Below are 288,358 nucleotides of genomic sequence, written 5' to 3' on the forward strand. Positions count from 1 at the left end.
TTAAAACTGTCAGTTCGCGGAATTGTTTCGTTCACATTGCATCGGATTGTGTTTACACTTTGGTTTGTGCAGCGTTGAGCCTTATAACCAATCAAACGCGTTTCTGTTGAATTTAGGAATATTCTGTTGAACTCACTGCAAAGGTTTTATTAGAAGTATAATACATGAAATAAAATAAAAATAAAAAAGAACCTTTAAATAATAAGTATATGTATTTTTTAAGAATATTTGATATATTTATCATATCTGTGAGGTATGTCTTCGCTGAGTTTCTATTCATTTTTGTGAAGCGCTTGAGACGACATGTTTTTTCTTTTTTTTTTTTTTTTCTAAAAAAAACTTGCATTTAACGAACAAAAAAAAAAGTTTTTCTAAATTAACTTAATAAAAAAATGAAAAGAAAATTGAATCACGTTGCCATTACATAATAACTGAACCATTTTAATAACTGAAACAGTAGTATAAGCTATTTTATCAGAAGAGGGGGGGAAAAAAGGACGGGCTCGGATAAGCTGTCGGAGAAGGGCCGCGCTGTTCAAGCAGGTGCGCGCTGCGCGTATCACGCTGAAACAGTGTTAACGCGCATTTGCTAAAATTAATTCTGCCTTGCAGTCCCTGAACAGTTACATTTGTTTTTAAACCACAATGCTTGTCCACTGTGTTTCCACAACTTGGGGATTTGACTAACTTTTTTTCCTCGTTCTGACTGATTAGTACAGCCCAAAACATGACAATAATTGAACATTTTCAGCAGTAATAATCAGCAATATATGCAAGTTTTGGTTGGTTCAGTGGCATTGTTTAGGTTTAGTGCTGCCAATATGGCTGACTGATGATGCATTGTGAAAACACACAGAGAAATAATTAGAAGAATAGCAGTGTGCATAAAATTGTTAAACTGTTTGCAATAAAAACCAGTGTGTTCGTAATTAAAGGGGTCGTCGGATGCCCATTTTCCACAAGTTGATATGATTCTTTGGGGTCCCAATGAAAAGTCTATAATATACTTTGGTTAAAAATTCTCAATGGTTGTGTAAAACAACACCCTTTTTACCTTGCCAAAATCAGCTCTGCAAATAAATGAAATCGGAAGCTAGACTCATAAAATTTACAAAATGGACGTGCCCGCTCTTACAGGAAAAATAAGGTGGATACCGATTCATTTCCAGCAATAATTATCTTTAAAACCCATTTGAACACCTCATGAAATGCAATTCAGAGATTTTATTACAAAACAAATCACTTAAAAAGACATCGACATAGCAAGGTAGAAGAACACTGATCTTAGGCTAGTGCAATTATATACGAATCATCAAGCAAATGATATATTACAAAAACAAAATAAATAAATAAATAATCATATCAGCCTACAGTCAAGCTTTACAAGGGCTCTGAATCTCTGAATCTGATTTCTGCATGCTTTAACATTAAATCCATTCATCTTCAGATCGATTCTTCAGAAACATTAATAATAGAACACTTTTAGTACCTAAACTTCACAATAACTCGGCTCCATTTTAAATACGGTTCAATACAGAAAAAAATATATCAGTATGAAAGGCATCAAAGCAGAACACTGAATCAGTGGAATACAGTGCCAGAGTGTCCGAGAACCAACGAAAACAGTCCAAAATAAAGACCCATTGGAGATGAATGTTCAAAAAGCAACTCGGTCTAAATTAATTATTTTGAGCTCCATAAAATGAATTCAAGTCGTCACTAAAGTTTCGTTGCGTGACGTGCGGGTGTCATGATGTCATCGCGTGCATGCGCACCCAGTCCGTTCCCTGTGGATGCGGAGAGCTCATCTGTGCTCCCAACACCGTTGTTGATCTCTGAGGGATGAAACGAACATAAAACTTATTAGCCAAAGTTTCACAGGGCAGATTTGTTCAATAGGGGGCAACACTGGAGGTCTTTTTTTTTCCGGCCAACGTGTAAGACTTCATGAATGACAGGCCTGTGTATTTGAATGTGATTATAGCCGATTGATGTATAAAACTGAAAATTTACTCACCTTGCAAGCTGTCCAGATTGTAGATGAGCTTGTCTCTTCAACACAACAGATTTGTAGAAATTTAGCATTATATCACTTGCCCTCCAATGGATCCTCTGCAGTGAATGGGTGCCGCCAGATTGAGAGTTCAAACAGCTAATAACAACATCAAAATAATCTGTAAGTAATTTACACGACTATCATTTAACATCTTGTAAAGTGAAAAGTTGCATGTTTGTGGAGTGGGCCCTTACACTTATAGGGCATTGCAAGCCCTGTGAGGCATAAACCAGGGCTATTTTTGTAGTCAACAATCTCACGAGAAGCTGTCTTTGACACCATCCGTCACCCACCGAGCGATGCCTCACTACTGATCTCTCACTGACAGTGCGAGAATTTAGAGCAGCGTCTCGCTATGGTAAGAGTGCTTCAGGTGAACGTTGGGCGAGTGAGACAGTCACACCACCTGATGCCTTGGCTCATTCCCATAGATATGGTGTGATGGGACAGCACTCACCACCCAACGTTATCCACCACCACCATCCAAGACAGCAATCCCATGAAAAATTGACTACAGATGCAGATCCATCAAAATATTTTTTTTTAATTTGTTTATTTTCCATATGACTAGATTTTTTATTTTAAAATTGTCAAACGGTGTTATTTACAGCATTTTAAACATCAGAAAGCACCGTCAGTTGCAGCGCTCATTATCCCATAAACAGCGTAATTTAATTATTTTTTTTATTTTGCATTTTACTAGTTTTTTCACTTGAAAATTGTCAAACGGCATTATTTACGGTGTTTTTAACTGCAGAAAACGCCATCAGTTGCTGCACTCATTATCCCCTAAACCAGACCTGGGCAAACTCGGTCCTGGAAGGCCGGTGTCCCCACAGAGTTTAGCTCCAACCCTGATAAAACTCACCTGTTTGTAACTTTCTAGTAAACCTGAAGACACTGATTAGCTTGTTCAGGTGTGTTTAATCAGGGTTGAAGCTAAACTCTGCAGGGACACCAGTCCTCCAGGACCAAGTCTGCCCAGACCTGCGCTAAACGGCGCAACTTTAATTTTTTTCTTTTGCATTTTGCTATTTTTTTTTTTTTAAACTGTCAAACAGTGCTATTTACGGCATTTTAAACAACAGAAAGTGACGCCAGTTGCAGCACTCATTATCCCCTAAACAGCGTAACAAATAATTTTTTAAAAAATTTTTATTTTGCATTTAACTAGTTTCTTTAATTGAAAATTGTCAATCGGTGTTATTTACAGTGTTTTAAACTGCAGAAAACGCCCTCAGTTGTGGCGCTCATTATCCCTTAAACTACAAAATTATTTTTGTAGTCAACAATCTCACGAGAAGCTGTCTTTGACACCATCCGTCACTCACCATGCCTCACTACTGATCTCTCACTGACAGTGTGAGAATTTAGAGCAGCGTCTCGCTATGGTAAGAGTGCTTCAGGTGAACGTTGGGCGAGTGAGACAGTCACACCACCTGATGCCTTGGCTCATTCCCATAGATATGGTGTGATGGGACAGCACTCACCACCCAACGTTATCCACCACCACCATCCAAGACAGCAATCCCATGAAAAACTGACTACAGATGCAGATCCGTCAAAATTTTTTTTAATTTATTTTCAATATGACTAGATTTTATTTCAAAATGGTGTAATTTAATTTAAATTAGTTTATTCATTTTGCATATTACTAGTTTTCTGTTTTGAAAATTGTCAAATTGCATTATTTACGGTGCTTTAAATGGCAGAAAACTGCATTAGTTGTGGCGCTCATTATCCCCTAAGTGGTGTAAGTTAACTTTATTTATTAAACTGTTTTTATTTTGCATTTTCTAGTTTTACTATTTGAAAATTGTCAAACAGCATTTTTTAATGTCAACGTATTGTCAAACGTCAGAAAGCGCCATCAGTTGCGGCACTCATTATCCCCTAAACCAGACCTGGGCAAACTCGGTCCTGGAAGGCCGGTGTCCCCACAGAGTTTAGCACCAACCCTGATAAAACTCACCTGTTTGTAACTTTCTAGTAAACCTGAAGACACGGATTAGCTTGTTCAGGTGTGTTTAATCAGGGTTGAAGCTAAACTCTACAGGGACACCGGCTGTCCAGGACCGAGTCTGCCCAGGCCTACCCTAAACGGCGTAACTTTAATTTTTTTCTTTTGCATTTTACTAGTTTTTTTTTTTTTTTTTTTTTTTTTTAAATTGTCAAACGGCATTATTTATGGCATTTTAGACAACAGAAAGCAACGTCAGTTGTGGCACTCATTACCCCCTAAATGGCGTAAATTAACTTTTTGGTTTTTTTGCATTTTACATTTATTATTTGAAATTTGTCAAACGGCATTATTTAATGTCAATTTATTGTCAAACGTCAGAAAGCGCCATCAGTTGCGGCACTCATTATCCCCTAAACCAGACCTGGGCAAACTCGGTCCTGGAGGGCCGGTGTCCCTGCAGAGTTTAGCTCCAACCCTGATAAAACTCACCTGTTTGTAACTTTCTAGTAAACCTGAAGACACTGATTAGCTTGTTCAGGTGTGTTTAATCAGGGTTGAAGCTAAACTCTGCAGGGACACCGGCCGTCCAGGACCGAGTCTGCCTAGGCCTGCCCTAAACGGCGGAACTTAAATGTATTTATTGTTTTATTTTGGATTTTACTAGATTCCTTATTTGAAAATTGTCAAATGGCGTTATTTGCGGCATTTTAAATGACAGAAAGTGACGTCAGTTGCGGCACTCATCATCGAAAACTCATTTAAGTTACACCGTTTAGGGGATAATGAGTGCCGCAACTGACAGCGCTCTCTGTCGTACAACACCGTTTGGGGCAAAACTGGGCAAGCTCTATCCTGGAGGGCCGGTGTCCCTGCAGAGTTTAGCTCCAACCCTGATAAAACTCACCCGAACAAGCTAATCAGTGTCTTCAGGTTTACTAGAAAGCTACAAACTGGTGAGTTTTATCAGGGTTGGAGTTAAACTCTGCAGAGACACCGGCCCTCAAGGATAGAGCTTGCCCAGTTCTGCCCTAAACGGTGTTATATGACAGAAAGCGCAGTCAGTTGTAGCACTCATTATCCCCTAAACGGCACAACTTAAATGAATTTCTTTATTCTGTATTTTACTAGTTTTATTTAAAAATTGTCAAACTGTGTTATTTATGGCATTTTAAATGACAGAAAGCGACGTCAGTTGCGGCACTTATTATCCCCTAAATGGCCTAACTTACATTTATTTTTTTATTTTGGATTTTACTAGATTCCTTATTTGAAAATTGTCAAATGGCCTTATTTGCAGCATTTTAAATGACAGAAAGCCACGTCAGTTGCGGCACTCATTATCCCCTAAACAGCGTAACTTGCATTTATTTTTTTTATTTTGCATTTTACTAGTTTCTTTATTTGAAAATTATCAAACGGCATTATTTACGGCATTTTAAACGATAGAAAGTGGCGCCAGTAGCGGCGCTCATTATCCCATAAACGGTGTTATTCAATTTTTTTTTTTTTTTTTAATTTGCATCATACTAGTTTTTTTATTTGAAAATTGTCAAACAGCGTTAATTACGGTGTTTTAAACCTAATTTAGGCCTTCAGATTAGGTCGGTATTTGGTCATGCAGCAATTTAATTGAGATTACCACTACTAACATTACTAATTTTGTTGGGGTTGTTGTTTAACGTTACATTTTCTCACTCACCACAACACAGGAGCGGCTGACTCTTCTTCTTCCATCAAATCCGTGAGTTGTTGGCCTCTAGTAGACACTCAACGCAAATGGCTTTGTGTACTCATGGTAGTAATCCCATCGCTTAATCGCTCGTTTGCAACGTTGATTCTTCTCTTCGCTATAATCATCGTGTAGCGTGCGGTGGAGAGGAGATTCTCCCAGTCGATACCACTTTTCGTCCCATTGACTTCCACTCAGAAAACCAAACACGTGCAAAAGTTTGGCGTTTCGCTGCATTGCACCTTAAACGCTTCGTGAACTCTGTACTGCCAAATCGTAGCACGTGAAACCGTGTGGCCAATAGCAGATCGATACGTCACAGCGTGACGTCGTAGCTAGGTGTTGGTTAGAAAGAATACAGGTCTTGCTACTGGGCATGCGCACATAAATCGAACGTTATTTTTGTCACACTGTATAACAATACTTTTTTTTATTATAGTAAGGGCTGCGTTTATGGTTGGGGTAGGTGTAGACGTTATAAAACACAGTATAATAGCTAGAACAATTTATTTCATTGTTAGTTTCCGGTCGGAGTTGTACATTTTGGGAGAAAGGAGTCTTTTCGAAGCTTCGGCTGTTTTTGCATAACTTGTGCTAGATTTGGCTAAAGTCATGGACGGTCATGTTTGTCTATGAAGCCAGGATGTGACGTGCCCAAAACGAAACAAAAATATTGTTTACTGCATCGATATTAATAATCATTATTACAATATAAAAAGCAATTATCTACAATAATAGTTCTTCCCCATAATATTGCAGCCTTATGAGCTCCTGTTTTTTTTTTTTTTTTTTTTTTTTTTTTTTTACATGTATAATCTCCTGTTTTGTACATGTATGATTTAGATACAATTTTAAATAGTCTTGTTATTGACAACAGTTTTAAATGATTGATTACCGTAATTGGGTAAATTTAAGTATTTGACATTAAAGACAACATATGGTTTTTATCATAATAAAGTGATTATAAAAATTGCCTCACAAATAAAAAAATAATTTTGTCCCATTGTAATTTTGTACTCATCAGTCAGTGCCTTTCATTATGTTCATTAATGAATCTGCATTTACAAACAAACAGGCTATTATAGTGGTAGCCTGGAGCAGTTTGTGACTTATCATCACTGTAGTCCTGTCAGCCATAGGTCATGATTTCCCTATGCAAAGGAAGTTTCAGCAGGCTCATTGTTAACAGGAAAATGAGTACTATCAATCCCATCCAGAAATGCTGCCTCAGCTGGTTCCATTGCCACAACAAACAATAGTCCACTTCCTTAACACTTCAGCAGAATACAAAAAACTTATCTGATCCTTCCTGACATTCCGGAGATTTTTTTTTAAAGCGCATACTACACTTGCAGGCACAAGATGGCGCTATAGTGTAGATATGAAACATGGGCATTTCAAAATACCAGCTTTTGTTCCTTTCACAATCAAGACAGGTTATTAATTGGCTGTTTATTTTATTTAGTTAGTTTTATTTAGATAGGATCAACACCAGTACATTAAAATAATTAATCATTTCAAGAACTAATTTACTACTGTAAATAAACTACTTAAGTAATAAAGTACTGTAAATAAAAGACTTAAGATATAAATTGTCTGTTTACAACTTGATACAAACTTACAGATTACTGTCTTTAAAGACTGTATGAACTGCACTAAAAGTTTTTAAACAGTAATGTTTTAAAGTTTTTTTTTTTTTAAAGAATTCACTTCTGCTAATTAAGCCTGCATTTATTTGATCCAAAAATACAGCAAAAGCAGTAATACTGTGAAATATTTTTACTATTTAAAATAACTGCTTTGCTGTTTAAGAAACATTTATTATTATTATTATCAGTATTTAAAACATTTGATGTTATTTGATGAATAGAAAGATCCAAAGATCAGCATTTTATCTAAAAACAAGCTCTATACACTATGCCATTTAAAAGCTTGAGTCAGTATAATTTTTTTATTATTTAGCAAGGATGCTTTAAACTGATCAAAAGTGATGATAAAGACAATTATAATGTTACAACATACTTCAGATAAATGCTGTTCTTCTGAACTTTCTATTCATCAAAGAAACCTTCATCAAATTCTACTCAGCTGTTTTCAACATATTATTAATACTAAATGTTTTTGAGCAGCAAATCGAAATATTAGAATGATTTCAAAAGGATCATTTGATTGGAGTAATGATGCAAAAAAAATCAGCTTTGAAATATTTTCAATAAGCAAAGCAGTTCTTTTCCTTTAATTGTTTTCTTTCTTTTTTTTTTTTTTTTTTTTTTTTTTGAAAATGGTTGAAATGATTTTTCTTATGTAGCCTAATGTAATATTTAATTGGAAAAAACTGTCACCTGTCATCCTTTTAAATAAAATATAAAATAAACATTGTGTTTAAAATATAAATACTAATAAACAGACACATTAATCAGTGTTAATTAAAATGCCATGCAGATTTTGCATTGTTTTATGTAACATGTTAAAGCACATTATCTGAAAATGCAATAAAAATCCATCCCGGGTTTTCCACGCAGCCGGCGCTAAAGGCAGGTAACCTCTCCCTCACAGCGCTGTGGATCCGCCAATCCAGTTCCAGTTCCTACAGGTGGTTGGGAAGCCTTTCCGTGTTTTCCATACACTTTCTCTTCACGTTTTCGTTTCGACTCGCTGCTTTCAAACTCCTGTTCCCGATGCTCCAGAAACACCAGCGCAACGTCCCGGACTGCTTCTGCATCTTTCAAAAAATTATGGCGGGACCTTTTGTAAACAGACCTTGTTCTCACGGCAACTTCTGGGATACATCGTTTGGATTTTAAATCGCCTCAACCCGATGTTCATCTCAAATTTAAACAAGATTTAAAATGCCGTTCCCCTCGAGAACCGTTGAGCCTCAGCTGGTGAGCAGGTTGAGAGGGAGTGATGGCTCCGAGAAGATCTTCATAACGGCGGACGGTCGCAAAGTTCGTAAACCTGTTTTATTCTCTTCTTTGGAAGAAGTTTGTTGTCATACGCTCACCGGCATCCTCCATCAACTGTCTGATCTATCGCGACATGCGAGTGACATATTCATGGAAATTGAGACTCAAGCTGTGTTGGTCACGCAGAGGACGTCAAGCATTCAAGTGCGTTTGGAGAGATTACAGCTCACCGTGTGCAAGCTTGATCCCAAAACGATTAAAATACGTAAGTTTAGAAGCTCAGACTTGTATTTGTTGCCTACTTTAATGTTTAATGCTTTTATGAACAAGTCAATAACATATAGATCATCCGTTAATAATGAACAGAAAACTTAATCAATACCATATACAGTACGTCAATATTTTACGCAAGCTATGCTTGTTAATGACTTAATTTATAAGCTGTTACACGAAATAGCAGTACATAGCCATTGAGTGCTAAATGTAAGTTTGAAAGGCTGCACTATGGATTGGGTCCGCGAGACAAAAGGCGGGTGTGAAACTGTTAATGTTGTGGGACAAGCACATGGCGTTGTGTTGGTGTAATGATTTGAGGTGAGGAGAATGCAGTTTCCCTTAAGGGCCGAAGTTCTGTCAGACGTGATAGATCTGCTTTAACGTACCATCTGCGCACACCGACACCCCTACAGCAGCAAACCCCCTCCAAGACACCCCACCCTCATTAGGGTGCGTGTATGAGTATATATACGCGAACATATATATTAAGAAATGTACTTTTTTCAACAAGGATGCATTAAATTGAACAAGAGCAAAGCTGACAGTAGGAACATTAATAACAGTGTTACAAAAGACGTATTTCAAATACATGTACTTTTGAATTTTCTATTCATCAGTGTATATGTTTTCAAAACATTAAGCACCACATATGTTTTCAACTTTGAAAATAATAAGAAATGTTTCTTTAAGCAGCAAATCAGCATATTAGAATGATTTCTGAAGGATCATGACTCAAAGATTGAAGTGATGACTGCTGAAAATTCAGCTTTGCCATCACAGGAATAAATTGCATTTTCAAAAATATATAAAATAGAAAAATGTTATTTTAAATTTTAATATTATTTCACAATATTGCTGTTTTTACTGCATCAAATAAATGTAGCTTTGGTTAGCAGAGACTTCCTCAAAAACATAAATCAGAGCCCAAACTTTTGAACAGTATATTTATGCAATATAATTTTGCTGTTACACAACACATTTTATACAGCAGATCATAAACCAAAACTTAATATGGAGTAACTTATGTTTTAAATATAATTGTATATTTTTGGAATGACCATTGAAACTGGCTCCAAAATAAGCCATCAGACTAAAAAAACAACGCATGTTAGTGGAGTGAATGCAAAGTCTCCTCTGCTCATGATGTTGCAAAGGAGAACATATGCTCCAAAAAAAGGCTCACTGGTAAAAGAGACCCCACTCCAAGTGATCCTGGAGCGGATGAAGGTATTCATGCTCCCCGTTTGCTTCCACTTTGCATCACATACTGATACAAATTATACTTGCTCTCTTATATTCAGCAGTCTTTAGGTAGTATAATGTATACTATAAACTGGTATGTTACCATCCACTTTCTAATAGAAGAGGATTGTGTTACTGTGATACTGCAAGTGCTGCTAATGACATGAGTCACCAGTGAAGATGAATAGAGGTTCCCACAGGGAAAGCTCTTATTTGGATGTCCTGCCCTTAAGACAATACCATGTAATAATAGACTTAAGACAGTCTCATGCCAGTTTTAAATATTTAATAATTTGGTGAATTGTTTGTGAATTCATATAACTGCATGCAAGCTCATTCTTATGTTTTTAAAGATCTGCTTATACTCAGTTAGGTTAGATTTAGGGAGTGGGTTTTTTTTGCACTTGTCAGATGGTACAAATTTAAATGAAATCGCGAACTAATAATTACAATTGCTCATGAGAACTTTGTGTCAAAAAAAAAAAATACTTTGTTGAAAATATTGAGTAATTTTATTTTAGCATAAATTCTGTTGTGTAATACTTCTTGTGGAACAGATGTTTCCAAATGAGTAGCAACTTGTGTGGTGAATTTGTCACCACACCCATGTTCAGGTTTCATTGCTTCTGTGTAAATATGAGGTCTTAAGGTTGTAAATAATGAATTATATAATCTTTTAAAGCGGTCATCGGATGCAGAATTCACTTTTACATGTTGTGTACATAAATGTGCGTTGGCAGTGTGTGTACACAACCACCCTATAATGATAAAAATCCACCCAGTGGTTGTTATTTAATCCCTATAATTAATATCCTCTTTTTCAAATCAAGCCATTCTCAGCTTCTTGGCTATGTGATGTCACATAGACCAAGGCTGCTCCCACGGTAGTTGACTGACACGGCCATCTTAACTTAGACCCGCCCTGAGTAAGCTGTGAACAGTCCGCCATTGTTTCGACTCCGGTGCAGCATAATGTGTGCTAGTTAGCAAGTTTTGCGGCTAAATGTGGCAAAATGTGGTAAAAATTATGGCTCGTCACCCCATGGAAGAGAGGGGCGGGGTGAGCAGAGCTCATTAGCATTTAAAGGAACATGCAACAAACGGGTTGCTGTGAACAGAGCTGATTTTGAATGTAAAAAGGGTGTTTTTTACACTACCATTGAGAAATTTTACCCAAAGCATGTTATAGACTTTTAATTAAGACCCTAAATAATCATATCAATTTCGGTGTCCCCTTTAAGTACATCCCTGATGTAGTGAAGAGAAGGAGGAAGAGTTAATAGCCCAACAGGAGGGCTTGTTTGCATTCTCTGCACCTCACTTGATTTATAATGCCAATTTTGCTCAACCAGAATTGATTCGTTTCTTGTTCCTTGTGTCTTAATGTCTTGTTTGTCCTGCTAATGGTTTCAGTCGGAAAGGACTTTGACTCATTACTACTGTTTGTCAATGCTTAACCATGCAGGAAATGTTGGGTTGGTTTGTGACTTCAGGTTAATCAAAAACGTACTATTGTTTTTATATACTCTAAGCTAAAGCTGATAAAGGCATGGACCAGCTTTGTAATCCTTCTATGTGACCCTAGACCACAAAACCTAGTCTTAAGTGGCATGGTTATATTTGTAGCAATAGCCAAAAATACGTTGTATGGATAAAAATGATCAATTTTTCTTTTAGTAAGTAAAGATCAAGTTTCGTGAAGATATTTTGTAAATTTCCTACCGTAAATATATCAAACCTTAATCTTTAATTAGTAATATGCATTGCTAAGGACTTCATTTAGACAATATTTAGATTTTTTGCACCCTCAGATTCCAGATATTCAAATAGTTGTATCTCGGCCAAATATTGTCCTATCCTAACAAACCATGCGTCAATGGAAAGCTTATTCATTCAGCTTCTCAGATGGTTTTGTGGTCCAGGGGCACATATATTTAAGTAAAACATCTTACATTTTAAATGAAGGACATTTTTTAAAGGTCAGAGGTCATAGTATGTGTTTGTGAATAGCTTGAAGGTGTCAGGTCAAGGTCAACTACTGTTGGCCTTGAAGGGAAAACACCTGATGATGAATCAAGCTGGAGATCCTAATTTCCTTAACTTTTCCAGACTGCATTAGAAACAATTTACCTTTGCAATATGTGTGATTATGTGTTGTTTACATTTTAAAAAGCATTTTTTTTCATGGGTGTTGCTTTTTTTTGCATTTATTACATTTTTAATATTTTAATTTACAACATTAATAGGTTAATGAGCATGTATACAATTAAGATTTTAATATGCACTTTTATATACAGCAAATTACAATGCAGCCTTTAAAATATCAGCCAGAAGCTTGTTGAGCTTAGAAGGCACAATGCTGAAAGCTAATATACAACCTGTTGGTTACCAGCCCAAATTGTCTTAACCACTTGACCACACCAAGCCAGTTTAATAATAGTCTGGTTTACAACATGTTTTACAACCATCTTTGAAAGATGCAATTTTGTTGGAGTACTAACACATTGTTTTATTACAGTAACACTGGCGGTTTTCAAGTACATACAAACACACACAATCTCCTTCTGAGCTGTGGAATTTCTGTCAGTCTTCTCTGGATATTTTTAGTATGTGTGTGTCTGCTCCACTCAGGCTTTTTCTAGATCCGCTGCTGACTTTGTTTTGCATATGATGGTCTTAAAGTGTGGAGCTGATCACACAAACAATAGTGCTCTATAGTCTGCTATCTTACAGTTTATCAGCAAGTAAATGATCACACCAATGTGTTTAGAGATCAGGCGATTGCTGTGTTCTCTGATTGTGTATGTTTACATGACAAACCTCAGAGGTCTAATTAGGACTCATTTAGCTGTGGTTGTTATCGTTGTTGTTTGGTCGTAATGTCAGAGTGTGTGTGTGCATTTATATAAACAGCTTAGGGGTCATAATTCCTTGTTTTTCTCATGTTCAAGAATACCTTTTTTCTACTTCTCTTCCTTAAAGTTGCTCTCTTTGTTTGGTGTGTTTTGTATGCATGGGCTCAAAAGGGATTTCTGGGTCCAAGTCCAACCCAAATCCAAAGCCAGACCCAGGGAAAATCGTCACCTTTGACTTCTGGAGCCCTCAGCATGGGAAAACAGCGAAACGATTCTTTCATTCCCTGACCACCAGGCCTCAGCTCCTGATGGTTGCTTTCACACACACATAAACTCAGTGTACCTACAGCCTGCATTCGTAAGAACTCACTTAAATATACAGCCTCAAATGTACATCAGCCGTTGGGCCAGATTAATCCCAAAAGCTTGGTCAGCCGATTACCAAATGAATTGATTCCCATTATGCTGTACATTATGTTTCCCATGATGCTAGTTTCTTTTTGATCTGCTTGAAGTTGTAGACCTTCCCTGAAACTAATGGTGGGAATTTTTCAGCAGTATTTATGTTTGGTTTTGAGCCAAACAGATTTGAAGTTTTTGAATTAATCATGACTATATTTTAGTCATGATTAAGTTTTGAGTTAATCATGACTAATTTATGACTATATTAATCATGATTAATTTATGAATTAATCATGACTTTTTTAGGGACGTGCAATATATCTGTATGGTATGGAAGCCTGTTTCCATCACAGAATAAAAAACAAAAGGTAATTGCAACTTTTAATCTCACAATTAAGACTTTTTTTTCACAATTCTGTATTTAAATCTCATAATTATGTCTATTTTCTTTCAGAATTGATAGATGTTAACTGGCAACTCAATTATGAGGTGAAAAGTCTGAACTGTGAGAAATAAACTCACAATTTTGAGGAAAAAAGTGAGAATTGTGAGATGAAAAATTGCAATAGCCTTTTTAATTTTGGCCACAATAAATAAATAAATTACAAGATGTACACTCAGAATTTATGGGAAAAAAAGTGATAATTGCAAGATATAAACTCAAAAATGAAAGACGTAAAGTTGGAATTGTGAGAAATAAGGTCAAAATTTATATACTGATATTTATATATCAGTATTTATTTATCGCATGAATTGTAAGATATAAACTCTGTTAGATATTGAGGGAAAAAAGTGAGGTCAAAAATTATATTTTGCAATTATGGCTTTTTTCCCCAGAATTGTAAGAAAAAAGTGAGAATTGTATTGGAATAGTATTGGATATGTAATTATTCCCTTATTTTTAATTTTTCCCTTATTTTTACTTTTAGATTACTTTTTCCATCATCTAATGCTCAATTAAAATGATTATTTATTATGATGCTAATAGTGTAATAATTGTTGAATGTAATCTTTAGCAAACTAAAAATTAAAATCCATTTTTCATACTGTGCATTATAATAAGGTGCCTAAGTTCACTTCTAGCTTTTAAAATGATTGATTTTAGTTTTTGTGTTATTTTTAAATTATTTAGACCAAATAGTGTAGAATTTTATTATTGGACATTTATCAGTTAATGGTCATAACATAAAAATTATTACATCATTATTACAGAATTTTAAATGCATCAGTGCATCAAAACTTTTTTTTTGGCTTTAGATTTAGTGAACCGTCCGGAAAGACTAATTATAGTAGTCAGACAGTAGTGAACTTAAACCTGCAAAGCCTTGTGTCAATTTAAAATATTTTAGTTGCTATTCTTCTCTTGCTCATCCCTTTAAAACAGGAAATCTACCCGTATAAGTGCTGGGATTTTAAGCTTGCAAAAGCCAAGAGGATTAAAGTCAGATAACATCAGGCCTGGACATGTGAAAGTATGATAGACTCTTTCTGCTTGTAAATGGGACATTTTTCCCAGCATGACGCCCTCTCACATGTGTATGAGTGGCCTTAGGAAAGGGCATTAGTGTCATGATAGTATTTACAACACTGGTGAAACATCAATTTTTTTATTTTTTGATGATGATGATGATGATGATGCCTGACTGATCCTTGTACATGCTTTATTACTTCATCCCCACCCAGCTCTTCAAAAATGTATCTCTGTTCAGACACAGCTAGTAAAGCATGTCTAGAGGGCAAGGTATGGTGCAGCCAGAGCACTAAGTTCAGACGAGTACCCAGAATTCCAAATGGGTACGAAAGCGCAAGTCCATAGTGGGTCCAATTTTGTTGCACCTACCAATAAGGGGGCGAATTGAAAATATTTACTGGACATTAATGTTTTTACTTGAGGTGCACAATATATTCATAGCTTATTGATAATTGTACAACATTACAGACTTTTGTGAATGTAACTATATATAGCTTTTTATTTGTTATATTGGCTACGTATACACTGCAGCTAAATTCGGTTGTCAGTTCACCTTTTACTCCTTAGCACATTCTGTACACATATAATTCAGTGAAATACCGGAGTGAGAACAGCATTCGACAACCGCATTAACTCCCGAAAAATACAGATAGTGACAACTGCATTTACAGAAATTCTACGCTGTGTATACGGAACTAAACTGAACAACTAGTTGTTAATGATGTATTTAAAAGCACCATGTGTCTTCATCTGTAAGTGAGATGCAAGAATATAACAGTGAAAGAAGTTTTAACCTTAACACATTTTGACATGGGGCTAGTTGCGCTCACGAACCAGTGTCAAGTCAAGTGTCAGTGTTGCCAGATCTTCATAGAAACAAACAACAACGACAAACCAAACAAAAACACCCAAATGCTATATGTTATATAACACCAAAAAAATATCATATATCTCATATTCGCAACAGACCATTTTATTAACTCCAGAAAGTGCCTAGCTTTATGAGCTAAGACCAAACAACATGCCTAAAAGCGCTTGTAAATACGAGAACATGGCAACACTGCAAGACAGCGCTCTCTAAACCAGCTCACGAGCATAAACAAAAAACGTCTATCAGCAGTAGTTTAGTTAAAATTGACAGACAAAGAGAGTCTTTAGCTAAAAAATGGTAGATACCACATGGCTAATTGTAATTCACTCCTGTAAGATGCCAAAATGTTTGGTATGGCTTGCAGTGTTGCTATGTCCTCATATTTACAAGCGCTTTTAGGTGTGTTGTGAAAGCCGTGGTTTTAGCTCATAAAGCTACGCACTTTATGGAGTTAATAAAATGGTCTGTTGCAGATTTGAGATTTTGAGATTTTTTTGTGTGTTCATAAACCATTTGGGCATTTTAGTGTTTTTTGTGCTTGTCCTTGTTTGTTGTTTATTTTTTTCTTTTCTATAAAGATCTGGCAACACTGACACTTTACCGTTGGGCTCGTGAGCGCAACTAGCCCCGTGTCAAAATGTGCTATGGTTAAGACTTCTTTCACTGTTAGTTTCTTGCATCTCACATAGAGAAGAAGACACATTTCTGATGCGCATTTAAAGACATCAGTAACAACTAGTTGTTCCGTTCAGTTCTGTACACACTGCATAGAATATCTATATTTCTGTATTTTTCAGAATGTAATGCGGTTGTCGAATGAAGTTGTCACTCGTATTTTGGTGAATTATGTGTGTACAGAATGTGATTAGGGAGTAAAAGGTGAACTGACAACCAAATTTAGCTTCAGTGTGTATGTGACCTTTTTATTCATCAATTCAAACTAAACTACTGCTAACAGACGTGCTGTGTTTTGTTTGTGCTTGTGAGCTGCTTTAGAGAGTGCTGTCTTGCAGTGTTGCCATGTCCTCATATGTACAAGCTTTTTTACACGTTGTTTGGTCTTAGCTCATAAAGCAAGACACTTTTTGGAGTTAATAAAATGGTCTTTTGTGTCGGCACCGATAGCCTTGTGGGCAGTGCGTCGACTAGCAGCACCGTTGCACTTCGAGTCACGGCTCGCGGACCTTTCCCGATCCTGTTCCCCCTTTCTCTCCCACTTCATTTCCTCTGTCACTACTGTCCTATTAATAAAAGGCAAAAATAAATCTTGAAAAAAAAGGTCTGTTGCAGATTTGAGATGTATGTTTGTTTGTTTGTTTTTTTGGTTTATAAACCGTGAAGCATTTGGGTGTTTTAGTGTTTTTTGTGCTTGTTTGTTGTTGTTTTCTATGAAGATCTGGCAACACTGACACTACTCCGCAGGGTTTGTGAGTGCAACTAGCCTTGTGTCAAAATGTGCTAAGGTTAAGACTTCTTTCACTGTTATTTTCTTGCATTTCACATACAGACAAAGACACATTTCTGATGTGCTTTTAAATATGTCATTAACAACTAGTTGTTCAGTTTTGTGCTGTAAACACTGTGTAGAATTTCTGTAAATGCAGTTGTAACTACCTGTATTTTTTGGGAATTAATGTGGTTGTCGAATGCAGTTATCACTCCAGTATTTTAGTGAATTATGTGTGTAGAGAGTGCGATTAAGGAGTAAAAGGTGAACTGGCAACCGAATTTAGCTGCAGTGTGTACACAGTATTACATATTTAAAGAAAACTGAAATTGGTGATTATGAAAGAGGTGATTTGATCTCAGAAATTTAGAAGAAGGAAACTGTTGGCTATGTGAATTGTTTTCTGTGTTTGTGTGTGTGTGTGTGTGTGTGTGTGTGTGTGTTTTTAATCATATGCCAATCAACCTGAGGGGAATTATTGAGCCAAAGTTACATGATCCTACCTGTAATTGTTTTGTTGTGAACTGTTAAAGGTCTCTTAAGGTGTGCACTGTTTTGGTGCATTTGAGAATACTAAATCATTTCGCTCAGTTAATGCAGTCACGTTCAGCCTTCTGGACATCTGGAGGTTTACTAAGATGGATTAAAGATGAAGCAAAGATTTTTTTTTTCACAAACACACACATGGAGAAGTAAAGCTGCACGAGAACAGAATAAGTTGAGTAAGACAGATGAAAGATGTGGTTATGTAACAGGTTTTGATGGACTGACAGACTGTCAGTCTTTAATCTTTGATGTTCTGCCATCTAGACAGTGACCTCTGGTTTAGAGGCTAGTTGATGGCCTGCTTAAAGCCTTAGTGACACATACTGTAGCAACACAACAGATGATATCTAAATGATAAGTTATGACATCCAGCATCTCTGAAATGTCATCGGTCAGCATTCCTCTGAATCCATTGGACAATTTGTTTTCTGTCTCTGCTTTTCAACGCCCTTTATTCATACAGTCGTTCTGTGGTTGGAAGCTCACTTGATGTTCCTGCCTTTCATATATTGGCTGGTACAGATGTGCATCCATTCAGTGTTTTGTTTTTGAGCCCTTGATGTTCCTCTTGATCTTGCGCTCTCAGATCTCACCAGCCTCTCCTGTCCGACTGTGACCTGATCCATCTCATCTGGCCTTGCCTGACCTTTTGTCCTCTTATGAAGCCTTTATTAGGCCGATGATGTATTGTATGCCATGTTTATGGAGTTCAGTGTAGTTTATGAAATTTATTTCCCATGCTAAAGCCAGCTGGATTAGTGGTGGCATTACCATCCCATGAGGACCTTCAGCTGTTTGTAGACTTTGAGGGATGTGCCGTTTTGTAGTTTAAGTAAAGGGATTTATGGCCACTGTGGGATTCCAAATGCATGAAGAAGCCATGTGCTTTTCATCTCAAAATTACATTTGCTCGTGACTTTCCGAATAAGACCGTTGCTTCATGGTTCAAACAGCTTTGATTCCCCGGTTTGTCTCGGTGTCCGCTCCAGATGGGATCTGGGACGACGTGTGTTTGCTTTGTGCTTTCACCAGCCCACGTGCCCAAGCTCTGTCTGTAGGCTCAGGTTTGTTTTTCCATCAGAGGAGCCCTGGGGCAGGGCAGAGGGCCGCTGTGTCCCGTAACACGCTCGTGATGATGGCGATGATAGCGATGAAAGCTGTGTTGTCCTTGTGCTCAGGCCTAATCCAATAGCCATTGTGTTTTCAGAGCTATCTCACTGCATAATGGAACGGATCAAACAACCCACACATAGATGTTGGCTGGTGCTCACACATTCATGAATATGGGGGCCAGGTGAAGGTAAACAGATGGAAAGATCCTACCTTTGGGTGTGTGACAAGTCATTTTTTCTCATTATAGTTAATTGTATGGTAGTCAGTTATATGATAAAGAATGAATGGACAGTTATTTCATGATGTTACTACATTGATGATGAGACATTTGGAGAGTGTTAACATGGCTTTAGAAAGTGCTGACTTGATTTTAGAAAAGCGGATGGATGACTAAAAGATGTATTTTGACTAAACTACTATTGTGTAAACTACTTATTAACTATGTGGAAATTAGATTCCAAAAACAACCTGGGGAAGTATTGAGGCAAAGTTGCATAATCCTACCTCTGTTTTTGTGGTTTTATTATGAACTGTGAGAACTGAATCTTTCCCAATGACAGTAGCTCATATAGTCACCTGTAGAATTATCAGGGATCTTTTTCCCATGCAGTGATATGAATCAATCATGATAGTGGCACTGAAACACAAAAGGTCTTGTGACAGATGTCAGAAGATCAGAGGGTTGGAAATAATCATTTTTGTGAATATGTGGAGTATTATGTTTGTGCAAAATAGAACATATTAAAATTACGGCTGGGCAATTTTTTAGATTTTATCGGTTAATTCGAATTTAATGTTTTGCCAGGATTTTATTTTTTAGAAACCGAGGAATCGCAATTTTAAATAGAAATATTACCAAACGTTAGAATTAGACACTTATGCCAGTGATAACAGTAAAGTGAAAAGAATGATCCAATCGTGATTAACTGCTCACGTGTCACACAGAATGCGCTTTGGTGTTGACAAAGATGCTACGCGGGCAGTGGAATAGGAAAAAACATGCAAGAAGATGGGAGTGAAAAACTTTTAAATTGAGCGCCGCCTTTTTATAATGCCGTTTCATGCATTAGACGCTTGTCCAACAGTCATTAAATGAAGTCCAACGGTCAAATGCGTTAATATGAAAAAAAACAATGGAAAAGTAGCTCAACTTAATAAAAAAAAAACATGTTAAGAACTACTATTGTATGTCTGATATTTCATGTTTGGATCATGGTGACAGGCTGAAAACTGCTGTTCATTGTTTTTACAGAACAATTATAGTTCATAGTAGTCTACTGGTGTTATACCTTCATTCATTTTGAATTTGAATTACCTTGACTTTTGAGGGTTTTTTTAAAGCATTTTTGTAGTATTATTTCTGAACATATAATATGTATAAGATAAGCTTATACAATATGTAGTTGTACTAAATGCATCGTTTCTGGAAAGATATTTAATGAGTGGTTTGTTTAACATTTACATCATGTTGACAACTTAATGTGTGGTGCACTTTTATTTAACTAGAGGGTTAATAAAGAAAAAGTTACTTTAATCATGTTGTAGTTACATTTTCAAGTTGATTAGTTTAAAATCGTGAAAGCTCGAGAATCAGTCAAATGTTCTGAAAAAAATTGCATTTTAATTTTTTGCCATATCGCCCAGCCCTGATTAAAATAATAAAAAAATATTTATAGTTAAAAAAATTGAAATTTACAGTAAAATGTGTTTTTTTTTTTTTTTTTTTTTTTGGTTAATGTAAAATGTTTGCTTTTTACTTTCAATGTTTGTACATACAAATATTAATAATATTAAATATTAAGCAGCACAACTGTTTCCAACATTGATATTAAATCAGCATATTAGAATGATTTCTGAAGCATCATGTGACACTGAAACCTGGGGTAATACTGCGGAAAATTCCTTTGCTTTATAGGAATAAATTATATTTTAAAGTATATTGAACTAGAAAAAATTTAATTTAAATTGCAATAATATTTCACAAAATTACATTTTTTTATATTTTTGACCAAATTGGTGAGCCTTGGTGAGCATAAGGAACTTCTTTAACAAAATAAATAAATTAATTAAATTTGTACTGATCCCAGACTTTTAAATGGCATATATATAGAAAAAAATAATAGAAATTAATGTCAAATATTTTTAATAATAACAAATTGCTACTTTTTTCAGTTTCTCTAACATGCTTTTTAATAGCCCTTGTCTGCTAATCAGAACTGATTAGAAAGGTCATGGGAATTGGCTGGTCAAAAGCTGTGGGAACTGTGACTTTTCCTGCTTGTCAGACACTGTCATGGTCAGCCTTTCAGATATCTGGATGTTAATCCACTTCAAGTTGCTCTTACAGGCCAAGTGTATAACAAACCAAAATGTAGTTCACCCAGAAACGTTAGTGACAATTCCTAGTAAACAATAAATAATAGATAAGTAAAGCAATAAAACTAGTGATAAATATAAATCAGTGCAACAAACATAAAAAATATTGTTTATGTCCAGCAATTTATGACACATTTTGTGCCTCAGTATAAATACATTATAGTCGAGGTGGCACTTATCTTCTCCATGTGTTCATGACTAGAAATAGACTTCATATAATGATCCACTTCCCCTCTTGAAGACTCATTTATTAGTCAGTTCCACTGTTTTAGTGACAGAGACTTCCACATCAGTCTTAATCATGTCAAAATGAGGCCAATTCGTCTGTTTTTGGATTAGGATAAAAAACACCCTCCCTTTTGTTTGAGGTCAAAGGTGCTCTTCTCAGAGGTACAGCCCGTTTGAAAGGACTGATCATTAGCGTTCCTCCCAGACTGGAGAGCCTCTCCCATGGGCTGTTAGCTGGAATTTAGGTTTGGAATTGGAAGTGTTCACGTCTGCTCTGGGTGGTGATTGTGCTGATTTAATGCTCTGTAGTGTTTCCACCTCTGCAAATGTTGTTTGGACACGAACCTCAAAGTGGCCACAAGAGAAATGATGTTGGGCATGGCATGGTACACCCAGGAACCACATAAACACACACATTACTTAGTCATAGAGTACACATATGCACCAGAGACCCAGCTAACACAGTACAGCTGTTTTCTGTACAGCAGGTGTCAACAATATTTTTGACAAAAGGTGCTCTTTCTTTCCTTCTTTCTTTCTTCAGTGTCACATGATCTTTCAGAAATCTTTCTAATATCCTGAATTGATCCTCAAGAAACATTTCTTATTGTTATCTATGTTTAAATGCTTATTAATAGTTTTGTGAAAACAGTCATATTAAAAGAAGGGCATCTTTTGTAAATCTTTTGTCTTGTTATAAATCTATTTAATGTCACGTAAATTTAATGCTGCTAAATTTTTGCTGAATGTAACTAGTAATTTGATCAGTTTTATTTAAAAATTATAATACAGTATATTACTGTGTGGCTCACTGAAAAAATACTAGACCTGTTGCTGTTATGTTACCTTAATATGTTATTTTATGTGCACCAAGATTAAAGAAAAAAGCCTAAAATGATTATAATATAATATAGTATATGTAGTAGTAAATATTTATAATATAGGATAGTATATATAGTAGTAAATATTTTTAATAAATTATATTAATTTTGTTCTAAAGTAAATGTCACAACTTCCGTACACAATGATATAATAATAATAGCATTACATTTTGATTTTAAAGTGCTTTTTAGGGTACTCAAAGAGGTAATTTGGTGATTTGATGGAATATTTTTTTTGTATATATATTTTACTTTTCAGTAGACTACAGTATACACTACCACTGTATACTGTTTTTGAACAGTAAGATTTTTAATGTTTTTTAAAGAAGTCTCTTTTGCTGACCAGGCCTGCATTTATTTGATCCAAAGTACAGAAAAAACTGTAAAATCTTGAAATGTTTTTCTATTTAAAATAACTGCTTCTATTTGAATATATTTTTAAAATGTAATTTATTCCTGTGATTTCAAAGCTGAATTTTTAGCATCATTACTCCAGTCACATGATCCTTCAGAAATCATTGTAATATTCTTATTTACTCAAAAAAAACAAAAACAAAAAAAACATTTATTACTATTATTATGTTGAAAACAGCTGAGTTTTTCAGGTTTCTATGATGAATAAAAAAAACTTTAAACCTAATAATATATGTTTATAATATATTTAAAAAATTCTTGAACAGCAAATCAGCAAATTCCAATGATCTTGTGACACTGAAAACTGGAGTAATGATGCTGAAAATGTAGCTTTGATCACAGAAATAAATTACATTTTAAAATATATTTAAATAGAAAGCATTTTTTTTTAAATAGTAAAAATATTTTACAACATTACTGTTTTTTCTGTATTTTGGATCAAATAAATGCAGGCTTGGTGAGCAGAAGAAAATTCTTTAAAAAATCTTAAAAATCGACTGTTCAAAAACTTTTGACTGGTTGTGCATAAAATGTAATTAACATTTATTATTGGTTCTAACTGACTCTATATGCTCTATAATTATATATAAATATATTGATCTATAATATATACTCTTAATTAAAGGGTTCTCTTTAATCTAGGCCAGTCACAACTTACTGTGGTATTCCTTACCAACAAAGGACATTTATTGGTAGTAGGGGTTGTCTGATTATTGGCCAAGCATTTTCAAAACCGATTTGCAGATAAAATATTTTTACAGAATTTAAATGTTTTTGTCAGAGCACTTGTTATTCTTAATTTTGAATCATTTTCATTTATACACCAGACATATATCAGTTCGAAATATCAGTTGATCTGTAATAATCGGCATCAGCCCTGAAAAACACGTATTGGTCGACCCCTAATTGGTTGCACCTATAACATATAACATGATGATTAAGTCTAGGTAGTAGGCTCAGTAGGGTTTGAAACAGAGCCTCTCTCTTTCTCACTGTCGGTCTCCTTTTGCGTGGGTAAGTGATGCTCTTCAGCAGGTGAGCTGAGCTTCTCTCACCAAACATAAAGCTCATTGTGTCTGAACGTCTGTGTGCTGGAGTTATAGCTCGTGGGCTGCTGTCGTCGCTCAGTAAAAATAAACATGGATTTTCCAGCCCCATCTGTCGCTCAATCTTTCCCTCCAACCCCTCTCTCCTTTCCTTGTCATTTCTAAAACCCTTCTCCCCCTCTCTTGCTCCTTCTCGTGTCCTCTCTGAACTCTCTTATTAGACTTCATTTTCTCCTTCACTCTTCACATGACTTGGATTACATAGTTTGAGGGTGTGTGTGTGTGTTCATGTGTCTGAGTGTGTGGCGTGTAGTCAAACCAGGGCCTCATGTCCCACTGTGACCGGGCTGTACAAAGGAAATGCCACACAGACCCCAGGACGTTTTATTCACCGTGAAATGCTCTTACAACAGTAATGCTTTGCGACTACGCAAAGGGACCGGTTCACCAGAGAGCAGTTCAACAGTTCAGATTCATATTTTAAATGACTTTTTCCGTGAGAAGTCACATTAGTAAGATTTAACAATATGTGATTAATGAGACATGAAGATGTTTACTTTATGTCGTTCCATATCTGTACGACTGACTTCCTTCTGCAGAACATAAACAAAAACAGTTTTTAGCCAACTGGATGATCCAGTCAGTCAATTTAACTCAAAACCCGGATGAGTTTTATTTGTAAACAAATCATTCAGACTGGTTTTGTGAAGTAAATGAGTGAGTAATCAAAAGACCTGGCTCAAAAGAGTGATTCATTCAAAAAGAATGATTAATTGATTCTTTAAAAAAATTCACAGCTATTTTTCCCAGGAACTTGGATGTACTCGCAACCAAAGGGATGACAAACTCAATTTTCCACACAAAACAATTGTAGGACTTTAAAAGACTTGTATTATGAACAAGTCACTTGTATGATAGTTTTATGGTGCTCTTGTGTCACTCCAAAGCTTGAAGTCCACAATCTTTATTCGTATTGAAATGATAGGCCAAATTCATTTTTTGTGTTCCAAAGAAGAAAAAAATGATGTTGTGTAATTAATTACAGAACTATCCCTTTAAAAGTGACAATATGCCATTAGCACTTGAACAGTTGTCTGAAAACAAATGGAGGAAGCTTTATGGAGTGTAGACTTTTTGTGGAGTGTGTGTATGTGTATTCATTTCACCTCTCTCTTTGAGCCCCACTGTGAAACAACACAATAGTCACAGCAGTCTACACATGCTCTTTAAAGGATTAATTCGCTTCCAGAATAAAAATTTCATGATTAATTACTCACCCCCATATCATCCAAAATGTTCTTGTCTTTCTTCAGTTGAAAAGAAATTTTGAGGAAAAGATTCCAATATTTTTCTCTATATAGTGGACTTTAATAAGAGCCAACGGGTTGAAGGTCCAAATTGCAGTAAAGGGCTCTACATGATCCCACTCGAGGAATAAGGGTCTTATCTAGCAAAACGATCTGTCATTTTCTAAAAAAAATTAAAATTTATATACTTTTTAACCACAAAGGCTTGTCTTGCACTAGCTCTGTGCTGCATGTCTGCGACTTTACGCATTATGTAATCATGTTGGAAAGGTCACACACGGTCTGTTCCGTTACTGACAATAAAATGTGGCGTTACTATGATTTTTGCGTTACGTTCAACTTCTTCTGGCTTATTTCTCTCAGTGTGTCTTCTTTTAAAAACTAAAAGTAGCCAAGATGAACTTGATGAATGTTCATGTTTGTTTATGTGGGCATTTTACCTACATGTCCGCACTTCTCACTTGAGTGTTTAAAATTTGAAAAGCGAAGCTGCTCGTGGGTGTGATTACAGAGATAATGAATTTAGATGGGAAAAACTGGAGCTTGCATTGGTATTATACAGATTACTTTATTAGAGAATATTTGTTTTTGACATGATTTATTTCATTTTCTTTCTTTTTTTTTTATTTATTTTTGGGCTTTTTTATGCCTTTATTTGGACAGGACAGTGTAGATAAGACAGGAGAGCATTGGGTGAAGAGAGAGGGGAGTGTGATCAGCAAAGGACCACGAGCCGGTATTCAAACTTGGGTCGCCGTGAGCACAACTGCACTGTATGTCGGTGCACTAACCGCAAGGCTATTGGCACTGACACATTTCAAGCTTTCTATACATATATTTCTCATGTGTGTGAGGCACGAATTCAGATATTCAGGCTGTTTTATTTACGTGTCTGTGAAGAGAGGTGATGGAGACTGAGATGGCAGAGAGTGCACCCTATATATTTTATTTATTTTACAAAAGCACAGTGTTTTCTTGATATTATGACTATACACCTATAAAAGTAGACCCTTTGCAGTTTCAAACGATACCTTATTCTTATCTGTACAATCAAAAATGATGAGTATGATGAGTATTTTTAGTTCTTTTCATGGTCATCAAGAAAAAGCAAGATAGACCACATTGGTGTGGTCTTTGACCACAGAGGGTTAACAGTGTTGCCATGGGATGTTTTTCATGTCTGAGGGTTGAAGCGACCCCAATGACGTGATATTTAGCCCCTGATAGGTGTTTCTCACATTGTCCCACAGCAACATTAAAGTAATATAGATTAGCATACAATGTTTTCTTTATTCACCATATTTAATATTGGGGGCATCCAAGTTATTTGATATATATTTTTTAAAAAGTTACAATAGTTACTTTCCCTGAAAATTAGTTATTTTTATAATGATGTAACTCAGTTACTAATTGTGAGAAGTAACTAGTAACTATAACTAATTACATTTTTAAAGTAACATGCCCAACACTGCTTCTGCCTACGTCATGCGTGACCTTTCCAACATGACTACGTAATGCATGAATTCGTGGATGAGCATTTGTGGTTAAAAAGTATATAAATGTTCATTTTTTTTAGAAAATGTTAATTTTTGCGAGATAAGACCCTCATTTCGTGTCTGGGATTGTGTAGAACCCTTTGAAGCTGCCTTTAAACTACAATTTCGACCTTCAGCCTGTTCGCCACCATTTAAGTCCACTATATGGAGAAAAATTCTGGAATGTTTTCCTCAGAAACCTTAATTTCTTTTCAACTGAAGAAAGAAAGACATGAACTGGATGACATGTGGGTGAGTAAATGATCAAGAAATATTTATTCTGGAAGTGAACTAATCCTTTAAGAGAAGATCAGGTTCATGTTTAAAACACAAGATGACCATCACCAAACAATAGGGAAAGCTTTCTTTCTGCTCTTTCTGGCCTATCTTTGCTTTTCCACACTCTTTCGTTTTTAGTAAACACACACTAGTTGCCCTCCCACAACTATGCTGACATACATGTACCACAGTTCACCAGCAAAGTCACTTTCTAACAGGAGGATGTTTTTCAGGAAGCACTGGCGGTGTGGAAACACTTTACCACACAGGCAATAAAATTATAATAAAACACCTTTTTGCACACACTCAGCCACAGGATCCTTACGACACACCTCGACCCCTCTGAACAAACACGCTTTGTGTTGCACAGTGTGCGTGTGTGGTCAAATGTGTTTTAGATTTATGCCATTTCAGCATATTTGCACTGACCACTGCTGGAGAGCTTGCACTTTTATTCCAGACTTGGTTTAGTCCTGTGGGATGAGAAAGAGCTAAAAATACAGAAATATGTTTTCTTTGTTATACCCACTCTCCTGCTTGTCTTTGTGTAAGACTGTGTATGTGTGTGCCTTTAGATCAGTTTGTCTGCAGCGCAGCAGCTGTGTGTGCATTGTCAATGAGGGGTAGACAGGAATTTGAGCATGAGACAATTATGTAATTTACAACAGCAAACAAAATTGACTTTAGCACTAGATTTGGGTAATATCAGTACAAAATGTCTATCAATATTTGTAAAGATTTGAAGTATAATATACTTAGTATAATATACAGAATAAATTCTGTTTTGATTTTCTGGATTCCGTTTTTTCCCGTTTTAATTTTTCTTGACTCCTTTTTAATGGTTAAATTAAATTTTAATAAAGGTTTAACAAAAATGACGTTTAGGGCCCTATGAAATGTTTTATTTTTTCTCACCATATGTTTTATTGTATCAAATTCTGTGTTTTAGCATGTCTAATTATTTGAATGCATACTTAATTTATTTAAGTTATTCTTAAAATAGCCTTATGAAAGGTTTTTTTTTTACATTCAGAAATTCTGTGTTGTGTATTTAAAATGTTCTGGTTATCAAAAGAAGGCATAAAATATTAATTTAAAGTTATCTTTTAATTATTGACAATTAAAAAAACTTTTTTTTTTGGCAAACAAAGGGGAATTTACTGTTAAAATTAAAACATGGAAGAAATGTTGTGTGATTATACCCCAAAAAAGTAATTTTTGTTTCATTTTAGTAGTAGTAGTAATAGTAGTAATATATATCTGGCACAATGTCTTCAAGTTAAACAAAAATGTAGTTATGTCCTCATTTAGTGAGACGACAGACGCTAAAAAATCACCGCAAGCGCCACGTGCGCTTCAGTGTGTGTAGTAAACAAAACCGCTCGTCTGCGATTCCGTCCGCGTTTTCCACATCGCAGAATCCAAAGGGCTCTATATACTGAAATATTCGTACCAGTTGACAACTTTCTACTGGGTTATTTCTTTATCTTGTAACACTGATTTGCAGCTTATTGATGGCTTTTATTACTACCATACCAGACAGAAAAGACTAGACTAGTCTTCTGATGTGCTTTGACCAGTAGCTCAGTTCTGTATGTGATGTCTGTATGTGAACATCATTCATACAAATGTTCAGCTGCAGGGCAATTCTCAAACCGATCCGTCTTCATCTGCCTCCCCAAACATAGAGGGGTTTGTTCATTTCCCACACTGACCGAACGGATCATGTTTGCTGCTGTTTGAGACAGATTACCAGACAGCAGAGGAATGCACTGATACGCTCCTCAGTACTTCAGTAGACAGAACAGACCTCGTCCGTCCTCATAATACACTGCTGTCTCTGTAGCACAACATCTCATCCTGTAGAGCGACGGACCTCTGACACTCACACGCTCATGGAAAATCCCTCACAAACTCACTTCCTCTGCGGATGAGCACTGATACTTTCTGAAACATAACTGGGACACAAAAGCATCGTGTTGCTTTCCTTTGTGGTTCGTTTCTCTGGCCTCAGGTCAGAGAAATGTGATGTGTTGGTCGTAGTTGGCTGTGAGGGAGAGATCGTATTAGGGTTTTTACTCGTGCACTATATGGGTCCAAACCCGGACACAAATTAAGATATTTTTAATGAAATCCGAGTGCTTTCTGAGCCTACATAGATAACAACTTAACTGACATGTCCAGGGCCCAGAAAGGTATTAAGGACGTCATTAAAATAGTCCATGTGACATGGATGTGGTTAGTGGTTCAGCCTTAATTTTATGAAGCTATTGTGCGTATTGTACTTTTTGTGCGTAAGGAAAACAAAATAACAGCTTTATTTAACATTTTTTTGTTTTCATTGTGTACAAAAAGTATTTTGCCTTGAATTGGGGGTGTGTTGACAGCCCATTGTTATTCGACTTCCGAAGCGTTAACTTTTTTTATGAAACGTCAAACGTCTGAATCATGGCTCGGAAAGTAATTCATAATCTTACCACACACATAGACATGTAATGTCTGTCATGTGTGGTGTATTATTTAGAAACAAGAGATTGAGGAAATCTGGATGCTTCACAGGAAACATTAGATCTGCCTTCTTTGTTTTCTCTAATATTACCCAGCACTGAGAACAGCAGTTGAAGGGTGTATCATGCACCATCCAGTGAATCATGACAAATTTAATCCACATGCAAACACCACCAGGGAGTGTTTCAAACGTTGGGAGAAGGATTTGATCTGTGTTTGCTGTCGCTGCCCTGAGCGGGAGTTCAGGTTCTCTGGGTGGGGCTCTTGTTTTGCTTTGAATTGGTACTTGTCTCGTCTTTCACCTGCTTAATCGCTTTAGGATTCCTCCTGTGTCTGTGTGTGGAATTCCACCATGGGAATTTTCTGTGTGAAGTATGTATGGAAATATATGTATTTTAGTGTTGGGAAAGCTACTTAGCAAAGAAAACTAACTTAACCAACACACTGCTCATAAACCCTGCATCTGAGTATGCCTTCTTTTATACTATATAGTAAGCAAAACCAGTATGTGAGCTGAGCTTATTTTACCAAAATAAGAGGGATCATACAAAATGCATGTTATTGTTTATTTAGTACTGACCTGAATAAGATATTTAACATAAAAGATATTTACATATTGTCCACATGGAAAATAATAGTTGAATTTACAAAAATGATCCTGTTCAAAAGTTTACATCCCCTTGATTCTTAATACTGTTGAATGATCCACACCTGTTTTTTTGTTTAGTGATAATTGTTCATGAGTCCATTGTTTGTCCTGAACGGTTAAACTGCCCGCTGTTCTTGAGAAGAATCCTTCAAGTCCCACAAATTCTTTGGTTTTCCAGCATTTTTGTGTATTTGAACCCTTTCCAACAATGAGTGTGTGAGCCATCTTTTCACTCTGAGGACAACTGAGTGACTCATATGCAACTATTACAGAAGGTTCAAACACTCACTGATGCTTCAGAAGGAAACATGATGCATTAAGAGCCAGGGGGTAAACACTTTTTGCTTACAATCAATATGATGCATATGAAAATATCAGAGTAAATGTAACTTCTTTTGTCTTCTGGGAAACATGTAAGTATCTTCTGCAGCCTCTGAAGGGCAGTACTAAATGACAAAATATCATATTTAGGCAGAATAAGAAAAATGTGCACATCTCCATTTTGTTCAAAAGTTTTCAACCCCTGGCTCTTAATGCGTCATTTTTCCTTCTGGAACATAAGTGAGCGTTTAAACCTTCTGTAATAATTGCATATGAGTCCCTCAGTTGTCCTCAGTGTGAAAGGATGGATCTCAAAATTATACAGTCATTGTTGGAAAGGATTCAAATACACAAAAATGCTGGAAAATGCTTTGAATCCTTCAGGTAACAACACAGTATTAAGAATCAAGGGGATGTAAACTTTTGAATGGGGTTATTTTTATAAATTCAACTATTATTTTCTTTTGTGGGCTATGTGTAAATGTCTTTTATGTGAAATATCTTATTCAGGTCAGTACTAAATAAAAAATAACATGCATTTTGTAAGATCCCTCTTATTTTTGTAAAATTAACATTTTGCAGATTCAGGATGTAAACTTTTGACCTCAACTGTATGTCTAAATTTCATTTATACTACACAGTTTTGGAATGACATGAGGGTGTGTAAATTATGGCAGAATTGTCATTGCTACTGTACCCTTTTAAAAGCACTTCTAGATAATTATTCCTCAGTGCTGATAAAACAATAAAAATCTCAGTTGTCAGTCGATGAATACTTTCTAACTTTGATCTCCCCTGAAACCCCCACCCCCATCTCCATCTCTCCTCTTCCTCCCTCTGCATCTCCCCTTCATCTTTTATTCACACTCTTCTATTGAGTGGATAAACATCAAATAAACATCGCCATAGCCGCTCTGAGCCTAGCCTTTAGCCTGGCCCCAGTTAGCCTGCTTCAGCCCCTCTTTTTCTCTCTCCTTTGGGATCACAGTAGTGTTTGCAGCTGGAGAGTAGGGGGATGAGTGGGGTTAATCAGCCCATGAAGGGCTGCGGTTTCTGTGGGATCATTGGTCTGCTGGGACCCCTGGTCTAGTAGCTTCTGAAGTCTTTGTCTTCTTCTGACAGGGAGGTAATATGATAGCCTTTATAGTGTCCGATTTAAATGTCAGTCTGGAGAGAAAAAAGCTGTATATCTTTCTTTTGCTCATTCTTTCTTTTTTTATAATACTCTCATTTGCTACTTATGTTTTTTATCCCTTCTTTATCCCGTTTTTCTCCAAAACATATAGTATCTTTGACTCTTTTGTGTATTCCAAGCCTTTTTTTCTTCTTCTGGGACTAATCTTTTAAGTCTAGTTTTTGTTTAATCAAGTTTATTTGAATTTGCATTGTATCTGTGGATCCTTAAAGGGATAGTTCACCCAAAAAAGAAAATTGTGTCATTAATTACCCATCCTCATGTTATTCCAAACCTGTAAGATCTATTCGAATTAAGATATTTTTGATGAAATCCGAGAGCTTTCTGACTCTGCATAGACAGCAACACAACTACCACGTTCAAGGCCTAGAAAGGTAGTAAGTATGTTGATAAAACATTCCAAGTGAAATTGGTGATTCAACCCTGATGTTATGAAGCTATAAGAAAACTTTTTGTGGGCAAAGAAAACAAAAATAATTTTTGCTCAATGGAAATTTTTGGAAAGATGTATTAAATGTACTCATTTAACAGACTGTGTCTGTCCTTCACAGCCTTGTTTTCATGCGTTAGTTTACATACGGCACAGATCCATTGGCCTTAATTTCTTTAAATTTGAATTTTTAAATAAGGTATTGAAATTTTACTCACCCTCATATCAAACCTGTAGGCCTATATCTTTCTTCTGTGAAACACAATCAATGATATTTTAAAGAATGGTGGTAACCAGTTTTGGTGACCATTATATGGACAAAAATACACTGAAACATTTCTTAAAATATCTGTGTTTCACAGAAAAACAGGTCAAACAAGATTTGGAACAACAAAGTGAGTCAGTGATGGTATTGACTGCAGTTGAAGTCAAAAGTTTGCATACACCTTGCAGAATCTGCAAAATATTCATTATTTTACCAAAATAAAATGCATGTTATATTCTATTTAGTACTGATCCGAATAAGATATTTCACACAAAAGATGTTTACATATAGTCCATTCAGGTCCCACAAATTCTTTGGTTTTTCAGCATTTTTGTGTATTTCAACCCTTTCCAGTAATGACTGTTTGATTTTGAGATCCATCTTTTCATATTGAGGACAACTGAGGCAACTATTACAGAAGGTTTAAACGCTCACTCTGATGCTCTTCTGATGTTCCAGAAGGAAAAACGATGCATTAAGATGAAAACTTTTTGAATTTGAAGATCAAAGTTTATGTTGTCTTCTGGGAAACATGTTAGTATCTTCTGTAGCTTCTGAAGGGCAGTAGCCTACTAAATGGAAAAAAAAAGATATTTATGTAAAATAAGAAAAATGTACACATCTTCGTTCTGTTTTCAAAAGTTTACACCCCTGGCTCTTAATGCATCATTTTTCCTTCTGAACCTTCTGGAATAGTTCAGTTGCATATGAGGACCTCAGTTGTCCTCAGTGTGAAAAGATGAATCTCAAAATCATACAGTCATTGCTGGAAAGGGTTCAAATACACAAAAAAGCTGAAAAACCAAAAGATCTGTGGGATTTGAAGGATTTTTCTGAAGAACAGCAGACAGTTTAACTGTTCAGAACAAACAAGGTACTCATTAACAACTATTACTGAACAAAAAAAATAAACAGCTGTGGATTATTCAGGTAACAACACAGTAAATCAACTATTATTTTCTCTTGTGAACTATATGTAAATATCTTTTATTTGAAATGTTTTATTCAGGTCAGTACTAAATAAAAAAAACAACATGCATTTTGTAGGATCCCTCTTATTTTGGTAAAATAATTAACATTTTGCAGATTCTGCAAGGTATATGTAAACTTTTGACCTGTATGAGTTTTTGAGAAGGAAATGTAATGTTTGAGTGGACTGTAAGCTTCTGTGGGAGTCTGTGTGTGTGAGACACAGAGGGGGAGTTTATTGTAAGCATTCACTAACAACATAACAACATGTCTTAATTGGCCTGGGAGAGTGTGAGGAGGTGTGTGTGGTGTTAACTAAAACAGCTGCTTCTGTCCTGCAGACATGGGGCCCACCAAGCAACCATTTCACTCCTTTGAGCTCAGTATATAGCTCATATTGTTTCATTATTTGATTTTTAATGCTATCTGCCTGTAGATGTATCCAAAAGAACTTCCCAAGTTCCTATATGCAGTACATTAGCACCTTCCTCTCATCCCTATTTTCTTTTCCACCCTCTATCCATCCCCCATCTTTCTGAGAAGCATATGGTGGCACACCCAGTCTGTCTTTCATGTGGTGCCTGAGCGGGTCCCGACCCCACCACCCCTCCCATTGAAGACGCCTCTGTACAGAGACAGCGATACAGGCATGTTGGTGGTGGTGGGGACAGGTCTGAGTGGATCTGACCAGAGTGATTCCACATGTGCCGTGCTGAGCTCTGTAACGAGGAGGAGGATACCGTCTCACAGACCCACCTGGAACCCATCAGAGATGCCAGTTATTTTAACAGTAGCCCTATCCGTGTAGTATTTTGTAATTGTACACGTCCTGCTGAATTGGCAACATGCATGGCAGAAATCACAGCCGGGAGCTTGAGGCTGATTCGAGTTGATTTGAAATCTGTTACTTTAAAGGATTAGTTCACTTCCAGAATAAAAAAATTTGATTACTTACCCCCGTGTCATCCAAGATGTCCATGTCTTTTTTTCTTCAGTCGAAAAGAAATGAAGATTTTTGAGAAAAACAATCCAGGATTTTTCTCCATATAGTGGACTTCAATGAGGCCCAGTGGGTTGAAGGTCCAAATTGCAGATTCAGTGCAGCTTCAAAGTGCTCCACACGATCCCAGCTGAGGAATAAGGGTCTCATCTAGCGAAATGATTGGCCATTTTCTAAAACAAATAAAAGTGTATATACTTTTTAACCACAAATGCTTGTCTTGCACCAGTCCAGCCTCACGCATTACATAGTGATGTTTGGAAGGTCGCGCGTAACGTGGGGCGGAAGAACCAACCCAGTGTTTACAAAGTGAACATGCAAAGAAAGTCAAATGCCATTTACAAAAAAAAAAGGTAAAACAACAATGTTGGAGGAGATAATGAGATGGAGTTTTTCGCCTACTCTACATTTTTAATTTAAAGTACTTCATTCTTTAAAAGAAGAAATAACCACGCATGACCTTTGTAACGTGATTAAAGGAGAACTCCACTTGCAGAGCAACAATTTACAAATAATTTACTCCCCCCCCTTGTCATCCAAGATGTTCATGTCTGTCTGTCTTCAGTCGTGAAGAAATTATGGTTTTTGAGGATAACATTTCAGGATTTTTCTCCATATAATGGACTTCATTGGTGCCTCGATTTTGAACTTCTAAAATGCAGCTTCAAACGGCTCTAAACGATCCCAGCCGAGAAAGAAGGGTTTTATCTAGCGAAACAAGCGGCCATTTTTTTTCAAAAATAAAAATTTGTGTACTTTTTAAGCACAAAAGCTTGTGTAGCACAGGCTCTGGGATGCACGTCCACGACGTGTAAGTTCATCGTCTGTAGGTATAGTATGGCGAAAAACTCATTTTCACAGACAACTTCCGAATCGTCTGACATCGTTATACCTTTTTGTTTGTAAACAGCGTTTGACTTACCTGTACTTACTGCGTTCTCGTAAACACTGGGTCTGTAGTTCTGCCTACGTTCAGCGTGACCTTTTGACGTGATTCAATAGTACGTAGCATCGTGGACACGCATGCCAGAGCTAGTGCTACAAGAGCTTTTGTGCTTAAAAAGTATACAAATTTTTATTTTTCGAAAAAATGACAGATCGTTCCGCTAGATAAGACCCTTCTTCCCCGTCTGGGATCATTTAGAGCCCTTTGAAGCTGTATTTAAACTACATTTTGAAAGTTCAAAATTGGGGCACCAATGAAGTCCATTATATGGAGAACAATCCTGAAATGCTTTCCTCAAAAAACATAATTTTTTCACTACTGAAGACAGAAAGACATGAACATCTTGGATGACAAGGGGGTGTTATTTGGCCCCAGTTAGCAAATTATTTGTAAACTGTTGTTCTGGAAGTGGAGTTCTCCTTTAATGCATAAGCTCACACATGCTCATCACAGAGCTAGTGCAAGACAAGCATTTGTGGTTAAAAAGTATATACATTTTTAATTTTTTTAGTAAATGACTGATCGTTCTGCTATATAAGACCCTTATTCCTTGGCTGAGATCGTGTAGAGCCCTTTTGAAGCTGCATTGAAACTGCAATTAGGACTTTCAACCCGTTGGGTCCAATTGAAGTCCATTATAAGGAGAAAAATATGGTCTTGGAGGACAGGGACGCTGTCCACGTCAGTTACTCTCTTGGCTCCCATCATATTTAATGAATGCTATTGATCTCTCACCTCTATCCCAGAACTGGGCTTGGACTCATTCTGTAAACTCACTTCCTTTCTGTATTCTGCTTATAAATAGCTACTCATTCAGTGGCATTAAGGATGTGAGGTATACAGGGAGCAGTAAGCTAATTTAAGACACTTCCACGCTATATTCTCTGTGTTCAGGGTTGACCCAGGACTGATGTGGGCTGGGCAGGCCAGAGCAGCCCAGTGCTGGAGTTGGAGTGGGTCTATATTTACAACCCTCAAGCCCACACCCTAAACTCTCCACACGCTTGAAATTACACTCAGCTTGAAAATGTGGAGAAGGAAGTGTGAGTTTACTGCTGGTTAGTTTTGCATTTGGATGAAGTTCACTCACTGCCCTGCTGCACATTCATCTTCCCCTGCTCTTTTTATCTTGCAGTACACTGAATTCCTTTGTGCAAAAACAAGGAGCGGCAGCTGAAGGGTCAGACGTGTCACTGATCCTCTTGAGGTCTCAGGCACACACACAAACACACAGCAGCGTCTGAGAGTCTCATGTCACCCTGATGCCAAGGCTAAAAGCGTAGTTCATGTACTCAGTAGTTCAAGGAACAGTTGTTTGGCTCCCATCCCATCTATGACATGTACAGTAAAAGACACTTGACCTATAAACTGTAGATCATTCTATCGTTGTTCCCGTCTCTCTCTTCTTATCTGGTTGGGGCATCGGTTTAATATTTCTGAAATGATAGCAGGTGCCTGTTCCCGCTTGACATTAATGTAGAGGAGTCATGAATCTGTTAGGTGTGCCTGAGGACTTACAGGATCTGGGATTGTTAGTAAGATAATAATCTTGCACACGTGTCATTAAATTCCACACGTCATTTTTTCCCCCAAATCATTTTGTCTGTTTGGCCCACATATGCTAAATGTAAAAAAAATAGAGGAAATGAGCATGCATTTCACGCATCAACCAAAATGCTGAATTAAAAAAAATCTCTTAGGCTACGTTCACACTACTAGTCTTTTTCTCAGATCCGATGTTTTTGTATAGCTGTTCACATTGTTGTTTTAAATGTGGCCAATATCATATTTCCAGTGTGAACAGATCATAGTTCTGAACTGAACTGCATGCGCAAAAGAACAATACAAACAGGGTTTCCAGGTTTTCACAAAGAATTCCACCCAATACCCCTTCTCAAAAGTAGTCCAACACTAGCCCAATCATGTTCAAGGGACTAATTATTGCATTAATGGGGTCGCATCAACCCACAAAGTTGAAAAACAACCCGTGGCAACAGTGGAAAAAGTAGCCCAGTTCCGGTGGGAAACTGTGGATTTGGCAACACTTGCACAGTGCGCCTCATACGGAAGTAAACACAGAGGACTTAAATTAAGTGATTATCCTTTTATTTATAGTGTGATCTGCTGCAGAAGCCAGCAAAATTATGCACAGGCAATATGAAAATTAAAGACAAGGATGTGACAAAAGACAGCAGAGATTTAATACTTTTATGGTACAAGCCCTCATGTTTTGGTTGTATATAGAGTTGTCATTGTAATAATGTTGTCATTGTTTGTCACTTCCACTGATTACCTCTCGCAATTGTCTTGGTAACTTTGGGTATGTGAAATCGTGGAATTATGATTAATGTTGATCTAGAGTGACATAAAAGTCACATAAATTCTGACATGACTGTTTACATTGCGGTCGCATTGCGAAACATCTAACCTGTGTCGAAGTTAGTATTACGTATGGAAGTGGCACAAGTCAGAATTGAAAAGAGCAGATTCCATGCGGTTTGTGCTGTTCACACTGTCATGACAAAAACAGTATTACAGTAACAACTATGTACAAGCAAAACATGATGGCTCGTATCATAAGAGTTTCAAAACTCTGCTGTCTTTTGGCACTTTATGTCCCCTGTGTGTACTTACGTATGACAAGTGTTGCCAAATCCACATTTTCTCAGCGGAATTGGTCTACTTTTTCCACTGTTGCCACGGGTTGTTTTTCAATTTCGTGGGTTGACGCGACCCCACCAACGCAATATATACCCCCCAGAATATGGTTGGGTTAGTTTTGGACTAGTTTTGAGAAGCAATTGGTCGGATTTTGTTCTGAAAATCTGGAAATCCTGTTCATATCATTCTTTTGTGCATGTGGTTCAGTTCAGAACCATGATCTTTTCACACTGTAAATCTTATATTGGCCACATTTAAAACAACACTGTGAACAGCTATACAAAAAAATCAGATCTGAGAAAAAAATCTGAACTGAGCACTAAGGCTCGCAGTGTGGACATAGCCTCATATTGTTTGGTACTGATATATTGTAAATTCTTAATTTGGTTAATTTCTTAATCTTTTTTGTCAAAATCTGGCAACACTGGACTTTTTACTTTACAAGCAAAATAATCTTGGCTCACAAAATCACATCACATCAACTTCATGGAGTTTTTGTGACTTTATTTGTTGACTATGCGTATGTAACCTTTTGTCTTTGTGCATCATTTTCCCTAGCAGCCTCATGGCAGAGTCATCAGTAGTAAAGTCATAAACAAATTATCTCACAGTGGAATCCCTTGTTGCTTTGCGGGCAGTGATGGGATGAGATGTGGAGTCTTCCCATGCTGCTGTTGGCCATAATGAGACCACAGGCACTCAGGACTGTGTGAGAGCTGGTGCCATCCAGCATGTGGCAACATTTTTAGATTCCCCAAATCATGTCTCTGCTTTAAACGTAGTAGTGCACTCTACTTAAAGGGATAGTTCACCCCAAAATGAAAATTCTGTTATTAATTACTCACTCTCATGTCGTTCCAAAACTGTAAGACCTTCGTTCATTTTTGGAACATAATTTAGGATATTTTTGATGAAATCCGAGAGATTTTTGACCCTGCATAGATAACAACGCAACTGACACATTCAAGGTCCAGAAAGGTAGTAAGGGCATTGTTAAAATAGCCAGTGTTGCCAAATCTGCAGTTTTCCCTTGGAATTGGGCTACTTTGACACTGTTGCTGCTGGTTGTTTTTCATGTCCCCGAGTGAAATGACCCCAATAATGTGTTATTTAGTCCCTGGAATGCAAATTTTACCAGGGGAACCCTGCCAAAAAACATGTATTTTACCCGCGATTGGGCTAGTTTTGAGTAGCAATTGGACAGGTTTTGTTGTGAAAACCTGGCAACCTTGAAAACAGCCCATGTGACATCAGTTTATAAAGCTACTAAGAAAACACAAAGAAAACAAAAAGCAACAACTTTAATCAACAATTTTTTCTCTGCCGTGTCAGTCTTCGTCACACATTCATTAGAGTACCACGACTTTATTTTTAAGAGTGTGCGGTCAAGTGTCTGATCTGGTGTGACCCAGAAACCCCAATAACTGACAAAACCAAACCGTTTGTTATACTTTCCTGTATCCCTGTTAATTCCTCTATCTCTGCAATTAGCTATAAAACCTTTTAGCTTTTTGAAACCCAAGTGTCCCTATGCATTCTTCCGAAAGAGCCTCTCCAGACCGCTAGGTTTTCTTTTGTTGGTTTGTTTGAGGCAAATTACATTATGAGCTCCATCACCCTCTTCAGCCGTTTGTAGGATGTTTAAGCGTTGCTCGCCTAGCAACCGCAAGCCTCTTCAGATCGTGCGGCATCTCCCTGGCAACCTGCCTGGCAGGGGTCACTGCGGTCAGGCTTCTGTGAACCCCCCCAACTCCTCTCCCCGTGCAAGGCGGGCCCTTTACATTGGGTTGAGCGTGCGTTTAGAGCACGTGTGCTGTGGTGTGGAGGAGGTGTGTGTGTTTGGAGCAGCAGTGTGGGGAAGCGTGAGTGTTTGTGGAGCTCAGGGAGGATAAACAGGCACGGTCATGCCTGTCAAAGGGATCAGTTTCTGGGGATACAGGAAGAGGAGAAGCCCTTACTCAGGTACAGCCAGTGAGGGAGTGAATGAGAGCATGTGGTTGTTTTATTTATTGTGTCTCATAACTTAACTGAGTACTTAGGCTGTGTGTTAAGAGTGATTTACCTTTTTCAAATATAGATTAATACAAAGAGTGTTGTTTATTTGTATCAAAGTAAAAGCATCTGTCTGTGTCTACATATTATTATATATTAGGCATTATAGTTGTATATATAGCAATTATATTGTTGTGTATATTGCATTTGATTTTATTATGCCCAAACTGGCTTTGTTTTTACATTTTTGCTGGGTAATAAATTTTTTTTTTGTCGTTATTATTGTATTATTGTCTCTTTTTTGTAATACATCACAGAATATTACAATATGTTATTTCAAATATGTATAGAATTCTTCATGCTGCCCTGCAGAAGTGGATTTGTGCACCTCACTGAGTCTCTGACTCCGCCTCTTCTTTGTCCATGACTCCACCCCTTACTCTTGATTGACAGCTAAGGCCTCTCAGTGCATTTCTGTGAAGTACAGATTAGGTGCCACTGTTCTTTTTGGGGGATCACAAAAGAAGCGAAAGAAGCTAAGAAGCGAAAAATAATTTCTGTTGTTTGAGTGTGTTAGAGAGGCAGATATGTTAGTGAAGTTGGTTTTGCTGACCTATACAGGACTTTTTTAAACAACGGTTAGACAGAATTGGCGGGCAGCTGTGTGTGGAGGGGTATGAAGAGTCTTTTGTGTGGTAATTCAACTGCATTCCACATCTAGAGGTTTTACTCATTCATCCTTAAAATACACACACTAGATAGATACCCCTCCTCCAACATTCCCTGTGTTTTCCTCACACACGCATGAGCGTTCTGGCAGTGTTCATTATCAGGTTTGCATGTCCAGCTGGGGCTCCAAAAAAGTGTTAGATTTGGTCGAATTTAATTTGTTTTTGAATTTCAGCAGGAATAAATAGCACAGAATTGCCACAAGATGAATCATAAATCTAGTATAATTAGTTATAACTGATATGAAACTTTTTCTTTTTGGTATATTGATTTTTTATTTATTTTATATTTTTATTAAAAAAAATTTTTTGCCAGTGTCAGTAAAGCTATTCTGATGTAATCTGAAGGGCTGCCACAGTTACTTAAAATGAAGACATAATTGTGGTGGACAAAATTAATAGAATATACATTTTTAAAAAATGTATAGACATAGACATAGTATGTAGACACAAATTAAAGGGATAGTTCACTCAAAAATGAAAATTCTGTCATGAATTACTCATCCTCATGTCCTCATATCCTCAAAGAAAACAAAAATAACAACTTTATTCAACAATTTCCTCTTTTCCATGGCACCACACATTCACGAGAACGTATGTGGTGTTCTCATTTTGTGTGATCTATGCCTTTAAGAGTGTGTTCATACTTGTAGTTCAGTTCGTTTGGTTTATTTGGTCGAAACCAAAAAGGATGGCAGCGTTTACACTTACTCAAATGGACGGTACTAGCAGAGCAATCGCACCAGAGTTCGTTTTAATCTAACCAAACATGACAAGTGTGAACACACCCTAAGAGACCCTTCCTCTGACAAAATCCGTTGTCCAAGATGCATTGTAACAGCATGTGTAAACAACAATCTCTATGTAGTGACTACTTATCATTGGATCACTTGAGACAAATGTTAATAGCAGGTTGGGGCCTAAATGATTACATATTATGTACTTACTGTAGACATAAGGCATTTTATGAGATAACGATGACTAGAATGGTTATAAACGGTTTTAAAAGGGCGCTCGCTAATTAGCATGAGTGAACCATATGTATGTTCAAATAACACAAGGAAGACACATTATTAAGTGTATAATTAACTAATAAATCAGGTTTTGTTCTTAATTTCTTTTACTTGGCTAATGAGTCTCTTTTGTCTCTGTTCTCTCCCTCAATGCTGCTGTTCCTGACTCTGTGTGCATTTCCCCTGCTGCAGGTAAGTCATACAGTCTTTTTTCATTATACTGAACATCTGGAAAGAAGAATGCGAAGTGTTCCATTCTTAAAACTCCATGAAATCAAAATTTAGTTGCGTTGACGTATAGTAGGACTATCAAATTGTGTTCATGACTGTAAATGAAGGACTATTGGCTGTATTTCATGGAGTCTTAAAGGGTTAGTTCACCTAAAAATAACAATTCTGTCATTAATTACTCACCCTCATGTCGTTCCAAACCTGTAACACCTTTGTTTTTCTTAGCGCACAAAAAGTACACTCGAAGCTTCATAAAATTAAAGTTAAACCATTAATGTCACATGGATTATTTTAACAATGTCCTTACCTTTCTGGGCCTTGAACGTGTCAGCTGCGTTGCTGTCAATGGAGGGTCAGAAAGCTCTCGGATTTCGTCAAAAATATCTTAATTTGTGTTCTGAAGATGAACGAAGGTCTTACGGGTTTGGAACGACATGAGGGTGAATAATTAATGACAGAATTTCATTTTTGGGTGAACTGTCCCTTTAAAGGTGGAGGAATTTAGCATTACTTCAATTGCTCTGTAGTAAATGGGTGCCGTCAGAATGAGAGTGCAAACAGCTGACTCCAGTCCAGTTAATATCTTGTGACATACTGTAAAATCCTGCATGTTTATGAGAATTAAATCTATTATTAAGGTAATTTAACTTTAAACCATCACTTCTGGCCAAAGTATGAGTCCAGTAGTTTATAATAATACTTCCTGTATGCAGCTTTGCACTTCACAAGATGTTAACTGATGGAGTTAGATTGATTACTTTTGGATTATTGTGATGTTTTTATCAGCTTTTTGGACTCTCATTCTGACGTCACCCATTCTTTGCAGAGGATCCGTTGGTAAGCAAGTAATCTTGGATGGTCTGAGGGTGTGTTAATTTAACTGATGCTGATGAAGAGTTTTGTGCCAAAGGAAGCACAGAAAGAGGGATAGAGACTGATACCGGTGATGTAATAAAACTCTGGCTCTACTAACTTGTATCTCATGACATGATCTATGAACCACAGTTCTGTGTGGGTGTAATACAGGAAATTAGCCCTTATTCCTGGACCTCACAGGTCACGGTGTGCACGATGAGGCCTGCTCTCCATGAGTGGCTGTCTGTGCAGCCAAGGAGGTTGATTTACACCCTGGTGCTACACCCGGGAGCAAGGCAAAGCAGAAGGATGGGAATGTTCTAGAAACTGCTTGTGGAATGGGAAAATGTCCTCAGGGTTGGGACAGTCTTGGGGAAAATCACTTTGTCTCTGATGGAACATGGTTCATCGATGTTTATTTGTGTGGGAGATAAATGTTAAGAGTCTTTAAAGGACCTTGCAGTTGTCTAGCCATTATTACTGGTGTTTAATTAGCCAGTCGAATTATTATTCCCTGAGAGGAAAAGTGAGGTTAAGTGTGAAATGATCTAGGTATGAGGTCATAAGGAGAAAGTGAAGCTTGTGCCCCTGTGAGTGTGTATGGTATATGTGTGGAAACCTTCAGGCTTGTTTCATTCTCTGTTTTGTCTCATGGGTTATTAACTCTCATGTATTACTGTTCACATTATTACTTCTTGTTCTTGCCTGAGGAGAGAGAAAACTATCCATCTCTGTCCGTAGTTTCACTCTCACTCTCCTTCCATGTTTCTCATTCCTTTTTTCAAACTGTCTATTTATTTGCTGTACTGTCCAATGGGAATTAGCGGATGAAAATAGGAAACTTCAACTTGAAAACCATTCCACTATCTTTTTTTTTTAATATATATTCCCCCTGTCCTGTCAGTGAGATCACCAAAACAGTAACATTCTCCTATGAAATCATATGCATATCATGTGGCATGTATGACATAATACAGTTCAAAACAGGTCAAAAGTTTACATACACCTTGCAGAATCTGCAAAATGTTAATTATTTTACCAAAATAAGAGGGATCATACAAAATGCATGTTATTTTTTATTTAGTACTGATCTGAATAAGAGATTTCACATAAAAGATGTTTACATATAGTCCACAAGAGAAAATAATCGTTGAATTTATAAAAATTACCGGGTTCAAAAGTTTACAAACACTTGATTCTTAACACTGTGTTGTTACCTAAGTGATCCACCGCTGTTTTTTTTTTTTTTTTATTCGTTTGTTTTTTGTTTAGTGTTAGTTGTTCATGGGTCACTTGTTTGTCCTGAACAGTTAAACTGCCCGCTGTTACTCCGAAAAATCCTTCAGGTCCCACAAATTCTTTGGTTTTTCAGCTTTTTTGTGTATTTGAACCCTTTCCAACAATGACTGTATGATTTTAAGATCCATCGTTTCACACTGAGGACAACTGAGGGACTCATATGCAACTATTACAGAAGATTCAAACACTATGCATTAAGAACAGTTTGACCAATTACTGCATTTTCATACAAACATGAGGGTTTGCAATGCTGTGAGAAAGTTAATGAACCAGACAACTTTCTCAGCGGTCTGGCTCTGTCACACCTGTAGACAGATAAGGACCTGTCTGCCTGAAGCCATCTGTGTTTGAATGTTTACAGGAGATATATCATGGAAAACAGGATTCCATTGCTAGGGAGGCACAACCAGGAATGTTATCCTGGGCCTGGGAGAAAGGAGGCCCACCCATAAATGTTGTCTCATAAAAATTGTGTTAACTTATAGCTTACATATGGTCTTAAAAATACAGTAGGGAAACACAAATGTGACCCTGGACCACAAAACCAAGTAGCATGGGTTTATTTGTAGCAAAAGCCAAAAATACATTGTATGGGTCAAAATTGTTGATTTTTCTTTTATGCCAAAAATCATTAGGATATTAAGTAAAGACCATGTTCCATGAAGATATTTTGTAAATTTCCTACCATAAATATATCAAAACTTAATTTTTGATTAGAAAATCCATACATCAATGGACAGCTTATTTATTCAGCTTTTAGATGTTATATAAATCTAAATTTCAGAAAACATACCCTTATGACTGGTTTTATGGACCAGGGTCACAAATATATATGTGCACTTTCAGTAAAATGAAATGTTATGTTAAGTGCAAAAAGGGCTTATTTAAGTCCTGTGTGATTCTGCTCCTTCTGTCACAACTTCTGTCTTCCTGTCTCTTGCTTTGGTTGACTCTTGTCTCTGTGTATCTTATCACTCTGTGAGGAGAGATACAAGGTGGTATGCTGAATGACTAAACATTCCTTTACACAGAATCTGTACAGCTTTCTGTTTTTTTAGCTCGCGTCATCTTGCTTTGCACTTTGCCGCAGTGGTGTTTCCTGCTCGGTTTGAGTCTAGCAGTTAAGAAATTTAGAATCTGCTGACTGTATATTGTGGGTGAACATAAACTTCTCTTGATCAAGCACACATACATACACTTATTGTCTCATGCTGTGATATAAATCTGTTCTGAGAACTGTGATCGTGTCGCCTTTACTGATTTAACCTAGATATGGCACTTCCCACAAATATGGTATTGTTAAAACATTGCAGGCACAAATCACATGACTTCCTTAACTCTTTAAAATTGTGGCCCTCCAGAGGTAATATCATTTTGACTTTGACAGAGTTTACACATTTCATTCACTTCCAGAATAAAAATTTCCAGATAATTTAGATACCCCCATGTCATCCAAGATGTTGATGTCTTTCTTTTGATCAGTCACAAAAAAATTTAGTTTTTTGAGGAAAATATTCCAAGAATTTTCTCCATATAATGAACTTCAATGGGAGTTAACAGGTTGACGGTCCAAATTGCAATTTCAGTGCAGCTTCAAAGGGCTCCACACGATCCCAACCGAGGAATAAGGGTCTTATCTAATGAAACAGTCTGTCATTTTCTTAAAAAAAAATACAAATTTATATACTGTTTAACCACAAATGCTCACAAAGACATTTATTCCTCGAGTATACTTTATTCCTGTGTAGAGCCCATTAAAGCTGCACTGAAACTGCAATTTAGCCCTTCAGCCCGTTGGCCACCACTGAGGTCCACTATATGGAGAAAGATTCTGGAATGTTTTCCTCAAAAACAAGACTATACGTGACACTAGACCACAAAACCAGTCATAAGTGTCAGTTTTTTGAAATTGAGATTTATAAAGCTGAATAAATAAGCTTTCCATTGATGTATGGTTTGTTAGGATAGTGCAACATTTGGCTGAGGTGCAACTATTTGAAAACTGGAACATGAGGGTGCAAAAAATTCAAAATATTGAGAAAATCACCTTTAAAGTTGTCTAAATGAAATGCATATTACTAATCAAAAATTAAGTTTTGATATATTTACGGTAATACATTTACAAAATATCTTCATGGAACATGATCTTTACTTAACATCCAAATGATTTTTGGCATAAAAGAAAAATTGATCATTTTGACCCATACAATGTATTTTTGGCTATTTCTACAAAAATACCCATGCTACTTAAAGGTTCATAAAACCCTGGACTACTTTTTCTGAGATTTTAGCAGAGGTGTTTGTGTTGCACATTATAGATGACAATGTTAGCATCTGTGAATTTTAATTGTTGGAGAAAACTGGTTCATTTTGAGCTTTTTTGCGCTATTTTCATCTTCCGGTTTTATAATCCACATTGTGCTGACGTCACAGTTTGTGACGTGGCAACAGACTATAGTACATTGATGACACACTGGTGTTTCATAATTATTCATGAGGCGGCGTTTTCTTATCCTATGAGAAGACGCTTCGCCTAATTATTCACAACAGCCTGTGTTGATTTGCTATGACAGATGCTTCAGGCTGTGAGATTGCGTATATTAACTGAGAGAAACATTCATGGATCGAGAGAGATTGCTTTGTAAAAGTTTGGCACAAACACGATTCATTCTTATAACGTTAGTGAGTGTAATAGCGGTTTTTACAGCTCCTTGATGCAACCCATCAATTGGATTATAAATGTTGCAAAATAAGCCTCAAAAGTTAATGGTGCAACAGCGCATTCATATATGTTTTCAATGCAGAGTGTTTTCAAATGCCTGTGCATTTATTTGTGTTCTTAACTCAATGGGAGTGAAATGAAACTGTCTAAACAGTCTGAACCTAAAGTTCACTCTCTCCCCTCTTCATTCTCTCCTCCACAGTGCACCACACCCACTTTTGCAGCATTTTTCAAAACTGTGGTGAGAATTAACCAGTGCTGAAACAGGGGGGTTTCATGACTCTTTATGACTGGTTTTGTGGTCCAGGGTCACATATTAGTGTTAAAATGTCAGTAAAGGAAGAAGACCTATATAACTAAATAACTAGATACAATAATTCACACTTCTAGTATTATCAAAATGACAGAAGTGACCATGTAGAACTGATAATGTTTACCCTGCACTTGGTTTGACTTGGTTTGAGTTTTTTAGTTTTTAATAAGAGTCGTTATTGCCAGGAGTTCATAGCGCATTTTTGTAGCAATAATAAAGTGTAAATTGGTCTGTCACGAGGCCTTTCATGAATCTCTTTATGACAGGTCACAATCTGACAGACTTGGGTCATTCCTACATCAGGGTCGAGGCCGCATCCCTCATTAAAATCCCAGCGGCCCTCTGTCATTCACATTCGGCTGCCGTCTTCATCGACGCGCGTCGGTTGTGTCTGACAGCTGGATGTGTCTGTGCGTGTGTGAGTTGTCGTGCTTCCCGCTGCAGAGGGCAGAGCGCCAGCCCTGTGTCGGCCGCCCTATTGTCACGGTAACAGACGGCTCTCAGCCATGCGTCTGCCTGATCAGCATAACACAGGCTGACTTTCTCTCGGCCTCTCTCTTGACCCCTCTTTCTCTCACCTCCTCTTAAATCAGACAGTAATGGGCCCGCGGAGAGCGCAAGCGTATGCTTCGCTGACAAAGGAAGGTGGGAGAGAGTTGTAAGGATCTCCTGCTCTTCAACTTGGTTTATTTAAACAGAAAGGAGACGGCTGTAGATTAGCTGGAGGCCACCGTCCCTCACACTTCAGCGGCTCTTACTCACACTCTCTGCTTTTCTTTTCCTCTCTCCTTCAGTTAGATTAATCACCTCAGTCTCAATGCTGAAGAAATGAGTCTTTTGGGTCACCAGGCTTTTTTGTTGTTCTCTTGTATTTAATTCGTATTGCACGTTTAAATTTGTGCCATTCTAAATAATAATACGTTCACATAGATCGAACAAGGTATAATTTAACAAGTGTTATTCACAGTGGTAGTTGCGTTGCTGTCTATGCAGGGTCAAAAATTTCATCAAAAATATATTAATTTGTGTTTTGAACAAAAGTCTTACAGGTTTGGAATGACATGAGGGTGATTAACCAATGACAGAATTTTTATTTTTGGGTGAGCTGTCACTTTAAGGGTATTTCGTTTACTTGCTGCTAACTGACTGCAACTAAAGTCTTGAATATGTTTCAAAGATTTGATGCCACCAAAGGACCATTTATCAGTAGTTAGCAAAGTGAATCTGGCACTTTCCACAAGTCGTCATCTTGTTTTCAGGCTTCACACTGGTGATTCTCTTCTCTGGAGAACCGTTGAGGCTTGTGGCGGGTTGCCAGGTTGGCTGTCAACAGATCAATGGGACATGTGGAGCCCACGCCAGTTTAATTCTCCTCCTGATTGTGACTCTTTTCTGAGAGGTTCCCCTGGGGCTCCAGGTCTCTTAGTATGCTAATCCAACAGCATTAGATAAGCCTAGCTTTCCTCTCTGTTTAGCCATTGCACAAACATGAAGACAAATGAGAGATTTTGTGGCCAACTGAAAGCAGTTGGAAAAGTCCTCACTCACGAAAAAGAGTTTGCCTGCTTATACAACACAGTATTCTTTAACCAGGAACTTCATTTGATACCACAAAAAGACAGTATTTGAGATGTAGTTAACATAGAATCTGTCTTTTTTTAAATTTACATTTTAATTTATAATAATATAAAGTTATAATAATAAAGTATAATAATATAAGTAATACAATAAATAATAATAATAACATTGACTGGTATACACTACCAGTCAAAAGTTTTTGAACAGTACAATTTATTTTTTTTTTTTTTTTAAATAAGTCTCTTCTGCTCACCAAACCTGCATTAATTTGATTCGAAGTACAGCAAAAACAGTCAAATTTTGAAATATTTTTACTATTTAAAATAACTGCTTTCTTTTTGAGTGTATTTTAAAATGTAATTTATTCCTGAGATTTCAAAGCTGATTTTTTAGCGTCATTACTCCAGTCATATGAACCTTCAGAAATTATTTTAATATTCTGATTTGCTGCTCAAAAAACATTTATTATTATTATGTGAAAAACTGCTGAGTAGATTTTTTTTTTTTTGATGAATAGAAAGTTCAGAAGAACAGCATTTATCTGACATAGAAATCTTTTGTAACACTATACGTCTTTATTATCACTTTTGATCAATTTAAAGCATCCTTGCTAAATAAAAGTATTAATTTCAATAATTTAAATTCCAAAAAATAATAATTTATTTTTTGAACGATATAGTGTATAATGTTACAAAAGCTTTTTATTTCAGATAAATGTTGATCTTTGGATCTTTCTATTCATCAGATATTCCTAAAAAATACTCAACTGCTTTAAATATTGATAATAATAATAATAATAATGATTCTTGAACAGCATATTAGAATGTTTTCTGAAGGATCATGTGACACTGAAAACTAATGATTCTGAAAATTTAGCTTTGAACACAGGAAAAAAGTACATTTTAAAAATATATTCAAATAGGAAAAAAATGATAAAAAATATTTCACAACGTTACTGTTTTTGCTGTATTTTGGATCAAATATATGCAGGCTTGGTGAGCAGAGAATTCTTTAAAAAACATTAAAAATCTTACTGTTCAAAAAATTTTGACTGGTAGTGTATATTCATACCTTCATTTAATATACCATATAATTACATTACTAATTTTGTTAAATAAATTACTTTAAAAAATTGCAAAACATTTAGGGAACTTTTTACTTTCTGGTTAAGTGTTTAAATATTTTTGGCCACTATATTTTGTAATATATTATTTCATAATAACATTTATATCCATTCTTTGGTAAATTACCATGAGAGTCAGAACTGTTCTTGTTAATGAGACTGAATTGTGGTTATATTTGGACAGTTTAGATAAGTTTTCACTACTGTAGCTGTTTGTGAATCGGATCTGCTGTCCTGCTCTCATTCCAGTCCTGTGAGCTCACTGTGATGATCCTGCACTCTTCAGGGTAGAAAATGCCTTGGGTGATTCCAGCTGCACACACACCTACATAAACACACACACATATTCATACGTCATATTTTATAGTTACAAGCGCGTTCATTTGCATATTTACTGCATTCCCGTACAACAACATTTGGGTGAGACCTGAGTGACAGCGACAGTGTGTGTGTGTGTGTGTGTATATGTGTCAACGTGAAAAAAAAGTAGGGAGAGAGACAAACCAGTGATGTGTGCTGACTGGTTTTCTAGTATTACTAATGGTAATATTCATAAAAATGTATTATTTCAAATGAATGAATCAGTCAGTGTGTAATATGCTCAAACCAATCTATATTGTACAATATTCTTTGCAAAATAGTATTTTTTTGCCTTCCAACACTGTAAAATGTGTATTTGTTATTTTAATGAGTAATGAGTTAAACCAACTTAAACAAACCCAAGGACATTAGTTGGTCTGATGAAGTTAAATTTATTCAGTAATTTAACATAATTTTTATGTTAATTTAAGACGGTTAATTTAGACAGTCAATATTGAATTTGAATGAGCTATGAATTTACCATGAGCTACATTGCGTGAATTCAGCAAAACATGCACTGTCACAAACCTTGCCTTGCCATTTTAAAACTTGTTCAACAGCATGCTTTTAAAACCTCACAAAGCATGCAAACATGGCAACAATAGTTACCACACACTACCATTTAAAACACACCTACACACGCACACACAGGCCAGCTGTCAGTGTGACTAATATCGTAGATCAGGGTGGAGCGGATGACTTGTGCTAATGAGCAATAGCTCTAGCTATACTGTGTATTATTGATGTTGTAATACATCAGTAGTGTAAGCAGTTGCTGGGAACTGAACGAAAATGCAGGCAGACTCGAAGGCCGGACATAGTCAAAACCTTTGAAGCTGATATCTTGAACGGTATTTAGGGTTTCTTTGACCTTTATAGGCATAACGTACAGAGAATATTTAGAGGATTACATATGACCACCACTCTCACAGTAGCCTACAGCTTCCTCTTTTTCCAGGATGGCAAGATAAAAGGAGGAACAAGGAGCTGAGCAGCACTTCTGGATAGACTACACTTCTCATTTTCCTTTCCTTCCTTTCATTCTCTTTCTCCCTTTAGCAGTGCATCCCACCAGTGACAAACGTAAGCAAAGCCACTCTGTTGTGATATGACACACACGTACAGGAAGGGGAAAGGGCTGCTGACAGGATGGCCCGAAGAACAGATGGAATCTAGACATCACCCCCACATCACATCACTCTGTCAGACACTCACACAAACATTTACATTGCCATCTAAATCAGGACATGCCATAGATATACACTGTATTCTTTTTTTCTTCCTAGTTTTAAATACATGAATATATTAAATACTATAGAATTACCCAATCTTTAACACTATATTACTCTAAGTTCAGGCCATTTTTTAAGGAAATTAATACTGTAGCATTGAAGCATTAAATTTCAAAGAAATGCTGTTCTTTCTATTCATCAAGTAGTTGCGAAAGCATTTCTGAAAATTATTAGGCAACACAGCCATTTTCAGCAATGTTTCTTGAATACCAAATCAGCATTTTAGAGTGATTTCCAAACTATCATGTGACACTGAAGACTGGAGTAATGGTTGCTGAATATTCAGCTTTGCCATCACAAGAATAAATTACATTTTAATTTTGTTTACGTGGAAAAGAGTTATTTTATATTGTAACACACTAACAGTCAAAAGTTTTTGAACAGTAAGATTTTTAATGTTTTTTAAAGGTCTCTTTTGTTTACCGAGCCTGCATTTATTTGATCCAAAGTACAGCAAAAGCCATAATATTGTGAAATATTTTTACTATTGTAAATAACTGTTTTTTTATTTAAATATATTTAAAAATGTGATTTATTCTTGTGATCAAAGCTACATTTTCAGCATCATTACTCCAGTCTTCAGTGTCACATGATGATTTAGAAATAATTCTAATATGCTGATTTGCTGTGATAAAGAAATTCTAAAAATTGTTCAAAAGTGACAATAGAGACATTTGTAATGTTAAAAAGATTTCTATTTCAAATAAATGCTAGTTCTTCTGAACTTCATATTCATCAAAGAAACCTGAAAAAATTCTACTCAGCTGCTTTCAACATAATAATAAATGTTTTTAAGCAGCAAATCAGAATATTAGAATGATTTCTGAAGGATCATGTGACTGGAGTAATGATGCTAAAAATTCAGCTTTGAAATCACAGGAATAAATTACATTTTAAAATATTTTCAAATAAATGCAGGCTTGGTGAGCAGAAAACCATTAAAAATCTTGCTGTTCAAAAACTTTTGACTGGTAGTGTATTAATAATAATAATATTACTGTTTTTATCAAATAAATGCATCTTTGGTGAGCTTAAGAGACATTGTAATGTTTCAAAAAGATCTTTTTTAATCTATTTATGTACATTATTGTTTTTCAAATGTCTCTAAAGAGACATTTTGCTAACAAATTTGTCCCCAAAGTATATTCATACACCCGTAATAGTCTTACTCTCCAACTACATTCTCCAGCGATACTCTCATTCTTTTAAGCATTTTTACCATAGCTCTAATTGCCGAAATTTGTTCAAAAAGCCTGACATGATCCTTTGACGTCAACATGATGTAACAAGAGAGAAAATATGAGATTAGCAGAGAAGTTATTCTAACTATGCATGATTATATGATAAGTTGCATTTAATTCTCGCTGTGCACAATGCTATCATACTAGGCCTGCTGCCCAATTCTGCATTTGAGAACCACTCAGTTACACTGTGTATCAATATATTTGTGTCAGTTAGTTTCACTCTCTTCCTGTGCCTTAGCTAGCACATCCTCTAGGTTGTTTCAATGTGAGCCAACGTGAGTGTGTGTGCACAAGGTCTGTATTGTGTTTGTCTGCGTGCATTAGTCATTAGGGAGTTTAAGCTCCCTGATAAAGGCTCTCGTGTTTTAGAGCTGACTCTATCAGGCCATCTGACTGGTTTTAGATGGCTTTTGTTTCTATTCACTGAAACGTCAACATCCTCCACCCCACATTGAGCATGCAGGGGTCACTGTTCAGGGGTGAGGGGTCAACACCTGCCTTACTTTTTGCTATAACATGTTTGGGCTGATTGTAATAGGTTTTACAGGGATTCTTTTAGAAAGAATGCATTAGCATTTTTGGGTTTAAGTAAATTCTTTCAATTTTATATGACAGTTATCAGTATTATTTATGTTAATGTTAGATGCATTTGCGAATGCACTTGAAAAACAGAGCTTGTCATGACATTTGATAATAAATATTGCCTCTCATGTGACAGCTGGCAGAGTCTTTTTATGCTTAATTTAGTCTGTAGTTTAAAAGAAAGGAACTGTCTCTTTTGGCCCTGTTTCTAGATCCCAGATGTGGCATTTTAGGCATTGTACCACCCCCTAGTGGTCGGTGTCCAAACAGCCTCATGAGTGTCATGACTGTATGGACATATGTGACCATGGACCACAAAACCAGTCATAAGTAGCACTGGTGTATTTGTAGCAATTGTTATAAATACATTGTATGGGTCAAAATTATCGATTTTTCTTTTATGCCAAAAATCATTAGATATTAAGTAAAGATTATGTTCCATGAAGATATTTTCCCATAGTAAATATATCAAAACTTAATGTTTGATTAGTACTATGCATTGCTAAGAACCTCATTTGGACAACTTTAAAGGTGATTTTCTCAGTATTTTGATTTTTTGCACCCTCAGATTGTAGATTTTCAAATAGTTGTATCTTTTGTCTTATCCTAACAAACCATACATGAATGGAAAGCTTATTTACCCCTGTTACCCCTATTTAAATTATTGGTAAATTATTTACAGTAAGGTCCCATTAGTAATAATGCATTAACTAACAATGAGCAATACATTTGTATTCGTTGTAAGTTCATTTTGGCTCAAGTCCAAATAATATTACCACCTAATAATCTTGATAACGTATTAGTACATTAGTAAATGTTGAAATTATTATTAAGAGTAATACAAATGCTTTGCAATTATTTTTTATTGTTAATTCTTGTTAACCAGTGCAGTTGAATCTTATTGTTAAGTGATAACAATTTACTGAATCATTTTGAATTATTTTAAATAAAAACATCAAGCTGAGGTAAAATTTCAGCTCAGGTCCTCTCATGGCAAATTATCTTTACAGGTTGCAGGTTTTAACATTGCAAGCGATAATTTATGATCTCAGTAAAGTGGTTAAAAACAATACTATTTAATTTCTTGCTCTATGTTATATCCAGGTAGATGTACTAATAAAAAGCTGTAGAGAAGCAGGGCTTGTCCTCAGCAGACACTGAGCCCTGTTACCAGGAAACTTCCTCCTGAGGGCCCTGACACCCTCTCAGGAGAGACACGACTCTCATCCCAGTCATGATGCTTGCTCCCAGTTATCAACTACCTGGAAGAGTTTTCAGGGACGAGGACAGAAAATGCTGTCTGACTTAAAGGGATAGTTCACTCAAAAATTCTGTCATCATTTGCTCACCCTAATGTTGTATCAATTTCTTTACTGTGTGAAACATAAAAGAATTTGTTGTTGTTGTTTGTCCATACAATGGAAGTCAGTGGTCATTCAAAACTGTTCAGTCACCAATATTCTTAAAGGGATAGTTCACCCAAAAATAAAAATTCTGTCTTTAATTACTCACCCTTATGTCGTTCCAAACCTGTAAGACCTTTCTTCATCTTTGTAAAACAAATTAAGATATTTTTGATAAAATCCGAGAGCTTTTTGTCCCTCCATAGACAGCAACACAACTACCTCATTCAAGGCCCAGAAAGGTAATAAGGACATTGTTAAAATAGTGCATGTGACATCAGTGGATCAACCATAATGTTATGAAGCTACAAAAATACTTTTTGTGCGCAAAGAAAGCAAAAATAACTGTCTTCTACACGCGTAAGAGTATTATGACACATACCACATACTTGTGATGCTGATGATGCAGGAGACGGCTGTCGAAGACTGACATGGAAGACACAAAAAGCGCACAAAAAGTACTCTTGTAGCTTCATAAAATTAAGGTTGAACCACTGATGTCACATGGACTATTTTAACAATGTCCTTACTACCTTTCTGGGCCTTGAATGTGTCAGTTGCATTGCTGTCTGTTGAGGGTCATATATCTCTGGGATTTCATCAAAAATATCTGAATTTTTCGGCGCCAATAGCCTCGAGGTTAGTTTGTTGACATATAGCACAGCTGGGCTCGTAGCGACCCGAGTTCGATTCCCGTCTCGAGGTCCTTTGCCCATCCCGCCCCTCTCTCCCAGCTCTTTCCTGTCATCTCTCTACTGTCCTATCACAATAAAAGGCATAAAAAGCCCCCAAAAATAAGTTTAAAAAAAAAACAAACCTGAATTTGTGTTTCGAAGATGAATGAAGGTTAATTAATGAAAGAATTTTTTTATTTTGGGTGAACTAACCCTTTAAAATACATGTTTTTGTGTTCTTAGAAGAAAGAAAATCATACGGTTTTATACTATATAAGGGTCAAGGTTAAAATAGTAAATGATGACAAAATGTTCATTTTTGGGTGAACTATCCCTTTAATGACAATAACATTTGTCTAAATACACCACTGCTTTCCACATTGGCCAGAATCTTAGGACAGAGTGACTCAGAAACAATAAAAGCTAACTTTTTGGGTGTTTTATGGCTTTTGGTTTCACGCTACACACACGCACAGAGACATGCTTGGAAAAACACACTCACGGATGCAACATTCATCCTGTAGACTACCTGCATGCCAGCCTCTGTTATTATGGGCATTCTATAAACCCATTTTCCACATGGGCAAAGTGGCATGTTTAAGTCTGAGAAGGGATGTACTGGTGACTCTACACTACGAATTATAACGTTGAGAATAAAGTTTATTGAAAACAGACAGACCACACTTGTGTGTCAAACTAATGTTCAAAAGTTTAGGGTCAGACGTCTCTTATGCTCAAAGAGTAACTAGGTGTATATGACTTTCTTCTTTCAGACGAATACAATCTGTTATATTTAAAAAAGTCTGGCTTTTCCAATCTTTATTAAGGGAGTGAAGTCAATGGTAGTGGTCAAGATTTTAAAGCAAAATAAAGTGCATAAATCCATCATAAAAAGTACTCCACATGGCTCTGGGAGGTGAATAAAGGCCTTCTGAATTGAATTGATGTGTTTATGTTAGAAAAACTAGAGATTATGGTTTATAAGGTTTATATATGAATATTATTCTTACACAAATGCATTGATTCACTTCAGGAAGGCTTTATTAACCCCCAGAGTCATGTGTAGTACTTTTTATGATAGATGGATGCACTTTATTGGATTTTAAAATCTCAACACCCATTCACTGCCCTTGTAAAGCTTGGAAGAGCTATGGACCTCTTTTAATACGCTACAAGTCAAAAGCGTGAACACGGTCGACTGAATTTATGGTTCTGTGATCTATGTGTAAATTTAATTTACTATCATTCTAAAAAAAATACTTAATAATCAAAAGTCTTAAAGTTTGAATGGTTGTGTATGAAATTAGAATATGCTGTTGGATTACATTTTAGGGTCTTGTTTACTGATATATCGACCAATGGGGATGTTATGTTCAGTAATAAACCGTATTGATCAACTGGCTCATATTACCCACAGCAGGCCTGGTGGAGTGAGTGTTTGATTTCACAGCTGCGAAGTTGTTGCGTGCAGAGACAGCGCAGGTTTATGCTGAAGATGGTAGATCGGAATTCCTCCGTTCATTCCTTTGCAACATACCAGAGAGAGAGGAATGTGTTGAGGAGGTCACCATGGGTCAACACGTATTTGCAGGACCTTGTTCTGGAGGTGATGGCCAACCTCTCAGGTTCATGGGAGCCAAAGGTCAGAGGTTACCTGGAGGGTTCTGTTCGTTATGGGTCAACTCATGATCTCTCTGTGTATAGGAACAGAGAAAGAAGTGATGAGAGCACTGATAGCTCTACTTATCTTTAACGGCTTCTTCCTGTTCTCCTCTCCTTCTCTTCAATGCTTCTTTCCTTCATTGTATCTATCTTTCCAGCATAAACACAATTCAGTGGTCAAACCACGTTGAATTGAACAAACTTTCTCCCACACAAATACACATACACGCACTGATTTTATACAGTCGAACAGACACACACTTCATTCTCACAAGGACAAATAAACCCAACTCGTAAAATTGTGGGGACAGAGCACAATAAAATCCTTTCCTTGGCTTCTTGGTAAGCACTTACATTTTAAAGCTTAATTAAAATGGTTCTCCAGCAATCTGCCAATTTGGAAGCCACTTTGTTTAGTAAACAAAGATCTCCAAGCAAAACGTGGAGGAGAAATGTTTGCTTAGACACTTAAATACATTTAATTTTAATTAAAAAGACTGGTGTCATGTGCATAGTTTTGACTTAAGTACTAGCAAAGCCAGACTGGGAATGTAAAGCCTTTACCTGTTTTTAATGACTCAGAGTGTGTGAAGGTGTTGAACGGGTAGAGAAAACCATGCCTCCTCCCCCTATTTTTGGGTTAATGATCATGTGCACAAATTCATGACACGTCTTCCTTCAGAACACTGCTCAGGTTTCCTCTATGACCTGTCGTGTCAACAGCAGTGCACCACAAGCGCGTCAGAGGCTCACCATGTTCCTGCAACAAGCAAAATATTTGTAGCAGCAATCCAATTTTAACTCCAGAAACCTGTTGCTGATTGTCTGTTGTATAACAATAAGTCCAGAAACATACTCTGTGTTCAAGTTGTATATGCAAAAATGCATTTTTGCTTTATTGTGGCGGTATAAAGCTTTGTATTCACGGGGGCGATAGAGCTAACTTCTTGTTATTAAAGGATTAGTTCACTCCAGAGTTAAAATTTCCTGATAATTTACTCACCCCTGTGTTATCCAAGAGGTTCTTTCTTTCTTCATCTGAAGAGAAATTAAGGTTTTTGAGGAAAACATTCCAGGATTTTTCTCCATATTGTGGACTTCAATGGGAATCAACAGGTTGAAGGTCCAAATTGCAAATTCAAAGCAACTTCATAGGGCTCTACACGATCCCAGCTGAGGAATAAAGGTCTTATTTAGCAAAATGATCAGTCATTTCTTAAAGGAGAAGTCCACTTCCAAAACAAAGATTCATATGTAATCTACTCACCCCCTTGTCATCCAAGAAGTTCATGTCTTTCTTTCTTCAGTCGTAAAGAAATTATGCTTTTTGAGGAAAACATTTCAGGATTTTTCTCCATATAATGGACTGGTATGGTGCCCCGATTTTGATCTTCCAAAAGGCAGTTTAAATGCGGCTTCAAACTATCCCAAATGCGGTTGTAAACCCAGCTGAAGAAAAAGGGTCCTGTCTAGCGAAACGATCGGTTATTTTCATTTTAAAAAATACAATTTAAATACTTTTTCATCTCAAATGCTCGTCTTGTGCTCCCTGAACTCTGTATTCTGACTCAAGACAGTTAGGGTATGTCAAAAAACGTCTGTATTTTCTCCCTCAACTTCAAAAATCATTTCAAAATCATCCTACGTTGTTGCAGAATTACCGACCCAGTCTTTGCGAAGTGAACATGCAAAGAAGATCAAACACCCTTTACAAAAAAGGTAAAACAGCGATATAGGGCGATTTCGAAGTTGAGGGAGAACATGAGATGGTTTTTCAACATACCCTAACTGTCATGAATCGGAACAAAAACAGTCCAGGCAGAGTGAGACAAGACGAGCATTTGGCATTAAAAAGTATATCAATTGTATATCGTTATGCTAGATAAGATCCTCTCGGCTGGGATCGTTTACAACCGCATTTGGGATCGTTTGAATCCGCATTTAAACTGCATTTTGGAAGTTCAAACTCTGGGAACCATATCAGTCCATTATATGGAGAAAAATGCTGAAATGTTTTTCTCAAAAAACAATTTCTTTACAACTGCAGAAAGAAAGACATGAACATCGTGGATGACAAGGGGGTGAGTACATTATCTCTAAATTGTTGTTCTGGAAGTGGACTTCTCCTTTAAAACCACAAATGCTCGTCTTGCACTAGCTCTGTGTCCTCAACTTTGCGCATTATGCAATCACGTTGGAAAGGTCACACATGACGTACACGGAAGTGCCAACCCAGTGTTTATAAAGTGAACATGCAAAAAAAGTCAAACACGTTTCACAAGGTAAAACAGCGATTTCGGATGATTTTTAAGTTAGAGGAGAAAATGAGATTAATTAATTAGTTTTAAGCATTTGAGCTTTGTTTGACACTATTCGATCAGATAACTGTTGCTGTATATAACAGAATTAGCTAGTTTTGCTAAATTCAGAAGGCGTTGGTCAGACTATGTGTCTTTATTCCAGACTGATTGTATGTTTTATCTCAGCAGTTGGGCGCTTGGCCCTGGTGAATTATTAACGGAGTGAGGGCGTGGAGGGCTGCTGATTGCAGTGCTGAGGATAAAGGTTGGATCGTCTGGCTGTGTGTTTTATGAGAGAGGAGCTGTTTGTTATTACATCTGGCTGTGTGGATGTATGGAGGTTTTCTAGGACAATTGGAGCACTGTGTCACAGGCTGCTGCGGGGGTTAAAGTCTAATCATTAATTACACACACTGTATATTTACGGCCTGAATTTGTTTGCTATTCCCCATGTGAAAGTCAAACAACCTGATTGATCTTTCTATGTAGACGTGTTTTGAAGTTGGACGGACACTGGTCATTCTGTCGTAAACAGAAGGAAATCCATTTGGGATTTTCTCTGTGGTTAGACAGATTTGCACAAACCAAAGAGCTGGTTTACATGCTCTGTACATGCACACATACACATTCATGCATTGGTATTTGAGACAATACAAAAGACAAAAAATACCATGCTATTACCGCATTTTTTGGACATGTACCATGCTAATTCCATGGAATTATTTAAGTATCTGCAGATCTCTCAACCCTTCATTTCCTTTGCCTGCGGGCTGTGTGCTAATGTTTGTGTGTTTGCCACAAAACACCTCTTTTGCTTTCATTCCAGTGTTTTCTGCCTTCACACCTCGCTGGCATAGTTTGTACGTGGTTATCTGGATATTCTGGTCTGGGCAGGTCTAGCAAGCAGATTCGCTGGTCCACAATATTGTGTATGGGTCAGAGCAAATTAAGGTGTTGGTCAGTAAGTCCTTAGCCTGTAAAGAAAGTCAACTCAGACCCAGGATCAGACTTATTTGACAGGGTTGAATTTGTAGTTTTTAAATTTCTTTAAAAAGAAATGAGGCTGAGGGCAAAATCTCATCACGTTATATTTTATCGAAAATATATATCAAAACACAGCCATGCCAGTATAAAGACATATCGCACGGCTACTCATGTGAGATATACAGTTGAAGTGAAAAGTTTACATACGCCTTGCTGAATCTGAAAATGTTAATTATTTTACCAAAATAAGAGGGATCATACAAAATGCATGTTATTTTTTATTTAGTACTGACCTGAATAAGATATTTCGCATAAAAGACATTTACATATAGTCCACAAGAGAAAATAATAGTTGAATTTATGAAAATTACCCCGTTCAAAAGTTTACATACTCTTGTTTCTTAATACTGTGTTGTTACCTGAATAATCCACAGCTGTGTTTTGTTTTGTTTTTTTGTTTAGGGGGTTGAGAACTTTTGAACAGAATGAAGATATGTACATTTTTCTTATTTTGCCTAAATATACATATATATTTTTTCATTTAGTACTGCCCTTCAGAAGCTACAGAAGATACTTACATGTTTTCAGAATACAAAATAAGTTAAATTTACCCTGATCTTCAAATTCAAAAAGTTTTCATTGTGCATTGCATTGTGCATTTCATTGTGAATGCACTTAATGCATTGTTTTTCCTTTTGAAGCATCAGTGAGTGTTTGAATCTTCTGTAATAGTTGCATATGAGTCCCTAAGTTGTCGTCAATCATTTTTTGAGGATTTTTGAAGGATTTTTCTGAAGAACAACATTAACTGTTCAGGACAAACAAGGGACTCATGAACAACTATCACTAAACAAACAAACAAACAAAAAACCACAGCTTTGGATCATTCAGGTAACAACACAGTATTAACAATCAAGCATATGCAAACTTATTTTCTCTTGTGGACTATATGTAAACTAATAGTAAAATCTTTTATGTGAAATATCTTATTTGGGTCAGTACTAACTAAAAAATAAAATGCATTTTGTATGATACCTCTTATTTTGGTAAAATAATTAACATTTTGCAGATTCTGCAAGGTATATGTAAACTTTTGACTTCAACTGTGTGTGTGTGTGTGTATATATATATATAGATATATATATATTGTGTGTGTATATATATATATATGAAGAGTTCAGATGCAAAACCAGCTAAATCCATCTGACATCTTTCTTTAAAAAATGCATTTTTATCAGGCTCAGATGTATAGGTTTCTATGTAAATACCGGTGCTTCTGATTGGGCTGAGGCTTGTATTTTAACGAGTTTGAAGTAAAAGTATTTGATGGACGTATAATATGTGTCGAGAGCGTTCACTCAGTATCATTATCTCATTTTTGACCGAGATGGCTTTTAGCTGGTTTTGCATCTGAACTCTTCATATATAATATTTTATAAGAAATATGTTATTCATTTTTATTTCTTTCTATTATATTTAAAGCTTTATTGTTTTATAATTAAGTTTTTTGTTTATGTTTTTGTGCAGCATGTGTTTATACAGTACATAAGGAAGCTACATATTTGCCTTTAAAAATATAGTTAATAATGTCATTTGTGATAGTGTAACATTATGAAATATTTTTTTTCTTACAAAGCTAGTTAATAAAAGGATCATTTGAACATTTAAACAAAATATTTTCTTATTTCTACCCCAGTTTGAAAACCTCTTTCTCTTAGAGAATAGTAAGAGAAAGAGGGAGGGAAACCCAAAGGAGGAAGAGTGGAGAGTCCACTCGCCCTTCCGTGGTTGCCGTGCAACTAGAGGGGAGGGGCAAAGATCAGAGAGAGAGATCAGAGAGGAGCAAGGGAGTGGTTGGGGGCTGGTTTAAGGTCATATTTCACCAGCACTCTAGTTGTTTGTAATACTAAACTCTCAATCCCACAGTCAGTGTATGTGGGTGCTCTCTCTGGACAACTGTCACCAAGAGTTTAGGGGAACGCCTGCTCTGGAACTCTGTAAGACTGACTTAGATTGCATGCCCGTGTGCGTTGGCAAGTCCCAGGTGAGTGACAAACACCCTCGCGTACTCAGTCGTCAGGAAGAGTATCCGGTGGTGGCTGCACTCAGCGTCAGGGAGATAACATGGTACATGGCGACAGAAGCACCTGATCTTATTACCGGGTAATGAAAAGGAAAAGGACATCCGAGCTCATCCATCATCATTTATGAAACTCACGCTGGTGATGTCTTTCCAGGTGTGTTTTGACCAGTGTCACATGGGTGTTGTTAAGATAATCACTGGTCTTCATAACAGGAGCGGAATGTTTAACCTTCTTGAGCCTGAATTTCTTCAAGTGGAACTTTAAGTTTAAAGGTGTTTACAAAAAAACTGGTCTTTTTGTCAAAGTGGTGTGGCTTTTAAACTGCACTGTGTCTCCTGGTGGACGTCAAACCTCAGTCGGGGGAAGACCTGCGATTTTCCAGCCTGCTGCTTGAGTTAATTACTGCTTGTGGGTTGCAGTGTTCGCGTTGGGATTTCCAGGATTCACAGTGGAGGTTTTTTGCTATCGGGTAGACAAAAAGACAGAAAATTGTCATCCAAAGACACCTGTGGATATGGACCAGTGAATTCCAGTGACTTTCTTTTATTCCGCTGGACCTCATGGATTTGAAATGCAATCGCTTTACAATCTACAGGCGTGTACCATGTGATGTAGTTCCACTTTTGATTCCCGACTTGTGAGGAAAGGTGCGTCGTGGGTTAACTCTTGTAATTTTAAGTGACCTCGATCTTATCCACTATTTTTAAAGAGGGTATGATGAGGGACAAGCGTTCTGGGTCTTTTACGAGGGACAGGGACAAGGCAGAAAAGCCTGCCCCGATCTCCCGTGCTCTCAGCTGGCTGAGCGTGTCCTCGCTGTCACAGCAGACTCGTAAACTGTTCCGCAGCCAGAACAGCCTCCATAGACACTCCCACACTCCACATGGAGTGGATGAAGATGAAGATGACTGGGTGTATGAACCTCAGCACTATATAGGTGAGGATATACGGTGTGTGTGAGCATGTGTAATTTGTGGCCAGAGATCTGAAAGGTCATGAGGTCTTCTCTTTAATATAATCTAATAAGGTACACTGTCGTTCAAGTTTTTATGCTCCTCAAGGCTACATTTATTAAATACAGTAAAAAGTAATATTGTGAAATATTATTATAATTTAACAACTATTTCTGATTGTAAAATATTTTAAAATGTAATTTATTCCTGTGATGGCAAAGCTGAATTTTTGAGCAGCCATTACTCCAGTTTCAGTGTCACATGATTCTTCAGAAATCATTCTAATATGCTAATTTAGTGCCCAAGAAACATTTATTATTGTTAGCAACTTAGAAAACAGTTGCTGCATGATTTTTCAGGATCTGAACAGGAAAGTCTGAAAAAAAAAAAAAAAATGTACTTTAAATATTTTGTAATGTAAAATTGTCTTTACTGTCATTTTGTGACACTTGCAGAATAAGTGATTTATCAAAAAAAATCTTTTTAAATCACCATTTTGTGGTTTATTTAAATGCTACAGTCTGACAAACATATTCAGTCTGTTTTGTAATCTTTACATTAATTTGACATCATACAAACTGCATGCATAATTAAATATTTAGGGAAATTCTGTTACTAACATGACAGAGCCTGTCAGTTTCATTTGAAATTACTCATTGTAACTGTTTTACTCATGTTGAGCAGAGAATGTTGCAATGAGATATTGGGAAAGAAATCTTAATTTACTGCATTTTTACATTTAAAGTGATTATTTTTGTATTTTTTAATAAATCTATTTGTTATTTTTATAAACACTTATGCATAGTATACATTTACTGTTCTTTTTAGAAATATACTTCCTGTAAAGCTTTAAAGGTTTATTTAAATATTATCATACTACTGTACACTACCAGTCAAAAGTTTTTGAACTGTGAGATTTTTTATATTTTAAAGAAGTCTCTTTTGCTCACCAAGCCTGCATTTATTTGATCCGAAATGTGATTAAAATGTGATTTATTCTTGTGATTTCAAAGTAATGATTTTAGCATCATTACTCCAGTCACACGATCCTTCAGAAATCATTCTAATATTCTGATTTGCTGCTCAAAAAAACATTTTCAGGTTTATTTGATGAAAAGAAAGTTCAGAAGAACAAAACTGATCAAAAATAGAAATCTTTTCTAACATTATAAATGTCTTTATCATCACTTTTGATCAATTGAAAGCATCCTTGTTAAATAAAGCTTTTATTTAACAATTATTATTTTAAATAATTATTATTTTATTATTTTGTAATTTTTTTTTTTTTTTCAGATAAATGTGTTTTGGATCTTTCTATTCATCAAAGAATCCTGAAAAAAAGTACTCAGCTGTTTTAAATATTGAAAATAATAAGAATAAAACTGTTTCTTGAACAGCAAATCAGCATATTAGAATGATTTCTGAAGGACCATGTGACTCTGAAGACTGGAGTAATGATGCTGATAATGTCTTTAATCTTTGATCACAGGAATAAATTAAATGTGAAAATATATTCAAAAAGAAAGCAGTTATTTAAAAAAGCATTAAAAATCTTACTGTTCAAAAACTTTTGACTGGTAGTGTATGTAGCAGTAGTAGTATATAGCAAACTAGTGATAAGATTGCTCCATGACTTCTCTGGTTTAACAGCGAATAGATTTCTCTATTGTCTTTGGATTTATGGCTTTTGCAGGAAGTGAGAGACTAAGTTGTTTACAAGGTGGGAGAAATTAGGTCACTGTTTTTTTTATAGTGGGTTTGTCTTTGTTTGAGCCGTTAACACGTCTTTCTTATTGACAGGTTAAGTGAGGTCTGTAGGGCTGGAGCAGAGAGAGAGTTGACCAGAGGGCTTTGAGTTAGGAAATGGGAAGAGAGTGCTAGAAAAACGGCTAAAGCAACTTAAGATGAGTCTGCGTAAATGGGTGATGTCACTGACTGGTGGCGATGCGGGTGTGAGAGCCCATGCCAACTGTGTGTGTGTGTGTGTGCGGACACAAGGGCAAAGATGCCCTCATTGTGCCCGCTGTGGTCAATCCGTCAGACACAGCTGTTTGGCCCTTAGACTGAATGTTTGAATGTCTCTTTCAATTAATGGACTGAATTATCTTTTATTTTTACCTTTTAAATTAAAGTAACATCAGTTGAGTTGAGGTAAGTGGGCAGAATTACTTGAATCCAAGTGTTTTATTTGAGAATTGTAAGTTGTATTTATGTACTTTGTTAAGAAGTTTATTTGAAAAGAAATGTGTATCAGTGAAATCTTTCAGGTTTGAATTTTTCTAGGGTGAGGCTGAAACCGATTATCAAAAGCATATCTTTCTGTGTTGGTCTCAATGTCCAGTGGCACTTAGTTTGCTTTGTAAATCAAATGACAAATCTGCCACTCCTTAATGACAGCAGAAACTCCACCCTGGTATCTCTGTAGACATTTGTGTGTATTGGTTGACCTGTTTCAGCATGTGTGTGTGTGTGTGTGTGTGGTTTTGGAGTGGGGCTGTAACTCTATGCTGGTTCTAATGAGATATTCTATCAGGGTAGAGTAAAGTTACTGTAGGGGTGATCCCAGCACTGGACTTGCTGGGGTAAGATTAGTCTTTCCTCAGCTGTCACTGCTGACTCTGTTGACTCCCACGCTCCATTTGGCATGGCTTTTGACAATCAGATGTTTTGTGGAACAGATTTGCCTATTCATTTCTGTCCCAGCATGAACGCGTTTCCAGCATAGTGATGCTTTATCAGTGGCAGCGTGGGTTTACATAACTTGTGACCTGTGCAAATACCTGGTACATGCTATTTTCATAGTAATGCACTGGTGCAGAGTTTTTAATTGTTCTGTGTAAAGTCATAAATCAGATTTTATCTATCAAATGTCACTCATTTTTTTCAACAATTGAGCAATTGTCATGATATGCCAAGCCCTGGGTTGAAAAAATATGTTTTAAGAACATTTTGCTAACATTTCCATTAAATTATGGAACTGTTATTTTGTCTGAACATCCAGTTTTTTAAATGTTTACACTGCCGTTCAAAAGTTTTAAGATTTTTTATGTTTTTAATAGTCTCTTATGCTCATCAAGGCTGTATTTATTCTGATCACAAATATAGGAAAAACAGTTGCCATTTCTAATATTGGTATCCTATTTTAATATACTTTAAAATAAAGTTTATTTCTCTGATGCAGCACTGAATTTTCAGCATCATTAGTCCAGTCTTCAGTGTCACATGATCCTTCAGAAATCATTCATATTAATATGCTGCTTTATTATCAGTGTTGAAACTGTTGTGCTGCTTAATATTCTTTGGAACCTCTTTGGAATCTTTGGAAGTAGTATCACTACTTTTTGTTCTTTGATTCTTTGATGAATAAAAAAGTTATACACAACAGCATTTATTCAAAATAGAAATCACTTTTATAAATAAAATAAATAAACTAAAAATTCTAACACATCCTTGATAAATAAAAGCATTAACAGCTTAAAAAAAAAAAAATTACTGACCCAAATGTTTGAATAGTAGTGTATATAGTAATACAAAATTGCTATTTTGATTAAACACTGTTCTTTATAACTTTTTATTTAGAAAAGAATCCTGAAAGAAGTACCACAGGTCCCAAAAAAATATAGAGCAGCACAACTGTTTCCAACATTAATTATAAATTTGCATATTCTAATGATTTTTGAACGATCATGTGACACTGAGGACTGGAGTAATGATGCTGAAAATTCAGTTTTGCTTCAAAGGAATAAATTATATTTTAAAGTATATAAAAATAGAAAACTCTTAATTTAAATTGCAATAATATTTCACAAAATTACATTTTTTTGTTTTTGATCAAATAGATTATGCTTTAATGAGCATAAGAAACTTATTTTAAAAAACATTAAAAATCTTACAGATTCCAAATTTGTTGTTTTACATGTTTTTATATATCATAACTCATGCTATATGTATTCAGACACACATGCATGCCCAGTTTTTTTTTCCCTGAGGCATAGCTGGAAAAACACTCCTTTTTCAAAACAGGAAACAATACAGAAAATTTCTCCCAAAGCACCTAAAATTCAAGTCTATGTTAAAATTCTGATGTTAACAAGCATACAAGCTTCTAAATTTAAACCATATATTTATTCCTTTGGCACCTACGCTGGTACATGCAGGCCTAATTAAACTGCCCTAACTGCTGCTCCTGCGCTCTTTATTTAAATGCATCCTATAATTTTGGGCTGTCAGGCCCTTGTAGTAGACCCATAATTTCGGGGTGCGGGTTGCCCGGCGACAGGATGTTTTTGCTGGTTGCTATGACAATGAATTGACTGATTGTGTAGCTGTCCTGATTCTCCCTGGGACAGGCTCACATGCCTGCTGGAAAGAAATGTCTGTCCCGAAGAGAGTCTGTGCTTTTGATGCTTGTGGATTAATTGATGAGCTGATTTTGTTAAAATGGTGGAGTTGAGGTCATGAGGGTTGGCTTCAGTTCAGTAGATTCACAGACTAAAGCAAAGTACTTGTGACTGTGCTTTTAAATTTACTCTTTAAGCTGTTTGCCAATATCGCTGTTATTAATACAGAAAGCAGCATTATAAATCAGTGGCAACTCCACCTCTGTTCTACGTGTACTACGTGTAAAAAAAACCTTGTTTAATTCTAGCAACTTTTAAACATTACAGCATTGCTGTTTTTTCCATCACATACTGTCGACTATGTAACGTTATAATGCATAGATGATCGAGATATTATGCAATAACTCCTGAGATAATTCTGTTAGTGTGACAGCTCCTCATTTCATGATTGACAGCGGCGATACACGCAAGTGAAAGAAATGTGACAGCGCGGGTTAGCGTAGGGTCATTACCACAACATCCAGTCAGAATTACGTTTCATGAACTTTCGTCAAGCAAAAATTGATTAATTTCTCCTTTTATGTATTCAGCGAGTCCGTGAGTCTTTTAAACGATTCATTAAAAGAACCGACTCAGAGTCATTTGTTGTGAATCGGATTTCGCTGGTTGAGTTGTGTTTGTATTGTGCGCACTTTGCGAGGACAGTTCAGTGAAAAAGACGTGTTTCTTGACAGTATTTAGTAGTACGCCATATTTTTATCCCGTAACGTTCGTTTGAGTGCAAACTCATTTACAACTCAAGTGAAAATTATTATTTTTGCGTTAGCGTTGACGATTCAGGAGTGGAGGAAGAAACGGTGTCAACCGTCATAGAAACAAAGCTAGAAAATTTCTTCAGGTGTTTTCGACCGCCACTATTAAAACACTTCATACGTCTAAAATCTCAAAATAAGTTCTGTTATTTATGACTTCGTCTCCTTTGTTTTGCTCCTTCTAATGACGCCTTCAATACAGTCCGTTATTGCTTGGCGCCTAAACGGTTGAATGAAGTGAATGTCACCCAGACTTTGATAAATGTATTGTATTATGGCATTTAAAACTAACTTTTTTCTTTCTGTCTTTGTTTCTTATGTGCTGTTTGTCATGGGCTGCTCTTTGTGACACTCAGGTAAGTGAACATCAGTCTTTTATTATCATTAAATCATTGAGGAAAAAGTTTTTTGACACATTTTGGGCCACTAGGTGTCAGTATTAAAACATTTACTCATTTGGCAAGTGCTTTTACCTAAAGCAGTTTGTAGAGTATTTAAGATGCAAGTTTTTTTTTTAACATTTGTTTAGGACGATGTTAATAAGCTAGCTAAACATACAGTAAAATAACTAGTAATTGTGCTCTTTTTTTTTCTATATTTTCTTTATTTTTATCTATATTTGTAGCAGTAGCCAACAATATATGGTATGGGTCAAAATTATTTTTCTTTTATGCCAAAAATCATTAGGATATTAAGTAAAGATCATGTTCCATGAAGATATTTTGTTAATTTCCTACCATAAATATATCAAAACTTAATTTTGCATTAGTAATATGCATTGCGACAACTTTAAAGGCAATTTTCTCAATATTTTGATTATTTATTTATTTATTTATTTATTGCACCGTCAGATTCCAGTTTCAAATCAAATAGTTGTATCTCGGCCAAATATTGTCCTAACAAACCATACATAAATGGAAAGCTTATTTATTCAGCTTTCAGATGATGTATAAATCTCAATTTAAAAAAAAATCCTTATGACTGGTTTTGTGGTCTGGAGTCACATTTGTTTCTCTGTAATCATTTATTCGTATATTGTACATTTTTACTTTTTTTGTTAGCTAGTTGCATTATTGTAGGCTAGCTTGTGTCCCATTTTCTTTGTCAACAAATTGCTGAAATTGCTTCAGTATGTTCCACCTGACATTATTTAGTGGTGTTTGTACCTAATACATTGTTTAAGCTCTTAATCTCAATATTACATTGATTTATATCTACTTTTTTGTGGCTGAGGTGTCTGTCTATTGTAATGTTGACCCTGTCTTTCACAATATCCTGTGGGCACTGGCACAAACCAACACAAACTATTAATGGAGCTTGTAATTGAGAGTAACTTGTGCCAAAATAGCACATGCATGCACTCACGAGATCATTAGTGACATCTGACATGGCCTCTTGTTACAGTTCCACAGAAACACAAACAAACATTTTTTCATTCATGCATGTAGGACACTTTCGAGCTGTTTGCAGTGTTTTGGCTTTTAGTGAGCATTGATTTTTCCTCTTGCTAAAGTATCCCGTTTTTGTCACTGTCAGGGTTTGTCACCATTTTAGCTCATTAGCAGCATTGGCACTTGTGTAATTCTTAGCATTAGCAAGAAGCTTTTTAATATATGATATATAAAAATTAATATTTTTTTAATTCAAACAAGAGTCCTTTTTTTAATCTTCACTGGTCAGTTGTCCTTGTCCCAAACCATGTCAGCGTTTTTGGTTTGTTCTGTGTCCAGGTCATTTGACTCTTCCATTGGAAATCAATAAACCTTTATAGGTTTTGGGCTTATTGTGAGCTCACCATTTCAGTGCTCACTAATTTGCTTTGAGTCCACCTGATGTCATTTCCCTTTGGCCTCTCTGCTCTGCTCTAATGATGATGATAGCTGTAACCTGAATGTTACAGTGTTTGCTTCTGTAAATGACAGGAGTCTAGGCTGCATCCATCCATAAATGTTCATTTAAGCTGATTGTGGTCCACACAGCTGGCATGTAAGCACACAGCTCAGTGCAGTCAAGGATCTCTGTAAAACTGCATGTATTTGGCCCACAGCCGCAAACAAACTAGACTGTCTGCGAAGGGGGTTCATGCTGAAATGGCTAGCCGGGACAGCTGTTAAGCTGTTGCTGGGTTTGATAACACAGCCATGGTGTTTTGAGGGATTATGTGATTGTGGTCTATCAGAGCACAGTTCAGAAAGGGGGTAAGCCTGAGCCCGCTACTGTCCTGGAACTGCTGACGGTCTAAAAACATTCACAAACGCACACACACTTTGAAACTGAACTGTGCTAGAAAGTGTTAGCATTTGCATTGCATTTGATCACGATTACTCTCCTGACCTCATGGGAGGGTAAAATGCTTAAAGATGCTTAAAGTAATAGTTTGGGCAAAAATGAAAATTTGCTGAAAATGTACTCACCCTCAGGCCATCCAAAATCTAGATGAGTTTGTTTCTTCTTTAAAACTTAAGCATTTAATTGCTTGCTCACCAATGGATTCTCTGTAGTGAATGGGTGCCGTTGAAATGAATAAAACATCACAATGTAGTCAAATAATCAAATAAATACTATAAAATTTTTTATTTTTGGCTGAACACTTCATAAAATTCATAAGGAAAAATAGTAGGTCATCCAAGTATTTTTGTTTATTTATTGCATACTATTTTATTTTACTTCTAGGGCTGTATTGACAATATCGATGACTTGATTTTAATCTGGCTTTATTATCAAATATAGATTTTTCAATCCAGACTATATATAAAAACAAGTTTTTAACACAGTCGCTGTTAAATGTTTATATTTCAACAGTTAATTAGTAGGAGTATAAGCCTCATTATATCATTAAATATCATTAAAACATTTATTTAAAAAATGCCTTATGTAAGTGCTGATTATTATATCTAAAAATAAATAGCACTTTGAGAGAGATTTTTTTTTTCCCCCTGAAGAAAAGTTGACACATACTGTAGCTGATGAATTGATATTGAATCGAATCAAATGTGAACAGGAATCAAATTGATTCATGAACTCTGTCAATACCATCCCTAAATAATGCATTTACAAACATAAAGGCACATGTTCAGACACGGGGCAACAGTAGGGTTAGGTGCACATGAATGAGTTCCTGTGTGTGTTCACACATGTCTTTGAAAGTACAAAATACAGAAAAAAGAGAGATAACAAGGGAAAGAGGAAAAACACAAGAGATGGTACTGAGATGACGGGAAAGGGGGAGTGTCTGTGGTGGGAGAATGAGCGAGTTGGAGAGAGAAAGAGAGAGAGAGTGACAGAGAGGGAGTGTCAGTGAGTTTGCATATGTTCCCTTTGAGCAGGCCTGGTTGTGTATTTGGATATGGGCTCGCTCGCGGGAGTGGGATTGACATCTCCAGGAATCTCTTATGGACACAGAGCCAAAGACATGTCATGCCTGGAAGGTGGGACTTTTGTGTGTCTGTATTGTATATATGCATGTTGTCTTTTGTTGTACGTGACCATGTGTGTTTGAGAGAAAGAGTAGTAGCATAAGAGAATCTTTGCTGATATTAAAGGGGAAGGAGGGTCTTTGTGGATGGAAAATCACTTCTTGCTTTGGGATTTCCTCCTTTTCTGTTTCCTTTGTTTGTTATTTTCCTTTCCTTTTTCTGTAACAATTTATCCTTTTTATTTTTACCTTCAGTTTTTTCCTTGATATATAATGAAGTGTATTATAGACTTGACTGTCATTGTTTTTTATGTGCAAGTAGATGGGTCTGTGTATGAACTGAACATGTTTGAAACTTGGCGGCAAGCTTTGCAGTAAGATATAAATGTATTAATTTTGTTTTATAAGCATGTGTGCGCTAGTCAGCTGTTGAAGGCACAGTTGCTGCAGACATGTGTCGTGGCATGGTGCTGGCCCGTGTGCAGTGGACACCAAAAGTCTGTTCGTCCAGATACCTTACTTTTTCTTGTTTCCTGGCACTCTTACTATCTTGCTCTCTCCCCTCTGTATGATCCATTGATTCTGAAGTAATATGTAAATGATTTTTCAGAACAGTGGTAGATCATTGTTATGGAAAACACCTTTTTAGGTGTCACGGTGTCATTGTGATAAGTGATATTATTGTCATTTTAAGACTATTTTATGCCACTGAATATATAATCATCATATAGGACAGCATAATAATGCAAGAAGGCCTTCACACTTTCTAATGACAACAAACCTTTAATACTTAAGAAGATCATGAAAATTAAGCATCAAAATATTAGATATCTTAAAAAACTTGAATAAATAGTAAACAAACATTTTCTAACAAAAAGTGCAAAGTAACACGTAGAAAAACAAAAAATGCACAAAGAACTTGAATGGAGATTTTTCCATCCACAGATTTTTCCCTTTTTTCTCTGAAAATTAAGGGTGCATACTATTGCTAAAAAAAACAATCCCTACTTAGCAGATGTCCGTATGCACAAAGGCATAGATCCCCTAACAAGGCCACATCTGCAGATGAAACTCAGCATCCTTAGTCTCATCTCTGCTGTACAAAACAAAAACAAACAAAACAACATTCTGCTATCTGTACAATTAAATTAGGCGTATTCAACATTTTTTAAATATACATATTTTACCAATTATTTTTTTCCTGACATGCAACAATAAATAGATTTCTAAACTCATCCACATAGATGTTGTCCTACTTCTGTAGGCTTTTAATGATCAGTGAATGTTGTATGGAAAAGCAGATCAGGCAGTAAATCTGCTGCCTTATTGGGGAAATGCACAGGTTTGTTTATTGCATAACTCTCGATTTGTTGCCTCCTTGCCAGTTTACTGGATTTTCTAGTTTACTGGATAATGAAGGAACATAAATATGATTAGGGAATTTAGATTTCAGATTTAAATTGCATTTACTCAAGCCAGATAAACCAGATGTAGTGCTCATACTGATCTGTCTGGAAATCTGTCTATAGAAAGATGTTTATATGGACAGTTGCACTTGTATATGTGTGTAGAGTATTTGTTTGTGCCTTGTTTGTGAAACGTTGTGAACTCCAGTCATGTATGTGAGTTGCACAATGTTTAGATGTAACTGAGGCACTGTGGCTATGCGTGGGAGACCTACATAACATAGACCTACAGTTCAGAGTTGACCTATATATAAACAAGTGCTAAGACAGGTTACATACTTTTATAGCAGCCATGTGAAGCACAAACTTTATAGACGTCACATGCACTTAGAAGGGTTATTATTTAAAGACAAGTTTGCATTTTTCAGTTTTTCATTTATTTTGAATTAATTAGTTTGTATTTCTTTTTTATTAATAGTATTTTATTTTGCATCTCTGTAAAATGATTAGATTTAGCTTTGGTTTTATTTTGTTCTGGTTTATTGAATGGCTCCACATGTGAGAACATTTGCAAGATTGCAAAAATAAGTGTTTTTATTTTTTGCGGTCTTGTTAACCTTCTTGTTAACCTTGATACTGTTTTAGTTATGACCCTCCTTGACCTCCACGATCCTGTTATACTTTAGACACCTGTGCTGCTGGTATATATGAGAGGCTGTGACTCTCAGGATGACGTCTCCTACACTTTGACCTCCACGAGTTCTCATGCTTACTGTCTGCCACATTCCACACTGGTTAGTTTACAGCACGCTTAGCACTCACACGGAAAAGTGCTATGTTACTTCAGACAGTACATGCCATTCAAATACTTCTGTAGTATCACGTAGTTTCTGAGGAATGTCTGTTTTTGTTTTTGTTTTTTAATTCTGTAGATCTCAAGCTTTTGATGTGACACTTCTGTAGAAAGGAATCAAGATGAGTGTGCGTTGATTCATTTCAGTTTGTGCCAAGTGTTAGGCAACATGGATGACCTGGTTATTCTTGTCCAACCACAGAACGAAAAAAAGTGTTTAAAATAAGCTTTTTGTCACTTAAATGATTAGTTCACTTCTAGAACAATCATTTCCTGATAATTAACTCACCCCATGTTATCCAAGATGTTCATGTCTTTCTTTCTTCAGTCGAAAAGAAATGAAGGTTGAATAAAACATTCCAGGATTTTTCTCCATATAGTGGACTTCAGTGGGGAATTACTTAAATTTAAATTTTTTTTTTAGAAAATGACAGATTGTTTAGCTACTTAAGACCCTTATTTCTCGGCTGGGATTGTGTAGAGCCCTTTGAAATTTCAATTGAAATCCACTATACCCCCATAAAAATAAATATTCTTTATCAGCATCAATGGTTCTATGAAAAACCTTGAACATCCATGGAACCTTTCGAATGCAGAAAAGGTTCTTTATAGTCGAAAAAAGTTTCTTTAGGTTTTTTAAAATGTTCTTTAAAATGGTTCTTTTATGAACTGTTCACTGAAAGGTTCTTTGGGAAACCAAAAATTGTTCTTCTATAGCATCACTGCAAAAAGACCCTTTTGGAACCTTTATTTTTAAGAGTGTATGGAGAAAAATCATGCAATGTATTCCTTAATTTCTTTTAGACTTAAGAAAGCAAGATAGGAACATTTTGAATGACATATAAATAAAGTAAGTAAATTATAAGAACATTTTAATTCTTTAAAGGGAATATTATGCACTTTATCAGCTCATGTACAGCTAGAGGGTGCTGTTTCCCTTTAAAAACTGTCCTGCTCACTAAGCTGTCATGATTGCTAGGGCTACACATTTTGCCGCCCTCAGCAAGTTAGCAGCACCCAGCACAATTCATTTTAATTAGATTGTATTTAGATTAGCACATGTGATGAAACAATCATATTAAACAACTGTGGACTGTTAAGCAGTGAACTCTGATATATACAGGCAGTATGATTAGTGTGTTCCTTGGCCCGAGTTTCTGCCTGGCAATGTAATTTGACTAAGGAAATGACTCAGTATTCTTTTTAAGGAAGTGTATGCCTCTGTTTTAAGAAATATGTGGGTTAATGTGCAGTTTAGACGAACTCAATCTGGTTAGGCAATTCAATGGAATGCTCTGTGTTTGACGTTTAACTTAAAGCCAGTAGAAATCAACCTGTTTCTGTGTTGGCAGAGGTGCTTGAGCTCTTGCGTTTAGGCTTAATTACCTGTAACATGTGGGCATCTGTGTGACAGTGTCTGTCTGTCTGATAATCCGGGTTAAGAGATTAACCCAAAATGAGAAAGAGGAGCCAAACACACTGACCAAAATGCCAGTGGGACAGAGAGAGGATAATAGTTAGGTCTTATTTGCGTTCAGAGAGGTGGAGAGATGATCTACAATTGTGTTCTCTCACAAAACTTGGTATCAGATCCCCAAAAACTTGCTGTGTTAACATCTTGTGAGGTGTTTTCTAGTATATGAATAATTTTTTTTTCTCCAACAGCATTGATTGAAACATCAGTTCTCCAACATCTGGAACTTTCTGAACTGTGAGTTCCTGCAGAGTAGTAGAGAGATTTATTTAATTAATTAATTATTTTATTTTAATTTATTGCCTGCCTGTTTTGGTTTATATTTAAGATTTTAACACTTTTTTATTATTTAATATTGTTATTTTATGTTATATAAATTTTTATATATTATTATATATTTATAGTATATATTATTTTAATACTTGAAAAAAAAACATTGAAAAAAAAACATTGAAAAACACTTCTTAAGCATTTATTAGTCTTAGTTAATGTTAATTTTAACATTTACTAATACATTATTAAAACTAAATGTTGTACGGGTTAATATTATTTAATGAATCTAAGCAAGTGTGAACTAACATTGAACAGTTGTATGTTTATTACCTAGCTTTGAAAAAGTTTAAAGAATACTGTAACAATTGTAATGCACATTGTTTCTCAGTGTTTATTAATGCAGTAACTAATATTAGGTAATGAGACCTTATTTTAGAACCATAATATTTACTAACTAGTTCTCTACGTATAAGTTTGCAAAAATAAAACACACTGAGTAGCTGAGTTTTTTTGTTTGTTTGTTTTTACTTTCATACTTTTTTCGCTATGGCCCTCCAACATCTGAAACTTTTTTTAAACTTTGTGTTGCTGGGAAGTAGTAGAGAGATTTGTTTAGTTTTGTTTTGTTTTGTTTTGTTTTATTTTATTTTATTTTTTTATTATTTTATTTTATGTTATTTTTTATTTATTGCCTGCCTGCCCAAAGCATTTAATATTTTAATATTGTTTAATTATTTAATATTATTATTTATTGTTCTATTGTATATTATTTTAATATTTTTACTACATTACATAACATGAACTAATAATAAAAAAAAATACTTATGCATTTATTAGTCATAGTTAATTTAAACATTTACTAATACATTATTTAAATTAAAAAGTTGTATGTGTTAATATTATTTTATGAATCTAAGCAAATGTGAACTAAAAATGAACAGTTGTATTTTTATTAACTATCATTAACAAAGTTTAATGAATACTGTAACAAATGTACCAACAGTTGTATTGCTCAGTGTTAATGCAATAGCTTACATTATGTAATGGAGACCTTAATATTTACTAACTAGTTCTCTACATATGAAAAATATGTACAAGTTTGCAAAAATAAAACACACGGAGTAGCTTCTTTTTTTTTTTTTGGTAACTTTCATACTTTTTTTTTTTAGCTATGGCCCTTCAACATTCAACACTTTCTACGTTGTGAGTCCCTGTTGTTTATAAGATTGCAGATTTTCTCCTTTTTTTTTTTTTTTTTTTTTGGAGATGCGAGTCTGTGTGTAATCTGACACCCTTCGGATTGTGGCTTTTGTTTGCGCAAATCAATTCAATTCAAGCGGACCAAAGAAAAGAGTGCAGCGAGGAGGAGAGGGGTTTGTCTTCTGGAGATCCACCGTGGGTCCCTTGTGTACTGCAAAGAACAAGCCCCGCCCACCACCTCCTTCCCCCCACAGGATTGAAAATGGGAGGGCAGGGGACAAACCTGAGTTTGGCGGATGAAGGGCTTGTGTGAGAGGGAGGCGGGGGGTCAAATCAAGGACCGCCTCCAGGACAGCTCCAGGCCTGAGGATCCTTTAGCATGCTGACATATGCTCAGCACCTCTCCATCGTGAATGTAGCAGACTGCTGCTACCAAGTGCGGGATGCCAACTTTTGCACCTGCAAGATGGGCAACAATCCACCCTCACAGCTCCAGTCCTCGGCTCTGGAACCGGCCCAGACCCCTGGTACCAGGAGCGAGTGCGGTATCAAACGCAGACTGCTGGCCTCCAAGGTCCATCAGAGACCAGAATCACTGTGGACCCCTAAACCAATGCTAAGAGTGGAGGGAAAAGTATCGCAAGGGGGGACACTCACACGCTCTCAGTCTTGTTGCAAGAGGAACTCGGTATCATGCTTTCCCTGTGAGTATACGGCAGTGTTTGTATGGTTTTGAATTCAGTAGTAGGATGGCTGGTGTCATTCTAGTCAATTTAGTAGCTAGTTTAGTTTGGTATTAATGGAAAAGTCCAGTGACAACTTATGCAGAGCCCTCGATATGTGTTGAAGTGGTTATTTAAAGGGATAGCTCACTCAAAAATGAAAAATCTGTCATTATTTATTCACCCTCATGTCGTTCAAAACCTGCAAGACTTACTCTCTTCTGTGGAACATAAAAGAATATAATTTGAGAAGTGTATCAGTGGTTTTTTTTTTTTTTTTTTTTTATTGACGTCTATACAGAAGTCAATGGTAAGCAAAATTGCTTGTTTACCAATATTCTTCAGAATATTTTGTTTTCTATTCTGCTTAAGAAAGTAAGTCATACTGGTTTGTAGTGTCATGAAGGTGAGTAAATGATGATTTTTTTCTTTTCTTTTAAGTACAAACTGTTTAAGCAGCACTTTTCCACACCATTTACCATTTACGTTGATTTTAGCGGCTGAGCTTACTCGTGTCTCCGAGCATGCCGCGTCCGCTGTCATTGTCTTTGGTGTGGATGCTTTTGTCTGAGGCGTTCAGACCAATCAGCACCCAGATTGTTCTGTTAAGACTTTGTGACCTTTGACCTTTAGAGACGTGACTGAACCTTTTTGGCTTGACCCCTTGGGGCCTCTTCTCTTCCTGTCCTTAATAAGGTTAGCTTCATTCACTCAGTATCACGCAGAAGGCCATTTATTGATCTTTCATAGCATCACACATATGGGCCGTTGGCCATTCATGATTTACCGATATATGTGATCAATGAGAGACGTTAAAGGTTACGGTATGAAGTGCACAGGAAAAGTCAAGTGCAAAAGGTGAGAGGCTGATGGATGGGGATGCATTTATGGCGTAATGATAAACATAGGTTGTTTAGACAGTGTCTTTAATCATGGATAGTGTTTAGTTGTCTAGATAGGCCCTTTAAGCACACGTTAGCATGTATTGATTGTCTATACGATTCATATCAGATGCCCAGATACAGTAGGATGATAAGAAACAGAGGAGAAGTGACCCAGCTGCCCATGGGAACCCAGGACAATGGGAAACAGCTGACTGATCTTTCCTGATTCTGATGGAGGGGACAGAACTGACCCAGATACAGCGTCCCCATCACCTCACTGAGTCAATTATTATCTGATGAAACCAGTGGAGGGGAGAAAACAGACCAGAGAGGTGAAAAGGGGGACAATGAATGTGTGTTAATGGGGTTGAGATTGAAGGGTGAGGAGGTGGTGTGATATAAAAGAAGAAGGTGGAGATATTTTGTAATGCAGGTGATAAGAAGGACAAAAAAGTAGCTTCATAACATCAGGGTTGAACCATTGATGTCACATGGTGACTTTTTTTAACGATGTTCTTACTACCTTTCTAGGCCTTGAAACTGGTAGTTGCGTTGCTGTCTATGCAGGGTCAGAAAGCTCTGGGATTTCATCAAAAATATCTAAAGATGAACAAAGGTCTTACGGGTTACCTTGCCGCAAGGACTGTTCTGGCTTAATGTTTTTTCCCTCTTTAGCAAGGTGCTCAGTGTCTGTAGAGTTTAGTTTAAGGTTGATCCGGGCTGCTCTAGTGTCAACACAGAGCTGATGGTCTCTGCCCTCTCACGCTGGTCTGAGCTAATGTGTTGTGACAGCTCAAGATGCTCCATAGATCAGCTCTGCTTTGTGATCAGCACACTACTGTCATGCCTGCTGAATTAACAGTCTTCGTATAGAGTTTGAGTGTGAACGCACACAGCCTCTCTTTCCCCTCTCGCTTATTTTCCCAATTATTTTTGTCCTTTCTTTCCTTCTCTGCGTCTTGTATTGTTCGCTGACACTTGTCATGGATGAAGCAGTGTTACAGTATTAGCACTGAGCAGGTGTTTCACAGATCTCTGCTAAGCCGAGCTCAAGCATTGTGGCCGGTGTTTGGTCAATTCTTCAGTGTATCCTCTCAAGGGACTGATGGAAACTGGCAGGAGCAGACACTGAATAATGAGACATGTTGAACGAAATTCATTTCTCAAGGGAGTTGGAAATTGGAGACAAAATGCATTGTTGGATGAGAAAATCATAGAATTGATACTCTGGAGAATTTGAGAGACTGATGTAGACAGTCAAAGCAAAATACTGTGCATGAAGTGATTAAATTATATAGTCATCTTCTAGGTCCTTTGTTTTAAGGTCCACATGAAATGGAAATTGAAGTTTTTTGGCTTTTATATGAATATATTAGCCTTAAGGTATTTATAACCTAGTATGCTCCAAAATAATGACAAAATTCACATTTACAAGATATACGCATTCAAAACTTACTGTCTCTAACTTCCACCAGTATCGATCAATGATTTTGATGACATCACCCTGCACTTCAGCTTCTCATCAGACTTCTCAATCACATGCTCTCTTGAATCCGAACCGTTCCGCCCCCCTACACTTATAGACACTGAAGCTGCAGCTGAAAATGGTCACATCTTCACAGAATTAGTGTTTTCTGTACGGTGAATGACACTTAGTGGACTATATAGGGGATGGGGAACAATTCAGATAGTGTAAATTTGCTTTCCAATGGGGCGAAAGAAGTCTGGTTTCGGTCTGCTCCAGTCCAGAGACACGATAGTACAGAGTGGATCTTATGCGCGAGTCAGCACAGACCATAAAATGTATCAGACCCATTTGAATTCTGCACAGAATAGTATATTCTATAGCGATATGGATATAAATGTGGCTGTCAAATGCTGTCAAATGCAGCTTTACTGAGCTCAAGGACTCTGGCCCAAGCTGTGATATAAACAAAATGCTATTGGCTATTTAAAAAAGGGGGTGTGACTGCTTGATATGCCAGCCCCATCTTCCTGTTTCAGATTAAATTACGTCAACACAGAATAACGCTGTTTCAAAGCACTTCAGCGTCCTTTAACTCCAAACAAATGCTGGATGAATCCAGTAGCATTTCGTTTATATCACGGCTTACGCCAGAGCCGCTGAGCTCAATAAAGCTGCATTTGACAGCGTATGACAGCTACAACCCATCCATATTGCTATAAAATATACCATTCTATGTAGAAGTCAAATTCAAATGGGTCCGGTATGTTTTATGGTCTGTGCCGACATATGATCAACTCTGTGCTATTGTGTCTCTTCACCGGAGCAGACTGAAATAGCGTGAAACCAGGCTTCTTTTGCCCCAATGGAACGCATATTTACGCTGTCTGAATTGTTCCCTATCCCTTATATAGTGCACTATGTGCCATTCACAGTACAGAAAATACTAATTCTGTGAACAAGTGTCTGATTTCAGCCACAGCCTCAGTGTCTATTTATAGTGTAGGGGGCGGGACACTTCGGATTCTAGAGAGCATTTGATTGAACAGAAAGTCTGATGAGAAGCTGAAGTGCAGGGTGATGTCATCAAAATCGTTGATGCATATAAGTGGAAGTTTGACACTAAATTTGAATGTGTACATCTTGTAAATGCATATTTTGTCAATGTGTTAAAACACACTAGCTTACAGATTACCTTAAGGCTTCAGTTTTGATTTGGATTCCAAACGAAATGTATTAGCATCATTATCCTGACCCCAGCAGCCATCTCAGCACAAATAGAGGATGATTGACTGCCCTGATGACCATCAGACCCCTGCTTAAGCAGGGCGAAGTTATTTTGGTCCGTTACTATTGTTTGCGTGCTCCTTGTATCCTTAATCTCAGTATGGGATTGTGGGTAGCCTTAGCCCCTTGCTGTGAGTTGTGAATACAAAAGGCTTCGTCTTTACCCTGCCTAACTAACTCTTACAGTTCAGTCCTGCAGCATGACAAAGGCACTTTGTTAATCGTCGAATCCCCTCGGGCATGCACACATAACCCCTGCTGATGGCAGGACGGGGACAAAAGAAACCTCACTGCTTATGTTACCATTCCTTAAAGACAGGTGGATTCTCTTACTCCTTTCCTCTTTCCATCTCCCTCTCTTTCTGTCCCATTCCCTTTCTCTCTTCATCCCACCCCCAACTCCTTCATCATGTGTTTACCTCCTTCATCAAGAATTGGGGGTGGAGTTACTCAGCTGTAAAAAAGTGTCACTGTGTGTGGGGTCGGTGTCCTGTGTTTTTCAAGGAGGAACTAGAGCTGCTTTTTGCTGCTTTTGTTCTTAAAAGATCAGTTCACTCCAGAATTAAAATTTCCTGATGATTTACAAACCCGTGTCATCCAAGATGTTCATGTCTTTCTTCAGTTGAAAAGAAATTAACATTTTTGAGGAAAACATTCCAGGATTTTCTTCATATAGAAAATGACTGATCGTTTCGGTAGATAAGACCGAAGCTGGGATCATGTAGAGCCCTTTGAAGCGGCATTGAAACTACAATTTGGACCTTCAACTTGCTGATCCCCAAGGCATCAGCTTGCTCTTCATGCACATGCACGGCATTTGTAATGGGCCCTAATTAACTTTAGAGAGCATCTTCATGTGCCTCTTTGTATTGTATGTTGGGTGAAGGTGACATGAGGTCACTGCATATGAATGTAATGGTGTGTGCATGTGAGAGAGGGAGGGAGAGAGATTTAAAATGCTCATTCCTGCTCTGCATAAACTTCTGTCACTCCAGTGCCTCTCCATCATGGTGAGACTGGGTCTAATTGACTCTTTTGGGCTTGTTTGGTTTAGTTTAGGCACTAATTGGGCCTCCTGTTCCATCATGGCAGCTGTAATTAAGTTTTGGTTGGCCGATTAATCACTTTAGGGGGTGAGGGTTAAGACTATTTTTATTTAGCGCTGGACATCAGGTGTTTGCCGAATAGAAAAGGGGAGAAGATTAGAACATGGATGAATGATTGATTTGGAGATGAAGTGATGTGGTTTGCAAGCTTGGAAAAATCATGGAAATTAATAAAATCTTTTGAAGTGATTGGAAAGTCATCAGTCGAAAGATGTGGGCCTCAGTCAGACCAGTATTGTATTTTCTTGCATTCACTGACCAGGTTTTATGCCTTTCAAAGCTTAATGTTGTTGTCAATTGAAAATCAATTTGTTAAAAGATTTGTGATTGTATTGAAATGATCGATGAGACTGATACAAAAAAAAATCTTTAAAATCAGTAATGTTTTGCAGTGCGTCTTTATTTTTAGCAAATGCATATGAATTTATAGTCTGTGTGGAGTTACATTGCAGCTGTATAATTTCTAGTTATTACTAAAAGTAAAAAACTGAAAAACTATTTTTTGTAAATTGTAAAAAAAAAAAAAATCTTAAATTGAACCTAACATTGTTTTAATTTTATTTTTTTTATCTTATTATTATTATTTTTAAATCTTATTTTTAACTTAATTTTATTTATCTTATAATTTATTTTATCTTCTTTTATCTTATCTTATTTAGTTTTATTTAATTTTTTTTATCTTTTTTTTTTTCATTATTTTTTAATCTTTTTTTTTTTCTTCTATTTTATTCTCCACAGATACAAACACTTAACCACACTGTTGTATCCGTCTGTACTTATATCTTATTTCATGGTCTATTACAATCATCTCACAGCAAACTACAGTACGTTTCCTCTCTCAGCGTGTGTCAGGTAATTAGGTTACAGGTCATCTCTAAGCTGAAGGCTCAGATTCATAGCATGAGGTCTGACAGGCGTCACACATATTGATCGGTTCCTCAAGCCATATGTCTTAAAGAATTGCGCTAAATGACATTAGACAAAAGGTCAGAGGTTAAAAGGCAGGGACAGGCTAGTTTCACCCAACATTAGGGATCATTTAAGTGAATTATTTTAGATCATTTATACTGTGAATGCCAGGCCAGCCATCATGGCCATGGAAAAACCTCTTCTCTTTAGCGTTTAACTGACAGTGTATCTGATTTACTTTTCCATTCTTCACTTTTCACTTTCCATTCAGCTCCATGTCAGGTTGTATTACAGTAAACAGTTTCCAATTTATGTCATGTGTTGACACACACACACACACACACGACTCAGTAACGGGATTTGGATGCAGCAGGTGTTTGTGATTTCTATGCGAACAGGTAAAACAACAGCCGCTGATTTAGGTTGAGCTCAGTCTTTAATTAAGTCTCTTTAACTCTGATAAATAGGTCTGCCAGCTGACCAGCATTTTATTCGTCTGGCCACATGTTCACACTGCACACAAATCCAATTTGGTTCTTGAATGTGATCTTTAGGACTGATTGTTTGCACAGTTGTTTTGTATGTGATGAAATCAGATCAGTTTGTTCAAACAATGTAGTCAGGATCTGATATACAACCGTAGCTGACAAATATAGCAACTAAATGTCAGAGCAACTTAACACTCATGATCTATACACTGGAAAATTTTTGGATTACATTGAATATCTTTATATGGTGGGGTTATTAAATGTGAGTGAAATGATGTGCCTCATAAGGGTGCCTCTGGCATCATTTGACTCTGAACTGAATTCCTGAGAGAGTCATGCTCCTGTAATGATGAGGGATAGAGAAGAGATCTCCACTCTATCGCTGACCGGAGTCAGACCTCTGTGACTCCTCAGAGACTTGTTATGATAAAAGATGAATGGAGAGAAGCTGAATAGAAGGATTTAGGCAGTGAGAGTGTCAAAGATGTGGGCAAAAGATGGGATGCTACAGGGGTTTAGTGTTGTTATCTAGAGGACACCTAACGTCCAGTTTAATTAGTTGTTCAAACATATTGTAACCACTAGATGGCGCTTTTTACATATATAAATGGGTCCTGTTGATACCTCTTCCATTGGGAAGAGGACATATTTTATCTTCCTTTTTTCTTATTTTATCGTAATTTTTATTTTATTTTTTATTACTTTATTTTATTAAATGTTTTTATCTTATTTTTTATATCATTTTATTGGAGAGAAGAATGGAGAGAATATACCTCTTCCATTGGAAAAGTGTATTGCAATGTATTTTGTTTGAACATAAAGATTATATTATATTTTATTATATTATTATATTACATTACATTTTATATATATATGTTCATTTCTTGTTTACGTGTTAATAATTTTATTATGTGCTTTTTTTATTTTTCTATACAGCTTTATTTTTATTTCAGATTTGGTTTTAGTAATTTTTGTGCTTCATTTATCAACTGAAAACGTTTTCAAGTTTTTATTTTTAAGTATTTTTTTGTAATACATTTAATGTCTTAATTCAGCTTTGTATCTCAATAACTGAAAAAAAGAAAGTAATATTTTTACTATTTAAAATTACTGTTTTCTATTTGAATATATTTTAAAATGTAATTTATTCCTGTGATTTCAAAGGTGAATTTTTAGCATCATTACTCCAGTCACATGATCCCTCAGAAATCATTTAAATCATTAAAAACAGCTAAGCAGAATTTTTTTCAGGATTCTTTGATGAATATAAAGTTCAGAAGAGCAACATTTATCTGAAATAGAAATATTTAGTAACATTATAAATGTCTTTATCACTTTTAATCAATTTAAAGCATCCTTGCTAAATAAAAGTACTAACTTTTATAATTTATTTCCCAAAAGAAAAAAATAGTTATACTAACTTCAAGCTTTTGAATGGTATAGCTTTTTATTTCAGATAAATGCTGATCTCTGGATCTTTCTATTCAACAAAGAATCCTGAAAAAAAATTTACTCAGCTGTTATCAGATATTGATAATAGTAAAATGTTTCTTGAACAGCAAATCAGCATGTTAGAATGATTTCCGAAGGATCATGCGACACTGAAGACTGGGGTAATGATGCTGAAAATTTAGCTTTGATCACAGGAATAAATTACATTTTAAAATATATTTACATAGAAAGCAGTTATTTTAAATAGTAAAAATATTTCACAATATTACTACTTTCGCTGGGATCAAATGCAGGCTTGGTGAGCAGAAGAGAATTCTTTAAAAAAAATCTTACTGTTCAAAAACTCTGACCTTAAAAGGATTTTTATAATGCTTATGGTTTTCAAGTTAATTGAAAATTAGATCAACCTGCAGGTCGTTCTATTTTACAAGTCTGCTGTTTGCTAACTGTGTTGCTAAGAAGTGCACCTATTTGGACGTGGGGAATTTCTTTTGTCATTAAAGTGAAATATGTAGGCCCTGTCAGAGTTAATCCCAGAGGCGTTTTAAAGTTCAATATTTGATCAGTGAATTACCCAGACTCCTTTGGGAGTCCTCAGGAGGAAAGGGGTGTTATCAAAGTGGCCTTAAGATCTATATGAAATGAACTCTGTTTTTCATCTCTGGTGCTTCATCATATTGATAGGACACAGGAGAGGAGGAAGAGGAGGAGGGGGATATTTGAGTGATTTCGAAAGCCGCTTCCATCTTTCCCTGCATAATTCAAAGAGAAAGGACAGGTTTGTGGGATAGGATTACAGGATATACAAACCCCCTATACACAACCCCTCACCCTTGACCATGCACTTGGTTGCTCTATTAATGGCTCTCTTTGCCACTTAAGGAAATGAGTCTTTCCAAATCCAGGTGTTTTCAAAGATGCCTATTTGAATATAGTCTCTGCTTCAGAAGGGCTAAACAATAGCCTTATTGGTAAATTAGTGTTCAGGATAATGATGGGTAATTAAGCATGTGTTTTAATGTGGGATGAATATCTGCAGCACTATAGTAGCTGTCAAGTGTCTTCCTCATTAAAAGCCTGCTAATTTGCGCATCCCCATGCTCACGCTTCCATTAAGAGTCTCTGTGGACTGAAACATTAGATATATATCTACTTATGGATGTGTATTAGTAATACTGCATGTATGTACCCAGTATCCCTGTTCTCTGGTGTTAATGACAAAATGGATAAATTGATGTCCCGTTGGTACATCCTGGCATCGTCACATCCTGTTTCCACAGCAACGGTGACTCCATCCTGTCCCTAAGTTAAAGTCTCAGTGGAAATCTAAGTAAAACCATGTTGCAAATCTCTCACATGGTTGCATTTGGCTAATTGGCTGTTATATTCCTCTTTTTTTTCCACGCAGCTTGTTTGTTTTTGCAAAAAAGTGTCGTGTAAAAACTCTTTTGCTCCTGGCAGATCTCTTTTGTCCTTCATCGAACTTTTGGGTGTATCTAGAATCTGATGTTTGACCTCCGGATGCAGACTTTGGCTTAATCATGCACCATTTCTCTTCATCGAGCACCAGTTTCAGTGTACAGTGGCAAATATGGGTCAGTTTGCTCCAGCACATTGAAATCGGACCTATTTACCCCCTGTCCCTAGAGATCTCCCCCCACCATGATTACAAGCTCTATGGGAAATCTAGCCGCATGCTGTCTATCGTCTCCCAGTCAGGCCTAGACGTCCTGCAGTTCATAGATTGCTTTTGACGCTCTTCGATTTTGTCTCACCCTTTTAGGGTCACTTCTGATTGGCCGAGCAACACTTACTAGCTTGGATGAGCAGTGGTGGAGCGAAGTGGGTTAAATTTACCCACATCTGCATTACAGTTATGCGGAGTTGATCTTTACTGTCCCCTTGTGAAATGAAGAGTAATAGTACAGTTATAATACACGCTGTGATTAATGGTCTTACTGTAAAAATGAAATCACTATCAGCCAGACATCTTTCCAAACACACTTTTATCTCAAAAAACAGTCTTGATGTTTTATTGAATTTGTCAGATACATTAAAGCAAATGTCACATGTGCAGTTACTGGTCTTTGTCGCAACCATTAATATAAATGGTACTAGACAGAACACATAGTTGTCCACTGATGAATTCAATGAGCTGTATTAGAGGTTAATCATGTGATGAGACAAGCACACAGTCTTTGAGACATTTTATTGACATATTATCCACATGACCTTTTTAGAGCCAGCATGTGCACCTTTTGCATTTAATGCACAAAGGGTTTGAGACAAAGACTGCTGTCCAATTATTTGTCCTGTCGCTCAAATCCATATAGCAGAAGGCGGAGGTGTGTGTGCATGTCTAATGTGTCCTGAGACGCCCCTATGTGTGTGAGGTTCACTTGTTTCCATGCATTCTACCTCATCTAACTCTCTGTGCATTGGGGAAACGGAGAGCTTTGTGTACTTTGGCAGGTCATCGCAATGGAACATCTTCAGCTGATGAGGTGCCATGAGACTAGTGCTCAAACTGAAGCTTTTCTTCAGTAATGGCTCCCCTCAGACAGCTGCCGTACATGGGGTCCACAAGTAGATGCAGAAATGCAAAACACAATTATGCACTTGGCAGATGTTTTGAAGGATATGGTTCCAGGTAGTCAAATTCAGGAACCCCAAAACATATACACTAGTGTTTATTTATTTATTTAGTAAAGAAATTAATAATTTACTTGTACTGCCAGTACATACGCGGATACACTCCTCTTAGTATTTAAGAAATACTGCTCCTGCACAAGTAGCATATATAATAACCAGATCTATACAGGTGGAGCTGGGGAGGTGGAGGGTTTAGAGAAACTATATTACTGTTTTACTGTACTTTTGATCAAAAAATGCATAAGAGACTCACAAAGTCTTACTGACTTCAAGTTATTTCCCTTGAATAGAACTAAAAAAAGAAAGGCACAAATCACTTTTATCCAGCCCTTTAAATCTCCCACAAAACAGACAGAATTACTACTCTAACCGTGTCTGGACAAAACTGCCTCAGTGTTCAAACAAACGGCTCTAACGGTTCGAAATCCTCTGAGAGAAACTTGCTGAAAAGAGTTTATGTGTAAGGGCGACACACTAACAGCTGCCCACCTGGTATCCCGTAAAAAAGGCAACTTGCTGACCATTGCACGCCTGTTTGTGTCCTGAAAACAGACTGTCGTTGGTCTTATTTATAGCCAGCCAGGGTGGTTGTTCTCCTTTAGACAAAAAAACAGAAAAAAAGGCCAAATATGTCTGTTCCTGTGGTGCAGGAAGCTTATTGAAAGCCAAAAAACATTCCACACAATAATAGGACTACATTTGGTTTTGCAGACTAATGGCTTATTATTATAGTTTGCATTGCAAGTATAACTTTTCTATGTTTTCTATGTTGTAAACTAGTTTCCTCTATATCAATTTAATATTATATGCAGAGACACATGTAAATAAGCCATTTTCTGGTAGTAAAATCTGTTTATTTATTTTATTATAGTTTTATTATTTGTACAGTATAATTTTATATAATGTACAAAATTTAGTTTTTTTTACTTTTTTTAATAATTTTAGATAGAGATGGAGTAAGAGAGAAAGTTAAAAGGGACAGTTCACCCAAAAATGGAAATTCTGTTATTAATTACTCACCCTCAAACCTGTAAGACCTTCGTCTATCTTTGAAACACAAATTCAGATATTTTTGATGAAATCCGAGAGCTTTCTGACCCTGCATAGACAGCAATGCAACTGACAAGTTCAAGGCCCACAATGGTAGTAAAGATATTGTTAAAATAGTCTATGTGACATCAGTGGTTCAACCTTAATTTTATGAAGCTACAAGAAAACTTCCTGTGCGCAAAATTTATTCAACAGTTTCTTATGTTTCTTGTCAGTCTTGGACATGTGTTCACATTGTGGTCATGGTACCTTCATGAATGCGTGTCGAAGACTGACACAGAAGAGAAAAATTTGTCTTCATAACAGTACAGTTGAACCACTGATGTCACATGGACTATTTTAACAATGCCCTTCAGTACTACCTTTCTGGGTCATAAAACATTTCCGTTACATTGCTCTCTATGCTCTCTCGGATTTCATCAAAAATATCTTAATTTGTGTCAGAAGTTAAACGAAGGTCTTACAGGTTTGGAACAACATGAGACTAATTAATAACAGAATTTTTATTTTGGGGTGAACTATCACTTTAAGAGAGACACTTGTCGAGCTGGGGGGAGAAAATTGCACTTTGACCTCATTTCTGCCGAAGTTTTTAGAAAGGGTTTTCCCACTTCAACTATTGATCTGAATCAATTTTCAGTGATTTGTAATTCATAAAGAAGCTCACCCATTAACAGCAACAGTTAATGCTTTCCCTCCTGTCAGATCTTTCCCCTTTGAATGATGTTTTATTGCATCTCTCTTTCATGCTCAGCTTTTCTGTGTTCTCACCAAGGTGTGGCTTTCTGAACGACTCCACTTCAAAGGGAATTATTTTTCTTTTCTTCATCCATCTCTGGTTTTCTTCCCTTCTTTATTGTCAGAACTGTATTCATCTTGTCAGATCCGACAGTGTTTGTGAACTTGTATGTTACGTGTGTTGTATTCAGTGTAGCTTTAGCCATTAGACGTTCTAGCTGATGATACAATAACGGGGAATGCCTTCACTGAGGGGCCCAAGCCTATTATTCAACACAATGCCTGACCTTTTATACACACACACATACTCTCATGCAGACAAGCTACGACCAGACATGGCTTGAGTCTTCTTTTCAGGGCACAACACAATGTGACACAACTCCTGCATAGACACAGGCCTCTATAAACCAACTGACTTGAGGAAACTTCACACAGGATCAGTGGAGTGCCAAGAGCTTGAATGGTCATTCTAGATGCTTTCTGTCTTTCTAGCAGCCCATTCCTCAATTAACAAGCCTTATCTGCAAATCAAACTAAATGCTAATAAGCCCAGGCTTGATTTCAAACACTTTCCAAGCCTGTAGCCTTTTATTGCCTTTCTTTCAGAACCAAGTAGGCCATGTTTGTTTTTATGCAGATTTCTCTTGTCTCATGTGTGGCAGTAGACGGTTGATAAGTGTTTTACAGCTACTGTGTCTCATAGTGAGGGATTGAGTGGTTTGTTATGGGTAAACACAAAGTGTTTGGGGTTTAAAGCAGAGGCAGAATGTTTTGAACTAAGAAAAGATTCCTTTTTATTCATCAGGCTTCTACTTTTTTGTTACATCTTCATAGTTATATTCTGTAGTTTCAAAGTACTTTACAATATTTTGCAGATATTCAACTAGTGAGCAACTATGAATATGCTGATCAGTTCTGTGCAAATACAGTTCAGGTTTTGTAGTTTCTCTACATTTTTCTCTTGCTTTCTTTCTTTAGAGGTCCAGTGATTGCTGACGTTGCAGGTCAGTTATTAAAATGGCATAGACAAAAGTCAGAAAGAAAGGAGGACATGTATGTGTGTGACTGTTTGTCTAAATGAGTCTCTTGAGAGTTGTTTGAGTGTGTGTCCAAGGTGTGTGGGAAATGCCCAGTGTCATTAAGGCTGACCTTGAAGACAAGAAAACAATCTAACAATTATATGTGGATTTATGAGCATGTGCTTTTCTGCTTAATCTCTAACTTCTCTGAAATCCTGATTCTTTGGTGTACTTTATTAATTCTGTTTTCCGCCTTAAAGTCAAAAGGATTTGTTAGCATGCTATGGTACCTATCTGTTGATCAAATAAGGTTTCGATTAAACAAGAGCCCCAGTTTCTCTCTTCACTGATTGAAAATGCAGAATATTTGTATTTGTGGTAGCAGAGACAGCTGTGTTTGTGTTTCGTATGTGAGCTGACCTCAGTACACTGAACAAACACTCTGAACAGGTTCAGTGCTGGCTGGAGGTCTCCTACCTGCCAAATACTCTCTGTTTCTCTTTTTCTAGAATAGATCAAACAAATGCTTTTAAGATCAGACCAACAAACCCACAGGAGAGAGTATATGGGAAAAAAAAGAGGAAAAATCAATAGGGATTACTTTAATAAGCCTCAAAAGGAATGACAGGAGAGCGAATAGGAAATGGGGGAGGATGGAAGTTCATGAGCGAACAGAGAATTAGAGAGAAAAAAAGGTCATGAGTATTAAAAAATTAGTCTAACTGGGGAAAAAAAGTTGAATTAAAAAAATTAATATGAATGTCTTCAATCAAGTTGCATTTTTGATTAGTGACCAAAACTTTTGGTTTAGGTTTATGTCCAGGTTTAAATAAGAAAAAATATACATTTTTATGAAGTTGTAATAAAATGGTCTTAAATCCTAAATATTTTTACTATTTGTTTTTATAATATTACTTTTGTTTTACTTTTTTTTTAACTCTACAAAAATGGTTTATGTTCAGGTTTAAACAAGAAAATGTATATATTATTTTTTTAAGAATTTGAATTGAAAAATTAATATGAATGTCATCATTTAAGTTAAGCTGCATTTTTTGCATTTTTTTTAATTAGTGATTAAAAACTTTTGGTTTATGTTAAGAAAAATATGTTTTTAAGTTTTTAAGAATGTTAAGGGGAAACATTCTTAAATATATATATATTTCTCAATTCAAATTCCTTAATATATATATATATATATATATATACTTGAAAAATTATTATGAATGTGTCTATTATGAATGTCTATCCAGGTTTAAAAATATTTTTAAATAAAAAAAAAAAATAATAATAAAATGATTTGAAATCTTAAATGCTTTTGTTTTTATAACAAAACTATTGTTTTTGTGATTTTTTTTTTTTTTTTTTTTTCAATATTACAGCTTTCAGTTTATATAGAGTTTTTAATAAATAAGAAGAAAAAGAAGAAGAAAAAACAAAGAACGATTTTCAGTGTGGTCAAACATGTCTGGACCTCATGATAGGCCGTTCTGAGTTCGATTTCTTCTATAAAGATGCATTTGCACCTTTCAGATCTGCAGGAAATGGTTTGAGAAAGCATACGTGTGTGTGCGTGTGACGGGGGAGGGATATGACAACAGCTCCATTACACATACACACACACAACACGGGTGAGTGTGATCTGTCAGATGCAGAGAGCCCAGACCAAGTGTGAAAAGTGGAGAGATTCAAGCGCTCTGATTGCCCGCTTATCAGCTTCACCCTGGAATCTCACAAATATATTTCTGACACTAATAAGCAAACATTCCTCACATTTGAGTTGCTTTTACCAAGTTTGCTTCCCTGAACATTTGTCATTTCTGTTAAAGCGACTATACTAGCCATGATGTCGCACGGTACCCATGCATGAACACACGCACAGATAGACAGTTGTCTGAAATGACTGTAATCCTGCAGTGACAGACAGAGATGTTGAGCCGTCTGTAGAGTGAGAACAGAACAATAGCGTGTTAATTACCGCAGCCCACATGAGCTGCATAATCCTGATACTGTACACGTGCCAGACAGCATGGAAAAAGCGAGTCTGGAATACACACACAAACACGTGCAGAGAATAGGTTCAAGATATAGAGGAAAAGGCCGGATATGGGCCGTACGCAGAGAAAAGCCTCAGTGTTTCAACTTGGCAGTGAGTAAAAGAGAGCTCTTTCAGATTCACTTGTTACGCAAAACAACATTTTAACAACCAAATATAAGCATGTAAAGATCAAGAGTGGCCTAAAAGGGTGAGTTCAACTTGCTGTGGGGGTGACTGGGATATTTTAGGGGGAGGGGTGTTCAATGCATTACCTCCTCTAGTTCAGTAATCATTTGCAACCCCATTCAGGTCCAAATTCACCCACCCGTCTTCCCCCCTTCCATTCAGATCTCTCTGCACCCCCTTTATAATGAAAAGAAACAGGGTCATGGTGTGTGTGTGTGCGTGTAGACAATGGGGCAGATTGTGTGTGTGTGATCTATATTCTAGTGGTCTAGATTCAGTGGCTGTGTGCTAACACGGCAAGCCGGCTTATCAGTGGGAGACCTGCTCCTTCTGTCCTCTAGCAATGACTGAGACGGATACGCACATATGTGGATGTCCAAAGTATGAACACATATGCCTGGTTACAACTGATGAAAGCAAAACAATTATAGTCTGGATTAAGAGTTTTATTGCTCAGGATGTTTAGTTCTTATTTATGGTTTAAGTATCAGATGTTTTGCTAAAATGTCTTGAAACTAAAATAGACATGTTAGAGACTCTTGTTGGCAGGGCTGACACTGAGGGGAGACATCCCAAAACATTCAGATTATGGAATTTTATTTATTTTTACGTTTGTCTTCTCAGTCTTGAATATTTGGTTACTTTCTTGAATTTTGATATTGCATAAACATGCACTACCAGTCAAAAGTTTTTGAACAGTAAGATTTTTAATGTCTGTTTTGCTCACCAAACCTGCATTTATTTGATCCAAAGGACAGCAAGAACAGTACTTTACTTAAACAATATTTTTACTATTTTAAGTAATTGTCTTCCATTTGAATGTATTTTAAAATGTCATTTATTTCTGTGATTTCAAGGCTAAATTTTTAGCATCATTACTCACATGATCCTTCAGAAATCATTCGAATATTCTGATTTGCTGCTCAAAATCATTTATTATTATTATGTGTCTTTTGTAACATTATAAATGTCTTTATTATCACTTTTGATCAATTTAAAGCATTCTTGCTAAATAAAAGTATTAATTTATATAATTTTTTTTCCAAAAAAAGTGAAAAATAAAAATAATGTTTCTTGAACAGCAAATCACCATATTAGAATGATTTCTGAAGGATCATGTGACACTGAAAACTGGAGTAATGATGGAAAAATTAGCTCTGATCACAGAAATAAATTACATTTTAAAATATTATTTTAAATAGTAAAAATATTTCAAAATTTGACTGTTTTGCTGTACTTCAGATCAAATAAATGCAGGCTTGGTGAGCAGAAGAAAATTCTTTAAAAAAAACTTTGACTGGTAGTGTACACAACTGTTCATTTTATTCATTTATTTTTTTGAAAGAAATTAATACATTTATTCAGCATAGATTCATTAAATTGATCAAAAGTGACAGTAAAGACTTTTACCTTGTTACAAAAATCCAGTTTCAAATAAATGTTGTTCTTTTGAACTTTACAGTTTCCACAAAAATAATAAAAATGTTTTCAACATTGTTAATGATAAATAATTCTTAAGCACCAAATCAGTATATTAAAATGATCATTTTAAATTACATATTTAGCTATTTTGAACTTTTTTTAATTAAAATTGTTTATTAATTGTTTATAAAAATTATTAATTTTAATTATTATTTTTTAATAAATGCAACCTTGGTGAGCATGAGATCCTTTATTTTAATCTTACTGACTTCATAGAAATTGATTTTTTGTTAGAAACTTGAGTTTTTATTGAAATGATTTTAATTTTTCTTGTAGACTAGAGGGTTTTTTCTCTGGAAATAAAAAGCTGAAACAAGTGTGTGTTTTATTTAATTGTTAAGACACTACAGAAATCTCATTTGTAATTTTATTCTTTCCTATAGAATAAAATAATATAATTTTATTCTTTCCTTGTGTATTATAATAGAAACAAAACTTTGCAGTCCTGGCAAAACTGAGCACTATTTGAAACTATTGAGACCATCCTTGACTCTAGAGGAGACATATAGGAGCGTACATGTTTTTTTTTTTCTTTGAAGAAAAATCTAAGACGTTAGCAAAACTGTCTAATTGCAGCCTATAAGAAACAATTGAGAGATTAAAGAGATCTCATTTGCGATCTGTCTTTCCTATGAGCTTGTATTAGAGTAGAAGCAGGGCGGATGCTTTGGATGAGCCATACTGGTGAGCTCCTTGGTAACCGAAGCACAGATGAACCAAGGGGCATATACTACACCCCTCCCTCTGAGCCCCAGGGAGTGAGTGAGTGTGTGTGTGTGAGTGTGTAAGGGAGGAGGAGGTGTTTCCCAGGGTTGGGTTGAGGGTGTGTGTATGTGTAGGAGGGGCTCATTGTGGAGACGATAAGCGTTGATCAAATGAGGAGAGGCACATACTGACTTGTTGGCAAGAGGACACAGGTTTGTCGACACACACACTGCTTGTCCAGCGCTCCCGTGTACTGGGAGGCCGTGACAATTGTACAGCGGGTCCACCTGCCTCGCATACTGGAATAATGGTGTTCATCGGGACTTCGCTCAAGTCGGTCATTAAATACTTCAAACGCAAGGGTAAGAACTCTTTGACCATGTTACTTCAGTGCTGATGGAGACCAGACAGGTTTCTGATTAGTTTTATATTAACTTGTTTGAGTAGCGTTGTATATTTTATTAATTTATCAGCTAGTGGTTAATTTTAAATGTAAAAGATTTCATTAAATGTGTGGCAGGTCAGTACTTGTGTCTAATTACGTTCAGAGTTCGCAAAGTGCTGTAAATCTTTATCTCAGCATGGACAGATGAGTCATTTCCTGTACACTTAATAGACACACCTGTTGTAAACACCTTGATGATGCTTATGATGACCAGTGAATGACCTTGTCATACATAAATTGTGATTGTGTGCATCTTTTATTGTCAAAAGTTTTTGAACAGTAAAATTTTTAAGGTTTTCTGCTCATCAAGCATTTATTTGATCCAATGCAAAGACAGTAAAATTTTTGAAATATTTTTACTATTTTAAATAACCATTTTCTATTTGAATATATTTTAAAATGTAATTTATTCCTGTGATCAAAGCTAAATTTTCAGCATCATTACTCCAGTCTTCAGTGTCACATGATCCTTCAGAAATCATTCTAACATGTTGATTTGCTGTTCAAGCAACATTTTTTTGTTAATAGATTATCAATATTTAAAACAGTTGAGTACATTTTTCTTAGGATTCTTTGATGAATAGAAACATCCAAAGATGAGCCTTTATCTGAAATAAATTGTGTAATATCATACACTATATCGTTCAAACGCTTGGAGCTTTTTTGAGGATAGAAATTATAGAAATTAATACTTTTATTCATCAAGGATGCTTTAAATTGATTAAAAGTGATGATAAAAACATTTATAATGTTACAAAGATTTCTATTTTAGATAAATGCTGTTCTTGTGAACTTTTTATTCATCAGAAGAAAAATAGAAATGAAAATAGAAATGAAAAATACATTTTAAATATATTAAGAATATTATAATTTAATATTTAACAATATTTAATGTTTTATCAGTATTAAACAGAATGTATTATCTGTGCATCGCTAATCAACGTAGATTCACAATTTGTGGAAAACACTTTATAATAATCGTTGTATTCAGTTTGACCTTTGGTTCATTGGCATTAAATGCTTTAATAAGATAACATTAAATGTTAATATTAAAGCGTGCTTTCATAAAACATAATCCAGTGTTGGTTATCATTTTTAATAAATTTTTAGTTTGTTTCAGAACATAATAAACTGGTTTTTTTTTTTTTTTTTAACTGTGATTCATTTTTAATTGATAATTTATGTTCTGAGGCAAAATTTCAGTGGATGACCAGTATTACACGTGGTGGATGGTAATTGCAGTGTGTGTGTGTGTGTGTGTGGGTTTTGAATGGATACGAGCAGGACCAGAGGGATTATGGGAGATTTGAATGGGCTGATTCTGAGTGCTGAGCTCAGGCTGATGTGGAGATTGATGTTGGGCACAATGCAGGTTTTTGTTCCCGCTACCGCTCTCCACACTCCCCACGAACACAGACAGGTTTAATAGGTTGTGGTCTGGGAAATGTGAGTGTGAGTGTGTGTATTGTCTTTTCTGGAATCATATGATTTTTATTGTGGGCACTTCAAAGGCCTCACTCACTTTTATCTCTCCCGCTGAGTACGAAGGTTGTCTAATGCTTTTTGTGCATCTGGTCTTGTTGGTAGAACAAACAAATGTGTTTAGGTGTCCTTTTCGCTTTTTTTTCTGTGATGTGTGCAGAACTATTTGAAAGCAGTTTTTTATGCACTTTATGCACATGCAAAGAATTAGTGATAGAAAGTGGAGTTCTGTTCAGATTCTGCGTTGTGTGACATAGTGAGTTGGTCGGTAGATTATTGACCTGTTTAGGTGTTACCACACAGATGAAGCCATGATCACATAGCTTTTAGGTACTAACCCAAGGCAAACTCACAGCATCAATATTTCCGACTGTGGATGCATTCCAGGGACAAGCCGGTGATTCGATTTTTGTTTAAAATATTTAATTATACACAGCTAAAAGCTAAAGGCCTTTTTCTCTTTTGGCTTTATGTTTGGTGGCCTCACAGACTTTAAGCAGTACATTTATATCCTAAAGCAGAGATCCTGTGAACCTGCAGCACTTTTTAGATCATTGTGTCGTTCAGTTTACAAACGGCTGTAACGTGTTTTTCTGCAGTACTAAAGGCCCTCTGCATTCTCCCATGTGTTTGTCTGCTTTGTTTTGTCTGATGTCTGCACATTCACAGATGATGCCTTTGAGGAGAAAATGTCCCTTTGAAGCTCAAAATTGATTTGAACAACAATACATTCAAAGGCTCAGTGTTGTGGGAAAAAAAATGTTGTTGGGAAAAAAAATGTTTTCACACTTCGAGTTTGATTTCAGCACCTTCCCCAACTGGTGTCTTTTCATATTGTACTTCTGTACATTAAATCATACTTTTTTTTGTTCATCAAGGATGTGTTAAACTGTTCAACAGTGATGTCATGGTTTCCAGAAAAATATTAAATAGCATAAGCAATTTCAACATTTGTTGAGCAGCAAATCATACACTGCCAGTCAAAAAGATTTTATTTTTTTAAAAGTCTCTTCTGCTCACCAAGCCTGCATTTATTTGATCCAAAGTACAGCAAAACAGTAAAATGTTAAAATATTTTTACTATTTAAAATAACTGCTTTCTATTTGAATAGATTTTAAAGTGTAATTTATTGATTTCAGAACTGAATTTTTAGCATCATTACAAGAGCCACACGATCCTTCTGAAATCATTCTAATATTCTGATTTGCTGCTCTGAAAACATTTATTATTATAATTATGTTGAAAACAGCCGACTAGATTTTTTTCTTTGTATATAGGTTTCTTCGAATAGAAAGTTCAGAAGAACAGCATTTATCTGAAATAGAAATATTTTGTAACATTATTATTGTCTTTATCATCACTTTTGATCAATTTAAAGCATCCTTGCTAAATAAAAGAAAAAAATCTATAACTTCTGTAACTTCTTATACAAAATCAATTGTAAAAAAAAATATATATAAAAATTGTAAATTTAAATAAAATTCTAATTACATTTTTTATTCTGTATTTTCTATTCTATTATATACAATATTATATTTTTTTAGTTTCGTTTTTGGATTATAATACATTTTTTTTTTTAATTTATTTATCTTTTTACATTTTCAAATTAAAAGCTGAATTTAAAAAATAAAAAATCTCTTTGGCAATAGGGAGACCAGAAGATGTGCACAGAAGCCCTTGGTAGATTAATTTGCAGTCACACATCAGTATGTGTTAGTCTCTCTGAAGAGTAAGAAATCACTTCTATATTGAAAGTCCTGATGTCTCATGAATAAACACAATGGCCTCCTGTGGGCTCCGCTTGTCAGTCTGGCAGCTCTCACATGATGGGCCATCACGGCCTAACGGCTCAGTGCCACCTGTGGACACACAGCTCCTCACACCTGTGAGAAAACTCTCAACGCTGCTTCTCTACTTTCCCTTCCTCTCACGTTAAAACGACCTGCCTGTTGTTTTTGTTTGTTTGCTGTCAGGACAGCTGGGGGTTTAAGCTCCAGGGGTCTTTCCTAAAAAATTCCCCTTTACATCGGGGCCCATTTGCACCTCTGCAAGCTTGTATCGGTCTTCTTGTTCAGTTTAACTCACTAAGTTTTCGGGATTCACACAGTTGAAAGTTTAACAGAATGAAAGCCTGCAAGAGTCCTTTTGGCTTTGTTTTGACTCACAGTGAGTCCACAAATGGGCACATTTGGTCGCCATTACATGCATTTGGTTACATGCACATGTTAAGTGCTGGTATGCTGAATGTTCATTATGCAATATAAATAATTTGTAATCTTTGTGTGTGTTTATTTAGCTGTATCTAATCTGGATGAAGAGAAAAAGTGGACTGTGCACTACACGGCTCCATGGCACCAGCAGGAGAATGTCTTTCTGCCGGGCTCCAGACCGGCCTGTGTGGAAGACCTGCACCGCCAGGCCAAAGTGAACCTGAAAACAGCTCTCAGAGGTAAGATCCACACACTTTACACACCAGATCCTGTTGCAATTCCTATGACATCAGCATTGCTTTGGAACAAACACACTGAGCAGCAGGTAAATGTGTCGATGATGTCATTTGTTCTCAGTGGACACCTGTGAAATGCCTGTTAGTGACATCCAGGGGTCGATTTAGCAGTGCAGATCAAGGTTCTGTTAGTAGATTTTGGCTTAGAAGTTAATTGTAACCCGAGACTGATCTAGCAGTGCAGGTGGCTGATGTGAAGCCTGATTAATTATACAGGCACAGGTGTGTAGGTCATATTACTATAATAGAGACTTCAGGACGACTGGAAGACATGAAGACAGGTAGAGCTTTATCATCAAACACGCCAAATGCAGTTTAAACTTCTCACATTTTCTTTTCTGGTAGTCTCTCTTTGATCATGAAAAAAACACTTTTGTTCTGCCAAGACAAATAACACTAAGCACACTTGTGGATCAGAGGAAGTTCACAGGTGTCTTGAACGTTTTTTATGACGAGCTAAAAAGCATTTGTAAACTTGCTTGTCTCTTTAAAGTCTTAGCTGACAAATAAGTGTTGATGGAAAGCGTAAAGGATTAGCAAACAAAATAAATGCTGGTTTGGAGAATTAGAGGAATACTTTTTAACAGTCTGTCTGCTTTATTTATTTTACACTGTCTGGATTTGTCTCTTATGTTTGTTGCTTTTTTGCATGGGAAATTTTTAGGCTAAAAATCAAATTTGATTGTGGTCCATGGGCTAAAAATAAATGTTGCATTATATCCAAATACATTGATATAATTAAAAGATGTTACATTTATAAAATTTGTAATTAATTAAACATCTAATTAACATTAGGTAATCCATTTTTTAAATGTTACAATTATTTTAATCACTCACATAGTTTTTTTATATACATTTAAATTCAAGAATGAAACAAAAAAAGAATTTAGATATGCTGCAATATGTTTTCCCCCCTATTTTTTTAATGTGTAAATACTATGTAATGCTGTCAAAGCATCACTCTGTTTGTTTGAGCATCCTGACCAGCCCAACACGGCAATTGTGAGATTTTGTGAGAGTTGTTTTTTTTGCAAATGGGAATGAGGGAATAGTTTGGGAAACCTGTTTGTAAAACACTTCAGTTGTTTAATGGGGTGCATCATCACAAAGCTGCAGTTCAGTGTCATAAAATGAAAATGAGGAAATAAGAAAAGACATGCAGCAGATAAGCAGGCTGCTGGATTCAGCTGACTGGATGACTGAAGGGATTGTGGGATGGGTGCCAAGGGGATGTAGCTGCCATCTGCAACAGTTAGCTTAAAAAGCCAGTATAATGCAGTCTGCACATTGTCATCACACACACAAAACATACAGAGCAGAACGGATCTCAGTCTACTACTGTTTTCTAATCTTTTTACCAAGTCTGTCTAACATCCACAACATTTGTAAAGTTAGTGTAAAGATGCAAAATAAAATTTAAATTAAATTGTTTTATAATTAGATTGATTCCTTTTGACGTTGTTCCTCATGTTATCTATTTAATGTTTTATTTGTTTAGGGACAGATACAGTAAACATGAACTGAAATAAGATTCCAATGCATGTATCAGTGCTTGTAGCTAAAACTAATTTGCAACACTGTATATATATTCATTATCTAAAAATTGTGTTTTCATTCTCAGACCACTAGAGGGAACCAAACAAACACTATCTGCTTCTGTAATTTAGTTCATGTTTGAAAGTTTTTAGAAAGTTCCTTTCAAACTCGTCCTGACGTGTCTGTTTTTTTCCCACAGAATGTGATAAACTGAGGAAAGATGGCTTCCGCAGCTCACAGTACTACTCACAGGGGCCCACCTTCTCAGGCTCCACAAACTCCCAACATGAGGACGAGGATATCGAAGATGATGATGCTGATAGAAAGGTAGGCATATTTAAGTTTATGATCATATAAAATCTGTTACCAAATATTACCTATTAACAAATGTTGTTGTTGTTTATAGTATGTTTACATATATGTGCAGTAGAGGTAAAAAGTTTGCATACTCCTTGCAGAATCTGCAAAATGTAAATTATTTTACCAAAATAAATGAGATCATACAAAATGCATGCTACTTTTTATTTAGTACTGACCTGAATTAGATATTTCACATAAAAGACGTGTACATATAGTCCACAACAAAGATTTTTTGGTTTTCTTAGCATTTTTGTGTATTTTTCCAAAAATGACTGTATGATTCTCAGATCCATTTTTCACACTGAGAACAACTATTACAGAAGGTTCAAATGCTCACCGATGCTCCAGAAGGAGAAACAATGCATTAGGAGTTGAGGGGTAAAACCATTTGAATTTGAAGATCAGGGTAAATTGAACTTGTTTTGTCTTCTGGGAACATGTAAGTATCTTCTGTAGCTTATATATTAAGGCAAAATAATAAAAATGTACACATCTTCATTCTGTTCAAAAGTTTTCACCCCCAGCTCTTAATGCATTGCGTTTCCTTCTGGAGCATCAGTGAGCATTTGAACCTTCTGTAATAGTTGGATATGAGTCTCTCAGTTTTCCTCAGTGAGAAAAGATGGATCTCAAAATCATACAGTCATTGAAAAGGGTTCAAATACACAAAATGCTGGAAAACCAAAGAATGTAGCCCATACAATTTAAGTTTTTTAATGCATTTATATATAGTTTAAAAATACGGTTTTACCCATGCCAGGTTTTTAAACATTTTCCAACATTTTTTCACTGTACATTTTTATGTTTAGAAAAAATAACATAAGTGGTGTAAAATGTATTATTTGTTAGTATAGGTTTACAGTATTATAATAGTTACAGTGTTATAAAATCAGTACAGAAAGCTAGTCTGTTTTTTTTCTTTCAACCCCAATACATAACCTTAAGCTCTGACTGTGTAGCAGCCTGTAGGATTTGGCCACCCTCTGCTGGAGAGAGTGTTTGCCTGCAGATGGGTTCTGGGTACTGAATCACAGCCTCCCACATGTGCCTCTGTGGAGTTCCCGCCTCAGTTCTTCAGCATCTCTGCTGGCTTCATTAATGTTGTCAGCCATGTGTGGCCCCATTATGAGAGCTGAACCCCAGGAGACTGACACTCTAATGAAACTATTACTCAGAATGTGTTAGAAAGCAACGGCCGTGCTTGTGTTATTTACTGAGGTTTTTCTTTCTACAAAGCTGCTGTTCAGCCTGTGCACATTGAAAAGTCTTGAAAAGAATCAATTGGACGATCATAAAAGTTTTTGCAAGAAAATATGCAGTTTTGTTTATAGCACGCCCATCTTACCCTTGCCCTCATTCTCCCTCGTTTCTCTATCGCTCCTAATCACACTGCGTTCAGGGGCCCTGGAAAGGTCAGACCCTGTAATAGCAAAGTTTCAGGGGTCCTTTTGTCCTCCTACGACCCATAGCCCTCCCTAAAGGATCCCATGCCCTTTTAACCTTCTTTACCACCCTAGACCTGCTTTCCCAGCCCACTGGGATGAGGTTAACTCAGGTTACAGTCCTGAACTCGTTTTTCTTATTCTTTGTTCTTGTTTTTTTTTTCTCACTGCTTTGCTTTGGTTTTAAATGTAAAAAATACTTTAACTATTTTATTAGAGCAAGCTTTTGTAGGATAGTCACTTTTAAAATTGTACACTAAAAGTCATTTCACTCCAGCTGAGGCAGGACAGGTAATAAAATGTTGAAACATAAAACAAGACCGCAGGCAGCTGTGAATAGGTTTTGGACTATTGTTAGTGACCTGAATGAATAATTAAATGTATTGTAGTGATTTAAATACAGTTGGTTTGTTTGGAGGCTGAGGGAGGCCCAGGTGTTGGATTGAAACTTCAGATGGTCCACTTGTAACTCTGCTGCGAACGGCGTTCCCATTTCAGAATCACAATGCGTGAACAGAGTTTTAACGCCTCACTGGTTTTTCCCCCTCTCTCAGCTCCCGTTCTCTATTCTTTCTCTGAGTTTCTCAGTGTGTTTATGTGAGTGTGTGGGTTGATGGTCAGTTGCCCGTGAAAGTGCTCTGTATACTCCTGGAGCTCCAATAAGTCGGGGCACAACCCTTAAACAACTCTTGGCTAAAGTTAAAGAAAAATAAGGAGTGTAAGAGTCTGAAACTCCCTACTAGTCTCAAAAATGCCTTATTTTTCTTTTTTTCTGCTTATTGATCTTTATAAGCCTCCTGCAGTCATGAAACTCACTGTACTTTCACCTCTTTTCCAGTCCATAGCATCTTCAGGAGAGGAAGAGAAAGACACCTGCCAAATGAGAGCACAGAGTCCAGCGCAGGTGGAGGGAGTTGAGGTTGATGGACAAATGTCACGGTCCAAAGCTCCGCCCCTGCCCACTCCAGAGGAGAAGATGAGGCAGCAGGCTCAGGCCGTTCTCACAGATATTGTCCCCATCAATGTCACAGGTAAGAAATATATCCTGTCAGCTGTCAGTTAAACCTGCAGAAGTGTTAAAGTGTCACTTCCATGTTGTGTCTCCGAAGAGTCTGTATGTTTGTCAGTCTAGAATTCATATAGTTGGTCTGTGTTACACTCATATTGCATGTTTCAGCAAAGTCTTAGAATTGATAGTGAAATTTAATTTGGAATTCCAAATAACTTAATCCTAACTGACATGTCTGTACTTAACATTTGAGCACTGCATGCATGATCACTAACTGCCTGTTCTGGATAAATAACCATGTGGATAGATCTAATATGAATGTGGCTGAATGCATTAAAGGATTAGTTCACTCCTATATTAAAATGTCCTGATAATTTAATCAACCCCTATGTCATCCAAAATGTTCATGTCTTTCTTCGGTTGGAAAACAATTACGGTTTTTGAGGAAAACATTCCAGGATGTTTCGCCATATAGTGGGGATCAACGAGTTGAAGGTCCAAATTGCAGTTTTAATGCAGTTTCAAATGACTCTACATGATCCCAGCCAATAAGGGTCATGTCTAGATAAACAATATGTCATTTTCTAAAAAAAAAAAAAAAAAAAGGTAACTTAATATATTTAATAACAACAAATGCTCTGCACTAGCTACATCTTAACGCATTACGTAATCACATTGAAAAGGTCATGCACGGCTAGTTCTTCGTCTGTGCATTCCGGTTCAGAAAGGAAAGTTTGGGTGAAAAACTCCATCTCATTTTCTCCTCCAACTTCAAAATCATTGTTTTAGCTTTTTTGTGAAGGGCTTTTGACTTTCTTTGCACGCTCGCATTTTAAATGCCTACTTCCGCCTACGTCGCTTGTGACCTTTCCAACATGACTATGTAATGCATGAAGTCAAGCTACTGCAAGACAAGCATTTGTGGTTAAAAAGTATATAAGTTAAAAAAAAATTTTTAGAAAATGACCGACCATTTCACTAGATAAGACCCTCATTCCTCGGCTGGGATCGTGTAGGGTCCTTTGAATCTGCGTTCAAACTGCAATTTGGACCTTGAACCTTTTGATCCCCATTGAGGTCAACTATATGGAGAAAAATTTCGGAATATTTTCCTCAAAAACCTTAATTTCTTTTCGATTTAAGAAAGACATGAACATCTTGGATGACATGGGGTGAGTAAAATTTCAGGAAATTTTAATTCAGGAGTGAACTAATCCAACTCTCATATTAACAGTTCTGTCATTTCCTCCATCTCTCTGACCTTTAAGAGTTATCTGTTTGAGCTTTAAGTCTCATTGCAAATGCACAAATTCATTGCTGTGAAGTACATACACACACCTTATCCAAAAGAACACAGTCTCACCTTTTACATAGTCTCTTCCTCAGATAGAATAAGCTCTGTATTTCCAATCCCTTCAAAAAACTTCACTATGACTCAGGAAGAAACTGTATTAGACTTTAAAGCACACACACTTGCACACCCACACACTAATTCAGCCTGTCAGCTCCGTGACTTAGTCAGACATCCCAGCGTGGTGAAGCTTAGTCAACAGTGCCCAGTCTCTGGAGTTCCCTCGCTTTTGCAGTGCCACAGCACATCTTACAGCACAAAAGTGCTTTTATGGATAAAACGCTGTTTCTAATATTATATTTCACTCTTCATATACTTATGTAGAGTAAGAACTTTGTATTTAGATCTAGATTTTCCCTTAGTATACTACAGATCACACCTGTATCCCCCATACAAATGCAGTTTGCAAGCATATATTTTCCACTCTTGAACATATGTGACCCTGAACCACAAAACCATAATGTCATTAGGATATTAAGATCATGTTCCATGAAGATATTTTGTAAATTTCCTACTGTAAATATATCAAAACTTAATTTTTGATTAGTAATATGCATTGCTAAGAACTTCATGTGGACAACTTGAAAGGCAATTTTCTCTTTTTTTCTTTTTTTTTTTTTGCACCCTCAGATTCCAGATATTCAAATAGTTGTATCTTGGCCAAATATTGTCTTGTCCTAACAAACCATACATCAATGGAAAGCTTGTTTATTCACATGTAAATTGTTTGTGGTTTTGTAGTCAAGGGTCACATACAGCTACGTTCTTGACACAGACACACTGATACATGCTTGAGTGTAGATATGATGCAGTTTTGTCTTTGTCTTTGGTTTTCACATCATTTGCTTATGCAGAATGTGTGTGGCTCTGCATGAAAGTTGTACTGAAACTGTGTGTGTGTGTGTGAGTGCACTGCACGTGTGATGCATGTATGTTACTAACTGGCCCTTTTGCCTGTCTGCCCTCGTCAACTGGTCTCCAGGGGAGACGTTTGACAGGCAGGCCAGCATCCGCCGCTCCCTAATAAACACTGACACTCTGGTCCGCCGGCCCAAGAAGGTTAAGCGAAGAAAGACTATTTCAGGGGTGCCTGACAGCGTCCAACTGGAACTAGGTATGGTATGGCTTTGCCAGCTCTCTCTGCTGCTGCTCCTGCCTCTGCCTCACCTTTTAGTTTCCATGAGTTTCATGTAGTACTGTAGCTGTCATGACCATCTAATGTAGTTTGACATGATCGTGCCTCATTCCCATGTCAATGCATTTTCTGTGCATTCATTTTAGAAACTTGGAATTATCCTAATCTGCGCTCTTTCTTTATCCAAAATAAATTATATTGAGTCTCAAATCATGTATCGATTTGGTAATCTTAGCAAAATCTCTCATGCCCTAAATTTTGATTTACTTCTCTTTTCACTGAGCCTTTGCATGCATATTCTTGACGCTCTCTCTGTTATATAATCTCAGCATCCAACAGCTGCATCCAGCGGCATTCCATTTCCCACCACTCCCCTGGGTCACGGTCCCTGATTCTGTTTAGTTTGCTTCCTGTTAGTGTATGTGAGTGCTGATTTTGGAGCCATTGTTGGAAATGGCATGCTACATTCTGCTTTGCAGCCAACTGAAGCCACTGCATAATCCCCTATTCAGATTCCTCTGGCAAAACACTTCATATTTCATCAGGGAAGTAATGGAGGGGGAAGGGGAGGTAAAAGAGATGTAGTTGAAGAAAGAAAATTGCAGATAGTCATCAGCGTTGGGTGTGAATTATGAGCAAGTTTCATATATATCCATTTTCAATAACACTAGCACAGCGTTAAAATGCCATTTCTGTTTGTGCACATGCCAGATTATGGGGATTGTGGAAAGGGCATTCTGCATCACTATTTGTATTTTCTATTTGTAGATAAGCTTTTAATCAACCCTCTTTTATCAGAACAGATGGGTGTGGGGGAGAAATAGAGTGTCAAGCTCTTTAAAGATGTTTTGCTGATAACGATGCACTATAAATCTGCATTAAGCCCCATTCTGTTGTTTATATATGCAGAGGTAAGGGCTAACTTCAGGCACCAGTGTCATATATCTAAAACTAAAGTTGATCTGATGCTTTTAAGACAAGTCTGTGTCTGGTGGCTATGGTAATTTATTTCCTAACATTGACCATGACGTTAAGAAGATGCAAAGATTACACTCTGCGGTGTGCTTATGATGGTAACAGGAGGTGTAATGCATTAACAGCCTGTGGTTTGCAACTAAACTCTAAAAATGTGTTTGCACGCATATATGAATAAGCCCATAAATATGTGTGGTTTGTGTGGAAGCATGTTGCCAGGTCCTCCTTTTGAAGATCCTTGATTTAGTGCACACACTCTCATTGACACCCAGGAATGAACAACATATTTGCTATAAGCCATTAAGTTATCAGTCTTAATCAAAGTTTCCAGAAGTCATTAACATGCCACATGTGGCTGCAGCTAATTAAATTAATTATCTCTCAGCAGAGAGGGTTAATCTGATTGGCAGCTGATGTCACAAAGAGACGGATGGGAGAGAAACAGAAACAAGCAGCTGTAGAATTTGTCATAATTGTCTCTTTTCTGTTTTTCTCTGCAGCTGTTAAAGGGCGTGGAGGAGAGCTTCGGCCACAGTCCATGTTTATACCTGGACAGTATTCAACACTTGGGCGAGTCATAAATGGGAATTCAACTCTTCGTCGATCTATAACAAAAGATTCTGGCTGCCAGACTGAGGATGTGAAAATCGTCCCACCCTCTGTGAGGAGAATACGGGCTCAGAAGGGACAAGGAATTGCCGCTCAGATGGCCGGCATCTCCACCTCTGCCATGAACATCTCTTCTGTTTCTGATGGGACCTCCCCTGGAAATTCAATTGTTGTAATGGCACCACAGTTTGGGAATGACATCCAGCGTTTTCACAGCTTGCCGCGAGGCGCACGGGTCTCTCTTAACGCAGAGCCCCTTTACAGTAGCACCCCTTTCAGACAAGAAGACTCCACTGCAAAACCAACTCAGCAGATTGGAAAATTACAAGTAGATGATACTGTGGTGCACATGAGGAATGCCCCAAGGGTATGCACCCAAGCACGCCCAAAATCTCAGGAGGTTAGAGGTACTCAAAGAGAGTGGGGATCTGTTTCGGGACCAGCCTGTGTAGTTTCTCCACATGCAGCCTACTCAACCTCCCTCATACCTAATGCTACTCTATCATGTTCTGCTGAGGTTATCGCACTTCACACCACATCAAGCCCTGGCCAGAGTCCACTTGCTGGGTCACCGTATGCAAAAGCTAGACCTCTTAGCATGGTCTCAACTGAGAGCACCAGCAGTGTAGGCACAAGATCACACACACCAGAAGCTGGAGCGAAGGATACCTGCAGTGAGACCGGCCAGTCCGATAGCAGTTTGCACAGCCACAGCACTCTTGCCGCAGGAACACTGTCTTCGGAAGAGCAATGGATTTACGACACTCCTGAGAATGTCTTGCCCAGAAGGACACTATCTTCCAGCTGCTCAACACCCATAAATCATCTCTACAGTAGCCTTGAACGCTCCTCAAAAGGCACAGACTCTAGTTCGCTCTACTCTATGGACAACGACGGCTACTACACTTCCATGCATCTGGATTCAGGCCTTCGGTCAAGGAGCCAGGGTAGCGGCCACGGTCATGGCATTGGAGGAAGAGCGGCAAGACACAGTATGTACGAGTGCCTGGGTCAACAAGAAGACCGAAATAGCTTGTACAGTGACAGGTCACTGTCCCGTTCCATTTCTCTACGCAAGCCTAAGAAACCACCTCTTCCACCAGCACGCACAGACTCTCTGCGACGAAAGCCTAAGAAAAACAGCTCTCCCAGTGCCAATATTAACCAGTCTGCTATCAGCAATGGTTCTCTACTCAATGAGTCGTTGATTGCCACGCTGCAACAGTCACTTCAGAATGGGCTGAAAGGCAAAGGCTCTTCCACCTCACCGTCTCACAGTCCTTGTAGTGACTACGAGGACCCCTGGATGATTCGTTCCAGGAGTCAGAGCAGCATCAGTGCAGGCAGTAGTGGTGTATCAGCTACAGGGATGGCTCACGTGTACTCCATTTGTCCCGTCACACCTTCTCATAGTGACACTAGTAGCCTCCGTTCTGATTATGCAGACTCTTGGGGCTACTACATGGAGTACCCTCGTCCATCTGGAGATCAGACACAGTCAGCATGCACCAATGCTGGACAAGTAGTTGAGATGGCAAATGGGAAAAGCCTCCACAGTGGTAACCAGGCTAATCTTCCTCCTGCTCAGGAAGGAAGTGATGTGTCTGTGAAGCCCAGAATAGGCACCTCGTCACCGGATAGGGTACATCGGTTGACTTCTCCATCAAGTGGATACTCAAGTCAGTCCAACACTCCAACAGCTGGCACTCCCGTTCCTTCCTTCATGAGATGCATGTCCCCATCAGGCAAACCCAAACCTAGAGTGCCTGAAAGAAAATCATCCCTGCTTTCATCTGTATCCATATCCTCCTCTTCCACTTCTCTTTCCTCCAACACCTCTGATTCCAACAGAAACAATATTCCTCATCCACCTCCTCTTCCAGCTGGCCCTGTACCTTTTAATTCTCAATGCTTTCCTCCTCCCCTTCCACCCTCCGGCCCTGTTTGCACTATAGACCAGAAATTTCCTCCTCCACCACCTCCTTTACCCACAACCCCTAATCAACAAGCATCTATGAGCCCTTCTTACATCAATTCCTCCCCTGAATTTCCACCACCTCCACCTCCAGAAATCTTGACTGACCTCAACAGATCTTTCAGCCCTCCACCACCACCACCACTGCCTGCTTACTCTCCACCCCAAAATCAACACCTACCCAGCTTGACACCACCTACACCTTCTTCTGCCTGCTTGAAGGAAATTAAAGGCAGCCTAAAACCAGTGAACCTAGAAAGAAAACCAGTGTCGCCTCACTCTGAGGAGCCTAGTAAGATGCCTCTCATCACTCCTTTTGCCCTGCAGAGTGTGCAGCTTCGGCCAGCTAAAAGGCCAGAAAACAATGGGGTCAGTCAGTTAGCCAAACCCCAATCACCAGAGAAGCCTCAAAAACCAGATCATCCCACAGTTCCTCAGGGCATCCCTTGCACACCTCCAAATTTAAGGCCATCTCCGGAGAAAAAACTCTCCATCCAGCATAGCCAGGATAGCCATGTTGAAACAAAACCTGACTGTGTAATATCACATTCTGAACAGACATCTTGCCTTACAAATGGTTCCATAGATCTTGGTGAGGTTAAGGATACATCTGAAGTAGATGGTCTTGAGACAACCCCAAACACTACACCCAAGAAGAAGCCTCCTCTGATTTCCAAAAAACCCAAGTTTTCTCTCATCTTTACCTCAGTGGATCATGTCAGTGATTTACTGAATGCTCAAAATGACGATAGCATCTCTATAACTACATCTGAAGATCTAGACTCCACACCTGTGCCAGAACAGGAAGAAAAAACTGAGAAGGAAAGCATTGACATTTCCACACCTCCTGAGGAGATAAAAGACATTTCTCCCACAGATGGTGAAGCTCAGGAGTTTTCCCAGACTCCTGATGCAGACAAGAGCGCCTCTGAAGCAGAGGATGAAGAAAGAGATGATGAAGACGTAACCAGCAGCACAGGATCTTTCGGCTCTAAAGATGATGAAAGCGGTGAGTTAGATTTTCCTAATTTTACTCTGTGGGGTTGGAGATCATTTATTAAACTGGATGACACAAAATCATACAATTTTAAATACTCTGGCCTTTTTAAAGAGTCAGGGAGACTATTGTATGACATTGTGATCTCAAGCTCTAAATTACGTAAAGAGAGATGATAGGAACAAGGGGATGCACATTAGATTGGTTCACTTCCACAATAACAATTTCCTGATAATTTACTCACCCCTATGTCATCCAAGATGTTCACGTCTTTCTTTCTTCAGTCGAAAAGACTGTTTTTGAGGAAAACATTTCTGGATTTTTCTCCATAGTGGACTTCATTGGTGGCCAATGGGTTGAAGCTCCAAATTGCAGTTTCAGTGCAAATACACAAGAAATAATGATCTTATCTAGCGAAACAATTAGTCATTTTCTAAAAAAAAATGTAATTTATATACCTTTTAACCGCAAACGCCCTTCTTTCACAGTCTCGACCTCACGTATTACGTAATCAAACATAAGTGATATCGGCAAAAGTACCGACCCAGTGTTTACAAAGCGAATGTGCAAAGAAAATCAAATGCCCTTTACAAAAAACAACACAGTCAGACGATTTTGAAGTTTGAGGAGAAAATGAGATGGAGTTTTTCACCCTCAGACAAAGAACTAAGCACTTTGAAGCTGCGTTGAAACTGCAATTTCCACTATATGAAGAAAAATCCTGGAATGTTTTCCTCATAAACCGTAATTTCTTTTTGATTGAAGAAGGAAAGACATGAACATCTTGGATGACATGGGGTGAGTAAACCTCCAGGAAATTTTTATCCTGGAAGTGAACTACTTTAAAGCAGCAGGTAGCCGAGTAAATCAGGGCTTAGAATGGGACATTCCCATTGTTTTACATCTCTCTCTCTTTCCTCAACTCTTTCACTATATTCCTTCAGTCACCCCTCCTCTCTCACCATCTGTCCTTTTGACTTCTATTCTTATATATCCTTCTATTGTTCATTCTTTCATTTATAGATTCTCTCACTAGTTGTTTTACATGCATGACATGACAAATGTAAATTAATCATAATATTAATAATTAATGAATATTAAGAGTACTGACAGCAGCTATACGCAGACATCTCTTGAATATGGTAATCAAAGCAGTGGCTTTTTAATAAGGGTATGCAGCTTACTTATCCCGACTAGGTTTGTAGGTATTTCTCTCTTACATTTTTTTAAATTATTACAGCTATAGAAAATATGTGCATGTCTCTTAACATCAACGGCCTCACAGTGTCCACACTCTCTTCCACTCAGTCAGAGTGAGGATAGAATGGGACAGCATTCCCAAGGGAGAGCCGTTTAAACGGGACGGGGCGGGGGGTGGAGCTGACAGCGGGTATAGGAGGAGAAAAGTGAGGGAGGGGTAGGGAAGAGAGAGCGCGTAACGTGAGATCACCCTCAGCAGCTCAGGCAAGTGCAGATGTGAGATGAGAAGAGAGCAGAGCAACTGAACTCTGGAAAGGTGGATTCGACCATAACAATGTAAGAGAATATTAAACATACAGCTTTTTACCATACTCATACATGTTATAATTTAAGCGCATGACGAATATGTGTGTGTCCTTGGATTTATTGACAGCTGTGTGATGTGTCTTGGTACTTGGAAATGTAGGACTGTTTTAAAATCTTAATGTTTTGCATAATCTGTGTTCAAGCTCTATAGTGTTTTAAATCTGCGTAGACATTCTCTAAATGACAAGTTTGTTCAAACATGCCTATGCATTTTGACATAACAGTATCGAGTTCTAGAATGCAAGGCATGTATTTATGAGCGAGACAGTATGCTTGACAGCTGAGGTTTGTATTTATCATAGCACATTACATTACATATATGCATTTGGTAGGTGCATTTATGAATTTTAAACGCCTTTGCATTGAAGGAATCAAACCATGACCTTGGTTTTGGAAGCACAATACTTTATGATAAAAACTTTGTGTTTTTATAACAACACTATCTCTGTCTCTCTCCATCTCTCTATATGTATTTTAATTAGGGCTGTCACTAACAGTTTTTTTTTTGGCAACGGAGTAATCTGTCGATTATTCTGACGATTAACCGAGTAATCGGATAATTGTAATTAATTTTCTGTAGTAATAAAAATAGACCTAAGTAAGCAATATCCAATATATGTAATTTTTTGAATATTTGGACATCAAAACGTAAACTCAAAGCGAGTTTTTGTTACACTTTTATTTTGAAATCGTGAAATCACACTCTCATTATGAACAGTTAGCATATTGATAAAGATATGGATGTATTCTCTTACAAATCTGATGTGCCACTTACAGTATTTTAGCAGTTACTTGACACATGCAAAATGCAATCAAGGATTTGCTGAAATCAAGTACTTGAAATTGAAGAATCATGACAGTCTTAATTTTAATATATATTATCATTATATGAGTTTAATATATGACTTTTCTACCAGGTGAATTGTTTGACTCCAGCACGTTGGACGTCGCTCAGTCTCCCAGCATTAACAGCGACAGTTGTAGGGACATGGTGACCCCCACTCGGCCCCGCACAACAGAGGACCTCTTTGCTGCCATTCACAGGTAAATTCCCACAATACTTTGCCGTGATCCATTTTCCAGTCTGGTCTACTTCCTTTCCACTCCATCCCTCCCTCGTCCTGTAAACCGCATTCATAATTTTAAAGTGGGCTGTCCTATCCAATCTCAGATACATTCATCAAAGATGAAGCGTGGAAGGAAAGCAGCCTGTATGGAGTAGGGCTTCTGTGGTCTCAGGCTGTCAGATTAAAAAATGCCCGACTAAAGTATTACCCCACTGGATGCTTATGTATAGTTTGGATGTGTTGAAGAAACATGCACTCTTCTCTAATTCGGTCATAGAACACTCAGCCTTACTGCAGTCCTTCACATGATCTCTGATGCATACCGAATGGCGCATTATTTAAAATTCATTATGTTGTGTTGTAGTTCACAAGTTATGCAGGCTTGCCATAGTCACGTGTACCGGGCAGGTTTTTGAAGTTCTTCAGCCTTCACACAATTTCATTCGAGAGGATTTGGTTTCCTCCGCTACAGCGTGTGTGTGTACGAGCGTGTGCGGCTTTGCTCTTCCTTCTGCTTTGGACCGCTGCAATCCCACACAGATATTAGAGCAAAAGATATCCTTGAAATGGAAAACCAGTTTAGATGTAGTGTGACAGAGCACCAGATGCTACGTGCTCCGTAAATCCTGCGGTTTGCCCGATGCCACTCTCAAAGCACTGAGCTTTAGATGAATCAAATAATAAAGCTGGAGTGGAAGATAGATTACAACCACAGTGTATACAGCATTTATCTCAAGATTTGACCTGTTGTTTTCAAGGACTTCTGTAAAAAAAAATCTGTATTTATTCAATATTTTTCTTATTTTATATATATATGTCAGAGATTGCGCTAGACTTTAACGTTGTCCATCATTTTGACGGACAGGGTTGTAAAAATTCCATCATAATCTATTATTACCCGTCATTTTAATTTTCATATTTAAAATTAGAATAACACATTTAATTGCTTTTATTTTGGTTCACATTTTCATTTTTAATCATGAACCTACAGGACGCTGCAGTGTTTAAAAACAACAAAATAGCCTACGCTAGGGCTGGGTAAACAGCAACAACAAAAATCAATTTCTCGATTTTAATAAATTCTCATTTTAATGAACCAATATTGATTCTTAAATCACAATCGATCTTTTGGTCTATGCTGTTTTCAGTTAATGAATGAACAGTACAGTGCGTCTTCCTTCCAATAAATAGCAATAATAGGCTGGGCTTTGTGTTACTTTTGATATGAAACTAAGTCTATATATATATTATATATATATAAATGCATGCATTTTATTTTAGATATTTATCTTGTTTAAAGGAATTGTTTAGGATATTTAGATTTTATATATATATATATATATATATATATATATATATATATATATATTTTTTTTTTTTTTTAGGTATTGTTTTTAGATGATGTATATCTGACTCTTTCAACTCTTGCTTCCACATCCCTTGTAATTTTGCCACGATCTGTCATATCTGTTGTTCTCTTCATCCTTGGTCTTCCCTGATCTCTTCCATCCTCCTTTTCCTTCTCTTTCGTTCAGCCTGGACCAGTTGAACATGAACACCCCCCAACATATGAGGTGCGGTCTGGCAAGTAATTAGCCGTTGGCTATTCGTCTCGTGATGATGCTAGGATGGGATTAGCTCTATAATCTCCCAGCACATCTCAGACTTGGGATGAATTTCTGCTCCATCCCGCAGATAATCCTGCGCTCCCTAATCTGCAGCAGTTATGCCATGCTAATGAATTTGATTTGATCCTGGGCACACATGCTCTAGCATTCATTGACCCAAGGTCCCCCCTACTGGTTGGGTGAATGAACAGCTCTCCGGGTTAAAATGATGCTGGGCATTTTGCCCAGTTTGCTTTGTTGATTAAGCTTCCATTATGTCTGCACTTCCATAAAGTTGCAACGCTTGCAGTATTCCTCTTTGGTTTAGCTTTTAAAGCACTGAATTTGTATTAAACAAACCCCCGCTATTTATATCCCGCATTGTTAAGTTATTCCTGCTTTTCCAATTTTGCTGTGAAGTTTTGGTTTGCTGGGGGCTAGCCGAGTTTAATGAGAAAGTGGAACAGAAATCAATGAAGGGGATAGGCTCATCAAGACTGAAAAAATTAATCACAAAAATGGATTCAAATCTTATTCAAGTCATTCAGCTTCAGGAGTAGTTTGATGAGTTGTTAACTGAAGTGAAGCAGTTTCGTTAAACATTTGTGCTGACAGTAAAGGGGCAGCTTTGTCAATGGATTTTTTCTTTTTTTGTTTTTGTACTAAATGAACTGATGTTCTCCTGTCTGCTGCTAACTAATATAAGCTTTAGCTAATATGTGACACCGGACCACAAAACCAGTCTTAAGTAGCACGGGTATATTTGTAGCAGTAGCCAACAATAATACATTGTATGGGCCAAAATTATTGATTTTTCTTTTATGCCAAAAATCATTAGGATATTATGTAAAGATCATGTTCCATGAAGATATTTTGTAAAATTCCTATCGTAAATAAATCACTTAATTTTTGACGAGTAATATGCATTGCTAAGAACATCATTTGGACTACTTTAAAGGTGATTTTCTCAGTATTTTTGATTACAGATATTCAAATAGTTGTTATCTCGGCCAGATATTGTCCTATCCTAACAAACCATACATCAATGGCAAACTGTTTTATTTAACTCAATTACTTTACTATATTTCTTCCTTAAAATGAATCCAAAATAGATTGGATATTGAACAATTAGAAATATGTTCAATAAATGAACATTTATTATTAAGCTGGATAAATAATAATTAAATAATAAACATTTTTTAAATTGCTTGTTAATAAATGTTCACCTTTTGAATATACTGATTCCTCTAGTAATTATGTGTCTGATTTTTAATTTAGAACCTATTTTGAGTTCATTTTAAGCCAGCCATATAGTAATTTTTAAACAATAGTTGAGTTAAATAAAATTATATCGTCCATATTTAACCCAGCATTTTTTAGAGTGCATAAATCTCAATTTCATAAAATTGACCCTTATAACTGGTTTTGTGATCCAGAGTCACATATTTAAAAAATATATATTTTTAACTTTGGTTTAGGGATGCAAAGCATTAAAATGAATAGTATTGCAACAGATTTGCTAAAAATTACATGTAACTGTTTTTAAATCATTAGTATTTTTCAGAATTTACATTAAAGGGATAGTTCACCTAAAAACGAAAATTCTGTCATTAATTACTCGCCCTCATGTCGTTTCAAAACTGTAAAACCTTCGTTCATCTTCAGAACACAAATTAAGATATTTCTGGTGAAATCTGAGAGCTTCTTGACCCTGCATAGATACAGCAACACAACTACCATGTTCATTAGCTGCTTACAATTACGGTTGATCCACTGATGTCACGTGGACTATTTTAATGATGTCTTTACTACCTTTCTGGGTCTTGAATGTGGTATTTGCGTTGCTGTCTATATCTACGGTCAGAAAGCTCTCAGATTTCATCAAAAATATCTTCATTTCTGTTCCGAAAATGAACGAAGGCCTCACGGGTTTGAAATGACATGAGGGCGAGTAATTAATAACAGAATTATCATTTTTGGGTGAACTATCCCTTTAAGTAACATTAAATGTAAAATAAAATTAAATATTTTACAATATTGTGCATTCCTCCTTTTGTTTTTAATGCTTTATTTCTGTTTTGTCTGAACAACTTATCTAACATTGCTTCATCTTTGTCTCCAGGTCAAAGCGGAAGGTCCTTGGGCGTAAGGAATCCGAAGAGGACCGTTCACGAGCTCCTTCATCCCCACCGGTCACCCCTACAGGAACGCCCCCCGCCTTGACTTCCCCCCTGCCACGGCAAACAGGCTCCATCCAGCGCAGCCTGCGCAAATCGGCGACCAGCAGCGACACCTTCAAGGCCCTCCTGCTAAAAAAAGGCAGTCGCTCCGAAACCAGCTTCCGCATGTCTGCCGCGGAGATGCTGCGCAGCACCGACCCACGCTTTCATAGGACTCGCTCTCTCGACTCCTCATTTGATCCAGCATCTCCAACAACCGAGAGCCCTTGTTCTTCACCGGGCCGCAACAAGAGGACGCCCGAGGATTGGGCGCGCAACGAGGGAATATTTTCAACGTCGCCGTCGCTAATCGGGCCGGAGTACGGCCGATCTCGCACGCCACCCTCCGCCGCAAGCAGCAAGTATAACGCACGCAGCCGGATCCTCAGCAGCCCCATGACTGTCATTTGCGAGAGGGATGGAGAACTCACCGACTGTGAAGACCCATGTCCTGTTTCTCCATTAAACAACTCTCAGGACTCTAACAGCACTTTATGTGAGCAGAGCAGCAGTTAGGAGACCAAACGGCTCCTTGGCAAAGGCAGAATGTCTTCTCGGCTCTCTTCGGAGGGAGGAAGACCAGGAGAGGCTGAACTCTAGAAGGTCTTGCCGCCCGCTAATCCACACAGCACAGTCTGGCGTTGTAGTGTGGGCTAAGACTTACGGATCTAGCAGTCAGTTCAAGCAGTAGACGAGACTGCTGTACTGTAGCTCTTCAGAAAATAAGTAACCAATCTAATCCAATTTGACCTTCTTTTTGGAGAGAGCTCCTCTTTCAGTGGCAATACTAGACTTGTCTTTCCAAAGCTTACCAATTACTTCTTTTGTTCAGATTTTTAATTCCATTCTTCAGAAGTAACAGTCAGATTTGTGTGAGTTTTTTTGGTGAAGGAGTTAACGAAAGTTGTAATGAAGGAATTACTATGTGACTGCTTGTTTTGGTTGTAGTAGTTCAAGTTGATGGATGTTTTGTCACATCTCAAACTTCACCGAGGCAGCTCTGTCGGCGCCTTACCGCTTGAGTACGCCGGTCTTCGAAGACCAGGATAAAGAGCACAGATTCCTACAAGAGACTATCTTTCCATACTGTTCGGACTGTCGGAAGTTTCTGGAATTGGAAAGGAGTTGTGGGCCGAGGGATTGGAGCAACGACGGCTTGTTTGTGGAAATAAATGTTTGGTTTTTGGTGTGTAGGTTTGCACTGTTCGTCTTTTATTTGTCATTTAAAAAGCATTGTGTCTGTGTTGGTTATTTTAAAGAGTTAATTCTGACATCTTACTTGAAACAAACGACCGGTTTACTTGTAAATGTTTTGGTTACCAAAGAGCCAAACAGGACACTCGGGACACTAACTTGCTGTTTTTCAGCCTGAGTTCTGTTCTGTTAACATCTAGTCAAAGTAACCGCTTAATTACTAATCTTCCTGTTTTCTTTTCTTGTGCAGTTTTATAATGTTTTTTTTTATGTATATACCTACAGAAATGTTAAGTAACACCTGAACTTATTTTCAAAGAATTTGTACATTTTAGAAACCTTTGCTAGGAGTGGCTTCCTTTTGTAGAGTATTTATTTTAGAATAGCCAGAATGTGGTTTGATATACTGTAGTTGGAGGTGGGCTTTTTTTGGGAGGAAGGTGAATGAGGTGAGAGTCTTTAAATTCAGATTCAATTCTGTTTGTTTCTTCACCCTTGGAAAAGCGAATCAGAAAAGCAGACGGAAAAACGCCGGTAAAGAGGAAGCAAGCTGCTAACCCTCTAGAGTATGTCTCTGTAATAAAACATGGTGATATTTAAAAATTGCCCATCTGTCTTGTCTCTGTCTTTGATTCACTGCCACCTGTCAGCCGCCAGCCCAAACCACAATCTCATTAGCGCCGTCACCATGACACCCACGGCCGTACATCAACTCCAGAGGCTTTGCGGGGTCGTCAGCCCCTCTTTATGTCTTACTGACCATCATTTAAAACTCGATACTGTGACCTGGACCAGTACCGCATGCAAAATGATCTTTGTAAGTTAAATCACGACAGAGATCGTGAATCTTTGTTTATGATTCGGCTGCAACAGAGATAGAAGTAAGCCGCTTGTTTTTCCACATGGACGTCATCTTTTGTGCTGAGCTTGTGAACATGATATTCAGGCGACTGTTACCTCAAAAATAAACCTGATGACGGTGCAAAGAGAGTGTGTTTGGCCTTGTAGGATTTCTCTAGCTAGCACCTGAGGTTATGTCCTTTATCAGATGAAGTACTTTTTTTCTGTCTGGATCTGTTAGTAGTTTTAAATGACCAAGATAAATTAAATTCAGGACATGTTTCAGTTTATACACAAAATAATTGTGTAGACTGGAAAAATCTTCTAAACCTTGGCTTTACTATTCCCAAACATACTTTGATAAACACAATTAACTAATAGTTATTACTTTACTTAACCAGTTCATTGATTGCATTAAAAAAACTGCAAACATTTTTTATATTACAAGTTTTCTAAAATGTTGTTTAAATATGCAAATGATGCATTATTGAATGAAATATGCGCTAATTTGCATACATTTCTAGTGCAAAAGTCTAAACGCTGGATGAAGTCAGTTTCAAAATTCTTATTTAATTTTCTTGACATATTAGAGTCAAATGTTTTTACAGAGGGAATTTTGGGTATCTCATTTCGTCACTCCATAATTCAGAAAAAAAAAAAACAGACAGAAAATATATATATGTGACCCTGGATCACAAAACCAGTCATAAGGGTCAATTTTTCAAAATTGGGATTTATACATCATCTGAAAGCTAAATAAATATGCTTTCCATTGATGTATGGTTTGTTAGGATAGGACAATATTTGGTCGATATACAACTATTTGAAAACCTGGAATCTGAGGGTGCAAAAAAATCTAAATATTGAGAAAATTCCCTTTAAAGTTGTCCAAATAAAGTTCTTAACAATGTATATTACTAATCAAAAATTAAGTTTTGATATATTTACAGTAATAATTTTACAAAATATCTTCATGGAACACAATCTTTACTTAATTTCCTAATGATTTTTGCCATAAAAGAAAAATCTATAATTTTGACCCATATAATGTATTTTGGCTATTGCTACAAATATACCCCAATGACTGGTTTTGTGGTCCAGGGTCACATATATATTTTTTTACAATTTTGTGGAGAATAAAATGTATAAAATCAAGCAAATTATATACAAACACATCCTTCTGTAAAAACCTTCAGGATATAGACAGGAATAAAAATGTAAAGTTTGGTGTGTGTGTTACTGAAGTGGAGATTTATGGTTCAGAATAGAAAAAAAAAACTCATTTTGAAAAAAAGGCCTTTAAAAATATGTATTGTAATTGAAATCTAATGACACAAATAAATAAAGTGCATGAAAAAAATGCATTTTTGCCTGCAGTGTCTCCTAAGGATTAGTTCATTTATAGAATATTTCCTGATAATTTACTCACCTCCATGTCATCCAAGATGTTCATATCTTTCTTTCTTCAGTCAAAAATATTTTTTTTGAGGAAAACATTCCAGGATTTTTATCCATTAAGTCGACCTTAGTGGTGGCCAATGGTTTAAAGGTCCAAATTGCAGTTTCAATGCAGCTGCAAAGGGCTCTACATGAATGGTTTCCTCAAAAAAACTATTTCTTTGGGACTGAAGAAATAAAGACGTGAATATCTTGGATGACATGGGGGTGAGTAAATCAGGAAACTGTTATTCTGGAAGTGAACTAATCCTTTAAATATGCCATTCGCCTGTGTGAGTCACGTCACGTACACAGAGAAAAAGTAATGTGAAACTGAAAGGCTGTTGTCATCACTTATGAGACAAACTGACAAATCATCAATTGTTAAAACAACAACAAATAAGCAAAAAATGGCCATTCTGTTAAGATGCCGTATCATAAACTATATTCTGGCAATACCGGAGGCTACAGCCCTAGGACTGCCCTTCTTGGACCCGAGTGTTTGTGACAGCACCTCCTAGCCAATGTATTTATGCCATCAGCGGTCTCATTTATAAAATTTTGAGTAAGCCGTCCTACCTTTGAGCTAAGATCATTTCTCAAAAGTGCGTAAATTATTCCTCAAAATTAATAATGCAAATAGAGAATTGAAAAGTTAGTGCTATGCAAAAAAACTTTGACACCTAGGTCTTAGGACTGCGGTTCTTAAACTGCAGTCTCCAGTGTGGCAGGATCATATGCTACTCATCCACACACACAGAGACAAACAAACATTCTTTTGCAAGATGTTGAAAGTTTTATTTTTTTAACCACTAGATGGCCACATTTAAAATGTGACCCAAGACTACAAAGCCAGTCATAAGGATAAATTTTATGAAATTGAGTTTTATACATCACATGAAATATGAACAAATAAGCTTTCCATTAATGTATGATTTGTTAGGATAAGATGATATTTGGCCAAGATACAGTTGTCCAAATGAAGTTCTTAGCAATGTATTAGGTTTATATATATTTACGAAAGGAAATTTACAAAAAAAAAAATCTTAATGGACATGATCTTTACTTAACATCCTAATGATTTTTGGCATAAAAGAAAACGTGATAATTTTAATCCATACAATGTATTGGTGGCTATTGCTACAAATATACCCGTGCTACTCATGACCGGTTTTGTGGTCCAGGGTCACAAATGTGTACAAGTTATTTTAAGACCAAAATGACAAAGTAAAAGTTAAAGTTAATACAACGTTATTGTTCCCTTAAATTGTTAGATTTAAGATTCAGTGCAATATAAAAACTCTAAATAGAGATGAGATTATACATATTCACAAGATTTTAAAAAGTTAGCAATTCAGTCGTCATGCAGTACTTGTGCCTCTACAAACATACAGTAAGTGCTTTGATACGTTAGTAAATTTAAACCAAAATCTATGCCATTGCAAACACTGAGATTTAGGCAATATTTCAGTCTGACAGCCGATTAGAAATTATTTCAACATTATTTTTGTACAATTTCACAGTTAACTGCAGGTACCTCAAGTTTTAATGCCGGTGTAAAATATATTGGTCAGATTAGTGTTAGTAGTGTTAAATTCTCATATAAAAACATTCAGGCACTTGTGGCACACGGTAAACAAAGCATCTGCACAATAACAATTGTTAAGTTCAAACACAAAAATTGACCTCCTCTTCATTCACATCATGAGATATGACCATTTGATCTTTAGGACTTTTATTCTTCATCTTTGATCAGCCACACTTCATTCCGGCGGTTGGTCAGTTTGAAGGGGCTGTCATATCCCGCTCTGTAAAATGGAGCCTCCTTGAATTTCATCCCATCTCGCTTGAGGCTCTCTATCAGATTCAGAAGCTCCGCACGGCAGCTCTCACTGTTAGCAAAGCCTCCAAAGGTCCTGCAAAAAAACAAAGCCAAGCAAACGTGAAGCTATGACAACAAAACTATTATGAACCAGAAAAAAAATGTAGTTTTAGATCTAAAATCCCTTGCAAGACTTGACACAAACATACCTCACAAACACTGTGAGCTCTTTTCTATTTTCGATGAAAACATCTGGATCAGTGGGTTTGGGTGGGTCAGCCTGATGTTCCTCAGGGATGTAGAAGGACACAGTGAAGGTGCTTTCACAAGCGGGTCCAGCACCAGGCTCAATCAGACAGCTCACTGGTGCCGTCATCTCCACCTTAGACTCTGATGGCACGGGACAAATGCTCAAAGTTGATATCTAAGGTGGTTCAATAATTAACAACAAGTGCAGAAACATGCACTGATCTCAGTGTCGGAAATATCTGCTAAAGCTATTTTGCAGATGCAGTGTCATCTGGTGAATCATTAGTGAAACACAATTTACTCTGTGGGAACACAACCTGCCACATGCTTTTTATTATTATAAAGGCATACTGAGAAGTGATTTATTGCAGTCATGTAGCTCACAGAAAACCTTTGTTTCCACCTAATTGAATTTTGGCTTTATGCATGAGGAGATTTCTTTTTTATATGCATATGCTATGTCTACGTTATGAAATGAAAATGTCAGAATCACAGGCCTAAAATGCGGAAATAATGGCTGAAAGCTCTAATCTTGAATGTCTACTAAAAAAAAAAAAAAATCTATGTTTCTTGTCATCTACAGGACAGAACCACTTACTCTTCTCATTATTCCCTTGAATGTATTTGAAGAGTCTTCTGAAGCCTGTGCTTAACGCCGAGTCCTGTTCCATGCCAGTCACAGCTGTGCTGACCCAGTTTGTTGTATGGTAAGTGCGGACCTCATAGTCTTCACCCTGAAAAGCATGTATTCATCAAATATGACTGGAAACATATGAGACATTATACAATAAACACAAAAAGCAGGGTCTGCTTATTTTAGACGTGAACAGACTACATTAAAAAAAAACCTAAGCATTAGCTAATAAGTAAATATTAACAAATCCAAAGTCTGCATTGAAATCTGGAAGGTTTCTGCCAAAATCACACATGTACTCACATGAACACACATGCACTAACCTTACTCTGTTGAGTGGTGGACTTTGGGTTCTGGAGTCCAGAAGAAAAGAAAGTTTGACCGATGGCTTTAAGCATCTTGACTGTAATGCTGTACAAATAAAAAAAAAAAAAGGATTTAATAGAGTTGCAAGCTATTTAGACAAAATGCAGTTTAGTAATGGCACTACGTCAGAATGGAACTCCACACATGACAACAGATGAATTTTATTTTTTACTTAAAATATAACAAAAAAAAATTTTAAGCAGCACAGGTATATTTGTAGCAACAGCCAACAATACATTGTATGGGTTAAAATGACCGATTTTTCTTTTATGCAAAAAATCATTAGGATATTAAGTAAAGATCATGTTCCATGAAGATATTTTGTACATTTCCTACTGTATATATATTAAAAATTAATTTTTGATTAGTAATATGCATTGCTAAGAACTTCATTTGGACAACTTTAAAGGCAATATTTAGATTTTTTTCCACCCTTCCAGATTTTCAAATAGTATTTTGGCCAATTATTGTCCAATTCTAAGAAACCACAGAAAGCTTATTTATTCAGCTTTTATATTTTGTATAAATCTCAATTTTAAAAAATTTACACTTATGACTGGTTTTGTGGTCAAGGGTCACATTTGTCATTAGTTGGAAAAATTAGAAATATTTATTTTTCTATACAACAATATTGAGACTGACTGAGAATCTGTAGTCCAGTACGTTGGGATGTTAATAGAATTTTATACTTCTCTATCCATAATAACATTATAACAAGGCTAACAATACTATATGAGCTATTCGAGATATTAATTAAATGTAAATACAACTTAAACTTGTTCAAGTTTTAAAATGCTGTCAACAGTAACTAGCCTATTCTGCCTGTTTTAGCTCGCGAAACTGAGGAAAACATTTTTTTAAACATAACATATTAACTTATTTTAACTCTGATGTTACGGGACAAATGCTCAAAGTTGATATCCAAGGTGGTTCGATAATTAAAAAGTGCATAAACATGCACTGAAATATCTGCTAAAGCTATTTTGGAGATGCAAATGCTGTAAACAGTAACTGGCCTATTCTACGCTGTTTTAGCTTTTTTTTTTTTTAATATAACATAATAATTAACTTATTTTAACTTAAAATGTCTAGTCTATTTTATATAAAATTATTATACTGTTCTCCCCTACATGTAAAAAGTAAGTAAACATTATAAAGTTTTTAGCAGTCATGTTGTTTTTTCCCTTAACACTAACACGCAACACTAATAAAAATATGGATGGAATATGGGCTACATGTTTACGTTGAGTAAGACTGTCCAAATATTGCCAAACTGCGCTGAAATCAGACTACCACAATAGTATACACTTATTGTTTGATTGCAGTGATATATAAACTCACCTGTCCGCCGTTAAGCGTTAAAATGCAGCAAGTGACTGAAAACCAGAGAAGCTCGATCGCAGCACTTAATCATCCGTCGCAGAAAGACGGATGTGTTACAACTTCTAGATAAAGAAGATGCAATTACGAGCGCTATGTAACAAGTCTCCGCTTAAGTAACGCTTACATTGACACTTCCGTGTTTTATGTTACATCACGCATCAGAAGGCTCCGATTGGTTGTGACGAATATGTAAATAAAGACAGACACGACCTAGCACCACTACACTACTCTGGGGAAGGGAAAAATACGTAAGTGCCTTTTGCAACAATGGGTCGATATTTAAAAGAAAACAGCAGATTCCTTTTATTAAATCTAAAGCATATTTAAATATATATAAATAGTGATACATTGGAAAGATGTCAAGTTAACTTGCAGTAAAATATAAGGTCAACTAGAGTCAGGATGCAACCACTATTACTTAAAAGCCATATATTTTTCATCATCACATCAATAATTAAGAGCAAACTAATGGATAATTGCACACATAGACACACATAATCTGAAGTGTTCCACTCACACTAGACACAAAAAACCTGTAAACATTTTTTTCAGAGGAATATCCTCAATGTGCAAGAGATTGTATGTAACCTATGCAAAAATTAAAATAATGTTAGAATAATTTTGTAAACAATACTAACAAGCATTAACATGCAACTATAACTATAATACTATAATATCAACATAAATTTAAAAAAAAAAAAAAACTTTACATAAGCAGCTATCAAATGCATGTCCCTGTGGGTCACTTTATCTTCAGGGCTGTGTTTTTCCTGCGTGGTGGCTCTCTCTGGACCTGTCTGGCTCTGGCACCGAACCCCAGGGACTGAAGAGATTCGGTGAGGAAGCGTTGAGTGGGAGATACACACAGCATTATCAGAAGCTTGGCATCCCCTCCTGTGGCAAAAAAAAAAAAAAAAAAAAAAAAAAAAAAGATATCACAAGAATGGTCAAGTGAGGCTCAGAAGGGAAGAATGTACACTCCAAAAGTTTGGAAACACCCCTGGCAAAGTGTGGTTTTGGACGATATCAGCATAAATCCTTATCATTTTTTGGTGCACATGCTTTAAAGTAACTTGACATTATCATTGAAGACCAGGAATAATCATTTTTATTTTAATTACATAATAATGGCAATATATACATGTCAAAGTCAGACATGTCCCTTTGCCAACTGTGATACCTGGTCACTGGTTTAAACTTGGCCCAGGTTTATAAAAGATTTTTGGGTCAGCCAATTAAGTTTAGAATACAATGAATTTAGGCCCAGATTATGCAGAGCTGTAATAGCTGCTAATGGTGGATATTTTGATGAATCGAAAATGTGTTATGTAATAAAATATGTTTTCGTAGTTTGTGTTGTCCCTTATCAGTGCAAAATTTTCACAAATTAAAAAGGATTTATGCAAATATTGTCCAAAACCCCACTTTTCTAGGGCGTCCAAACTTTTGGAGGGCAGTGTAGGTAGGCCTTGTCTAAGATACTCATTGTGGCATGTTAAAACCTGACTGGTTGAACTGGTTTTAACTGTTGTTCAAATAAAAGCAAAGGAAACTTATGTCACGCACTATATACAAGGAAATAATGTTACAAAATCTGTCCATGAATGCCACAGAATTAAGTGAAGTCTTTAGCCATATCTTCGGGATGGATTATTGGAACAATAGCTAGAGTGATATAATGCTAGATAGCTAGACAGAATGAATCAGTATCTGTTTTTTGTGACAGAATGGGGAACAAGTGCTGTTTTTATAGACTGCATGTGTAATATAGTTGTGTTTCACAGTAATTTTGCTCTCACCTATGGCGTCCTGTAGTAGATGTGTTAGTTTGCTGTTGCGGTAGGGTACGTGAGGTCGTCGTTCGGCTAGTGCTCCAAGAACATCAGACAAAGCTGAGAGGCTGCGGTTTATACAGGAGCTTTCCCACAGAGCGGCACCGGTAACACCTGACATCCCTAAACACAAAAAATAGTGCAGAAACACTATTCACATCTTTATTTACAAGCAGCACTTCAATAAAACCTGACCTGAGATTTAAAACTCTATAAACCTTACCTAATGACCTGATGACTGAATACTGTGTTTTATTAGCTTAACTAGTAACTTCTCATGAAGTCTTTGGCAGACGGTGCACAACATTGTATCCGCTTACCCACACACTCACTCCCAGCAAGGTCCACCAACTGCAGCTTGGTTTTGAGGGGGGGCTGTGTGATGCTGGGTCGGGGGGAGTGGCAGGGGGAGTGGCACGGTGAGGAGGCGGGGCTAGAAGAGCGTGAGGAAGCGGCCCTGCGGCAGCGTGGGCTCCACCATTCCTTTTGAGACACCCGCTGGACATCCTGTCTGGCATTCTGCAGACGACGAGCTGCAATACATGTAGAGCACACTGTATGAGTCCATATATGTACAGTTATATATGTATCAGGGGGTTTCCTTCAAGGAGGCAAGGCAGTGTGTCACTATTAGAAAATATAACATGAAAAAGTGTAATAATCACTTGTTTTTCTAAAGAAACATTCAACAGCGACACTAAAGGTAAAGTCTGCGTCTCTCTCGTCTCCCCTGAGACCACTGAGTTTTTACAGACCCCCTACAGCGTAGAGTGGGTTGGGTGGGGGGTAATTGAGAATGAATGGGAGAAAGTCACGTGAGAGGTGGCAATGCTTCCATCGTGATATGACTGGATATGACTGGCTATGATTGGTTCATGAAATAAATCCCGCCTTGTGTGTTTGTGCACGTTCCACATTTGGGAATCAGTCTGAATGAACAATATAATGGCGTTAAAGGAAAGACTAATTTAAAAGTAAGTAAATGTAAGTAAATAACTCACACACTTAGGTATAACCACTTTGTTGCATCAAAATAAGACCTAAAATGGCTTAAAAACATGATCTGTAGGAGTTTTTAGGAGTGTAGGAGTGAGTAATCAGTAGGAGTGAGTTTGATTAATTTACGGTAGGAAATTTACAAAATATCTTCATGGAACATGATCTTTAGTTAATATCCTAATGATTTTTGGCATAAAAAAAGAAAAATCAATAATTTTGACCCATACAATGTATTGTTGGCTATTGCTATAAATATACCCGTGCTACTTAAGACTGGTTTTGTGGTTGAGGGTCTTTGATGCGACATACTTAAATCCAATGCCAACCTTTATAAGGTCTTTCAGTGCTACCTTGGGAAACCTTTGGAGTGAGCAATTGGCTCTCTTTATGTAGCAAGAAAGTGCTTGAGAGTATGTGTGTGTGTGTGTGTGTGTGTGTGTGTGTGTGAAGATAACTAATCCAGTGGGTGTGTGAGAAAATGGAGCTGTTTGAATGACTGTTTGTGTGTGCGTCTTTAGATAATACGCTTGGTCTCACTTAACAACCATAACCGTGTGTGTTGCAGATAGCGGCATATGGCTTGAGGAAACATTAGAGCTTCAAAATGTGTTAGTTGGGGACTGGCACTCTTGAAGAAACACTGTATATCACACCTAGAGCCAGTGCATCTGGGCTTTTGGAGGTGACGGTGAGAGTAACGATGAAATGAGATCTGGAGGAGTCCATGTGCACCAGGGTGGGACAGTGAGATCTTAGTTTTAACACAGAATTGATCAGCTGCATCACCTCTGCAGAGCTCCGCACCAACCTGACAAACACACACAAACGGGTCAAGTCAAACACGTGCAAACCCGTGACAGTCATGTGTGCATGCAGCAAAAGCTCAAAGTGCAATGAAGAAGCCAGTCAGACAAACAAATAAATGCTGATTGTAAACTTAAATGCAACACATACGTGCATTAATACACACAGAAATATCTAAGCAACACTAACACTGTTTATATAATGTAATTCTGTGACTCACTCATATGTTAGGCAGGGCACCTCACTGGTGCCTGTGCTGGTGGTGATGACCTCTCTCTTCACCCCAACTGTCACCCCATCTTCATCTCTGGCCAGCAGGTCCAAAACTTCGTTATTATAGACCTCCACCACTGACATCTCCACCGTATGACTGTCCGCTGGCTTCTCAGAGATCAGCCTGGGACATATATCAATGCAGACAGACTTTATGTTGTAATACCGTAGATGAGTGAGTGAAACGTGTAGTGATTTTAACTGTGCTGTGAGCTTAGGTTTACTTGAATAGCTCGTTGGCTGCTTTTGGAATGATGCCCTGTTGAGAGTCCTGCACTGCAGCTGTGGGATCCTCAGACCGGGAGCCAATCATTGTATGTGTCTTTCCACTGCCTGTTTGGCCATATGCCATGATACATACATTATACCTGAAATGAAGGAAGGAGAATGACAAACAGTTGAAGTCAAAAGTTTACCTACACTTTTGCGGAATCTGCAAAATGTTAATTATTTGACCAAAATAAGAAGGATCATACAAAATGCATGTTATTTTTTATTTACTACTGACATGAATATGATTTTCACATAAAAACATACATTACATACAGTCCACAAGCGAAAATATTAGTTGAATTTATAAAAATGACCCCGTTTAAAAGTTTATATGCACTTGATTCTTAATACTGTGTTGTTAGCTGAATGATCCACAGCTGTTTTTTTATGTTTTGTTTAGTGATAGTTGTTCATGAGTCTTTTGTTTGTCCTGAACCGTTAAACTGCCTACTGTTCTTTAAAAAAGTCCTTCAGGTCCCACAAATTCTTTGGTTTTTCAGCATTTTTGTGTATTTGAACCCTTTCCAACACTGACTGCATGATTTTGAGATTCATCTTTTCACACTGAGGACAGCTGAGGGACTCATATGCAACTATTACAGAAGGTTCAAATGCTCACTAATGCTTCAGAAGGAAAAATGATGCATTAAGAGCAAGGGGTATAAACTTTTGAACAGAACGAAGATGTGCACATTTTTCTTATTTTGCCTAAATATCATATTTTTTTCATTTAGTACTGCCCATCCCAACCATTATTTTCTCTTGTGGACTATATGTAAACAGATTTTATGTCACATATCTTATTCAGGTCAGTACTAAATTAAAAATAACATGCATTTTGCATGACCCCTCTTATTTTGGTAAAATAATTAACATTTTGCAAATTCTGCAAGGTGTATGTAAACTTTTGACTTCATTTTATCTTGGTATCTTCCCTACTTGAATACTTAAACCTGGTTGTATGAAATAGAATACTCACCCATCAAGTAAAGACGTTAGAAGGGGTTTCACCTCCTCAAACACAGTCTCCTGACTGTCTTCTGGACCATGCACTCTTACAAATCAAATAATCACAGACACATGCTACATTATCCACCACCTAAGCTCCCATCTTAAATGCTCACATTATATGCAGTGTCTAAATACCTCTCAAACTCAAATATTTTGTTCATTACAGGACTTGAGGTTTTGGCGCAGTTCACAAAAACAGAGTCCTGCAAAACAAGGATGGCCAGAGATGGTTAATCGAGGGTGTATGGTGTAGTACAGGGACATTACAATTTTATAGATCCCATAAACACTACAAATAATCAATGCACTCACATCATTGACGGCCTGCACAACTGCTTCACATGATGAAGATCTTAAAAAGGAAAATGAGATTTAGTACATCAACAAGACATACTGCATTCCCAAAGCATGTGTTTTTGTTTGAAATAACATTTTAAAATAAATTGAATCACATTTTATTAATAATTTTTAGTGCTGTCAAACTGATTAATCATGATTAATCACATTCAAAATAACAGTTTGTGTATACTGTACATAACATATGTGCGTGTGCATATTTACATGCATAAATATACACACATACATGTATATTTTTAATAAATAATATATATATGTATATACACTCACACACACACACGTTTGTGTATATATATACATATAAATGTAAACAAACTTTCGTTTTGGATGCAATTAATTGCAATTTATCAATTTGACAGCACTAATAATTTACAAAAATAAAATTAATTCCAATTTTGTAAATACACATTTTTATTAATTTAATATGCATTAATCTACCACTATTCGTTAAATATGTATTTAAATTGCATTACCCATTGGTTGTGGGTGATCCTGGGATGTGATCAAATTGCAGAATTGGACGCACCCTGCAGTGAACTCTGATATTCCCCCTCAGCTCCTACAGAGAGAAATGTGTGTAGCTTCAACTATTTTTAGTTTAACTGAATCATCCTGACTGCTTACACAGTCATTTTTAAGGATAAGTCAGGTAGATATTGGTCTGATATACTTTAAATATTCATAACTGAAATATTCATGTGTCAGAAAACATTAGCCACCACAGCAGGTGATAACAACAGGATATCTTGCGGTGTACCCCCTACCTCTTCACTTTAAATAAATGGCAAAATGTTACACTATAAATACATTGAGAACAGTAAATCAAACCAGAGAGCCAAATACGTACAACCAGGGTGTTGTGGAGCAGCCTCCTCCTCACCCGCTCCTCTCTGCATCTCTCCTTCTCTTCCTGTAAAGAGCACTCTAATGCAGTCACCTGACCTTGGAGTTCTGTGGAAAGCAAGAAAAATCTTCACATTAAAATATGAATTGATTAGACACTAATTCATGGGATATTGCACTTGGACAGCTGAAGGGATAGTTCACCCAAAAACGAAATTGTGTCATCATTTACTTTACCTTATGTTGTTCCAAACCCGAGTTTCTTTCTTACGTTGAACATAAAAGAAGATATTTTAGAGAATGCAGGCAATCAAACAGTTGATGGTCCCCATTGACTTCCATAGTATTTTGTTCCCTACTATAGCAGTCAATGGGGACCAACAACTGTTGGTTCTTCAAAATACCTTATTTTCTGTTCAACATAAGAAAGAACTATTCCTTTAAATGACTTGACTACAGAAACAAGTAAAGTGATGATTGAGCATGTAGTCAGAAGCCGTTTTGTCCGGGACCAAAGAAAAAACGGAATCAGAAAATACTTAACAGAATCGTAATAAGACAAGCCACATTTTACAATATGAAACATTGCGTACATTATAGGGATGTCATAATACTCAATATAATATCGAACCGTTCGGTACGACATCTACGCTCCAACACTCGCTTGTGAATCACGGTTTTGCATTTAAATAACTTCCTTGTTTTATTTATCTCGGAATTTGTTGTATGTGTGTCCTTATATTTCATCATTCAAAACGTTTAACGTTATATCTTGTTTTTATTCAGTTACAGCAATAGCGATGCCTTTGATCATATTAGAGAAGCTGGAACAGAACATAATCAGTGATACTTCTTTGACACATGTAGATTTTCTGCACGAGGGCGCCCTCTGGCGTCCAGTATGAATGAAACTATTTTGCGTAAAAATCGAAAAAATACCACCTCTCTCAAAAGAAAAATTAAGCAGACATATACTAAACCACGCTTTTTTCCAGTGTACAGAGGTTTACGGGAGTATTTTGTTAATTTGTGGCAAAAAAAACCCACACTGAAGTGGCAAGGTATCAGAACCGAACCGAAAACAGTGGTTAAAAACCGAGGTACATATTGAACCGTCGACTAATTGTATTGTTGCATCCCTACATCACTTATTTTTCGACAGTAACGCTGTCTGATAGCTATAGTACACCAATAAAACAGGTGTTTTGACTCCCTTGAGCTCATTGTCTTTTCGGATCCTGAAGCATGGTGTGGATGTGAGAGGGAAATGGCAAAATACAGGTCAAATGTCATCAGAAAAGGAGAAAATGCCTTCATGTAAATGCACTAATACCAAACTATCATGTGTGCAATCATCCGCAAGTGGATGTGCAAATGGACAGATAATTACAAACTGAACAACTCATAAGCTTGGATGTCAAAAGCTTTTTGTCAGGAACTTTTTTTTCATTTGCACTTTGAGACTGAGGAGCAGTTTGTCTCCTTGAGTTTTATAAATACAGCTATATAAATGACAAGGGATAAGATCCACAGGCCCTGCGGGAGGCTTGTCACCATGGTGTGCAGGTGACGCACAGGACACATGACCTTACTGTCCCTCCTGACAGCAGCTTTTCCTGGAGGAGAGGCCGGGGGAGGGGAAGTATGGATAATCTCTGAACGCTACACCATATACCTACTGTCACAACACGGCTGGTTTTGTGATGGAGAAGGAGACAGATGAAGAAACAGACAGATGGTGAAGAATGAAGGGAATGAGAGCAGAAGATTAAATAGAAGAGAAGATGGTTCATAATCTAGGCCATCATGTGACCTTGTTGTATGATTGGATATAAGTGTATGTGCATGTAATTAGTGAATGAGGCTCATTAAGTGTATTTGGAGGTGCAAATATTCACAGACAATACAGATGAGCTGATATGTTGGTATTTGAGTTGACACTCACTCTGAAGGTCATCACTTTGAGAATCCTGAATAGCATTTCTGGCAGTGCCCACACATTCAAACAGCTGCTTGCTTTGTTCCTCCAGCTCTTTCGCAAACCCCACGTAGATGGTAAAAACATCCCTCAAGTCTTGTTTCAGCATCTGAGAGCAACACAGATCATATGATGATGCTGAATTTGCAAAACATTGCATTTCAAAGCATTTGCTGTGTAGGAATTGTTTCAAAGCAGTGTTTTTGCCATCACCTGAACTTCAGATAGAAGTTTGTAGAGAGCTGCATGTGTGGACTTCTGCACTTTCCTCTGCTGCTGATGGTTCTGTCTCTGGGCATGAAGGTCGTTGTCCCTCTCACGCCGGAGTTTACCCAAACACTTGAAAAGGTCAAGGAAAGGTCAATGGGGAACACATACAAACTGTTCAGAGCAGTTACATAGTTTTTCACCTTACAAAAAAAACATTGTGGAGGTGGTAATTCTATGGTCTTTTACATACTACCATTCAAAAGTTTGGAGTCTGTAAGATTTTTATTTTTATTTATTTATTTATTTTTAAATACAGTGAAAACAGTCATATTGTGAAACATTATTGCAATTTTAAATAACTTTAATATATATTAAAATGTAATTTATTCCTGTGATGGCAGAGTTGAATTTTCAGCAGCCATTACTCCAGTCTCCAGTGTCACATGATCCTTCAAAAAAATAATTTTAATATGCTGATTTGGTGCTCAAGAAACATTTCTTATTATTATTACTGTTGAAAACAGTTTTTTTTATATAATATCTATCAGGCTGAATATAAAGTTCAAAAGAACAGCATTTATTCGAAATAGAAATATTTTGTAACAAACTTGTTTATGGTCATTTTTTATTAATTGAATGCATCTAACTGAATAAAAGTATTGCTTTCTTTTAAAAAAAAAAACAATCTTTTATCAAAAAACAAAATTATCATATTGATAAACCATGCCATTTAGACTGAACTCAAAGCTACTTCAAATATTACTATAATATTATCATAATAAACTTTTAAAAAAAAATTTGGTATATTTTTGTACTTAAAGTGAACCAAAGGTGTATCTCTGTCTGTTTTTCATATCCAGATATTAGGCACGTGAGTAAATTAGGTGAGACTGGCGAGCACCTGTCGCCTGTCTGGAAGCCACTTATCTAGCAGTGAAACCATCTGGCAGGTCAAACTCTTAACTGCACCAAAGGGTTGACCCCCATTAATGGAGTTAGATGCATTTCACACTGAATTTGCTTCATCCATACCTCAGCTAGTCTCAAATGAAGGAGAGTGTTCTCTGTTTCCAACTCCAAAATACGCTCCTCCTTACTCTAAAAAGAAAAAGGAGAGGGCTTTATTGTTACTCTTAAGTATATAACTGTACAGAATAGATGTAATAGTACAAAGTATTTTTAAAATACAAACGACATGAGTAAAATATCTTGCTTATCAGTCATACACAAAACATACCTGACACACCTGTGGCTGTGTCTTAAAATCTTAGTGAGTTACCTACCTAGACAACAAATCAGGGCTTTCATAGACATTATTTAAAAGAGCCTACAAAGCACAAAATGCTATCCTGGGTCAGCAGCTCACTAGGTTTTGAGACAGCTGTCCCTTACATAAAATACTGACAAGTGTGGCAGCTGTATCATGGTACATTTATGGTATAAAACAATAAGACCATAGTATACAGGCCTATAGTCCATGGTACTGAATGATTATCGTATTCATATACCAAGGTATTTACATACTCTAATGCATTTCAATGAATACCATAGTAAGGTACATCTCTACTGCCTATTAAATCAAAAACAAGAAAAATATGGAGGTCATATAGAGGTCTAGTATCTATTATATTATATTATATTATATTATTTCTAAAATTAATCTACAACAGTAGACATGTCTGTAAATCAGACGCAATCAAAGTGACAGAAACAGATTATTTACCAGCCCACCTGTTCTTTGACATTCAGACAATATAAGAGGAAACTCACCCGTAGTTTGTGCTCTAGAAGGTGGACTTGATGAGCAAAAATCTGGTCTCGATTAATAAAAAGTGGCATTGTGAATTGGAGTAAGAACAGGATGTGAAATGAAGCATTTGTTGTTCAGTAGGGGCAGTACATGATGAGCTGGTGTGTGGTTTGTCTGAGGTGTAATCCGATTACCTGCCTGCGCACACTAGCCTATTTGGCGTCGTCCTGTTCGGCGCTTTCTGATCTATATTTAACATTACATATAGTGTTTATTATTTTAAGTACAATGTTTGAAACTGTCTGTGCATTTATTAACAATGTGGGCTTGATATATGTATTCTGACTCGTTTAAACCCATTTAGACTTTATGAGAACAATCACACCTGTACCACACACTGATCTGAGACTCAACAGGCCGATGAAGCGATCGTCAAAAACACCATTTTGAGATTTGGCGCCCTCTACTGTTTACTTTATCAATTGTCCACATCTCCCACAGTAAGGTTACTTCAGGTAATATGTGACCCTGGACCACAAAACCAGTCATAAGTGTCAATTTTCCGAAATTGAGCTTTATACATCATCTGAAAGCTGAATAAATAAGCTTTCCATCAATGTATGGTTTGTTAGGATAGAACAATATTTGGCCAACTATTTCAGTATATGGAATCTGAGGGTGCAAAAAAATCAAAATATTGGGAAAATCGCCTTTAAAGTTGTCCAAATTAACTTCTTTGCAATGTATATTACTAATCAAAAAAGTTTTGATATATTTACAGTAGGAAATTTACAGAATATCTTCATGGAACATGATCTTTACTTAATTTCCTAATGATTTTTGGCATAAAAGAAAAATCCATAATACAATGTATTTTTGGCTATTGCTACAAATATACCCCAGCGACTTAAGACTGGTTTTGTGGTCCAGGGTCACATATAGGGCTGATAAGTTTGAAACGTCATCATAGTTTTTAAGATTTAATTTACAATTAATGTAAACGGATTTAAACAGCTCCCACAATAGTACTTCACATATATACACATATGTGACCCTGGACCACAAAACCAGTCAATTTTGAAACAGAGATTTATACATATCTGAAAGCTGAATAAATAAGCTTTCCCTTGATCTTTATTAGGACAGGACAATATTTGGCCGAGATACAACTATTTGAAAATATGGAATCTGAGGGTGCAAAAAAAATCTAAATATTGAGAAAATTAAAGCAATATGTATTACTGATCAAAAAGTTTCAATATAATTATGGTAGGAAATTTATAAAACATCTTTTAACATGATCTTTACTTAACATCCTAATGATTTTTGGCATAAAAGAAAAATCGATCATTTTGACCCATAGAATGTATTGTCGACTATTGCTACAAATATATCTGTGCTACTTACTACTGGTTTTGCGGTCCAGGGTCACATTATTTTACTACTGCAAGTTTGCAGTAATGCTTTTGTTTACTCGAACACATTGTGCTGGGCTTAACAGTTGTTTTTTGCTAAATATTTTAAACAAAAATGATAGCAAAAGGTCTAATGCAGAGAAATTTGAAAAATGTGCATAAACATTTCTAAGTGAAAAAAGTGGCCTAATTTACCTGCATTCACTGTAGGACACGAGGCTCTCCGTTAAATTCTTTATTAAGCAGTAAGATTAAAAGTACAGCACAGGCTAAATATGTAAACAGCTTTTCCCCTGAGGTATAAATTAACATTGGGAGAGAGTATTAAAAGCAGACTATGGCTACTGGAAGCACAGGATAAAGGCTAATTTTGCCTTTTGGCACATTTGACATTTCTTAGGCAGTTTTCTATTGCACAGTGTAGACAGGTCTTATCTAAGTACTACAGTAGGTCCAATTTCCATTCAGCTGAAAACAGACTGAATCCATTCAACTGATGGATTAATATACATAGAACACTTATTCAATCAGGTTTTTGTTACTATGCTTGTAGACAGACCCAGTTTTAATACCAATAAAAGCTTTACTGTTAGAGTAAATCAGTAATCATAGACGATTAACACAGAAAAGGAATGTCTTAAAATCTGGTATACAATAACTCCTCTTTATGTATCATCATAAATCACTAAAGACTGAAGAGAATACAGTAATGTTAAGTGCAAAATGTCTCAGATACACTGTATATGATGACACATTAGACAATTGGCCATGTATGAATTTAACTACAGGTTTCCCTTCCTTTACAGTACTGACTTGAGTATGTACTTGCTTTAGTTTCAGCCTGTTAAGATTTTAAACATCCGTTTTGAACATGACAAACATGATTACAGTTCAGAAGCAATTTGTCTGTATCAGCGCTCAGTGCTTATTCTCTCTCTACACACATGGCAATACCCATTCCACCTCCTATGCACAATGAAGCGATGCCTTTCCGTCCCCCCGTCCTCTGAAGTGCATGAAGCAGGGTCACCAACACTCTACAGCCGGACATGCCGAGAGGATGTCCGAGAGAGATCGCCCCTCCACACACATTCACCTGAAGGGAGTGAGACAAAAGAAGTGTTAAATTATGCTGTGCACACATGGATATGTCAAATATACAACAAGGACTGTTGTAATTGATCAGATATAAACTAGAGAAGAATGGAAAAAGTGAGACGAATGAGTAGTTGTCTTTCTAGAAATATTATTATGTTTTTTAACTTAGGCAAAGAGTTAATTTTCGTGTAACAGTCTGGTCACTAGTTGTGTCAGTGAATAAGGTGAAGTGAAATGGAGCTCCAATATTTGCAACTCATCATGAGATTACACTCTTTTTTTACTGTGGTACAGAAATCATTGGGTAACTGTATCAATACAATATTGTGTTCCAAGTATGCATAAAGTAGGAATGGGTGATATGACAAAATCCTATATCATGATATGAGTAATTTTATTTCACGGTATTACTATGTAGCCACTTTGCTTTAAATTAGGTCTTTATGATATCAAAATGTTTGATACCATAGAAATGTCATAATTCAGTGTCAATATCACAAGAAACTAATACTAGCCACAAAAAAACACAAGCTTGCTGAAGACAAGTAAACAGTCAGAGATTAAAAATTAAACAAGAAATAGGATAAAAACTACAGTAGGACAAATAAATTAGAAATGCTACGTACATTGTATAAAGTAATCAAATGCATAAAAACACTGCTATTTTTCACTGTGTAAATTAAATATACATTTCTTCTTATTGAAGTTACAAAAGTGATTTAATTTAAAAGCAGTGACAATTTTGTTTTTGAGTAACATATTATATGAATATTAGACTGCTGTCACTTTAAGAGCTGCCAGGATCCAATTACTGTTACATGTGTGTTTTCTTTCTCAGCTGTTTGCTTTCACTTAAGATCTAAATTACCGTGTTTACAAGGATACTTGCAAAAACGGGCATTTTGACATTCAATTGTGTGTATTTAAGCGTATATATAAATATATACATATATTACGCGGCAAAAATAACTCTGTTCAATACCACAATGCACGCACATATAGCGAAATGAGTTCTCTTTCGCAGCTGACTGCATTTCAGCAGCTTAAAATCAAGTTTTTAAACCACAATGCTTAAAAATGCGTGTAGCGTGTACCATGTAGTACAGCAATATCACATGAGCGTGTAACCACACAGAGACCATAGTCGAAAATCTCTACCGGTTGACAAATTTTTACTGGTTATCGTGTCTACCGGTATATCGCCCATCCCTAGTATAAAGTGGAGGAAATAACACACCTTATCAGGGTTTAGGCCGAGCTCCTTTACCACTGCAACGGACTGAGCAGCAAACGCTTCATTTATCTCAAACAGGTCAACCTCATCCAGCTTCCATCCAGCTTTCTCAACCTGGTTAGAAAGCAGATACAATTCACTTTAAAAGCCAGTTATAGAATCATTATTGCTAGTGCAAACTAAAATTGATTTAACAATAAATTGGCAAGGACTGTAGCAGAAAACACTTTTATTTAATTAATTAACTAGTATGTTATTATGTTATGTTATGTTATGTTATCCCAAAACAATTTCTAAAAACAATCTTGGCTCAATCAAATTCTTGGCTCAAATTTTCTGTCTGGGTTTTTATTGGATTATATTGCTTCTCTGAGTGCTATTTTAGGATAAGCACTGATTTGCAAGAACTCATTCTTCATTCATGTGGATGAATTAAGTCTTGCGATGACTCAACAGACACTCACAGCTTTTCTAATAGCTGGAATTGGCCCTGTGCCCATGACTGAAGGGTCAAGGCCTGCCTGAGCCCAGGACGTGATGCGTGCCATTGGTTTTAAGCCCCGCCTCTGGGCCTCTGATTGGCTCATGAGAACAGTAGCTGCAGCTCCATCATTTATGCCTGTTAAATAAAAACCAAAACATTACTAAATGAAAAAAAAAAAGAAATACTATCTGTATGCAGTTAAAATGACACTTAATATATGTCATAATTGAGTCTCAAAGATGTCATCATTTACCTGATGCATTGCCAGCTGTCACTGTGCCAGAACCATCCTTCACAAAGTAGGGCTTTAGTTTGGACATAGCATCAATATTACTGCCATGCCGAGGAAACTCATCAGCTTTGACCTCAACTGGACCTGATATGGTAATAAAGGGAATTATTTGAATTTATATTCAATGTCATCAGAGATAAATACAAGCTTAAAGGGACAGGTCATTCAAAAATGAAAATGCGCCGTGGTAGTAACCTGACACCAAAAACTGACACGAAAGAGAAGAAATTGTTGAATAAAGTCGTTATTTTTGTTTTCTTTGCACACAAAATGTATTCTTGTAGCCTCAAAATTACGGATGAACCATCAATGTCACACGGACTGTTTTAACAATGGCTTTACTACCTTTCCAGGTCTTGAATGTGGTGAATGTGCTGTCTATGCAGGGTTAGAAAGCTCTCGGATTTCATCAAAAATATCTTAATTTGTGTGAACTACCCCTATAAAATTTCCTTATTTTCAAAATACATTTACTTCAGAATTTGCATAAGATATTAAGACTTAATTTTGGAAAAGACACATTCAATTAATTTACTTTAGGTAACTTTCTTGTAAGATTTCAGGAGGTTTATGCTTAAAAACAAGACGAATATTTAAATAATTATAAAAATGACTTTACAGGAAATCAGCAAAAATACTGATCAAGAATATTATTTTTGCAGTACAACAACACTGCCTCAACTGAATGAGGTATGTTTTTCAAAAGTAATAATATTTTTATCTAGCAATGGTGCCTTAAACTCATCAAAAGTGACAGTAAAAGCATTTACATTATTACAAGAATAAATAATCCTGAAAGAATTTCTTATGCTTTTCACAAAAATATTAACCAGCACGATTGTTTAAAACATTGATAATATTAAATATTTCTTAAGCACCAAATCACATATTAGACTGATTTCCGAAAAATCATGTGACACTGAAAAATGGAGTGATGAAAAGTTATTTCAGAATATTACTGGTTTAATTGTATTTTTTTAATCAAATTAATGCAGCTTTGTGAGCAGACTTTTCAAACACATTTGAAAAATATTATACCAATCCAACTTTTGAACTGTAGAGCATTAAATATTTACTGATATATTGAAAAATAAAATAAAATTTCTAAATACAAAAGCATCTCTTGCCTTTCCTAGAGGGAACAGTAACTGGCACAATCTCCTGGTCAAAATATCCAGCCTTCTGAGCCGCTTCAGTTCTGTTCTGTGATGTCACGGCAAACTGGTCCTGAGCTTCACGGGACACCTCCCACTGCTTGGCCACATTCTCAGCTAACACAGAAATATGACCAAAACTAGATTAGTCGCACCATTAAAGGACACAAAAAAGATAGGCAGACTGTTTTAGGAAATTACCTGTGATTCCCATGTGGTAACTGTAAAAGGCGTCTATGAGTCCATCAGTCAATATAGAGTCCTGCAAAGTAGCATCTCCCATCTTCACCCCTGACCTCATCTGCATTATATGAGGAGCCTGACAGACAAAATCTTGCATGGTTATCATCACTTGTCACTTAAAGATAACAGAAGTGCTCTGTACAGATGTCTTACCCGACTCATGCTCTCCATCCCTCCTGCTACTACTATAGTGGATTCTTTAGTCATGATGGACTGAGCACCAAGACACACAGCCTTCAGACCAGATCCACAGATCATCTGACAACTCCATGCTGGCACTGAGTATGGGATACCAGCACCAACACTTGCCTGACGGGCTGGATTCTGCCCATGACCTTAAGCGAAAGTAGAAGAAGATAAGCGAACTTGAGCTTTGTGAGTTACTCTCATTAATGAGTTCTATATTTATGGTTGGTAGGCTAAAGTACACTACGTGTAGTGCTATACCTGCAGTGAGAACATGACCCATGATGACCTCTGAGATGTCTTCTGGCTTTAGATTGGCCCTCTTAAGCACATCTTTAATGACTACTGTTCCCAGATCATTGAGAGGCACGCTGCTTAAGGCGCCATTGAATGATCCTGTCAATAAAAAAAGCAAAAGTATTAGTACTTTCGTTGTAACTAAATAATTAACAGAATTTATGGAGGAAGTTCATGAGAGTTTATATATAGTCCAAACTGCTGTCCCACATCCAAAACAACACCTTTAAAAAGCATTTAAGTATTCAAATCTTAGATGTTTACTAAGACCCTTCTATTGTCTCTTGAAACCCACAATAATATTTAAAATCAGTGAACTTAATATATATAAAATCATCATTTAGTATATACTTGCAATTGGGAGGTGGCTGTCCTGAGCCCTAACCCCTCAATTTCAGCTTATGAAAATTATTTTTAATTAATTTGTGCATTTCATTCCATTGTTGTTTTTAAAAAATATATATATTTTTATATTTTCTTTGTAAATTATAAAACTTGTAAACAAAAACGTGTCCTGCATTTTCATGTCACTACTGAAACCGTGTATGTTTTAGTCGATTGGCTGAGACTGATTTCAAAAGCCCTACATTTATGGTCAGGAAATATTTTTGTCTCCCTCTCTCATAGCTGCAAGGTGAGTAGATAGGTCCCATCATTTTGAGGTAAATGTGTTCAAAAGTATGAAAAATCTGTGTGTAACACTACCGAACACCAGTCTTCTATAATTAAACACTTTTTTGGGAGTTATTCCATGACATTTCGTTTTAATATGTGTACAACTGTTCAAAACTGTGCTAGATAACCATGTGTTGATTAGCATCTTTGAGCAAGGTTCAAAAGTATCTAAAATTGTCACTACCGAACCAGTCACAACCAAAACATGTCATCATTGTTTTGATAATGACAAACGGGAACACATAATCCTCATATTTGGGGGAAATAAACTAAATTTTACTACAGTTATGCATTTTTTTTTAGTATTTTAGTATGTTTTAGTAGTGTTTTAGTATGTGGGTTAAAATTCTGTTATGTGATGTGGTCACCACAACATTACTGTCACGAAAACATGGGATATTTTGTCAAAAATATACTGAAAAAAAAAGTATACTGAATTATCAACTAAGATGTTATGATAGTTTTTGGTTCAGTGTATATTCAAACTAATGAATCCTTGAGTTTGAAATCAGTATGATCAACTTTTGGCTTTTTACCAAGAAAAAATGGATTCGAAATACAACAAATCTCATAAATCACACTTGAAATATTGTTAAAATTGTAACTATTAAATTTACTTCTCAAAACTTTTTAATAAAATAGAAAAATAAATATTTACAAGGAAGATGTAAGCAAAATCTTAATAGGTCAATGTAACCATTCTTACTAAATTAAATATTACTGTGTTTCGGTAGTCACAAATTTGGGGAGAGGAGAACAGATATTCCAAAATACAATATGTGAATTAACTGCTGCAAATATGTAACTTGGATATTCTACAATTTGCATACATACAAAATATGTGGGAAAAGACATTTTTTCCCAAAAAGTTTCCAACTATGATTTTTGCAATTCTGTACAATGGCCCATATATGAAGGATATATAAAAGATTCAGAAAAGGCTTCGCTGAATGACCAATCTGGCCATGGCGCTACAATAAATCAACCAATCGGAGCACGAGAACACTGGTGAGAACGTCGAGCAACCAATCAGAGCAGCTTTACGTTTCTTCTGCACCATAGCTCGACCATTAGCTTATTATTAAAATAAACAAAAAAGACACGTACTTTGACCACATACAGCTAAAGAAAACATACACTCGTTCATCAGCTTCACCATGCAGATTACTATTATAGTTAACTTGTCAACTCGGGAGTTAGTGACACTAGCTAAAAATTGAAACTTTCTAATATAATCTATCAACAAGCTGCAACAGAACACACTGCAGTTTGTAGCTAACAAAGAGGCGCTCAGCATTGTGTGGAAAATATCATAATAACATAAGACATAGGAGTAAGTTTACCTATAGGCGTCCTTGCGGCAGAAACGATAACAATCGCATCCGTGTTCATCTTTGCTGCGACGCTGGATGTTCTCAGCAGGTTCCTTGTTGTGTCCGGTAGGCTGGCTCTATATATATGCAGGTTGTTTCGAGGAGCCTCCTACTTCACGCTCTCATTCATTTGATAAGAGCACGAACGCAACAAGCAACATCACCGAGATGTGAGTCTGATTCATTGGTTATATTTTAGTGTAGCGCCACCTAATGGTGTGGATGGCTAACAGCTTACGCATACTGCACCTCATTAAAAATCAGTTTTCATAAACATTTTTAAACATCACTTTACATTCTCACTGAATTCACAGATGTGAATGGATTTCAACTGATGACATGAATGGTTTATTCAAAGCAGAAATTCAAAGCAAGTCTTGAGTCATATTAAAATTCTTTATTGATATTTGGTCAGTACATGAAAAGGATTGAAATCAGAATTTAACAAGATACATCTCAAAAAACTACACACAAGTCAAACAAAACGTTTTCTCTCGTCATGTAGAAGAACAAAAGAAAAGTTCAACATCAGGAAACTAAGGACTCTCTGAACTTGCAGCTTCAAGACTTAATTGAGCATTATGATACATCACACGTAGCTAAATGATTTCCAAGTTCTAACAAGTGAGCAAATGAACAGTACATAACCAAGTGTTCATATTACTTTGACAGGAAAAATGGTTTAAAAGTCATTCATTAAAAAAAAAAAAAAAATGAATTCAAATATACAAACGCAATGTCGCTCGTTTTATAAACGTAATCTGCTTTGAGCGTGTCGCGAACGCACTGAATTAGGTTATTGAAGGAAGGTCAGGTAGAAAACAAAAGTGTTGCATTTGACCATTTCTCAAACAAGAACTAACTGGCCTGAAGTGTTGTGTGATTTCCTTGTTTGTCGTGAGTTAAAAAAAGAAAACGAAACTTTCAGAATGTTACAAAACGGACCCTGTGGAGGCATTGGAGGTGTTGGTGGCAACTGTTGCTGCAGATGAGTCCAGGCCATTCTGTGTGCCGTGCCGCATACCAGCAGTCCTGCTGCCTTTGGAGACAGCAGCGGCCTCGTGGGAGTCAGCATTGGAGTCTGTATCGTTCGAGTGCTGGGTCACTGACGTCTCACTGCCGGTTGGTGAGTCCACGCTCTCATAGCCTGCACTTAGTTGAGTCACGTACCCTTCTCCGCCCCTCTGGCTCCCTGCATCTTCCGAGTGGTTGGAAAGTTTTGACATGCCACCATGAGTGGGGCTGGAGACCGATGGCGATGGTGGGTAATCTTCATCTGCGCTGCTCGCTTCCCTGTACAGACTGGACCCAGACGCGCCCCTCTGAGACGAGTTCCCATTTGAAGGTCCGTTGGACACCCTTCCACAGTCTTTCGCAACGCTTGAGCTGGAGGCGCTCGCAGGTTCGCTCTGAATGGAAGGTTCAGAGGCCGCTGAAGGCGAAGTTCTGCTCGGACCAGCTCCACTTGAAGTGCCTTGGGAGTTCAACTGAGACAACTGCTGCCTGGTCTCCCTCAGCTGCTGCTGAAGAACCAGGATGGTGCTCTGCATGCCCTCCACCTCCTCATCCAGCTGAATGATGAAGTCATTAAGCTCTGGACCACACAAAATGCACAGGTACAAAAGAAAGGACAAGCAAGTGAGTTTAAGTTCCATGAAAACAAACCATGGATTGAATGGAGAAAGGCTTTCGCTCACCATCTTGGCTGCTCTTGAGCTCTTCGCTGTACTTCTTCTGCAAGGCGAGCTCGGCCTCCAGTTGGGCGATGCGCCCCTGAGACAGCTGCCTGCCCAACTCCTGATTCTCCTGGATCAGCATGCGACATTTCGCCATCAGCTTCTTACCAGTCTGGCTGCAAGGGAAACAAGTCTAACATCACATGGTGAACATGGCCACAGGGTCGACACAAGTGGCCACTGCATTTACAAACTGGGTGGTAACATTAGCCAACCAGAAATGGCTTCCAACAAACTCTCCAATGGCCACACTGGTCTTCAAACTGGTAAAAACTGTTGACCAGTTAAGTATGTTTACATGCACTTAGAAAATGGCTTGGTTTTTGCAGAAAGCGGTATTCTGAAACAAGCAAAAAAGCAAACCCAGTGGTTTAACACACCTGGATTTCTGTAAGAGGTTGAGCCTTATGTCATAGAGTTCTTACAGCTTTTTAAAGAGTGCATGTGAGTGCAAAAGATCAGACAACTAAAAGTAACAACATAGCAGAGAAAGTCAATTACCAACTGTGCCACATATATATGCACTGTTAAAGGCACATGTGAACACAACGACTTTTTGGCAGCTCTCTCGCAATAAGCAGTTTCCCGTGTGCATGTAAACACAGTCAACGACAATCAAGAAAATCAAGTAACAGTTCAAACAATTCTGGGAAGAGATGGTTGAACAGTTATCAGACCAAATCAAGTTAAACCAACAAGTGCAATACATCTGAACATATCTGGCATGGTAGCATTCCAATAGGCCATTGAACAAGTTGCAAAACAAAGTTCATTTAAAAATCTAAATGCATAGATGATCACAGAACCACTGAGAGTACCTACCTGTTAACCTAAAACCAGCTACAAGCAACCAAACAGTAATTGCATCAATTGAGACTTAATGTTATTGTGACTGGTCTTGTACTAAATGACATAAGATTGCTAGAAATCTTTCAGACAACAGTCAATGCAACTTCTTGTATTATGCCAGAACACTTCATTTAAATCAGCATCATATTTTACTTATCTATTTAGAGATACTGTAGGTAAATGCAACCCACATTTACTGGAAAACGCTCTAGTCTGTACTGATATATAGATATACTGCATAAAGATGTATTTTGTACAACTGAACTTTGAATGGAATGGTCAATAGGGTGTTTTGTTGCCAAATACAGCAGTTAGTAACACTACTGTCTGACTAAAGAGCAAATGCTAATATTTAACATCAAAAATCAGTTTGGGGTTAAATGTGAGGTCAAATATAGACCATTTCCTACTGGTTGACCATCCTTCCTGGACAAACATCCAATGAAATCTCTGATGAATTATATAATGCCACTTTAGAGCAGACAATATTTCAAAAGACTTGGTAACAAAGAAAACTGTCTAACCCAAGTTGTTTTCATAGATTTGCAAAGCAGATGCTTTAAACTACTCCTGAAATGCAACTATAATGTAAAAATACAATAATTGCTATAAAATATCTACGGAGCAAAAAACCTGCAATAGAATTAAACGTGACCCGAGAGAAATGAACAAAATCATTGAAATCCTCACTGGGTGAGCGCAAAATAAAAAGTGGATTAGGAAAGGTACACAAGATAAATACAAAATATTATACACAAACATTTAAACAGCTTGAATAATTTCCTCGAACACACATTGCACATTTGCATTCACATTGAAAAGAACAATTATGTTTGCATCTGCAGCAGCGCAACAGCCAATTTAAGATGATGACCAAGACGGTCAATCGATTTGGACCACGCTGCTGTAAACGCAAGGTGCATTTCCAGAGCAAAAACAAAGTATGATATTACGAACACAAAAAAAGGAAAAGGTTTGAAACACTGTACCGTATGTCGCACCTGTGAGATGAACATATAGCAAAGTCTTTGCAGATCAGAAAGTCTGATTCCTCCCCCAAAGTCTTACATGATAACAAAGGCTTCTGCCCCAAAGTCTTAAGAATGCTTAACTCCTCCCCATTTCATTGCATCACACTACTTTCCCACCTCCCTGTGTTAACATTCTAGATTCTTAAGCAGTCTCAAGGCATCTATGATGGAGTTTAAATGGGGGCATATTCCTCTGCAACACATTTATTTGGGCCATGTCACGTTTTAAATGTTCAATCAGTGATCTTTAAACTACAGTTCAATCAGCTCCAGAGCCAACGCTTTGCTCGAGTCTTTCATAGGCCGCCTTTTTTGTTACAGGAAGCTTTCTAACATGGGCTGGAAGGGGGGCGTTTCCGACGTGACCACCTCTTCAGGAACAGTCCCGATTCCTTCAGGCTTCTGTACCATGAGGGGTGTGGGGGGGAGAGAGAAAGCTGAAACAAAAGTGTCACCTGACCAAAACTGTTGTGTTTTGTTCTGACTTTACATTACGGTATTTGTAATAGCAGGGCAATACGAAAGAAAAATGTCTTTTGTTCTGAGCTTTGGCTTTAAAGTCTGAGTCTCGTTGTGAGCAAAACATTTCAGTCTTCCCCCACCATTATCTGCACTCCTGCAGAGGAGAAGGTGGGGGGGTCAATCAGGAAAGTCTTGACTTTTTGTTTGGAGGGGGGAGTTATTTTAGTTTACCTATCAGGTGTAAATTTCCAGGCACTCAGTTCATTTTGGGCTTGCTCCAGTTTGTCTTTAGTCTGTTCCAGTTCAGCCTTCATTTTGAGGAAAAATAAGTTGATGGCTGGGTCCACCATGGACGATCTCAGCTGAGCCGCACTCGGTTGCTGGACTTGCTTCAGGTACTGGATTTGGGTCTGTAAGGCAAGAGAAACCATTAAAATCTCAGCATATAAAAAAAGACAAATATCAATGTCAATTTAATGCATATGATGTCCATTCTTTAAAAAAATGACTCTACAGCTATTGTACTATTAAGCAATGGTTTAAACGTTTGAAAACAACTGGTTAACAACTATATGCGTGACCCTGGACCACAAAACCAGTCTTAAGTAGCACAGGTGAATTTTCAAGCAACAGCCAAAAATACATTGGATGGGTCAAAAATCATTAGGATATTTAGTAAAACAATGTTCAGTAATGTAAATACTATTTACTATACTATAAATGTATCAAAACTTAATTTTTGACTAGCAATATGCATTGCTAAGAACTTTATTTGGACAACTTTAAAGGTGATTTTCTCAATATTTTGATTTTTTTTTGCACCCTCAGATTCCAGATTTTCAAATGGTTGTATGTCAGCCAAATATTGTCCTTCCTAAGAAACAAACCATATATCAATGGAAAGCTTATTTATTCAGCTTTCAGATGATGTAGCAATCTCAGTTTTAAAAAACATGACCCTTAAGACTGGTTTTGTGGTCCAGGGTCACATATAATATAATACAATTACAACAATGTAACTCTACATCAATGAACAGTAGCTTAAACAAGCACTGGGGTCCAAATGTTGAAAAACTTGAGGGGTTAAACTTTTTGAAGCATCACGTGTACCTGCAACAACTGTCAAAATTGAGCAAAATTGATCTCTGACTGTGAAAGTTGCAGATTTAAAGGTGCAATTCTGTGGTCATCCATTATTACACTCTCCTCCAACATGCAACTGCTTTACTTTTTGTCTGCCGTTTCCATGTTGAAATGCTGGAAACAATATTCTCATTTCTGCGTCCGTACACCAACTTTGATGAATTACAGCAATCATTTGCATGATAAACATTTGGATACACATTTGAGTGAAACACAACAGTGCTATTGCTTAAGTAAATAAAGGACATGTACAAAATACATCTGCTGTGTTTAAAATCTTAACACTTCTAATCCACTTTCATTTAAATAGAGGGTTTGCACTCATGTCACGATTTGGTCAGTTACCCGGACGCACGACCACACTGATGATACTCGGATGTAAACAACAGCATGGACTGCATGGTTAATATACTACGGAATACGTTGTTCTGCTAATTTATGTTGTCTAAACCACGGAAAAAGTGTGGAAGCTGCTAAATCCTATAAAGAAGGACCTTCGTAAGCAGGAAAGGGCGCAATATTTTCACTAACTAAAGTTAATAGGTGGTAAAGATACATACAAGCAGTATTAATTAAGATTTTAGCCTAATACTTCACCTACCTGACTGAAAATAAGAACAAACACAAATGTTTCAAGATTCTTGCCCTGGAAATCCTGGTTCAGTTTGACCGACCACAAACGCCTTTTGTTACTCAGATAGTTTTTGCACTCTTCTCCTCGATTTGTTATAGCTTTTTGCAGTCTATAGCATGTCTGACCGATTAGTACAGCCCAAAACGTGACGACAACTGGCCATTTTCAGCAGCAATAATCAGCAAAATATGCAAGTTTAGTTCAGTTCAGTGTCACCAATAAGGCAGATCAATGACATGTCGTGAAAACAATTCATACTACATCTACTACACTCCGTCAGAGACACTCAATATCATTCGAGCAAGGTGACCCAGTTCATCCAAAAAGAACTGACCATAAAGCAGAAGTGAAAAGCAGACATAGTAACACACTTACTGTACACTCTTGCATTTCCTGCTCTTTAGTAGCAAGCCTCATCACCAGAATGTTTTCTCTGCGTGCAGATTCCTGCTGTTGCTGCTTCAACTTCTCCTCAGACTCTTTCAGGCCCGTCACATCATTGGCTGCAGACATTTAAACATGAAAAAGATGGATTAGTTATAACACCTAGTCTAATACTCTCTGCTTCAGTAAACCACTCAAGACTATTAATTATTCAGAACATCTGGGATGTGCAAACTTACAGTTTAAATCAGCATATTTTGCCTCAAGCATCTGGACATAAGCTTCATGCTGTTTCCACCTGCAGCAGGAACAAAACACATTAGCATTACAATCTGGAAAACAACATGCATACATACATTAAAAGCACAACAGAATGGCTACATACCTTGTGCACAGCTCCTCTCGGGTCAGGGTTTTCATATCAGATTCACTAAGGCGAACCTGCAAGGACATAAAAAGGAAATAAAGACTTATAAAGAGACCATGTTGGCGGAAAGGGACTGTATAATCAGATTAGACTGCGACAATGAGCTCACCTTCTTCGGGAGAGGTTCTTCATTGGTCATTCTGATCTCTGTGAGAAAGAGAAGCAGACAAATCAAGCATGCAGTGAATGCAAACGACTCAAAAGATACCCAGACATTCCAAGCAACAATATCAAGCAAAGACCTAGAGACAGAAGTGTGGATTTCACACGCCTACACATGTGCTATTACAAATATAGGCCACCAGGCGAGAGATTCGCTCGTTTTTACGTAAACGCAATAATTACAAGGGAATACTTTGCCTGTTTATATCTAGTCTCCGCAGTCGTGCATTTAAAATAATCGAAATATAGAGAAAAATACAGAAAAATCAGTCCCTCGTTTGAAAACGAAACTGCTCCACTAACCGGGAAATTACTCGGGATTATTACAAGGATTTCATGCATCTTCGTCTCTACAGTTGACCTTTTTATAAACGAAATAGCAGTATAATCTTATCAGGCTCCACGGAATTTTAACAGTTTGCCCATCTTTGTGCGAAAAAACAACAATAAGCTTATCTTATAAGCAAAACGAGTTCGCCTGTTTAAAGAGTTGACATGCTAAACGATCTGCGCTGCAAACAACCGCGCCATTCTACTACAGTCTCGTGATGCTCGTTCCTGTCGGGGAAAATATAAAGCTTACGTAGCCGATAATGCATGTTCACCTTAAAACAAAGTCGCTAAGTTACTGCCGATAGACGTGGTGCAATAAAAATGTGCCGGCGCCTTCTTGGAGCAGTTTTGCTGTCACAAAATGGCGGAGAAGGAAGAGACTCTCCCTCTCCGAGAAGCAGCACATTATCTGAAATAAGAAAATATAAGCCCTAACACTTACCAGAGCCGATTCACCTCGACCAGAATGACGCGTATTTCTTTTAATATAAGATCTTAAGCAGCTATGTTTAATTGTGAGTTTCTCTGAAGGAGGAAAGGCTACGTTTTTTATTTAGACGAAGGGTAGTCCGTCCGCCATGACCAGCGTGTGCGCGATGTTCAGCCGCACAGCATCAATGTGTTCGCGCGAGCGCTGAGGAGGAGGAGCACGTTACCAGCACTGTGTTGCCATGTTGACGCTGTAGTAAGAAATCAAGGCTATATCAAATGATAGTTATACTGAGTATACACTAACGTAAAAAAAGATTCAAAAATTAAAATATGTATATAATAGCAGTTCATAATAAAATAAAACAAACTGGATATAAGAAAATTAATAATAACTAATGTTAGTTAATAACAATAGTAACTAATAGGCCTATATGGGTCACATATAGCCACTACCAGTCATAAGTGGATAGTAAGATTTTTAATGTTTTATAAAGAAGTTTCTTCTGCTCACCATGCCTGCATTTATTTGATCCAAAGTACAGCTAAAACAGTCATTTTTTTAAACTATTTTTTAACTATAATTAAATAAATTACTCCAGTCACATGATCCTTCAGAAATTATTCTAATATTCTGATTAGCTGCTCAAAAACATTTATTTTTATTATTATTATCTTGTTATATATAATTTATATAACAATATAAATATTTTTTCAGGTTTCTCTTTGATGAATGGAAACTTCAAAATAACCGCATTTATCTGAAATATAAATATTTTGTAACATTATAAATGTCTTTATCATGACTTTTAATCAATTTAAATAATAAATAAAATTATTAATTTCTATAATTTCTTTCCCAAAAAACTACATATACTAACTGAATGGTATACTGTTACAAAAGCTTTTTATTTCAGATAAATGCTGATCTTTGGATCTTTCTATTCATCAAAGAATCCTGAAAAAAAATACTCAACTGTTTTAAATATTGATAATAATAATAATAAAGTTTCTTGAGCATCAAATCAGAATATTAGAATGATTTCTCAAGGATCATGTTACCCTGAAGACTAGAGTAATGATGCTGAAAAGTTTGCTTTGATCACAGGAATAAATTACATTTTAAAATATATTCAAATAAACAACAGTTATTTTAAATAGTAAAATATTTCATAATATTACTTATTTTGCTTACGGTCCAGAAGCATTTGATTGGTATTAGACATACACCCACATACTGTTCGGCCACACATACGACATTATTAATTGCTTTACTTGCTTTGGTTTACTTCTTCCTTTCGTCTTGGGTTTGTGCTTCCCCAAAGTGGTCGCTCATTTTTGGTTTGTGTTTTAGACCCTGTCGCGTGTTTCTCTTGCGGGATCTGGCAACATAGACATTTTAACGTTACTGTTATCTTTAACATGTTTACCATCTACATCTATTAACTCCTGCATTACATTTTACTTAAACGTTACATTTGAGCTAACTATGTCTTCATTCGTCATAAGAAGGCTTGTGTAATTCTTAACCCACCGGCTGATTTTTATTGGAAGTACTTCAACATTATTATTCAATCCACAATAAAGAATTTATTGTGCTGTAATATGAGATATAACAAAATTTACAATCGTTATAAATCACGCGTTATATGTGCTAAAACGAAACCATTTATATCAGTGATGTAAACGTAAGGCCTAGAATGACTGGCTGAATTATACTAGTTGGCACAGGGGAAGTGCGGTTTTTGTACCGTCTGTAACTTACACAAATCTCGTTCATTTTGGATATATAAACTAAAATCGTTTTTTAGAAACGCTAATCTAATTTCATTCATAAACCATGTTTAATGTGTAGTCCGTGACCAATGGAAAAAAAAAATCGATGTTTGTACGTAACCCCTATTTTGAAATAATGGTACGCTCTAGTCCAAGTTGAAGTTGAAATTTCAAGGGCAGGCTGTAATGGAGAGAGCTTGAGTCTGTTCAGTGCATGTGTAGTTATATGACGGAATAGAGCATGCTGTGCAGAGTCGGATATGTCCGCAGGTAATGATAAAGTCTGAATCAGCTCTCATATTGTGTGCAGCTAACTGAATAGCCGGGGTTGTTTAATTAATCAACGGCGGGATGAATACTGCGCACTTTCATGTGTTTGGTAGAGCGGTCAGGCTAACTTTAATAACTATAATAGTTGGCCTAACTGACATTTACGTGTGCAGTTTTAATCAGTTGTATGGTAAGTCGTTTTTATAGATGTATATGTTGATTTAGAGTTGTGAACGTGAAATTGCATTCAGCTGCTGCTGATTTGAGGCTGCCAAAAAAAAAAAAAAACCAGCTTAGCTTGTTAGAAATATCGTAATCCATTAATTAAATATGTAACGTTACAAATAGATTTTATATGAACTAACCATACAGATCCGTTGAGACGATAATAATAATAAACAACTTTATCAGAAAGTACTCAACTCCGCTTCCTTTTTAGCTCTGGTGGAAATAGATAGGCCTACTATAAAATCACACTAACATTGGGACAGTCAGTTTTATGTTAGCATATAGTATTCTTTTGGAGAGGTTTTGTTTTGACACCCACATGTTAAGATACCTTACAAGATGCCCCTTTTTAAAATATTACGCACCTAAATATTTTAGTTTAAACATAACTTTTACTGTGTGAGGAAAATGGTTTTAAAAACTAATTTTATATTTAAAAGGGCCCCAAATGTATTGTTTTTTTAATCAATGGACCCCAGTTTGAGAACCTCTGTTCTGGTCACCTGACATGTAGCAACAATCCTGTGTAAGCTCACCACAGTAATCCAACGGATCTTGCAACATATCCAACATACCCTGCCAAATTCTTGCAGTGCTTATTTAGTTTAGATATTAAAATATTTAATATTTTTTTTTTATTGTTGTTGATTCCAGGTGCGTTGCCACCTTGAACCCCATCTTGGGTGCTGTGGCCTCTAGACAAAAGCACACACTGCCCGACCTCTCATATGACTATGGTGCACTTGAGCCTCACATCTGTGCTGAAATTATGCAGCTTCACCACAGCAAGCACCATGCAACATATGTCAACAATCTGAATGTCACTGAGGAGAAATATCAAGAGGCACTGGCCAAGGGTGAGTACGAATGAGCCTGTGATAATCAATGATTAAGCCTGTGGTTGTCGGATAGGATAATGGGAATCTAGGTCAAAATTAGACTGCCCAACACCAACAAACATCTTAGGACTTTGGTCTGGCTGGTCAATCACTTTACACTATGATACTTTCATTAACGTTCCAAATTGAGATGGTACTGCACCAATTCGAGCAAACTTAAACTATTCCTGGATATTTTGCATGGAAAAAAAAAATGCAACACACACCTCCCAGAAATCTTCTATAATTCAACCAATCCCATGACGACCTCGAAACTCCTGAAGTGTTTTTGCTTTTGTGTGCCATATGCATCAGACATTTCGCCAACGGTCTGTGGGCTTGATGTCTGAGAATGAGACTATGCATCTGTTGGTTCGTCAGTTGACAGCCATTGTTGGAGAAGTGGTAGGCATGTCACACAAAGCAGTCAAAGACTGCTAACTTTGTTTTTGATAATCAGACTAAAGCTCAGTCTGAGAAAATTCTTTCATATCAATGTTGTTATTAGTAAATAAATCTATTAAAATATTTTCATTAATTGAAAGTTTAAATCAAATAAAATATACATTTCAGATGAAAAATTTTAATTTATAAGAACTTAAACAAAAATGAGAAATGTTGCCTGGCAGCTAACTGAAATAAATAAGTTCATGTATTAAAATAACAAACTAAAACATAATTAAAAATGAATTAACTAAATAGAATTTAAAATTATTTTTTTTTATTAAATAATAAAATAAATAATAAAAAAAAACAATAAAAAAACATGCACATAAGGTTACTAAAACTTAAAATGGACCTTTCTCACATTTCCGGGTTTCTAATAGCGCAAGTCATCATAGTTGGGTAAAATTCGAGAGCAGTGAATGGGAGAGTACCACAAATATATTGTTTGCATTCTCATTTGCTTAAATAGCAAATGGAAAACTCCACGATAGTGTTTTCCCGACTTTAAATCGAGGGAAAAAAATTGAGTGAGACTAACAGGGTTCCCACGGGTCCTTGAAATCCTTGAACGTTTGTGAATCTGAAAAATATTGCAAGGCCCTGAAAAGTTTTTAAAAATAAACATGCATAGGTAAAGGTCCTTGAAAGTGCTTGAATTTATTTTGTGCAAGAAGTTTTCTGAAAAAAAAAAAAATCCATATTATTTCCTCCTCGGCATCAGGGAGCCGCTATCATATGCGGAGTATTTAAATCTCTTTTGAATGAGCAGCTATTCACTTTCACTTTCAATTTCCCGATCACACACAGTCTGTATAAAGGGAGCACATCTTACAAGATCAGATTTTAGACAGCAAATCCTCCAGCATGATTTGTCAGTCATCTCTCCTTACTTTTGACCCATTAGTTAAATATGATTCCAGCAGCTTGTGTTGGATGCAGGGTTGCCAAATCTGCATTTTTTTGCATGGAATTGGGCTCATTTTAAACAATGGGTTAATTTTCTCCTGTGAAGAATGGATCCAAAGTACCGTCACTTGACCAGGTGCAGGGCCGGATATTCTTCAGTTTTATGCAAAATAGAAATACGACAAATAGAATATCAGATCTCTGTCATGTATAAATGCAAAATAAATGCCAAAAATAAATGCAAAAAAAAAAACAACCTTTTTGCATAGTTGTGTTTGACATATAAAAACTGTAACAATGTTTCTTACAAGGTAACACGATGTGACCTTGCTCTAACTTGAAATGTGTCCCCACATTAAGTCCTTGAATTTGAGGGTACTGGACCTGGAAAGTGCTTGAAAAGTCCTTGAATTTGAAGTTGACCAATGTGTGGGAGCCCTTGACTAATATTGGCAGTGAGAAGAGAGAACGATGTCAAATTTACCGTCCCTCCCATAGACGCGGCATTAGAAGCACCCTTGCGCAAACGTTCAAATCCACAATGTTAATAAATACTTGAATTGTATATAAATAATACTAAAATTACACTACATTCCCTTTGTCACTATAAAGTAGGCCAGTATACTTTTGATAAGTGGTTCAGTAATAGTAATATAAATGTTAGTTTACTTTTAATACATTCTAAGGATTAGAATATAATTTGAAATGTCTTCAGTACATATAACAAGTATTTAGGTTTGACCTTGCTGTGTTACAGGTGATGTGACGACTCAAGTCTCCCTTCAGCCTGCTTTGAAATTTAATGGTGGTGGCCATATTAATCATACCATATTCTGGACAAATCTGTCACCGAATGGTGGAGGAGAACCACAGGGTAGGAGTTGCTCTTCTTGATTTAGTTTATCAGAATTTCACAGTTAACTTACCCTGTGTAGCAACTTGATGTGCATCGCTATTGCATTCATACTGCTATTTAATTTGTCATTTCTGAAGCATATGGTCATGTGTGATGAGTCTTTGATTATTATTATTATTTTTTTTTTATTGTAGGTGCGCTGTTGGAAGCCATTAAGAGTGACTTTGGCTCATTTCAGAAGATGAAGGAGAAGATGTCAGCTGCCACAGTGGCAGTTCAGGGCTCAGGATGGGGCTGGCTGGGCTTTGATAAGGACAGTGGAAGACTGAGGATTGCTGCTTGCGCAAACCAAGACCCTTTGCAGGGGACTACAGGTAAATCTTCCTCAATGAATAGAGTAGAGAATAGATCTATTTTGGTAGTGAAGGTATAAACCCCTAGAGTTCACACTGTCATTTTTCATACCCTCTTAACAAGACCCTCAGTGAATCTACAAAAATAAGCTCCAATTTATTCACAAGAGTCATTCATAGATCCATATAATTAGCTGTTGTATATATTTCTTGAGGTAAAGCAATATTCTGGTAGAATCCAAAGAGAAAATAGATCATCTTTTTCTTAATAGTTGTTAAAGTCATTTGTCTTTTATTTTAATATACTTTTTCCCTTTTAAATTTGAGGTCTCATCCCACTGCTTGGGATTGATGTCTGGGAGCATGCATACTATCTCCAGTACAAGAACGTTAGACCGGACTATGTTAAGGCCATCTGGAATGTTGTGAATTGGGAAAATGTCAGCGAGCGTTTCCAAGCTGCCAAGAAATAAATTGCACCACACTTGGGGGGGAAAAAAGGAACACAGTGTCCGCTTAGACCTTCGAAACGCACAAATAATCAGAACACATTACAACCACCAAACGTAACTGAGACTCTAGAAAGGTGGAATGGTTCATCACAAGATCATTTTTCATGCAGAATTGTGCATTGTAACTCTTAGCTTGCTTTATCACTGAGTCCAAAATGAATACATGCTTTCAGTACATTTAAATTAAACGATTATTTGAACTTGGTCTTTGTTGCGTTTTCTTTTCTTTTCTTTTTTTTATTTGAACCTTAATGCCATTTATAAAATTTACATATTATAAAACATACACTACCAGTCAAAAGTTTTCGAACAGTAAGATTTTTTTCTGCTCACCAAGCCTGCATTTTCATTTGATCCAAAGTACAGCAAAAACAGTAAAATTGAAACTTTTTATACTGTTTAAAATAACTTTTCTATTTTATTATATTTTAAAATGTTATTAATTCCAGTGATTTCAAAGCTGATTTTTTTTTTTTTTTTTTTTTTGAAGCTTTTTTTTTTTTTTTTTTTAGAATTGTAACTCCAGTCACATGATCCTTCAGAAATCATTCTAATATTCTGATTTGCTGCTCAAAAACATTTATTATTATTATTATTATTATTATTATGTTGAAAATAAATGAATTTTTTTTTTTCACGTTTCTTTGATGAATGAAGTTCAGAACATTATAAATGTCTTTGTCATCAGTTGTAATCAATTTACAACATCCTTGTTGAATAAAAGTGTCAATTTCTATAATTTCTTTACCAAAAAAAAAGAAAAAAAATTCTGACTCTAGACTTTTGAATGGTATAGTGTATAATGCTACAAAAGCTTTTTATTTCAGATAAATGCTGATCATTTATCATCTATTCATCAAATAATCCTAAAAAAATGTACTCAACTATTTAAAATATTGGTAATAAAAAGTCTCTTGAACAGCAAATCAGCATATTGGAATGATTTCTGAAGGATCATGTGACCCTGAAGACTGGAGTAATGATGCTGAAAATTTAGATTTGATCACAGGAATAAATTACATTTTAAAATATATTAAAATCAATAGCAGTTATTTTAAACAGTAAAAATATTATTAATATTACTGTTTTTGCTATATTTTGGTGAGCAGAAGAGACTTCTAAACTAAAACATTAAAAATCTGTCCAAAAACTTTTGACTGGTAGTGTACATTTTATTTTAATATTACTAATATAACATGAATAGTATTTATTAACATATACATGACTGCATTCAGTCTTTCAATCCTGTTATGTTATGAATGATTAGTCTGATATTTAAAATCAGATACACTCAATAAAAGAGTCCATTTAAAACTCTTTAAACAACAATCTGAGATATTCCCAGTGAATTGAGAAGTCATATCAAACTGTCATCAATTGTTTTATAAAGTTAAAAGCGTGTCATTCAGTGCAATGAGGCTGGAAATTGTTAAATTCCTCAGGGATCTTTTAAATAGACTGACAACAGATGCATTCTGAGTGTAATGCATTTAAAATTGTGCATGTTTTTTCCTTGTAGCAACAGCAGAGGGTGCCAAATACAAACAGATTTAAAATATAAGAAAGGCTTAGCAAGAAAGCCTAGATAACCTGACTTAAATTGATTCTGCAGTGATCCCATAAGTATTTTTCCACCAAATTGAAAGTGACGTGACTGTAGTGGGATTTTGTACTGTCAGTTGTTTTCTTTTTCTTTGGTATATGATAGAAAGCACTCCTCATGTGGCTTTTGTGATTGAATTATTGTATAGACACCAGATTACACCCCATTTTCATGCATATTAGTGTGCATATGTCTACTTTGTGTCTTCATATCCACTCATCGATGTGAACACAGATGCAGACCACAATTCACAAGGTATGCAAGGAGATACAGTAGCCAATTCTTTTTTTTGTTTTTTGTTTCATATTTTGTTCTGGCAGGTTATGAGCCACTTTGAAAAGCATCTCAACAGTTCTTTTCTTTATACAGAAAACACATTTTGGTGGCTTTAGAGTCTTCTCCAGTAAAGTGCCTTTTGCAGGTTTCTGCATTTTCTTTTTGGCGATATAGCATTAGCAGTTGACCGTTTTCCTTTTGTTATGGGCCAGACCGAGTTTTTTGATCCAGAGGACTTCCTTCGAGTCCATGTGTTTGGTGCAGTTTGAAAGTTTTATTAACTTTGGGCCCCAAAAACACGACCCATGAGGCTTTTGAACACAAATTGCGTTTCATACACCCACTCTCAACCTGGTCCGAGTATGATTTCTCTCTCTGACGTTCCTTTCTGTTTCAATTAAATTCACTTTTAATGAAACGTGAAATTTGTTATTAGTAACTTAAGACGATTAGGTTCTTAGTCATGCAACTGAGAATGAGAGTGATCCAGAGGCACCGATTTGCCAAAGGCTGATGTCATTCATCATCAATTCGCTGTTAGACACACATTTGATCACTTTAGAAGATGCTTATGTTGAAAGTTCAGGTGCAGCAGAAATGTCAAACGTTTTGTTCTTGGATTCTGCCTGCTCACTGGAAAAACCTTTTAATGCTAGGCTTTTTCCAACTCGGACTGATGGCATGTTTTGGTGTGGCCTACTTTTGTGCTCTTAAATTCAGAGTGCCAGAGTTTGCTTCCTTCCACCATGGCTCGTAAAGTAGACAGACTTGCAGTCCAGAGTGGAGTTTCTTCAGCTTCTGGAAGGAAAGAAGGAAAATACCAACATCTATTCATCAAGCTCAGCCCTCCCTCTTCTACCAACCTATCTGTCTGCTGCTCATTTTCTAACACCACCCTCTCTTTTTCCAAGAGCGCTGTGACCCCTTTTCCTGTTTTCTCTTATTCACTGCTCTTTATTTCTATTGGTCCTTCCATCTTTATTGTGGTCTCCTTATTTACACCCCATATAAATTATACGTTTTAGTGTTTTCCATAATAGTTTGATAGATTTATTGTGTCGAAAGTCAAAAACAAACAGCCTTTTGTCAGTAAGGCAACCTTCGCCTGCTCTCCTAATTTCCTTTTCTTATGCTTACTAACTTCACTTTCACTCTCTTTGCCAGGGAAAACATTTGTCTGTGATTAAAGATAGCCGCATATAACTTTATTTAAAACTCTCTAAATAACACAGATGACTGATGAGATGCATATTTTTTTTGTGTTGATGATTATGCCAGTGACACATTAAAAAGAAGTATAGTTTAGTATTTTTGCTACTACTCTGATTAATTTAGAGTATGCTGGATAAATGTTCTTTTCAGACTTTTATATGCTGTTGCTCTAAATAGTCTTTCATTAAGAAGTACTGTGTATAAATGGAAACATGTCTGCTCTGAGACCACTAGTCTATATTTGGAAAATTAATCTTTTGACCCCTCAACTTGCCGTTATTGTCTATATTTTAAAGTAAATGTTTTTTCCTCATGATCCAGTGACGCTTTGAGCTGTGCCACACATCGTGTGACTTATTTCTTTTTGGTGTTTTCTATATTTTTATTGTTGATAGATGAATAAGGCGCATTTGCCTGACCACAAGTACCATTATGGTATTTTTAATGGAGGGTTTGGGTTAGGAAAAAGACTATGTTTTCTCTGCGTTACATAAAGTTTACCATTATTATTTCTAAAAGATCAAATGTGGTGGTAAACCAGGGGTTGGTATTGAATAAATTGTGTCTATCCAAACAGAGATTACTGTTCAAGTTTCTCATTCTGGAATTCAGTACATTTTTCATATATAATGAGGTTGACAAACAACATGTTAGGATTCCTCATGTCTTCCAAGACCAAAGGAAGAGAAGGAGATTATGACCAAAGGAAGTGAGATATGTAAGTATGGTTGAAGTTAAAATTTAAATAGACCTTGCAGAATCTGCAAAATGTTAATTGTTTTACCAGAATAAGTGGGATAATACAAAATGCATGTTGTTGTTTTTTATTTAGTACTGACCTGCATAAGATATGTCACATAAAAGACATTTACATATTGTTCACAAGACAAAATAATAGTTGAATTTATAAAAAATGACCCTGTTCAAAAGTCTACATAAACTTGATTCTTATTACGTTGTTGTTACATGAATGATCCAGAGTTTTTTTTTTACTGATAGTTGTTCATGAGTCCCTTGTTTGTCCTGAACAGTTAAACTGCCTGCTGTTCTTTAGAAAAATCCTTAAGGTCTCACAAATTCTTTGTTTTTTCAGCATTTTTGTGTATTTGAACCCTATGCAACAATGACTGTATGATTTTGAGAACTTTCTGTTATAGTTGCATATGAGTCCCTCAGTTGTCCACAGTGTGAAAAGATGGATCACAAAATCATACAGTCATTGCAAAGAGTTCAAATACACAAAAATGCTTAAAAAAAAAAAAAGAATTTGTGGGACTTGTGGATCATTCAACAACACAGTATTAAGAATCAAGTGTATGTAAACTTTTGAACAGGTCATTTTTATAAATTCAACTATTATTTTCTCTTGTGGACTATGTGCAAATGTCTTTTAATGTAAAATATTTTATTCAGGTCATGCATTACATGCATTACATGCATTACATGCATTTGGTATGATCCTTTATATTTTGGTAAAATAGTTAACATTTTGCAGATTCTGCAAGATGTATGTAAACTTTTGACATCAACTGTGTATTTATTTATTTATTTATTTATTTTTTAAGAGGACATCGGATGCCCATTTTCACAGTTGGCCAGTTGGTATCATTCTTTAGGGTCTTCATTAATTGTCTGCAAAATTACAATTCCTCAATAGTCATGTAAAAAAACTGTTTTTTTTTTTTTTTTTTTTTTTTTTTTTTTTTATCAAAAACAGCTCTGTTCACAGCCATTTACAACAACAACTGGTCCAAAAAAAATATTCCCTAAAAAGTTTTTATATGTTTGTTTTTACATACTAAATTATTCCATTTTTTCTTTGCACTCTGTTCGGACGTTTCCAGCAGCAGTGGTATGAAAGGCCCAAGAGAACAAATTGGCTGTTCACAGGGTTCCTACTTTCTCCACCTAATCAAGAAAGTTCTCATGATACCAGTGATTTAACTGCATTTAGATAAGTAGTTTAGGTCTGAATAAAAACAACCATCTGTCACACTGTCTCCTTGCATTTCCACCAATTGATATTAAAATATCACCATGAAAAAGGACTGTATTAAAAAAAAAGAGAGATTTCTGTTTTAATCTGCTATAGTTTTGACACATGTGCACACTGTCACATCTTTTACTGCAATTTACAAAATGATGCTCATAAACATTCCCCTTAGAGAATGAACACTTGTTTGGGTGTTGTCTGAGTTGCCTGTTATGCTGTAGGGTCCCAAGTTTCTCTTTTTATGCCTTATCATAAAGCCTCTTCCTGCACGTGGCACCCACAGCAGTTGTATTTACACACTTTCTGTGAACAGTTCCCATTTCCACACTAATGCAAAATGTTCATGTATTAACAGAAAGTAAATGTCAAGCACAAGAGAAAAAGGTAGAGAAGATAAAACGCACAAAAGAGTGTTTGTTCAACTAATGTATTAACTAACAAGAACAGACAATGAACTTTAATAAAGTATTTATTAATCTTTGTTAATGTTAGTTAATGAAAATACAGTTGTTCACTGTTAGTTCAACACAAATTGTGATGCTGAAATTAACATTAACTAAGATTAATAAATGCTGTAGAAGTATTGTTCATTCTTTGTTCTTAGTTATGTTAACTAAAGTAGTTAACTAATGTTAACTAATGAAACATATTTACGGTGTACTTGTTCACTAAGAAGTGTGAGAAGCATAGTGTCATTGAAAAGATTAAATATGACATGCGATGTGAGAAAAAAATTGTGTCAGTTCCAAACCAAATTTTTGAAAAATGACTAAATTCACCTATGATACCTTTTTCCTGAACGCGGAAGTCTCGTCCGACTGTAACAGTGCTTTACATTTCAGGTCTCTGGTGTTTCTAGTCGAATTAAAGGGGTCATCGGATGCTAAATTCACTTTTACATGTTGTTTGAACATTAATGTGTGTTGGCAGTGTATGTACAAATCTTCCGTATAATGATAAAAATCCATGCAGTGTTTTTTTTTTTAATCTGTAAAAATAATATTCCCTTTTTCAAATCGAGCCATTCTCAGACACCTGTCGTTGTGGCGTTGAGGCTGCTCCCACAATAGTTGATTGACATGAGCGTTTTACCTCAGATCAGCTGTAGCAGTCCGCCCACTTTGTGGGACAAGAATATCTCCGATTGAGCGATTAAGGTCTTGTGTTACTGGATGTAATAATGAACATAGTGATCGTCATTTACTCCCGACATCTGAGCCGCTGAAGATGCAGTGAATTACTTTTGTTTGTGAAAGGGAATGCGCCTCCCAATCTATATATATCCCTCTATGTTTGCGCGAATCATTCGTTCAAGCGGCAGTTTGTGGCTAAACTAAATAGGATGGCCTGTCACCTCACCGAAGAGAGGGGTGGGGTGAGGAGAGCTCATTAGCATTTAAGGAGAAATGCAACAAAATGGGTTGCTGTGAAAAGAGCTGATTCTGACAAGGTAAAAAGTGTGTTGTTTTAGACTATCATTGAGAAATTTTAACCAAAGTATAGACTTTTCATCAAGACCATAAAGAATCATATCAACTTGTGGAAAATGTGCATCCGATTAACTCACATTATTTTAACATTTTATTTTATAACTTCACACTTAAGTGGTGCCAGCCATGCTCGTCTTCTTCTATCGTCCTTTATGCAAGAAACAGCCCCAGAAATGGACAGATTTGCTAGTAAGCAAAACAAGTACTTTACAGGTATTCTTAAAGCTTACTGCTGTTACTGTGGCGCCCAACAACAGCACAGCTTAACCTTGCGCACATTTTTATATTTAGCTATATTGAAATGGTTCAGTTAAATTAATTCATCATCTTTTGACCCCGTTTTAACATGGATTTCTATGCAAGACCAGAAGACGAGAGCTCCCAAATGGAATTTAGAATCCATTAAGACGGTGCTTATCGGTTACAAAGGAAATAGGTGGATATACAGACTACACTGTTAAGCACTGTAGAGTGTAAAAAGTATGTTTGATCCCACGTTTCTCAGGTCTGGCTTTGTAAGTGTTACAACAGCATCACTATCACTTGGAACAAGAAGAAAGATGGTGTTAGTGAGGACTGCTGGCCTTTTAAAACAAAATGCACAAATGTGCGCTATTTACAGTCTATAAACTGTCAAAGTTGAAATGTTTATGAGCATTTGGTTGTGTGTACGGCAGAAACTGGTTTAGAGTTTGATATCTTCAAAAAAAATGTACAATTACTGCGGTTCCCACAACAAAACAGCTCAGTTCATGAAGACTGAACAGACAAACTCTGAGTAGCATAGTCTTGCAACCAGGTGAAGCAGCTTAGCTTTTATCTCTCGCTCACAGGTCAGAAAACTCTCCATCATAAAATATACACGTGTTCAATAGCTTTACCCTGCCAAAGAGAAGTGATCATGGAGAGATCGAAAAGAGAAACACCTGCCTGAAAGATCAAACTTCGATCCGCTCATGTTCAGCTTTGAGGAAGATGGATCTGTGGGTAAACTTTCCAGCTAATTAGATGGAAAATTGAATCGTTTCACTTTGAGGCTCCGTCCAACATTGTTCAAAAGAGGCTTTCATGAGAGGTCAACTTGATTTTTATGTGTAACATCTGGTTCTCAGTGATCCGATGGCTAACATGAAAATGCTTTGGCTCGCCAAAATGCTTATGCAATTAAGGAAAACACCAGTATCTTCCGATTAGCCAGACGGTATTACACATAAAGAATTTTTGTTAGCATAGCAAGTCGCTGACAACCTTGAAACTCTTATCGTGTTTTAAATTGACCCACGAGTTTAAAGAGCAATTGAGTTTTAGTTTCCTACGTGTTGTTTTGGAAAGGTTAGGCAACGCTTTGCGATAACGTGCATTATTTCTGGCAGTTTCTTACCGAAAGCCTGGTTTATGATACAGCTTTTGCATTTACAACTAACCTAGAGCAAAAAAATAGTGGAGGACCCCTCTGAGAACCCAGTGCCAGCTGAAACAAACACAAATCCATAGTGCCAAATCATGAGGCAACACATTTCAAACTGACAGATCAGCTGGCCCATGTATAAAGGAAGAAATAGGTACAGAGAAACAACCATCATTACTCCTAATTGCCATCCAAAAATGTCTTTGTGTTTAAGAAACTTCAGGTGAGGATATTTAAACTGCATAAATTATAGGAATGTTCCTGGGTTCAATACAAGTTAAGCTGAAATTACCACATAAAATAGTTTAGACTTGTAAATCACAATGGGAGCAAATGGAGCTAATTTTGACAAACTTCAAATTAAAAATGCGCTTTGAAGCTGTTTAAGTAATTTGTCTGTTATTTTAGGATTGTTGTTATAGTAACAGATTTTATAGGCTAGAAAGCTAAACAGTGAGTATTTTAATGTTTACAGATTGGCACTGAACCTGGAATATTCCTTTAAGTCACTCCAAAATTCATAACAAATGTTTATCAGTTTCTACATTTAGCTATCTCTGTCTGACATGATTTCATTTTTCTTCAAGGTACATGGAAAATCTAGGTCAGTTTTTTTGTGCAGATGTACTGATTTTTCTCCTTTTTATGGAAAAACGATCGCATCACGAAGTGAAAAATCACTGGAGGTTACAACGCATTTAAAAAATGCTTATTGTCAGAGAGACACGGAGGATCTGGAATACGTCTGAGGAGACTTTGCATGTCTGACATAAAGCTCCACTCAGTACGTGATGTACTATACCCAGGCGTAGCACTCATGCTAATTCTTGTCATCAGATGGTTCAAAATATCCCTCTGTTTGCACAAGCAGCTTGAAACAGCCAAAGGAAAGACAACAGAGACAACAAATGGAAAGAATGCAGCGTTCAGGTCAGAATGAACACTTGTCGCTTAATCAACACTTGTCTTTTTTTCCACAGAAAGGTCATCGCTGCAGTACCCATCCATCACTCCGCACATCTGTAGGTCGAGATTTCTGAGTTGATTTATTTTAGAAAACAACTCGTCCCCCATCCTTCTATTGTTCCAGTTACTAATGGCCATAAATACATCACTTTATCCACAGATGGTAGATGGTACTTTAGTGTCAATTATGACACAGAATAATGACAACTGCATTTGGTAAAACTGCTTATGGTTAAATTGATCATAACTGATTAGCTTTTTAACATGATTGAACTAAACTGAAACATCAATGAACTAAACTGACTGTAATAATGACACACTAAGAGCCAGGGGTGTAAACTTTTGAACAGAAAGATGATGTGTACATTTTTCTCATTTTGCCTAAATATATATATATTTTTTTTGTTATTTAGTACTGCCCTTTAGAAGTTACAGAAGATACTTACATGTTTCCCAGAAGACAAAATAAGTTAAATTTACCCTGATTTTCACACCTGGCTCTTAAAGCCTTGTGTTTTCTTCTGGAGTATCAGTGAGCGTTTGAACCTTCTGTAATAGTTGAAAAGATGGATCTCAAAATCATACAGTCATTGTTGGAAAGGCTTCAAATACACAAAAATGCTGAAAACCCAAATAATTTGTGGGACCTGAAAGATTTTTCTGAAGAACAGCAGGCAGTTTAACTGTTCAGGACAAACAAGGGACTCATGAACAACTATCACTAAACAAAAAAACACAGCTGTGGATCATTCAGTTAACAACGAATTTTAAGAATCAAGTGTATGTAAACTTTTGAACAGGGTAATTTTTATAAAAAATATATAAAAAACATCTTTTATGTGAAATATCTTATTCAGGCCAGTACTAAATGAAAAAAATAACATGCATTTTGCAAAATAATTAACATTTTGCAGATTCTGAAAGGTATATGTAAACTTGGAAAATTGGAAAGTGTTTTAAAGTGATTCAAAGGAATTTTATTTATTTTTTCCCATGTTTTTTGATTGATTCTGTCAGTTTGATTGAGATTCTCAGTGCTTAAGTGTCTTATATCATGTCCATGTTGTTAAATAATTGCTAAATACAGATCTGACCTTTTCAAGTGTGGTCTGAGGAGCATGAGGCTCAGTTCAAAAGGGAAAGGGAGGCTGACAGAGAATCAGAGGTTAAAGTGCAGGTTTGTTTTATGGGCTCAAAGGGCAGACTAAAATTGCTTTAACCCCTTAACACCAGCTGGCCTGTTTAGGCAAGTTCTGACAACAATCAGAGCCAGAAGTCTTGTGCAAAGAGCTGTATGTCTGCCACACAATGTGAATATCATAATCTATTTCAGAGTTCAGCATTAAAGCTTTTGTATCATTTCTATTTTAACTCGGTGTGTACGTTTGACAGGCTATGTTTGCACGTTCACTTTTGTGTTTGCTTGTTTGTAAAACATTCTTCTTTCTCCCTGCCAGGGGTTTTTCCATCAGCAGATCTTTAGACAAAAACAGATGCTTTAAATCTCCACAGCCAAGTGACTCCAGGAGAAAGTACACAACTAACCTTTCAGGGAAATATTTATGTCTCTTTCTGTATCATTATTTGTTTATTCATTTCTTCTTTCATTCAAACTACTTGTTATTGAACAAAAACAATTATGAAAAATGCAGGTTACAGATGCAGTATATTTTAAAAGAGGTCAGACTAGTGCAAAACAGGTCTGAAAGGGCATCATTTGCAAAAACAGGAAAATTATGAAACAAGTCAAAGGGAACATTGTCAAGAATGCAGAATGAATGCCATGTACGAAAATCTCAGAAATTACGAAAGAATTGACTAAACCCTCTCAGTCACAACAAAAACAGCTTCATGATCTTTGAAAAGCTGGAATTTATGGCAGCTAGGTCTCGTCTGGAAAGTACTTGAACTAAACGCATAATGTGAAGCAAAAACCCTTGAGCTATGGAAATAAAGCAATAAGCAACAGAGCCCTCAGCAATGGAAAACAGTAATATGGTCTTAGGAGTCATCTTCAGCCCAATTTCCTGCTACCAGATGGGTTACGATTGGATAAGGCCAAACGAGGCCTTTAACCTACAATAACCTGCTAACGACTGTGCTCAGCTGTGCTTCCGTATAGTGACCATAAAGCTACAGTATAAGAAAAGAGTTTGTTCAGCATATGGAGGTTCTGAGTCATGGACACTTTGGAAACTTAATGTGTATAAAAACATCTTAAACCAGCCTAACAGGGTTGAGTCTGAACAAACTATGTCATATGGGAAAATGTTGCAGTTTTGTTAAGCGTTTGCGAGTTCCCACAAATGTGGTGACTGTTATAGGATTATTATGGAGCCACGGTGATGGAAAAAATATGAAATAGGATGATAAAGGAAATTAATGCTTTGTGTTTATTTGCAATCATTTTGTGTTTTCTCTTCCATTCTCTTGCAAAGGTATTGATCATTTTCAAAATCACATGATTGATTCATTTTGTGAATGCTGAAAACAAACTGGCTAATTGAAGTCATACTACAATTAGTGCAGTTAAGTCTATTTGTGAGAATTCAAAAAGTTCATTAAATCATGTCTTTTTTCTCAACAGTTTTATATTTGCAGGGCAGGATAAGGAATGCCCTGTTATGCAATTATGGTTTCTTATGTTTATGTTAACACTCCATGCTAAAAAAGCAAATGTGATTTTATCAGCACCAGAATGAGGTAAACCTCACTGAATCTTCACAGGTAGGATCTGGAGCATGTCATTTTCCTCTTCCCTCACCCTTTCAAGAACTGAAAAAGTTCTTGGAATATTCTTGAAAGGTCATAATAGACAGACTTCACAGCATGAGGCCCTGAAGCTATTCTGAGGGTGGCCTTGATAAGTGTCTTACTTATGTTGTCCAGTCCCTCTAAATACATCAGTACTGAGATGAAGCCACGCTTTGATCATAGCAACACTGCCTGCTGTCCATCCAGCATCCGTCTATCTTCAATACCCGCTTATTCAACATAGGGTCAGTGGGGAGTGTTGGAGCTTTTCCCAGCATATCCCAGGCCAAAGGCAGGGAAACACCCTGGACAGGTGGCCTATCCATCACAGGACCAGCCGTGATCAGATATTCTGATAAATGGGGAACATCTTGCTTATTGACCAGAGAGAACAGCCATATGTTGTACATTTGGTTTGGGCGTACACAATATTTTTATTACCAAAGTTACCACTAACTTTGCCATCACAGCTAATGTTTTAGAATTTAAAAATAGGGTAGTATTGTGCTTTTCTGACTCCAACCTGTCGGCTTTGCATTAGATGTCCAGTAGGAGGCGATAAGTGACTGTCTTTAATAGTAATCATTAAAAGGATAGTTAACGCCGGTCTCTCACAACAGTTAGCGGAAGCTAGAAATAAGTGTTTACAAAGTTTAAAATATCGGAAGGCCTTTATAAACCAGCGTGTGGAGTACTTTTTATGATGGATGGATGCACTTTATTTTGCTTAAAATCTACATTCACTGCCATTATAAAGCCTGAAAGAGCCAGGATATTTTTTAATATAACTCTGATTGTATTCGTCTGAAAGAAGAAAGATATCCCTGGTGAAAAAAACAGCATATGCTGGTAGGTAGGTTTTGATGCTGGAATGCTGGTTAGGTAGGTTTTGATGCTGGTTTAAGCTAGTCCTTTGCTGGTTTATGCTGGTCCTTTGCTGGTTCGTTCCAGCAACATGACCAGCAAAAACCAGCATAAACCAGCAAAGGACCAGCGTAAACCAGCATCAAAACATACCTACCAGCATATGCTGGTTTTTTCACCAGGGATACACCTAGGCTGGCTTGAGGGTGAGTAAATCATGGGGTAATTTTCATTTTTGGGTGAACTAATCTATCCTTTAACTCCTTACAGCCCAAACATGATCATTTATGACCATTTTCCCCAGGAATAATCAGCAAAATTTAAGAGTTCCGTTTAGTTCGGTGGCATTGTTGACGTTCAGTGCCGCCAGTATGGCCGATTGATAATGCGTTGTGAAAACCCGCTGAAGCAGGATCTGTGCAGTTGAAGACATACATTTACATTTGTTCATTTAGCAGATATATATAAATAACAGTAACCCAAAAAAGTATCCAAAATATGGGAAGTACAGCCCCAGTAATGTTGAAAGGCTAGAAACTTCTGAGTGAGTCAATGAATCAATCGCTTATTTGGTTTCTTCAAAGACATTTTATTTAGGAAGTTACTTTATAAGTATTTAATCATTTAATCAATTTCATAGTGCATTATAGTGTGATTTTAATTATGTTGTCTGTTATTAAATTATTATGCCTTCTGATGGTGTTACAAAATGTGGTGTTGCAAAATGACCTATGTAATTTTCCATTTTGGAGGTTGATGGTCCCACACCCGTCGTCTCCTTCTGGGACTAGTTAAAGAGGAAAAGATTTTGTAATTAAACTTTCTTGATGATGTTACTGTAATGTGCATAAAATGATGGAGTGCTAAAATCCATGCTGCAGTGATTATGTAATGAAGAGGAGGGAAAAAAAAAAACTAACGTTACACTCCCAAAGAGCTTTGGAATATGCTTAGTTTGTGGCACAATAGGGCTTAAATTGTCAAACGTAATTTCTAACAGCTGTTTAAATCTCGTGTGGCAATTCGGATGTTTACAATTATTGTGATTACTTTTTAATTAAAAGTAATTATTAGGACAGATTAACACAATGGCAAACATAGAATGCAGTGTTTTGTTGTTGAGGGTGGCTGGTGAGCTGAGCAGGTGGGGAAGGGCTGTTGATAGAGGCAAGAAAAGCAGAGTAAACTCTCCTGGTTTTCTCTTTTTCGACTCCTAATTTGGGAGGTGCTGGCATGTTCAGGGAGAAACGTGTTCAGCCATACCGCGTTCTGTAGAGTCAGTTCAGGATATTATTTAAATCAAGGATATTAATAAGCCATTATGCTGTATATTACTTTGGAAATCCTGTTGCCGTGGGGCTAAGTGAATGAGAGCAACTTTTATATTTTTCCATGTAGCCTATGACTTGAGTGACACTTAATGAGTTTTCAAGATGTTATTTCTGTATGGAATTTTGCAAATTTAATGACACTGCACTACAGCCAGGAGACGGGAGAGAAAAAACTTCTCTATTCATCCGTATATGTATTTGGTTATTGTATTGTACAGATATATTGCGCATGATTTCTTTGCCACACTGGTCATCTATTATCATTAAAGCATATCTATACATTTGCTCACATGGTGGATGTATCTTTATCTTTACTGCAGATGTAGCAGTGCCTTATGCTACCATTGCTGAACTGGTGCATCTTGACTAACAAATCCCAGTCTTGCCCAACTATGGTTTATGAGTTTCAGCATCTTTCAGTTCTCCTGCCTGCTTGTCTCTCTGCCCCTCCATCATTCTTCTTCTTCTCCCATTGCTGCTCTATCTCGTTGGCTACAATGTTTGTCTCCTTGTGTCTAAGCACACATGATGATAATTCTGGCACAGGAACGCATCCCAATGGAAAGCATTAAAATATAATTCAAGTCTGACGACCGTGCAAGGATGCGGATAAGATGAATGTCTCTGCTACGCAATTGTCTGTCTGTCCAGATGTTTTCTCTGTCTTTTTCCCCCTTCTCTTTCACTACATCTGTTTTTTCTCTGCTGTCTATCTGAGCAGTACTAAAGGTATCGCTGAACTGGTGTATCTTGAGAGGAGAGTGGTTTTATCATTAGATGATGCAAGAGTGAGGGAGACACAATGTTATCCGGTTCGATTCCCTCTCAGTTCTTTTAGAATTACTCACTTAATTAGGGATTCTTTGAACTAAATATGTTGTATTATTCTGGCAGATGTTCCACAATTGTATTTTTTTTAAGCTTATCTGAAATGCAGAACTGTGACAAACAAATTATTATTTTTATATTAAAGAACCATGTAAAAAAGTCCATCTGTAAAAATAATTATTGGTTCTTCTGACATTCATTCATGTTTATTTCCTAATATAACTATTCAGGTTTTCACAACAAAATTGCTACTCAAAACTAGCCCAAAACTAGTCCAATTGTGTTTTGAGCGGGGTCCCCCATTAAAATTGTATTTGCCAGGGGTTAAATACAGGCTATTTGGGGGGGTTCCCCTTGTAAAATTCGCATTCAAGGGAATAAATATCACGTTTTTGGGGTCACTTCAACCCGCAGACATGAAAAACAACTCACGGCAACAGTGTTAAAGTAGCCCAATTGCGCAGGAAAACCGCAGACTTGGCAACACTGGCTGTCACAATTCCTCAATTCAATTCGAGTACTTGATTTAAAAAAAATCCTTGCTTGCATTTTGCCCGAGTCGAGTAACCAGCAAAATACCGGAAGTGATGCTTTCCACTCACAAGAATCCATGAAACGCATTATAAGACTGTTTTCCAAGGCTGCATGATATATTAAACCTATTAAACCCAAAATCATAGTAAGGTATAATGCTATTTTAAATTCACAAATGCTACTATTCAATTAAATAAATATATGCAATGCAGGTTTAATATATGTCTCAAACTCATCTGCAGTTTGTTGTGAGTTTGGGTTTATTGAATGTTCATCTGGGAATGCAACATGCACCATTTCATCAGATTTGTAAGGTAAATTTATAAATCTACACAAACACAGGAGAATACATAATTATGTTTCTCAAAATGGTAACTGTTCATCACGATTTCAAAATAAAAGTTTAAACCCTCATGATGTCCACATATTCAATAAATTACAATGGATGTAATATTTCTGTCATAAAGAAATGGCTAAATATTAAAGATTAAGTAGACATTTTAATTAAAAGTTGTTTAATCTGTATTAAACAAGGACTTGATTGCGCAGTAAAGTGTAAAAACAATCGCCAGGCCGTTGATAGCCTCTGCATGCCTTTGATATAATGTGTAATATGCATTATCTCTATTGTATATGATATATTAGTTTTGTTTTGTTTAAAGGGGTCCTATTATGCTTTTTCACTTTTTGAAATTTAGTCAGTGTGTGGTGTGTATGTTTGGGCATAAAAAAGATCTACAAAGTTACAAATTTCAAAGTCCACTCCAAAGGGAGATATTTAGTTTTTTTTTAAAAATCCCTACAGCGTTTGTTTTCCGGATGTTATGATGTCACAACGTGGCCCATTAGAATTTCATTAATATAAATCCTGCCTACTGAAATCCGAATGGTTAGGGGGTGGGTAGAGACAAGGTGGGGGATTAGCCTAACTTTAGCAATGCAGTGCGGAGAGCCATTTCTGGGATGCTTCAGTGAGCGGCGGGTATAAACCCAAGCATTGATGAGATGCGCTGTGATCTGCTCCGGTGGAGGTGTCGGAGCTGCGCTGTAGATGTGTGCAGTATAGGGGGTTGAAACATACGGAGGTGTGGCTGATTCAATTGTTGTCATGTTAAATACAAATTAAGTCATATTAAAAACTGCTGCTTTTAACCTTAATTAGGCTGCTTTTAACCTTATCCTGGAACTGATTTTGGACAATGAAACTAAGTATGTAAATAATTAAATAAATTAGGACAATAATATCATGTATCGGCGATCTCACAGGCTGACGATAGGACCCAACACTACTGTAGCATGTTATTTACTCACCCTCCATGCATCCTAGGTGTATATGACTTCCTTCTTTCAGATGAATGCAATCGGAGTTATATTAAAAATTATCCTGGCACTCCCAAGCTTTAGAATGGCATAGACAGTTGTTTCTCTTCATCCAATAAAGTGCATCCATCCATAATTAAAAGTGGCTCACACGGCTCCGGAGGGGTCAATAAAGGCCTCCTGAAGCGAATCAATGCGTCCATATTTAAAATGTAAGAATCAATTTAATCTAGCTTGTGCTAACAGTTGTACACAGAACTTGCTGGTTTGACAAGGGGCGTGGCAGTACTGAAACACGGTCTAAGATGTTCGCCAATCACAATGCACTGGGACAGATGACCAGTCACAACACATTTAGTTTTTTGGAAGGAACTAATCGAGCCTTTTGTACCAGGCTGGGGAAAAAGGTATTGTAATAATTTAAATTATGTGAAAAATAATGCATTTTTCAAACCACCAAGCCTGAGAACATGTTCTAGTACACCCCCAAAACAAAATCAAGACTTTGTAAAAGAGCATAATAGGATCCCTTTAATAAAACCATATGATTATTTGCTTTTGATACTTGATTTGAACTAATTATTATTGGCTCATTGCTATTGTACATGTATTTTAAGTAATTTTAAAGGCTATTGTTCATGTAGGTATATTTTTATTACTACGAAAAATTAATTTTAATTATCCAATTACTCGATTAATCGTCAGAATAATCGTCCTGTTACTCGATTACCAACTTAATCATTAGTGACAGCCCTAAAAGGTAACCTGCTCTGTCTTGTCTGTTGGCGTGTTGTCAGTTTCCTCTTTGCTCCGCGATGTATTTTCTACTGAGTAAGAACATGTGTGACATGAAAGCACTATGGACGAAGGAGTGCGGGTCTTTGCAAGGGGTCAAACTATCAATCTTTATAGTTTTGAATGTTTTATACCAACAGATGTTATTTCTTATTCCTTGTTTTAGATTAAATAAACCTTAGCATTGAAAAAGGACATCTTCAGTGCTTCAGCATAGTTACCCAGTATAAGATGAAGCCGCTGCCCTATGGGAGAAGGTTAGATCTTATCACTGTTTGATTTGTTTTCATGTACTTGCTCAGTAATTTAAACAAACATGAAGAAGGGAAGTTCTTTGTCCTTCATCACAACAATTACTTCCTCTCACTCAGCACCTCAGAACACTTTGAAATAGTTCATGTCAGCATGAAATGCAATATGAGCTTCACCCCTGCAAACATCTAGTCAAGACTGAAGAGCAACTTTGGAGCATGGCACGAATTCTTCCACAATAACACAAATATTCCACCTGCGGTGCATTTGAGCCACGGCCAGGCCCACCATCAGCCCCTCATGTGTTTAATTTCTCAGGCAGAAGAGAAGACAGATAGCAAGTGAATTTTCCATAGCGCTATCCGAGGAACCAGGAGGAGTTCTGTGTCCTACAACTGTCTGTCATTCTATTATACTGAGACTTAATGGATGCATCAGAGAAAGAGAAGCTAAGCTGATCTGACCCAGCAGATTAAAGCCAGAAGGGCTGAACATTAAAATCCGTTTTTATTGCAGCGTATTTGTACCTTTGTTGTTTTTCTAACTTCTTATCAGGTGTTGATTAATAAGACAGTAAAGTGATTAAGTGTTCCTTTTTTTATGTACGCAGTTAAATGGGGCTAATCTGTTAAATTCGGCTTCCTAATAAAGAAAGGAAAACAAGGAACAGTAATGTTGGAAAAAAATCTTAGCGTGGGATTTTAGACTCCATCTCAGGTGTGAGCAATTTGTTTTAAGACAGAATAGTTATTGTTATATGTCAGGGTTAAGCAATGAGGAGTTTGCCTGTTAGAGGGAATAGCACATTAAAAATCTCAATCTGTCTTGATCCATATGGCATCCAGTGGGTTTGGAGTCTGACATCCATCTTCCGTCTTGATTGAATTCAGAACAAAATTATTTTTAATGTGCATTGGAGTTGATGGTTTAAGGCAGGGGTGCCCAACCCTGCTCCTGGAGATCTAACTTCCTGCAGAGTTTAGTTCCAACCCTTATCAAACACACCTGTCTGTAATTATCAAGTGCTCCTTCAGATCCTATTAGTTGGTTCAGTTGTGTTTGATCAGGGTTGGAGCTGAACTTTTGCAGGAAGGTAGATCTCCAGGAACAGGGTTGAGCACCCCTGGTTTAAGACATGTTTTAATGAAAGATAACAGCTATTATGAGTTTGGTCTGTCTCTAATCTTTCCTATTAAATGGTAGACAGTCAGTGTTGGGTAAGTTACTTTTAAAAGTAATCAATTACAGTATTATGTTAAGAAGTAACTAATTGTGTTAGTTACTTTTTATACAAAGTAATGTTTACTTTTTAATTACTTTTGTGTTACTTTTTGTCACCTGGGCAGGGCTTGCTGTTTGTTTTTAATTAAAATACCAAAAAAACAAAACAAAAAAAAAAAACAATCAACAGAGGCCTCAGCCTCTGCACCTTACTGCCACTTTCTGTCAACACAGGGACAGGAGAGCTGTCAGTGAATACATTGGAAAACAAAGTAACTACTTTTTGAAAAAGTAGCTCAGATATTTCATTGTAAATTTAAAAGTAATGTGTTACTTTACTAGTTACTTGAAAAAATTATTCTGATTATGAAACTCGTGTTACCCCCAACACTGTAGACAGTAACAGGGTTCCCACAAGTCCTTGAAATCCTTGAAAGTTTGTGAATCTGCATTTTTTTTAAGGCACTGAAAATAAACATACGTAGATACAGGTCTTTGAAAGAGCTTGAATTTATTTTGTCCCTCCAGCCCACTAATGTGTTATTTCGCCAACATGCGTGGCCTATGCATACTAGCTTGCTTGACTTATGTTAGTTAGGGTGACAATACGTCCTCTTTTCCCTGGACATAAAAATGTGTCCGCCAGGGATTTCTAAATTGCCTAAAATGTTCGGGATTCGGCTTTTTCTTTCTACAGTTGCCATTCATTGTGTGCGTTTTTGTATTAAAGCCCTACACGGGACTGTTTTCTTGATCCTGCTCCCGCTGAATTTCGGGGGCCACTGCCGCCTGTTCACGCAGTCATTCTAATATTGAATATAATTTTCGTGCATCAGGGAGCCTCTGTTGTATGCAGAGTGTTTAAATCTCTTTTGAATGAGCGGCTATTCATTTTCAATTTCGTGATCACACGCACTCCATATAAAGGGAGCAAATCTTACATGATCAGATATAAGCACATGCTGAACAGCAAATCCTCCAGCATGATTTGTCAGTCATCTCTCTTTACTCTTGTAAAGAGACCCCTTGTGTTGCATGTAGGGTTGCCAAATCTGTATTTTTTTGCACAGAATTGGGCTGATTTTAAACTGTTGCGAAGGGTTGATTTTCTTCCGTGGGTTAAATGTTTGAAATATTGCATAAGTTACATTTGACTGAAATGCTTGTATTGAAACATTTTGCATTCTACCTGTGATAAAACTGTGCAAGATGATAAGTTTTGTGATGGCTACTGTTAGGAAGCCATTTAGCTGTGTTTATGATCAATCTGCAATCAAGGGTGATTGTAAAATAAACATTTAAGTATGGAAATTTTAGGATGTGGTCATTGCGCTACTTTGGGGGCTTTTTAACCCCCAAGAAATGCAACAAGTAGATTATTAGATCTCTGTCATATGGCCAAAAAATGCTTTTTTGCATAGTTGTGTTTGACACATGAAAACTGTAACAATGTATCTTACAAGGTAACAAGATGTAACCTTGCTCTCACTTGAAATGTGTCCCCACATTAGTTCCTTGAATTTGAGGGTATTGAACCTGGAAAGGCCCTTGAATTTGAAGTGAACCAAAGTGTGGGAACCCTGCAGTAAGTATATGTGACCCTGGACCACAAAACCAGTCAAGGGGCAATTTTTCACATCCATCATTTATAAAGCTGAATAAATAAGCTTTCCATTGATGTATGGTTTGTTAGGATAGGACAATATTTGGCTGTGATACAACTATTTTAAAATCTGGAATCTGAGGGGGCAAAAAAAATCAAAATATTGAGAAAATTGTCTTTAAGGTTGTCCAAATTAAGTTCTTAGCAATGCATATTACAAATCAAAAATTAAGTTTTAATATATTTACGGTAGGAAATTTACAAAATATCTTCATGGAACATGATCTTTACTTAATATCCTAATGATTTTAGGCATAAAAGAAAAATCGATAATTTTGAACCATACTTATGACTGGTTTTGTGGTCCAGGGTCACAAAATATCTGTAATGTATTAGAGTATTTTCATTTTGGTTAAACCCATTCAAAATGGTAAAATACATAGCTACTAAAATGTGTGTATGTAATCAAGAAAAGTCGCTTATCAAGTTCAATGCAGTGAATTGCTAACTTGATTTTTGCTCTGATTGAATTAGTGAGTGATTAACTGCTGCAATCAGATCAGTTAAATTAAGTTAAAATCAGATCAGACATCTCCATTGTGTCTCTGAGTGGGTCTTTTTTTTTAACTTCAGATTTAAAAGTAATCATATGTTCTGAAATGTAGTGAAGTAAAAGTCAGAAATTATGGTTTGGAATGCATTGACGTAAAAGAAAACATGCCGTTCCTTGTTTTATTGAAGTGAGAAAACCAAGAGACAAGATAGCGATGTCCAATTTTTGAACATTATTGGAATCTCAAAATTCATCACATGCTACAAAGTGTGAGAAAGTCACATTACCAAATTACTCATACTTCCCTTGAGGCACAGAGCTCCAAATCAATTATTTCTGCTGAACTGACAAATTGTCTTTCCCTGCTGCTCAAAGACACATGTGTTTAAGTAAAAAAGGTTATTTGTCACTACAGAAGTATCCCCCTTCATGAAGAACAGGCACCGTTGCTTGTTTTCAGTTTTTAATCACTCCAAGTGTGCTCTGATGGCTCTTGAACGGGAGGCGTTTCCAACCACCCTGCTTTGACTTGGCTCTAAAAGTGTGACTTCATCTTTCTCTAAGTGTTTACCTCTTGATGGTGCTGCCATAGAAACACAGCCATTTTGGGATGTGTATACAAAGGAAACAGAGGAATAAAAGACAGACTATGATCAAGATCACACATTCTCAAACAGGCTTGTCAAACAGATTTCAGTATTAGAGGTTTATTTGTTACAGTGTGAGAGCAATATCTGTCTGTTGATTTGCTTTTTCAGGGACCATCTGACTAATCGTTTTTTATCCAAAAATAATAAACTTGACTTGATTCGTAAATGTCAGCCAGTTCACTTGACACGCAAACTCAGATGCAGAGGTGAAGACAACTGATTATTTTGGCTGAGGTTTAGGTTGATGTCATATAAAAATGAACAATCCTGTATTGAAGTCAGAAGATATTCAAAAGTTGTGTAACTGAATGTGAGATTCTGTTATTTAATTCTATCAAGCGAGGCAAATTCGAAGGCAAAAAACATAAAGAGACATTTAAATTGTGGCATATGGTAAAATACAATATGAGTAGGGCTAATTGTTAAAAAAATGATTAAATAAAAATAAAATAATACTAACAAAAGTAACAATACTTGACCCTACCTTTATTATACTACATATATTTATTTATATCTGCATAGATCTTGATATCAAGTTCTTCATGTCAAAATTGTAAAAGGATACACTGAAACAACCAACTCTTTTTGATCAAATTTAACTGGTCACTTTTTTTAAGGGAAACTAAAGTTTGGTGCTGCGGAAAAGGAATGTGAATAATTTTGTCAGTGTGACTGTGTCAGTCGGTTGATTTACAAGTGTTGTTAAGGTGATGTAAAACTGAGCTTTGGATCTTGTGATCAAAGGAAAGAACAAGTGGAGCGGGAGGAAAGGGATCCCCCAGAGAGGACAAACGAGCTGCCCAGAGAATGATTATGAGCCAGTACTTCTGCTTGCGTGTGTAGGCCTATGTTTTTGTAGATCCCCAGAAGACATAAAATGGTGCTCTCTATGATTTTTTTCTTGGACTGCAACCAAAAATTACATACATCCCTACTATATAGTAGGCAAAAACAATAGTATGCTGAATTCATAATATTTATTATATTTATAAAACAGTACCTGGATGACTTCTGGCAACACAAGACAAAGAAAACATTACAGAATTATATTCATACACATATATAGAAGGTATTTTAACAATCAAAAAGTAATTACTTATATAAAAAAGTACTTACTCATAGAGCATGCAAATTCAGATGCAGCCTATCTGAAGAGTCCAAGAGTAAATTCACATTGCTCATAATTCGTAGGCAGTATTCATAGACAAAAAGTACTATTCAGAAATGATCCCGTGAGGCCATGGGAGAGGATTTGTGAATGACAGTGATGCATTGCAACTTACTGGTAGGTCACATGACAGGAGACCATAGTCAGTATAACACCATATTTCATTTTTCAGGAATGAAAACGAGTCTGTAAAGGACTGAAGTAGGTACTATTGTACTGTTGTATAACAGCAACTGTTCTGTAGGTGAAGCCTCCATAAAACAATTTTGTTTCTTGTTGTGAATACATGGCAGAGTGACACGGAAGAGAAGTAATTGTTGTATAAAGTCATTGTTTTTGTTATCTTACATACAAAAAGTATTTCCATAGCTTCATAACATTACAGTTGAACCACAGATGTCACATAGACTATTTTATCGATGTCCTTACTATTTTTCTGGGCCTTGAACTTGGTAGATGTGTTGCTGTCTATGGTTCGGAATGAGGGTGAGTAATTGACTCTTCACAAGCAGCTTGATTGACAGGCAGTCTGACCAATCATAACGCCGTGTTCACCTTTTGGTCCGACAAATTAGACGAGAGTAGATTAACTTCGGGAGATTTAAGGCGAGACACTGCAGGTGAATAGGGTAAAAAAAGATAAATATTTATCGCCTTAACCAGTTGATTGATTACATTGATAATTGCAAACATTTTTTGTATTACAAGTTTTCTAAAAAGGTTTAAATATGAAAATTAGGTATTATTTAATGAAATATGTGCTAATTTGCATACATTTCTAGGACAAAAAATCTAAACACTGGATGCAGTTTCAAAATTCTTGTTTATCTTATTTTATTTATTTATTAATTTGACATATTAGAGTCAACATTTTTTACAGAGGGAATTTTTGAGTATCTATTTTTTTTTCACTCCATAATTCAGAAAACACTTATCACAGTTTTTGGGTGAATAAAATGTTGTATATAATCACACAAATTATATATTAACAAATCCCTCTGTAAAAACCTTCAGGATATAGACAAGAATAAAAATGTAAAGTTTGATGTGTGTAAAATCTCGTCCGAAAATTTTGACCTCACGTTGTGTCAAACACATTTACACACTGTCTCCAAAACTTTTGTCCTTTATAAAAAAGTTCGGATCAGGTTCAATTTAACTGCGTTTTCGCATCCGTAGCAAGCATTTTGATAGGAAAGGATGATGACAGAAAATAAAAAAACCCAGAAAAATACATATGAAAATTTTGGACCTGGTGCTACTGAAGTGGAGATTTATGGCTCAGTGTAGGAAAAAAAACTAGTTTTGAGAAAACGGCCTTTAAAAATATGTATTGTAATTTAAACCTATTGACACAAATAGATAAAATGGTATAAAAGAAACACTTAACAGTGTCTTTTGGATCTTTTCTTTCCACTAGCTTGGAAAAAACACTTTATGGAAAAAACCCAAAAAGCCCAAACTTAACAGGTGCATGAAAAATCAGTTCTTTTGCCTGCAGTGTTTTCCATTAAACTTGAAAAATTGTGTGTATTGATGTATTTCCAGCATTGTTTGTCGGACATAGCAACAGTAACTAAGGACGGTGGGTTTTTGCAATGTGTCAATTAATGACAGAATGTTCATTTTTAAATGAACTCTCACTTTAAGTCTTTTCCTCACAGCCTTGTTTTCATTCATGTTAAATTGAACATGGCGTCTAACCTCACTGAAGTCTGACAAGAATCACAGAAGTGGTAAGTTTGAATTTCATTCTTACTACACATTCACAGTATACAGAAAGGGCTTTTTAAAGTAATTAATTACCTCACACTATATAAAGGCGCCTGACTGACGCACCTTTTGCAGTGTCTCGCGCGGCAATCAAGTTAAAATAAGTTCAACTTTTAAAACAATTTTCCGCATCACTGCCTGCGTATTGATTTTTTTTAAAGCAAAAACGCATTCTGTGTAAACGGCCCCTTAGAGACTATGCGATTTCGGACGCAGCCTTCGTGTGAACTGGCCTAGTCAGAAATCAGACGGGGGTCTGCGTCTACTATGGTGTTCTTATGACCTTTTCCTCAGTGCAGGTGTTAATCTTTATTCATCCTTCAGCAAGCACACTTGAAAAGCCCTTTCAGAGCATTCATCGTACTTCAGACAAAAACCATTTGTATGGATGTCACCTCCTCAACTTGGGAAAAGAAAAGTGGAATTGTAGTAGGCTATGTGAGTGTAATCAGAGTATATTTGAATCAAAAAAATATATATACTTCTGCACACACAGCAGTCTTGTCACATGGAGTGGTCCGTGGTTACACCCAAACAAAATAACAAATGGTGCTCTGTCAGACGGGTGGAGCGCTGCGTTTTTTTGTCCTCATGAGTCTCGTGTCCAGGAGTCATAATGTGCACATGCTGCATGATTATGTAACACTGTGTATAATATCAGTGTCCTTGTGCTGCTGGAGTAATTACTAAAACCTTCTGACACTGTTTGGGTATTGCACAATGTGGGATCGTACCAATGCACATTATATGAATATTATACATAAGTGAATACTGAAATGTGACACCATTTATGTGATTTCCAGAGTCTCAGGAACACAACGCCTCTCTGCAGCAGGCTTAGTTGGCTGGGAGCAACCGTCTGGATGCAGGAACTCTGGGTCCTTGCTCTCTCTGCTGCATGTTTACATCTCTTCTGGTGAGTTATGACAGGTTTTCCATGTGGAGGCTAGGTGAGTCTGCGTTTTGGCAGGTTTTTTCCGAGCTGGAATGAAAAAAAAAAAACTGGGAAATAGCTGCAATGCATGAGGGAGTAACCACCAAGAACTCCAGAAACATATTACATCATGTTTCAGGTATTCTAGGAGATGAAAAACCTGTGAGTGATTTTCCTTTGATTGTTGGAGATTGTGACACAGGTAGCAAAAAACAAGATAAAATGGAAACACTGTGAATATAATTCATATAAATGATATTATCTGATAATATCTGTTACAAGCTTAGATGAACAGATATATACACATATGTAACCAGATCTTGCGTTAATGCATTCCAGATCTGGCGCATTTTGTCTCTGTTCAATGACTATTAATTTTTCATCACAGTGAGGCCCTTTTTAAGTACATTTCCATTTATGGCTGAAAAAAATATTTCTTTTTTCATTAGTTTCCATTTAGTTTTACTTTTTTTGGTAATTGAACAAAACCAGGGGAAATAAATAAAAATAAATAAATAATGCGAATGCAACCTAAAAAAAACCCTTAAATGTTGCCTTGACATACTTGCCTTGAAATACAGTATAAGCAGAAGTATCAAAATGGCTAAAGCTGAAATAAAGATGAATTAAAGCTATAGAAATATAAAAAAGGACAAATAATAATAAAAATAATAATAAAAGACAAAAGCACATAAAAAATGACTAAAATACAAAAAAATGTGAATTATTAATTGAATTGTAATAATATAAAAAATGAAAGCCAATCAAAAAGTGATTTAATAAATACTTTAATAATAAATTATTAATACTAAAATATCAGAAAGTCATGGGAACTTAAATTTACATTTTTTAAAGTGGAATGTGAATACATAAGGCATTGTACACCATTTTCTTTATGTTCTATATGTCCTTTGTCTTATACAGTTGAAGTCAAAAGTTTACATACACCTTGCAGAATCTGCTAAATTTTTTACCAAAATAAGAGGGATGCATGTTATTTTTTATTTAGTACTAACCTGAAAATATTTCACATGAAAGACATTTACATATAGTCAACGAGAGAAAATAATAGTTGAATGTATAAAAATGACCCTGTTCAAAAGTTTACATACACTTGATTCTTAACACTGTGTTGTTACCAGACTGATCCACAGCTGTTTGTTTTTTGTTTGTTTGTTTGTTTTTTTTAGCAATAGTTGTTTATGAGTCCCTTGTTTGTCCTGAACAGTTAAACTGCCCTCTGTTCTTCAGAAAAGTCCCTCAGGTCCCACAGATTCTTTGGTTTTTCAGCATTTTTGTGTATTTGAACCCTTTCCAACAATGACTGTATGGTTTTGAGATCCATCTTTTCACACTGAGGACAACTGGGGACTTGTATGCAACTATTACAGTACGCTCACTGGTGCTTCACAGAAAATATGATGCATTAAGACCAGGGGGGTGTAAATTTGTCTCATTTTCCCTAAATATCATATTTTTTTCTTTAATACTGCCCTTCAGATGCTACAGAAGATACTTACAAGTCTAAATAAGTTCAATTTACCCTGATCTTCAAATTCAAAAAGTTTTCACTCCCTGGCTCTTAATGCATTGTATTTCATTCTGAAGCATCAGTGAGTGTTTGAACCTTCTGTAAAAGTTGCATATGAGTCCCTCAGTTGAAAAGATGGATCTCAAAATCACACATTCATTGTCAAAGCTTTGTATTATATATTTTAAGGTGTCTCTGTGGGTTTTCTACATGTTACAACCAGTAGCGTGCTTAGGCACAATTGCGTGGGCCCCCCCCAGAATGCGATTTCTACAGATGGCCCCCCAAAACTCTAAACACAGCCCTGGTTACAACACATCTGACTTGTGATGTAATGGACTTTTCTAAGCCTGTGCCAAATTGTCAACAGCGGTTTAATTTACAGTGTTACACACTCTCTTGTGTGTCCTAACCGTGCACAAAACACTTAATGTGCACCAGCACAACCTTTGACTGCTTTTAAACGTTTTTACAGTGGTGGGCCTTTTGCCCTCCACCACATAGAGGCCAGTACCTCTCACAAAGTGCAGCGGTTTTACGCATGACTACATTGGGTGCCAAACATGGCGTTACAGAGATTAATTTTAAATGATCAATCGCACACTGGGACCAGTGGTAGTTTTAAAACGGTAAACTCTGCCAGTTTGGCAGGGAACCCTGGTCTATGCAAATCTATGTTAAAAGTACACAGGGTACATATTAAACTTCCAGGCGCTAGAAAAACACCAGAGCTTGGATATAAATGACTTATCTGTCCTGGTCAAACGTGCATGAGACTTACAGAAAACCAGAATCCTTCTCCTATGTAGCAGTCAATGAGTTCATGATGGGGACACGATCCCAATAATGTAGTAGCCTTATTGATTGTCACTGTAAAGAACTGCTAAAGTCATTCTGTCATGTTCTGGACTGTATGGTGTGGACATAAAACTCAAACTGGCCCTCAGCACGGTCTGCTGTAGTCTGGCACCGGCTGAAGCCGGTAATCTCGCATAGATACTCTAAGACAAAGCACAGAAAGGCAAAAATGATTCACTTGTTCATCAGAACACATGTAGATAATTTCTGGATGTCACTTTACGCCAAATGTTTTAAACAGGGCTTTACCTTAGCATTTTAAAAATGCATTTTCATGCAGAAATAATTTTGACGTTATCATATTTCTTGTGTTACAGTGCATTTCACAGAATCAGTCATTTGTGTGTATCTGAGAAATATTATTCACTCTAACTAATCAATAACCGATGAATGCAGCAGTGGTGGATTATAAGCATTATGGCATTTCTTCAGCAGGTTAATCACTCTCTCACTTTCTTTGCACTCTCTGTCCTGACTTTCTTTCGATGATTTAATCCTTTTAGTATGAGTGGTAACATTTTCCAGCCCAAGTAGCGCATGACCTACTTTGAAAAGAGATGCACAAATAGCATGTGGAAAACAGTTTAGATGGTAATTGTGTCCCTTATTCAAATATAATAAAAATGGGTCTTATCTGATGAAAATCATTTACCAAACAGCATTTTTTTTTCTCCTTTTACATTCAAAAAGAGAAACAGACAAAATCCAGATCAACAAACATATTGTAGATCTTCAGGATTGTTGAAATGAACCACATTACAAGGGAGTCGTAATTGCTTGGGCAACGTCCTTGGTTTTGGCTACAGGCGTTGGGGTTTACTAAAGCATCTGGCCAAAACAAAAGAGGGAACGCTACGTGTGTAGCCATTAATGGGATTGTTTAACAGATGCCGCACATGTGTTCTCCACAAAATTAAAGGATAATCGTTTTTTAATGCTTTAATTCCCAGTATAGCTTCATTCATCAGATACTCACTTAGGTGTTTTTGTTAAATGAAAGCTTTTTCAAAACACTATATGATTAATGTCACATTACTGAGCAAAATTCATTTTTAATAAACAAATGACCTTTTATGACCTGATTTTATGCCACAGTTTAGTCATACAATAAATACACAGACCTGTATACGGCTATTGCCCAGTGAAAACTGTCATCAGTAAAATTATGAACTTTACTCTGCAGCCAGTCAGCAACTTCATTTTTGGCCTTTGAAATGCTTAATTTTACCGGATGGTTTCAGGTCTCTCTGATTCCATTATTGCTTGGAAAACTGTAAATGAAGTGTGTGATGTGTGCCGCTATCTTTTCTGCTTAGTTGAAAGTTATCATTGGAGTAAAGTAAACAACCTTGGATTTTTGATTATGGTTCCCATGTGGCACCGTTGTGTGGCTGTTTCAATGACAAGATCATTGATTTCCCTCATGTTCTCCAAACCCACGACCCATCTTCAGTGTTTGTAAATATATTTACCGCAAGATGTTTCGTTGCACGCCACTCTGCATCAAAGTCAAAAAGCGCTTTTGTAGAAACAGTCTCTCTGTCGGCCGTTTCCTCTTTTAACATCTTTAGCAGATGTGTTTGGCCGGTCTAGATTTGCTCTCTTTCTCTAGCAACCCACATCAAACCCATTATCTGTAAAGATGGTTCCTCTTAGAGAAGATGAAGTGATACATTTAGATTTTCTCATAAATAGCCAGAAGTTTGAGGTTCTTTCTGTGTTTCTCTTTGATTTGTGATTTGAGCTGTACAGATATTTGTTGACCGAACAAGGGCAAGTTAAGGGCAAGCGAGGCAAAAATGGACAGATGATGTCCTAGCTATTGTCTATTCTTGAAAAATAACCATTACAACAACAAAGTCTGGAAAAACACATAAGAGATCCCTAGGTATGCGGATTGTGACCGGATGCCAAATAAAACATCAGTGGGTTTTACTTAATGATAAGGAACTGCTGTACTAACAGATAAGAAACCTGATTTTTCTCTCTTGATTTGAATCAAGCTAATGCCAGAGTGAGACTAATTGTGGCAGGCAAGCCAAATGATGACGCACCTTTCTAACAATGCCAGAATATATGACTGGATGCCAGTTATTGAGCATGCATGCCATAAGTATTGTTTATTTTAATTGATAGGAAAGTATTCAGTCATCTTCTTGTACAAAAGATGGGAGTAACAAATTAAAACGCTACATTTATGGCGTGGCGTGTAGGAGGAAAGAGCTTTCTAGGTATTTGTAATTTCAGAAGTTATAGGCTTTTAAATGTGTCAGAATAAAAGGTTATTGCTAAAACACCTCATCCGAAATAGTTTTAGAATTGGAGGATCAGCTATTACCACCTATTATTATGTGGAAAGCCCACCACAGCGGCATGACCACAGACACATACATTTCAATCAGAAAGAATTCAACCATTCTTGACAATGTGCTGGATACATAAAATGAATTAGGATGGTGACTGCAATATTTCCCTGACTTTTATGTTTGCTTTTTTGTGCTGTGTTAATACACTGTGCACACAATAAAATGTACTCTTGTGTTTTTTTTTTCTAGAAATGTAGCACTGTGGGTCTTCAAAGTTCGCAAAAGTGATTAGTAGAAATGTTGATCAGTGTAAATAATATAAAATTAAATCAAAACTATAATATTTGCACTAAGTGCAAATAGCATTGGATTCTATTTACACTAACACCCTGTTTACACTAGTACACTTTCGTTTTAAAACAGCGATCCTCGTCTACACTGGCGTTTTCACTGTTTCAGGAATGATCTTCGCACATCATGTGCTTAAAAGTGTAAACTGGAAGTTGGTTGCTAGTCACGGGCAGGTACAACAATGAGCATGATGTTATAGTTTACACAGCGAATGTGGGAAACCATGCCATCATTTAGAATAGTCTCTGTTTTGGTCCATTGAGACAGAAACACAACCCCAGAGTTTTCAAACTAAAACAGGGTCTGCAGCATTTTCAAAAGCTTCCATTTTCGAGGGTTGAAGCCGCAGGAGTAGTGTAAATGACAGGTGTAACAATAGCAAAAGTTATACGTTTTAAAACGAAAATGCACTAGTGTAAACTTGGTGAGAAAGTGAGAATAGCCAAGACTTGAAATCGGGACGACGCTACATGTCGGAGCACTGCCCACAAGGCCATCAGTGCCAATGTCGATTATAATTTTTATTCAAATTATTAAAGAGTTAATCCACCCCAAAATAAAAATTTTGTCATTAATCACTTACCCCCATGTCATTCCAAATCCATAAATGTTTTGTTCATCTTTGGAACACAAATTAGGATATTTTTGATGCATTCTGACAGAAACGTAGCAAGGAGACCGGTAAAATAATCCATGTGACATCAGGGGTTCAACCGTAATTTTACGAAGCTACAAGAATACTTTTTGTACGCGAAAAAAAAAAAAAAACGGCTTTATTCAACAATTTGTCTCCTCCGCAATCACCCTAGCGCTATTTTGGATAGTATCCCCTGAACGCAAACAGCGTATGCTGTTCTGTGTCAGCCGCAACACACGGATACATTGCTTTCATTCAAATCACAGTGTAAATAAACGTAGAAAACCTGTCCGCGTGGCACAGCTGACACAAAACAGCATACACATCAGGTCATGTAAGGAAGTTATTTCAAACACTCGATTGATGTTGTGAATTAAAAACAAGTTATAATATTTTTATATTATAATACTTTTGTTGGACAACAGGTTTAGGCTTATCGTTGCATGTCATTAGAATGGAAGATGCTCTGCGTGTGTTGCTTTTTCAAATATAAGCAGGGAAGCTTTTCCTCATTTCAGCACATGAAATCCCGAGCACACATACAGCAAATCCAGAGAGAAATAAAACAATGAAGTTATTTAAATGCAAAACCGAAAAAAAACGCAATTCACAAGCACATATTGAACCGTGAATGTCGTACCAAACGGTGCAATATTATATTGAGAATTGTGACATCTCTAGTAGCTTCGTAAAATTACGGTTGAACCACTGATGTCACATATTTTAGCAAACTCCTTGCTATATTTCTGGACGTTGATCGTGTTAATTACTTTTTTGTTTGGCTATGGGGGGTCAGAGAGCTGTCAGAATGCATCAAAAATATCTTTATTTGTTTTCTGAAGATGAACAAAGCATTTACGGGTTTGGAACGACATGGGGGGTAAGTGATTATTGACAAAATTTTCATTTTGGGGTGAAAAAACCTTTTAAATGGATGCCACCTTTTTGGGACTATAAACCCCTCCATACACCTACCCCTAACCCAACCTGATACTTTATTTTCTTCTTTTTTTTGATTATTTTCTTTATTTTTATTGAAAAGAAATGCCTTTCTGATGTGATAAGCGATGTGAAAAGGTGAAAATGTGAGATGTGAAAAGAACGAGTTTGGCAAAAGGTGGATTTGAACTCGGGTTGGTTGCGCCAAAAAGACACCGCTACGTGCTTTACCATTTAAGCTACCGGAGCTGTTGTTTAGGCATCTTTTGTAATGTTGACTATCCCAGCCACATTGGTGGGCGCATTTGGTGTAAATAGCCTCTGCCAACGAAGCAGGCTATTTGCACTTAGTGTATATAGACACTCCTCAGTTATTTATATTATAGCTTACTATGCATTAATGGGAAATGAAATTTTACATTTTCTCCATAGCACCTTTATTTTATCCATTCCTGAGCAAATAAAAATCTATTTTTTTTTTTTCAATCTGCCCTAATATGGGCAATACTTTCATGCCAACCTTTGTTCAAAAAGAGGGTAATACAAAAATGTAAGAGTACAAAACCTCAGCAAGTTAAACAACAGCAAACATCGCTCATAGAAAATTTGTTACATCATTGCAAATGTCATCTTCCCAGACATTACATAGTCACTTGATGTTGTGCTTTGATATTTAATTAGCAATTAATTTGTGTTTCTTTGAATTTATTGTAAGATAAATATTCCGGGTGGAATGGAATGTGAAATAATTACTATTGCGCAACACATGAAAATAAAATATTGTTAATAAACTCAAATACACATGCTGCAATTTCCTCATATACAGACTGATTTTTAAAAAAGTGCTTGATATCGAATATGTAGAAATATTAGTGTTACTCAAAGAACTATATTCCTTCCATCAGAAGCAGTTGTTATATGATTTAGGTTCGGTTGCCATGTTGAGTGATTGGCTTGTAGATATAGGGACAGAACACGTGGAGTGTTATTGCCTGTGGAAATGTCCTCTTGGAGTTTCTCCCTGTTACCACTTTCCAGGGATTGGAACTCCACATTCATACCAGCCAACGAAAGGATGTGGTGTGCGCCTGCCAATGGGCCCAAAATTCACTGGCTCTTGTCTGTATGACCGATAATATCCTGAAATCCACAAACGGCATCATGTTACAGTGTTGACCGTTCCTCTTGAGCGGCAGTAAGTAAACATGCAATGACATGATGATTTCAGGCTTGAAGACAAACTACAGAGCACGCTCATATATGTCGTACCTTGAGCTGTGGGTAGGTTGAGGGAGAGATTGTGTGGTCCTGTCCTTCCATCTCGATAAGAGTCCACAAACTGGCAGTGGTCCTCTCCATGGCCAAATGTATCAGCAATGCTGTAGAATGGTTCTGAAATGGAAAACAGTTGTTGCTTGAGTATCCCTCAGGACCCAAACCTCAGACAGCGCCTTGTGTTTGGCTGAGGGAAACTGTGGTTTGGATCAGAGCGTTCCAAGGCTTTTAGGCCAGCACTCCAAAAAACAAGGCGCTTCACAATACAGACACTAATAATTAGATTAAAGTTTTAAATGTATTTTGTTGTTTGAAAGAAAGGTCAGCACCTCTCAGGCCATCTCCCATGAAGATTTTATAGCGTAGTGAGTTGCAGAGGACGACGCCAACAAACTTCTTATACCAGGTGCGCTTGACAAACTGACTTCCTTTACAAGAACTGTGGGCGGAGTTATACCTGAATGAGAATGGGATCCAGATGGGCTCTCCACCTAGAAAGAAAATGAATGTCAGTTACAAATATTTTTTGTATTAGGGCATTACTGTTGGAAAACATCATGAAAAAAGTAATGATCCTTCTGAAAAGACCAGCTTAGATCAACTGTTTTTTTCTGGTTAGTGCAAACTCCATTAGCTTGATCCTTTTTTAATGAAGCTGGCTAAACTAGTTTAAAACCTTGTTGGAACACCAGCATACCAGCATTAAAAAATATCACATTGTGCTCTTTTCAGCACATTAATATTTTAAAGGTTATTTCAAACATACTGTGATATAACATGTAATGATGTAACTCTTACCTGGGGGTCTCTCTATGAGCAGGGGGTCATCTAAAAAAAAAAAAAAAACAGAAATGTATTCGGTATTTATGAACATTTTTGAATCCAACAACCCTTATGTGGGTTCAGATAAATGAACTCTAGTAAAGAAGTAATAGATTTAAAATGTTTCAAGTCTGTTAACATATTCACTCGAGACTTACAGATATAAAAATTATAATTAAACTTTATTTGGAGTACTACTACTGTCCAAAGCACATTTCTTAATATTAAGCCTAAAATATGTTTTAATGTCACTATTGATGAGGATTGTATGATCTTTAAATAATATTGGTCTTTAAATACAAAATATTTGAAGTGTACCTTAAGTATACTTGCAATAGTTCCACTTTAGCACAATCAAATATACTTAAGCATACCTTTAGTTGGACTTCAGCACTACTTCCACACAATTAAAGTGCATTGAGTACAAAATTAGTTGTTTCAATTTAGCAGACTTTAACTATACCAGTTTAGTATATTAAAAGTACAATTGCAGGGTATTTTATTAAGTACATAAAATGTAAATGAATTTGTAGTAAGTATACTTAGCGTGAAATAAATGTTTTTTAATGCATTTTAGTATATTTATTGTTCACTAAGGGAAACTCACCTGATTCTGTGACATACGTTAAAGTTTCACTGATTGGCCCCAGTCCAAAGACATTTTTTGCTTGAACTTTGAAGTAATACCTGAGAACAAGAATGGAAACATCTATGTATTAAGTCTGTCATTTTTAAAGGGGTCATGAACTGAGAAATTAATCTTCCTTGATCTATTGACATATAAGAGGTCAATGTACTATTAACACATCTTATAAGCTTCAAAACTCAAAACTTTCTCATTTGTCTAAAAACAGATATATTGAAGCCAGTCTGCCAAAATGACAGGTTGTTCAGTGTGCTACTTTATGACATAAAAGTGTGGCTAAACACTGACCCTGTTTGTTTAGCCCCACCCAAAGATTTGTGCATGTAGTGTAAATAATGAGAGAGGCAAATGCAGGTCAACGCAGAAACCAAACAATAAAAGGTGGCTCTGAAGACAAGAAGATGCTGTGCAGTGCCAAGTTGTGGAAAAACACAATCTTTGCATTGCCTTCCTTCTGATCCCAATTTTAGGAAAAAGTGGATGAATTTTATTTTTAATGAAGTTCCAAACCAAGTCAGTAAGAACCCAGTCCTTTGTTCACTTCATTTTACCGCAGATTCGTATACAAACAAGGCACAATTTGACGCAGGATTTGCAGAAAGATTGAAACTAAAAGACGATGCTATGCTGACTATTGAATCTGACAGTAATGTTGACAGTAATGTTATTGATTTGTCTGTTAGTACAAATCTTTTGATATTTATGCTTTTTTAAACTAAATCACAGCAGCGTTGATTTATGAAGGATGTAGGCTGTCAAACATACACAATTATTAGCCATCATAGCAGTGGCCGTTTACTTTCAAGTATACAATCCACCACGCCTATTCAGAGTGTACTGATGAGGGGGGTCAAAACAGGACAGAAAATATAAATTATGATGTTTTTGATGTAAAAATCTTGATGACATTGTAAGTGAACCTCAGAGAACAGTACAAAATAATAAAAAGAGCAGTTCATGAACCCTTTAAATCATGGTTTTAAATCAAAGCAAATTATGTATGTATACGCATATGTATGTGTGAACACTCACTCCTAATGTTACAATGAGAGCATAAGGATTGAATGACACAGACGTGGTAAAAGTGGAGAGAAAATTAAAAGGAAAAAAAGAAAAAGAAATGAATGAAAAAAGTATAGGAAATAAACAACGTAAAAAAAAAAAATTGGAAAAACTGAAAATGTACTAGTAATTTTCTGCCAGGACATTATCCAGTAATTTTACAGATTACTGTTAACGGTTAACAGTAATATTTCCGTTAAAATTACAATAGGATAGGAAAAAAATAAATAAAAAGAATAAAGAAAAAAAAAACAAAAAAGGTTGGAAAAAGAAAAGAAAAAGGGTAGGAAAAGAAAAAAGAAAAGGACGCAGTTAAATTGTGCGTTAATGAAACATGCATGAGAGAAAGTTACAAGAGTGAGCCTCTGGCAAAAGAGAAGGCTAACAAAATGTAATGACAGGAATAGTTTGCATGTGAGGGGGTGAGCAAGAGAATAACACATCAACATCAGACAAAACCTCTTTGTGACAAATACCAGACCACAACCACTTATTCTGCTCTGACTCTGGCACATCCTTTACCTTAGAGGATAAATTAGACAAATAAAGAGATTAAAACAGAGAAGTGTGATGAAGTTCAAAGGGCAGCATTCACAGCCTTCTGTTCTGCCAGTGAGAGGTTGTTCAGTAAGCTCACGCTTCACTTGCTTTAACTCAGGACCCCTTTAATGACATAAAATCAGCACTGCTGGATCAAATTAGCGGAGCCACGTGGAAACTCTGACCAAAATAAAGAGAAAATGGACAATTACAGTCAGACCGCCAGAGGAAGAGTGGGAAGGAGGCCTGTCATATTTCAACTGGGATCTGTGTGTTACTCTTTGTGTGTCCATGTGCATTTTTTATTGTCCGTTTGACCATATATTACTAAGAATGTGTGTGTGTATGTGCATGTGTGTCTTATTTTTCCTTGTTCTTCTAACCATAATTGTTCGTGGAACTGACGCAAGTTCCAGTCTCAATAGGGCATCCAAGTGGTTTGTCATTGTTACTTTGACAAAGAAGGAGCTGTTATTGTCTGCAGTCTAGACTATTTACCTAGTTCTAAAAGCTATTACAAATCATTCATAAAACTTATCAACACTTCATGGCTGAATTATAAAGTTGTCAGTCACTGAGCTCAGCCGAGAGGCTGAAATAACAGAGGCTTCTAAATGAATCCCAGAGGACAATAAAAACAACTTCATTCTCACATTCCACACTTATGAACCAAACATCTCTAATGAGTGCATATGCATTCATGTGTTTTCTCAAGGTAGTGATGGAGAGAGTGCATCTGCCTGTCTGGGAAAGTGTACAAAACAAACGTCAATCAAACCTGAGGCGTTTCACACAGCTGCATGCATTTATGCATGCGTGAGTAACCTGTGTGCAGGTCCAGACGAGATCTGCGCATGTTTTTTTGCTTTTTCTGCACTGATTTTAAAGCTAAATAAGTGCTACACTTTCTCTCTCTCTCTCTCTCTATATATATACCAGTTCCCATGTACAACTCTGCTCTGCATGTTTGCTGCATAAAAACATCAGTCGATTTTCACACTGATCTGAGTAAAAACAGCAGGTGGGCAGTTCATTCTCTGCCAGCAGGAGGCGCTTTTGAATCAGCAGAAATAGTGGTTTCCGTGGTCATGGCTGTGCTCACAAATGCTACTTTATCAGGCATTATCCACCTTATTTTTCGCTGTAAGAGCGGGCGTAGCCGTTTGTAAATTTTTTTGTGTCTGGCTTGCAGTTTCATCCACTTACAGCTATTTTTAGCTGTACAAAACAGCTTGTTTTGCTGTTTGATATTGCAAATTTGTGTGTCTTACTATTATTTTAATGGGTTATCTTCATTATGAACACACTGGTTTGTAGTGCAAACAGTTTTACCGTATACTGAATGTTGTTAATCTTCTTGTTATTTCCCTATAGCGGCTAGTGAACCAAAAGTTTCGCCCTTCTGCGTTTAAGAATAAGGTGGATAGGGAAGATGAAATCAAAGGTTTTCTGAAGACAGTCGTTTTCTTTAAAAAAACACATTCATATAAAACACACGCGTTTGATTCTGAAATGTGCAGTGCAAGGATGTTTATTCAAGGAAGTCAAAGCCTTTTGGAAAATCTATTTGTGGCGGTCAGTTTTGATATTGTGGTGGGACACCACAAATAAATCAATGTATGGGAAACACTGTGGGCGTTCAAATTCTGTTGGACAGATCAGGCCTGCTGTAATGCACCAATGCTTAGTGAAGAAAGCATTTCGATGGGTCTGGTAGGCAGAAATGACTTCACATTGTGGGAAAGGTAAAGACAGCCCATAAACACCTCCCTTATCAACTGCTGCAAAAATGTGTTGGTAGGAGTTTACAGTGTTGCAGTAAGAGCAGCATTCGAGACAAAATGTTGACACAGTACAAATGAGTCTTGGCCAAAAGCCAGAAGGTTCTGATGAGTTTTCCATGGCATAAAATAGCAGTTTCTCTAGCTCTTGTGAAAAGACTGAAAAACTCTCTGAAAAGCTTTTTTTTTGAGGGTGACCGGTGATAAAATAATTATTAGTGCTATCAGTGTAAAATAAGTAATTACACTTAATTTTTTTTTTTTTTTTAGTTTACATGTAAATTAGCTGTTTAATAAATGATTAAATAGCTTTTAATTTTGTCCAATTTAATGCATGTTTTCTGAAAAAAAGAGCTTTAATGATAATAATAATAATTAAAAAAATAAAATAGAAAGAAAATAGAATAAAATGAACAGAAAATAATGAAAATATGCAAATTACATCTTAAAGGGGACATTGGATGCAAAATTAGCTTTTTTGTTTACATAAGAAATATATATATATATCTGTCTAAAATAATTAATGCCACCTAATTTTTTTTGTAGTTTACATATGAAATTCCTTTCTAATGAAAGATTAAATAATATGTAACTTTATTTGTGCAACGTTATACTCTATATTCATACGAAAACAGCCATTTTTAAGCTTTTTTTGCTGAATAAAAAGTACAACTAATCTTTTAAAATCTTTTGTAACATAAATATATCTTACCTTTTAATTTTGACCAATTTAATGCATGTTTTCTGATAATTAAATTTCACCATACTTAAAATAAATTAAAGACACAAAAAACAATGAAAATATGCAAATTACGTTAAAGGGGACATCAGATGCAAAATTTGCTTTTTTGCTTCAGGTGATTAAATAATTATTAGAACTATCTATAAAATAATTAATAATATATAAAAATAAAATAATTAATGCCACCTATTTTTTTGTTTACATATGAAATTTTAATTAAAAAAGATTAAATAAAATGTGACTTTTTTTGTCCAACTTTATACTCTATATCTGTTCAAAAACAACTTTTTAAAAGCTTTCTTTTTACTGAATAAAAAGTACAAAAAATCTTTTGCTTTTAATTTTGACCAATTTAATGAATATTTTCTGAAAAAAAGAGCTTTAATGATAATTAAATTTCACCATAATAAAAAAATAAATAAATAAATGAACAAAAGACACAGAAAACAATGAAAACATGCATATGCACACAAAAATAAATGTGTCTTAGCAGTGTGTGGACACAACCAGCCTACAATGATAAAAATCCATTAAATCCTTTTTTTGTAACCCCCAAAAAGCTAAACAGTCTCAATTATCAAGCCGTTTTCAGGCCCCGCCCACGACCGTTGACGGACGTTCCCGTATTAGCTTATTTCCACCCTCAGCCAGTTGTATGCTGTCTGCCATTTTCTCTGTCTTCGGGCAGCTGTAGCGACAACAATGTCTGGTAAGCAATACAGGTGTTTTGTAGTTGGATATAAAAGTGAACATAAGAAGTCCTTTATAAGAAGAGAGCCACAGAGGACACAGTAGATTAGTTTTGTTTTTGATGGTAATGCACCACCAAATACACAAAAAAAATGGAAGAGAGGGGCGGGGTGAGCAGTAGCTCATTATCATTTAAAGAGACATGCACCGAAACAGGTCGCTGTGAACAGAGCTGTTTTTGACAAGGTTGACAAAGGAGTTGTTTTACACGACCACTGAGGAATTTTAACTAAAGTTTTTTCCAGTTATTTCATGAAGACGCTAAAGAATCATATCAACTTATGAAAAATGAGCATGATGTCCTTTTTAAACATCTTGTCTGAGTTTGATTTATCAGTTTCAATCTGCGCCAAAGATTCCGATTAGTTAGAAATCACAAAATGCAGACTAAAACCGCTATGATGTCAAACTGAATATACGTGTTAACGAGTTCACTATGACAGCCCTACTAATTATATATTAGTCCCCAGCTCCCATGTCTTAACTTGTCACATATTCAACTACATCTTAGATCAGTTATCTTGTCAGAGATAGTTTAAGACCTAGCAAAAGATGTTTGGGAAAATATACATCACTATATCAAGATGATGTTGCACAACAAGGGGAAGATAAATGAAGCACTCATATAAATTTATGTTCAATAAAGTGAGTGGTAATGATTTTATAGCTTAGTATACCAGCAAACCTCACAGACAGCAGCTTCCCAGCATATTGTTGAGTTCATGGATTAAGTATGATTTAGGAGGGCTCCCAGAAGATAACTATTGAGAACTCCGACCTGTTTTGTATTTGTATTTTGTATTGTGGACTATTAGGAACACACATGCTTAAATGTGCAAGCACAAACATGCAAAACCTTGTATTTATGTGTCCTGTCACATGCTGGATCGCACCTGGAATTGGGCTTGAGATTTTCAACGGGAAGGTGGGTTCCACTTGAGGATCTGGTTGACCACCTGTCTTTTAGGACATCGTCATAGGATGCACTGTGTACCAAGTAGCCTATAAAAGAGAGGGCGAACAATTAAAGCATACTCTACACGTGAGAGATTCAAACACTTTTAAATACATGAGCACATATTGCTCATGTCTGCACAGGAATTCCTTAATATAATCCCAGTTCCTTATTAAGCCATGGAAGGACTAACTCCTGCCAAGGCAGCAGGATGTATATAAAGCACATGCGTGTATTTTCCATCATTTAATATGAAAGGGAGGCAGTGCAGGAGTGATGCTTTATGAAAGAAGGGAGAATGACTGAAAAGGAGTGAAGTGGAGTGGAGAGTGTGTGTATATATATATATATATATTAATGTCAAATGATTAATTGCGATTATTCGCATACAAAATAAAAGTTTAGGTTTGCCTAATATATGTGTGTAACTATTATGTATATATACAGTACTGTGCAAAAGTCTTAGGCCACTAGTGTTTTCATCAGCTAAAAAATGGCTTAAAGTCAGTTAAAGTCGGTCTTTTGCTGTAATATCAGTTTACATTTTTAAACATTCATTTTGCCATTAATTATAATAATCCAGTGAGATTTTTGTATGGAGTACAGGCTGTTGTCAGACTCCTTGTGCAAACAGAGATCTGATCTCTCCATCATTCAATCCAGTCTGTCTTAAGAAACAGAAAAAACGGAGACAGACTAAATCCAGAACTGTGGCAACATCTCCAAGCAGCTTTAAGAGACCTATACCTACAAAGTACAGTAGTGTTAAGTACTGTTAAAATTTTTAGGCAGTTAGGCACATAAAATGAGGATGCTGTCAAAAACAATGTCATAAATAGATTTTCTTTATCAAAGAACTTCTATTAACTAAAATAAATCAGCATTTGATGTGACCATCCTTTGCGTTTAAAGAAGCTTTTGCCCTGTGTGCACTTGTGCATAGTTTTTCAGGTAGCTTTGCAGGTAGGTTACTTGAAACATCTTGGAGATGTTGCTACAGTTCTTCTGGATTTAGTCTGTCTCAGTTTTTCTGTTTCTTCATGTCATTCCAGAGACAGACTGGATGATGGTGAGATCAGATCTCAGTGTGGAGCACTGGCTGTTGTCAGACTCCTTGTGCAAACAAAAATCTCACTAGATTATTACAATTAATGGCAAACAGAATGTTTGGAAATGTAAACCGATATTTTTTACTGACACACTACAGCAAAAGATAGAAATAACTTACTTTAAACCATTTTTTAGGTTGTGAAAATACTAGTGGCCTAAAACTTTTGCACAGTACTGTATATACAAGTTAATGTATATATTTAAGAGAAATGTTATTTATGTACAAAATATTTATATATATATATATATATATAATATAATATAAATTACTTGTAATGTATAATTCTAAAAATTATAATAAATACATACTTGTAAATATATCTCATATATATATATATATATATATATATGAGATATATTTACAAGTATGTATTTATTATAATTATAGGTATATATATAGATATATATACACATAATAATTACACACACAGTACACACACATATATTAAGCAAACTCAAACTTTTATTTTTTATGCGATTAATTGTGATTAATTGTTTGACAGCTCTATTAGAGCTGTCAAACGATTAATTTAATTAAAGGAGATCATTAAGGGAACAAGGTTCTGCAAGCAATTTCAGTTGATGATGACTGTTATTTGCTAACTTTAGTTTAACTTTGGGGTTGGTAAAGATTTTGAAATAATATTACAACTTAAAATACCTGTTTTCCTTATGAATATATTATTTAATAGATTATAAAATGTATTTAATTTCTGTGATGGCAAGGCTGAATTTTCAGCAGCCTTCACATATATACAGTATATATGCGTACACTAATAAATACATATGTTGAATTTGTAACTGTATTAATGGTAAAAATAACTGCTTTGGGTCTAGTAATGAAAAAGCATTGTGAAACCCCTACAGTAATATGAGATTGTCTTGTGCAATTTTATTCAACAGCATGTGGACGTTATTTTTCATGTTGAAAATGTTGCTCCATTCATCTAAGCAACTTTATCGGTTGTCAGTTGGCAGGGAATCCCCTGCATTTAAACCTCCACACACATCATATCATGACACTAACAGTGGCTGTGGGAATTGCCTCCCTGTTTGTGCGAATCAGGATGAAACTGTCAGGGTCAATATGTTAGAAAAGTGATATATATAGCTTTGTGTTTGGAAATGCACATTAAATGGAAACCAGGCAGGATGTAAGACAGTTCAGCATACTACACTTGTATGTGATAATTAAGAGTGCAATCCTCCGTCTTATTTACCAATCATACAAACTAAATTACGAATTTTGAAACAAGTTAAAATACGCCATCATAATTTCAATTAAAGGGATAGTTCACCCAAAAATGAAAATTCTGTCATTAATTATTCACCCTCATGTCGTTCCAAACCCAAAAAACCTTAGTTCATCTTCAAAAGACAAATTAAGATATTTTTGATCAAGTCTAAGAGCTTTCTGATCCAGCAATGTAACTACCACGTTCAGGAATCAGAAAGGTAGTAAGGACATCGATTAAAATGGCCTATGTGACATCAGTAGTTCAACCGTAATTTTTTATTAATTTTTAATACTTCTTGTGTGCTAAGAAAACAAAAATAATGACTTTATTCAACAATTTCTTTTCTTCTGTATCAGTCTCTGCCATGCGTGTGGTGCTGCTGATGCATGAGCCGATTCGCTGCGCCTTTTTTGCAAGCAGACGAATGTAACGTATCAGTCGTGGTACTGTAATGAACTGTCGAAGTCTGATGTGAAATAGGAGAAATTGTTGAATAAAGTCTTTTTTTTTTTTCTTTGTGCACTAAATGTATTTTTGTAGCTTCATAACATTACAGTTGAACCACTGATGTCATACAGTGGGGGAAAAAAAAATTGATCCGCTGCTGATTTTGTACGTTTCTCCACTGACAAAGAAATGATCAGTCTATAATTTTAATGGTAGGTTTATTTTAACAGTGAGAGACAGAATAACAACAAAAACTGCATTTCAAAAAAGTTATAAATTGATTTGCATTTTAATGAGTGAAATAAGTATTTGATCCCCTATCAATCAGCAAGATTTCTGGCTCCCAGGTGTCTTTTATACAGGTACCAAACTAAGATTAGGAGCACTCTCTTAAAGGGAGTGCTCTTAATCTCAGTTTGTTATCTATAAAAGACACCTGTCCACAGAAACAATCAATCAATCAGATTCCAAACTCTCCACCATAGCCAAGACCAAAGAGCTGTCCAAGGATGTCAAGGACAGGATTGTAGACCTACATAAGGCTGGAATGGGCTACAAGACCATCGCCAAGCAGCTTGGTGAGAAGGTAACAACAGTTGGTGCGATTTATTCGCAAATGGAAGAACCCCAAAATAACTGTCAATCTCCCTCTGTCTGTGTTTTTCTGCTAAGGGGACAGGACAACTGCACCGCATCAAAGGGACGATGGACAGGGCCATGTACCGTCAAATCTTGGGTGAGAACCTCCTTCCTTCATTGAAAATGGGTCGTGGATGGATGTTCCAACAAGGGAGTAAGGGAGCTGAAGGTTCGAGTTGCCAAACGTCAGCCTCGAAACCTTAATGACTTGGAGAGAATTTGCAAAGAGGAGTGCGACAAAGTCCCTCCTGAGATGTGTGCAAACCTGGTGGCCAACTACAAGAAATGTCTAACCTCTGTGAAAAAGGGTTTTTCCACCAAGTACTAAGTCATGTTTTGTGAAGGGGTCAAATACTTATTTCACATATTAAAATGGAAATCAATTTATAACTTTTTGAAATGCGTTTTTCTGGATTTTTTTGTTGTTGTTGTTGTTGTTATTCTGTCTCTCACTGCCATTAAAATTATAGACTGATCATTTCTTTGTCAGTGGGCAAACGTACAAAATCAGCCGGGGATCAAATAATTTTTTCCCCCACTGTATGGACTATTTTGACGATGTCCTTACTACCTTTCTGGGCCTTGAATGTGTCAGTTGTGCTGCTGTCTATGGAGGGTCAGAAAGCTCTGGGATTTCATAAAAAATATCTTAATTTGTGTTCCGAAAATGAACGAAGGTTTTACAGGTGAGGAATGACATGAGGGTAAGTAATTAATGACAGAAAATATCTCTCAAAATATCATCTTTTACATTCCACAGAAGAAAAAGATCATGAATAGTTTGAAATGACATGAGGGTAAGTAAACGATGACAAAATGTTCATTGTTTGGCGAACTATCCTTTTAACGTAATGCTATTACCAAACAAAGAAAGCATGCAGTTGATTAGCTAATTGCATAGCTGTCTTTCTCAATTTTTAAATGACAAAATTAATGTTGATACATCTGATGCATCTTTTCCTCTGTCAGTTTTGTGTGCTGTAAATCATTTTCAGTGTTGCTATCAAACAGGCCCATGCATGATTAACTTGCTTTATGAGATATTGCTTTCACGTTGGAGATAGAGAAACAGAACATTGATCCATGAACTGGGTTGGGTGTTTTTCACTCCTGTTTGATGCATTCTAAGAAATCGCTGTGCATTTGGTATGTTGGAAAAAGAAGCTGAAACTCAGTCCATGGAAAATAAAACCACTCATCTTGAGCATAAATCAAGTCACAAGTAACTTTGGGAGTAAAAATCAAGACTTAAGTTTAACAAACTCATTCTTCAACTAAGCCCAGACTCCAAACATTGATTAAATGATATAAGATGCTAAATAAAGCTTGTAAAATTATATTGGATATCTTTGTATATTACATCTATCAAACATTGTGGTGAAACTTAGACTTACAGAAGTCAATCTTTCACAGTTCTGCAACTGCAAAAGCATTTTTAAATAATAAAACAGGAACTGCTACAGACTTTCACTCACCAGACACCATGTCATTTTTTAGTGGGAGAGCCCAGTCCAAAATCACAAAGGAGTGACAGCCCTCCATAGCAACCACTGTGACATTATGGGGTTTGTTTTTGGGTGGCTGCTTTTGATTGATAGATTGTTGGTCCTTCTCCATCAAGTCTGCTAAGACATCCACTTGAAGGTACTCCAGAGCCTCGGTCAGGGAGCAGGGAGCCCCAGGGTCCTTACGGATGTAGTTTACATATGGAGCTGAAAGCAGGGAGGAAAGGGAGAGAGAAAGAAAAGATGTCAATTTAAGAAATATGTAAGGGCAAATACAATTTTGTTACTGTAAAATGTTTACAGTTCTATCACTTTAGCATGGTAATGGATATAATGTTAATGTATTTGGTCTTGAGAGAATAGATTTGCTACACTGCTGAATTGTTGCTGATGTTAGTTTTTGCTGTTGTTGTAGATTATGCCAATATGTATGCCAATAATCTGCAGCGAGTATTTAAGACATACTGCTGCTGCATGAATAGCATATATAATAACCCATAGCAGATGTATACAGGTGGAGCTGGGGAGGTGGAGACTTTCAGAGGAACTCTGAAAGCGTGCTGCAAAATGCTCTAGTGAATGCTAACCAGCCATTTAAATGTAAAGCATCAAGCTCATTGGTTGTGTATGCAACATGAACCAATCAGCTTGTGCCAAGTAGTTTAACGCTGTGAATATCATGAGTTTGCCTTAATGACTGCGTCTGTGTCATCTAGAGTTTCATTAAAGAAATGGCATTTTAAAAGCAAATTAACAGTTTAAATGATAATCCAAACTTAAAAATAACATATATTTTATAATGCCTTACTGTATTTGGTTTGTCCCCCACTTGTATTGAACTGACTGTACACTACCAGTCCAAAGTTTTTGAACAGTAATAATTTTAATGTTTTTTTTTAAGAAGTCTCTTCTGCTCATCAAGACTGCATTTATTTAATCCAAAGTACAGCAAAAACAGTGCAATTTTAAAATATTTTTACTAATTAAAATAACTGCTTTCTATTTGAATATATTTTTACATTTTATTTATTCCTGTGATTTCAAAGCTGAATTTTTACTCCAGGCACATGATCCTTTTGAAATTATTCTAATATTCTGATTTGCTGCGTAAAACACATTTTTTATTATTATTATTATGTTAAAAACAGCTGAGTAGCAAATTCTTTCAGGATTCTTTAATGAATAGAAATTTCAGAACAGCATTAATGTGAAATAGAAATTTTATGTAACATTATAAATGTCTTTATCATCACTTCTGATGAATTTAAAGCATCCTTAAGCATACATCTGTAAAAAGTCACATGATCAAATAGAAATAGTACAGAATCACACATATTTATTTATTTTTTAGCGTCATAACTTTTTTGTTTTAAACTTTTCAAAATAACAATTTTGGTATACATAAGCTGAATTTTCAGCAGCCATTACTCTAGTCTTCGGTGTCGCATGATCCTTAACAATATTTTTTTCATAAATCATTTCTTCTTTTTAATGTTGAAAACAGGAAAAAAAAAATAGTGTTGATTTATGATTCTTTGATGAATAAAAATATCAAAAGAACAATTTATTTGAAATTTCTAACATTATAAATGTATTTACTGTCACTTTTGACCAATTTAGCGCATCCTTGCTCAGGAAAAACTGTGGTGTAGCGACAGATTGGCTAACAATTTGTCTGTTTTATTTGCTACAGCTAGTAATACAAAAAGGACTGCAAAACGTCCATGGACATTCGTGCAAACTGACAACAAAAAACTTGGAAGGACTGTTTGGTAAGCATCACATTTCTGTTGTATTGTTTGCATTAGCTTGTTGTCCTACTTTAAGAATGTATCTAATTTACTACCATTGTTGATATTTAGCTGTAGACTTTTTCCTGTTGGCTCAATGAAATTTTGTTATTTTTGTCATCCCACACAGTGCCAGCTGGATTCACAGCTGCGAACACTTCCAGAACCCCCCCATCTGATCGGGCCACAAGATTCACACCTGGAGCTAATCAAAAGCTCCATGTGATGTTGACCCTGATACAGAACAAAAAACACACTTCTGTGCATGTGCCTCCGCCGAGACCGACTGAGACTCTAACGCACAAGCTGCACTCGATAAGGGTGATAAACCAAAAGCCACAGTACAGCGTGTGAAGAGAAAACAACTGATGAGGAGAAAAACTGAACAATGCAAAAAGAATAAGCATCAACACACAACTTCCAATGCACTTCTTATACACAGAGCAAGCGCTACAGCTACTGCAATCACACCTATAAAGAGAATCGACTCTGCATGCCAAGGTGGGAGCAAACACAACAGAGATGGTTTGAAATATAGTGGATTTGCTGGAGGATCTGGAGAGCAGAGAACACCCGAGCATATTAAAGCCATAAATATTTAAGGAGACGTCTGAGGTTTGAGCCAAAAGGAAGCCGCTCTCAGCTGATATCAGCACATTTAGCTCATGTCGTTTTATTTAGGGCTTCTTTCTTGACATGTTTCTCTGTTTAAATGGCTTGCATATGTGTAAGCATTTGCCTATTGTGCTGCTCAAAATCTGGAGTGTCAGGATTTATCTCTTCGTGCATTGAGGATGAGGTGTTTTACCAAAGAGCTGTGTTTTCTGTGTTCCTGGAGCCGATTTTTATAGGTATGACGCTTGTTTTGGTGGAGCTGGACCTCGTGATGTTGACTTCTTTTAAGTACTTCTCCTCAATCATAGCCGAGCTCCACTTGCCCCATCATTTTAATGCACGACAGCTTCCTTAGCTTAGTTTTACTATGACTTCAAGCACTTTCTCTTGTGCCCATTAGTAGAAATATCAGCATTATGAGGCCAAATGCTGTAGCCACAGCCTGAAACATGCAGTATTTCTATACGGGCACAGCTTGGTTCCTCGGTTCTTTCAAAAATCATACTTTGTATTTGAAAGGCTCAGTGGTGCTTCTGGCTCCAGTGGTCCAAATGGTGCTGTTATCTCCATTTCCTCGCTGGGCATAGCCATTTTCTAATACTGCAATATAAATGTATTACAATCACCAACATAGGGACCACTGAGGGCCTCCCTCATAAAACAATGAAGACTTGGCTCATAATATTTTTCTCATTCTTTTGCTGTTTTCCTATGTTTTTAGCCAGAGCAGTTGATGTCACATTTCTGCCAAGACAAGCACATTAAAGAAGCCATGAAACAGTAGGAGCTCTTGCATTGCTGGCTAATCATCAAAAAACAAAACCTAGGTCACTATGACCCCTGTTTTGACCCCTGTTTTAAGTAACTTAATCAGTGATACCTGAGTCTTACTTTTGTGCACAACAGATATCAAGCAGGGCTATTAATCAAATAGACATTTCAAACAAATTACATATGACTATTTAGGGCTGGGCGATATGGCCAAAAAATTATCACAATATATATTTTTTCATATCAGTATATTCGAAATATATATAAATAATTATCACGATAAATGTCAAACTTTTTCAATTCTTTCAAGTTTAAAGGCAGATTTTTGCTACAATGTGAAAGTTGTAAAAACCTGGCTTTAAAATATTCTTTATGGTAAGAACATGACACTTTTTCATGTCATTTTTTTCTTAACAAAATAAATATCTTAATAGAAGAAAATTGTTTATTAGTTTCGCATGTTTTACTGAGTAATATTGTTTCAAATCAAGAAACAGGTTTGTGTTACCTGATAATATTAATAATAATAATATAACATTTTTTTGTCTCTTAGAAATACACATTTGATAGTAGCTTGAGTTACGATGTAGATGTAGATTTATGTTCATTATCAAAATCAGTAATATCTGTAAAAATTGTAGCAACCTCATTTTTATATGGTAAAATTTAATTAAGTAAGTTTTTTTTTTTTTTTAATTAACCATTGCTCTTCCATAGTATCATCCATTGATCATGATAAAATCAGTTAAAACCACAATTATTGCACCGCAATACCATGGTAAAAATGTAATATGGTTCCTAGGTATTTGTATGAAAAACAGTAGAACAGTAAAATGATTAATCGCATACAAAAAATAAAGTTTGAGTTTGCCTAATATATGTGTGTGTACTGTGTATAATGATTATGTATATATAAATACACACAAATTAACACCCTTTTTACCTTGCCAAAATCAGCTCTGCAAAAATCATCTCATTCTAAGGGGTTGTTCCTTTAAATGCAAATGAGCTCTGTTCACCCCGCCCCTTTCTTCTCTCTGTGGAAAGACGGTCTTGTTTACATTAGCCGCATTTAGCCGCGTTTAGCAGCTAAACTTCCTAACTACCATGTTATAAGGAAAGGCGATTGCAAAGATTCATAAAAAAACGCTTATACACACTTCTGCTGTAAGTGAAGCTGGATCATGAATGATTTGCACGAACATAGACAGATATATGTAGATCGGGAGGCGCATTCTATTCACAAACAAAGGTAATCTACTGCATCTTCAGCGGCTCAGATGTCGGGAGTAAATGATGACCACTATGTTCATTATTACATCCAGCAACACAACACCTTAATCGCTCAATCGGAGATATTCTTGTCTAACTTACATCCCTGCTCCGGCATCAAAACATGGAAAGTTACTGGACTGTGACAGCTGGTCTAAGGTAATACGCTCATGTCAATCAACTATGGTGGGAGCGGCCTGAGAACGGCTCGATTTGAAAAAGGGGATATTATTTTTACAGATTAATTAAAAACCACTGCATGGATTTTTAGCATTATAGGGTAGATTTGTACATACACTGCCAACACATATTAATGTTCAAACAACATGAAAAAGTGAACTTAGCATCTGATGACCCCTTTAAGAGAAATGTCATTTATGAGCAAAATATTTTATTTATATATAATATAAATGCTATAAAAATTATAATAAATACACATACTTGTAAATATATACATGAATGTGTTTGTATTTATATCTACATAATCAGTACACACACATATATTAGGCAAACTCAAACTTTTATTTTGTATGCGATTAATGACGATTAATTGTTTGACAGCCCTAATTTATACTAAATGTATTTAGACTACTGTTTTTCATACAAATACCTAAGAACCATATTACATTTTACCATTTTACATTTTATTACATACCATATTATTACACTGACATAGTATAAATGCATAAATGCTACAGCTTATTCACAAAAAATACTGTAATTATATTCAATTACTCCTCCAATACATTTAATACATGTCTACATTAATAATATAATAAAATTCGACACAAATATACCCACATTTCTGACACAATTAGTTAGTGCTAAATGGTAAATGATGGCGATTTGTAGATTAAAAAGTCTTCTGACTGTATCGTTGCGCACAGTGTTTCTCCTGTTTGTCGGCACTGTCAGTCTGGTTTTAAACCGAGTCATTTGTGTTCTTCACTGAATTCAAGTGCTTCACACTGGATCCCACAGCGCTGTTTCGTGGCCGACACTCGTCAGCGAGTGAACACATCTGCTCTAGTTAACGCCGTGCCGCCGTTTGAACTTTGATCCGAGCGGATAAACGGTCCGAGTGGCACGCTTTAAATGACTAGTGCTCTTTTGTTCTGTCCTTGCCGCATAAATATTATATCGAACATTTATCTAACTCTTGTTATCGTTTATATCCTGCGATAATTATCGTTACCGATTTATCACCCAGCCCTACTATTCATTATTCAAATTCATACTTTAATCCAGTGTTTATATTTTATATCAGTATATAAAAATCAGTATCTGTATACAGTATAACTGTAAATTGTTGCAGAAAAACTGCTAAATAGACATTAGAAAATGTGAAATTTGCAGACAATTCTGTTTGCAGACGTATGAAAACTGAAAACTTATGTAACTAGATCCTACTAAATTTAGAAAAGAAGGGAAAGAAAGAGCAAAGAAAGTAGAAAAGCTGGCCCTCCAAGTCCATTACGCTTTTGTCACATGCCTCTATTGGACACCAGACTGCACTTGTGCCGAGCTGTGGTAGATGAGCTTAGCAGATACTTTTATAACTATAGCAATGTGAACTTCTCTCCTGCAAATGCAATACCGTAGAGAGTCAATGAGGGGCAGAACTAAATTTGCCAGCTCACTAGCAAAAGCTCCAGCTCAGCATAACCATTTCTGAAACTCATCTGGCACAATCTCTGCATGCAAACTGGACCTGAAACAATGTTCCATAACTAGGTGTATAGCTTATGGGGATTTAAGGTTGGAAAGATAGAGTTTGCTGAACCTAATGTGGTAAATTAATTCATGCTGAACCTGAAAAAGTTTGACTAGAGTCAGGTAACATGGGTTGCGTAGAGTCACATCATGATTGCGCTAATCCACCGCTGAGTGAAATACAATTGCACTATTTGTGAATTGCTTGGTATAGCATCCTAATAGCAATCACAAATAAAACTTTTTTTCATGGCACACACCTTTATCCTAACACACATACTGAGTACTGAAGAATTCGGGAAGGAAGCCCAAACCCACAGACATTCAGCCATAATTTATAGAGCTGAGTCTAAATACTTACAGTCAGGCATTCTCAAATATTTCCTACAGAAGCTGCCCACATGAAAGATCCTAGGAGTCCTTGGAGTCTGTAAAGTCAATAGACTCTAAAAAAGCCTCTACCAACACATGGTATGTAGTATTAGATGTGGACCTGAGGGTTGACAAGGTTAGTTACACTCTGGCCATAGGGGAGAGACCTCTAGACACTTAGGGTGCTTTTACACTTTTCAGTGGCTCGAACCACAGTACGTTTGCGTCATCAGAGTGGCAGGTGTTTACCCTTGTTTCTAGGTAAAGACTGTGCAGAAGATGGCAAAATGAATGAATGCTTGCTCGCTTGAATTTTTGTACTTTGGATTCCATTTCATTACCAAAGCACCAACACAGAATGGCACATGTGTCTGTTTGTCATGACTGTGATGCAAAGGTTCAAAAGAATGCTGGAGTCAATTTCTGTGAGCAGAAATGAAATATTAATTCTCTCTGCTGTAGTGCATCACTCCATAATTGAGTAAACATATGTCATTAATAGCCGTTCACTTCTGTGATTTAGTACGATTGTGTTCACTTGTGAACCATACTGGAGTTTACATGAACAGTAGCCAAGATCACCCTTCCCAGGCAGACTTAGGTATGGTTCGTGGGTGTGCACCAAGTTCATGTTATCCAAACGAACTAAAAGTGCTAGCATGAAAGTCCCCTTAGAGTAACATTAACCAAATAGAGAGACTAAAGGTAAAGACATCTTATTCCCCCATTTGCTCTCAGTTTACAATATACTACTATTCAAAAGTTGGGAGTCAGTAAGATATTTATTTGAAAGCAATTAATACTTTTATTCAGCATGGATGCATTAATTTGATCAAATGTGACATTAAAGACTTTTCTAATATTACAAAATATTTAGATTTCAAATAAATGCTGTTCTATCATGACTTTAGCATAGTAATGGATATGACAATGTTAGTGTCTTTGGTCTTGACGGAATATGTCTGCTACACTTCTACTGTTGTTTTTTTCTGTTGTAGATTATTATTGCTGCAAAATAAGTATAGGAACTTGTTACTGCCAATACATACACTGATCCACTGCTGTGAGTATTTAAGAAATACTGCTTTTTACTATTCTGCACAAATAGCATATATAATAACCCATAGCAGATCTATACAGGTGGAGCTGGGGAGGGGGAGGGTTTTATAGGAACTCTGAAAGCGTGCTGTGAAAGGTTCTAGTGAATGTTAACAAGCCATTTAAATGTAAACCAGCAAGCTCGTTGGCTGCGTATCCAACATGAACCAATCAGCTTGTGCTAAGTAGTTAATGCTGTGAATATCATCAGTTTGCGTTAACGACCAATCAGCCTGCAACGATATAGTGTTTCATGACAGAACTTAGCATTTCTCTAGATTTTCTATTGATCAAAATCCTGAAAAAATATTAAGCAGCTATTAAGCAGCTGTTTTCAAAAATGATGATAAAAAGAAATGAGCACCAAATCAGCATATTAAAATGATTTCTTAAGAATCATGTGACACTGTAGACTAAAGTAATGGCTGCAGAAAACCACCGCAGAATAAATCACATTTTAAAATATATAAAAATAGAATGCAGTTACTAGAAGTTTTAATAATATTTCATTATATATTACTGTTTTTACTGTATTATTGATCAAATATATGTAGCTCTGATGAGCGTAAGAGATTTCTTTCAAAACCATTAAAAAAATCTTACAGACCCCAAACTCATGAATAATATTTACTAGTAACTTATTGTTATGGCTTCATTTTCCCAACTATCCCGGAGGTCACATCGCATATAAGTTTGTTTATTAACAGGCACTTTCATCCAAGTCAAATTCTGTGTAAAAATAGGCCGCTTTACACCTGACATTAACATTTGTGTCATATCCAGATAGTATCTGGATATTTGAGCATATCTTTTGATATTTTAACACCTTCATTCCAATGCATTTTCAGTGTGACTGGATTAAACATTTCAAAACTGGATCATTCAAAATGTCTTTGCAAATGCCCAAGCAAAGAATGTTAATAGGGCTAGAAGTGAATAAATGGGGAGAAAAGGTTGTAAAGTGCTTTCTTTGGCGAGAAATTAGATTCCAAGTGTAATACAATAAAATAATTTAAATCAGGTGAGAAAATCGCAAGAGTGATGGTGTCTTTTTTACGCTGCAAGAGTAGCATAATTAAAGAACTTGTAACACAGACCTTGAATGACTCAGTCTGTCAGCGTGACATGTTTATTTACAGCATAATCTTATTTATTACTTGCGTAACTAAGTATAGAAAATGAAATCATGTTTGCATGTAGTTTCAGTGCAATCCGAAAAACTGTGTTTTGGGTGGATTTATATTTGGCAGTCCAAACGTGAGCCGACTGAAAAGGCTTGTAAAGGTCAGGTGTAAAAAGGGATATAAACACAACTGATTACGCTTAAGGAACCAGAAACTTTAAAGCCTTTGTGAACATTTTGGTTAAGAATTAGGAATTTAAGTTCTTGCAGAAGAGCTGTCTCTCTTTTTTGAAAATGTTGATAAACTCCGACTGAGCTGATACCGAGGGACAAGAAGTATTTGCATATAAATCCTAGCTAAGGTCAGCTGTATGCACTATTTTATTCGCTGCTTACAAGCATCACCAAGGGAATGATCTGCACTAGTAGGCCAGATAAATTTCGTTCACATTCACCGTTCAACTCTCCAGTGCCTCACATCTACAGGAAATGCTGAGGTGATTGGAAAGAAATTAACTGTGAGTGGCCAGTTGTGTTTCCTGAGAGATTCAATCTCAGCATGGTATTGCTGAGTTTGGAACCAATAAGAACTGAGAATCTAGCATTTTGCACCAGAGTACTAACTGTTGTAACCAAACATATTACCTGTGAACCGTTTCTTTCCAGCCACATCAAACTCAGAGGAGGGGGTGTTGTTAAAAGGCCGTGTCTCAGGAGTTGGAGGCTGTGTTGTAGGAGGCTGTGTTGTAGGAGCCTCTGTTGTGGGAGCCAGTGTTGTGGTAGGAACTGGGACTGGGGTTGTGGTCTCCTCAAAAAGCCCATCTGTAAGATAGAGTAGTAATCAAAACAGGAAGAATAATAGTCCACAGGATGCCGTATCCCACTTCGCAGTGGTCCAAAGAGTGTTTGGATTTGGCATTTGAAGTCATGTTTAAAAAATGTATGAACGCCTTTGTATTATATAACAAAATATGAAGCCAAGTGGCATTTATTTTGAAGAAATGCCCATTAAGTGGGATTTAAGTGTCCAAACCTGCCAAGTTATTGTTTAGGTCCATTGCACATGCAACTTCTTCACCATTGTTTTAAAATTCAGTGCTATTGCTCTGCTACAATAGTGAGAATGTGACCAAACTGTTCTTTATGGTTAATATACTCTTGCCCAGGGATTCCAGTCACAACAAGGAAATTACTACTGGGACAAGCCAAGCAAGTATTAAAATTGTATGCAAACAGGCTTGTCCCTAAAAGCAGCTTGGCCACATTAGCTGTCCTGTGTGTTCAACAAACCAGCAGAATTACATAACAAGTGATTATACAACAAGGTCTAGTTGTTCTTCCAGAAAGGTCATCCAAGTTCATGCACACTCAATCATACAGCTCTTCACTTTGCAATCTATAAAGACACTTAGTATGGAAAAATTAAGAATAAAAAGCAGGAATGCACCTCCTTAAACAACAGCAAACAAAAATGGCATCTATAAAGTTATACTAGATTAATAGATAAATGGAGTACAAATGGCCATACAAAAATGATAGTAAAAACAAGCTGCTCGTAGCCTGGCAGCCAGTAAACAAAACAATCAGCCAAGACCATCTTCATTAATAACAGCATCATCAGATGCCATGCTGACCATAAGCATAACTCATCTATGAACTGTTTTCTTGGGGAAGCTGGAAGCCAGAGGAATCCTGTTCTCAAGTGGTACAAATAAATAATCTCATTTGGCTCAATTTCATTTGAACTAGTGGACTCAATTTACAAATCTACATAATCAATTAGCTTAATATTTAGGTCATATTCACACAGAAATGTAGCATACCTTTAGGAATTTATATTTCACATATATACACTTTTTAAAATTCGGATGCAACATGGTGTAAATTTAAAGTCAGCATGAAATGCAAATTCACTATTCACTGTCTATTTTGTAAATGTGTGTTATATATCTGCGTCCCTCCACAACTGACAGAAAGCTCACAACATTCATTTTTGAGTGCAATTCCCACATCTCAAAATCCAAACCACTGATGGATAGAACCAAAACCCTATTTTTTTTAATACTTTGTTAAAGTTCACCCAAAAATGAAAATTCTGTCATTAATTACTCACCCTCAAGACCTTTGTTCATCAGAACATTTTGAGAATTTGTTCTTCGTGACACAAATTAAGGTAGACAGGAATGCAACTGACATGTTCAAGGGGCCAGAAAGGTAGTAAGGACATCATTAAAATAGTCCATGTGACATCAGTGGTTCAACCGTAATTTTATGAAGGTACGAAAATACTTTTTGTGCGCAAAGAAAACAAAAATAACGAATTTATTCAACAATTCTTCCCTTCTGTCATTCTCCGCTCCCTTTTACAAGAGTATTACGACGCATGCGTGTGCGTTAGCACTGCCCCCTTATGTTCAGCTAACCGTTAGTCGTTGAGAAGAGGCTTGGTCAACCAAAATTTTATTAGTTACTTGGTCAGAGAAAAAAAATTGCACAGGAAGTGGCGACAGTCACACGGTCTGTGACGGACAGATCGTTAACGGCTGCTGTATGTGGTAATAAGTACATCAGGCACGACATCCAAACGCTCACCTATCATTCATCAACCTCAAATATGGCTTTTCATCTGAAAGATGTATATAGTAGCAACTTTACATAGCTGTACAATCTAATGTTAACCTAGAAAAATGTGCGCTATTAAAGTATCTGTCCGGAGTTTGAAAGCTGAACAGTAGCACACTTCCTGCATGACAGATGGAGTCATTTTTGGTCATACAGATAAAAGTAATACATCTTTCGAATCTGTAAAGACTTTTCGTTTATTTGTGCATACTCACAATAACAACAAAACGTTGCGCTTGTGTAAAGTAATGAAAGCAAACAGGATGTGGTTTCTGCCTTCTCGGTCTCTGTGAACTTGAGCACGAAACTTTGAAACTCCTTGTATATTTGCATGAACATGAAAAATATATCTATAGAGCGTGAAATGTCTACTTTCAAATTAACCAATTCAAATAGAAAACAAATATTCTTCGATTATGTTATCCGTATAAAATGTACACACAGGCACATCGCTACTGCGGAGACGAAGGGTTAGTGTCGCCGACTTCATCTCTTAAGTCGAAAACAAAGAAAGCACTAGTTTATCAATAAATTATTAAAACGTTAATGCAGTCTCCTTGCTGTTTTTCCCAGACACATTCATAATTATTATATCTGCCCGTACACAGTTGCAAGCTTTTTGCATGCGCTTGAGCGCTTATTAGGCTATGTAGGCAATTAAAGGCTCGTTATTATGATTTATATGGTTTATTAATAAACGTGTGACTAATAGTCGACTAATTCTTAAAATGAATGACTACTAGTCAACCAGAAAAATCTTAAGTCGAGGGCAGCCCTAGTGTGATTTCCTCTGCTTAAAAACAAGCTACAGCGTTCTGATGTAGAAATGTATTTTTAAACTTTTCAAAATCCTAATCCCAAGAGCAATAAATGTGAACTGTAAGCTGTCATGCACTCAGTCGCATAGGGTGATCGAAGCTAACAAGCCGCAGCATTGATCAAAGCGCCTCTTATGCGCAGCGGTCGCCCTAATGGTTTGGCGGGGCCATGTGCATCCGTAAACAAGCACAGGTTAATTCTCATACTTTGATAGCATTTATAGCTCCTAACAGGTTGTGTGACTATGAGGAATGATTACCTCAAAATGTACGTCAGTATGCAGTTTTCTCTATTGCTTGCGTGCCAGTGATTATCCATCTGCGTGCCATAGGTTGCTGACCCCTGGCCTATAAAATCATGGACCTGGCAGTTATTGGTTTATTTAAGAGTGGGCAGCAGTAAGAGGAAAAAAGTGGAGGAAGTGGAGGAAAAGACTGTTTCTCCAAAAAAGCATGGTGCTCACAGACAGATTCAAAGTGTAGCAGAGGTTATTCAGACATGACAGGGGGATATCCTTTGAGGTTTACTGTGCACATCCTACCTAACATTATCCTTGGAATACTGATTCTAAATTACAGAGGATCAAGGTCTTGTGGGTACTAACTACATGCCTGTGACAAGACTCATTATACAAGAGCCAACTACAGTCACAAACTAGGCCAAACACTTTTTTTGTCTCATCCTGAAAGTATCTTTTCCGTAATTTTTGCTCTGACGCACATTAGCAAATCCACATCATATTACTTAATTCTCTATTATGAAACACATTGAGGTAAGCATGGCTGCAAATAATTCATCTCACCTACAGAGTAGCAGTTAAGTATTCCATCAGCATCCAATATTGAGAAACCATTCTTGTCCAGTCGAGAATAAAGTCCAGGTGGACATGTGGGCTCAGCAGCTAATGTTGACATCTCCAGTGTTTCTGTAACCATTTCTGTTGTTGTAGGTTCTGGTGGTATTGTAGTTGTGGTTGCAGTGGTTGTTGTAGTTGTGGTTGTAGTAGTTGTAGTGGTTGTAGTCCTTGGTTTAGGGCGGTCCAAGCCCACGATTGGTTTTCCTCCCACAGTAAGGTACTTGTCACTCGGATTAATCACAGGCCGACTGTCTCTTCCGTGACCAAATAATGCTAATCCTTCCTGGTTTACCAATGGGCTGCCCTGGTCATCTAATATAGCAAACATGGATAAAAAACAAGTTTAAAACAGGCTTTTTCTTTCTATATTTCTATTGTAAACCACTCACCAAAAATAGTCTTGCCATCCTCTCCAATGACAACTTTTCTGGGTCTTCCCCTTGAATCCTGAAGGACTCTTCCGTTTTCATTCATTAGGACACCCTTATCCAGATCTACTATCTAGAAGAGTGAATGAAACTTTGTAAAGAAGAAGCATCTTTCTATCAAAACAAAGTGAGACAACAGTCAAACAGTCTTGCTTGAGTAAGTGTCCCTAAGGTCCCTTCTCGTGGAGTTTCCATGCCTAGAGAGAGAAAACTATTCACATGACTGTCTTTGCTTACTTTAAAGATCATTTTGTTTGAACTGCAGTGCTGTCTGGTTTATTAATGCAAACAGACAACAGATGTAAATGAAGCCATGGATATGGTCATTATGATTACAGTATTTTGTACATAATAGTTCTAGTTAAACAAAATAAAAGCCATTGATGAAACCAGAGGGTCACTTCAGATCTACAAACCTGCTATGGGTATAAAAGTTAACTTTGTGCTACATCTTTAGTAGTTTAAAAAATAGAACAAGAAACAAAGTGGATCCAATAAATTTGCCAGCAGTAACTAAACGTGTATCATGACAACTTTCAGAAGATGTTACCATGGTAATAGATATGACAATGTTAATGTATTTGGTCTTAGCAGAATAGATCTGCTACGTTGCTGAATTGCTGCTGCTGTTGGTTATTACTGACGCTGCTGCAAAGAAAATGCAAGAACTTGCTGCTGCCAATATATATGCAGATACGGTGCTTTGAGTATTTAAGACATACTGCTGCTGCATATATAATAACCCATAGCAGATCTATACAGGTGAAGCTGGGGAGGTGGAGGGTTTCAGTATTGCGAACTGCTCTAGTAAATGCTAACCAAATATTAAAATGTAAAGCATCAAGCTTACTGGCTGTGTATGCAATATGAACCAATCAGCTTGTGCCATGTAGTTTAATGCTGTGAATATCATCAGTTTGCGTTAATGACCCATCATCCTGCACCATCTAGAGTTTCATAACAGAACTTGACATTAATATCATTTATAAAACATCCTAATGGATTTAGGGACATTTAGGACTGCCAAATTTAGCATTAATTATCACTGCAAATAAACACACCCATTTTGTTCCATCAGGACCTGTGATATGTCGGACTCCGTTCGGTTTAGAATTTTCATCAGATGTTGCAGATACTTTGCCATTTGCAACTGTGAGATTCGGGCGTCCATTTTTGCCTGAACATGGAATTAGACAAAATGAGTAAAAGTGTACTTGTGCGTACACTAAAACTGTTGTAGGTACAGCATGCACATCGTTTGAGACAACATAATGTTTACCTTTTTCATAACTAGGTTTGTAGCCACTGACTGGAGTGTTTTCCTTTGAAATTGATCGCAGCCTCGATCCCATCACTGGATTCCGAGACTCAGGAGACGTATTCCCACTAGAGCTTTCACCGGCAGACAACCCATGGGAAGAGCGAGAAACTGAACTTGGGGTGAGCCTAACATTAGTATTACTCCTGTCAGCTGTGTCTCGTTCTGAGACAAGTGGTGATTCTACTGGACTGACTTGAGAGGAGGCAGATGATGATGCTGAAGAGGACTGTGATGAAGATGATGTGCCCATTCTTCTGTGTTGTACTGGGTACACCCTACTAGGAAACCGCGAACCTTTCAGACGGCTTGCTACCACAGGTGAGCGTACCCGACCAGTAGAAGACAAAATAGGGACTCTTTGGGCAACTGAGGGAAGTGACTTTGAACTGCTACTGGTACTACTTTGTTCTCTTTCTACGCTTTCATTCTCAAGGTTTGGTACAGGTCTGTGTGGTTCTCTTGTAGTAGTAGTAGTAGTAGTTGTTGTTGCTGTTGTTGTTGTTGTTGCTGTTGTTGTTGTTGTGGTTTTAGGTGCTGCAGTTGAGGTGGCGTCTTTGCTTCGCCTCTCCAAGGTCTCTTTGCTTCCCTCATAAAGATAGTCATCTTCATGATCATTGCTAATTTTTACATCTTCATTATTACTGGGATTATTTGAAACATTTGTTTTTTTATTTAGCACATTAGGTTTATTTGAGACAGGATTAACCTCATGCTTTGAAGGGTATGTCGTAGGTAAAATTTTGGTTTTATCACTAGTGTCTTGAGAGCTCACACCAGTAGAACGAGAAGGAAATCCCCTAATAACAGGCCTTCCTGCACCTACAGATGAGGCAGTCCTACTCCACGGTATCCTCCCGTCTTGTCTTCGACTCCCAGTAACTATCCTAGAATTTCGGTTTGGTAATAAAAGGGGTGAACTTCTTCCCGTTGTAGAAGAGTTAGTCCGTGAAGAAGAATGGGAAGTGGAACCATAACTATTACTTTTCTCTTCTTTGTTATTATAATTTTCCTCTTTAGTTGTATCAGAAAGGGTTTTTTTGGTTTCTTCAGTTGGTTGTTCAGCCTTTGTGTCGTCTACCTTTGTGTTCTTGTGGTTGGTATCATGCTCCTCTGTTGTATCCTGACTGTTTGTCCTGGTTCCTGTTGGCAGTGTGGATTGTGAAGAAGCAGATGATGATGATGAAGAATCAGGTTTGTGCTTTCCTGTTTGAAGTCTCTGAGCTCTAGTTGAAATTCCAACTCTTCTTCCATTAGGGTACATGGCACCAGATCCCGTACTTGTGACTCGACCTGACGTGGAGGAAATTCTTCTTGTACCTGATGATGGTAAGGATGATGAAGGAGAAGATACTGAAGAAGATGAGGTGGAAGAAGAAGAAGATGATGAAGATGCTGAGGAAGAGGAAGTTGGAGAAGAAGAGATGGATGAAGATGATTCTGACTCTTTCACTGGTTCAGGCCTGGTTTCCTGAGGTGAGACCACTGTAGGCGTCTTGTCAGTGACACTTATCTGGTTGTACGTGTTCTTTCCCTCAGTATAGGAGACCGCTGTTAAGTCCTTTCTTGTAGCTGCAGACTCTTGGTTTTGCGATGAACTTGAAGAATCTTCACTCCGCGTTCTTGATCGAGAATTAGGCCTTCTTAATCTGCTAATATCAACAATTGAGGATGTACGAGGTGTCCACGGAGGACGTTTGTCCTCAGTTGTTTTATGGACAGATTCAGACTGATTGGGTTTTGATTCTGTAGTGTCAGGCGAGTGTTTTGAATCTTCCTCTGTTTGTGGTGATGCATTATTACTGCTCTCTGGTTTTGTGTCCTCAGTAGCCTCATTTGCTCTGATTTCCTCTTCTGCTGGACTGTCTGTTGGCTTCTCTTCCTCATTTGTATTTCCTTCTCTATCTTTGGAGGATGATTGTGAGTTTGACCTTGAGCTAGAACCTCCATTCCTGACAGCACCCCTCACAGAAGAGAAGATGCTGTGATAAGACCTTGTTTGAGAAAGAGGGCGTCCTCGTCTATTGGTGGGTGGTGCTTGAGTTGTGGTCTGAATGTCGGACTCTTCCATCTCATCTGGCTCCTGATTGTCTGATTCATTGTTTGATGATGTCTTGGAGGCACTTTGACTTGTCTTGTGGCTGTCTGTGTTCCTTAAGTGAGTAGTGCTGGCTGGAGACAAAATTAAGATACCAGTCTTAACCAAGTATCTGTAAAGCAGCTACAGCTTATTGGGGAAAACATCTGTTGGGAATACTTACATCCAGGCATTGCAACAATAATGGCTTTAGTCTGTGGTCCTTGGCCCTTCCTATTGACTCCACGGATTTTGAAGATATAGCGGTCACCTGGCGTAAGTCCATCGATGGTAGCAGAGGTGGTGGTGCCACGGTATGTAACTGACTTTGCGCCAAACGGTTTCATAGCAGGAGCATAGGAAAGGATGTATTCTGGAAGTAGATGTCAAATCAATCAGTACGGTCAATTGCATTTGGATACCATAGCTGAATATTTTCCAGTGAACACTGGGAATAACCAAGATTGAACCAATAAATCTAGGCCAAGGATAACACACTAAAAAGGAAAGTTCCTTCTGCATGAACAAGCAATGGTTTGTGTTTTCCACATGTACATTTGTGCTGGTTTAGCATTACAGACTGGTGCTCTGCATGCCTGCTGGAGAAATTGTCATGCTAAACGCTTATCATATATTTTGGCACTGCACACAGACAAGTGGTTTCAGGGAAGAAATATGGTCAACTATTAGTAATGTTTTACTCTCAAAATGCCAAAGTCGTTTTCTGTTCTTTATGTAGGGCATATTCCAAAAGTCGTAGAAAGAGCTGACAGATATCTGTAGAAAATATTATCAGTGTTAAAGGAGAACTCCACTTCCAGAACAACAATTTACAAATAATTTATTCACCCCCTTGTCATCCACGATGTTCATGTCTTTCTTTCTTCAGTCGTAAAGAAATTTATGTTTTTTGAGGAAAAGATTTCAGCATTTTTCCCCATATAATGGACTGATATGGTGCCCCGATTTTGAACTTCCAAAAGGCAGTTTAAATGCGGCTTTGAACGATCCCAAATGCGGTTGTAAACAATCCTAGCCTAGGAAGAAGGATCTTATCTAGCGAAACGATCGGTTATTTACATAAAAAAAAAAATATGATTTAAATACTTTTTATTCTCAAATGCTCGTCTTGCCTTGCAGTCCCTGAACTCTGTGTATTCTGGCACAAGACAGTTAGGGTATGTTGAAAATTCTGACCGTATTTTCTCCCTCAATTTCAAAAATAATTTCAAAATCATCCTACATCTTTGCAGAAGTTCCAACCCAGTCTTTGCAAAGTGAACATGCAAAGAAGATTAAACACCCTTAACAAAAAAGGTAAAACAGTGATTTTGAAGTTGAGGGAGAACATGAGATGGGTGTTTTTCAACATACCCTAACTGTCATGAACCAGAAAAAAAACAGTCCAGGCAGAGTAAGACAAAACGAGCATTTGGCTTTAAAAAGTATATAAATTGTGTTATTTTTCTGAAAATAACCGATCGTTTCGCTAGATAAGACCCTTCTTTCTCGGCTGGGATCATTTACAACCGCATTTGGGATCGTTTGAAGCCGAATTTAAACTGCATTTTGGAAGTTCAAACTCGGGGCACCACAGCAGTCTATTATATGGGGAAAATTGCTGAAATGTTTCCCTCAAAAAACATAATTTCTTCACGACTGAAGAAAGAAAGACATGAACATCGTGGATGACAAGGGGGTGGAGTTCTCCTTTAAAATACTTTCTCGTATCCCAGCTAAACACTATACTTACTATAAGTAAGACACGAGTAATGTTGGGTGCACTACATAATAAAAAATACAAATATATTATTTTTGTGGTCTGTATGGACTAAATTGGTAGCCTACCTACTAGGGTTGGGTTTTGACACAAATTTTAGGATTCACAAGCTTGCAATTTGATTTGTTATAGATTATTTTGGATATATATCAGGTATAGTACATGCCAAATTTTGCCAAATAATGCTGTAAAATATGCATGAGAGTTATTTGGTACCACATTATAATATTGAAGGTTAAAATGAGCTGATTTGTATACAAATGCTTAAATTAGACTAAATTAAGTTTTTATAATAATAAAGTTACAATTACCGAATTGTATTTCTACTCGAATTAGTTTTTTTAAAATGTAAACATTTAAATGGTGGCTGTCATAAAAACTTGATGGATTTATTCAAACATAAATTAAACACTGAAGAACAGTAAAAATTATAATGAATGTTATATGGTGCATATATTTAGCACTCTACAGTTTATTTTTCTAGCTGATTAAAGAGTTTTTTTATTCACCAAATATGTTTTTTTTTTTTTTTTTTTTGAGGTAAATGTGACATTACGTGACATTGTTTAGTTGTAATATTTTTTTATTATTATTATTTTTTTAATATATTTTCTTTATTGAGTTTTACATTACACATTTACAATTAGAATCAATACCACCCCCCACCCCCAAGAACACGGCATAAAAAAAAAAAAAAAAAAAAAAAACAACGGCCATATAATCTTGAGTCAAAAAAAAAAACCTTCCAGAATTCTCAGAATTGACAGTGAAGGAATATAGAGTCCCATGTTTGTCCAGGACTTAGGTCCAGGGAAAAGGTTGCAGAAGAGGTACAACAAACAAATAAAGTAAAATACAATAAAATAACATACATATATATATATATATATATATATATAAAAAAAAACACTTTCAGTCCACACTTTCAGAATACCACTCTTTAAATAAATAACAACCTTTAGGAAAAAGGAAATATCTAATAAAACAAAATATGGAAAAAAAAGATAAGAAAAGAAAGGGAGGTTGAAGTCGACTACTGCATCTTAAAGGCCAGGAAGTTCTTCAAAGTATTTAATAAAGGGGGACCATTTGACTTGGAACTTACGTTTTGAACCTCGAATCATATATTTAACCTTTTCCAAATGAATGTAAGGTTTAGTTGTAATATTAACGTATACAGTCAACATTTGAAGTGGATCAAAACCTTTCATCAAAGTTGTCCTAAAACCAAAACAATACCCGTTCTTGTCTTAGGACAACTTTGATGAACTCTATTTGATTTTAGCGACTGCATGAGACAGGATATTCAGGATATTCATATTCGTTGTACTCTTTCTTTTAACAACCTTCAGATGCTTATTCGTGTTTATTTAGTGCTGGAACTGGTATTAAAGCGAGGAGATCAGCAGCTCATGCACTTTGCGCTGCCACTTTTTTAAACTACAGGTGCTACAGTGATCTGTTACTCCACGTTAAAAAGCAACAAAATGGCATTTATTGTTTGAATACTGTACTAAAATGGACTATTTGAAATCTCATTTCAAAAGAAACAATGCACAAAGCTTATTATGATTTATTGGATGGGAGTTGCACTGCAATGTTCTGTTCATTAACTGAAAACATGTTAGACTCATCAATTCTTGGGATTTAAGAATCAATATCTTTTCATAAAAATCAGCATTGATTAAATCGAGAAATGTATATTTTTTGCCCAGCCCTCCTACCTACCCTGTGGTCTTACCTCTTATTCGCCCATTTGTTTGCTCAGGCGGATCCCATGTTGCTGTGACAGCAGTACCTTTTCCTCTAAGCGGTTTTACTTGAAAATTTTCTGGAGGGCCAGAAGGAGCTGCATAGACAAAAGTGGGAGAAAGTAAATCTAGGTCTGACAAAACAAATTGTTATACAAATAACATGGAGCGCTTTTTATTCTCTTGAACTTTAATTATTTTTTTCTGCCTGGAGATTTTTCAGGAAACAAAAAACATTTTATGTTCTCCATGGGAATGAGGTCATTCTGATCAGTCCAAACAAAAGTTCCAAACAGGCAGTAAACAGTGATACTACACTGAAATAGGCAGTTAGAACATGGTTACATGGTTTCAAAAACTAAGGCAAGAATGTTTTGAGTGTGTGTGCATTTGTATGGGTGTACAATACAATACAGACACCCTTTTGTTTATGCTTTGCTTCATTAGCTAGTGTATTTTCAGGCATGCAATAAAAGCGCAGATTGTAATTAAATTCACTTTAGTCTAAGTAACCAGCTTTTAAAATCACATTAAAGAAAAAAAACACTTCTAGCAATTTTTCATCATAATCGTAATTCTGTATGTTGAACACTGTTCTGTTTTAATACTATTTACATTTTTTTCAACCTGACATTGACCTTTTTAGTTTGCAGATAATTATGTCTATAATAATAAATACTATCTGGATTTATCTGCTTAGCAATCCAAACTTAGCAAAACATCTGGGTTAAGGATCAGGGAGTGTAAACAAACCAGATTCAGGGGTTCTCTGGAACACAGATGCGCTCCATTTTCCCTTCTGATCTCCTTGCGAGATACAAATAGAGAACTCGTACATGCTGTCCGCAGAGAGCGTTTCAATTATAAGACGTCTCTGAGTGGTGTCCTTATATTCCCATCGAGCAGATTCTCCTTTTTCTCTGTATTTCACCGTGTAAAACCTGCAAATATATACGATCGTTCAAAAGTCTGAGTCACTATTTAGAAAGGATGAACTTTTACCATTTTAAAAATGATATAATTCATTTTTACCTGGATCCCCCTGGTATTTCCTTCTTCTTTTCAATTAGTGGATCAACCCATGTGATAAGGACAGACTGAGGAGACAATACCCTAACTGTGATGTCCTCTACTTCATCCACAACCTCTGGCTCTGCCATAAAGGTATAAAAAAAGAGGATGACAAAGAATGAATATTAGATTTGAGTGAGTTAAAATACTGAATAAGGAGTGTGATCTCTGATATACCTGCTGTTACTTTTTTATTCAAGGTGGCCGTGGTGATGGGTGCACTCCTCCCCTGGGCTCTGGGTGCCTGCAGTGATACCACATAGACGGACTCAGACGCTACGAACAGAGGGGGGATACCAGATACGGCCACGTATCATTACACATTACCTGCTATGGGACATACTGAAGACATGCAATCTGAGCTGTATTTACAAAAATACAGTATATCTCAAATACTACTCGTATTAGCCAACTTCAAACATCTGGACTTTTATGCTTACCCAATTTTTGCTTGTTAGCATTGCGCTGGTCTGCTTGGTGTTGGCTGAGGTCCACTCTGTGTTTGTTTTGGGGTCGAAGAGGGAGCCGTCCTACTTGATGTGGGGGTTCTGGTCCTGAGGATGACTGAGGGGCCCTTTGCTGTCCTAGTGCCGATCTCTGAGTTGGGGGCCGTGGGCTAATCTGTGATGAAGTTATAGACACCATCCTGCCTAATGAAAGAGAAACAGAGCAAATAATGTTTGCGTTGAAGTTTAATAATCATGGAGATTCTGTTATTATTACAGTTTTATGCTGCACAGCATTTTGGACCAATATTTGTGCTTTAAAAAGAGATCTGTCCTCAGTTGCAAGATACAAATTTTCAAACATAGTGGACTCCAAACTGAAAACTTGGGATTCAGAATCTAATTTAAACATGGAAATATAGCTTTAGGATTTTGAAACATGTAATAAATGTACTGCTGTAATATGAAGAAGTTCACAAATTTGACACTGACAGTGTTAAAACATTTATTAAAAAGAGTCAGATTTCCTTGCTTATGCCGAAGCACACATATTTTGTAAAGCAAAAAAGTTGTGTTAAATAAAAAAAAAAGAATAACGAAGTGTTTTCGCAAGGGGTCTGGTACTTTTAAATCCTATTATACTTCACAGAGGATGACTCATGTTTGCAATTTCTTATAAAACAAAAACACTGGCAGATAACAAAGACACACAGACTTGCTAAAGTGAGTACACTTACAAGGCCACACAGTTTACAGTCATGTGCACTCTCACTTCCTTTCTCTTATTGCTTTACTGTAATCCCCCATCTGACAGGACTTGGCAGGCGAATGAGACAGTCAGACAGCCTTCCTCCTCTCTTTCAACACACTGCTTCACGCGCATCTCTCTGTCTCTCCCTCTTGTGAGCCGTATATCCCTGAGAGGATAATGAAAAACAGTCCCTCTCTTTCTCCATTCGTCTGTCTTTTTTCGCTCCTTTAATCATTCTCAGATGATCGGTTGTAGTCACACTTCCTCATTAGAATCTGTGTGCAATTTAAAGGTTGACGGTTCGACCAGTGTGGCATTGAAACTGTCTCAGTAGAAAACCAGGTAAAATTAAGGTAAGTATCAATTACATTTCTCAGCTATATATGATAAAACAGGTTAGCGCAACGGACGACTGGTTAAGAATTAATGGAGGGTTTGAGCGCTTATGTAACGGTTTGGTCAGTTAACCGGATGCGCGGCTATATTGGCGATACTTGGATGTAAACAAAAAGCATTGCATGGTTAATGCACTACTGAATACGTATTTTGCTAATTTATGCTATCTAAACCACGAAAAAATGTGTGGAAGCTGATAAATCATATAGAGAAGGGCTTAGTGAGCAGGAAAGGTCACGATATTTTGACAAACAAAAGTTAATAGTAAAGATATATACGAGCAGTATTAATTAAGATATTAGCCTATAATTTTAACCACCTGACTGGAAATGATAAGAACAAACACGAATGTTGTCAAAACTCTTGCGCTGGAAATCCTGCTTCAGTTTGGCCACGCAAATGCCTTTTGTTCCTCGGATAGTTTTTCACTCTTCTCCTTAATTTGTTATAACTTTTGGCAGTCTATAGTATTCCAAATGTTTTTCCCGGTCCAACCACTCAAAACGTGACCATAACTGACCATTTTCATCAGCAATAATAAGCTAAATTTGTAAGAACTGTTCGGTTCAGTGTTATTGTTTATGAGCTTTGCTGCCAATATGGCCGACTGACGCGTGGTGAAAACCCTCTTTTGCAGTTTATTTTTTGTTGGCAAGCGCTTCTTGCATGGAAATACGTTTAACGGTATGAAGAGTACGCACCAAATTTTGCAGTAAAATCACCATTGTCCTGCTTATTACACAACTAGTTACGAAATTAAATAAATAAATAGTCATTAAATACTTTAGATAATTTTATTATCCAGCTCCAAGCGTCTGCTAAGAAGCTAAGTAAACAACAGTCAACCTAGAAACAAGATAACAGATAAAAAAACACTGATTTATATATGCTGTTATGTTAATATGTAATCTGTCATGTTTCTTTATATTAAATTTGCTCTCATACTGATCTGTGTATTTTGTATTGTTTTCTTTTTATACAGCATTGCCCATATTGGTGGCACTGAATGTAAACAATGCCATTGAACTGAACAAAACTTCCATATTTTGCTGATTACTGCTGCTGAAAATGGTCAATTAGGTCATGTTTTGGGCTGTACTAATCAGTCGGACCGGGAAAAAATTTTGGAGTACTATAAACTGCCAAAAGTTATAACAAGTCAAGGACAAGAGTGCAAAAAACTGTCTGAGGAACAAAAGGCTTTTGTGGTTGGCCAAACTGAACCGGGATTTCCAGGGCAAGAATCTTGACAACATTCATGTTTGTTCTTATCATTTCAGGTCAGGTAGGTGAAATATTAGGCTAATATCTTAATTAATACTGCTCATACATATCACCACCTATTAACTTTAGTTTTTCATAATATTGTGCCCTTTCCTGCTTACTACGTCCTCCTCTATATGATTCAGCAGCTTCCACATGTTTGTTTCCATGGTTTAGACAGCATAAGTTAGCAGAACAACGTATTCAGTAGTATATTAACCATGCAATACATGCTATTGTTTACGTCTGAGTATCTCCAATATGGATGTGCATCCAGGTAACTGACCAAACTGTGATGTGATGTTTTTGTTTGTTTGTTTGGAAGGTGTGACGCATGAAAATGGGCATTTGCAAAGATTGCTTGAAAACATGCTTTATTTTTGTAGTTCAACTAGGTGACATTAGTAGCGCAGAAACTGTCTACCCTAGATTTAATATAGTTTTTGTACTAGTAAAACTTTTCAAAACTCTGAATCAATCGAACCAATTACTTCACAAAATCTCAGCAGGCACACAGTGTCATAAAACATTAATATTTAGTTACATTTTGGTTGCAACGTTGGGTGACCAAAATTCAGTGTCAATTCAACGTCTAATGTCAACACTAATTTGATGTCCAATACCGATGTCAGCTGATGTTGATATTTTGTTGTTTTTAGGTTGTGTAACCAAAATCCAACGTCAAGTTGATGTCAAATACAGACATCAGCCCGGTTTTCATTTTCAACCAAGATGCAACGTCTGTCCAAGGTTGGGGGTCAATGTCAACCTGACGTTATATTGACGTCTGGTGCCTGCTGGGATGATTCTTTGTTTCAAAGCACTACAAACACCACAGGCTGACAGCACCTACTGATCAAAACAGTGTAAATGCACCAAAAACTTAGCTCAAATGTGTATAATGACTATTTTTACAAACCAGTGGCAAATGTTATAATGAAAGTCTACTAAATGTAATCTACAAATAATTAAATACCATTAAATTCTTTGTTCTTTAATTAATGCATTTTATGTTTTATTAGGCAAGGCTTGGCAAGCTTTATGCCAGTGAGAAGCAATTAAGTATTTCCTCTTTTTTACTATACATGTATTAAAATCAAATTAATTAAAATTGAACCTACATTATGAAACTGACCCAAACTAGTTAAAATAAATGTTTCAAAACATGAAACAGTGTTTCGAAAGCACCCATCTCTAATGTCAGGTCATTTTGAGGACTGATGAATGAAAATAAAAACGAGAAAAGGAGGAAGGAAGAGAAATGAGTCAATCCTTTATAGCTTCGTATAAAGCGCTTCATATCCTTTATAGCTCAGCCTTTTTGTGAGGGTTTTGGCTAAATGCATGTCTTGCGTGCACGCTTAAAGACTGTCTTAAGATTGCTCTGGCATTACTTACTTAATACTTAAGCTCTACCAGAATTATTAACACTTAAGTTAATAAGAAATGTCAGGTCTTAAAATGAATGGAAATGATAGTAACAGCAACTCCTTTTCCTTTGTACACACAAACAGACACTTATTCCCACTTCCCATTCAGAGAGTCCAGCCAACACAGCTGAGGCAGGCTCACATATCACTGGCCTTGAAACAGGGGTGAAACGTAGTAGCTCACCCGTCTCTAACTCTTTCCCTTTTTTGATTGTTTTTACAGTGTCAATCTTCCAAGTTCATGTATTGGATCCATGATGCCACATCGTTCTCTTTTCCCACCCCTCAGGTCTGATTTGTTCACTGATTGTGTGAATTATCGCCATGAATTCTCTCTCTCTGGGAGGTTTTGGATGGGATAACAAGTTCCAGGTTGCAGGGACCATCCCAGAGTTACCATGTCCATGTGTGGACTCAGCTGGGCTACATGTGAGCCTGCTTTTAAAGGTTAGTTCCACTGATTTCCACTGCCAAAGTGATGACAAAAGAGATGATACCACAACAGTGGTGGCTGTGAAACAAAATTGAGCTTTTCCTGCCACATTCTTGCCACATCATGGTTAAAAATACAAAATGACATAAAGCATATGTCTTTTGTTAATACAACGGCAAAGCCAGAGAAAAATTAGAGCGATGCTATGGTAACATTATGACAATAGCAATAGCAAAGAACAAACATAGACTGGATAACATTATGGGAAAACCAAGGGAATAAATTAATAATGAAATGCCATTTCTGGAGATGTTACGGAAGTGACCACAATCAGTATTTCTGTGTCCAAATAATTTTAACCTAACTAAACATTCAGCAGTATTGTCTATTCTAGGATTGCAACAAAATCTATGTCTACCACTACCAGTCAAAAGTTTTTGAACAGGAATATTTTTAATGTTTTTTAAAGAAAACTCTTCTGCTCACCAAGCCTGCATTTAGTTGATCCAGAGTACAGCAAAAACAGTCAAATTTTGAAATATTTTTACTATTTAAAATAACTGTTTTCTATTTGAATATATTGTAAACGTAATTTAAATGTAAGCTGAATTTTAGCATTACTCCAGTCGCATGATCCTTTAGAAAGCATTCTAATATTCTGATTTTCTGCTCAAAAAACATTTATTATTATTTTTATGTTGAAAACAGCTTTTTTTAGGTTTCTTTGATGAATAGAAATTTCAGAAGAAAATTATTTATCTGAAACAGAAATCTTAATAAAGAAAACTCTGAGCTCTATAGTATATAATGTAAGCTTTTTATTTCAAATAACTGCTGACTTTCTATTCATCAAAGAATCCTGAAACAAATGGGTTTTAAATAATAATAATAAATGTTTCTTGAACAGCAAATCAGCATATTAGAATTATTTCTGAAAGATCATGTGACACTGAAGACTGGAGTAATGGTGCTGAAAATGCTGCTTTGATCACAGGAATAAATTACATTTTAAAATATATTCAAATAAAAAGCAGTTATTTTAAATAGTAAAAATATTTCACAATATTACTGCTTTTGCTGTATTTTGGAACAAATAAATGCAGGCTTGGTGAGCAGAAGAGACTTCTTTAAAAACATAAAAAATCTGGTAGTGCATGTCAGAGGTGCAAATGATGTAGGCTAGTACATTTCACAAATAATTACAAGGAAATGCCAAGTAACACATTGAATTTAACATGAAATTTTGAAACTGAAACAGTATATTTGTGTAAAACACTTCAGTAATCAGAAAATCATTTTCTTTGCAGTGTATACTGGGCCATTGATCACATGTAATTCAGTCTGTGGGATTCTCCATTTTATGGGTTTTCATTTCTTTTACTCTTGAGGTTGTACAAAACTAAAACACTCATTTGGTTTAAATTTGGGATTCCTTCTTCTCTTCGGAGGGCTCGCATGTACCGGGTTTGGCTTCAAGTGGGCTCAGTGGATTCATAAAGAAGAGAAATAAAAGCTTTGATTTAACAAATTCATAGCTGACAAACTGCCACTGTCTTTCCAGGAACTTGGGGTATCAGAGGTCTCTGGCATCCAAACTTTAAACCTACTCAAGGGAGTAACAACGTAGATGTTTTCCATAAGCCTGCATGTCTAAAATCTGTCCTTTGCCATTAATGTACAGAAACAACTATATTTTTTAAGAATCTGAATAGTTTGAAGAGGAACTTGCATTCCAAGAAGGCTGGATTTGACATAAAATTGTGTTCTCTTAACTTTTTTCTCATAACTGTTTTATGTTTATCTTGAACCTGCTTGGCAATACTTATCATAAAATTGTTGTGCATCAATCAGAGGCTGGGAAAGTATCGGGCCTACCTGGAGACGACTTGTTGAAAGGCTCGACAGCAAATCCATCAAGTTTCACCCACTCTCCTCCTGCAGGAAAAAATAGCAATGTGGTTACACATAAGAACGCACAGTATAGTGGTACGATAACAGATTTTTGTCTTTACAATAATCTTTTAAAAACACCTTTTAAAACATTATTTTCAGAAAATCTGAATCATGCTGTTTAATATAATGTTATATCTAAATTCACTTGTAGTGTTTGATTTTCGTTTTTAGTATTTTGTTTTTAATTTATCTTGATGAAAATGTATAGCCTTGTAATAAAAATTCTAATCTGTGCATGATGAAGTAAAACATGTGACCTTATCAACTTTTTACAGCAACTGCTTTTTTATAGACGGTTTTATGACTGAATTACTCAACAAAAACTGAGTTATATTACACATAAATGTGTAAAAAAAAAAAAAAACATAATGCAATCAAATAACCAGCTATCCTTAAAACAAGGAGCTGTAACACCAGATATGTTTACTACTGCTAAAAATCATCTTCAGCCAAGAACATTTATGATCTGTTTGCAGGATTATTAATGTGCTTTTCTATTATGACAGATGTTTTGGGATAAGTGCTGTGGGACGTGAAGCAGTATGCCCAGATCTTGTTTGTTGGAGAAGGACGTGGACGTACTGCAAAAAACACTTTATGTGAAAAAATTTATGTGGCGTGCGTTGGACGAGTGACTGGCTACCACAACACAAGGCTTAAGGCTCTAGACTCAAGCTCTGGGTTGGATACAAAAACAAGTACCGGCCACATAAATGCTCTCTATCTTAGGGGATTTCAGTGTTAACAGATGCCAGTTATTTGAAAAACAGAAACGACCATATATCCGTACACCCTGCAGTCTACACATGAGTGTGTGTTAGCCATCCAGTCTGGCTTAATATTGTAAAATGAACGAAAAGCATACAGGGCATTAAAGTTATAAATACTTGCCTTGTAAAAACTACGTAATAATGTGTGTTAGAGTCTAACGAGACTTTAATGAGAAATTAATGAGGCTAATAAAAGTGTATATTTAGACATATAATGACATCCATGTACAAAAAGGTATAGAAGCTGTCACTGGAGCAGTATTTTTTAAAAGGTACAAATGTGTACCATTTAGGTACTAACATTTACACTTCAGATAATATGTACCTTACTCATTGCACCCTTTTTAGAGCCCACTGTGTGTATCATGTGACATCATATGACATCATGTCGTTCCAAACCTGTATGACCTCAGGAGAAAACAAGAAGAACGAGGTCCAAACAACTCTGGACCTCATTGACTTTCATTATTTAGACAAAAAACAGACATTTTCCTTGTGTTCTGCAAAATCAAAGAAATGCATACAGGTTTGGAACAACATAAGAGTGTGTAAATGATGAGTTTAAAAGCATGCATGTGTGTTTAAAAGCATGCGTGTTTGTGTGCATACTGTACTTTATATATTCATGCAGCAGTGTACAACAGAGAGGGTCATAGAGAAACATGCAGGTCTCTATCTACACACACAGGCAAGCACACACCTCCTGGAGTCTCTGCCCTGTAGACAGGTTTACTCATCCCATCCTTATTCTCTGCACTCATCTTGAGAAAATGCAGGACTCCAGGCTCTAAAACAACACAACATGCATATGAGAGCCTGACATACTGCTCAATGTGAGTCTCTAGCTTTTTCATTTGAAAAATGAATGATTTACACTCTTACCTACGTCCTCTAGTAACTCTGACCGTCTGTCTTTGTCGACAGTGACGAAACGCAGTGACTTCATGGACTTCCCGTAGCCGATGCTGTAGCTGTCAACAGGCCGTCCGTCCAGCTCACTGGGTGGGTCCCATGTGACCTTTAACCCTTTATCCACCGAGGTTAGCTTCACATTACGTGGCGGCAGTGGCTTAGAACCTGGGAGAGAGTACAGTTGCCTGTCAATCACATTGCAAATACAGTCTGGTGAGTTTGTTTGTGTAAAATTGCAGTTGCTAAGTTGAGCAAATTAACAACTGACTATCTTATAAGCTACGTCTAGACTAAGTAAGGGATATTGAGGGCCACAAAATAAAGCAAAGTGGCCTTGTATAACCTTCAAGGGTTTTATTTTGCCATAATGCCTGACAGATGACACACATTACACAGCTATGCAGGAAACTGTCCTGGAACAATGATCAGTTATGCAGTTTAGCGGTCATTGTGTATAAACCAAAAAATGCATGTGATTATGTGATTGACCAGTCGGAATTAAGTACTGCAGAGGGCCATATATCAAGGGAAATTAAACTTACTTAGCGTGACTATTTCGACTATTAGGTGTAATGTAGAGCTGTTGTATAAGGCAACATTCTTACAGTTTGAACAAGAGCAATAAGGGCTACAACCCTCAGTTAATCAAACTGAAGACTCCGTCTGAAGTTCTTTAGTGTGCTCAGGCTGTTTTTATAACCCTACTTAGAGTTGGAGTGAGCAAATCTCTCATCGCTGTGCCTGTTTACTGTACAACAGCATGACTCTGGCAGAAGGCTTGGTGAGAGAGATCAATCTCTATCATTTATTTAAGCGTACACATGGACATATGCCGCTCGGTCACTGCTTTATAATGTAATATTGGCAATGGAACATCTCTCCACATAATCTGGAACCACATCACACGTCACTGCAATTACCACAACTTTCGCACACACACGCAGGCCACAGAAACATCAAACCTCAAGTCTGTGACTTGGCTCATATTAAAATTTATGATGTAGGGTGGGTTCACATTTTGATTAAATCAAGACTTGTAAAACATAAGAATTAGAACTTTCTCCAAAAATAAACATTTTATATCGGAGGAAGTAACTGAGGCTCGTAGTAGGGAGTGGACATCACCTATATCGGTGGGAAATTCTGCAGTCAGTAGTAAAAAAAAATTACCCATGATTAATTTTAAGATTCCAGTAGTTTTACTACCGCTCCTCAGTTAATCAGTAAAAACAAAAGTTGGCAAGGAGACAAAAATAAAATAATAATGTTTTCTTTCTTTTTTATACTTTTTTTTTTTTTGTGGTGGGAAATTATTAATTGCAATTAATCGCAACCAAAATAAACGTTTTTGTGTACGTAATTTATGTGTGTGTACTGTTTATATATTTTTATATATATAAGTACACACACATGCATGTATGTATTTAAGAAAAATATGTTGTGATTATATATTAAATATATTTATATATAATACAAATTTTATTAATATATAATATATTAATAATAATAATATATGTACATAATATATATGCACAGTACACACACATATATTATGTGCACAAAAAACTATTATTTTAGATGTGATTAATCACAATTAATTGTTGCCCAGCGCTACTTTTTAGTTTTATTAAAATAATTTTAAATAATATTGCTGTTTACTTCCCGGCCTCCTGGTGGAAAATCATACAAAGCTGCAGTAGTGATAATTATGCAGTTATTTTTTAGATTATATAAAGGCACAGACTGATGATAATATATCTAAAGTAGGGCTGTCAGTTTAACACGTTAACTTAATTTATTATTTATGAAAAAATAACGTGATTAAGATATTTAAACGCAATTAACCAAATAACTTGTACGTCATCTTATTTCATATAGTTGACTGTTAACAAATATGATGCAAGATATTGGTGAAAAAATGTCCCTGTATGTGTTTTACCTCATATTTATATATATTGCATATGTCCCGATCTATCACATGCTTAAATGTGATTTTTTTTATGACAGTTCAGTAAATAAAAAGTTGATATTGTGTTATATTTTAAACAAAATACAGTGTGTTTTTGCTCAATTTTGCAGAGGGCATATTACCTTTGAAGCCATAGCAGAATTGTTGCGTGTCTCCGAGCAACAGATGTGTGTTTAGTTTTTGAGTGAATCTGCATGTGTGAACCAATGATTCAAAAGTCTTTCATAAAGAGAGCCATTTACTTTATCCCTAAATGAATCAGCCATTTGAACGAATCAAATGAATAAATGAATGACTCATAAAGACATTTGCCGCCACCTGCTGGCAGATTTAGTTTCTTATTTAGAGTATAATTTCACTATAAATAATAAGAAGAAGAACATTAAAGGGATAGTTTAATGTCATGTTCATGTTATGTTCAGTAGTTTGTGTTAGGCCTTTGCAGCCTGAATGTTTATGTGTAATTCTATGTTGAATCAAATAAAATATTTCTTTCTAAAGCTACAGTTTGTAATGTCTACTTGATAGTTTCTCAGTTAACACAAAAATAGCTTTAAATAATCTTTTATGAGTTTTTCACAGTAATTTTTTTTTTGTGATTAATCAGATTAATCAAAACATCATGTAATTAATTAGATAAAATATTTTAATCGACTGACAGGCCTAATCTAAAGATGTTGAGGGTACGAAGAAATTTGCACCGAACCCCTGGTAATGTCAGATAAGGACATTCTCAGCAATAAGCATGCTTTCCACATTAGTAGAGAACATTTTCCTGTTTTCCTATATTTTAAATTACAATAATAAGTTATGATGTTTTTAATTTGTAGTAATAGCTGAAAATGTTAAAATCTAACTTCGTGACAGCTGTAAAAAAATAAACTTTGTAATGTTTTAAACCATTCTAATGGATGTTTCCAAGACTATTGCAATTCTGACATTTCAGTGTAAGCCAGTTAGACTGATGACGTATTTCCATCAGCAGACTTCACAAATCACTGTTCAATAAATCCCAAAAAGCCAAATATTTAGAAAAGCAGGGCATAAAATCACACATACATGCTTAAAACAAATGTAAGATTGTTGGAACGTAACAAACTGTCCCAATAGCTGCCCTGAAACTCATTCACACTGGCCCCGGGCCATTTATTTTGTCCATTTCTCTATTAGGAAGGCGAAAGTGAATGCCCTGTGGTCCTGTTGTCAGTTCTTTAGGATTGTTTTTTTATATGCACACATGGAAAGACCTGTAGGGCAAGCACCTGCTGCTCTGACATCATTTTCTCAATGAAAGGAAGTAACAAACTCTCACAAACATACTCTTTGCTTATTATTTTCATTTAGGTGCTTGGATGACATTCAGACAAATGGAAGAATCATATAGAGTGCATTACTGTGCAAGTCAACAACAGCTTAGTGCTTTTGCGTAGACGTTTTTCAGCCTGAGCTTCAAAATACTCAGGTGTTCCATAGGAGGGCATCTGATGATAGACAATGCTCAAGCACCTGAGTGACAGGTTGAGCGTGAGCGTCGTGCCAACTACATGCTGGCGTCTTGTACCAAAGCAGACTCACTTATCGACAGATTGAGTCTCTGAACCCTGCGGCCTTGTCTGTGTCAATCAAAGACTTTCCACAAATTCCTTGGTGAAAATCTGAGCAAGATTAAATTCCAGTAGCTGGTCAGGGCATGATTCTTCTCTTCCTCTCATTTTCTGGCAGAGCTCGTACCTGACAACATAAACTCATTCTTACCGGAATAACAACAGACGTGATGTCAAAATCCAGGGTTGTGGAACAAAATCCTGAGACTCATTCTTTCCAATATATCCTTTATCTGTCAAGCAGATGTCTGGAATGGTTTTGAAGCTACAGTTGGGCATCATTAAACGATCTAGAAGTGTGTTTTTTTTCTTTCTTCTTTTTGGCTTGAAATTAGTAAAGCTTTGCTGTCCACATCATATCTAAGCAGCTGGTGGCTTTAAGATTTAGTTGTGTTGGATGTATTTTGTTTTGCTGATGATGGAGAGAAGAGGAAAAGAGAAGAATTCTGGATAATATGCAGCTGCTGATGGCAGTCCCAGGCTGCACTGGGTGACCTCATATAAAGAACATTTCCAAAACACTGAGAAAGAGCAAGTGAGAAAGAAAAAGGCCCGTTGTAACGTGGCAGCTAAAACAGCTCAGTAGGACTTAGCTACCACTTCTCTCATCCAAAATTCCTCTGCTCCACTGCATTCTCCTCAGAATTAGGAGGGATAGGCAGAGTGAATAAAAGATGTGAAGACAGAGAACGTAGCTAAAATTGATTTGAAGAGCTGAAAGCAAAAGAATGTCTAAAACATCTGTGATTTCACACTCCCTGATGACCTTTAAAAGAGGTTAACTGTACTTCCTGTACTGGCTCTAATTTAATAAATCACTTACTGAGAGTTGCACTTACAGCCCATCTATCTATCTATCTATCTATCTATCTATCTATCTATCTATCAGTATGAGAAGTCCAACCGTGAATACAAATTTAGTCATATTTTGTTTATGCATCATGCAAATATCTTATTTAACAGTTGACTACAAAAATGAATATTCTGTGGGAGTTTGTGCACACCTGGCAACCTCTATTAATTTAGCTACAGAAATTAAAGGTGACATCACCACCATTTGTTTAAATAGAAGTTATAGCAGTACGCATTAGTTTCAATTATATATGTGTACACACACACACACACACACACAGGCTACATCCATATAGATTCAGATGTCATACTTCTATGATCACCGTTTTGAAACTGATTCTGAAAATGACTTGAATGAAACTTAAAGCGTGGCAAATGCACTTTTTTAAGTTTGTGCACCTGCCTGTGGCTCAGCTGTTTAATCATTGTCTCACCCATCATGCATTATTAGTGCTTAAAATGTTCAATGAAGGTTTGGCGCATGGTTTTCACGCACAATATGATAAAGCAAACAGGACTTGGACCTCCAGACTCACAAACCGCAGGTGATTGATTAAGTCAGTAATGCTTATGAAAAAATAATCTTTACAGTACAAGTTGACAGCATCATTACAGAAAGTCCTGGCAATTATAAGAGACAATACGAAAATATACTTTACGTATTATACTTGTAAAATAGTTCTACATAATTTCAATAAAATACAATGTTTGATTGTGTGAATTAGTCTACTATTTAAACAGAGATAAGCGGATTGACCTACCCGACAGTAGTGGGCTCTGGGTGCAGAGTGTGATCAGGAGCCCGAGAAGAGCTCGTGCCCGTGCAGGAGACATTGCAGATAGTGCTTCAGTAATACGGCGATCCGCTACACTGAGGGAAGAAAGTCTACGGGATGCTCGGATGCTCCGCTGAGCGCTACCGTCAGTCTGTGCGCTCTTTCCCATACGTTGTCTCCCTCTTCCGGGGACAAATGGGACTTAGTGCTACCCAAATTTTTCAAGAACAAGGCGATGGAAAGTCTTTGGAAATTCAGTTCCTCTGCTGTAGAACTCACTCATCGTGCTTTGTTTATTTTTATAGCGTATTTACCCAAACCTTGTTATGTGCTCGTGATACTTAATAAGCGTAATTGGTACATTAAGTTACAGCTGTTGTATTTATTCAGTATTGTAATTTATATTCAGCTGTAAAATTCTGGATAAGAAATTCTATATGCGTTCTCGACAAATGTGCAAACTACTGTATACATGACGAGAAACATTATGCGCATGCGCGCAATTTGGAATTCAGTTACAAATGGAAGAAACAGAAATATAGTACCACTGTAGTGTGCTTATAGAGATTGGTAAAATCTGTTGACTTTAGCAATCTTTGTGCATTATGCTCCAACGGTGACTAAGTTTTTTCTCCGAAGTTTGGATGTCTGTAACAATTTTGTGTCTCATACTCCAATATAATATCCACGTATTTGTCTGCTACACATTAACGTAGTTTAGAAATCAGAAACTTATTCTGAAACTGTAAATTAATGTAAAGTACAAAGATAGACCTATGTCAAATTAAGCAAGAGTACCTGCTGATTCAGACGATACGTTATGTCATTTAACATCCATTGATGTGCCTACAAAGCACATTCCAGTTTTGCCTTTTTACCTCCCAAATTTGTTCTGTAAATTCTTTATATTTTTACACATACACTACCCGTCAAAAGTTTTTGAACATGAATATTTTTAATGTTTTTTAAAGAAGTCTCTTCTGCTCAACAAGCCTGCATTTATTTGTTCCGAAATACAGCAAAAGCAGTAATATTGTGAAATATTTTTACTATTTAATGTGACTGCTTTCTATTTGATTTTAGATTTCAAAATGTCATTTATTTCTGTGATCAAAGCTAAATTTTCAGCATCATTACTCCAGTCTTCAGTGTCACGTGATCGTTCGGAAATCATTCTAATATGCTGATTTGCTGTTCAAGAAACATTTATTATCATTATCATCAATATTTAAAACAGCTGACTAAATTTTTTCAGGATTCTTTGATTAATAGAAAGATCCAAAGATCAGCATTTATCTGAAATAAAAAGCTTTTGTAACATTATACACTATACTGTTCAAAAGCTTGCCCACTGAGCAAACGACGTCCAAACGACGTCATTTCAACGTCTTTGTCGGAATATAGACATGATCTGCACGTCCGGTGGACGTCTCATGTTTGTTGGGTGGAGTCAGTACAACTGTTTTTTTATTTATAAAAAGAAATTATAAAAAATTAAAACATTTATTTAGCAAGCATGCTTTAAATTGATCAAAAGTGATGATAAACTCATTTATAATGTTACAAAAGTTGTTATTTCAGATAAGTGCTGTTTATCTGACATTTCTATTCACCAAAGAAACCTGAAAAAAAATACTACTCAGCTGTTTTCAACGTTATAATAATAAATGTTTTTTTGAACAGCAAATCTGATTATTAGAATGATTTCTGAAGGATCATGTGACTGGAGTAATGATGCTGAAATCAGCTTTGAAATCACAGGAATAAATTACATTTTATAATATATTGAAATAGAAAACAGTTATTTTAAAAATATTTAAAAATATTACTGCTTTTGCTATACTTTGCATCAAAGTAAGCAGAAGAGACTTCTCTAAAAACATCACATATCTTACTGTTCAAAGACTTTTGGTAGTGGTAGTGTAGTCTCTCATCTCAGCTCTAATTGGTTAAACTCCTGCCTCCTGCCACTGTAGTCAGCATGTTTTTAATTATGTTATATTTGCTTAATTTCATCACAGCTTCTGCAAGGCAATACATTTGAGTCAGGGTTTTATTATTTTACATTTAATGTATCTCAGCTGCACCCTCTGCAGACATGATCCTCTAAATATGATTTTGAAGTGTAGGGTACCCATGCACTGCAAAGAACAAATAGCCAATGGATCATTATCATAATAATATGATTGGCCATATAACATTGTGATTCCTGTCCTATGGAAGTATGCAACTATACATAAATTATGTATTATAATCCAGAAGCCACAAAAAGAGCAACATATTGTCTTTATTTATTTATTTATTTATTAAACACAATAATGTAATTAGTGATCCTTTGAGGCAGACATGTTTGTGGTGGACACCATTAGACTTCATCAGACTGTTACCTCCATCTGCAGATATGGCATAACCTTTAATTACCTTACAAGATGGAAAGAGAAGGAGACAATGTTTAGAAACATTGTTTTGCTAGTACATAAATTCTTTATGACTCCTGAAACTACCCAGCAGCTAAATGTGAACATAACTGAGGCCTTGAGACGAAGAACCATACAAGTCCATATTTTCAAATTTTGAGTAATAAGATTTTTTTCATTTGGATTGTGAACATTATATTATATATTTTTATTTTACTTGAAAATAGACAACAAAAGCTTCTCAATTCTAAGGAGATAACATTTTTCAGTGTCAGTATTAAAAATCAAAAGTTATTGTGATTTATATTTCTGAAATGTGGAAGAACGGTATATGTCCAGTTAGTGCGGAATAACAGTATAACTCCAGTTCATCATATCACTTTAAACCAATAAAGATCTGATTCCTTTATCTTAGTTTTAATACAGTAACAGAAACTTCATGTTAATATTAAGCATTTCTTTCAAGTTTATTATTATTATTATTATTATTATTTAAAAACAGAAAATACAGTATGAACAATGTATAATACATAGACATTCTTACAGTACAGGCAATAACAATGAATTATTAACAAAAAACAATATATAAATAAATAAATAAATAAAGAGGACAGTTTTCTGTTGTTTATCATGATGGGCATATTCTCTGAACTTTGATCACTTCTTAGATAGCTCCAATAGTGCACCTTGTCGTTTATTTAGAAATGCAGGCGCAGCGCACCTGTGTATATACTACTTCAAACTGTTCTCGCGCTCCGCCATCTCACGATATAAATAAATATATAAACAAATAAACTGTGCTTGCCGTACTTTACACAGGACTGGCGGGAAATATGAATGAATACAGCTTTATTATATATGGTATGTGGTTTATTTTGATAGGTTAACTGTTTATGCGGTGTTTAGCGCTCCTCGGCGCGTTCAAAGAGAGAGAGAGAGAGATCACATCACATATACGGTTCTTCCACTCACATCTTTCGGTGGATTTTTCCCTGGTTTTTGTTCTCCTCTTCGAGTCAAATATGGTTTTACAGCATCCCTCAAAGCCTTCCTTACTCTGTCCTTCCATTTGGTCATGTCGGCTCTCTTTTTTTTTGCCGAGGTTTTGCCTTTTAATGTCCGAAGCGGACATGACAGCAAGCGGCATCTCCATTCTTCTTTGTGGACATAAACGGTTTTTCCGCGTGAGGCTATTTTAACGTTTAAAATGCGGACTCTTGGTCGCGCGAAAATATCCCCAAACTGTTTCTGTATACAAAGTTCACACATACAATTAATGTCACATGGTTATCTCATTTTTTGTTTTTTTGGACTTATACGGTTGTTCGTCGCACACACTCATGAACATAAAACCCCTAGAGACAGCAGAGCTCCAAGTACAGTTAACCCTGAGTAATGCATCAGCAAATAAGAATCCATCACAAACAATCACTGGACAGCCATCTCTGACTGTCTCAAGGGACCATGAAAGAGGCAATTAGATCCATGTGAGATGGAGGATTAAGAGAAAGAGAGAAGGAATAGGAGAGACCAAGACCAGTTTTTAGAGATCACACTCAACATGTCCCTTATTTATTAACTTAATGCATGTTCCACCATCAAAATGTCCTTCTTTGCTTTTTGATTTTTTCGAGCAGTTTCACTTGTAAATACATCACAATATGGAAGCCATTTACAACTTTTCATGTTTCATGCTGACTTCAAATGTCTCATTGGGCACATACAGAAGATGCATATTTTACATTATTGGTTCTCACTTAAAAGATAACATAAAATAGTTTTAATTAAATATCTGAGATGATTCAGTAAAGTATATTTCTTACATTGACTCCGGAGGGATCTTCTCAGCCACGTTTACTCTTGTACTGGCATGACAAAGTAATTGACAGGCTGCACAGTACCAGTCTTATCTTTGTAATTTTCCCTGTGCTTCTGTGACAACTGGGGAAAAGATAAGTCCAGAATGTTCATGAGTAATCGGTGAGATAAAAGATATTAGTTTAAAACATGATCCACACTCACACCTTAATGCTCATTCTTACCATGTTGAAGTCCTTGATCTCCTTCTGCCTTTTGAAGTCAATGTTGTACCGGACCCAGTAGGGTAAAATACTATCTTGTGTATGAGAGCTCAGAGGAACGCTACCTTTATTGTAAGAGCTTTTGCTAGAGCCCATCATGGTAGATCGGATGTTTTGGAAGTACTTGAGGGTCGAATTGCCAAATGTCTCCCCATACAGGAATTTAGTAGTGGGAATGTGTCCACAGTACCTATAAATGATTCAGCAATTGCACACTTAACAGTTGTTGTAATATTGGTAATATTATGATTTATAATATTGGTAATATTAGGATATTAAAGGGATAGTTCACCCAAAAATGAAAATTACCCCATGATTTACCCTCAAGCCATCCTAAGTGTATATGACGTTATTCTTTCAGACAAATATAATCAGAGTTGTATTGAAAAATGTCCTGGCTGTTCCAAACTTTATAATGGCAGTGAATGGAGTTTAAGATTTTAAACTCCAATAAAAGCGTGTCCCTCATCATAAAATGTACTCCACATGGCTCCGGGGTGCTAAAAAGGTCTTCTGAAGCTAATAGTTTTTGTAAGTATACATATGTACAACTTTAGAAACCGTAATCTCTAGCTTCCGCTTAGTGTTATATGCACATTTACGAGAGAGTGGCGTTGCAGTGGAACGTAGCATAAGCTCCGATGAGAATATGCTAGTCTCATGAGAACCAAGTTTTGTTTACAGCAAAGGAAAACCAGTCTCCTCTTGGCTTATATTGAATTTTTCCTACATTTTTCTTTACAGATCCTTGTTTTGTACTTCTAATTCATGACTGGTTTTGTTTTGCTCTCTCCACTGCACTTCCACGTTCGTTACTTCAACGTTCGCCAGCATTCGTCCCACGTCATCCACTGGAACACCACTGTCGTGTATGCACGTACAACAGTTAGTGGAAGCTAGAGATAACAGTTTACAAAGTTTTAAATATGGATATTTTTCTTACAAAAGCACACTGATTTGCTTCAGAAGGCCTTTATTAACCCCCAAAGCCATGTGGAGTACTTTTCATGATGGATGGACGCACTTTTATTGGACTTCAAAATCTTAACAGCCATTCACTGCCATTATAAAGCCTGGAAGAGCCAGGACATTTTTTAATGTAACTCCGATTGTATTTATTTGAAACAAGAAAGTCGTATACCCTATGGCTTGAGGGTGAGTAAATCATGGGGTAATTTTAATTTTTGGGTGAACTATCCCTTTAAGTAGGTGTATACTGTAAGTGTCAAAAATGGCAAGAAACTACTACTATTTTTAATAGTAACAGCCATAATTGCCAATTCGAGTTTGTTTCAATTCACGTGGTTCAGTATCAATTACAAACATTAAAAGAATACGACAAAACACGTTTTCTGTATCGTTTCTCTCATCAAAGTTACTGAATGTCAAAGCTTATCCCTGAATTCATCTTCTTTAAAAATTCTGACACTGCCCTGCACACAAATAAAGATATAAACTATGTTTTTACCCGGGCATCAGAGACGATGGGATGTAGGCTGTGTTGTTATGCGTAATGAGAGTTCCATTTCCTCTGAATGTCATGGCTGAGTAGATAAGAATACTATGAATATTATCCGATCATAAGCTGCTGCGTGTCTAACGCTGACCTGCACCACAGATAAGACAACAAAAGGTTGCCTGGCAACCATTCTCTTCAGTATAGACTAGCATAATTGTTTTATTAATAGCTAGTCTGTGAGTTTTACTCTAATAAAAAATATATACAAACAATGCTTTTGCCTCGAGTAAAAAGCAATCTGCTAAGAACATTTGGAAGCATATTTGGTTTCAGGAATCCGCCCTCAGAAAGAGTTTTGACTGTAGGCGACTGCCCCCTGCCGTCGTTATCCGTCATCACATTGCGCTCGTGCGGAGTGGCTGCCTAGGCGCATCGCAGAGTGAGAGTCCAGGAGCGGATCTGACGAACGTACATGTGCGCATAGTAAAGCGAGAGAAAATGAAAGCTTTTTAATTATTAATTACTCTTTTCATGTTATTGCGCACGGAGGATGCAGCCTGTACGATGAGAGGATTTTATTTTCGTTTTTATGTTGCGAATAAAAGCAGTTAGGGTAGGATTTTATAAGAAGTTATGCAGCGTTGGTCAAGATAGGTCCGCGATCTTTGTGATGAAACATTTTGATCCTGCTTTAGTCTTTTGATTTTTCTTCATTTTAAGTTGAAATGGCTTTAGTAGTGTACCTGAAGACAGTCAAGGAGCTTCGTGGAAAGGGAGACCGCATCGCTAAAGTGACTTTCAGAGGTAAAGAGCAATACTTTTAATTTCCAGTGAATGTTTTAGTATGTGTGCATCCGTATATTAAGCATGTTGTGTTACGCATATGTAGGTTTAATAATGTTTATACGATTTTATGCATATCATGCAGTGGTGTATAACTCGAGGCTCTGATGAAAAGTTGTAGAAATCCGGTTTTTCTGAATCGGCATTTTTTTTTTCTTTATCAAAGAACACCGAAGGCTTTTTAATATCGCTTTAGATGATTGAAAACTCCCTTGCTGATAGTAGATAGATAGTAACATAATTGCCTCATACACAAGCATGAGCTGCTTTCTTTTCTTTTCTTTTTTTTTTACCTGATTTTATTCTATGTGTATCTCAGTTTTCACTGCAGTACTGTTGGATTCATGGGTAATTTCAGGCAGTGCATTTTAGTCAAATTGGCTCAGTAAGCCAAGGTCCCAGAAATTTTACAATTGCATGAAGTTGCAAACTGAGTAAAGTGAACCAGATTTGTTGGATCTTTTGGTTATCTCATTACACCTCCTCTTATAAGGCTTGCATCAAAAATCCATTGGATTTCATGTCAGTTAAATGTGTCTTTAAAGACACTGAATATGAATTACAAGATTTTTTTCTGCTGTTTCTCTCATCTCTTTTTCTTTGTTTTTCATCTGTATTTGTATTTCAGCACCTTGGACAGTTGCTCAGTGTTCATCTGACACAATTATTTTCTTTTTTCATAAAATGCCCTCTGTGCATGTGTGTCAGAGAGAGGGGTTGGGACACAAATACAGAGATATATGTAGAGTTTAATGCGTTTCTAGCATATAAAAAGATAAGTTACAGAATCGCCTTAGTTAAATGGAGCAGAAATGAGCTAGGGCAAACAGCATTTTATTGCTAATAAAAAAAACTGATGTAAGTTCTAGGAATAAACATGTTCCAGTATTAGTAGGAGTCTTTTTACAGAAGGATGTTTTGAGAGAAATTATGGTGCAGGTGACTGTCTGCTTTTTATGTAATTTAATTGAGACACTTCAAATAATGGAAGTCATTTTGATGCATGGTCTTGTTGTTGTGGTCTTTTACCCCCCTTTCTCTGAGGGCAATGATTATGAGCTCTCCTGCCACCCTTTCCTTCCCTCCCATTTTGGTCTTCCTCTAATCTTCAGTACCCTCGGTGTTCAGTGATTTAGGCTGTCTGCAGCGGAAGGGCTCTACTGAGCTGTGTCCTGTTTCTCTGTGGGTTACATAACATAGATTGAGTACCTCTGAGTGGATCTGAGAATGGTGAAAAATCATAATAAAAATATTTCATTAGAGATAGAAAATATGTAAAGAAATATTGGCTTTCAGACATTATGAGATGTAATTACTTTGGAATTTGAAAAGTCCTTGTGAGGACTGTATGTTATTGAAAATGCAGTTCAAGACTGTTCTGTTGCTTTACAGGTTTTCCATCAATTTTTATTAAGTCTTCACCCAGTTTTTGCATGTTATGTAAGCTTTTATTCACAACTCTTGATATTGCTACCAAGGAAAAGAGTCTTTAAATCTAGGTTGTGAGCCTTTTGATTTTTGCCCTCAGTTCTCTCCTTATTAAAGGAGAAGATTCACATATAATGTAGTCACCTCCTTGTCATCCAAGATGTTCATGTCTTTCTTTCTTCAGTCGTAAAGAAATTATGTTTTTGACTGAATGTTTTTGAATGTTTTTGACACTCGTCTTGTCTTTACTCTGCCTGTTTTTTTCCGGTTCATGACAGTTAGGGTATGTCGAAAAACTCCCATCTCATATTTTCCCTCAACTTCAAAATTGTCCTATATTGCTGTTTTACCTTTTTTGTTAAGCGTGTTTGATCTTCTTTGCATGTTTACTTTGCAAAGACTGTGTCGGTACTTCTGCAGCAATGTAGTTGAGGGAGTTGAGGGAGAAAATATGATTGGAGTTTTTCGACATACCCTAACTGTCTTGAATCAGAATACACTGAGTTCAGGGAGACCAATTTTTGTAATGAAAATAACCAATCGTTTCGCTAGATAAGACCCTTCTTCCTCAGCTATGATCGTTTACAACCATATTTGGGATCGTTTGAAGCCGCATTTAAACTGCATCTTGGAAGCTCAAAATCGGGGCACCATATCAGTCCATTATATGGAGAAAAATGGTGAAATGTTTTCCTCAAAAAACATAATTTTTTTATGACTGAAGAAAGAAAGACATGAACATCTTGGATGGGGATGAGTACATTATATGTGAATCTATGTTTTGGAAGTGGACTTCTCCTTTAAAGCATCAGTACTGCGAAATTCACAAAATCATCCTCATCCTGCTTTTATCAGTTCTTGTTTTTTCTATTATGACTTTAAAGTTAAAAAGAAGTGTATTCCTCACCAGCTCAGCATTTTGGGATCTACAGCTCTGTGTACAGAGGGTAGATGTAAATGTTACCTGGGGGGAAAGCTCCTGTGAACAACAGCAGCCAGCAATGATTTTTATTTTATTATTTTAATCTTTTTGACATAACCGTTCCCAGTGCAACTGTTCAACACAGAATCAAGACAACAATATAAAATGATATGATTGTATAAAACTACAGTAATAGCACAACAAACAAAAATGGATTTATCTCTGCTATATGTGGTGAATTTGTATTATAAAAATGGATGGCTGGGAACCACTTACTGAAGAGAATAAAAACAAGCAGCATTGTATTGTATTGTGGGTATACTTTAGTATCAGTGGTGCTAAGTAATGATGATTTATGTATTTACCTTTCTTAAGCATTGAAAGATATCTACCAGTGTGCCTTAGCCAGAAAACATGAATTAATTGCCTAAGTGCAATATCTCTGTGTTCAAGTGTTTGTGTAGGCTTGTGTATGTGTGCATGAATTGGTGTGTAGATGTATTTGTATTGACAGTTCATGTTTGCACAAGCACACACTGACAAGCACTGTTCTGTATTAAACAGGTCTCTTGCTCAGAGTAGATGCAAAGGTTTGAAAAAGGCTGTTTCTTGCTTTCCTTAATATCTATAACTAAGTCCACCCCTTCTATAAAGCAGTTTCACACTTCACTGTTTTACTGCGATGCAGTTTTATGATAATGGTAGCATTCTGTGCTTCACGGCTGCTGAAACATGTCAGGGCTGTGATGACTTGTGGGCTGCTAATTTAATCTTAATTTAATCCTAAATCCAAACTGAAAGTCCGAAAAACCTGAAATTCTGTATGCACTAGGCTGAAAACCAAAACAAGAATGCTTTTTAATAATTATTTTTTATTTTATGCAAAAAAAAATGTATATATATATTTTTTTCTTTAATTATCCTACAAAGCTATTATTATTGGAGCATGTGAGCAGAGCATAGCATCATATAATTTTACCAGCGTTGCCCAGTACAGCTGCACTAAACCATGTTATAGCAAAGTAGTGCTATTGCAAACAGGGACTGGTATACTACATATAAATTTCCTGTCAGCGTGTTGTTTTAGAGGACTCTGCTTTTCTGGTGAACATGAGTGGTACACGAGTCAACGGAACTCAACAGAACACACATTCATAGAGCAGAATATTGAGCTAAGCGTCACACAGTGACGTAGTGAAACGGAAGGCCATGAAGGTCAATAATGCGCAAATTTTAATACGTAAACAACATGTTGAGGATGCATTGTTTGTTTACGCATTGTTTGTGTGTAGATTACGTGCCGATTTTTCATGCGTAAACAACGCGTATTCTATGCATTCTACGTAAAATTAGATTTTTGAGTTTTTGACCTTCATGGCTTTCCATACAGTGACGATGTCTAGAGGGAGAGTGTAAACCATATTTTTTTAGCCAAAAACAAAAATATTATATTCGGCAGATAATTTTCAGCGGCTGAAATTTCTGTGCATCCCTTATACAGTCATGGCCAAAAATATTGGCACCCTTGCAGTTCTGTCAGAAAATGCATCACTTCTCTCAGAAAATTGTTCCAATTACAAATGTTTTGGTATTCAGGTGCTTATTGTTTTGTTGCAATGCAACAACACAAAAAAAAAAACAGAAGAAAATTCAAACTTGATAAAATTTCATACAGAACTCAAAAATGGACTAGACAAAATTATTCACACCTTGTCAAAATGGTAAGAAATAATTGTTTTTTTCAAGCATGTGATGCTCCTGTAATTTGTATTTAGACACACCTATAGTATATACACAGTATAGTAATCACACTTGCAACCAGTTAAAATGGAGAAAAATTGACTCAACTTGGTCTTTGTGTTGTGTGTGATGCTGAGCACGGAGAAAAGAAAGAAGTATAAAGAGTTGTCTGTGGATTTAAGAGAAAAAATTGTGATAAAACATGGACAATTTTAGGGCTACAAGTCCATCTCCAGAGATCTTAATGTTTCTGTGTCCACTGTGCACAATATCATGTAGAGGTCTACAGCCCATGGCACTGTAGCTAACCTCCCTCGATGTGGACAGAAGAGCAAAATTAATGAAAAATTACAAACAGTGTCAGCTCGCACTATCCATCGCCATCTGAATGAAAATGGACACTATGGTAGGAGACCCAGGAGGACACCACTGCTGACACAAAGGCATAAAAAAGCAAGACTGGAGTTTGCCAAAACTTTCCACAAAGATGTTTTGGGGTTGCTTTGTTGCTTCTGGCACTAGATGCCTTGACTGTGTGAATGGTATCACAAAATCTGATGATTACCAAAGAATTTTGGGGCGCAACATAGTGGCCAGTGTCAGAAAGCTGTGTCTCCTCCAGAGGTCATGGGTCTTTTAGCAGGACAATGACCCAAAACACACTTCAAAAAGCACTCAGAAATGGTCACAAACAAAGCGCTGGAGAGTTCTGAAATGGCCATCAATGAGTCCAGATCTGAATCCCATAGAACACCTGTGGAGAGATCTCAAAACAGCAGCTGGGAAAAGGCACCCTTCAAATCTGTATGACCTGGAGCAGTTTGCAAAAGAAGAGTGGTACAAAATTTCAGTAGAGAGGTGTAAGAAACTCATTCATGGTTACAGGAAGCGATTCATTTCAGTTATTTTTTCCAAAGGGGGTGCTACCAAATATGTGACACTGGACCACAAAACCAGTCATAAGTGTAAAATTCTCGAAATTGAGATTTATAAATCATCTGAAAGCTGAATAAATAAGCTTTCCGTTATGTATGGTTTGTTAAGAAAAGGACAATATTTGGCTGAGATTTGGCCAACTATTTGAAAATCTGGAATCTAAGGGTTCAGAAAAATCTAAATACTGAGAAAAATACCTATGCAACATAAGACTGGTTTTGTGGTCCAGGGTCACATATTAAGTTAAGGGTGCCAGTAATTTTGCCCAGTGCATTGTTTGGGTTCTGTGTGAAGTTGTACCAGATTTGACTTTTCTTCTCTGTTTTTTGTGTTGTTCCAATGCAAACAAAAAAATAAACGTGTAAGTACCAAAACATTTGCAACTGCAATAATTTTCTGAGAGAAGGGTTGCGTTTTCTGACAGAATTGCAAGGGTGGTGATATTTTTGGCCATGACTGTCTGTGTATGTGTGTGTGTGTGTGTGTGTGTGCGCGTGTGTGTGCATACACCCTGTCCCAGTCTTAAGTAGCATGGGTATATTTGTAGCAATAGCCAAAAATACATTGTATGGGTCAAAATGATACATTTTCGTTTATGCCCAAAAAATTTAGGATATTAAGTAAAGATCATGTTCCATGAAGATGTGTAAATTTATTTCTGTAAATATATCAAAACTTAATGTTTGATTAGTAATATGCATTGCTAAGAACTTCATTTGGATAACTTTAAAGGTGATTTTCTCAATATTTAGATTTTTTGCACCCTCAGAATCCAGATTTTGAAATAGTTGTATCTTGGCCAAACATTGTCCTTCCTAAAAAACCATACATCAATGGTAAGCTTATTTATTCAGATTTCAGATGATGTATAAATCTCAATTTCAAAGAATTTACCCTTACGACTGGCTTTGTGGTCCAGGTCACACACACAGGTTTACTTGTTAACATATGTAGTTTTTGGCATTGCAGTCTTTATTAAATCACAGTTTTTCTTACATATAGCGCTGCTTTGATGCTATGCAGCACATGGACCTTTAACCTTGTTTTTCTCTATGCAGGTCTCTCCTTCTTCTCCCGGGTGCTGGAAAATTGCGAAGATGAGGCTCGATTTGAGCAGGTCAGTTTTTTTCTCCCAGCTATCTGTCCAGCTCCTCCTGCTAACTCAAGAATGTTCAAGCGTGACACTAACACTGTATACCTCACAGCTCGGAAACATATATGTGCTACAAATTTGATTTCTCTCTCCCCGAAAGAGGATGTGGTGAAGGAAACACACGAGGAATCAATGCACTCAACCGTGACCAAAGACATCACATTTAGCCCCACTGATTCCTATTAGTACTATTTGCACAGACCCTCAGGCAAGCAACACATCAGTATGTAGTGGCAATAAGCCTGTGAATAAACCAGCTAAATTTATTTGAACGATCACTCTCTTTACTCCAGAAAATAAAGTACTTTAAAGCCTCATGTTTAGATTTGCTAGGTAAATAGCAGGAAAAGCCACCTTAAATATGACTTGAGTACATGTGCATGGCATACGTAATGTCCCTCTATGATTTTTTCTGATCTTTTATCAATAAAGAAAGAGGTTTTTATGTGCATTGATAACTTGCTGGATAAGTCTTTTTAAAAATACCTGTATATCTCCATCAAGTGTCCTCATGGTAGGCAGAAATTCACTTATGTTTTGCTGTCAGTCGTGATGGGACTCCCACATTAGCCTCATCTCACCTTTGGAGGGGGTTGTTGATTTTTTATTTTTTTCCCATTTATTTTTATTATTTTGTTTTGGTCAGTGCTGCAAACAGCAAGCGTTACAGAAATGCTCTTTCGATTCTATTTAAAACTAAGTGCTGCTTCCTTTCTTGCTGATTGGTCTTTTGTTTAATAGGGAAGGCAGTGTTTCTACTGTATGTACAGTAAGATAAGAAGAGAGAGTGTGACTCATAGAGACTAAAGCAATAAACAAAACAAAAAAAGGACATTATCTAAATGTAGAAGAATAAAGTTGGCTTTTCTGCTAATTGGTGACTTTTTATCTTGCTTCATGACCGTTCTGGCTGAACTCCAGCATCTTCATTATCTTTTAATCCCTCACTCATAGTTTTGTGGGAATAGTTTAATAATTTCTGGGCAGTCACGCTTCAAATCTACTGAAACTACTCGGCACTTATGATTACATCACAGGTCTCATACCAAATCCCGCAAGACAGCTCAGACAACACTCGTAGTACTGTAGGAGATGCTGTCTTTCTTACTTTCTGTCTTCTCTGTTATTTAAAAGCATGTTTGTGTTTGGCACCAGCATTGTTTTTTTTATTCAGGTTTGTCAGGCTGGCACGATCAGGTTTCATTAATCAGAAATGGCATGAGTTTTAGTGTACCTAACACTGACATTTATCGGAACATAAACAGAAAGTAAACAGACTTTATTTAAAAGAGATGTTCGTGTACTCGTGTATTTTCTTTTGACCATGACAGCTTTTATGCATTATTTGATGATCAATGACAATTAAAGAGCAGATGTAGAGCACGCTTGCAGTGTAAATAGCCAATGCTAGTATCTACATGCCAGATTCCAAATTAATTTGCTGCATCTGCACAACTTAAAACCCACAAACAAGACAGGTTTTTGTGCTGCATGAATTGCATTCAGCACCGATTTTGCATGTTCATTCTCAAGCTGCATCTAAATTCTCATATTTTTTTATAGTATGTCATAGTCTAGTAATGTGACATTCTGCTTTTTGTTTACTTTGTATGCACATTCGTATGCAGGTTAAAGAGGATACAGTTGAGGTCAAAATTTACATACACCATACAAAATGCATGTTATTTTTTATTTAGTACTGACCTGAATAAGACATTTCACATAAAAGAAGTTTACAAATAGTCCACAAGAAAAAAAATAGTCTAATTTATAAAAATGACCGTGTTCAAAGTTTACATACACTTGATTCTTAACACTGTGTTGTTACCTGAATGATCCACAGCTGTTTTTTGTTTGTTTGTTTAGTGATAGTTGTGCATGAGTCCCTTGTTCATCCTGACCAATTAAACTGCCTGCTGTTCTTTAGAAAAATCCTTCAGGTCCCACAAATTATTTGGTTTTTCAGCATTTTTGTGTATTTACACCCTTTCCAACAAAGACTGTATGATTTTGAGATCTATCTTTTCACAATGAGGACAACTGAGGGACTCATATGCAACTATTACAGAAGGTTCAAATGCTCACTGATGCTTCAGAAGGAAAAATTTTGTATTAGGAGCCAGGGGTGTAAACTTTAGAACAGAATGAAGGTGTGTACATTTTTTATATGTTGCCTGAATATAATATTTTTTTCATTTATTACTACCCTTCAAAAGCTACAGAAGATACTTACATGTTTCCCAGAAGACAAATTAAGTTAAATTTACACTGATCTTTAAATTCAAAAAGTTTTCAACCCCTGCCTGTGCATTGTGTTTCCTTCACAAGCATCAGTGAGCGCTTGAACATTCTGTAATAGTTGCATATGAGTCCCTCAGAGTCCCCCCCTTTCACATGAGTATCCTCAGTGTAAAAAAATGGATCTCAAAATTATACAGTCATAGTTGGAAAGGGTTCAAATACACAAAAATGCTGAAAAACCAAAGAATTTGTAGGACCTGAAGGATTTTTCTGAAGAACAGTGGGCACTGTTTAGGACAAACAAGGGACTCATGAACAATTATCACTAAACAAACAAACACACAGCTGTGGATAATTCACAGTATTAAGAATCAAACATATGTAAACTTTTGAACAGGGTATTTTTTATAAATTCAACTTTTATTTTCTCTTGTGGTCAATTTGTAAACATCTTTTATGTGAAATATCGTATTCAAGTCAGTACTAAATAAAAAAATAACATGCATTTTGTATGATCCCTCTTATTTTGGTAAAATAATTAACATTTTGCAAATTCTGCAAGGTATATGTAAACTTTTGACCTCACCTGTAGTTTAGCCCAAAATGAAAATTGTCATAATTTTCTCACCCTCATGTCATTCCAAACCCATTGGTTAATGTAATGTCTTTTTGTACTTTTTTGATGCATTAAAGTTTTGGTAGTGTGTTGTTGGGACAGAAGTCTCTCAGGTTTCATCACCCAAAAATGAAAATTCTGTTGATTCTATTAATTACTCACCCTCATTTTGATCTAAATCCATAAGACTTTTGTTCACGTTTGGAGCACAAATTAAGATATTTGATCAAATCCGAGAGCCGTGCAGCGACAACTGACACAGAAAAGAAGAAATTGTTGAATAAAGTCATTATTTTTGCTTTCTTTGTGCACAAAAAGTATGCTCGTAGCTTCATAAAATTCATGATGGCCTTTAGCGTGCCAGTTGCGTTCCTGTCTAAAGCTCTTGGATTTCATTAAAAATGATCTTAATTTGTGAATCATCTTAATTTGTGTTCCAAAGATGAATGAAGGTCTTACAGGTTTGGAACGACGTGAGGGTTTCCCAACATATTCATTTTGAAATTCTGCTTTTCTCATTTGTATCCCACCACTTGTTTTCTCACAGGCTTACTATCTCGGCACAACTAAACAAACCAGCCTTGTTTTCTAATCCTGCAATGTGCAGCTGAGTACACCTTTCAGAGCTCTAGCCAGCTGTACTCATTGTACACTCTCAAATAGACTATTCATTTGAATCAGAATGGACCCAGATATTGTTTATGCATGAGCAATTATTATTTTATCTTCAACAAGCTCACAGACGCTAGCAAAGACAAAACATACATAATTTGTACATAATTTAACTGGATACGTTCTGCTCTTGTAGTGAAATGATGTGGTTTTCTCCACACGATCTGTGGTTCTTCTTTTTATGTAATATAAATAACATCTAAGCACTTCTCAATGCTGTGTGTTGTTATGGTGGCTTATTATTGCAGCGCTGTTGCACACTGCTTTAGGCCTGCAACCTGATGTTGACTGTGATGGACAGACAAGGTTCAAAGCAGACGCTTGCTGCAGCTATGTGCAAAATTGCCCTCCTTTACATCAGCTCTGCAGGAGTGCCTGTCTTTAAAACATTGATTTTATCTGCAGGAGTCCAGCAAGAAACTGTTGTTAACAACTGCAGATGTGAACGTTTGGCGCTCGCGCTGGTTAAAGCTCATCTTGTGGTGGATGAAACTTAGAATATCCTGTATAGATGTGTACAGATTCTATTACTTGTATTTTAGCATTTTAATGGGAACTATAAAAGAAAAAGAGGGTGATTGATGGAGAAAAACTTTGCTGAATCCTCTGTGGCAGGCAATTTCTTTGCAATCTTGTAATGTCTAAAACAGTTTTTCTCAACCAGGGAAACATGAACCCCAGGTAGTTCTTAAACAGCTTTCAATGAGTGTTAGGAAAGTTTTTGACTTCTCTTTGGTAGACTTCTAAGTCTTTTAACCTATAAATCATAACTTAGCATTTGTAGGAATGCCAGTGCATTCACTTGTGGCAGATATTTCATGTTTGTTCATGAACTATTTATATTCCACCAAGCGTGGAACAAATTTGACTTATTGGTAGATGGTATAAACTTGCCATCTGGATTTTATTTATAAATACATTTGCTGTTAGCTCTTTCAGAGAAAGTTGCTCTAGGATGGGCCCTTGTAGAAGACAAACAAGCTCGGATGTGTTATTAAATACAGAAGAAGTTGTGTGGTGAGCTGTTTTTCTTTCACAATGTCAATTATTTTTAATTTAATAGTTAATGTTTCTTCTTTAAAAAACTTCTTTAATATCAGTGCAGAAACATATTTCTAGATTTGTTTTGAAGAAAGGGTACTTGAGCTTCACTGATGGGACTGTGGGGGTTGGAAATAACTATATACCAAGACTAAAATATGCACCTAGTGAAATGCATTTTCTATGAAGGCTAATAAGTGAATACTTGATGACATAGTTGCACAAGAATACATCACGTAACCAAAAGCAATAAAAGTATGTTTAAAAATGAATGCTTGTCCCAAAATCCTGTTTTGTTTAAAAAAACGTGTCTGCAAGGGACCATGAAGATGCTGTTTTAGTACCACTGCTGCTGGTTGTATTAATGCATGCATATGCATTTAAGGATGTTTACATGCACAAACAGAATTTACTCCCCCATGCGTTTAACTGTTAAATCAAAGACTCTCTCCTGGCTATTGCTAAAACATGCAAAGCTAGCCTTCACTAGTCCATGTCCGTCACAAAACTTCAGCTATGCCTTTCACACTGCATCAGTGTCTCAGTGAAGAAATAAGAGTTGCTTTCTCATTATGCTGATGGGGAATTGTCTCATCATGACCAGGAGATCTCATTCAGTATGATCATTCTCCTAAATGGCCCAATGAAGCACCAAATTGCACCAGTCCTTCTCTTTTGTCAGTGTAATTATTCTTTCGGTTTTAGTTTTCAACCACAAGCTGAAAGCTGACATTTCTCTGAAATGTGGAATGTTGACATTTCACATCAGATGCTGTGTTTTTCATTTGGAGTGTGAACAAGTGTTGCGCACAGAACGATAATCCTTCAGTTCAGATCACTAATGAAAAGGTGACAAATTAATTTGTTGTTTTAAAGTGCACCTGTGAATTTATCAAGCAGGAGATCAAACTTATGTAAAGCAGTGATTCTTAACTGGTTTTGCTTTTCTTCTTCATTTTTAAATGTTAATAAGCTTATTATTTTTCTGTACTATGTACATCTGGGGTTAGTTGCATTTGAATTGTTTATTCGCATTTTGCATTTTTTTTCTCTGTCTGTAATCCAATACGAACAATTTTGTGTACCAGTTGAACAATAGGCTTGCATTTTGCATGTAGCTTCCTTATTGTGGTACAGTACAGAATGTGCAGCATTTACACTGCTGTGCTACTGGCTTCTGATAAAGTCTAACATTACTGCCCACTGTCTTTAAAATTTGTACAACATACAGGCATGTAAATGCATGTCGCCATTTCTTAAGATGCTTGAGAGATTCAGTGGCAAAGAGATGCTGTGACTCAGAAGTGAGTGAGGTCACCTAGAGAAGTCTGCAGAGGGTGAGATGTTTGAGGTGCTGCAGGAGAAATCACACACTGTGAGGCCATATGGTGTAGAAAGGGAAGAATGCTGAAGTAATGGCCACATTAAATCATTCCGGATTACTGTGGTAAATCAAAACAATCTGTTTTTAATAAGCTTAATTAGCCGAAATGTTCATGAGAGTTCATGAGAGCCGCACACTGGTATTTTAAAATAGGAAGTGCTTCAACTTGCTGTATTAATGTCAGGAAGCGACTTCATGTGGCAGTATGAAATGTTATGGAGGTTGGAAGCTAAAAATGAAAGCAAGATCAAATACAGTAACTCAAATAGCAAGAATCAGGAAAAATAAGAGATGTACAGTATAGTATGTGAGAAAGACCACAGATAAACATGTAGGAGAGGAGGAGAAGGAAAAGTGGAAGGGGCGAGCGAGAGCGAGAAAGAAAAACACCAGGGGGCTTGACTGAGCAGGCTGATTAGAGATGCAGTTTGATGTCAGGACCAGTGCACATTTTGTACCTAATAGTGAGGCATTGATTTCGCTGAAATAGTTGAGTGTTCATGCATCTTTCCATTATCTGAATCACGGACAAAAAGAGGGAGAAGAAATGAGGGGGAGGGAGATGTGGCATGTCAAAGCGTGTGATCCTTTGCCATTGAATAATTCACTCTCCTTGCATTTAAATTGTGAGGCGGCTCTTAGTTTCTTAGAGCTGAATTGCAAACTCAAATTACCTCATGTCTTCACCATCACTGGAGCAGAGTGCTCATCTATTCATAGCTTATGTAAGAGGGGGAGGAGAGCCATTGGTGGGAGAAGTTAAATGCAAAGATGTAAAATAAGACAGAAGTTGGAGATAAAACAAGGGTGTATGTTTTCAACTAAAGTAATTGTGTATTTTTTGGTAATTATTCAATGCTCATAAGGAGTCTTGGGGCCCGGTTGCAGAGGCAGGGGTTGGGTGACGTGTTCGTAAATGAGTAAATAATGAAGTGCAAATAAAACTTGTGACTGTTTACATTGAAAAATCACACCCCAACATATATGCAATAATGGCAATATTATTACCCAATATATCATTTAATCATGACAATAAAATTCCCAGTGCTTTATGACACCAAAGTTTTCTTATTTAAAGCAATGAAGGACTCTGCACATCGAAAAGTGATGCTAAAAGCGTCAAAAAGCCAAAGCCAAAGGGTCCTGACCAAGCTGAGTTGGAAGTGAGAACATGTTGGTAATATCGGTTTTGCACATATTTCCAGTGAGTCTGGGTTGGTTTTGAGTGACTGTCCAAAGTAGAGGAAACAAGAACATAGGGCCAGATTTACTAAACAGGGCAAATTAGCGTTAAAGCGCAATTTCTGCATGAACATTCTGCATGTGATTTACTGACAAGGTGAACATTAAAGAACACAGACGCAACTTTTAATTTCCATAATGACTAGCGTTTAATAATGGCGCAAATACCAGTAATTTGACAAGCGAAAACTTTACTAAATCACATTCATTGTGATTAATTTTAATACTCCCCTCCCCTAAATTTTGCATCTGAAAGAGAAACTCCTACAAACGCATATTCAGTAAGATCAGGCACAAAAATAACCATGTCCAGGCCTTTTCAGCGCTAATTCTTCACTGTGCGTGTTTAGTAAATCCTGACAGTACTTTAACGCTAAAAGACAGTTTGCGCTGATGCAAGCTGTTAGTAAATCTGGCCCATAGACTCTTAAAAATAAAGGTTCCAAAAAGGGTTTTTTTCAGTGATGCCATAGAAGAACTATTTTGGGCTCCCCAAAGAACCTTTCAGTGAACAATACTTAAAATAACCATTTTTTCTTAGTGAGAAGACTGTTATCCTTTACAGATTTATTATTAATAGTTTATTATGAGTCTATTCACAGACAGAACCTGTGAAATATGCTTTTTTTGACATGTTTCTCTGGTTTATGTGCATCTGTAGTGTATCCCAGAGAGAAAAAAATAGAGTATGAGATGGGGAAAGACTGAGAATGAACTCTGTTTCTCAGAGTTATCTCTAGCGAAATAGATTCCAGTCAAACAAGACACTGAGTGAATCCGTAATGCCACAGCTCTCTGAGCTCAAAGCTTGTGGCACCAGGATGGGGAGATCTTTTTTTCTTGGACAGAAAAATGCTTCCAACAGGATTATTCCATAACCTGTCCTGAATTTTCTTTTAATTTTGGGAAATGATCGTCAAATAATCTGACAACATGAAGTTAAACTTTATGTAGAATTATATTAGCTTGAGTATTGTCAAGTGTGACTCTACACATTGCAGTCATTTTCTTAATCATAATTTTTCATAAACAACATCTGTTCTTAAAACAGCGTAAATTTACAAGCAAGTTAAGACGTTTTGGAAGATATATATTGAATTTGACGTTTCATTTTCTTACTGTATTTCCTGTTTCAACCATGCATCTAACAAAATATGCTGTAGCTTATGCTTAGAACATTATGTGAGAGAATGTGCCATGCTATTTTTGTCCAATTAATTTTTATTTCCTGGGTTAATTAGTCATGGTGGGGAACTGTGGGCTAGCGGTACATCTTTATGTTGATGAATGCAGCCTTCTTACAAATGCTGTTACAAAAATATCTTTGAGCTGCAGATAATTTTCTTAATCAGTAGCCTTATCATCCACAAAGATAATTCAGAAGTATCTCTCATTTGATTTGCATCTATGGGCACAGTCACTGTGTTACGGTTGAGCTCCGTGCTGGATGGAACGAGACGAGAGACGAGATAACAAGCAAAATGATTTACTATAATCCTTTGGTAGTACAAGCAGGAACAGGCAGGAATATCCACACACGTAGTAACCTCCAACAACATTATGCAACAATAAAGACCGACAGAGAACTCAGGATACAAACAGGCTTATAAAGGGAAACTAATAATTGCAGACAGGTGAAGGGGATGACGCTAACGAGGGTAAACCAAAGCAGACAGATCGACGGGGGGAGACAATGGGAGAAACCAAAGAATACAAACAGACAGAACTGTGACATTACCCCCCCCTCTCACAAGGCGCGACTCGCGCCGTAACACATACACTGGGGTGGGGGGGTGGGCGCCCTGGAGGTCCGTGCTGGACAGACACCGGGTACTTAGGGGCGTACCTCCAGGGCGGATCAGGGAGTTCAGGAGGCCATGGTGGATCAGGGAGTTCAGGAGGCCATGGCCGGACAGACAGTTCAGGTGGCCATGGCAGATCCGGGGGCTCAGGAGGCCATGGCCGGGTAAACAGTTCAGGTGGCCATGGCGGGTCTGGGGGCTCAGGAGGCCATGGCCGGGTAAACAGTTCAGGTGGCCATGGCGGGTCTGGGGGCTCAGGAGGCCATGGCCGGGTAAACAGTTCAGGTGGCCATGGCGGGTAGCCCCCCCCCAAAATTTTCTTGGGGGAATTTACAGTACTGCCAGCCGTAGGGAGCGCTGGATGAGGTGCTGGCTCAGGAGGGCGCGCTGAAGGAGGAGCCGGCTCAGGAGGGCGCTGAAGGAGGAGCCGGCTCAGGAGGGCGCGCTGAAGGAGGAGCCGGCTCAGGAGGGCGCGCTGAAGGAGGAGCCGGCTCAGGAGGGCGAGCTGAAGGAGGAGCCGGCTCAGGAGGGCGCGCTGAAGGAGGAGCCGGCTCAGGAGGGCGAGCTGAGCAGAGCTCCGGCTCTGGAGGGCGAGCTGGGCAGAGCTCCGGCTCTGGAGGGCGAGCTGGGCAGAGCTCCGGCTCTGGAGGGCGAGCTGGGCAGAGCTCCGGCTCTGGAGGGCGAGCTGGGCAGAGCTCCGGCTCTGGAGGGCGAGCTGGGCAGAGCTCCGGCTCTGGAGGGCGAGCTGGGCATTGTCTTGGCTTATGAGAAGCACCAGGAACTTGATTTGACTCAGGAGATGTAGCCGTGACGTGACTTGACTCAGCCGTGACGTGACTTGACTCAGGAACCACAGCCGTGGCTTGACTTGGCTCAGTAGCTGCAGCTGCAACTTGACGTGACTCAGGAACTTGACTTGCCTCGGGAAACGCAGCTGCAATTTGACTTGATTCAGTAGCTGCAACTTGACTTGACTCGGGAAAACAGCTACAACTTGACTTGACTCAGGAAGGCTGGGCGGAACCAGCGGAGGGTTAAGAAGGCTGGGCGGAACCAGCGGAGGATCAGGAAGGCTGGACGGAACCAGCGGAGGCTCAGGAAGGCTGGACGGAACCAGCGGAGGCTCAGGAAGGCTGGACGGAACTAGCGGAGGCTCAGGAAGGCTGGACGGAACCAGCGTAGGCTCAGGAAGGCTGGACGGAACCAGTGGAGGCTCAGGAGGGCTGGACGGAACCAGCGGAGGCTCAGGAGGGCTGGACGGAACCAGCGGAGGCTCAGGAGGGCTGGACGGAACCAGCGGAGGCTCAGGAGAATTAGGGGAGATAATAGGAGCAGTGAACTCCAGTGGGATTGCCCTGTCCATAATGTTCATTTCAGCAATCATGACTGGGGACTTAGGCTTGGGGGCCATCTTGGCTTGGGGCTCAGGAACGGAGGCCATCTTGGCCGGGGGCTCAGGAACGGAGGCCATCTTACGTACAGATTCTGGCGTGGCGGCCATCTTGCGAGCAGGCTCTGGCGTGGCGGCCATCTTGCGAGCAGGCTCTGGCGTGGCGGCCATCTTGCGAGCAGGCTCTGGCGTGGCGGCCATCTTGCGAGCAGGCTCTGGCGTGGCGGCCATCTTGCGAGCAGGCTCTGGCGTGGCGGCTGCCATCTTACGTGCAAACTCTGGCGTGACAGCCATCTTGCGAGCAGACTCTGGCGTGGCGGCCATCTTGCGAGCAGACGCTGGCGTGGCGGCCATCTTGCCAGCAGACGCTGGCGTGGCGGCCATCTTGCCAGCAGACGCGGGCGTGGCGGCCCGAGGGACAGGGCTCTGGGCGGTGGCCGGCGAATTAGAGTGCGGGGATGAGGCCGGCCGCATCGGGCTGAGGACAGCGGTGGAGCTCTGGAGGATGACTGGGGATTTGGGACTGGGCTGACGGTTCGAGCCGTTGACACGGTATGTGGAGGTTCTCGGCTTAGGGCAGGCGGGCGCGTTGCGCTGTGTCTGGGAGGAGACTGGAGGATGAGACCTAATCGGACTCTGAACTTCTTCTACTTCAAAGTCAGATCCGTTTAAATAGAGAATCAGATTGATTAGCTCGATCAAGGGGAAACTACAAGTGGGAAGCTCGCAGCGTATTGTCTCATCATCCAGCCCCAAAACAAACACAGCGCCAAGAGAAGTTTCGTGCCAGCCTACCTGGTGGGAGAGCTCGATGAATTCCTCCACATACCGTTCCAACTCACGACCGCCCTGCCGCAGTCTCCACAAAGCTTCCTCAGCCCAACTCATCTTCTCTTTATATGGTCGGTCTTTCTGTCACGGATGCTGGTGCTGGATGGAAGACAGGATACAACGTACGGAACAAATCTAATTTTAATTACTTTCCCGAGGAACAGACAGGAACAAAGAGCGATATCCACACACGTAGTAACCTCCAACAACATTATGCAACAATAAAGACCGACAGAGAACTCAGGATACAAACAGGCTTATAAAGGGAAACTAATAATTGCAGACAGGTGAAGGGGATGACGCTAACGAGGGTAAACCAAAGCAGACAGATCGACGGGGGGAGACAATGGGAGAAACCAAAGAATACAAACAGACAGAACTGTGACACACTGTAATTGTAATTCCTTCCTCTCTTCATAGCCAGCAGCAATTGTAAGGGTGTTATTAATGATTGTAAAAGGTTTGTTGCAACTTGACACAGGTTCATTAATATTGTTTGTAATTATTCTTTATCAGAACTCCAGGTAGTAACAATGACAAACATCCACTATTTATCAACACATTTCCCATTTAAAGGATTACTCCACTTTCAGAATAAAAATATCCTGATAGTTTACTCACCCCTCCAAGATATTCATGTCTTTCTTTCTTAATCGCAAAGAAATTACTTTTTTTTCTGGAAAACATTCCAGGATTAGTGGACTTTGGTGGTGCTCAATGGATTGAAGGTTAAAAATGCAGTTTCAATGCAGTTTCAAAAGTTCTAAACGATCCCAGCTAAGGAATAACGGCGCGATTCCACTGGCACGTATAGCGAAGGCGGCGGACCGAGCATTTTCAATTCATTCCTATAGCAGTTGAGCTTAAACGCTCTTGTGGTGCATTATGGGATTGAAAGAGGTGCAGAGAAAGCATTGAGAGCAGCTGAGAGCGTCAAAAAGGTTAGGCATTCCTCAACTTAATGCATATTTTGAGCAAAAAACGCCAGACGACAACCAATCGCTGTGAAAAGTAGGTAAGGCAAGATTTTGACTTATGTTTCCGAGTGTTTGCAGAACTGGTGGATTACTGAGCTGAAATCACATTTCACTGAAAAAGTCATGCAAAAGTAAATGCACTTTGCATGCTTTCATTACATGCTATGGCACCAATAAAGTGTTTAGTTTGCGCATCTGTGATGCGCATGCATATATACTCTGCACTCCGTTTCAAGACAGTTGGGGTATGTCAAAAAACTCTCATCTCATTTTGATCCTCCCTGCACGTTCACTTTGTGAACACTGGGTCAGTACTTCTGCAGTGATGTAGGACGTTCTAAAGTTGGAGGAGAAAATTAAATGGGAATTTTTTGACATATCCTAACTGTACCCTAACAGATTTACTCTCACAGTACAGAGCACAGCTTTTTTTGACGCTTTTTTATGATGCTATCCACAGGAATCCACTACAATGTTTAAGGGAGGTGGGGTGGGGGGATTCCAGTTTTTCTAGGTCTGTGCGTGCAACAAGTTGGCGGGAAATATACTAATGTTTCATGTTGACGTCAACTTAAAACAGCTTAAGATTCTTTTTAAAACGACTCGTTTACATGACTCGAAATCGACTCTTTCTTTTGAAAGACAATAACTTTAAACACGGAGCACTTTCAGATTTACAACTTTGCCGGATGTGTTCATTGACTTAGAGCTGTGTTACACACTGTATGAAAGGTCATTTATGAAAGGGGCACTTTAATTTAGATTTGTGATGAGCTGTAATATCCCATCAGACAATTTCAAGTATGATTAAATATCTCACAAAATGCTTTTAGTGATATTCTCAGTGATATGCTTGTGTGATAATGGTTGGGATTTGTTTTAAGCGTATGACTTTATGCAGCTTGTAGTCATGCTAGTGATTTCTAATAGCTTCCAGATTTTTTTTTTAGATCCACAGGGAGCATAAAGCATTTTCAAGAGATGACCCTTATCTCAGCTCTTCATTTTCTTAATTCTTGCCCATACTCTCAGAACCGCCTCTCACCTCACGCTTTCTAATAAATGTACTGAAGGCCAAACGTGCACGAGGGATTGTAGAGATGAGTGAGTTTAAAATAAGCCCTCACTGCCAGCTATTCCTTTCTCTCTAATGAGCAACTCCATCTCCTATTGTTTATTCTTCCTCATATTTTACACCGTCTGTGGGAGTGAATATAGATGCTGCACTGGAGCTGGGGGATTTGAGGGGAAAATCCTCATTTTGCTTGGCTGGACTTTGCCCCGTGGGTATTTCGCTCAGACAGTGAAGCTAAGCAAAGCGCACAATTCCTGCAGTACTCCATCAGCGGCTCCTCTCTGTAGATTTCGCATATAGACCTGTGCTGCAGTCTGTGCAGCTGTTCAAGTGTGAATGGAGGCGGTTTCTTCTAGTAAATCTTGCACACATGCTCCCTTCAGCCTTTCATGTTCAACATGACTTCACAGTTTCCATACATGCCATATGACTCCTTTTAAGACCCTCCCGTGTTCCAGTTTTTTCCCTTCAGTGTTATAAATTGTTCAGATGTTTGCGTTTGGCTACGCATCTCTCCCTCTGTAGTGCCAGTCGTGTCTCTCATCGCATTAACTGCTCATACTGTGATGGGAACCCATAACGTTCAAATAGAAAAATGATCCTAATGTGTTCGGAATTAAAGACTGTGGGTGTCCTGTTTACAGAAGTTTGCTGATGTGTGTGTGTTAGTGTATGTGGTTAATAACAGCATCCTATGTACGACAACAAAGCTCAACAAGAACGTTTTTCATTATATTTCACTTAGATTCTTAAATAAGTTATTTCTTTGTGTAAACCTCATTTCCATAGCACAATGACAACAAACTGTTGTAAACCAGCAGTTTTTGGTTGAAATATACTGTATGTGTATCACAGTTGGACGTAGGTATCCTTTTTACACAATATTTATGAGATTAAAATGTCAGCAAGGAGCCATCTAGGTAATTTTAGCTACAATTATTTTCCATCTGCATGGATTCATCTAATCATTTCTGCACACGGATGAAACTAGCAGCCTTATTATGTTGTATTTACTTTCATATTTGTTCCACTTGTTCCACGCTCTTTGTTACAGGGTTAATGTCTGTTTGCTTTTTAAAAAGAGATGGAAATAGGCATTGGATCTACTGCAGACTTGTTTTTCTCTAGTGTCTCTGGTCATGTACACAGTTAAAACTTTAAAGAAACCTCCCTGAAATGTGAATATGTGAATACTGTTGAATTTTCTTTCTTAGTGAAAATATTAAGGTAATGTAAAATTAATACTTATATTTAGCAAGGATGAATTCAGATGATCAAAAGTGACAGTAAAGACATTTATAATGTTGCGAAAAATAATTTTGAACTTTCTATTTATCTAAGAATCCTGAAAAAAAAATTGCCAAAAAAAGTTACAAATATAAAAAATGTAATATATATATATATATATATATATATACACACACAAAAAATATATAATTTTGCAAAAAATATCAAGCAGCATAACTGTTTATAAGTGTAATAATAATACAAAAAAATATATGTTACTTGAGCACCACATCAAATTTCTGAAATTTCTGAAGGATCATGTGACACCGAAGAATGGAGTAAAGACCATCAAAATAAATTGCAATTAGCTGTAGTTTGTTAATTGTAATAATATTTGCAATATCTGTATCTGTAGCAATCTCAAAATAATTTTTATCTGTATTCGGATAAAATTTGGAAATGGCTGGGGCTTGAACCAGAAGTTTGTTGGATTACATGAGAAGTCAGTAATCTAAGTCAGAGAAGTCACAATTCTGACTTTTTTTCCTCAAAACTCACAATTGCAGGTTATAAAGTCAGTTTTGAGTTTATATCTCACAGTTCTGATAAAACAAGTCACAATTGTGAGATATGAACATGCAATTCTGAGAAAAAAGTCAGAATTGCAAGTTAATTGCAAGATACAAACTCACAATTGTGATAAATAGTCAGAATTGTGAGATAAACTCGCAATTGTGACTTTTTTCCTCAGAATTGTGAGTTCACAAATGAGTTCACAATTCTGAATTTATGACACACAACTTTTTAAGTCTTTTTTGAGTTTTTAAGTCAGAATTGTGATATACAGGTCCGGTTTCACAAACAGGGCTTAGACTAAACCAGGGTTAGGCCATAGTTCAATTAGGACATTTAAGTAGTTTTTATAAATGTGCCTTAGTAAAAACATTACTGGTGTCCATCTAAAGAAAAGAAAGGCACTGATATATTTTAACATCAGTCAGTGAAAGTTTCTTTCAGTGTAAACAGCTCAGACTTACATTTTAGCCTAGGACTAGGCTTAAGCCTTGTTTGTGAAACTGAGGGATAAATTTGCAATTTTGAGAAAATATAATTTTTTCCTCCTCAGAACTGGACTTTATAACTTGCAGTTGTGAAGATATATCTCACAATTTTGAGAAAAAAAGTCAGAATTGCGAGATATAAACTTACAATTGCGTCAAATTCTGACTTTATATCAGGCAATTCTGACTTTGTTTTTCAGAATTTGATTTATTTACACCTTCGACAATTTGCCTGTCGAATGCAGCTGTCACTCCTGTAAATAACCAAACTCTGTGTTCAAAACAGGATTAAACAGAAGTGACAACCGCATTTACCTGCATATGGCCTCGGTGACTTTTTATCCACACAAACAACAAATCTCATTCCCCTAGTCAGAGCATCCTGGCCAGTCTCAGCACTGCACTGATTTATTTGGCAAGAAACATTGTGGTCCCACAGCCTGGCAGTGGAGTACCGCTATTCTCCGCCTCAGCAGCCCTTGGGGCAGCCCGTTTGTCTGTATAGATTAGTGCGGCAGATGGGAGTCCATGTTCTGGGATCAGGAGAAAGCTAATGCATCATCCCACTGTTAAGAGCCTGAGTGCCATAAAAGACTCCCGTGGTGTCATAGATTGCAACAATTAGTTTAAAAGGGAATGCAAGTGGGTCATCCTTCAGTATGCTATATAATATTCACACTGAAATCCATAATAAAGTTTGGGAAGTTAATGACAAGTGAATGGCCAGTGACTAGTGTATTTAGATTGAATTTGGTTATAATAGACAAAAATGGGTGTATTAATAATAAAGCACCATAATACTATGTTTATAGATGTGAAAATGATCTGGCAGTTTCTACCTCAGAGTAAAAAAACATATTTTACAATTACAATTTTATATCTCACAGTATGACTATTAGTTATTTTAAACTTTATCTCACAATTACAGTATTGATAACATTCAGCTGTTTATTTTCTGTTGTGTCGTTAATGATTTCCTGCAGAACACTTCCTTTTTAAGTCAGATTAGGGTTTTATTGGAATGTCAATAATGGTTCAGATAATTGGGTTGTTTTGGTTTGATATAAAAAGAAATTACAGTCTACATAATAGTGGATTTTTGGTGCTAGAGCTCTTTTGGATTTTATATTATCTCAATAAAGTGTAGATAATTAGGAAAGGTCTACAGTCTGTTTAAACAGATTAAACAGATTGATTTTAGTCTTTGTTTGGTTTGTTTTCCAGGCGTTCCGTTGGCCAATTGGGAGTCAGGTGGACGGCGACGAGATGCTGGAGATCCAAGTGTTTAATTACAGCAAAGTCTTCACTAACAGGTATGAGAATCCAATACATTTGCTCTGCAACATCAGATCAGCTAAAAGAGATTTATTGACACATACATGTATAGATTTAAAAGGCTATATTTAGGAAATACAATATAATCAAGACATATACAAGGCTTATTGAAGTCTAAAGAAGATATTGAGTGAAGCAAGGCTATAAAAAAAGCCTAAATACATTTTCATTTAGTTCAAGTAATTAACATTCAAGGCTTCAACCTGTGGTCTCCAAACAAACTCCAGCAACACAGCACTGGTTATTTAAATATTCTCTTTGGCAAACTAAAGCTTGTTTGTTTTGCAGCAAGTCTTTGTTATTTCCATCTGACCATATAGGAACTCATAACTCATAATTACTGAACTTTTTGTGATGCTGGTTTTCCTAATCTATTTTGACAGCCCAGTTGCAGGCTTTGCGATCAACTGTATATTAATTATATATTTATATATAACAAAAAAATGCAAGGCCTGCAACTGAGCTGTCAATATATATGTATTATAGTACATAAGTATTATAGTATTTTATAGTAAGATTTTTGATGTTTTTAAAGAGGTCTTTTCTTCTCATCTAGGGCTACAGTTATTTGATGAAAAATACTGAAAAAACAGTAATATTTTGAAATATTATTGCAAATTAAAATACCGGTTTTCTAGTTTAATATACTTTAAAATATATTTTATTCCTGTGATGCAAGGCTCTATTTTCAGCATCATTAGTCCAGTCTGTGTTACATGATCCTTCATCATTCTAATATGCTGATTTATTATCAGTGTTTGAAACAGTTGTACTGCTTTTTTTTTTTTTTTTTTTAGTTTATTAATTGCATGTGATACTTTTTCAGGATTATTTGATGAATAAAAAGAAAAAAACAAAAAACACATAAACAAACAGCATTTTTTTTTCTTTTGTAACAATATAACATTCAAAGTTTTCTTTCTTTATAAGAAATTAATACTTTTATTCAGCAAGGATGTGTTAAATTAGAAAGTGATAGTAAAGACTTATACTGTTGGAAAACATTTATATTTTTGAATAAATGCTTATTCATCAAAGAATCCTGAAAAAAGTATCACAGGTTTCGAAAATTCCATATTAAGCAGCACAGCTGTTTCCAACATTGATAATAAATCAGAATATTAGAATGATTTCTGATCATGTGACAATGTAGACTGCAGTAACAGCTGATGAAAATTCTGAAATTATTTTTTAAAATATATTGAAATAGAAAACTTATTTTAAATTGCAATAATATTTCATAATACTATTTTTTCTGTATTTATGGTCAAATAAATTTGATGAGCATAAGAAGCTTCTTTAAAAAAAACATTAAAAATCTTACTAATCCCACTTCTATGTGTTTGTGTGTGTGTATATTTTTAGATTTTAAAAATGATTTTATAAACAACGATTTGAATGTTTCTCTTCATGTCAATTAATGTATTAATAAGAAGTTTTAATAGTATTATAACGTTTTATTATTTTCTTTCTTAGTAGAGTGGCAGTATAAAAGCCACTTTAATTTATAGTTGATTACATTTGTTATAATATAAATTCTGATGTATGCTTTATAACATTCATGGGATATGAATGAGAGAGCAGACACAGGATAGAGATCGACCCTATCAGTTCTGGTTACAGTATTTTCTAGAAACTTGATGGGATGCAGTCTTTTTTTCTGTACCTGTACCTGTCAGTCTTCAGCCAGCCTGTGAAGTTTCCCCCACTGCTCTTTTTCTGAAGAAGTGCTGTGGTGTGTTTCCATCCACTGTCTTCCTCACTGGTGGATAGGCTGACAGTCATTAATAGCGGTTCTCCACTGAATGATGTGTAAATTCTGTGCCCTGAAAGGTGTGACACAGGTAGACGTCAGTGTGTGTATGTGTGTGCGGGTGTATGTATGGTTAACATTATGCCGTTTCACTAGAATACATCATATTGCAGATTGATTTGAGATGATAGGTTGCAGTGGTGTTAACAGAGTCTCTGTCGCTCTTGCTTGTGAGCGAGTCTGATGTCTCTTCCAATCTAAGTCACTTCCATTTCAACTGGTTTGGCTACACTGACGTGACTAAGTAAGTCAACAGCTGTCGTGAGTGCCAGTAGAAAAATCTACCATGACTATTAAGTTAATTTAATTATGGCGTGCAATTAATGGTCAGTGCTTTGTTTTGTTATCATAGGCATTGTTTTGAGATCACAGACGTCTGTTGTGATCTGAATGACACCTGTGAATGTATAAGAAAAGCATCTGCTAAATAATTCATGTGCCACCGTGACATATGTTAACCACGCAGCTCATTAGCTATTTGTTTGTTATTTACAGGTGTAATTTCTATCCATCATATGCATTACGTACTGTAGCTGACCGTATCGACAAACACCATGTGATATCCTGAGCTTTGCAAACTCAGTAGATCAAGACAAAACACCAGGTGTAAGACCCATGTGTAGCTCAGAAACTCTATCTTCTTTATGAAAGACTTTAACGTGATACATTAGAGATGAAGATTTCCTAGCCTTGGAAAGATTCATTCAACAGTGCCGTTGTTATTTTATGACCAACTGACCACCAGGTGGTGACATTGGAGATTTCTGCAAAGGCATTAATAGGATGTTGTCCTGCAATTAAAGTCAATATGAGAAGAATTCAAATAACTCAAAAGAGACAGTAATGACATGTATAATGTTACAAAAGATTTCTGTTTTAGATAATTGCACTTTTGTGCTTTATCAAAGAATCCTGAAAAAAGCATCATATTTGTGATACTTGAGCACCAAATCAGCATATAAAAATGATTTCTGAAGGATCATGTGACATTAAAGATTGAAGTAATGGCTGGTGAAAGTGCAACTTTGCCATCACATGAATAATTTACATTTAAAAATATCTTAAAATGTAAAACTTTATTTTAAATTAATGTAATGAGGAAAAAGAGTTTTAATTTAACGGAAGTATGAATGTTTTAAATTGTCACTGTGTTTTAAAAAGTAGTGGGGAGTTAGTTTAAAAGTAAGCCTAGGTTTTATAACAAAGTAATCTAACATTTTGTATCAGTGGACATATATCAGAAGTTGGGCTGCATTTTCATGAATTTAATTTAGTGATATAACTGGAAGAGAGAGCTGTGCAGGAGAAAGAGCACTTCTGCTTTATAACAGGATCTGCTGCCGATGACAGCTACAGCGAATATGCAGAAAAACGTCAAATTCTGGCTCCGACATGGCCACTCATTATATTACATGCTAATGAAGTGAAAACTCCTGCTCGGCAGTTCCTTGGTATTAGATATGTCCCAGCTGTGAGTTATTTTTTCCCCATTTTCAACAGAAGAAAGGGTAATTTTCCTGCTTAATGTCTGTAGTGGTTATGGCCTTCACACTAACAGTAGCTGTAATATTAAAACAGTAAAGTAGTAAAAAGAAGTCAAGACTGGTTACACTTATCATTTAGAGCACAGATCAGATCACAAATTATCAGAAATCAGCTTGAGAGTATCATATGAATAAGTCTAAATTGGTTTCAGTTAGTGCTCTCTATCGATTAAAAAAAATAACTTATTAATCGCACATTTTTTTCTGAAATTGACTGCGATTAATCGCAATAAATCCCACCCTGTCACAGTCCAGTAACTTTCCTTGTTTCGATGCCGAAGCAGGGATGTAAGTTAGACAAGAATATCTCCGATTGAGCGACTGAGGTGTTGTGTTGCTGGATGTAATAATGAACATAGTGGTCGTCATTTATTCCCGACATCTGAGGCGCTGAAGATGCAGCAGATTACATTTGTTTGTGAATGGAATGCGCCTCCCGATCTACATATATCCGTCTATGTTCGCGCGAATCATTCATGATCCAGCTTCACTTACAGCAGAAGTGTGTATAAGCCTTTTTTTATGAATCTTTGCGATCGCCTTTCCTTATAACATGGTAGTTAGGAAGTTTACCGGCTAAACACGGCTAAACGCGGCTAAACGCGGCTAAACGCGGCTAAATGCGGCTAAAGTAAACAAGATCGTCATTCCACAGAGAGAAGAGAGGGGCGGGGCGAGCAGAGCTCATTTGCATTTAAAGGAACAACCCCTTAGAATGAGATGATTTTTGCAGAGCTCATTTTGACAAGGTAAAAAGGGTGTTGTTTTACACTACCACTGAGAAATTTTAGCCAAAGTATATTATAGACTTTTCATTAAGACCCTGAAGAATCATATCAGCTTGGGGAAGATGGGCATCCGCTGACCCCTTTAAAGTCTCTACTAATGAGCTGACAAGTTGAATTGGGTGTTTTAGATGAAGGAGACAGTGCTGGGGTGCTCCAGGACAGTTTTGAAAACTGCATTTCAGAGACAAGTTCTTAAATCTGAAACAAATACTTACATTCATGCACAGTTTTAAGGAAGCTTTAAGTGCCTTTTTGGTAACTTTTGACCTAACTTTTGACCTTTTGGTGCCTTTTTGACCTAACTGACGACATAATGACATTGTATGCTTGTAGTAGTTTTATTTACGCTTTGAATACAGCATGCATCACTGCATTTGTGCATGCATTTGAAGAGAACGTGCTACGAGCACAATATACCGGCTGACAGGACAGGTAAATTTGTTTTTACTTACATATGGCCTGACATAATTTTATCTGACCGAAGTTCACAGTAGTTCTGCTGAAACTGCCTCATCATCAGTATCTTTCCCACGCTTGTTTGAGCATAAAGATGTTCTACGTCTAAATAAACACAATTCTTGTCAAGAAAAAAGAGACAGAAGCAGCAGTTGTGAGTGGGGTGGCTCCACCCTGTGTTAAATATTTTTAAGGTCAAACTGGAAAACGAATACGTTAACAGGCTAATTTTGACAGCACTAGTTTCAGCATGAAAAACAAATGTGGGAAAGCAATATAGAAAAACTGGTGGTTGGGTAATGCTTGAAAAACAACTTTTTATTTTACCTCAGGAAATGTGGATATGTGCATTTGTAATTGAAGCCCCATACATGGTCTAGTTGTAAAATTACTGCAGGCTGATAGATATTTTATCTTTAGCTGTTCATTTCTAAACACACACACAGTTAGTCAAAGGGTTGTGAATTCTCCAGTTCTGACCTCTGCAACAAAAGGCTAGTGACTTGACAAGGCAGGGCGCAGTAAATTATGAAGCAGATGAAAGTCAATTGTCTGTTGTTTGTTCAGAAGATCAATAATGTATGTGGGGTCTTTAGAAAAGTTGATCAGGAGCCAGAACCTGATCCAGGATCAGTGAATTATTCACCCGTGGATGCGTGCAGTTCACTGACAGTCACAAAGCAGTTATTTCACCACTGAACTGGGCACATATCAATCACAATGGTCTTTTTTCCCTTATCGAGTCCCTCTGGATGAACAGTAGTGCTGAGTGTGTCATTTCACATCCAAAAGCTGTAGCTGTAGCTCAGAGGCAGGTGCTAAAAGTGTTAGCCGTTTAATGGGTTTTCTCATCATATTCCCTGACTACATGGATAGATACGCCTGTCTTTCTCTTCCTGACAGTGATGCAGTAATAGACAAGAGACAGTGTGTGTAAGCTAACTACATGTGGCATTTAATTGTTCAGTCCACAGCTTTGGATTGCTTTGGTTCACTGCCTGTCACTTTTAACACAGAGAGTTGAGTTAACAATCAGAACAAAGGCACATCACTATCTCCCATGTGTTTGTTAATCTTCTTATGTTATGATCTGTGTGTCTGTGTGCTTCTAAACTCATAACAGAGAATGTGGTTACATAAAAAGCGTGTGTTTGTGTGGCTGGGAGTGATTGCAGGTTTTTTGTTGAAATAAACAATTTAAACTTGAAATCCTTTTTATTGGAATATGTTTACGTGATTCATAGAGTAAAAGAGTTTTTTAACAATACATCCAATTTAGTAATATTTTCCCAATTAGTTTTTTTTTCTGTAACAAATTTTGTTAAATATGCACTCAGTATATTTTTCCTGACTAAAAATAAATTAATAATGCTTTTAATGAACACTTTTATTCAGCAAGGACACACTAAATTGATTATAAATGACAGTGATGACTTTTAAATTGTTAAGATATCCTTGAAATAAAAACTGATATTTTTACATTTTCTGTTTATCAAAAAGTCCTGGAAAAAATCTATCATGATTTTCATAAAATGTAACTATTTCCGCAATATAAGAAACACAACCGTTTTCAAGTGTGATCATAATAAGAAATTTTGGTCATGGTTTATTTTATTTTCTTGCGATTAACAAACCATTAACTACGGCTTTTGCCTTAAACTCCTAATTTGCTTATTATTAATCGTTACTAAGGTAGTTGTTAAATTCAGGTATTGGGTAGGATTAAGGATCTAGAATATGGTCATGCAGAATAGGTGCTTTATAAGTACTAATAAATAGCCAATATGTTAATAATAGGCATGCTAATAAGTAAGTAGTTAATAGTGAGAATTCTTCCCTATACTAAAGTGTTACCGAAATTTTCTTGAGCACCAAATCAGCGTATATAAATGATTTATGAAGGATTTTTAAAGGAATAAATTACATTTTAAAACGTTAAAAATAGAAAACTGTGTTCGACATGACCATATTCTGCATCCAAAGTCCTACCCAGTATACCTAAACTTAACAACTACCTTACTAACTATTAATAAGCAGTAATTAGGAGTTTACCGCGGCAAAAGTCATACTTTGTTAATAGTGAGAACTGGACCTTAAAATAAAGTGTGACCAAAATCTTACCAACTTTAAACTTTTAAACAATATTATAATTAATCATGCACTGTAAAAAAAAAAAAAAATCAACTTAAAAAAGTAAGTGTTTGTGCTGCCTCAGAAGTTTAAGTTTAGTCAACATGAAATGTTAAGTTGTGCTACATGAAAACATGGATATTTGAGTAAACTTATTTAAGTTGAAACAGCTTTTTTAAGTAGTTTTTTTTACAGTGTGGCTGACAGCTAATAATGGTATAAATAGTATAACTAATAAATAGTATAATAAGTATAAAAATAGATATAAAACAGCCGGTAAAAAATATATTGTCTTTGAAGTTCATGATATTCATCTTAGCTTTATATACTTCAAATATTTTATTTCATGTATAGAGTCTATCTTTGTGTGTGTGTGTGTGTGTGTACTGGTATTCATTATGTTATGGCAAAGGCTATAGAAATACAAAGACTTTTTTGCACATTGGCTGGTCTAGCCTGAAAAATAAGCTTATTAAATGCTATTTGAAACAACATTCACATTCAGATTTTGTTGCTTATTTGAAATATGTCATTTAATTGCAAGTTCAGCGAGCCATTTTTAAGATTTCAGGATTTCCCCATTCATTTAGATAGGACTTTGTCTTGTATGAGCTGCCTCAGACATTGCAAATATGGCTGCAGAGTGAACAGACTTTCCTTGAAAGGGACTTTGGTTATGGTTATGGTGACCAAATGTCCCCACAAGTATAATACCAGTAAATTTTGTCTTTGTGGGGACATTTTTTAGGTACCCATGAAGAAACAAGCTTATAAATCATACAAAATGAAGTGTTTTGAAAATCTAAAATGCAGAATTTTTTCTGTGAGAAGTAGGGTTATTATTAGTGGTGTAGAGTTAGGGTAAGGACATGCCTATAGAATGTCTGTGTGTGTGTGTGTGTGTCACAGTGTTGCTATTTTTTATTCTCTTTGTAGCTGTCACAGTGTATCTGCCTCACTGTGACCAAACCACCCTTATAAGTTCAGTGCACATTGGTCCAGACCGAAGTGAGTGAAGGAAAGTATTTGATTATCATTTAACACAGCTGTCTGACTGATCTTTTTGTGTTTGCAGGTTAATTGGCACTTTCCGCATGGTTCTGCAGAAGGTGGTGGAGGAGGGTCACTTGGAAGTGTCTGACACTCTTATTGACGACAATAACACAGCCATACGGGTGAGACGTGAGGATCGCAGGCAGTGTGTGTGTGCATGTTTATGTTCTGGTCTGACAGATCAGAAATGCTCCTTTTCCATATAACAAACCCACACACAAGAACATCCATTCACGTATTTCACCACAGGGGTCTGGTTTTGCAAAACCTGCACAAAAACATTGTTGTCATGGTTACATTTCTACTCAGAGGCTATTCAGCTTTATTTCTCTCTCTCTGTGATATCCACCATCCATCATGTGTAGGTTGATTTCTGTATGGGTGCTGTCTCTATGCATCAGGATAATTAATTGTGGTACGATAAGACTTTAGTATAGGGACCAATTCTCACTATTAAATAGTTGCTTATTAGCATGCCTATTATTAACATGTTTGCTGTTTATTGGCAACAACTACCTTATTAACTATTAATAAGCATGACATTAAGACTTTATTGAGGAAGAAGTCGTAGTTAATGGTTTGTTAATAGTGAGAACTGGACCGTAAAATAAAGTCTGACCTTAATTGCTTGATCAAAAAATTTCACTGTTTAGGTGGAGGTGTTATTTTAAAATTATTTTCTCCATTAAGACTCCTTTGGTTGTTAAGCTGCTGCAATTTCAGCCAAAATCTTACCAATAAAATTGTTTGGTCATTGCTCCTTTTAAACATTTTTGAGCTAAGTGGATTATTATCCATAATTTCCATTTGCCTAAATGTGTTCAATTTTGGTCTTCCACAAATTATTTGCTTTAAATTTGAAACTCTGTCATTATCTGCCCACCCTCATGCTACTCAGAACTTGTTGACTTTTTTCCCACAGTGCAACAAAGAATAAGTTATTATTAAAACACCAAAGCTGTTATGCAACACTACGCATAGTTGATCACTGGCTGGTCTTGGTCATATTTTATCTTGCTTAGGGCAATGCAGTGCCATTCATTAATTTTCCAGGACACTGAATAGAAGCTTCCTGAAAGTGAACTAAAATACTGTGGGTAGGAAAACAACAAATTTGCTAAAACGAGAGTAGCCATAAGACATTCTATCAGCTGTATTACCAAGAAAAGTCAGTCTAAACTATTTACATATTGTTGAGTAACGCTATATCAGATGTTTCTCCTCCATTTCTATCTATTTCATACTTGAGCCAATGCAATACTTACATTATTGTAACATTTCAATGTTTTTAGCATCAAAAACGCAACTTTTATATAATGAAAGCAAGAAATTGTACTTCTTCATTAATGGCTTGTACTCTCACTATAAACTATAAACACTTTTTTTTAAATGTATTTTTTCTTTTTCTGTTGAGATGAGACACCAGGAAAGCTTGAAATTTCTCTTGGTTAATTAAAGCATGGGTTATATCTAAGTGAAGTTCCAGCATGGCTCAAGTTCCCTACTTTGTATGACGTGCCCTTGGGAGAAGTGACCATCAGGCAGTTGACAGGGATAAGTTGGACTGAGGCTAAATTGTTCCTTGTTCCTCCTAATGAGTTTGTAAACATGAGAAGGAAAGGTTAACTGATGCTGACAGACTGATACTGCCACACGGGTTAGCATGACCCTAACCCTAACATTTAACTCTAACACCTAACCCTAAACCTTATCGCTCTCTTTGTCAGGTTTAGACAAGTATCTTTATTGCTGGTGAAACCTGTGAACTAGTTGGTGTTTACTTAGTAATTCATTTCAGTTTTGTGCAGAATTTACTTTAAATAAAATGCACAATAAGACATATATTTAATTTTTTTTAAATTTGTAATAACAAGATAATAAATGTACATATTATATTATTTTTTCAATTATTTTATTTATTTATTTATTTATTTGTTTATTTACATTTTGTATTTTCAGACAAGTATTTCCATAGAGATCAAATATCAGACCATGGACGGGAGTGTGAAGGTGTGGAGCGATGGTGAATTCCTTGATATTCCAGACGACTGTGATGGAACTTTCCAGTTTGAGACAGACAGTCTACTCTCTGGACGCAGCCAGAGCTCCGGGATGTCACCTGGACGAACTATCCATGGGATTCCCACATTCCGCAAGTAAGTGTGTCATCTTAGCCAGCCACAGTTAACACAGTCACCCTCATCATTATCCTCTGTAGGCAGTGGCACAGTTAAAATTAAAGGGTATCCTGGGTATTAAGACTTCTATGGCTTATATAACTTAAATAATGTCTTTTACTGAAATATATAGTAGAAAACCCATAAAAGACTTATGTTATTTAAAAAACCTGCATCGTTTCATGCATATTTTGGATTATGGGGGGTATTATTTAGATGATGTGAAATGGTTGCACTCGGTAAGCTACTGGCGCTACCTGAGGCTATTTTTACCACAACACAACTCTGAATACACAACTTGGAAAATAAAATACTGATACAATGCCACATTGTGTGGCTTTTGGTTGTAATTTTTTAGTCAAAGGGCAACAAGAGAAGCTATGTAAGTCTTTACCAGTGGTGGGAATAACGGCGTTATAAATAAACGGCGTTACTAACGGCGTTATTTTTTCAGTAACAAGTAATCAAACGAATTACTGTTTCCTACGTCACAATGCCGTTACCATTACTGCCAATAAAATACGGCGTTACTATAATTTATTATAATATTATTATAATTTTATTTTTCAGTTCATCTGAATGGATGCGCAGCGTACCTGTATTTGACGAGCTGTAAACTCTAGTGTGAAGGCACACGACTAGCCGTCACTTTGTCTCACACACCCAAAGAAAGATACAGAGCGACAGAGTCTTATACCATGCAGAATTGACACGCTACGTGTAAACGATATTCTTTGTTGTATTTTCCTCTCAAAACAACGGAGCTCCTTTGGAATACTTCAGCTTTTAAGAACTGCTGGTTTCTCAAATCAGTAGGTGGAACTAATGTGCAAACAGCAATCTCATTGGCTGGCCCTCACCTATTATCGTCCCTGTTTTGATTACAGCAAATCAGTTAGAGCAAACGCAGACAACGTGATTAATATTCATGAACCCAGCAGCTCATTAAACCTTAGTGTGTTTAATATTGTTATTAATAGTAGAATTCATGGTAGTAACAACACGTTCATAGAAACACTAAATTACAAACAATATCACCACCAGTCCTAAGTTCAGTCAACATGACAAACATGCATTCATACATGGTTATTCTAATTACTAAAGTTCTAATGGCTAAAGTTGAATGCTAATTATAATTATAATATTATATCAGATATTTAATATTAGTCTGGTGAGTAAACTAAAAATGTAATTAATTTCATTAAAATTTCATTCATTTAACATATTTAATATTGGGGTCATCCAAGTTATTTAATATATTTAATTTTTTTTTTTTTTTTTTTTTTTTTTAAAGCAACACAATAGTTACTTTCCCTGGTAATTAGTTACTTTTATAATGATGTAACTCTGTTACTAACTCAGTTACTATTTGTGAGAAGTAACTAGTGACTATAACTAATTACTTTTTTAAAGGTACGTGCCCAACACTGGTCTTTACTCCTTTCCTAGTGATTAGAAGAGGAGAAAATAATAGGAATTGGATATGGACGAAAAAACATCTTAAAGACTTACGTCATTATTTTCTTTACTTTAGCCTTGATGCCTTTGATGCTTTTAGTAGACCACAGCTACTAAACAAACTTGCAGGATGTAAACATGCCAATGCTTGTCATGATGCCTCAGCCACTGTTTTGAGTTTCGAGTTTCTCGGTGTGGATTTTACTAGATATCCGAGGGCATTTAGACTCAGTGGTACAGTACGTAATTTGTGATGCGATCTAGGAAATTCTAACACATGGTGAAATTTGAGCTTTTTATTGTTTTGATACCATATGGAAGCTGGGTTTAAGCTGGGTTCAAACTGTTTTTATTTCGTCCATAGCTTGAACGAAACCAAAGTTATGACTATCTTAAGTTGGCTGATCGTTATGACTGTCATCGGACTCCTCAGTAACTTCATCATCCGATCCTTCATCTCTGGATGTAAAATAGTCCATAATAACATTCAGTTTCAGACATTGACATCACCAAGATTGCGCCAATTGAGACGAGCAAAATTAAGTAAGCAGCTACAGTACTTCAGACTGCGTTGTTGCGTTCCGCGATCTCACGATATATAAAAAACACAATAAATAAAAAACTGCGCGCCATAGTTTACACAGGACTGGCTGAGAATGTGCACTGATACATCTTTATTAAACATGTTATGTATTTTGATAGGTTAACTGTTTTTGGGATGTTAAGGGAAAGCACCTCAGCAGTACGTTCTTAACAGAAGTCATTTCTGATTGCTGCAATAAATCGCTATTTTTCTGCACTGAACAAGTGAATTTCAAGATGTTTTCAGAGATGATAGACAAGATGTTATAGAATAATAATTTAATTAAAACCCAATTTTGACAAAAAAATTAACATTCGACCTATTTTATGAATTTCCTGAAAACATCCCAGCGTGACATCCGACGGGTTTTCCCAAATTGCATCACATTTCGTTTAAGCCTACGCTTATATCCATCGCCACCTGTAAGCTCTTTTAGTAGCTGTGGTCATTGTATTAGTATATTATTTTTCAAGTTGTGTATTCCGAGCTGTGTTGCGGTAAAAATAGCAAAAGGTAGCACCAGTAGCTCACAAATGCAACCATTTCACACCATTAAAAATAATGGCACCCCCTCATAGTCCGAGATATGTATAAAACAATGAGGATTTTTTACTACATATTTCAGTAAGAGACATCATTTACATTATATTAAGCCATGCAAGTCTTAATTTCTGGGGTTCCCTTTAGTATTCTTGACTATTTATTATTATACTACTGTATATTTATGTCAAGTGAAGTGAGTATAGAGACATACAAAGGAATGCAATGCTCTGCCTAACAGGACCATGATGTTACATATATAAACACGTACATCTGGCCTATATAAAAGAAGTAATCTAACTAAAGATATACATTTGTTCATCATTTAAACAATCTTATTAGCACATCCTTTTTTTACTGTGAAGGCATTTTTGCTGAGTAATGAAGACATGGATGACTGGAATGTGTGGGATGCATTGATTTCCACTAAGCCTTCCAGTCTCCACAGGTCCTCTGATCTATAAATTATAACTATACACAGACACAACAGTACTTCATCATGGTTTGTGCGTGGGCATCATTAGTGTTTTTGTGTGCATGTGTTTACACACTGATGAATATGGATGACTACTGCTAGAAAAATCTATATTAAACATAGTACTAGGTCAAATAAACTAGCCACAAGAGATTTGTAGGTGGTTTTGGATTGTTTTGAAAGCCCCGTTTAATTTAGATCTTGTATTTGATGTTGGGGATTAATTAGTCAGTATTCAACCAATAAATCATTCCAACAAACAGTGATTCTAGAATTCAAGCATTCCTTCAAATCTTTAGCAAGTATTTTATGAGAGCTGTTCTAATTAACCTTGATTGCTTGCTCACTTCTATTTTTTATTTTAAGTAAATCTCTATGAAGTCATTCATTTTCGTTTAAACTTTTGAATTCTTATGTCTTCACTCAGGATTCACTCTCATAAAAATATAATACAAGTGATGTTTCTAGTTTCAGACAGTTTATATCTATATGCTACACTGTTCATGTTACCTCTGGATGTGGGCCTTATCTTCATGCAGGATAATTTCTTGTTAGAAGCTGTTATTAATAAAGCAACTTTAGCATGTATTAATTAGCTGAGTAAATGAGAAGAGACGGGGAGAGGAGAAGACAGAAGGAATCGTTCAGTTCTGAATAAATAGGATGTGATATGATAGTTTATTATGCATTGCATAGTTAGCATAGATGACAGCTGCTAAGTCAGACAAACAAACACACACATACTCACTAGAAAAGTCAGTTTCTTTTCTCCACTCCCTGTACTGCAGACTAGGAAGCAAGCAATGCAGATCTTATACAACATATTTTCTGTTTCTGACCAGAAGGAGTGAGCACAAAACCACTCTTTCATGCTTTATGGATGACTTTAGAGCTCACACAAGGAGTTTGCCACACTTTCAAAGACCTTGAGACTGTTTGAAGATTTTGAGCCTATGTTTTTTATACCAAGCTTCTTCCTAGTTATGAACTGAATATAACTTTAAGAGTCTGGCTTTTCTACTACTTTGCATTTCACAGCAATCAGTGTCTTCAGCACTTTAAAGAATGAATATTAATTACAAAATGTATGTGTTTATGTATCTACTTATACATGTTGGACAGTCTGGAAACAGAACAATTATCTTTAAAGATTTTTTTTTGACACTTAAAAGTTTCACAGTTTTTAGGTTACTTGACATTGACATTTTAATAATGTATCCCACTGTCCTCACTTGAACCTCATTCCTTGGTGCTGTTTTATAATTGATTGCAAGCCTTAGTTGTATAGTTTTACTTTTAAAAGTGTGAGTTTTTTGGATGTTCTCTATGAAGAAAGTGTGTGTGTGTGTGTGTGTGTGTGTGTGTCTGTGTGTTTGTTGTATAGGGACCCAGTGGGACCTAGTGAAGCTTCTGATCTAAAGTAACTGCTAGTCCTCTCTAATGACTAGACCCCTCTCTCATCTCCACCTCTTTTTCTCGTTCAACGTATCTTTGCTTTATGCCTTTTTAGCTTTTCTCTTTCACTCTGTTTTCTTTCCCTATAGAGTCATGGGTCTGTAGGGTGAGGATGGCCCTGACCAATATCTCTAATTCTGGCTCATTGATTGGACTTTTGTTTACAAAGACTGTGTTTGTCTGTTGTTGTGACTTAGCTGAAGATTGGATCAGTTTAATGATCAGTTTAATTCATGCCGAAATCAAGGTAATTCCTTTTCCCTTTTCCCAGTAGTGGACGAGGTGTCTGTCTTGTATCCAAGGCTAGATTTAAAGGGAACCCCATGTATTAAAACTTGTATGGCTTAATATAAAATAAATCATGTCTCTTACTGAAATATGTAGTAGTAAACACATTAAAGATTTATATTTATTTTAAAAACTCACATCATTACATACATATTTTGGACTATAGGGGGGTGCCGATATTTCAGTGAAATGGCTGCACTCTGTGAGCTACTGGCGCTACCTGTTGCTATTTTTACCGCGGCACAACTAAAATGCAATTTTTAGTCGAAGAGCAACAAGGGAAGCAATGTGAGTCTTCACTGCTTTTTGTAGCCATAAGAAGAGGAGAAAAGAATAGGAAGATGCCAGTGGATGAATAAAACTTTCTAAAGACTTGTGTCTTTGTTCTCTAAAATTTAGTTCTGATGCCTTTGAGGCTTTTAGTAGACTACAGCTACTGAAAGACCTTACAAATGACACAGACAAGAAATGCTAGATGCCATCCTTTCAGGATGTACATGTGCCGATGCTTGTCATGACGCCACAGCCACAGAAGGAGCTTCTCAGTGTGGATTTCACTTTATATCTGGGGGTGTTTAGACTCCTTGTGGAAAAAAATTGATGGTACGCCATTTGTTTAAGCTTATACATATATATCGCCACCTGTAAGCTCCTTTAGTAGCTATGGTCATCGTATCAGTATTTTATAGAGTTTTGTATCATAATGGGGCCCCCATAGTCCAAAATACGATGTGGGTGTTTTAAATAATGTAAATCTTTCATTGGTTTTCTACTACATATTTCAGTAAAATACATCATTTACATTATATTAAGCCATACAAGTCTTAATACCCAGGGTTCCCTTTAAATGGCTGAGATGGATTTGCTGTACTGTTGTAAAGGTTTTGTTCTTTTTCTTTTACATGTTATTTGAAGAGCTCCACAAAATGCACCTGCATCACAGAACCAGCTTGACAAAGCTTTGATACCTCAATTGGACCATCCAGCTTCTATCAGCCTTTTGTGTGCAACATAATTATCATATAGAGAACACTGCTCTATGTTTATCCTCAGCATTAGATGAGGTGCTTTCATGTTTAGTAAGGCAGAAATTACCACCATGCTTGGGCAAAAACTGTTTAATCTGGCATAAGGTGGTTTACTGGTCATCCAGCCTGGCCCAGCTATTTATGCTGGTCCTTTCTGATGGTTTTAGAGGATTTTGGCTGGCTGAATAGCGAAACCTAATGCCAGCTTGAAGACCAGCTAAACTGGTTTAAATCATCTAAGACTAGCTAACCACCTCAGGTGGGTTTAAGCTGTTAGCATAGTCACTTCTGATCAGATTCATTCTCATAGCCTGCTGTTTGTAAGTAAAGCTTAATCATGAGAGCAGGAGCGTTATTCTCTTGAGCCTGGTGCAGTGACGGACGAAATCTTGCAGTCAAATGAAACTTTACAGAACAAAGGAATTTGCAGAGGGATCTTTGTCGCTTTAGAGCTGTTGCATTACTCTAGTGATTCAATTCGCTGTCTTTGTTAAAGTCTAATGTTCAGCCTCAATCGCTCCATTCTTTTGTTATTCTCTTCTCCTCCTTGCATAAAACTGTCACTTTGAACCCCCACATATACTTTAGAAACTAGGGCACGAAAGCTCAAAGGCACTCGTTGTTTAATAATTCATTGCTTTAATCGACAGTCACATTAATGAAACAGAATTGTGCTTCTTATTCGCTTACGCATTGCTGTAAATGGAAGAAATGACAAAGGAGACTTGTATTAAAACAAACACTTGTGTATTCATGTCTCTGCTGAAAAGCGTTTAACTGTCTAATTGTGTAAAACTGAAGAAACTTATCTATATTTATAATTTTGAAGTGACCCAGAGGGAAAAATAATCACCCCAGAACTTTGTTCTGATCAGTGATGTGACAAAGAATGCGCTCTGAGTTTCTGTTTTAGCTTAGTTTTTGTGGCTTGAGAAACTAGCCTCAGACACCAAGGTCTCCCAAGCACTTGAGCAATACATAATTCATAATGCTGCTTTATGCTTTTCAATGCATCCCATTTATCTCTGTTTAAATGTGTTGTTGTGCGTTTATTCTGTGTCAAGGTTGAGGAATGGCCTGTGATATACTCTGAGACTTTTCATTGATGTAAAATATCTTCTCTATTTTTGAGTGCCATGCACTTTTTCTTGCCAAGTAAAGTTTAGCTAGTCTCCAAGCCTGGTTAAGCTATTGTTGCTAGATACAATGATGTGTTTGTTTAGTTTTAATAGATTATTAAAGGGTGTCTTCAGCAGAAGTGATCTGTAAAATGAATAAATTAGTTCAAGTGGTGCTTTTTTTTTTTATTCCATTCACTTTTCATTCAGAAAGGATGCATTAAACTACTCAAAAGGGACAGTAAAGATATTAAAATGTTACAGAAGATTTCTGTTTCAAATAAATGCAGTTATTAGTTTTAAACTTTCATGGTTTCCACAAAAAATATTTAGCAGCACAACTGTTTGCAGAATTGATAATAATACAGAAATGTTTAGTGAGCACCAAATCAGCGTATTAGAATGATTTCTGAAGGATCATGTGACACTGAAAACTAATTTTTACTAACTCCAAACTTTTGAATGATTTATGTTCAATCTTCAGTCTTATTCTACTTTTTGTATGGTCTTGGGGTACTACAGTATGCCACATTTGAGGATTTACTGTAAATATATTTATGTTTGCTCATATTCCATCACTTCTGAATGCCTCAAGCAAATACAAATGAAGTGCCTTTCACATTTCTCTCCCAGGTGTCATGTTCTTTCCTTTCATATTGCAATGACAGTTGTTGTTTTGTTTGTATTATGTTACAGGTACAGGCCATAATTCTTAAACAGGCTTTAGAATAATTGGTTTTGGCTCAGTGACTTTTTTGTGCATCTTCACTCATAATATCTAAAATGTCACTTGAGCTCACCCCCACACACCAATTTATGCAAAGGTCACTCTTCAGTAAACTGGAGAAAGGAGGATTACACTCTTTATTAAAGTGGGATTGGCGTTTTGCAAAGGTCTCACCTCTTAAGGAAACCAGATGAAATTAGTTTTCAAATGAAAACTAATGAAAGCCAAATAAAAATACAGCATTTGATGTTTAATGATGGAATTAAATGTTATTTATTTATCTCAAGTGCCTCATTGATTGACAGTGTCAACAAATATCTGTCTTCTAGGAATAAAAAATAGTGTCTGCTCCATTGTATGAAGCTCAGAGTGCAATCTGACACTCTGGCTTTGTTCTCTGTAGCAACGCTGTCCATCAAACTGATGATTAACTGAACATCCTATAGTCTCTAGACTAAACAAGTTAGTGGTGAAAGTCTGGTCTATACACTACATACAGGTAGACTTACTGGAAAGGTATTTCATGTGGTACGGAATTAGCTCCAACGAATCCCAAAGACCGCAGAACCGCCGTTGTTTGCGTTGTCAAGTCATATCTGTGGGTTGCCTGTTTCTCCTTGACTGCTGAAGTGAAGCCTTTGATTAAAGAGAGCTGGTCTCATCACGCTCTAAAAATCATCTAATTAGTGTTAGGTTACCTTATAATGTCTAGATACAATCCAGTCTTTTCTTCTTGATTTTGTCCACTTTAATCATAGGCAATGTTCTAGTGAAAGTCCATTTTCACCGTTTGTTTTATTTTATTTTATTTCATTTTATTTTTTTATTTTTTATTTTTTTGTAGCAATCCCAAGATGATATTACTGAGGTTAAAAAACTCCAATTACAGTTTATTTGCATAATCTGATAACCCACATTTGTAATTAATAATATATATAATATATATAATGAAAACCTAAATTTTGGGGTCTGTAAGATGTTTCAGTGGTTTTGAAGCAAGGCTCTTATGTTCGCCAAAGCTGTATTTTTAATCAAAAATACAGCACAAACAGCACTGTTCAGAAATATTATTTCAGTTATTTGTAATTAATTCCTGTGGTGGCAAAGTTCAATTTTTGTAAGTCATTAAACCAGTTTTCAGTGTTACATGATCCATCAGAAATCATTCTAATAAGCTGATTTTCTCCTCAAGAAGTAACAGTATTTTTTACTCTGTTTAATGTAGGTAATTATATCAGACACATCTGTAAGAGAGTGAGAGTGGGTGAATGTGGGTGTGTATCATTGTGTGTCTATGTGTGTGTGTGAGGTCACGTACTCTCCTGTTACTTTTTCACTCATACCTGGTCATCATCTCAAGTTCTCCCTTATTGTGGATGTCCCGTTTAGTCTGACGAGTGTTTCTTTGCCTGTGTGTTTTGCTTGGATCTGGATTAGCAACTGAAAATGGACATATAGTTGGTCAGGAATACCTCATTTTTTACCCTGGGTGTCTCAGAACACACACTTATCTGGTTAGTTTTTAGTGGTTGTCAGCGTGTGGTGAGTATCCTACATGTGTGAGTGAGCTTGTTCTTCTGTGCAGTTCATAAACTTGTTAAACTAAGCCTGCTTAATCTGTGAGTTCTGTTGAGAAGAATATTCAAAGCTTGTATATGTATTTCTATACTCTGATCTCATGTTAACATTTATTTGATATAACTTCATGTTTGACTGAGGGGTCTTTGAATCTTTAAATAGTTCACCTTTAAAAAGTGAACTGGGGGAAAAAAAACTTCTGATCTTTATTCATTTCTTTTAATGAATAGATGATTAAAAAGCAAGCTCTGAAGACTTTCACTTCAGTGTTACTTTGATATGATGGCAGTGATTCAAAAAAAAGATTTTAGAGAGCATGCATCCATCAAAGGACTGAAATTACAGACTAAATTACAGAATAACATTTGAAAATGTTGAAAAAAAGTATCTGAATTTGCATGATCAGTCCTGACTTGACAGATGATGTCCTATTATTTGCTGATTTACATAATTCATCCAAACAACAGAGAAGTCAGTGTAATCTTGATACATTTTCACTCTGTTTAAAATGCTCAAAGGGACAAAACGATCTGGAATTCTTTCAT

At 36.6% G+C, this 288,358-nt stretch overlaps 9 protein-coding genes and 2 long non-coding RNA genes across 30 annotated transcripts in view; 4 read left to right on the forward strand and 7 right to left on the reverse strand.

Moving 5' to 3' along the window:
* Positions 1-1,347: 1,347 nt before the first annotated feature.
* On the reverse strand, positions 1,348-5,871 carry LOC127183325 (uncharacterized). 2 transcript variants are annotated; one of them, XR_007830024.1, is made up of 3 exons: positions 5,719-5,871; positions 2,018-2,152; positions 1,348-1,835 (listed from the first exon to the last, which is right to left on the reverse strand). It is a non-coding gene; the product is annotated as an uncharacterized LOC127183325 (long non-coding RNA). The 2 variants fall into 2 exon arrangements; XR_007830025.1 differs by lacking the exon at positions 5,719-5,871 and adding an exon at positions 2,797-2,890.
* Positions 5,872-8,335: 2,464 nt separating this feature from the next.
* nhsl1b (NHS-like 1b) lies at positions 8,336-119,314 on the forward strand. Of its 10 annotated transcripts, none has more exons than XM_051139494.1 (9): positions 8,336-8,919; positions 99,457-99,609; positions 101,402-101,529; positions 103,843-104,035; positions 106,347-106,478; positions 107,975-111,067; positions 113,539-113,665; positions 115,224-115,262; positions 117,418-119,314. In XM_051139494.1, the coding sequence occupies exons 1-9, from the start codon at positions 8,598-8,600 to the stop codon at positions 118,028-118,030; spliced, it is 4,800 nt and encodes a 1,599-aa protein (XP_050995451.1). In that variant the 5' UTR covers positions 8,336-8,597; the 3' UTR covers positions 118,031-119,314. The 10 variants fall into 10 exon arrangements, with proteins under 10 accessions (XP_050995451.1, XP_050995456.1, XP_050995452.1 ...); XM_051139498.1 differs by lacking the exon at positions 8,336-8,919 and adding an exon at positions 62,115-63,263; XM_051139500.1 differs by lacking the exon at positions 8,336-8,919 and adding an exon at positions 71,769-71,859.
* Positions 119,315-122,112: 2,798 nt separating this feature from the next.
* hebp2 (heme binding protein 2) lies at positions 122,113-125,560 on the reverse strand. Its single transcript, XM_051139510.1, has 5 exons — positions 125,398-125,560; positions 124,014-124,101; positions 123,655-123,790; positions 123,017-123,197; positions 122,113-122,901 (listed from the first exon to the last, which is right to left on the reverse strand). Exons 2-5 carry the CDS (start codon positions 124,086-124,088, stop codon positions 122,721-122,723), a joined length of 573 nt encoding a protein of 190 aa, XP_050995467.1. The 5' UTR covers positions 124,089-124,101; positions 125,398-125,560; the 3' UTR covers positions 122,113-122,720.
* kif25 (kinesin family member 25) lies at positions 125,398-136,129 on the reverse strand. Its single transcript, XM_051139505.1, has 15 exons — positions 135,790-136,129; positions 135,052-135,117; positions 134,023-134,148; positions 133,777-133,918; positions 131,836-131,939; positions 131,462-131,547; positions 130,944-130,983; positions 130,767-130,834; positions 130,600-130,674; positions 129,572-129,715; positions 129,295-129,471; positions 128,924-129,078; positions 127,592-127,804; positions 127,239-127,394; positions 125,398-126,333 (listed from the first exon to the last, which is right to left on the reverse strand). Exons 1-15 carry the CDS (start codon positions 135,856-135,858, stop codon positions 126,182-126,184), a joined length of 1,773 nt encoding a protein of 590 aa, XP_050995462.1. The 5' UTR covers positions 135,859-136,129; the 3' UTR covers positions 125,398-126,181.
* Positions 136,130-137,404: 1,275 nt separating this feature from the next.
* On the reverse strand, positions 137,405-144,393 carry acat2 (acetyl-CoA acetyltransferase 2). Its single transcript, XM_051139508.1, has 9 exons — positions 144,191-144,393; positions 142,137-142,271; positions 141,843-142,024; positions 141,648-141,765; positions 141,420-141,563; positions 140,254-140,376; positions 139,981-140,135; positions 139,520-139,630; positions 137,405-138,280 (listed from the first exon to the last, which is right to left on the reverse strand). Exons 1-9 carry the CDS (start codon positions 144,237-144,239, stop codon positions 138,110-138,112), a joined length of 1,188 nt encoding a protein of 395 aa, XP_050995465.1. The 5' UTR covers positions 144,240-144,393; the 3' UTR covers positions 137,405-138,109.
* A 209-nt stretch (positions 144,394-144,602) lies between these two features.
* On the reverse strand, positions 144,603-151,997 carry wtap (WT1 associated protein). Its single transcript, XM_051139507.1, has 8 exons — positions 151,824-151,997; positions 150,996-151,033; positions 150,845-150,900; positions 150,699-150,757; positions 150,451-150,578; positions 148,530-148,708; positions 145,918-146,072; positions 144,603-145,814 (listed from the first exon to the last, which is right to left on the reverse strand). Exons 2-8 carry the CDS (start codon positions 151,023-151,025, stop codon positions 145,153-145,155), a joined length of 1,269 nt encoding a protein of 422 aa, XP_050995464.1. The 5' UTR covers positions 151,026-151,033; positions 151,824-151,997; the 3' UTR covers positions 144,603-145,152.
* Positions 151,998-153,711: 1,714 nt separating this feature from the next.
* On the forward strand, positions 153,712-158,236 carry sod2 (superoxide dismutase 2, mitochondrial). The gene is made up of 5 exons (XM_051139509.1): positions 153,712-153,856; positions 154,739-154,941; positions 157,073-157,189; positions 157,366-157,545; positions 157,852-158,236. The coding sequence occupies exons 1-5, from the start codon at positions 153,828-153,830 to the stop codon at positions 157,995-157,997; spliced, it is 675 nt and encodes a 224-aa protein (XP_050995466.1). The 5' UTR covers positions 153,712-153,827; the 3' UTR covers positions 157,998-158,236.
* Positions 158,237-183,400: 25,164 nt separating this feature from the next.
* Positions 183,401-207,340, forward strand: LOC127183272 (uncharacterized). The gene is made up of 3 exons (XR_007830018.1): positions 183,401-183,546; positions 205,392-205,470; positions 205,619-207,340. It is a non-coding gene; the product is annotated as an uncharacterized LOC127183272 (long non-coding RNA).
* Positions 190,198-238,860, reverse strand: fndc1 (fibronectin type III domain containing 1). 2 transcript variants are annotated; one of them, XM_051139206.1, is made up of 22 exons: positions 238,715-238,860; positions 233,499-233,693; positions 233,317-233,403; positions 231,769-231,828; positions 225,615-225,824; positions 225,352-225,450; positions 225,136-225,256; positions 224,857-225,044; positions 224,094-224,201; positions 220,757-220,945; positions 218,457-220,667; positions 218,239-218,354; positions 217,139-217,250; positions 216,696-217,061; positions 213,098-213,274; positions 203,669-203,905; positions 198,698-198,806; positions 192,891-192,970; positions 192,260-192,289; positions 191,791-191,952; positions 191,456-191,578; positions 190,198-191,326 (listed from the first exon to the last, which is right to left on the reverse strand). In XM_051139206.1, exons 1-22 carry the CDS (start codon positions 238,785-238,787, stop codon positions 191,211-191,213), a joined length of 5,169 nt encoding a protein of 1,722 aa, XP_050995163.1. In that variant the 5' UTR covers positions 238,788-238,860; the 3' UTR covers positions 190,198-191,210. The 2 variants fall into 2 exon arrangements, with proteins under 2 accessions (XP_050995163.1, XP_050995164.1); XM_051139207.1 differs by lacking the exon at positions 233,317-233,403.
* Positions 238,861-241,058: 2,198 nt separating this feature from the next.
* fam166c (family with sequence similarity 166 member C) lies at positions 241,059-245,014 on the reverse strand. The gene is made up of 4 exons (XM_051139267.1): positions 244,696-245,014; positions 243,189-243,417; positions 242,970-243,087; positions 241,059-241,150 (listed from the first exon to the last, which is right to left on the reverse strand). The coding sequence occupies exons 1-3, from the start codon at positions 244,767-244,769 to the stop codon at positions 243,001-243,003; spliced, it is 390 nt and encodes a 129-aa protein (XP_050995224.1). The 5' UTR covers positions 244,770-245,014; the 3' UTR covers positions 241,059-241,150; positions 242,970-243,000.
* A 110-nt stretch (positions 245,015-245,124) lies between these two features.
* Positions 245,125-288,358, forward strand: part of otofa (otoferlin a) — a 74,234-nt gene continuing 31,000 nt past the window's right edge. For all 9 annotated transcript variants that reach the window (XM_051138727.1, XM_051138728.1, XM_051138729.1 and 6 more), the window contains exons 1-5: positions 245,125-245,490; positions 251,614-251,672; positions 268,492-268,580; positions 276,409-276,508; positions 278,346-278,542. In XM_051138727.1, coding sequence (XP_050994684.1) covers positions 245,412-245,490; positions 251,614-251,672; positions 268,492-268,580; positions 276,409-276,508; positions 278,346-278,542 — 524 coding nt within the window. In that variant the 5' untranslated portion in view covers positions 245,125-245,411. The remainder of the gene's footprint in view (positions 245,491-251,613; positions 251,673-268,491; positions 268,581-276,408; positions 276,509-278,345; positions 278,543-288,358) is intronic.

Source organism: Labeo rohita, chromosome 20, assembly GCF_022985175.1.
Source record: "Labeo rohita strain BAU-BD-2019 chromosome 20, IGBB_LRoh.1.0, whole genome shotgun sequence".
In the NCBI taxonomy this organism is placed as follows: domain Eukaryota; kingdom Metazoa; phylum Chordata; class Actinopteri; order Cypriniformes; family Cyprinidae; genus Labeo; species Labeo rohita.

Bases quoted from the DNA above. Each gene is read 5' to 3' on its own strand.
- sod2 (XM_051139509.1), top strand. From the start codon at position 153,828: ATGCTGTGCAGAGTCGGATATGTCCGCAG. The intron at 157,190-157,365 runs GTAGGAGTTGCT...TTTTTATTGTAG, and splicing joins TGGTGGAGGAGAACCACAGG to GTGCGCTGTTGGAAGCCATT. The intron at 157,546-157,851 runs GTAAATCTTCCT...TTTAAATTTGAG, and splicing joins CCCTTTGCAGGGGACTACAG to GTCTCATCCCACTGCTTGGG.
- fam166c (XM_051139267.1), bottom strand. From the start codon at position 244,769: ATGACATTCAGAGGAAATGGAACTCTCATTACGCATAACAACACAGCC. The intron at 243,418-244,695 runs GTAAAAACATAG...AATCATTTATAG, and splicing joins CCATCGTCTCTGATGCCCGG to GTACTGTGGACACATTCCCA. The intron at 243,088-243,188 runs GTAAGAATGAGC...TCTTTTCCCCAG, and splicing joins AGATCAAGGACTTCAACATG to TTGTCACAGAAGCACAGGGA.
- fndc1 (XM_051139206.1), bottom strand. From the start codon at position 238,787: ATGTCTCCTGCACGGGCACGAGCTCTTCTCGGGCTCCTGATCACACTC. The intron at 225,451-225,614 runs GTAAGCATAAAA...CTCTGTTCGTAG, and splicing joins TGCTAACAAGCAAAAATTGG to CGTCTGAGTCCGTCTATGTG. The intron at 220,668-220,756 runs GTAAGTATTCCC...TTTTGTCTCCAG, and splicing joins TATTGTTGCAATGCCTGGAT to CCAGCACTACTCACTTAAGG.
- kif25 (XM_051139505.1), bottom strand. From the start codon at position 135,858: ATGCCACTTTTTATTAATCGAGACCAGATTTTTGCTCATCAAGTCCAC. The intron at 134,149-135,051 runs GTATGGATGAAG...GACCTTTTCAAG, and splicing joins TTCATTTGAGACTAGCTGAG to TGTTTGGGTAAACTCCGGCG. The intron at 133,919-134,022 runs GTGATGGCAAAA...TGTTGCTCTCAG, and splicing joins AACTTCTATCTGAAGTTCAG to ATGCTGAAACAAGACTTGAG.
- nhsl1b (XM_051139494.1), top strand. From the start codon at position 8,598: ATGCCGTTCCCCTCGAGAACCGTTGAGCCTCAGCTGGTGAGCAGGTTG. The intron at 111,068-113,538 runs GTGAGTTAGATT...CTTTTCTACCAG, and splicing joins CTCTAAAGATGATGAAAGCG to GTGAATTGTTTGACTCCAGC. The intron at 115,263-117,417 runs GTGCGGTCTGGC...CTTTGTCTCCAG, and splicing joins AACACCCCCCAACATATGAG to GTCAAAGCGGAAGGTCCTTG.
- wtap (XM_051139507.1), bottom strand. From the start codon at position 151,025: ATGACCAATGAAGAACCTCTCCCGAAGAAG. The intron at 150,901-150,995 runs GTGAGCTCATTG...ATGTCCTTGCAG, and splicing joins AAGAACCTCTCCCGAAGAAG to GTTCGCCTTAGTGAATCTGA. The intron at 150,579-150,698 runs GTAAGTTTGCAC...AAATGTCTGCAG, and splicing joins AAAATATGCTGATTTAAACT to CCAATGATGTGACGGGCCTG.
- acat2 (XM_051139508.1), bottom strand. From the start codon at position 144,239: ATGAACACGGATGCGATTGTTATCGTTTCTGCCGCAAGGACGCCTATA. The intron at 142,272-144,190 runs GTAAACTTACTC...TTTTATTGACAG, and splicing joins TGCCGCAAGGACGCCTATAG to GATCATTCAATGGCGCCTTA. The intron at 142,025-142,136 runs GTATAGCACTAC...CTTTCGCTTAAG, and splicing joins GGGTCATGTTCTCACTGCAG to GTCATGGGCAGAATCCAGCC.
- hebp2 (XM_051139510.1), bottom strand. From the start codon at position 124,088: ATGCTTAAAGCCATCGGTCAAACTTTCTTTTCTTCTGGACTCCAGAAC. The intron at 123,791-124,013 runs GTTAGTGCATGT...CATGCTTTTCAG, and splicing joins CCACCACTCAACAGAGTAAG to GGTGAAGACTATGAGGTCCG. The intron at 122,902-123,016 runs GTATGTTTGTGT...GTTTTTTTGCAG, and splicing joins GAGCTCACAGTGTTTGTGAG to GACCTTTGGAGGCTTTGCTA.